The sequence below is a fragment of the Perissodus microlepis genome, chromosome 2 (genome assembly GCF_051167445.1).
Source record: "Perissodus microlepis isolate ML-2025 ecotype Zambia chromosome 2, ASM5116744v1, whole genome shotgun sequence".
Lineage (NCBI taxonomy): Eukaryota > Metazoa > Chordata > Actinopteri > Cichliformes > Cichlidae > Perissodus > Perissodus microlepis.
This window is the reverse complement of record NC_140462.1, coordinates 29,687,064-29,930,368: the sequence shown is the minus strand read 5'-3', so window position 1 is coordinate 29,930,368 and position 243,305 is coordinate 29,687,064. Positions and strand designations below refer to the sequence as shown.

The 243,305-nt window shown below is 38.8% G+C and overlaps 7 protein-coding genes and 1 long non-coding RNA gene across 16 annotated transcripts; 2 read left to right on the top strand and 6 right to left on the bottom strand.

Moving 5' to 3' along the window:
• Positions 1–6,719: 6,719 nt before the first annotated feature.
• On the bottom strand, positions 6,720–12,597 carry spata4 (spermatogenesis associated 4). 2 transcript variants are annotated; one of them, XM_084954932.1, is made up of 6 exons: positions 11,974–12,597; positions 10,471–10,600; positions 9,516–9,634; positions 9,072–9,292; positions 8,668–8,778; positions 6,720–8,274 (listed from the first exon to the last, which is right to left on the bottom strand). In XM_084954932.1, the coding sequence occupies exons 1-6, from the start codon at positions 12,087–12,089 to the stop codon at positions 8,180–8,182; spliced, it is 792 nt and encodes a 263-aa protein (XP_084811058.1). In that variant the 5' UTR covers positions 12,090–12,597; the 3' UTR covers positions 6,720–8,179. The 2 variants fall into 2 exon arrangements, with proteins under 2 accessions (XP_084811058.1, XP_084811066.1); XM_084954940.1 differs by lacking the exon at positions 8,668–8,778 and having other exon boundaries at positions 6,721–8,274.
• A 92-nt stretch (positions 12,598–12,689) lies between these two features.
• On the bottom strand, positions 12,690–20,090 carry asb5a (ankyrin repeat and SOCS box containing 5a). 2 transcript variants are annotated; one of them, XM_084954911.1, is made up of 7 exons: positions 19,560–20,090; positions 18,089–18,168; positions 15,259–15,366; positions 14,866–15,016; positions 14,225–14,359; positions 13,440–13,631; positions 12,690–13,305 (listed from the first exon to the last, which is right to left on the bottom strand). In XM_084954911.1, the coding sequence occupies exons 1-7, from the start codon at positions 19,762–19,764 to the stop codon at positions 13,178–13,180; spliced, it is 999 nt and encodes a 332-aa protein (XP_084811037.1). In that variant the 5' UTR covers positions 19,765–20,090; the 3' UTR covers positions 12,690–13,177. The 2 variants fall into 2 exon arrangements, with proteins under 2 accessions (XP_084811037.1, XP_084811045.1); XM_084954919.1 differs by lacking the exon at positions 19,560–20,090 and adding an exon at positions 18,562–19,378.
• A 279-nt stretch (positions 20,091–20,369) lies between these two features.
• Positions 20,370–31,442, top strand: ctso (cathepsin O). The gene is made up of 8 exons (XM_084954897.1): positions 20,370–20,681; positions 21,430–21,535; positions 21,706–21,830; positions 24,471–24,638; positions 25,767–25,888; positions 28,700–28,863; positions 29,665–29,757; positions 29,886–31,442. The coding sequence occupies exons 1-8, from the start codon at positions 20,388–20,390 to the stop codon at positions 29,918–29,920; spliced, it is 1,107 nt and encodes a 368-aa protein (XP_084811023.1). The 5' UTR covers positions 20,370–20,387; the 3' UTR covers positions 29,921–31,442.
• Positions 21,761–25,291, bottom strand: LOC146392884 (uncharacterized). 2 transcript variants are annotated; one of them, XR_014802916.1, is made up of 3 exons: positions 25,141–25,291; positions 24,463–24,625; positions 21,761–23,149 (listed from the first exon to the last, which is right to left on the bottom strand). It is a non-coding gene; the product is annotated as an uncharacterized LOC146392884 (long non-coding RNA). The 2 variants fall into 2 exon arrangements; XR_014802917.1 differs by having other exon boundaries at positions 25,154–25,291.
• Positions 29,885–35,568, bottom strand: tdo2a (tryptophan 2,3-dioxygenase a). The gene is made up of 12 exons (XM_084954882.1): positions 35,364–35,568; positions 35,115–35,220; positions 34,937–35,027; positions 34,446–34,516; positions 33,847–33,974; positions 33,565–33,751; positions 33,104–33,211; positions 32,872–32,983; positions 32,623–32,680; positions 32,027–32,106; positions 31,644–31,734; positions 29,885–31,343 (listed from the first exon to the last, which is right to left on the bottom strand). Exons 1-12 carry the CDS (start codon positions 35,396–35,398, stop codon positions 31,190–31,192), a joined length of 1,221 nt encoding a protein of 406 aa, XP_084811008.1. The 5' UTR covers positions 35,399–35,568; the 3' UTR covers positions 29,885–31,189.
• Positions 35,569–39,993: 4,425 nt separating this feature from the next.
• Positions 39,994–176,061, bottom strand: LOC146392881 (teneurin-3). 5 transcript variants are annotated; one of them, XM_084954843.1, is made up of 32 exons: positions 175,988–176,061; positions 175,134–175,769; positions 163,218–163,705; positions 161,025–161,300; positions 116,477–116,702; positions 108,224–108,462; positions 100,895–101,020; positions 98,523–98,737; positions 92,778–92,985; positions 91,593–91,694; positions 90,378–90,572; positions 89,065–89,265; positions 82,466–82,651; positions 79,813–79,833; positions 79,308–79,331; positions 78,022–78,168; positions 77,268–77,484; positions 72,638–72,757; positions 70,526–70,787; positions 69,402–69,669; positions 68,313–68,456; positions 61,123–61,372; positions 59,433–59,453; positions 56,834–57,066; positions 54,993–55,147; positions 50,603–51,480; positions 49,480–49,655; positions 48,835–49,070; positions 47,859–48,155; positions 44,597–46,208; positions 42,711–42,841; positions 39,994–42,131 (listed from the first exon to the last, which is right to left on the bottom strand). In XM_084954843.1, exons 3-32 carry the CDS (start codon positions 163,486–163,488, stop codon positions 41,379–41,381), a joined length of 8,190 nt encoding a protein of 2,729 aa, XP_084810969.1. In that variant the 5' UTR covers positions 163,489–163,705; positions 175,134–175,769; positions 175,988–176,061; the 3' UTR covers positions 39,994–41,378. The 5 variants fall into 5 exon arrangements, with proteins under 5 accessions (XP_084810969.1, XP_084810961.1, XP_084810978.1 ...); XM_084954835.1 differs by having other exon boundaries at positions 175,845–175,995; XM_084954852.1 differs by having other exon boundaries at positions 175,588–175,769; positions 175,845–175,995.
• A 38,558-nt stretch (positions 176,062–214,619) lies between these two features.
• On the top strand, positions 214,620–224,733 carry aga (aspartylglucosaminidase). Its single transcript, XM_084954822.1, has 9 exons — positions 214,620–214,914; positions 217,514–217,667; positions 219,007–219,119; positions 219,692–219,804; positions 220,884–220,992; positions 221,428–221,503; positions 221,655–221,762; positions 223,543–223,676; positions 224,539–224,733. Exons 1-9 carry the CDS (start codon positions 214,788–214,790, stop codon positions 224,637–224,639), a joined length of 1,035 nt encoding a protein of 344 aa, XP_084810948.1. The 5' UTR covers positions 214,620–214,787; the 3' UTR covers positions 224,640–224,733.
• A 63-nt stretch (positions 224,734–224,796) lies between these two features.
• On the bottom strand, positions 224,797–239,566 carry neil3 (nei-like DNA glycosylase 3). Of its 2 annotated transcripts, none has more exons than XM_084954809.1 (10): positions 239,224–239,566; positions 237,561–237,670; positions 236,123–236,257; positions 235,508–235,721; positions 234,546–234,620; positions 234,070–234,236; positions 227,524–227,684; positions 225,869–226,283; positions 225,352–225,532; positions 224,797–225,191 (listed from the first exon to the last, which is right to left on the bottom strand). In XM_084954809.1, the coding sequence occupies exons 1-10, from the start codon at positions 239,320–239,322 to the stop codon at positions 225,009–225,011; spliced, it is 1,740 nt and encodes a 579-aa protein (XP_084810935.1). In that variant the 5' UTR covers positions 239,323–239,566; the 3' UTR covers positions 224,797–225,008. The 2 variants fall into 2 exon arrangements, with proteins under 2 accessions (XP_084810935.1, XP_084810927.1); XM_084954801.1 differs by lacking the exon at positions 239,224–239,566 and adding an exon at positions 237,809–238,184.
• Between the last annotated feature and the right edge of the window lie 3,739 nt (positions 239,567–243,305).

Below are 243,305 nucleotides of genomic sequence, written 5' to 3'. Positions count from 1 at the left end.
GGAAACGCGAAAGGTAACCTTCTGCATTCCTATGCTACGTGCCGGATTGTGCGTGAATAGAATGACGCTCATGCAGTAACACACGTTATCATGTTTCCTCATTTTTCCGAACTCATAATAACGTGTTGGGTGGCCGAAAGCGTAATATACCGATGATTTGTCAACTAGCATAAAATGTTACCCTTTAGGAGTAAGAACACGTGGAACGTACATGGCTGACCGGTGTGTCTGTTACATGTTTTACCGTGATATGAGGTTACATTATCAGGTGAATGCTCAGTAGCATATTGTTTAAAGCTCTGCTGTGCATATGTAGATTCTAAACATCTTGCTTTATCATGAGATCAAGAGACAATTTCAACCACTTTTTCCCTTTTCCATCTCCTTAGGGGCTGCTCCCTTTTTTTATTTTGTGCACACAATATAGTCTTAAATAGTCATTTGTATCTGGTAAATATCCATTCATCCATTTTCTTCTGCTTATCCAATTCAGGGCCATAGGGAGGGGTTGGAGCCCATCCCAGATGTCACAGGGAAAGAGGCAGGGTGCACTGTGGATAGGTTGCCAGACTATTGGGGCTAACACAAAGGGAAAGAGAACCATTAACACCTACAGCTTATTTAGAATCACCAGTTAACCTTCATGCATCTCTTTGGGAGGAAGCTGGATTACTTGGAGAAAACCCACAGAGGCACAGGGAGAACATGGAAGTCCACATAGAGAGGCCCCGGTGGATTTGAACATTGGACAGTGCCCTTATTAAGGAGTTTAGAATCTCTAATTAAGTAAATAGCTTTTACAGAGGTTTAAGCACTAGATATAATATGTACATTCTCAGTATGTGTCCAACACAGTCAAAGACAAACATGTCTTTGTGCATTCTCACTAGTTTCTTCCCACACTAACTAATCCTAAATTTAAGCACCACTATTATCTGCTTAGCTCAACAAGGGGAAGTTGCTGAAATGTGTTTGCTTTTCTGAATCAGGTCATTGCGTATATACTCTGAGCACGGTTTTTCAACCACTCAACATTTTTTTAATCCAGCTCTTAACTTTGTATAATGCCTGCTTATAAATATTGGTTCTTCATGTTATTTGAAGAGCTTTATAGTGATTTGCATTCCAATTTAATGAAAAATATTTGAACATTTAAGAGATATTGTTTGCACTTTGCATAGAAAGTATGTATATGTTGAACTTGAGTTTTGTCTCCTGGGTTTGTGAAGTCAGGAGCTTCAGTGACTAATACACGGTTAAACTGAAAGTCCATAAAAACATTTGAATAGCATTTGAGCCATACAAATATAATTAATACTGTAAGAACAAAAATATACTCAATTTTTTTAAATTAATTTTTTAACACATTGGTGTCCATTCCAGCATACAGACACACAAAATGCTCCACCCTTGGCCTGGATAACATAGCCACACACTAACCTACTGTGGCTAAGGGTGGGAGATTTGCTGTGGGGGAGGGCTTTTTTCTGGGGAAATCCGTAGCTTATAAATCTCCACTGGTTAGTGGAGCCCCCCTGAGGCGCTGACCTCCCTCCTCCCGCTGCATCCCGTCGGCACAAGAGATTCCTTCACACTGGGTGCCATAACGCTGATAGGAAAAATCAGCAGATGGTGAAACACTTTCTTAGGGCATTTTAAGGAGAAATGCTTTGTAAGATTATTTATCTGACATCTTTGATTCCAGTCACAGATGCAATGCATTTTGTATTTGAATTCAAAAGTATGTTATCCTAATTTTGTTTTCTTACATATTTTACACATGCAGAAAAGTCTGTAAATCCCCTCCATGCACTTATGACCAACAGAAGGAGGAAAAGAATCTCACTCTAAGCTTATTAATGCATCCTGGTTGTTCTCCAGAATGGGCTTGCTAGTTGCCATAGCAACCAGGCCTTAGATATTGTTGAGTAGGAGAAGCTGGATGTAGAAGTCGATGTAGAATTCACATATTATCCTGTAACCCTGGCTGGGGTTTTTTCTTTTAAATGTAAAGTAGCCTATCTAACTTTAGAAAGGAAAATACCTGTAGTTAAAGTACGATTATTATTTGGCATTTATATTATATCACCAGTCGTATCTAGTACTTTAGATCTTTTAATATAAACAAATGCATCTGAATGTGAGGCTCTGACTGAAAATCTAAATTTCAGTGGTTGTCTGCCAGTGTCTGCAGAAATCAACAGGCGACAGTGCTCTCCATCTTAAGTGCTGATGTGTGTTCACGCCTAGTCAAGCTGAGGAAAATCAAAAGACACTGAAAAATTAAGGAGGTCATTCTTTCAGCTCTACTGAGTGAGGAAGGGATGGAGGCTTTACCAACCATTAACAGTTACAGAAAGAGGATAAACAATCGCAGACTATGATACGCACTATTATAGATGTGGAGTTCGCCTAAATGTCATATTTTCACTCATCCATCCAAGCATTTATTTTCTTCCAAGTAGTGGGAACAGGAGTAGAGTTGTGCAGACCTTCCACTCCCTGGCTCTGCAAGCTCTTCCAAAGCGTCCCTGAGGTATTCCAAGCAAACAAAGACAACATAATGTTGATCCCCAGACTACATCTGCAGTCTCATTCGTATGTTCACTACCCACAGGTTAAATCCTCACCTTTGCCTTTTGGCTCAGCTCTCTGTTTTTGCCACAACACACTGGTATATTTATTTTATCACCGTAGACTGCGTTCTTCCCACACTTTTGAATACAACTCCAAGATGCTTGATCTCCTCCTAATGAGACAACAACTCATCTCCCAAACCCTGGCTGAACCTACAGATTGTGTCCATAAACGTTATGGACAGAATCAGTGGTACAGTCCACATTAACTGGCAGAGTCAAACACTTACAGGGATCTGGTGGCCCATAGCAGCAATGCACCTCTCAAAGGGCATCCCAAGGGATACAGTATATGCCTTTTCTGTGTTTACAAAGTATGTTTGCTTAAGAACCAGTGAAAGGGCTGAATGCATGGTCTGGTGTTTTGCAACCATTAGATAAAAGCCTCCTTTATCTTTCTCAGATCTGAGGTTTGACTGATGCTTGTTTTATGCTTTGAGTGGGTGTAGCTCAAAGGTAGTCCGCAGACACTCATGGACTATGTCTATAGTTTTCATGCTGTAATTTTTTTATCTTTAAAGTTTGTTTCAGGCTTCTCCCATTTTCAGTGAACTTTGCTCTTGCTAGATTTCATGTTCCAGTAGTATCTGCTCTGCAGTGATAACAAGCTCATCGAATTCTGTAAATACTAAGAAAAGGCGCTTCAGTGCTTCCTTTACTACCTCCTTTAGCGTAGGACACTGGATCATCCTTTATGAAAGTAGAAAATGACATGATCCATAATCATACACCATCATCAAGCTGAAGTGGCATAGATGATTTAAATGTTAGCTTCAGTGCCCCCCGCCCATGCACATTTAGTAGTTCATTTTTAGGACATTGTACTCTAAACACAGCAAACATTCATCATCACATGTTTTGTGGAGGCACAGTCAGATTTTCTGAGCTCAAAGGTTCTCTGTTCCTTATGAAGTCCCCATTTAGATCAGCTCAGCAGCAGAAAGTTACAGAACTCATCCACCAGAACGCTCCTAAACAGTTTAATAGATTATTTTGTTTGTTTTGAACTGTTACTGTATTTGATTGATTTTGCACTTGACCCATGCTGCTCAGCAGTCTGATTAAAATCACATGTATTGTTACAGCAAAAAGAAATCTAATGGTCATCTGCAGCTAATGGTCTGTTGAGGCTATGGAGATCCTATCAGTACACCATTGTCCTATCTCTATTAAAAGCCTAGGCTCTTGGACAACATGAGAAGCTAGGCAGTCAGCCAGAAACACTTATCATCCTGTCATCTATTTTTCACTAGCTTTACAGCTCAGCTGTACTTCACAGTGAGCAAGTCTGAGAGCTTGGCGATTTGGGACCATCAAAGCGATCTTAATCTGTGTGAATCTGAATAGATTTGGCACCAGAAAAAATAAAATGCTGTGTCCCAATTTGTGATAAAAAATAAACACAAAAAACAGTGTTTTGCTAAGGTTCATATATTTTCTGAGCAGTGAAAAGGTATAAAATAGCTTTATTGAGGAACTCCTTTAGATCATACATCAAAAGTCACCTATGAGGGACATAATCAGACAATAAGTCCTTCTGTCTAAAAGGATTCAGTAAGTTAATCCATGCCAAAATCATAAAGAATTCTTATTTCTTCTTTTGAAATGATGACATATTGCTGGCACTGGAGATTTAAGTATGCGGAGCGGGAGGCTCCACTCTCAGCAAAAGCAATGAACATGAGGGGACTGACTGGACTGACAATGGGGACAAAAGTTTGACTGACTTGACACTGACACCCAAGATTGCACCTACTCGCGATCGTGGCTCAAGAGTTGGCAGTTCATTTTGTAATCGGAAGGTTGCCGGTTCGAGCCCCGGCTCAGACAGTCTCAGTCGTTGTGTCCTTGGGCAAGACACTTCACCCGTTGCCTACTGGTGGTGGTCAGAGGGCCTGGTGGTGTCAGTGTCCGGGAGCCTTGCCTCTGTCAGTGCGCCCCAGGGCAGCTGTGGCTACAATGTAGCTTGCCATCACCAGTGTGTGAATGTGTGGATGACTGAATGTAGTGTAAAGCGCTTTGGGGTCCTTAGGGACTAAGTAAAGTGCGATACAAATACAGGCTATTTACTCCACCCAGCCAGGGTGGAAAGGGGGGATCTATGTTTTTACAGGAGGAGGAGAGGATGAAGGCGACATCCTAGTTTCGCATGAGCTTCTGACCCATGCAGATCTTTTAGTTGCCACTTTTCTGTGTGTATGTACTAGCAGTGTGTTATTATGACATCGTGTTGTTGACAATGCAAAGATCACAGTGAGAAACTGGTGTACTGTGTTATTACACCAGTTTCTCACCTTAACCAGGATAGACTGGTTAAGGTGGGGACCACTAATGCTGGTACGCTGACGCAGAGGCATAGACACCATGTGCTAGCACGTAGGTCAGTGGGGAATTTAGACCCAACTTTAGGGTCAGCCACTTATATAGATGCTTTAGGAGGGCCCAGAGGGGTCCCTAATAAATACCAGGTAGCATCAGGTTTTGAAAACATACCAGTCCTTTCAGCTTTCTTCACAGCCACACCAAATAAAAATGTGGATATGATTAACTATGTCCATTACGATGTTAATGTTAAGGCTTGCCAATTTGACTAGGGATGCAATTGAGGGATTAGCTGAGCAGGTGGCTCCTACCTCTCTGATGGCTGTACAAAATAGGATGGCCCTTGATATGCTGTTGGCTGAAAAAGGGGGTGTCTGTGCGATGTTTGGAGACATGTGCTGCACATTCATTCCAGACAACACGGCCCCTGTGACCAGAGCCCTAGAGGGACTGAGAACATTATCCAAGGAAATGCATGAACATTCAGGGGTGAACAATCCTCTGGAGGAGTGGATGACTCCGGTGTTTGGGCAGTGGAAAGGGTTTATTTTGTCAATCATGGTGCAAAATAGATGTTGCTGCTCAAAAGTTAAAAACTGCTAGACATTGGGGATGTGAAACTATGTGTAGGCCAGTGGAAACAGAAGAGCACGAAACAAGTGTTAAAATTAAAGATAAAAACCATAAAGCAAATGAGACGTGTTGAAAAATAAAGGTTAAGAACTAGGGTGCAGGGCACAACTGAATTTCCACTGCCATGTGGGTGGGATGACAGTGATAAACATGTTGTGATTGGCTGATTGGGGGACTGCACCCACTCTCCCTGTTAGCAAGGAGGGGTGTAATGAAAAGGTATAAAATAGCTTTATTGAAGAAATGCTTTAGATCATACATCAAATCATTCTCTAAATCATACTTTAGAACATACTCTGTGCAGCTTAGAGTTTGATGTGTGTGATCTCCATATGCTTTGCTGAATAAAGAGTTGAAGTTGGACTTCACGTCTCCGACTGACTTCTTGCCATCAAAAGAATCGGGTGAAGCCGGCGTGCTTCGACAGCAGCAACCATGTCATGGATGTATTACTTATAACTAAAAACTTAGACTGGTTATAATATATTAAGAGGAAAACCAAAGTATTTAGGACTAGTATGGCTAGATGTTGAAGTTAATGCCAGTGATTTCTCTTGTAAGTACTGTACATTGGGTATTTTACATATCAAATACTTCAAATTTATAAAACCTCCACCCAATCTAACGTTTATGCCACAAGTGCCCTAAAACAGCATTATTGGTAATTACCCAAATCTTTGTTCATTTTTATGTAATAGTTACTCCACCAACATGTGCAAAATCTTTAATCAAAATTAGATTTTGCTACAATATAATTATTGCTGTTATCTGTGAATTTTCAAATTAACTCTTTTATTTTAAAAAAGGGAAGCAGATTAATACTTTTTCATTAAAATGCCAAATTACAGTTATTTAATTGTATTCATGAACCGAAAAATTTGTTTTGGTGACTGCATATTATGCTTCATTAATTTCTGACTTCTCAGTGCAGTCCGCGTCAAATTTGGGTAAAAACAAAAATCACGAATTCAGTTTGTTATTTGCCTAACAACATTATTTTTTCTCTTTCTATGACAAAGTCTAATATATTTGTTAAGCACTGTACAACATGTAGGAAATGACCGTGTTTAATTTTACAATGTCTGGCAGGAAAGCCACTTAAATAAAAAATGAAAAAGTAGTCATTCGGTAGTGAGCACAAATGAGTGAGCACAAGTTTAGCTTTATTCATCCCAAGGGTTGGAAAATCCTTGAATTATAGCAGATAAAAACACTCAAGGAAGCCAATAACAAAACAGCTTAAATAAAACAGAATAGTTCAACAAAATGTAATATGACAAACCAAAACAGCTCAATAACGTGCACAAAATGAAGGAACTTATTTAAAAGGGAAAAAGTATAGAATGAAACACCAGCTATTGATATAATAGGACATTTAATATTGGGTGGGTGGAGAAAACATTTCACATTATATTATTCTATCTCCAGTTTAAGCTTGACTATTAAAATCATTATCCATGCCATTAAGTTAATGAATTTTGCATAGACTGTATGATGCTGTTGGCAGATCCCTGAGCAAAATGATACTTTATGACTGAAAATATAGGAATGTGCATGTAATGGTAGAAATATTAAGTCATTAGCATAGCAGTAGAGTGTTCTTTTAGACAAGTTTTTGCATACAGGGAATACTGGTACATAGAGTCATTACACTGAACATATGGTGTTTATTTTCTAGGCACAATCATGACTGTTCAGCTTGTTTTGTTGCAGCTCTAAATGAAGATGTGTCAGCACATTCAACTTATGTTGCTATGGGCAGAGTTTTTTTGACATTGAGGGAAAAAAAAAAAAGCATCTTTGGTCTTTAGTTAACAGCAGTTTAAAAAAAGAAAGAAAGAAAGAAAAAACAGTGATTCAGCTCGTTGTATTTCTAAAATTTAAATCTCCAGTCAATAAAAATGCTGAAACACGCTTTGTAACCAAGAGCATTTATTTTTATTTAAAAAAATGAAAGGGAAAAGCTTTCATGTCTTCCTGCCACAGTGACTGGGTGTTTAGCAAACCAATTAAGGAATCTGCTAATTTCTTCATAGAGTAGATTTTATCAGCATTTTTCAGGTTTCTCCCAAAATGAGAGACTGATTGAGAGACAGTGAGGCTCTGTGATGTCTGAGGAGTCTGAGGTGAAAATTTAGTAATATGCGAATATTCAGTAATATCTAACATTAATTATCAACTGTTATTTTTAAAATAACACTTCGTTATGCTGGTGAAACACAATGGTGAACAGTAATGCAGCTCACTGTAAGCTCAGTATAACCACTGCATACATTTATAAAATGCAAATGGTACACCTTCAGCTCCTCTGCACAGGCCATTAAGAAATAATGGTATGATGTAATGCTGCCGCCTACTGGCAGAAACAGACACAGCATATATCATGGTAGAGACCTTTTACCATTATATAAGCGATAACAAGAAATTACGTCATGCATCATCCAAATCAAATCACATCAAATTACAGTCAGGTAAATACTGGTGAGGTATAATAGTTTGAGAAGGACTTTGTTTTGAATAACTGAAAATAAATGAGTTCATCATTTCACACATAAAACAGTGACAGCGCAGTTATTCAATCGGTATCTTTAATAATTAACCAATGAATGTTTGGCTGGCTGAGGGACCTTTATTTCCTTAAAGGAAACAGAAGCTCTGCTCCATGCTGGTGAAGACCACAGCTCTAGAACAGCAGAAACACATCCGTCAAAAGTGCAGCTACAATTACACTGGTGTATTAGTTCTGTTTTGTGCATTAGGTTATTCAGCACCACAGAAAGAAATACTTACATTTAAAAAAAACCATTAACTTTAATAGCTACTTGTATATAAGCAGTGTTTTTAAAGCAGCTGCTGTGCAGGCAACAGCTGGATGTAACAGTTTCCTGGTATACAGTTCCACTGCAAGCAACCAAGACCCAGCTATTCCACCACTGAAGGACGTGTCAATATTTACCTCCCAAATTTACTGCAGCCAACTGGTGCATTCAACATTCTTACAAGATCAATTTTCTCTTCAGCTTACTTTTGCAAAAATAAACAAACAAATAAACAAAAGTAGAGAGTTTGTGCATACTTAAGGTATTGCCTTCAGGTGAACAGGTGTCAGAGCACTTATCCATCTGGTTTTGTGGAACAAGATTGTGGGGAGCTGGGTGGCTTTGCTTAGGCTTCACTTTAAAACGTCCTGTACTCAAAACAGGGCATTGTCAAAAAAAGCACATTTCTACACAAATAAATTTGATTTATTCCCCTTTGCATGTGTTTTGACCCTGCTCTCTTATTTTGTCTCCAACACAAAAAAAGTAATGATTGTAAACTCTTAACTGGCCGTACTGAAAATCATGCAGTTATTATATGTACTAGCATTTCCCTAATGCAATATGCCAGAAATATGTCACCTCCTGATAATCTATTTAGCTCTTTGTATTTATGAATCTTAATGTGAGATACAATGCCACTTAATCATGGATGACCTACCAGGATTGAGAATTCTCTCTGCAGCTTTGTGCTCGAGGTGCCTGCGGAGGATGTTTTCTGCTTTCCTCTGGTTTGTGCTTATATCAGGCACAGCCTTGATTTCTGTTGCTGTCAGGTTGTTCTTGATGGCTTTTGAAGCTGTGGAGCGAGCCAGGCTGGGAAGTAGGTTCTGGTATTCTTCATCTGTGAAGTCTGGCTCTGGGCCTTCTACATCACTGACTCTTAAAAGGGAAACACAATATATGTTATGGTTCTTTGTCACATCGCTTTGACTGCTAAACAAATATTTGTGAGAGTTGCAATAGTATTGTTCTGGATCTTTTCAACATCATTAGCATTAATAGTTACATGTGTAGTCACATATTTGTAGTTCCATATACAAAAAACCGCAAACATTTATTTTTAAAGATGAATATTACATCAGATATAAAGCTGCCAACATACCTCCCTTTAGTTAAAATAGTGTAAACTTCCAGCACCAACAGCTCAGCTGCTCCTGGTTTACAATGGATTGTTCCATCAATGGCCTCCTTCTTCAAATACAGATTCCGCTTCTCTAAAGACTGAATCAATAAACTTTGTAGATTATATTTAAACACTTGAATGGAGAAGGGAACCACTTTACGATTCAGTTAACACAGGCACTGTGGGTAGTGAAAATGTCACATCCCAGCGGGACCTCAACACAGGGTTGGACTGGTAAATCTGGCATACTGGGCATTTTGTGCACCAGCTGTACAAGCACTGACAACAGCCCATTCATTTATTTTCAATACTGACACTGGATTGCCCAATCAATCTCTTAATGTGACCAGCCCGTCCCCTTTGCTGTGTGGAAGAAGTGGTGAAAAGGTGAAGCTGAAAAGCTGAAAGAAAACAATAAAAAGAAATTAAAAACAACCAACATGTTAGCTGTCGGGGCTGCTGCTCCACCATGAACCGGGAACAACTAGTAACCAATCTTCAGTTACAGCACGCTGTTGCTGCAAGTGCCTGCTGTGGAGAAGTGAGGGGGAGATGAAATTGACGTGGTGAGAAAATAGATGGAGGGACATCATAAGGAAGGAACTTTGACCACGAGCCATTGCTAATAGCTGAAGTTTAGCTTTTAACTGTACCAACTATTTAAGTCCATGTCCAGCCCTGCTTCAACATATGCATTTAAGGCTCCATGCTGTCTGTGTGTCTGTGCCCCTGGTGTATTGCAGATTAACCAAAACATTTATTTATGACACTTGCAGTAGCAGTAGCCTGCAACAAGTAAGAGAAACTTGAACTTGTATTATTTAAACACCAAACTGTACCTGGAAGATGCATTTCAGTGACATGCCAACTGCAGTGAATAAAAAAAGCATTTCTTCGTGGCTCATTATATTTTTGAATATTTTGCTCTGCTCACCCGCTCTATCTGGCTCCAGTTCCACTGTTTGGCAGAAAGTGATGTTCCTCTGTCGTATGAGTGCAATGAAAAGTCTCGGGGGTAATAATGAGAAAATATCTGTGCCACAAGGTAGCCGCTGGAAAAATCTCTGGAAATGAAATACAGAAATAACAATATGCACTTACTGGCTCTACCAGTGGAATTTGTCTTAGCACTTGGTTATTCCTTGTCATAGCAGATTTATTGTTATCCTTGCGTTTTCCTTCTTTTTTAATCAACCTCACATAATCCTGCTCCTTTTAAGTTGGTTATTCGCTTCATATTTTATGCATTGTAAGTTTGTGTTTAAATGAGGAAACGGAAAAAAATGGGCCACATGGTAGTTCAGAATTTGGATATGCTGTATATAAATTAGGAAATTGATACAAACACAGTTTACAGTGTGCTGGAAATTGGGTGGGTGGGTGTGAGGGGGAGGTAGATAGATTGAGGTAGATTTTGTGTGGTGATATTGTATTGATACAGGGACACCAAATATCACTTTAATTTAATTTTAAACAAATTAAAATATTCTGGAATTACTATGAGGACTCACCTCACGCACCACAATCCTGAGATAATGATAGCCAGACAAACTTCAATTAAATTGGCTCAGCTCTAAGCCCATCCAACACTGGACACACTTAGCTTGACAAAGCCAGCTCTTTTACACAATTTTCAAACAGCCTCATGCTTTAAAACTTACAAGCTGATGAATGACCTCTTTTTAATTTCAAAGAGACATTTTTCTTCATAAGGTCTGGCCTGCATAGTCCCATCCACTCAGTTTCCTTCTCATTCATGCTGGTTACCATGATTGCTGCAGAAGCACTAAACCACTGTTAGCCAACTAATGAAATTAAGATTGCACTGCAACAACCTATCTTTACCAAACTGTATGAATTTAACTTCCAGTTGATGTGTATCAGTAGAATTCAGCTAAGGGGGTACATTAATGCCGTAATGGGTACTGTATGTGTGTGTGTGGATTTATATATATCATGAATGTATGTATTTATTCCTCTATTCCTCTTTTCTGCTGAACTAACAGTTCAGCTGCTGTTCTGATCTTCGGGATTCAGAGGTTATCCACAGATCTCCTTTTTTCAGTCACAAGAGTCCAGGAGCTAATAAAAAGTGCGACATTGTGTGCATATATAAAATGTGCAGGCTTAGATACAGCGTGACACTTGGTCACCCTAGTTTTATGTGATTTTTTTTCTTTTTTTTTATTCTGCAGTTACATGTTTTTTTAAGTTAGAAAAAAGATTAAATGGTATCTAAAAATGGTATCTACATTCAATTTAGCTAGCTAACAGTAGGTTAGTAAGAACACAACATAATACTTTTCTAACAATATGCAGGAAAATAGACGTGTAAAAAATAGATATATATATTTTTTTAAATCGCACATATCCTCTTTTAAATATTCTTCTTCTTTTCTTTTATTCGTTTTTGTGATTCACAAAATAGGTTCTGTACCTGCGAACATTTTTGGGATAAAATGCCAAGTCCAGAGTTTGCAGCCACTTGACTACTTCTCTTGGTAGTCCTGTTTTCTTGGGACATTCTGCGAAACATATGCTGCTCCGAGCCATGAAATCCACACACCAGTGACTTTTCTATCGCTGTTACCAGTCACCTCCATAAATCATGCCGAGATCTGCTTTTTTTTTTTTAAGGAGGGCTAATTGACGAGGCCTGTTTTGTTGAGATTTCTATGACAACGGAACTCTGTGGTGCTAAACCGTGTCGGTAGCGGCGTGATGCCCTCTAGAGGATGAGCGGTCTGTTTCTTCAGTTATTTGTTTATTTGGCTAACATTTGTATAAAGCTTTTAAATAATAGTGCTACCCAATAAATAATACTAGAGCATACACAACTGCATGTAATATAACAATGAAACTGAAATAATTCATTAGAAATACTGAAGCTAAACTCAGATATATGAAATAAAAAATCTAAATACGGCCAAAATATTATCAAATGGCACATGAATATCTTGTTAATAATATGTTAGAGCATGATTTAAAAGTTCCATTCAGTTACACACACTTTCCATCTGAGCAGTTGTCAGCGGTCAGTAATCCAAGCTTAAACTTGTCAACTCTTTGAATAACTGATTCCACCACTGAGACAAACATCAGTAACAAATCCACCATGTGGCTGCTGGGAAAGACATATTTGAATGCAACAGGTTTCAAAACAGATTTTTAATAATCTAATGTTTAATGCGAAACAATGAACATTCATTAACATACAGCATATAGTGTGCATTTACACGATATTCTAATCTTTTATGGGGGGGTTTAAATATAAAGTGCAACACTCACTGGCAACTAGTAAGGCATTTTCTAAACACTGCAGAACAGAAAACAAAATATTTATTATTAATGTTATTCAAACAAAATTAACCTAGGGAAAACTAATCCTGGAAGTTTGTTTTAGTGGCATCCTGCTTTACATTTATCCAGGTCCACACATCCTCACATGGGAATCAGGCCAGCTCAACACAGCTGCTACAGTCAGCTACTCGGCCGTGTAGCTAATTCAAATTAATTGCTTTTACTGGATTGACTGGAAGCTAAAATTAAAGTTAAGAGGAGTGTGGAGTTGATATAATTTTTTGGTGTCCAAGGCTTCTTCCTGCAAGTCCCATTTAGGCAGACAGTTTGATAGTCTGTTGTCATTGGTACTGCAGGTAGCTCTTGATCCTGTTAGGCAGAGGAAGATGGGAAAGAAGGTGGAGTCTGTCGCGTCCAACGCAGTTTCTGATGCACTGACGACACAACTGGCTAAGCAACCGTGGTGTAGCTATGAAAAGGAGACAGGAAAACATTATTTATCACTGTTAATTGGTGGTTAAAAAAAAGACAGAAACAGATCAAAGCTAGGTCAGGAAGGGATCAATGATTGCGAACGAAACTAAGCAAAAAGTAAACTCATACCTTCATAAAGCAGTAGAAAGCCTTCTGTAAGACTGCTGGGTGGAGCCACATCCACTGGCCTCTGAAACTCTGTGTTCCTGGCATTAATGTCTGCGCCAAAGTCCAGCAGCAACTTCACTACAGCTGTGCAGTCTTTTTCTGCAGCTGCATGTAAAGGTGAATCCAGGGATTTACCTTTCTGTACATTTGCACCTACATGGAGGAGACTATAATTAGCCATAGTCCAATCAGAAAACTCCAATATCAGATACCTGTATTGTTAAGTACAAGTAGCTTTGGTTAATTTGCGATTATATTTTTAATTTACCTTTTCTTTACTTGCCTAAATTAGTACCTTATTTCAAAGACTGCAGTGAGACACAAATGGGCACACTAATCACTTGTATATGTAATCAGTCACTTGTTGGGATTTAAATGTGGTCCCACTTCTTATTGAAATTGCAATGTGTGCTTTGCTTGTATTAAGTTCTTGTTTACTAAGGCTGCTGCTAATAAAACAATTAGTTTGTCTGTTTCTTATGTGATAGAGCTCTCATTAGCTCTTTGTTACACCTTTTGCACTTGACAATTTGCAGTCTCATTGTTTGTCATATTCCTAGCACAGAATTTATCATATTGTTGTTTAAATGTTTTTATCCCCCCCTCCCCAGAGGCCTCTAAAATCCTCTGAGCATGCATATATTTATTATATATCAGTTTGTTTTTGTGTTTCTAATCTTTGCGCTTAAGTCCATATGTTCACATAGGACTTTTCTGTAAACATCGACACAGTTCTGCGAACTGACCTTCCCTCAGGAGTTTCCTGGCACATTCAAGCTCTTGGCAGACGCAGGCTGTATATAGTGCTGTGCCCAGGTGAGGAATGTCCATGTCCACATCTGCCCCCCAAGTCACCAGAGCCTCTACACAACCGTAATGACCTGGAAGTAATGAAGCGTGAAGTCAGTAATCAGTAAGTGACAATGCAAAATAATTCTCCAAGCTGTCTGCTCAGGCCCTGTTGGATTTATAGCTAAAGCTGTTTATCATAGTGCAAGTAAGAACGTGCTTATAGCACAGTAAAGGACACAAAATCAGGTCGAAAGTCAAGCGTAATCTGCAGTGAGGGGAACTGCGATAATGTTGGGTTATTTTCTGATTATAGTGCTCTGATTATACCGTTAGTCAAAAATAATGACTCTCATCAGCAAAAGCCGGCTCTCACAAGCTTAAGTCTCTTAGGACTGGTCCTCTAACACTGGCTCACTTTGAAGTAAATGGTCCATGTAGAATAGTCTCTTTTTGCAAGGGGATATCTTTCCATTGTGTTTCACATACACCCACACAGTATGACATGCATAATCATGTAACACTAACTTGAATCACAAAAAATACTGAAAATAATCAGAGTTTATGAATTTTTGTAAAATCGTTGGTCATGACATACCTTTGCTGGTTGCTTCGTGTATCGGAGAAGGTTGATATACAAGACTCTGGGGTTTTGCTCCATTTTCCAGAAGGATTTCCGTGCATGCCACACTGCCCACTGTACAGGCATTGAACAGAGCGGTGACTCCATCAATTGTAGAAGCATTGACCTGTGAACACATTTTGCTTTTATTCTTATTTTTAGGCCTTATTTAATCATGCAAGTTGACTAATAGTAACAGCCTGGGGGTACAGTTGAAAGGGAACAACAACAACTTAATAGCTCTGCAGTGACTGAAACAGGACATTGCTCATTTGTTACCCTTACCCAGATTTTCCCAGCCATGGAAATTTAATTTGACCTGTGCAACATGGCAACATTAAAGAGTCACCAGGCCACTATAGGACTTACATTTGCTCCTGCATCAATGAGTGCCCTGGCACAGGCAACATGGTCTCCAAGACAGGCCTCATGCAGGGGTGTTACATGGTCTATAGTCAGAACATTTACATTGTGACCCTGGAAACAGAATCAAATAGCCACAAATATTTAGTGGGCATGGATATTTATGGGACATTAACTCAGAAATGAACAAGAACAATAATAAAGTTTATCTCCTCTTACAAAACACAGACATTCTCTTCAGTCAGGGTTCTTAGCGATTTTCAAACTGTGATGATTTCAACAGCAGAGATTAACAAGCCTGCTAATTAAATTGTAGATCCAACTGAAAGCCAGTAAAGAGCTAATAAATTACCATCTGAAATCCTGTAATAATTGTCCCACTTTGTTATGAATTTGTCTGACTAGAGCAAAGCATTGTTTCCTCTGTAGCTGAAGTCACAGGCTTTTTTGTAGCACACTCTGTGAGCAGCTGGAAATGCAAGTGGAGATTTCACTTTTAATGCATTTGTATTAGTATTGTACTTGTTTTTGTTTGTGATTATTCTTTCCTTAGCATATGCTCAAATAATAGTTCCATGGTCAAACTCCCCTCACACACTATACATAAGGGGCATGTATATGCCATAAAAACTACAAAAATCACATTCATTTTAAAACCATGTGGTTATTGTAACCCATAGTACAAGTTTGAGTATTTACATTTTGTGTTGTTGGCATTTAGCTAGCCTGTATATTGAAACTTATGAACTGTTGTTAAGTATGTACAGGTTTAAAGTGTCAAATAGGGCAGTAAATAGAAAGTATAATCTCTTACAATTCCAGGGGTTTGGGCCATGAATTAAAAAGAAAATCTTTGGGTAAATAAGGCCTTTGAACTACTGTACAATACATGATATATCATACCATGCCATTGTTTATTTTCCAAAAACTAGGCCAAAATCCTAGCACTATGTGAAAAATTAAGTACATTCCATGATTCAATAGCTTGTAGAACACACTTTACTCTGACATTGTTCTTTAAAACAGGGTTTGTGGGGATTTATCCACAGCTTCCTCAAGGTCTCACCACAGCATTTTAGCTAAGAGGTTGATCTGGACTTTGACTGTCCCACTGCAACACCTTGGGTCTTTTCTTTTCCAGCCATTCTGTTGTAGGTTTGCTCTTGTGGTGATGTTCTAGTCTGTGACCAAATTTCAGCTAAGCTTTAACAGATAGCCTCATCTTTAACTGTAGAATGGTGTTGAACGGTGTTCGTGGTTAGCTCAGTGACTGCTAGGGGCCCAGGATGTGTGATTGCAGAAGAAGCTCAAATCATCACCCCTCCACCACTGAGCTTGACAGTTACTATGAACAATTACTGTCACTATGAAGTGATTGTGCTGATATGTTGTGTTTCTGTTTTGCCAGATGTGGCACTATGAATAATGGCCAAACATCTCCACTTAGGACATTGGTTCCAGGTGCTGCCATGTTCGTTTTTAGAGAGAACAGGCTTTCTACTGGCAACCCTTCCAAACAAACCATATTAGTTCAGTCTTTTCCTAATTGTACTATAATGAGATGTAGCTTTTGGGTTTTTGGCAGTGTCTCTGGGCATTGCAGAGATGAATTTGGCAACTGTCTTGAATGTTTTCCACTTGTGAATAATCTTTCTCACTGTAGAAAGTTTTGGTCTTCCCAAACAGATCAGCAGCAACAATTGCTTCTTTAAGATAATCGCCTAGTTTTTCCTTATTCGTTGGCAATGTGCTAAACATTGACACACACCTGCACGCTCCAGACCAGCAAAGTGCCAAAATGTCTGCTCTTATATCAGTGGTTACACTTGCTGATGATCAGTTACTCGGATGCTTTTACCCTAATGGATTTAGGGTGTACATAATTGTTTCTGCACTTTGGCTCAATTTTTTATCATGAAAATAATGACAGAGTGTGTAGTATGTCGTGTTTTTTTAATTCATTTTAGGTGGTATTTACAAGATTTGTGGAGCTGTTCATAACCATGCATCCATTTTTATCGGCTTATTTAGTTCAGGGTCGTGATGGGGCTGGAGATAATCCCACTGGTCTTAAGGGTAAAACTGGACAGGTGACCAGTCTGTATCAGGGCTCACCCAGTGAGACAGACAAACACTCATGCTCACATCCACACTTATAGCCAATTTAGAATTACCACTTAACCTATCACGCATGTCTTTGGACTATGGGAGGAAGCCAGAGTGCCCATAGAGAACCACAGGCAAAAGAGATAACATACAAATTCCACTCAGAAAAGTCCCAGCTGGTCAGGGGATTTGGACCTTCTTGCTTTGAGGAAACAATGCCTACTATTGCACCACTGTGCTGCCGTGTAAGGAACAGCTTTATATCTTATATATTATTTTTTTAATGTGCACTGATACATCAACTCTTATAATTGACAGATAGCGTGAAACAGTATCTTCCCTGTTGGATCACTAACATTATTAGCATTTTTATGCCGCATGGAAAGCTAGAACTACGTAGTGAAATATGGAAATAGTTATCAATAATTTATCTGGTAGGTGTATACTGTGTTATTCTCATTAAAAAATATTGCTGCTACAAGCATACCAAGCATATGCTATATTGTAATCTTGACCCAGGTAATAATTTTATACAAGTCTTACAGATAACTTTATAGCAGTCTCCAGAGTTTTATCCACATCTTGATCTCTTTATCAAGGTGTGGATAAATCTACAAAGTTACTGAACCACACTGGCTTGTGGAAGAGATGGTTACAACAGGATTCATGTTTGCAGATGAGAGGTTACACATTACCCGCCTGCCTCCAAGGGAATTGTGTTTTTCTTCACCTGTAAAATGAGGGTCCTCAAGGCCAGGAGGCGGCCCTGACTGGCAGCATCGTGGAGGGGTGAGCGGTCTGCCCAAGATCCTGTGACAGGAATATGAATTCAGTATTCAATTCAGTATTGAAAACTCAAATGTATTATTATTTACTTAATTCTCTCATCGAGAGAAATAAAAATAAAATCAACAGTACAGAGAAAGCTTCAAATACGCATTCTCCTGCCACACATCTAAACATAGCAAGTAGGTGTTTTAACCTCTCAAGTCACGTTTTACCTTTCATCTTCCAAGAGTTAATGCACCTGGCAGCATATGGTTATGTGACTTAACAGCGCTTGAAAATTCCTGATGCATTAAACTCTGCACTATCACACTCCATTCACACGACAAATGAAAGTAAACCTGCCAAACTGGCTGTGGCCGTTCAATAAAAAACAGAAGGAAATCCAGAAAAAAGAAGAAATGTCTTCAGGCACACCTGAGTCAATGTCCAGAATAACAGCTGATGCATTCCACACGTTCTCATCGTCATCATCTTCATCCATCCTTTCATCCATATTCTTTATAAATTATACAATAATCCACCCAATGTTTTCTATTAAATCCATGCTTTTTTATTCATGCACCTTATTTTCCCTGACTGACATTAAAATGTGAAATACAGACAGGACCAGCTAGAGACATCAAACAGATTTCTCAGAACAAGAAAAACCATCTCTACGGGACCGTGACAAATACCCTGAGCTTGGTCAATTAGTATTCCATGGAGTGGGTACACTTTAGATTAAACAGCCCTTTGGATGATAGCTACAGATTATGTTGTTGTCGTGTCTGTCTTCCCTCAGAATGTGCCTTCGAACCGCCTGTTCCTGAGAATGTGGAGTGTTGTTTTGGTGGCTGTGTGAAAGTGTGCACTGCATAGCTGGGAATGGAAACTAGGGCAGGATGCGGCTGGGGGAGGGGATATCATGACTGCGTTCTATTAATACATTAGAGAGAAAGAGCTGCCGGGCCAACAGTGTCTTCATTTAATATTCAATGTACAGTTCAGGATTTCTAAGTAGCTATTAAGCTAATGAAAGAAAAGTGGGCTATCAATGATATTTCTCGTATGTATTAATGTGAACACAATTAATGGCTTTTATACTCATTGGATTAGCAATGCAGTATTTATAGCTCATTTGTAAACACTGAAATTGTGTGTGTGTGTGTGTCTGTATGCATGGAAGGCTTCTGTAGGATTCTAAAGAAAACATTTACATTTGACCTCTGACCTTTTACAGTTGGGGCTAAATGCATTGCAGGGTGTTCGTAACCATAATTTATTTATATTGTGGTTACATTTAAGCTGTGTTTGCCATCATCGTACAGATATATTATACCTTAAACTGAAAAATGTTATTAAACAAAGTAACCAAATTAATAAAAAAATCAAGTGTTAGTGTTTCTTAAAACGACCTGTCTCAGAGTACTCACTGTGTTGTTGACCATAATCATAGAACTCTGCTGATATCCTGGCAGCCTCTTTGCGATTCCCACGGACAATGTAGAAGTATGTCAGCAAGTTAAGAGAGATCTTAACAAAAAGCTTAAAGCAGAACAGTGCCAAGATGCTGAGGTAAACATTTGACAACTGGGCTGCGAAGGGCTTGTTGGTGAATTCCTCTGTATGGTCTGACATTTCCTCTGGCACGATACAGAAGAGCTTTGGTTATGATGAACGCAGGATCAGATGCCACTACAAAAAGCATAAGAGTAGCCTGCTTTTTCCTCCCAGTGCACTGACTAGTTGGCTGGTCCTGACAAAGCACGGGCTGGAAAAAATTCTCTGCAGCTGCTACTGTGCCTGATTGCAACAACTGAAATGTAAGTGTACACTATGTTTGGATGTGGGTGGGCTCAAGTTATATAAATTTCAAACTTACAAACTTGTTTTAATTGCAGAGGTGCTGTAATTTTCCCCAAAAATGTAAGTCGTGGCAGTATTTAATTCATATTTTTCATTAAAATGTCTTTTTGCATGAGTTGAACTAAATATAGTGGCGTAAATTCTGGTTTAGTTTGGCTGAACATGTCTTTAAATGTCTTGCAGTCAGTTGAATAAACGATCATTTGAATCTAGATAAAACTGATGTGAATAATTAAACTTCATTTCAGCACACGCACACACACACACACACACCTAAAATACTTTATGTGCGTTTTAAATAGTTTACATTTTTTGCATGCAAATTTTTTATCAACCAGCGCTCGTCGTAGTAAACTTTCTTTCGTTTCCAAGGGAACGCCTCTTGATTACAACGCATGCGCGACAAATCTTCACCCTTTTCCGCGAACATCAAAACGCTTGTGCTTCCCCGTGTGGATGTTTCTCAGCTGACATTTGTTCATCAAATGAGGGCTTGTCAGGTGTTCATACCCGCTGTGGTCGCTCTCGGATTAATTGTCTCTCCTGTGTTTTGCCAAAATGTGAACTCCAGTGAAATTCGGACTCAGTTAAACGGCTCTGCCGCTGATTTCGGGGCATACAGAAAGCAGTTTCACCGCACGTATGAAGTAAGCAGCGAGGAATTTAGTCGCCGTCATCTCAGTTTTCAGGTATGTAAAGTGAAGGAGGCGTAGAATAATTCTTAAGTGCCACACTTAGCAAGTGTGAAGTACTCAGACGGAAAACTGAAAACAAACTGGGGGAGTACTTCTTGTTAGACCACGCCCACTCACGCAGAAGAAGGAAATACGAAAAATAATTTTGGAAAATTTTGTTGAATGTTTCATTAAATATAGATATAAATATAAAAAGCATACAAATACTGGCATAAACTGAGATTAAGGGAAAATTGTACTACAACATTGGAACAATAGTTAACACTGGTGTTCCGAGTAACATGAGTGAGGTGAACATAAAATTGCAGCTTAATAGCTGAAGTCGTATGAAATAAAAACAGCTGTGCGATCAAGAACATTTAATTTAGTCTTTCACTCTTACCTGCTTCCTTATTTCCCAACTGGTCGCCACAGTTTTATACTGTGTATATTGATATGATTAGCAACATATCTTTTATAAGCTGCTTAATATGTTTTAACATCTGTCAGCATGACATGCTTAGAGGTTTTTTTGGCTATTATATTAACAATTGTGTGTTTTCTTAGTCAGAGTTGGATAAGAAAAGTTTTGAGAGGTTTCAAATACATAAATGTAGATTATTTTCATTTCCCTTTCTATCAAAAGTATTGAACATCTACATGAACAACTTATTTTAAAGACCAGAGTTTACTGTTATGTTTTTCTGTCCTTTTCCCCCCTCCCATTTAATATCATTGTACCGTTTCATTTGTGTAATTGCAGAGAGCTACAATACGGCACACCTATCTGAACTCATTTTCCACAGAAACACAGTCTGCCAAGTATGGCATCAACCAATTCTCTGACCTTTCACAGGAGGAATTCAGAGGTAGGTTGATATTTTGACATAGAGGTATGTTTAGTGAATCCTTTGGACATTTTATTAATTTATATTTCTGTCCTGCCTTTTGTTAAACTAGGCTGAGTCTGCAGAATCATAGTTTACACTTGTGTTTGTATAAAAAAAGAATGACTTTGAACTGTATTTTTTATCCACAGATCTGTACCTGGGAGCAGTCTATGAGAGAGCTCCTCTCTTCTCTGGACTGAGTGTAAAGGAGCTCCCAGACAAATTTGACTGGAGGGACAAGGCAGCCGTGGCACCAGTCCAGGACCAACAAGCAGTAAGTTTTACACATGATACTGTAGGTATACTGTACATGTGGGAGGTTAGCTGGAGATGCTTTAGATGCAGAGACATAATTGGGCAGATAAAGTCATGCCTTTTCATTATTTATGAATAAAGCAATCAATCAACAAACAGGTACAGAATACCAAATACTACACAGGCTTTGATAATGAACGCAAGTCTTCACCAGTAACACAGTCAAAATTATGATGTAGACACTTGTCAGGTGATTCTTTGCTTTTCACTTTTAAGTAGGTGAAAATTTCTGATGACCTGTGCAAGAGATTTCAGTGCTTCAGTTTTAAGGGTGAATATACATTTAACACTTTTTAAACATTTTTTATTGTAATTTATTATTTTTTCCCCACCAAAGTGAAAAAAGATGTGAAAATTGTAAAATAAAAGCAATTTTAAGTGGTTTTAGTTGATCATAAGCGCCTTGAGGCAACTGTTGTTGTGATTTGATGCTATATAAATAAAATCGAATTGAATTTAATCTAAAAGCATCTAATTGAAAATAACACAGAGAAGACAGAACGCATCAAATGTTGACATGAGAATGTGTGGCTGGTATTGTAAGTGTAAGAATAACATTTCTTAACAGAAAAAGAATGTAGGGATTTCATCATATACATCTATGTGAGGGACAACTGAGATTTTGTACTGAAGATCATTACATGGGCTCAGAGAGGACTCTGAAAATCGTCGTCACTGAACCCAGTGTATCCCTTCATCAACAGATTCAAGTTAAAAATTATTTTTCATCTAAAGAGAAAGCGTATATAAACAAGACCTTTGCCTTCTCTCGGCACCAAACTCTTTCCTGTGTTCTGGACAATCAAAACTTGAAATTCTTTTTAGTAATCTCGAATGCCTAATCATCCAAGCTGAAGTGTGGTAGCTTTGAAAAAACAGAATATGTGATAGTATGCGTGTCCATTAATGGACGTGGTGTTTGCAACTTGTACATCGGCAAATGCAGGATTAATCCCGAGTGATATACCCCCCACCACCACCACTCACACTCACTCATAGAATATTTAAGAATTTATGCAGACATTTTTTTTTCATTTAAAAAAGTCTAACATTCTTGTTGTCACATGTCTCAAAGTGAGAATTAAGGTGAGTGGAAAGAGACTTTTTTTTCAGATGAGTACATTGGGAACGCTCTTCAAATGTGAAGCATTTAATATGAAGTACCAGAGTGGAAAAGGCATATTTGACTCAAAGGCGACCTCGGTAATGGTAGTGGAAGAGCAAAGGAGCAATGACGAACTAAACCTCTGGAGCCGTTGCTCAGGGAGCAGAATGGACCTGGGGGTACAGAAGGGAGAGGGTTAGTGAGACTGAGTTGTTGCTTGTCCCTGCTGAAGATACACTTTTTGCTCTTTTTGTCCTTTATCTCTTTAGTCAGTCAATTTGCCATAGGGGATGATGATGATGATATTGCTGTAAAACTGTTGTCCTAAGGGAGAGACATAACCGGTTCAGCTGAACGCCATCATGATCATATATTTTACTTTGCTCTATTCAGGTCAAGTTTCGCACTCCAGGGAGATGCACTAAATGACCACTCTCACCTACCACTCTCCTCTGCTGCGGTTTTACCAGACAGATTTTTTTTTCTCTAGCTCTGCCTGTGGACCTGCTGAGTTTTTATAATACATAGATGGTGAGACAGAATATAAACTGCTGTAGGATGCACACAGACCCAATATATCAAACCACTCACATCTTGCTTCTTGATCCATTTTTTTTTTTACCTTTCTTGATTCCATGTTTGTGTCTTGAGAACATTTGATCACTTTAAAAGCAGATAGCCCTAATATTGTGTATACTCAGCACATACTTATGTCGAGACCAGGCAATATTGACTGATTTTGCTTTCAGCATTGATTTTAAGCCGTGAAACCATATTGAGCAGCAAAAATTGGATTTTAACAGAGAGCTCAGTTTTTCATTACATCTATGGGAATACATTTATGCCAAGTAAGTGAACTGAGCATGCAATATTAGGATGCCGTTTGGAGAATAATATTTGCTCGTGCAAATATTAAGCAAAAAAACAAAACAAAACACACAGACGCACACAAGAATCCCTCACATGATGAACTACTGTATGTACCAGCAAAAAAGCAATACTTGTTTCAGGAAAGCATTTTTTAATCTATATCAGATATAAAATATGAGAAATTATTTTGCAGTCTGAATACAATAAATAAGCCATAGACATAAAACCTTAAATTAAGACCTTTAACTGAAGCAGATATTCACATTTTTCTGAAGCGTGTGCATACCTGTGGTTTTTCTGTCAGTAGATGGCAGCAGAAAACAATCGGTCACAGTCACATTATCACGTACCGCGTAGAGCATTTAAAAAGTGAAGATACTTGATTAAACCGTCTAAAATCTTGTGTCAGTCTTATAACACTGGCACAGGGCTTTTTAGATGATTATTATAGTAGGATTATATAGACAGATATGCATAGGTAGTTCATTTCCAGAAATAAATAAGAAATAGCTCCTTAGGATGGTACAGTGTGAATAGATTCTAGGTCAGGAGCTGGATCTAAATAATGCTTGCGAGATTTTTTCTTTTCTCTTTTGTCTCATTTCTGTAATTTTACCTTCACAGTGTGGGAGCTGTTGGGCTTTTAGTGTGGTTGGTGCCATACAGTCTGTCCATGCCATAGGAGGCTCACAGCTGGAGCAGCTCAGTGTGCAGCAGGTTGTTGACTGCTCCTACCAAAACGCAGGCTGTAATGGAGGCTCCACAACTCGGGCTCTGAACTGGTTAAAACAGGTATGCTGATAGTCACACAACGTTAACAGATTTTTAGGTCTTATAAAAGATGCTTCCAGAATCTTAGCTTATAATACCTGAAATGACCAAGGCTGCAATAAACATTTCTGTATCACTAAGGCAACAGGAGAAATTGAAAATATGGTACTGTCTAAAAGTCCGAGGCCACCTCTCATTTTTCTGTTCTTTGCTTCCAAGGTGCCAAACTTTCTAATGTTTTGTAAGTGTCTTGAACAGTAATTCAACAGTTCCTGTTTCCTGTTTAGTTGAATATATGAAAAATGCCAATGATAAGTTTTACAGGCATACAATATATTTTTGCACCAAGGTGATTTATAAAGAAAATTTAGCCAAAAACCAAAAAAGTGAGGAAACTGGACATGTGGAGTACAAAAGAAGAAATGACAGTCCTTAAAAAAATCTATCTACAGCAAATGAACATTATCTGAAAGTCATGTCCTTAAAAAATGGGTAAAAATCAAGCAAAAAGCTGACAGAGGACCTGAGAGATGCACCTGCCCTTCAGATGATCCTTCTGCTGTTCACTGAAGCCTCGTGAGAAATGTTCTCAGTGGATAGGTGGCTGTCAAATGCCATTTTTAAGAAAGGAAGAGAGTGAGATCGTGAGAAAAGACTGAAGTATGTCAGCTCAAACAAGAACTGGACTGAAAATCTGTGGCAACAGGTGGAGTGATGAATTCAAATGTGACATATTTGGTTTGGAGGAAGTGAGGAGAGGTACCACAGTGATTAGTACAACATGGTGGAGGCTCTGTTGTGGTTTGGGGCTGCATTTCAGCCACTGGTGTTGGGGATCACTATCAGTCATTGAACTGGCCTCCAGAGAGCCTCTGTCAAGAGGTCACCTTGACAGAGAACATATATATATACTATATTCCCATATATTTTTGCATGTTTCAGTAAATTGCTGCACCTCCTTCCCAATTTTCCTAGCAAAATTTAAGGAAATGAGTGGGTGGCTTAAAACCTTTGCACATTACTGTAGAATCACACGATTTAAAACTTTAGCATCTATAAAATCTGTGTAACATTGTTTAGACATACACATTAAGAAAAATTAAATAAAACAGACATGCTGTGTACTAATGTTCATTATTTGCTTTGTAGACCAGAATGAAGTTGGTGAGTCAGTCTGAGTATCCCTATAAGGCCAAAACGGAAATCTGCCATTTTTTCTCCCAGTCACACGGCGGTGTTGCCGTAAAGAACTTTACAACACATGACTTCAGGTGAGACTTTATTTTTTTTATCAAGTTTTCTACAAGGAATAAAAGTATTAACTTCATAAAATTAAGGAGAATATGCATGCAACTTTCATGTGGGTTTCATAAAGTACCAAGGACAGAGAAATGGGCGTGGGATTGGTTCTGTGCAATCACAGTGTTTACTCTGTCAACACAGACATCGATAGCTCACTAGCACAGAGGTTCTTAACTCCGGGTCAGTTTTTTTGTTTTGGCCCAAAGGTGAATCTGATTGTTTTTACTTAAAATTGAACAGAACAGGGACTTTGCTTCGTGCATATGTAATGCCTTCTGTTGTTATTGTTATTTTGCCTTCTCAGTATAATACTTTCATAGCTAGGCTCTGAATCCACTGTCAGAGCAGATTTAACTGAGCATCCAAGTAACCTAAGATGATGTTTATTGTTTATTATTATTTATTTATTTATGTGCAATCTTTTAAACAATAGTATACATTTTAATTGTATTTATTAACTGTTGTTTTCTTCATGTTTTTCTGCCAAACAAGAATGAATTTGTTAAAAACATGGAGGGCTGCCATGTTTCTTCTAATATTTTTATTACAGTATCAGTATGCAACCATGACCTTGAATGGTACAAACCTCATTTATCATAGACTCCATATATTGGAAAAGAGTCTTGGTAGTGATAATTTACTGTGCTAACACACAGCAAATTATCACAACCACGACTAGTAAGAAACAGGAGTACTGTCTGCCTGGCAATAATTCTGCAAGTAGTAATGTCTGCAACTCTCTTGGTGCAAAGTAAAAGAACTACAAATCACTTGTCAGGGAAATGGGGGGACAAGTGAGCTGAGATTTGCAGTACCATCAACTGGCCTTCATTACCATGGAGGCAGAGTGCCTCATCAACCTGTGCTTTGCAGGATACAGCCATGGGCAGCTGGAGAAAGGAGAGTTAAACTTGAGAATAGATTTGTACTGCTGCTGCAGGACCCTGGATCTCTGTGAGATGGCCTAGATAACCTCTTATCTTCACACAGCAGTTTAAGGACTTAAAGTAGTAATGGAAGTAAAAGACTACAGGGAGAAATAGCGACTAGACCTCAGACTCTGAATGTGGTTGATTTTGCTTCTTTAACTCAAGAGCGATTCAAAAATATACTGCTTTTCTAAACTCAGTAATCGGTTTGGACACCCAGCTATGAAAAATGTAGACATGGACCAAATCCATTTTGGAAACAAATAAAACAATCAGCATTTTTGTAATGGGATTTTACCAACATGTTGTTCATTCTACTTTAATATGGAGGCATTTATCAGAGAAGTTCATAAACTCAACTGATTATTTCAACTACATGCACACTCCATGAAGTGCTTTAAAAAACAAACAAAAACAAACATCTTTTTCACATTCATCTTTTTTAGTGCAGTTGAAATTTGTGTTAACAAGTCAAAAGTAAAATAGTCAGCCACCCCAGCTGCTACCTGACAAAAGTTAAATACATGATGAATGCCATAGCCAGGAGATTCTCACTCTGTATACTGACTACCAAGGTTTGGAATTCACAAAGGTTTGCAGAAACTCAGTGATACTTCATTTCTATATCATAAATATTTCTTGTTTTCACTAAAGCCTGTCAGACAGCCTCGGGCCTCTCAGAGAGTCGCTGCTGCCAGAATTGTAACAAGAGGTTAGAATTTAAGGTGATATTCTTAAATCGGACACTTTCAAGTTCTGTTGCTGGTTTATAAATCACTTAGAATCAAACTAGGTTAGGCTGCCTTCTGCTAGTGTGCTGCATACAGATGGAAACAACTTCCTTCCTGATGATATATCATGCACGCCAATCTAGCCACTTTCAGATTTAACCCAAAAACTCACTTGTTCTCCCTTGTCTGTGATGGATTGGTTTCTGTGTTTTATAGTTGTTGTTTTCAGGTCAGCTTCTAATGGCATAATTGCAATGTAGATTTATTCATAGTGGACTGTTATGTTCATATTTTATTTTCTTTGGATGCATTTTATTTCCTTTTGCATACTTACCTGTCATTCCGTGCTCTTATATTTATAGTTTATTGTGGCTCACTATTTTTGAATGACATTTTTGATGCTTCCCTTTGTCCGTGTAAAGCAGTTTAACTTCCCTCTCTGTTTGAAGTGTGCCATGTAAATAAAGCCACTTTGCCTTCCTAAACAGAACTTGAAAGTGAAGTGCTGATATTGAGATTTATTGCATATCAACACAATGTTACTTAAATTCCTGATGTTCTCTCATCCACAATTCACTGATCCAGTCTAAACATTTTCCTTAGACCTGTATGTGTCTTCTGAGGGGTCTCAACGTTAGGTCACGGAGTTTATCAAGCTGCTGGAATTGGATGTTTCTGCAGGGTGGGAGGTTGGGGAGGTGACAGACGGCTAATCTCATGGTTAAACCAGATTTTTACCGCTGCAAAACACCATAAAGTTTTAACACAACCTCACCATAAATGGAAACCCAAATGACTTTATTCTGACTTTCTTCGGTATAGATTTGGCACAAACAGGGGCTTCGAACACCATATGTAATAAGGCTGGCAGAGTACAGCGTGACATAAACCCAGCGGGAATCATCTTGTGGAAGGACAGAGAGTGTAACTGAAGAGGCCAGTTCTTGAGCAACAAACTGACGGGAGAAAATGCACCACATTTAGTAAAAATCAAACAAAACTGATGTACTGATAATTGAAGTTGATTAGTTAAATATTCTTGTACAACATTTAACTGCCTGACTTTACATTAGAGTAGTAACGTAATTATGAGAACACCTTGTGCTGTGTTTTTTCCCAGTGGTCAAGAGAAGGCAATGATGGGTCAGCTACTACAATATGGCCCTTTGGTTGCTATTGTGGATGCTGTAAGCTGGCAAGATTACCTGGGAGGAATCATCCAATACCACTGCTCCAGCCAGTGGTCCACCCATGCTATTCTGATTGTCGGCTATGACACTACCGGTAAATACTACCACATGTCACATTTAAGTGAGACAAAGTATTTTGAATAGTTTAAAAAATATGACTTTATAATTTATTTGAGCTAACAGAGTTTATCAGAGTTTTTAGCTTATTTCGAATCCTTAAAAATAAAATTTTTATATCAAGTGAAATATGAGCCAGCAGGAGGAAAAAGTTTTACATGTCAGATCTGAAGACTAAATAAAAATGAAAATGTTTTCATTTCTCAAGGTCGTAAGAACCAAAGTTCCTTATTTCATCTCAACTCTTTTACAACTCCTGCTTGTTTAGTTGCAAGTAATTTACGAGATTAAAGCAGAGTATGAGTTTTCTTTTTAAAATTGCCTTATTTACAGTGTATCATTAAGTATTTTGCTATTTCACCTTTTACCCTAATCCCCTGTTCTCTTAGCATGCAGTGATCAAAGGTTAGCTGAAATTGTAATCATTAACAGTTTGTGTACTCATGTTGATGTGATGATGTACCAGATGTTCTGTTTATTTCAATGTTTATCTACTTCTTTTGGGATCCAGAAAGTGGACACTTATGAATATTAGAGGCTAAACACTAGTTTGGTTACAGCTGTGTGGTAGCAGCTATCTCATACTTTATTTATGGGCAGTTTAGACAAAAATACTTTACATTTATTAACATCAATTATTTCAAACACTTCTGTTTTCTAGGTATTACACAAGTATTGGAGTGATTATGTAACAGTCTAATGTGGGTGCAGCACACATACTAAGTAGGTCTGATTTACCTAGTAAATAATTCAGTGTTAAATGCATGTTGTCTTTCAGGGGACATTCCATACTGGATTGTGCAGAACTCCTGGGGAACAAGATGGGGAAATGAGGGCTATGTTTATATAAAAATAGGTGGTAACGTTTGTGGTGAGTTTGACCTTTGATCTTGACATTTTATGTTTATATGAACTTTCAGCTTAAGATAGGTGCACTGAAGTGTCCAGAATCTCCCTGGGGAATAACAGTATTTCTCTATTTTCTTTTTCTTTTTACAGGCATTGCAGATTCAGTGGCAGCTGTTTTTCTTTGACGACAATGCCTGTATGAGTCAGTGTGTGTGTGTGTGTGTGTGTGTGTGATTACCAGTGCCAAAATTCAAATCATTCATCTGTTTGCTTTCGAGTACCACTTTAAATGTTTTTATTGAGATGTAAGCACCACTAAAACCAAATAAAATACTTCATACTGTTGGCAAGTGTTGAATTTTAATAGAACAATAAAACACATCACTGCAAAAATACAATAACATGAATTGTTCCATCATATAAAACATATCTTATTAAATACATACAGATATATGTCATAGGTTATGAGTCATACATTTGGCTATAAAGATATTGCATTAATCAGTGCATAAATACGTGACAAAATTAATTTAAAACTTTACAAAAACAGCAACAACATTATGTACAATTTTATGGTTCATATTTATTCTGTGCAAATGGTTTTATTTTAGACATTGATGTGTTTGGTTCATTGGTTCGTCATTTTCTGTACACCTTTATGCACTCAAGACACATCTGAGTAGTCTGAAATGGCTCCCTCCATGACACCATCCCTGTGCTGAGATGAAAGATGATCCATTTTTGTAAAACTCATCATCGCCACCAGCGTTGTCCTTGCACTCACAGTTTGATCACTGCTCTCACTGATCTGTTTGCTTTCAGGTCAATCTCAGCCAATTTACATAAATTTATTGAGGAAACATCTAAGCACTTCTTATCAAGGAGCCATCTGCAGTACTTTGTGGCTCACTGTCAAGATTAAAGTAAAATAGTGTTAATTTGGCTGTTTAAATATTTGATTTATTATCTGTGAGACATTGCATCATAAGCCTGCAGCATAATTTATCTTGATTTTCTCTTGTTTGCTAAGCATTAATATGTACAAACGTAGTTACTTTGTTACATGTACTGTTTTTGTGCATTTATGTGTGATGCCATGTAAAGACATCACGCCTTCAAATCAACCCGTCTGCGTTATTCTTCACTCCAACATCCAGTTCACCTAATGTTAAATTAAAATACCACATGACCTCGAATTTCATCTCACCTAGATTTTAATCCTTCTTAATAATATATAGTGTTTGATAAAACTGGCCATATGTTGAATTGCCTCCATTCAACACATACACGAGTTCTTTAAAGGTACACTGACAAGATGCCATGCATTGTTTCTCATAAACATCAACAAAATGTATTTCTTTGACATGATTTTCACCTCTCATTGAACTGTAAATAATCCGCTGCTGGGAGATCTGTTTAAGTGAAAAAGCCTGGACAGACGAGTGAGATGCACTCTAATCCGAGTCGTCACTGCTGCAGTAGGAGCTGTCGCAGCACTCAGCCATGTACAAAAAAGTGTGAATGTTGGGATTCAGCTTGGGTACCCAGTGGCGAGGCACCAGGAATGTTGCCAGGTTGAAAAGATCCACAAAAACTTTGTATCGGTCACTAATTAAAAAGATCAAATATAGAATGATTTACTTAGTATGTGCAACTGTTCTGAATTTTGTCTTCTGAGAAGCAAAAAATAAACTGCGGTTCACATTTTATTTTACTCTTGTGTTGTTTCTTTGAACTTTAAATATATTGTCACTGTGCATTACAGAAGGAACTGCTACATGACAAGTTAATTAAGATAAGCAGAGTAGCACTGCGCTGTCTTTATCTAAATTAACTCTGAAGTGTTTCGGATACTTGCTGTGTGAAAATAAATGTCTAATCATAACATTATTTTACATCATACAATACCTGACAGTTGATCTAAGATAGTGGTAGCCAGACGACCCCCCTGTGCCAGCTTTGCTGCCAATCATCCGGTGAACCATGCACACATGATTGTCTACAAAAAAGTAGGGGAAAAAACACCCAGGAATAGCCATTGTTATTTTGTCCATTGGCGATAGGTTGTATTGATCAGCGGGCATGGAGGATGTTATAAGGTTCTTCTGCCTCTTGGGTTCAAATTTAACTTTAAAGTTTAGTAACTTTGTAGGCTTCTTTCTTAGTCCAGTTCTGCCCTTGGGCAAAAAATAAAAACAACACACTGTAGAAAACAAATATACTTTCCTTTCCCCTCAAACTTTCTTACTCTGTTTACACGTAGCAAGCAATGGTGATGCCTCGGTACTTACATCTCCATTTCGTCATGAGGGTGTCGATATCCATGAGGGATGTGAGCAGCTGGAAGGGAACCTGGAACCTTGGCTCTTCCCTTAAAGGTAAAAAAAAAGAAGATTTTATGTTTCACAGATTATAATGTAAAAAAAACCCTATTTTCTCTACATATCAGCTATAACATGAGCACAACTATCACCTGTTCACTACCACCAGTAAGTCACCGTATTAAATTTTGCATCTGTTATCACCTTCCACTAACTTCAGTTACCTCTGTTGACTTTTGCATAGACTCAGTAAATCTCAAGTGACAATGTGTCCTTACCGCAACGATTTGAAAGAAAAAAAAAACACACACCTTTTAATAAAGCTTACATTTTCAGGCAGGTTTCACAAAGGGGCTTGTGATATGGAAAATTTATGTGGGAAGAACAAATGAGTACCCTTGCCTCAGGGACTAGCACTGAGGCATTCTTGTGCAACACTTTCCACTGAAGCTGTTTGCAGCCTCCAGGTGTTAACAATGTAAAACTATGAATAGGAAGCAAATATAACATACAGTGTCACCACTAGACCATTAAAGGTGAGGAAACCTAAAACAAACTAAACATACCTGTAGAAGTATATCATCAGAGCACCTTGCAGAGCCTTGTAAGAGAGTCTCCTCTCACCTTGTTAACGAAAGGGAAAATTTTTATTTTCAAGGTAACAAGAAATGTTGGCGTTTACATCCTTTTGTAAACTAGAGTTTCAATTTTAAAGTCCACACCTTGCACAAGATAAGCTTCACTTTGTGTCAAATAGAGGCCGTAAATAAACATGATAAAGCCTCGGTGATTATGGCATCTGATTAAACACTTACCCTTGCTGACAAGGTGATTGTGGCGCATTTCATCAAACAGAGATGTGAAAAGCTCCCTCTGTTTGACCATCTCTGCCATCAGTTCCTCTTTCTCTTCAGAATCAGGCATTTTCTTTAAAAGAAAATATGGGAGGAAAAAACAGCCGTCTCTGTCAGTCATCGGTGTACTCCAGGGACAGCAAAAAAAAGAAAAGAAAAAAAGTTTGTTCTGAAAGCTGGAGCCATCTCTTACCTCAATTTTCTCCTTCTCCTGATTTAACCCATCAAATATATTGATTTCCAGCCTTTGCCAGAAATTGAAGCCATCCACCTCCAATCCAGGAGTTCTCTCCAGCCACTCCTGAAAGAACAGCCCAGGGTTTTTTCTCACATGTATGCTCTAACACAGGGGTGAGCAATTAATTTCGCCAAAGGGTCACATGAGAAATTGGGACTGTCGTAGAGGGCTACACCATGGAGCTTATAGAGAGACAAAATTAATATTGAGCAGAAATGGGTTCAGTTTATTGGTTTGGCCCTTTACAAAAGTCCCAGTTTGTCATGTGGCACCTTGGCAAAATTAATTGCCCACCAGTCCTAATTGCCCAACAGGGCAAAGAACAACAAATTCATGTTCATTCTTTGTGTTTTAATTACTTACTAACTAAATCAAAAATGGTAGCCCTTCCACATGTATGTGGCTGTAAAACATACCTCAACTAACTTTATAAGTGTTGGTTCCTGCTCAGTGGAGAGCAGCATCTCACTGTCATGACCTTTAAAGTTGTCCCTGTAATGGCGTCTGTTGTATGGAACCCTCAGGTTGTCTGGAACTCCAATTTTGTTCTCCAAGAGCCGAAACTGGAGGCTTTGGAAGCCAGAGGCCGGAGATAGGTATTCCCTGTATACACAAATAAGCATACATGTACACAGTTAAGCCAGAGTGCAACGTTGTGGAGGAGTGCATGTTATATTGCTTTTTGGAGAGGAGTTTACCTAAAGTCAAAAAAGTCCAAGGCTGTCATTGTTTCCAAAACCGCAAACTGGTCAACCAACAGTCTGAAGACCATCACAACCCTGTGGATGCGAGTGTTGACTTTGAGCATGTTACGTTCGTCTCGGACCTTCAGAGGAAGAGCAAATGTTAGGGGAATTATTGCTGATCATATTTAAGCTTGTAGGTCGGGAAACAGTCTAATTAAATAACTAGTTCTTTTTGTATTTCCAACAATATTTTTTACAAGTATAACATATAATGTATATTTCTACCTAAGCAAGATGTTAAATTACAACTGCTGTTCTGCTATTAGTCTGGAAATACCTGATCACAAACTTTAGTATGACTAGTGAATGTAATTTTTTAAACAGAGGCACTGAGTGATTGTGACGGTGTTCTCCACTGATGGTTTTCTTTAAAATGCATTTTAAATCCTTCATCTTATTGACTTCATTTTTCTTATCAGCACTCAATCTTTAACATTTGCAGTGTGCATCTAAAAATAGTAGCAGCAGTGCAAGATACATTTCATTTTTCTCTATTTTAATTATGAATTCACAATTGCTTAACCTTCTGTTACCACAGAAATATAACTTACATGACCGCTGATGAAGATCTCTCGCACAGAGTCCAGTTCAAACAAAATCTGTTTGAACCACAGTTCATAGGCTAAAATAATAATAAAAAAAAGATCTTTAAGCATCATTAATATATATAAGTATTTTATTTTGAGGTAAAGACAAAGGTCAGTAAGCAGTCAAGACTTTTACATTTTTCTATTCACTGGTGGAGAAAGAGAGAAATGAAGGAAAAAAAGTTGAACTATTTCTATTGGTGTGCAGCGGCGTCTCACACTAAGTGGATGCAGCCAAAAACCTCCATATCGTTCACTATAGGGGTGAAAGAGTCTCCCTTTAATTTAAAATTGATTTTCCTTTTTCATTTTTCACCTGTCTCTAACTGTCTGTAAACAAGGTGAATGATTTACAATCAAATCAACATTTAAGTAAAGTTTATGACTGGATTCAATTTTGCTTTCTTGAGAAAATGAGAAAAAAATAATTTCAAACAAAATGAAGCTCAACTTACCTTGATGGGTGACAATGAAGAGGTGCTCATCATGGATCTTATTGGCTTTTAGTTCACTTTGCAGAACCTGAGCTGTGAGTATTTTGTCGAGCTGAGGGTTGGAAAGAGAGAAATCAATTGATATAAAAACTTTGATTGAACAACAAATGCAAATTTCAGTACAAATATAGATTTGTACCTGCAGGTAGTCTCCATAGATAATTCCTCCTCTACTGGCCTTGTTGACCCCTGCCTGGGAGTCATCCTCACCTTCTTCAGTTTTGGGAGGTTTATTTTTGAATAACCTGGAGTACAAAGAGAACACCTCTGGTTACTTGTTTTCCCATCAACAGGATTAGAAATGTAGGTAACATGTTTCTATTTAATTATGTGAAAAAAGGGGGATAAAAATCCAAGAGTGTAAGTGTGATTAAAAATATGAACGCACAAATGCTTCTTCTCAAAGTACGGACATCCACTCATGACTTATTCAAATCGGTGGCAGCAAAGATGTGTCCTTGTTCATCGACTAATATTTAATAAAAGAGTTTTCAACACAATCCGAGTTTTTAAAGACTTATCTTGTCCAATCAGTCACAAGTATACAGTTACCATCCGGCCCGCCTCTATTTTTCCCTTGGAGCCGCTGTTTATCTGTACTCAGGACTGATGTCTGGACTTTGTTTGACCTGCTAAAAGAAGGGTCACGCAGACCTAAAATAATAAAATAAGGGCATATTATTTTTCTGCATTTACGAAGCTATCAGGAATATCAAATGATCTCCACATTATGAGATTTTGAATTTGCAATGCATTGCTTGAGGGTTTTAATTTAGACGTGGCTGTCTTAGTCACTGGGCTTCAGTGTTTACACTCAGGGATACTCTGTTTATACTCTATGAAAAAACTGAACTTATAAAGATAAGATAGACAACACCTGTCCTTGCTGCAAAGACAAATATGGGCTTCATCTGTTTTTGCTTCTGAAATGTTATGGGGACTCTGTAGATGCAGCCCAAAGAAGGAAGACAAATACTGCTTTTAGTATTTGGTGGTTTTAGCTGTAACAGGTTTAACCACTGATTAAAAATATAGGAGTGATTTTGCTTTAATTTAAAAATGGAAATCTCATTTCAACCAGGTCCTTAAGACAATTTCTCTATCTTAGAAATATTAAAGTTACAGTTACCCCCCCCAGCTTTTAGCGCTGGTTCATACAGTTCATTTTTATTGGATTATTTGAACACAGCAAAAAAAACAAAAACAGGTAGTTCAGAAGTTGCTTTACCCAACTGCTTAAAACACTCTCACAATCTCATTGCTGCATCACAGACAGAGAATGTAAAGTGTATATATATATATTCTCCATTGTATTTTTTTTTCTGCATCATAAGATTGTTTTTTTCTTGTTGTGAAATAATTTGTTTACAATGGTGTTATCGATTTTTCAGGACCTTCTGTATTAGTGTGGAAGTCACGAGAAACCCGTGATGACCGTCTGTATGTCATTGAACTCAGCTGTAAATATTTGCAATTTGGTTAATATTCTATTTATGTTGGTGGAGATTGGAAATGCGTGGTTTTAAAGTTACTGAGTGCACATGATATACATACCTTGAAGAGACGGAGTGTTTTTGTCCACTGCTTGTTGGGAGCTGTAAATGTCATTCATGTCACACTGTAATAGCTGCCATACACATGGGAAATATTTGTTGTTCTCACAATCCACATGGTCTGTGTAAAAATAGTTCTGTTGCTCCCCGCTACCCGAGCCACATCACAACACACACACAGTGCTTTTGAACAACAGTGCACTCCGTTTCATCCGCGTGAAACTAAGAATCCACAGTCCACTCTCTCTAAATCGTCCCTGAGATCATTAGCTCTCTCTGTTTTTTTTATTCCAACACTCTTTGCAGACTTACCAAGTAGTCCCATCAGCGTGCGCAACAGTTCTCAGAAGATCAGAGGAATGATAACAAGCAGCTATTTCTGAATTGGGACATGGTACAAGCCTAGCATTATAAGGCTTCACGCTGAGCAAGAAGAGCAGCAAGAACCCCAAAAAATCCTTTGTTCTTGTTCTCATTTAGTTGGGATGAATGGGATGCTGGTGGAGAAACAGCTACAGTGGATGAGATGTTTGTGAAGACACGAGACCTATTACGGTACATTTGCAAGTCTCACAAATACGACATGTATTATGACATGCCTTACTGAGTCAGACTGAGACTGAGTTACTAATTAAAAAAAGGCAGGGATAAATCATTTTCTTGTTCTCACTGCCATGTGAAATGAAAGTTAACCATCTCTATCCACCCCCTCTCTTCTCTCTGTCCTTTAACAGGTATAAAGTCCTGGGATAAATCAATGTCATCTTTGTCTTCAGCTCGGCCTTCATATATAAATCACTGGACTCTTTATCCTCACAGTTAAACACAATCAGTGCATTTATAATTTAAATGTAGCAACAAATGTATTACAAAATGTAGCAAACAGATTAAGTAATAACTGTTCTTTTTGCTGTAGGCATCCTCTAAGTGGCAAACATCACAAAGAAAATATTTATACACTCTAATATTTTACCTTCTGTTTCTGTTGTTAGTTCAAACATTTTCCTTTAGAAAAATTGCACCTGTTTGATCCTTTTTTTAAGTCGCTACTATTTAAGTTTAGTCAAATTTCCTGCATTTGGAAATCCTGCCAAAAATACTGTTACACATCAATCTGATTTTATCTCTACAGGTTCTGTTGATTTTTCATCAAACGGAAGCTCGACGAGTTGTCAGCTCAAAGTGAGTAAAAACACTAATGAAACTGCATTTGCTTGTGTGCTTGTTTGTTGGCAGAAGGGAAAAAACAGATCTTTTATGAGTCACGGACTACATGTTTAAATTTAACTTCCCCCTGGACATTTAAGATTTAAAATGTGCGTTGTCTCCGTCTGTTGATTATTAATGTGCTCATAATTATCTAATAAGCTCGGATGATGAACATGATTGCACATATTTAACATCGCATCGACGTTCGCCGCTTTGTTACTGTAAATTCACCTTCGCTTTAAATTACTGCAGCTGTCTTTAGTCTCAGCTTTTTGTCAGATGATTTTATATGAATCTGAGGAGAGGAGATTTTTGTCAAAGCTTGCTTCAATTCCCTACATCTCTAGACTTGAATCAGAATTTATACTTGTAGATATTTCTTCAGTACTGTAACAGCTATTTTGATATAAAGTCCCCGAGCCACTTGAAAGTCAAAATCAACCACCTAAATAAATCAAGCCCGTTGACGTCAAACTGAAGTGTCATATGATCTTTGGTTTCATCTTCAGGTATCCAAGAGGGGGACATGTAGAGTGTGAAATCATTTCATGTTTGATGGTGTGATCTCATACCTCCATCTGAAAAAAAGAATTATGAAACATGCTTGATTTTTTTTCTCTGTTGCTCTGATGTGGTTATTGCACAATGCTTTTGGTTCTTTGATGTTCTTGCAAAGTTCTGCCATCTCTTTTATGTAAGCCTTTGAAGTAGAGCTAGTTGCACTGCATAGTGATATGCCGCACTGTTGCTCTGGCAGTGTGGTCACAGTGTGATACTGCAGCAGTACTGGCGTTCATTTTAATATTACTAGTTTAACTATTCCATTTGATGTCTCTTTAAATTAACCTGGAGTCTTTTCCCTCCCAACATCTGGCTTACTAATCACTAGAATTTCACCAAATTATTTGAAGTTGGATCTCAAAGAAACTATTTTTATGACCCTTATGAAGGAATAGTAATAATTGCTGTTATAACAAGTGTGCTGCGATAAAGCAGGTCAGCCGGATGACTTTCTGAACTATGTGCTTTGTACCACTAGGGAGCATCAGAGGGCTTTTAAGAGAATGAAAGATTTGAATACTTCATATTTGGCATAGTCAAGTTTGCATTAGAATTCCGTTATGTTTTGTTTTTTTCAGCAGGGGTTTGAAATGCTTTGTATGGATATATCAAAACAAATGGGGATTCGTATAAGTTCACTATAATTTCAACGTGAAGAACAACAGACGATGGCCCACAGGGGAACTTTAATAAAACATTTCATTAAAAGTTGACAGTGAATGGGGGTGATATACCCAAAGGGATTCTGATGAAAACTTTGAAGGCATGTATTTCAGATTTTGTGCTGAGAAACATTAAAAGAGATGCACCTTTGTTGGGCTGTGTGTCATAAAATATTTTAAATGGAGAAACAAAACCCCCAACAACATATAAAGAAACTGGGGGAAGCAGAGAAGCTGAGAGGAGGACAAAAACAACAGTGTAAAACAACTTTTGAGCAAAGAATATTCGGCTCCCATTTGGTTTGAAATGCTGTTTGAAGTTTACCACGAAAAAGAAATCACTTTCATATGAAGGGGTTATTTTCAGACTTATACATTCCAACATCCAAACTCTTCTGTGCTTTGATGAAAAACACCGGAAAAGGTGATCACAGCCTAAATGTAATTTTGAGAAAATAAGCTTTTTATGTTCACACGCAAATTTATCCTTTGTGATAATGACACTGACTGACTAGACTTTTAGTCAACTGTCTATACTTCAGCTTAATTAAACTTAAAATTTCTTCATCAATTTACATACTTCAGAATGCCTTCGAGCAGCTGACTTCAAAGTAATGCTTCATTTGTCTTCTAGGGCTTTGTAGCTCAGAAGATTTATTTTAAACCATTAATCTAATTTGAGAATTTGATGGGGTTTTGGCACTGCTTTTATTTTATTTTGGAATACTTGTGCTTTATATATGTTGCTATTTGGGAATGCTTCTGAAGATCAATCAAAATCAGCATCCGATTAGTAGTAGTCTGATTATGTGTTGCAGTAGCTGGATGGTAGTTCATTTTCACCTATATCTGCACAGTGATTCTTGTAGTTTTAAATGTTTTTTGACATTTTTAACAATTAGAACTAAAACACTGTCGGACCAAAAAAGTCAATAACAAACTCGCCTTGATAAAGCTTGGCCCTAACACTGCTAATGAACACCCTTAATATCAAAAAAGTCTCATTTCAGAAATCTAAAAAACAACACACCCGAAAGAACCCCAATATCATTTTAATTAGTGCATTTAACATTCAAAAAAAATGATACCTACCGAGAACATGGATGTGATCTATATTTGTATCCACTGTAACGTTGTTTATGTGAGATGGGTTCATGAAATATTTGTGTTGATGAATTATTCATTGGACAGGAAAGCCAAGTCAAAAGGCATTATGCCCAATAAACATTAAATTTAGTGGAAGTAATAGTTGACTGCAAGTTATAGATACATCACCACTTCTAAATACTTGTCACCACATGCACAGGTTTCTGTTACTTACTTAAACAGAGCATTGTGAAGAAGCCCCAAATTAGCTGTATTTGAAAGAATGACAAAAATAAATAAATAAATATATATATATATATATAGATATATAGATATATCTATATATATATATATAATTTTTTTTGAATCAATGTCTCACATAAAACTAAAAGAACGAAAATAAAAATCAGCTGGACTTTATTTATGTATAAACACAACATAAATTACTGTTAAGATGACTAGTACAGACATTTATTCAGTTTCTTAAAAAAATGCCATAAAACTCTTGCATAATTTACAAAATGTGGTGTCCCTGTGCTATCCAAGACAAAGCTGTGCTTTGTCCCACCGGGCAAAGTTCTTCATACCTTTGCTGTCCTTTTGTTGTTGTTGTTTTTTTTCTTTTTGTTGTTTTTTTTCTCACAATGAATATCAGGTACCGCATTTAAACACGTTTCTTTTTTTTTCTGTTTAAAATTATCTCAACAAGAATAAGACATTTTGATGTTTACAGTGCTAAATCTGGTATACATAGTGGTTGTTTGGTGAGAATATTTCTATAATCAGAAGTCTCTGATTTCAAAACAGAACAAAACAAATACTCAAGGACACTGCTTGCTCTGGGACTGCACCCACGAGCCTGGTACTTCTAGAGAAGTGCAGATATGCATAATGTAAACATTTCCTCTGCTCTTACAATAATTTGTTGACCCAACTTTCCTTGATGAAAACAACAAAAAAAACAAAAAACCCAAACACCTAAATTAGCTCACTGATTCCTTAAAGACACCACTATTCCTCTGTTTCAGAGTCCAGAAGGCTTGTGCTACAGAGGAACTGACCTGTAACTGCCATGTTAAGGCGTAGCGTAGTTGAACATTTACTCTGTAGTGTCCAGGTCACAATGCACAGCATTGTTTTTAACTACTTCTGTTTTTCTCCTCTTTTGTTTTTCTTTTTTCTTTGTTCCTTTTTTTTCTATTTTTATACAAAAACACAATAACACTCAGGGCACTCACCAGCAACTATTAATTAAAGTTGCTTTTCATTTCTGTCGACTGGAGAGTCTCCACCAAAACAAAGTCTCTTTGGCAGAAAGTACACCTGGTATTGTTACCTCTTCCCAATTTCACTTTGCCGAAGAAAGTGGATGTTATTAGTGCTGTCTGCTAGTTCTGGGTACTGCTCGATGGAAAGCACATAGTACCCATCATATCCCAAAACTTTGCCACTACTCAGAAGCTGCCTCTTCTCCCCTTCTGTCCAGGGGCGAACCCCTTCCTCACCGTCCCTCACTCGCTGCTGCTCTTTGGCCCATGCGCCTGCCAGGGCACGCTGACGTGCAAGCTCGATAACTCGCGCTTTCTCCTCATCCACTGTGGATCCGTAGCGGATATGGAAAGCCAGAGCACCAGCACGAATCTCCACATCTGCAAATCGCCGAGTTCGACTGTCCATGACTGTGGTGGACTGGGAAACAGTCACATTGACACCATTCTCAAGAGTCTTGTGTCCACTAGTGAGGTGTAACGCAGCAAGGTCAGCATCTGGAAGGCCTGGCTTGACAAAGTAGTGGGTGTCTCGCCCTTCTATGGTAAAGTGGAGGTCTTCTAGATAGAAAGCATTGTTGAGGATTGATGCAACCTTGATACAGTCCTCACTGGCCACGTTGAGTGTGTGAGTGTGGACACTGCCCTTGTAGATGGCAAACATAACAGCCCTTCCGATGGGAGACATTGCAGCTGAGAACCACAGCCAAGACTTTTCACCTCTCCGACCTCTATTGAGATGGACCTCTGGCAGCCGCTCGAATGACAAGAGAGAGTGTGCTTGTCTGGTTACTTCCTGCTGGACCCCAGAGATAGACTGTAGGAAAAGTGCAGTGAAACGTTAATGCCTGAACATGGCAGAACCTGACTCTCCAGGCCATTTAGAACCAGCTACTGCTCTGCTTCAGAGAGTTTTTCATCCCCATCCAAGATAATGGTGTTTTCAAGCTGTGTTCTCAAGCCAAAAGTAGATAAATCCCCCATGACAATTTTACTGCAACACTTTTTTTGTGTTAAGGCCTTAGACCAAAGGAGCCAAGCATCAAAAAGTAGTTTTAACAGTAGCGACACCAGAATATTATTTAGAAAATTAGACAGCTTTAAAATATGTTCAGCTCGTAACTAAACTCAGACAGCGCAAAGAAAACTTTTCCTTATTTTCTGTTTATTATTATGCAAATATGGCCCAATTAAAACAGATCTTCTATGAAATGCAATGCAGTCCAATTATGAAATGGCAGCTTCAAAATACAGAGGTAAAAGGAAAACAATGGGAGGAAAAAAAACTAACACCTTTTTTGTAATCTGGTCATCTGTAGAAGCAAAGGTTTTGTCTCAGTCGCTCTTCAGTTTATTTTGGGTTCAGTTTTGTCTGAGAGACATTAATTTTACCCACCGGCAGATCATCCCACAGCTGACTCTTCCTCAGTTCATACGATGGCATGCTCAAGTCAAACTTTGGGACTGGAAAACCAGGAATGGTGTTGTGAAGATGGAAACCAAAAGTTACTAGCCAGGTGTTAACATCTGAAAAAAGGAAATGAATTGAGGTTAAAATCTAAAGTTCTAACTATAGTTAAAGATTTGAAAATGAACTAGCTGCAAGAGTATGGCTGGTATAGTTTAAATGTGCTGACACAGTGACAGTGTGTGTGTGTGTCATGATTCAAAATGTGGTCCTGGGGAAAAATATTCTAGAGGATATTTGTAACTCCCTGTGAGACTTATCATCAGCTGTGCCTTGAGGCAACTGTTGTGATTTGGCACTAGGGCTGCCACAAACGATTATTTTGATAGTCGACTAGTCACCGATTATTTTTGCGATTAGTCGACTAATCAGATCATCATCCATTAGACGTAAAACGTACAGCTTATTGCACCAGCAGCATCTGCTCTTATATAACTATCATTAGCTTACAGCTTTAAGTGTTTAAGGTATGTGCTAACTAAAAATAAAGGCAAGATGATAGTTTATTGAATTTTAATGAAATTTGCAGATTGCTTCGGTGAAGTTTAATAAACTCCTTGCTATCTAAAATATAACAGGACACCGGAGTATATTCTCGAGCATCTCACACTTCTGATAATCAGCTGTCTGCTTGACGTTTATTCAGCTGTGTAAAAACTATAACTTTAATCTCAGCCAAACCGAATTACTTAGGAACAAATAAAATACTAAAAAAAGCCAAACAATAACATTTTTAAGTTATTTAAGTGACTTATGTATGTTTAACCTGAGTAGCGAAAGACGGCGGTGGGTTTGAAAACGATTTGCTGGGAGTCCGGTGTTCTCACGGGCTCTAGTGAGCCTCGCCCCCGGCTAGCTATCGAGCTAGTGGGTAACAGACGTCTCCGAAAACGTCGGAGCGCTTTTGAAAATATGTGGTGTCTTGATAAACTGAGCAGATATTTGAGGTTTACACAGCTACATTCTCGCCTGAAAATATGTTAAACGTTTATTTTGTGACCCAGAAAGAATAATAAGAGTAATATTAAAACTAACTAGCTGCCGCCATTGTTGACAACTGCGCTGAGCCGCGCTATGAATTCTGGGACACAGCTGCTTCTTCTTCTTCGGGGTTTAACGGCAGCTGGCATCCTTGTACATGCAGTGCTGCCATCTTCTGTTTCAGTCCGTTATTACACTCTTAAATCCTACTACTTATTCCTGCGTCTTTCAGGATCTTACAAAGCTTCAAACATGCGTCGACTATTAAATCAGTCGTCGACGATTTTGATAGTCGACGTAATCGTGACTAGTCGACTAATCGTGGCAGCCCTATTTGGCACTATATAAATAAAACTGAATTGAAAATCGAATTGAATTGAATCTGGTTAAGAAATGTGATATTTTCCACAATTAATATGGTGAGATAGCATATTGGTGTCATGGCTGCTGTGATTCCATCTCAGACTGATCTTTAGCGAGAGTGAATTTCTTGAGCACTCACTTTAGTACATGTTTAACGCTTGTTAATTTGCTGCTTTTGAAAACTGCATATTGAATAAATTAATAGCTTATATGAATATACATGCAATATTCAGATGTTAATAAAGCTAAATTGGATCATCAGATCAATGACAATCATCACAGCTGTTTAGCAGATTATGGATTAGACTTAAAATTAAGTGGCAATTCAATGTTTTCAGGAAAAGCTGCCAAGTATTTGCTTTTTCTTGCTGCTTCTTGATAAATAGAAAAAAATGCTTGGCAGAAAAATCAATCATGAAAATAATAGCAATTGTTGCAATAGCACGAGCAGCTTCAGGTGCACATCTTACCTGCAACGTATTCTTTAACTTCATGGACTTTGCTGATGGGGTTGTTATTTCTGAACATGTACAGATTAAAAGGGACTGGCTCTTTGCCAATTTTTTTCCAAGCAGAAACATCTGGAATGGTCCACCTTCCAGACATTATATCATAATCCTTCTCCCCAAAGTGCAACAGTTTAGTCAGAGGATCATAAAGGCCCCCGTGAAAGCCGAGCACAAGCTGGAAATCTGGGTTAGAGTCCAAGTAGACCTCACCATATGCTGTGTATAGAAGCTGTTTGACCAGGAGGCCGTTGCTTGTGAAGACAGCCAGAGGTGTGCCGGTGTTATCACAAGCAATATAGAACTCCTCTCCACTGCTGATCTCCATAGCAAACACGTGGCCTTGTAGGTCATAGTAGAGTGAGGTGATCTCTGAACTTGAGTGGTTGTATACGTGTGTTATTCGAGCCGGATAGCTCAGATCTGCATAAAAGTACTGCAGGTGCTGGCCCAAGCTGCTCTTTGTGGATACTCTTCGGCCAAGTCCATCATAACGATACTGAATTGTCCAGCCGCTGCTCTTGCTATAAACCCGTACCAAAAGGCCTTTAGAGTTGTACTCAAAGATTTCTGCTCCCCTCTGACGAAGAAAACCATCTTCATCCATTCTATACTGGATGTCCCCGAGCCGGGTGATGCGGTCTCGCAGGTCGTAACGCAGAGGTAAAAGTCTGGCACTGTTTCCTGCATTCAGCAGGTGCAGATTTCCATTAAGGTCATAAGTATAGCGCCACATCACTTTGTCGTTTAAGAATACAGTCTGGAGCTGGCCATCCACATCATACTCATAGCTGTACTTGGTGGTATTAGCAAAAGGACCAATCTTGATCTCTCGCTTGGTGACTCTGCCCACATCGTCATATTGGAAAGTAATCCAGTACATGAGTGACCGAAATATCTCATACTGGATTTCCTTGATGCGTCCATGTGCATCAAAGTGTTTGGTATATGTCATGACTGCAGTGGATATGATCTGATTTATATCATAGTAGATCACCCCAAACTTTCCAAACTGCTCAACCTTTCCTGAGATGTCATCAAACTGGTATAAGTCGATGGGAAGTGGCGTTTCGTTTATGACGCCTTGTACACTGGTGACACGCAGGCTGCTGTCATAAGTATAATCAAAGCGTGCATTGACCATGCCATCCTCACTGAAGCGGAAAATCTGCCGGTCGACCAGGGGACCCACTTGCCGGTAGCGAATAGAGCAGATGAAACCTTCATTTTGCAGGTTGACAGTCTTCAGCACACCTGCTGTTTCATCATAGGTGAAGCTGACCCTTGTGCTGTCATACAGGATCTCTGACAGTTTATTCTGCCTGCGGTACCTGTACAGGATTCTCCGGCCTGTGCCAAAGTGACCTATTCTCAGCAGGAGGCCATCTTCACTGTAGTCCACCGCTACTGAGGCATTGCTCTCTGGCGGGTGATAAAGGTTCCTGTAGTAACCCACTGAACGAATGGTCTGCATGGTGTAGCGGGCCACACTTGGCATGGTGACAGCAGAAAGACGGTCGAGAGAGTCAAAATCGAATATATACTGTCGCTGGCTGTGAAGCAGGAGAACCATGGACTAAAAGGAAAAGAGAAAATAGGGAATATTTCCTTAAGTTGGATAATATTTCTGAAATGCAAGACATCCTGAGTGCAAGCAGGGTGTAGTAAGATATATGAAATATAGACTGAGTAGTATTACTGTTTTTAGTTGTACTGCCTATTGTCTAATTATTGAAAAAGGTAATAAAAATACTACATAGACCTCTGTGACAATCTTTATGTTTACAGTGTAAAATACATAAATTAATAAAAATCTACTCCTTAACTAGTTCCATGCTAATGACTCACTGTGCAAATAGAAGTAATATTTATTTTTAACTCCTCTTAGCCAGAAAGTCTTATTTTAGCTAATTTACAGTAGATGCAGTTAGGAGTTTGGCCTGCCTTCCAAGCATTTACCACTTTTTTTCTGTTAAATTGTCAAGCCCAGTCATCCGTTGCTACACTGAGGTTTCCTGTGCTTCCTGAGCCTCCTGTGTTACTTGTGTCAGAGTGTTGACATGGCCGCTCCAGGTCACGCAACACAAGGATGCAGCCAGCGACTGCTAAGAAAAATCTCTGCATATGTTTGTAGCAGAGCGTCCCTCTGCAATTTTAAAAACACTGCAAAACAACTAAAGAATATTTATGTGGAAAAAAGGGACAGAACGATATAGCACCGAGTTGCTCTTTCCTGTTTGACATGCACCACTTGAAAGGTTAGATTTTTAATTCTTGCAGTAAATTTTTCATAATATACATATGCAAAATTACACTCGTTAAGATGGAGTTTGGTCATAATGTATTGGTATTGATCAATGAAGCACATTCTTATAATTTAAACACCACAGCAACCTGAGTGTTCAGGTTTGCTTTAACCGAACATATTAATAAACCATTAGAGCGCAGTGCATGCATTATTTAGATGTTGCCAATTAATACGTGATAAATACACTCTTACAAGAATTCGACTTGTTTTTGGTAACCCAGCTGTAATTTTAGCAAGTGGAGACGGAGTCAGATGGTGAGGTGTAGAGTTTTAGAAGGTTTCAGGTATTAGAGGTATGTAATTGCTGTCTGTTATTTAGCAAGATCACACAAATTCTATTAAGCTGAATTCCTTAAAGGTATTTGCCCAATTGATGAATCCAGTGATTTCTAGATAACTTCTTTAACATTGCAAAATTGAGCACTGGCCTTGGAATAGTGTACATATTTTGTTACTGCTACTGTAGAGACTGTGGACAATATTAAACATAAATATTACCTCCCAGCATTTTTTTCACTGGTGGAACCTTGGTAAGACAGACAGCAATTTAAAGAGTATACTGTTTTATTGCATATTGACTGTATCCAGAATGCAGTATCACTAAGTCATTTCATGTCTTTTTGCTCCCAGAATTTTGATGACTGGGTTGAGTTATAGGATGGTAGTTACAGGTGGAAGTGCCAGATTGTCCTGTGCAGGGAAACCAACTGGACATTTTTAATTCTAAAGCTTATAAACGACAAAGTAATTGCCTAGTCCCTCTATAATAAGCTCTGGTACTTGGCAAATTGTAGCTGATTTTTCTTGTAAAGTAATGTTATGTTAGGGGCTTGACTCGCCCTGTAGTGATATATGCAGATGAGCCTGCTGTACAATGCATCTTACATATTGCTTCCTCTAGTCATGTTATTTTCTTACCTGCTCTAGGTAGGTGTAGCTCCATATCTTCCCATCAGCAAACACCCTGGAAATCAGGCGGCCTTGGCTATCATACTCAAGCCTCTCAGTGGTAGGACCTCTCTGCAGGGCACTGATCTGCCCACTGCTTGTGCGACTGACATTAACTGGCAGCAGCTTACTGCTGGGCACCCAGAGAACTGGATGTCCTGCGGTGTCATAAATAATCTTTAAGAGGAACTTCCTGTGGTCATCATAAATTTTCTCTGTCCTTAGGGTGCGATCATAATCAACGGAAAGAATGTTCCGTCCGTTCACCTGTGGGGGTGAAAAAAAAATCAAGTTAAAATTGGGTTAGACCAAAAAATTCAAAATAAATAAAACTTCTCCTAAAACTAGTGATAATATAGTTTTGATGCTTGAAAATAACAAATGAGGACTGATTATACAACAGTACAAATTTAAGAACAAATACTTTGATTTGATATCACTGGTCTTTGTCAGGATGGCTCTTTAAACTGTATTCATAGATTTTTTTTTTTTTACTACAGTTGTCACAGAGATTAACACCTCCTTCACGAGGCTCATTAAACTGAGAGACACTTTGGCGATCGTTCAGGTACACTTAAATCACAACCTCCTAAATTCAGTGGAGACAAAAATTACCGTGAGCCAAAGTAACCACCCAAGTTAAGTTCATGAAGTGCCTTAAATCATAAGACCCATGTCAGATTCTAGGAAGCAGGAGTAAGAAAAGGAGGAGTCATGTACAGTACTAGAATATTGATAACCCTCTACATCAGGGTAAATGTTGTGACTGATAAATCTCTATTGAAGGAAAAGAGTGCAGAAATATTTTCCAAGGTTATAATAAGGACAGAGACACAGCCACCAATATGAATTTGGACAGTTTGATCTGGATTTTGCATAAGTAAGTTGGTTGGATTATCTAAACGTGCTACAAGGGAAAAAAAGTTAAAGAAAAGCCTTAACATACCCTCAGCTTGCGTCCAAACACGATAACTTTCCCTCTGGCTTGTTCTTTGCGGAAGCGCCACTCTACCAAGTTTTGCCCACTCTCCCCTGGCAAGCTCATGTTGCGTCTGGCTACAGTCGGGTTGGCAGCGCCTGCCAGGATGTGGGGCTCTGTCTGGTAGTGGGTGTCCATCCCGTTGGCATAGGTAATCCTGAGCGAATTGTCATACCCCACTTGGTAGCTACTTCTACACTGGTCTGTTGATAGTAGACAAAAAGTGAAACTTTTGAGGCAGTTACACACTGGAATTGATGCTAACAGTCTTCTGGGTTGATCAATGGTTGTCAGTGAAGATGCTACAAGTTCTTAGCATTTCGAATTAGTACATTTTAAAATGAAGAACGATCATGGATGACGTGCTAAAATAACTGGGCCATCTGGCTCAGGCGGAGCGCAGAAACCACTTAGTTACAAGGTTGATACATCTCCCTGACACCCAAACCCACACACTGAGAGAATAATCATTTACACTGTCGTCTGTCAGGCTTTCGTAATGATACACGACTTCAGCTTACTCAACATGGCCCCGCCGACCCCTGGAACAATGACAAATAACAACTTACAAAATAGCCAACTGAGTTGGGATGATGTGATTCGAGGCCTTACCCTGAGCCAAAGTGTAGAAGGCACGGACAATTGAGGTATTTGTTGTGATGCTGATTTCCTCCTCTGTCATGGAGCTTTCAATATCCACCGTCAAAGCGCTGTATAGGTCCGTGTACAAGTTATTCACCATTCCAGTGGGAAACGTCACATTCATTAGGCGTCCTTCACTGTCATAGCTGGTTGACAAAAAGAACATCGAATGACAAAGCATTGATATGTATGAGGGCTCTCATAGTGCCACAGTGCATTCAATTATCAGCTCTTTTATACTCGTTGAGTAAAACCATCGACTTTCTTGTAATTAAAATGTCACATGTTCAATTTCCTGAGCATAAGTGAAGGCATGTCTGTATAAACCCTAGGCAAAATCCAAATATTTAATATGGGAGAGTGACACATCTCATCAGCTATCACGTTCATATAAAAAAAATTACAGAGACTTGTAATGAATTCAATTATTTGGATGATTGATGTGCCATTATAATCTTAACTGAATTCTGCTTTTTTAGTTGTAGTGAGGATATCATTCATGGCATAATGTGACATGACAGCAAATTAGACAAGGGAGAAAAAAAATCAATCTCTGGTAGCCCATGCTACCAAAACAAAGCCCGGTCATTATGGAATAATGAATAATGAAATACAGTGCAGGTCATTTTGCTTTTAAAGTGTGCCTGTTAACCCAACATACTAATGTCACCATCACTACTGTCACCTACAACATCATTAAACATGGTTCAGTAAAAGAATAAAACACTTAATTTGCAATGAGATACTGAAGTCAAACTAGGCTATTTTGCTATCTGAGGCAAATTTTATAATTAGATTTCAATTAAATGTGCACCCTAAAGCAGTTCGCAGGTAACTGTGGTTCCCAATTATAGAGTAAAGTTGTACTAAGCTGTGAGACGAGAGAGACCATGCACAGCATTACACACACATTCAAGAACATATGTGGCAAACATACTTGTCTTTTACCTCATGATGTACTGCACAACTGTGTGTAATCATAATTATGGGCTATTTCCATATTCTGAAAGCTTAATTAAAAGCAACCCAACTCAATATAGCAATCACAGAAAGGTTTCCACAAAATGTTCTTGCCAATTGCTATCATACGTACTCGTAGAATGTTGTCCAGCCAATCTCTGATGTCTTTGTAGCCAGCAGCCCATTATTGCCATGGTACGTAAGAAGTACCAGCTCCTGACCCTGTGCTGTGAGTGTCTTCAATCCACCGTTGGTGCTCATGGTCATCCAGATCACCTGGTTATCAGGTGCGACGATACGCACCGGCATGCGATTGGGATCTCTACGGATTCTCAGAGTGTTGCCACTGCTGTCAGTAACAGCTGTGATGTCATTCTCTGTGCTGTAGCTGAAAGTATATTTCAAGTCACCAGTCAGCAAGCTTGCAGTGTGTTGGTGGGTACCATTGCTGTCAAACACATACAGCTCCTGGGCATCAGGGGAAGCCACTTCGTATGTATTGGCACTGGAAGTTGGCCCGTTTCTAGAGATGGCCCGGATGCGGATGTTGCCCAGGTCTGCCACGTAGAGTGTTCCATCTGGAGCTGCCACTAAAGAAGATGGAGCATTGAGCCTTGCATCTTTGGCATAACCATCCCCTGTCTGGTAACAGTCGCAGTTGGCATCATTTTTGCAATCGCAGTCGGAGGGAGCCCCGGCCAAATGCGTTATCTCACCATCCACAGAAACCTTCCGGATCCTGCTCATCTTTCGCTCATCTGTCTCTGCTACGTAGATGGTACCATGGTAAGATATGGCAATGGAAACAGCGGATTCTAGAGGGGTTAATTGTGCTCTCTGACCACCAGCCACTCCCCGCTCCAGTCCAGCCAATGGGCAGTGGTTAGGTCGGCCAGCTGCAATGCTGACTTGACCATTTTCTGAAATGCGCAGCACTATATTGTTGTCCAGAACATACAGCGAGTTGTCCATTGGGCTAACTGCCAGGTCTGTGGGCCACTCCAAAATCACCTGAAATACAGGTATCAGTAGATTAGCCCATCTAATGACAATGTTACCCATCAGTACATCAGTATACATTTTCAGACAATTTCTCTCCATTGACATTTATAGTGTTACTTCCTTGCTCTTACCGTAGTAATTATATTTCTTTTGTATATAAGAATGCACTTTATGATGTGTGTTTTTCACAGTATGTGTCAGGAGCAGATTGAAGCCACAAAGAATTCTTGGTATGCCAACACACACACACTAAATAAAAAAGTTCTCGAATCTGTTCTAATTAGGAGCAGAAGTTGTACCAAGAATGAAGACTTAGATAAAAAGGAGTTGAAGCCCCGACCTCTTTCTGACCTTCAAACACTTAGCTTTGAACAGCGGATTGTCAGTTTCAGAAAGTTGCACAGACACAGCAGTGCATAAATCGATGGTGAAAAGATGTAGGGGAAGGGCATTTCTGAAAATATTTGACCATCTGTCAAGCAAATCTGATGAGCCTCTTAAACTGAGTTACATGTGGACATTAAGTACTGTTCTGTAAAACGAATTTTAAGTTTACATGGTTGGTATTGTCCAAAAAGAATGATGTCCTAGCATAAAATACATTTGTGCAATTCTGTAGTTATGTGACACCCCTTTGCATTCAGCACACAGTAACATTACCTCGTTTTCCCATAAAGGGTTTTAGATCTACACAGCTGAAATATACTTTTTTAATCAGCTTTTTGGTGATGATTTTAAGATATATCGCTGATGCAGGAAGGATTAGCTCTCATTCTATTATTTTTTTCCCCCAAACTTGGAACAAACCATATGATATTAATGGGCCAGGAGAATGAATACCTAAGGGATATAACATTAGCTCTGAGCTCTTCAACCTGGGGCTGGGTAATGAATTTAATATAGCAGATTAAATATAAATAAAATTAAAAAATAATTCATACATTTAAAGTGACATCATTATTAACCATGTCTTGCAATAATAATAGGTATATATAATGATCCAAAAACTACTGTAAAACCACAGCCAGCCATTACAGTCTCCTTGTCAGAAATGTGTCACTGAATAAAAAGCTTATTTATAACAGCACAAATGACTGGTCTGGCCTTCAAATACATAACTGTGTCATTAAAACTGTCAAAACACTCCTGAATTGTGCTTTTCCACAGGGTGATTAATAATAAAACATGATGCCTTTGAGGCTGCCTGAAGTAAAACTGCACTGAGCCACTTCTCTAGCTTGGATGCCTGAAGATCACACAGTCTCGCCAAAACCATGTTTTTACTGGCTTACACCAAATGACTTGGTTAATTAGCAAAAAGTGACAAGCTTAATCCTTTGTCCCCATGTTCTCTTATGTTCACCCGCTTCATGTTCACCACCCACACGTGTACACAAACACTGATTGCGTTCTCTTCTGTTTATGTTAAAAATGTTCTTAAATTGCCTTAAACGCCATTTTATTTTCTCCCAAACTCAAATGTGTTTCTCTTATTATCTAACCTCTTAATAGGACACCACTTGCGATATCTGTTCTTGGAGTTATTTTGGTTGTGAATGTAGATAATTTCCACTGCCATGTTTGGTTTGTAGCCTTGTACTCTGCCTTTTTGTAAGCCGGTCTAGATTAAAACATTAGGAATCTAATCAAAATGTAAATCTGGTTAGTTAAAAGGAACAAGAAGAAAACACTTTGGGCTGGTTTGCAAGAAACCACTAACAGTACACAGGTCAAATTCAAAGGACTCTATTATGGACAGTCTCATGGACCCACAAAGTTGTTTCCTGACCTGTTTCCTACCATTAGCTTTGCCAATCTGCTGCTTACTGGTTCTCTAAAAACTCTTCTATTCACATCTCGGGCTGCTTATGTAGTTTGCTTCAGAATTCACTTTCTGCAGAAGCAGGGTATAGAAGAGGATGTGAATGCCTGTATTTTCATATGATAAAAGGCTTTTTTGGGGTTTTCATTATTTATTTTAAGTCTGGTATGAAACACTAAAGGACCCAGATGAGAAAAGATATTAATGTTTAAGCAAGGGAATCTGCACAAGAGGTGTCATTGTATTGTAATTCTTTAACCTATTGCGTAGGGACAGGGTGCTGGTTTTATGTCACCCCAGGTAGGCAGTAAATTTTGTCGGACAAAGCCGGCCCTCCTCAGGTACTGCCAAAGAAAAGGTTTTATGTGCAGCAAGCCTGCTACCGAGTGCTGCTTCATTATCATGTGCGGTGTAAGTGTCCTCAATGCTGAGAATTTCTAGTGGAACACTAAACACTAATTCAGCTCCAGCCACATCAAAACAAGCCCCCCAAACTGAGTAATTATTCTTCCCTCCATATCCTCTGCCGTGACCTGAAAACTCATCTCTTCAATAAACACTTCATGTTTCCACGTCCTGCAAAATCCCATCCTCCTCCTAGCACACATTTTCCTCCTGTACTTTCAGAGAAAATGCTCTGCTCGTGTTGGATTGAGTGCAAAGAGAGCAAGAGAGAGCCAGAAAACAGGAGCATTTTCTTCTTCTCTTTCTTTCTTCAGCAAGCACCTCATAATGTTGGTGTTCTAGGAATGTAAATTTATTCCACTGATCTTACTGTTTTGATTTGACTGCTTTTTTTTTTTACAGCTGTATAAACGGGAACTCTGTATATATATTTAAAGTCTCCTCTTTATCCAAGTCTCCTGACCAAGATGCTGTAATTAAAATGTTACAGAACCACATCACAGAGCAGGTGACACAAAATAACTCAAAACTGCAGAATAAAACAAAAACAGAATTATTAAACCATGAAGAAAGTTCCCAGTAAGAATAATTTCAAAGATTACATCTGTGAAAAACAGACACAGCCTAAGTGGCAATCTAAAACCACCAGCACAAATAAGACTGATTTAATGCCATCAAATAATAAATGAATTATGCTAAAACATCCAGATTCTAATATACTACCAAATATTAGCAGCCAGAAGAGTGCATACACTTTCCACAGCAATGATTTCCATTCCCTGAAAGAGAGCAGTTTTTGCAATTTCAAATTTAATTGCAAAAGGTTCCAGGAAGAGCGAGCTGCATGTAAAAAAGCTATTTTACCTAAGAGTTTGGAGGATTCTTGATAATAATATAGATGCTGAGGTTAAAAAAAAGTAAAAAAAAAAAGAAGAAGAAGGACACTGCCAAGACTAATGCCCTATTTCACATTTTTCTCCACAAAAATTGAATGTGTCCTTTTCTTATTCTCCACCTCTACAACACGTTTTCATGAAATACGGCTTCATCATTTTTGCTTAGTCCTGCTTACTGACACACACAAAGAATTGCCCTTGGCAAAGGAAACATGGCTTTGTACGGAGCGCTCTCTTGAAAACCAGTAGTCATAGTGCATGTACAGTATGCAGTTATACAGCATATCATACAGAGCAGTCATACAACACATGTCAGTAACCATACTGAAGGGGTACAATGATGGGTGCACACTACTGGTCATACTAAGAACCGGCGGGCACTTCTGTGTTTAAGTCACCTGATTGATGTCCATGCTATTGTCACAGGTCAAAGGGCGAGCCGATGTCAGGTCATTCGAACCGAGGAAAGTGGAGATGATGCCGTTTTGGTCCACTTTTCTGATTGTGGTGCCATCAACAAAATAAATCAGCCCATTCTTGTCCACTGCAATGCCTGTTGAAAACAGGTGAGAGGGAGAGAATGGAGAAGAGAAGTGCAAAGAAAAAAGCTTGTGATAACAGGGAAAAAAAAAAAAAACATGGTAGATACGCTGCATCTATGCCTGCATGACTCAGTGGACAGAACACGATGGATACATGTGTCAAGCTTGCCTTCCCATTATTCAGGTCACTGCAAAAAGCAAAGCCATCAATAATTCACAGTCTGCTTTTCTGCTATTAAATAATTTCACAGGCAGAAGTGGGAAAGGCTGTATTCATACGGTATATATGCACTTTGCCTTGTCTCGTAACCCTCCTGTCCAAAAGAGACCTCGGGAGGTAGGGATGTCAATGAGTGGTGCTTTGTGGAGATTTTTTTTGACGTCGGCAATCATCAACAATCTGCACACCATTTGAGAAATAAATAAGCAGGGGAATGAAAATGACAGCTTTAGACAGTTTTGGATGAAAGAGGTGAAAGACAGGCAGTTGCCTCGGTGACAACTGTGGACTAAATTGTCTCGGTGATTGAGAGTCAGCTCAGAGTCGTAAGCTGGAGCCAAGCCAGTGTGGAGTTGCAATAACCATTTGTCCCAAACTGGGAAAATACATTAACAGACTATGCAAGCCTCCACATCACTTTCTATGCCACTGTGCTGTTTAATATGAGACCTCGGCCATACCTCACATTCAGAGATTTAAATGTTCTGCGCTTTTCTATTTACAATTTAAATTTAATTTCTGAGATTTCAGGATGTTGTAATTAGCATGATCTATAGTTTTCTGAAGGACTTCTACTGGTCTGAACATACTATAACTTCACTTCTACCTCCAGAGTATTATTTCTTTTTCAATGAAGTCTTTAAAAGCTTCTATGGAAGGTGAGTGATTTGGTTTGACCTGTGGCTAGGTCTGCACAAGATTGCTTTCTGCTAAAACATTGATGAGCCGAGGGAGCCCACGGTGAATCCTTGGGAGCTGGCTATTTGACAGTCTGAGATTCTCAGACAGATGAAAAGTGTCACATTTGAGCAGAGTTCAGCACATGTCTGAGAGGAGAAAAAAGGAGCCATCTGCTGTTTCTTCTATGGTCCCGGCTTCCACCCACTCCATCATTAGAGTCGCTCCCTCAGATTGCCTCCGCTCAAGCCTTTATCACCCAGCTGAAGCTGAGCTATTGCAGTTGGCATTCAGAGCGGGCAACAACTAGTGCACAACAATTCATCCTTGCCTTTTCTTCCAGAAGAATTTATGGAAAAGTGAGCAATCACGCCACTAATGACCATGTGATACTTGAATGTGGACAACAGGTTGTGTAGAGTGGGTTTCTGACAGCAGGAGCTTTTTGTGGGAGAAAAAAAAAGCCTCTTTAAGAAACAAAGTAATAATTCTAAGGATTTTAAAAGCAATATACAAATATTCAAAACCAGTTCTGCAGCAACTTTTTTGAGTGGGAGCAGCAGTGCAGAGCCTTAATTAACAAAGCATCTCTGTTTTTCTTAGTTGTATGGAAGTAATCTGAATTGATAACACATGAATCACAACCAAATTTCATTCATTAAAATCAGTGAGCCGGTTCTTGGCACAGAGCCCAAAGCACAAGTTTAAATCTAGCAGATGCCACTCCTGAATGAGAAACTCATCAATGTGTTCAGCCCCTTCATTTGAATACAGTATCTTCATTAGTTTTAAATTATACCTTTGGGTCCAATGAGAGAGGCCTCTGGAGCTTTGCCGCCATCGCCACAGTGGTCCTCATCAAATGCCAGACAGTGTTCGCCGGTTCCCGCTACCACCTCTGCGTTTGACGGCAGATCCTTGCTTCCAGCCAAAGTTCTCGGTCGGTAGATCCTCCGGGAGTTTGTGTCCGACACATACAGCTGGCCGCTCACTGGATCAGTCACCAGGTAGTACCGGTGTGCTGGGTTGTTACTGCATTCAAGATGATAACTCAGTTATATACTGTAATTGGAGAAAGGTTTTTTCTTTAAAAGCCTTTTTCTAACAGTCCAGCCAGATTGTACTTTAATGGCAACAATTTGCTCCTAAAATGTGATCGATGCCTTAATATCTGAAATACCTCAATCTACCTCTAAACTTCAGCTAACCCTGATGAAATTTAGCCTGATTTTTCTCCCTGAAAATCCCCCCATTAAGAGTTAAGAATAATATGAAAAGCACAGTGAATTTCTCAAGTCGTTTCATCTGTATGCATAGGTGTATATGCAGTATATGTAGAAAGTACTTTCAGAACATCCAAGAGGCAGTACATTAAAGTATATATTTTAAGTGTAGTGGCATTAATTAGTACCAGTGATACAGAGTGTTCATTTCCTAATTAAGTGTAACTTTGTTCGGTCCAGTTGTTGCATAAATTACAAACCTTAAGATCCAGATAGCAAAAATTGTCATGTGCATGTAAAGTAAATGGTAGCAAGAAACAATGTTTATTCTGAATTTTGTAAGAAACTGTGAGAAATTTCCATAACGGTGAAAGAAGAGCAGAGCCTTTGAGGATGAAAGAGTGGAAACAGAGAGAAGGTTGAATAGAGGGGAGTCAAACAAAATTCAACAGGATACCACTGCAGCACAAATTGACAACTTGTGCAGCAGATCATTTCATTTCCTATCACTCCCCTGTGGAAAGAAGCCTTTGGAAATACAGAAATGACTGGCTTATGTTAACAACATGCAACTACTAATGAATTCTTGTTTCTATTTGCATTCAATTGTCACATAATGGAACAAAGAATCAAACGAATTTACAACACACTATCGACTGGTATTTATACTTTAAAAAAGAAGCTATCAAAACTGTGATTTACTGTCAAATTTTAAAAAAACTCGACATATTTAAGAACTACAGTTAAGGCAGGATGGATACATACAACAGAGGCAGTTAACATGAAAAAGCGAGTGCTTTACAGCGCAGTCGTAAACATGGCTTCTCTGCTTGTACTCCAGCTTAATGGTACCTTTCTCAATGCTGGCCGGCAATGGAAGTGGATAATGTGACGGCAAAATAAATGTGGCAATGAAACATCTTTGTAAAATGATGAACATGGAGTCGTAAAATTTGACAGCTATTATGAGTCAAAGTAAATGCCCTAAATAGGTGGCTGCTATCAAAGTTCTATAAAGAATTCAACAAGTTAAACATTAGTAACCCTTTCTTTTACAGTCAATCTTCAGGGGGTGGGCATAATAACGGAGACACCAGTATGGTGTTATACAGTCCAATCAAACGGTCATATAATAAATATTACCTGTGTGAAGCTTATTTGGTCATTTCCTTTAAAAATGTAAGTTGTAAAGGATTTGCCATGTGTTTGTGATAAAATTGTATCATTTGTGCCAAGGCCATCAACAATAAAAAAGCTGCTGCTTGACTATAGGATTAACCAGTGACTGTGTCTGTTCTCAAATTATTCATCTTCCCCTGTAGCTCAAAAGTTTTACCGTACCTGTCCCAGGTGCAAGCGCAGGTGGTAGTCATCCTCTGATGAAACTATCACAAACTCTTGGTAGCTGGCATTGTTCTGCAGGCAATCTGATTTGTCTGACTGATCCAGTATTCAGCAGCTCTTGTGGTGTCAAGACTTTCACGTCACTCTGCCTCTATGCTCCCTTCACTGCCTTTTTGTTTTACCTTATTTATAACCGACTCTTGTCTCTCTCTTCTTTTTTTTTAGGTTTATCTGTAAATGCCATTCCACATATCCCTCCTTCTCTCTGCCAAGTGTTTGAAATGAGAAATACAGCGAATCTGAATTCAAGAAGTAAAACAGAATTAAAGCCCACCAGGTGAGTTAAGCAAATTAATCTTAAATTCATAAAAAAAGTCACACACGCATTTTCCATAATCCTGCTCTTACACCAGTGGAATGTATGAAATGTGTTCCGCAGCTTCGCTTGATAGAGTGCTGTTGTCTTAATCAGGAATACAAAGCAGTTGTGTAAGTCCCTCTACAAGAGAACATCTGTCAGATGGAAATGTAATCATAAGCTTCACAATGATACTGTTTATTGCAGCGCTCCGAGTTGGACTGCGTCACACGTAGTGATTACTTGCATGAAAGTTGAATGTTTTACACTATGTCAATAATCACTAATTCTGACAGTCGGTGCACTCTTTATCTTGCTGAGATGTAATCAAGCTATAATTGTTCTGTTACAATTATACATGATAATCACTGCTGCTAAAGACGACTGTAAAGGGGAAGGTTATTCATATATTTACAAGGATGATGACATGCTGAAAGAAAACAACAAAACATGCACTAAGACAATACACCTACCTGTGTCTAAAGTCTTTATTTCTATGATAGGATGCAAAGGAAGCAGAGAAAGAGGAAAAAGACAATGAAACTGGTACATCTTGAAGGGACAGTTTGATTTTCAAGTTTTTACTCAATTATTCTTTCTTTTTTTGTTACTTAATCATAGGAATGAATCAGGCTTGACTATTTTATTGCTAATTAAAAGCAAGATTTGCACTAAAACAAGCTTAAAAATAGCATTTTTCTTCACAGAGTCTATTAAAGGAAGAAAGACAAACAAACAGGAGTGCAAAGTAGTCTCATTGAAGTCAACAAAGCCACTAGAGAAAGTCAGTGACAGTTTGGCAGAAAGTAGACGCAGAGAGGAAAGCGTGCACTCTTGCGATCATCCTCCATTACCACTGGATTTCTCAATTTTAACCTCACATATTGAAATATTGATTCTGTCCCTTTGCTACACTGACTGCTGAAGGCAGAATCTCAACACAGACGTTGCACTTTACTTAAAAAGGTTGAGGGAATAACAAGGAAACTTGCATGACACGTAGCGGAAACTCAAACCACTTTGGTTTTTGAATGTTTGAGAGAGAACAGCAAATTCTAAATAAGCGAACTCAGCCGCTTCTGTTTCTCCAAGCTATGAATGATACCACACATTAGGCAAAGAAACATGGACTTTCACCTGCTGCACTGGTTTATGCGGTTTATGTATTGCAACTGCCATCTATTGTGAACAGAGACATTGCTTTTCCTTATGTCAGACTAAATTTAATAAGGCTAACACAAGTCTTCAGTGTAGTGTTTTATGCTCCTCTTCCCATAAACAGAGTAAAATAGTTGCTTAGAGTCATAAACCATTTCTTAAAGTATTATTTATCTAGTGACGGGCTGCTAAGCATGCATGCTTGTTTACTGCATTACACGTTTTTCCCATCTATATTACATATTTACACTTTCCAACACAACAGCTATGCTGTCTTAAACTATACCTGTGCAGGTATATTGACTCATTTCTGGTGGCTTTTTTTCTTTTTTCGCCCAAACCACTTGCTCATCTTAGATTTTAAAGAATCATTCACCCTTGTAACCCTAATATTAACTCACAAATCAGTGCATGAACACCACCTGCCAACAGTGTGGTGACCTTGGTCCTCTTAAGGCAGTTTTCATATGTTTGTCATGTATGTGTCTCATGGAGGGTGACGGTCCAATGTACATTTAATCAACATCTGCTACTCTGAAATAAGCCAACTGGCCGAATCAGAGTCATTGCTGTGAAAAGCCAACTTGGCATGAGGGCGTAAATCATCCCAATTACACGCTGAAGACAGGATGTCTTTCCTAATTATGGAGATGGATTGGTAAAAGATTTCAAATTTCTACGGCCAGGGAAAAGATTTGTGTGACTGAAAATCTGTCCACCATGCCCTTTCAGTCTCCCTCTCCACACCGAACAAATGTGGGATCCATATTCTCGTTCACACTTTTGGGGTCGGGTACAGTATGTGGCTTCTTCTTATAAAAATGTGGACGATGCATATGCAGTTTTTTATTTATCCGTTTGCGTAAATGAAGATTCAAGTTTAGTTATGTTTAATAAATTCAAGGGTTAACAGTTAAATCTTGAAATTAATATGTTGTTGCATAATACATGACAGACTTTGTAAACTGTCTAGCGCATTACAAAACCCATACAAATGAGCCTCACCTCAGCTCCATGATACTTGTGACATTGCCAGATGGGTAGATACGGCGGATGTAGTTGAAATCTCCCACATACAGGCTTCCATCAATACCCCATGCCAAAGCCACCGGTGCCAAGAGCTTGTTGCCTTGGGCCTGCCCATTACAGCTGGGGCACGAGATGCTTCGACGCCGTCCATTCCCCATAACAGTGGAAATCACAGGGGGCTGGAGAGAGATAAACTGGTTCTCCCCACTCCCTTTGTAAAGTATGCCTGAAGGGGAAAAAAAGAACAAAAACACCCCAACAACACTAATTTACAGGATTGAAAATTTAGCCAGACAAATCCAGATAAAACAGAAATATAAAGTAGTTCAAATCTGCTAAAACAATGTATTTAAAGGAACTGTTCACCATTCTAGGTAACATGCTTGGTGTTAACTACAGAGCTGGAACTAAGAGGTAATTAGCTTGACATAAAGACTCACACTTACTTTAAATTAACTTTTAATATTATGTCTAATTAATAAAGAGAAAGAACTATGTGGTGGCACTGTGTGTTTTTTTGTTACTTCAGCTTGCAGCATCTTTGCTAAGCTCACTAGACCTAACACAGGGAACATCGCACATTTCATAACGGTATAAACATAAACAGAATGTGCAAAGATAATTTTCAAATTCATGATCTAAAGTACTCTGCATAAGCCATCAGAAAATTATGTTTCAGAACAAACTGCTGTTTATTTTTAAATGAGAGGTAACAAATTATAGTCCAAATGACTGTGGTTTATTTTATACTGCATAAAACTCAGGCAATCTGATTTAAATAGTTCAGGGAGTCAAGGCAGCACACGGGGAACTAGCCTTAATCATTGTTTTAACTGATATAACCTAATACTTCAATGCTGGGAAATGCTCTACAGCTGTTTTAGTGGGTTCCTTGAAACCCTCCGCAAAGCTGAAGTATACATTATGTAAAATAATTTTCTTTTAACTTAACAGGGATCCTGCTCTCCTCTAGTCACAAAGAGGCGGTAGACATAAATACAGTGCAGTGCACCACCCCCTAATAATAGTGCATTTCACTAAGGACTCACCATATTTGGTGAGTCACTAAAGATTAATATTTTAACAAGAGGCAGCTATAACTGGCTTTTTAAAGGGTGCTGATATAGTGGGACTCTCTTCAAAGGGGGAAAAAACATCAAAGGGAAGAAGTGCATGCTGGAAGCACTTAATTATTCACATCCAGCAAGTTGTGTGAATTCACACTGCCTCTGTCCTAATTAGTGGATCTATGACACCGCTGAATGGTCGCATGATGTCGTTCTCCCACAGCGCTGTACCATAAGCCATCGTAACCCTGGATGTATGGGAAATCAAGTATGCAGCCACGCTGCTTGTCCCTTCTCTGATTAGTTCCTTTCATTGATTTAATTGATTGAAGGACAAATTCAAATGAAGGCACGGTCTGGCGAGACTCTGACAGGACGATCTGACCAGTCTGTCTTTTGTATCCGAAAGCATTATACATGAGCCTCTAACAAAGACAAATAGGTCCGTGGGAAGGCTTTACGTGTGACGCCATCAAACGCACGACCTTGGGACTTTAATTGAACTGTGATCCATGCGTCTGCTCACTGAATAAAACACACAGTGTGATGAAAACACTCAGTGAACTGAAAGGTTTTGGCTGCACCCCGAATCAGAGCCACAAATAACAAATAAACTATGTAATCTGACTAGAATTTTAATGTCTGTTTGTGTAATAACTTCCGAACATTTCTAGAAAAGACAAAGACATTTTTAATATCTAAGATGTAGCGCAGTGTGTAGGACGTAGATCAGCTGCAGCGGTACAGCTATTGAGCCAAAAATAAATAAATAAGTAAAGAAAAAGAAGAATGCTAAGGTCGTTTTGGCACGCCACTGTAGTCCTCTCTTATTTACACTTCCATCACAGATTACTGTATACATAAGTCTTACCATAAGCTATAAGTCAGTGTAATGGAATGGATTAAATATACTTATCAATCATCCGCTACCCCCCAAACTATCACTTCACATACCATCGTATATCCTTTTGCTATGATTTTCTCACATACACAATGTCTGCCTCTAACTTAAGAGCAGATTAAGGTGCAGCTTTCTTCCCTCAAGGGCACTTGGTCATGACACATTACTGCTGATGATTGTTGCAAGGATCAAGCTTGTGAAGTCTCAGCTGGAGAGCTGCACTGATGGGAATTTGGCTTCTGACTGTCTACTGCCCCAGGCCGAATAAGGGGACTCCTACAGTGTCCAGACTAAAATGGCTTTAGAGTTCATAAGCATATGTCCATAAATATTTCATGCTTTTACTCTACTGTGCTCTGAGTTTGGAAGAAATACTGTAAATAAAAACTTTCTTAGAAATAAGTTCCCGCTACTGAGACAAGGAGAGTATACAGTTTCTGCAGCAACAAAACTTTGCTGAAGTGTAAAGACGAAAAGCGCTCACTCGACAGATTTTGCAGAGGAGACTCAAAATATAAGTATGGCAGCAGAACGGCTCAGCCGTTAGGATTGTGTCTGCTCACTGATTAGTAAATGAATATGTGGAGGCGTGTTTCAAATTCTGGATAGAAGCTGGTGAAAGAGAAATCACTGTTTCGCTTGGCAAAATGGGACAAAAAAAAAAAAGCTTTTTAAATTTTTTTTTATAAAGTCTGAGAGTCTGTTATCTCTCTTGCTCCAAGATCACTCCAACACTCTTCCATCCAACAAGCAAATAACCATAATGTAATGTAACCGCATGTCACGCAGCATTTACCACATAACTAAACAGTCAGACACAGTTAGACTCCAGGAGTAACACAGAATTTCCCAAATAATAGCAGAAACAGAGAAAACAATCAAAACTATGAATGTGTATAATGATAAATTATAGTGAATGAAAAGTGGAGAAACCATGAAGGCTATGTTCTGTTACAGAAAATAAAGTGGGAAAATAAGCAGAAGAAGAGGAGTTATTACAGGAATATTTGAGCAAGGACCAGAATGTCATCTTTACAAACTTTGCCTTCTGCCCGTATATAGAAATTATAATTCTTCTCTACACACAATACTGTTCCACCTACAAACTGAATTGATTCTTTCTTTGGACTCATTATAGAAGGTAATAATTTGTTTGATAAAAGGCTCATTTGAGGCATGTAGTGGTAAAAAAAAATTCTTTAATGTCTACATCACAGCTTTCGAGATGATTAATGGTACAAATGTGAGGCCAAGCCTCTGTACCTGAAAGAAAAAAGAAAAGGAAAAAAAAGAAAAAAAAATTGGAGCGCCCTTAGCAATGTCACCTTGGTGACACATAGAGAGCACAGAGATTCGTAGGGGAAGCGAGGGAGTGCGTCTTAATTGCACCCTGTCCTTTTCTACTCTCCTTTGCACAGTGTCATTCTCAGAGATAGCACCGAGGCTCCCACTGATCCTGATTGAGGCTAAAAGTGGGCAGGAAACATCTCGGTGCTTCAAATGCAGCATGTGCGTGAGCTGTACAGTAAGTATACTCAGAGATACTGAATTGCTGAACCCTGGCTGTGTCCAATAAGAATCAGCTATGTTACCCTAGATAGAGACAAACTGCAGATTGAGAGGAAGGGCTATCCACTTGTAACGAAGAAAGGAGGGGCAGGAGGACATGACTAAAGCACAGACACCAGCAATTTGCCTTATCTAGTTTGACAGGCACTGGAGTGGAGGCAGAGACGGAGAGGGCTTTTTGCTAGGGTCTTTTGACACAAACGATGAGATAAAAAAGTGCTCAGATGTTAGAAGTAGTGCAAAAATGAAGCAAGAGTCACAACAAAGACCGATAGCAAATGTCTGGAGCTAAACCGCTGTGCGGCTGCAGAGGACCACCGCTTGCTAGCATGTTGGGTGAGGACATTAGTCAAGGTTTACAGCATTAAAGAATCAATACTGGAGCAGCAATGAAGGCAAACAGTGATATTTGGATTCATCTTCATGCTGACCGAGGATATCGAACTGCATTCCTTGCCCAAAAACCCACATGGGCTATAAATCTCAAATGTCAAAAAGTAGCTGAATGCGAGACTGAATAATTCAGTTTGTACTGAGAAAATTTAAGGGAATTCAAGGCAGAACTAGGTGCCGACTCACTACCTCTGTAAAAACAATTAATGTGAGCGCAAACATAGATATGTTTACAGATTGGCTTTTGACACTTTGATGTGAACCCTGCATAAACTAGCATGCCAAAGTCGCTAACAAAAACAATTCACAGCCTTACCAAGCACACCGTCTTTGGGGTGAGCTAATAGGATTGGAGCATGAAACCCTTTCGGCAAATTGATTGCTCCTGTCAGACAGGAATCAATGAGACAAAACAACACGAGTTTGCTATTTTTGAATCTTTTAAATTTAGTCAGTTTTTGCGAATATTTTCAGGGCGCCGTTGTAAAAGGACAAGTGAAAAGTGTGAAAAAGCCTCGGGGAGGCTGCAGCATTTACTGCATAAGAAAACACTCAACACCATCTGGTTCTTGTTTTATTTCTGTCATCACTGTTTCCATGTACAAAAACAAGCCCGCACATGATGATTTTTCATGCACAGTAACGTTTGATTTTCTGATAAATCCAGACACACGGTACAGCTCAATCTAATAAAGGATGCCGCATACATTAGCATATCACACATGCTGCACTTATCTGTTATCACAAATGCATCTCACAACAACTCCAACTGTGATGCTGCCACACTGAAGGCTTTGGAGATGGGTGTGCTATAGTTTGAGACAGGTGGGATGAAACGCATTGCACCAGCAGCAGTCGAGCTAGAAGCATATTTCAGTGTTCTTTTGCACACTTCACAAACTTCAGGTTCCGGGTGGCTTGACAGATTGGGTTTCTATGTCTGTTCTTTTAATGTTCAACAAAGAAGCAGGACAAAGTACCATCAAGGATTGAACAAAGAAACTGCTTCTCTGACATGTTTTTCACAAACATTTCTGACAAAAAACACATTCGCAATCTCTGACTTCTGAGTCGACTGTTATATATATGAAGAACACATGGATGATATTACTGTGCAAACCCACTGAGTAGCTGTGGGTTGAATAATTCTGTACCTGCCAGTTGTGGAGGCAGAGACAAGTTCACAAACATTTCACCTTACAGAAAGCCCTCCTCTGGTAGCCAAAATATCTGGTCACAAAAATAATCTGAGTGGTTCACTTAAAAGTTTGATGGATCTGGATAAAACGGCACAAGAAAGAACCAGATTTATACTTTAGTGCTGGGTGGTTGCAGAGGCTTTGTAAGGGGGCTCCAAAACTCATGTGAACCTCCTTACACAACACATCAAAGCTGTGGCGATGCAGAGACCTTAAGAAATGTAACTGTTCAGCACATGCTGCATTTTTACATTTTCAAATTTAGCATTAAAATCACAGACACTCATAAAAACAACTGTTTCTTTTAATTCCCAAACAGCCACACAGATCTTTTAACTGTGTGCTGTTAAATCTATGATCATAATTTATAGGTTCAACCTCACTATAGAGCTACTCAGAGTGTCTTATACACATTTTTTATCATATTGAAAAATTCATATTATTTTAAAATAGAGGTTGTGGCTCTTAGGATCCAAGCCTTTGAAGAATATTGAATGTAAAGCTTTGCATGTGATGGACGATAATACATTTTCATTGTAAAAACACTCAGTCTAATGCACATGATCTAAAGCATCAGTGACAGCCATTACTGACATTCTTTCAACATGATGGAACTCTATGATATATCTGAAAACCAACAAGTGGCCTGATAAAAGCTAAAAAAAAAAGGCTAAATCTCCAAGTTTTTCTACGCTGTTATTAATTTTCATTCTGCTCAAACAAAGCTCTGTAAAGAACAATTCATCATAAAAGTTCAATACTTACACCTGTTAGTGCAGAGTCTGACCTCTGAGTGGGTGATGTTTGTAGAGTGGTAGCCATCACTAGCACAGTACGTGCTTAATGATGTTTTGAAGGGATTAATACTGAATAGTTTCACCCACCTAGCTGATGAGCATATATAATAAAAAAAAAACCCTGTTCTGCACCAAAAGAAGGTACATTTTATTGCAAAAGTGCAATTCATTTCCTCAAAGCAATTCTGTTTAGTTTAGGTAAAAGAAGGTAATAAAACCTTTACCAAATCTGTAACTTCCTTTCTGAGATACACTTGTTGCTCGTGACAAAACAAAGGAATCTTATATGAATTTGTGCTCTGTTAACTATACAGATCCATTTTTCAAGGGATTTTAAAAATGCTTCATTTTACTTCCAAATGAGCCAAGATCAGCTTTCAATGCCAAAAAACCCCAAACAAAAATATAAAACCTATTCAAATGAAAACAAACTATGTATTCACCAACTCCACTCTGACTGTGTGAGACTACGGACTGACCTCGACTATTTTCGAGATGAAAAGGACACAAATTGTGTTGGACAACTGGAACAACGGTTGTGAGCTGAAGTGGGTTTAATGTCAAAACAGCAGTCTGGCAAACTGACAATGCACTCACTAGCCCGAGGCCCTGAGGCACACTTCCTATAATTGCAGTCATATTACTGCCTCCACAGTAGTAACATACTGAAACCCCTTAATAGTGTGCTGGCTGAAATCTCCAGATTATAGAGTGTGACCTCCTGGTACTGTAACCCAGCAGTGACTTTGCTGTAGGTATATTTGATAGTTTCATTATGTATGTTTCCCCTTTCTCATAACTGTGCAGCAGCTCGACAAAGACAAACTCATGTCCATTTATTGTACTTGCCGATTAAAGAGAATCTGATTGATGACAGAGCAAGAAATTAATTAAGTTTATTGAATTAATGCGAGAATTAAACATGATGCCTGTTCATCAAAAGTGTAAGCCTTCGCGAGCACCAAAAGGCCGTCTTCTTCCTAAAATAGCTGAGTGGTGTAGAATCGTTGCAAGCCTTGCACCCTGGTGGCTTACTTGCTGATTTATTCAGTCATTACTGTGAATGATCGGCCCTTCAAAACTCTCCTCTATTATCTGCAGATGGGATGACGAACCATCTTTCATTTTGATTCAAGTATTTATTGCGGTGATTCAGGGTAAAGACCACCTGCCTGTAACCCAAAGAGGCTACCTATCTCTGCAGACATACATGCATACTGTATACATGTTTATTTCTTACCATTCTGAATGTCCAATATGTGGTGTTTGTCTAACATCCACCCGCCCATGTTGGAGGCATCCAGTTCATAGCCTTGTAATACCGCTGTCCTCTTTTCCCAGAGCACCACATCAAGACAGGACTCGTATTCATATCCCACTGACACTGAAAGTAATGACAGCAGACGCCTGTGGTGAGCAAGGTTACAACCTCCTTATAAGACACTTATAGCAGCAATGAGGCTTGTAGCTTATAAGACATTCAGTACATGTCGTCGCCGTTTCTTGTATTTCCTGGGTCTGCCTTCTCTTTGGCTGTTTAATTTTCTCCAGCTGGGATGAGTTTAGAAGGCCCATGGGGTTTCTGTGTCTTGCCTCCACTGTTTGGAGTTTATGTATTCTCCTCTCATTTGTCTGTTTTATCTTGTGTAAATGCAAATAAACCACAATTCCAAATAATCAAAATATAAGGTGGCAAGAAATATTGAAATGATCAAAGTTCAGATGGAGCACATTTTAGGAAAAATCACAAATGCTGCAAAATTCTCTGAACTCTCAGTCCATGTTGAGCTTTGAAAATTCTATCAGTAAACTGTGATGATGCAAGTGCTACTAGATGTAAGTCTGTAACCCAAGCCAAAAGGAGTATATAAATACGTATGTTCAGTTAACCAGTTATAATATAAAATAATCAAAATATTCTACTATGCATGAAAAGATTCTGTCACTTTATTTTTTCATCAGTATTTCTGACTATTGACCCTTGGCTGTTTTTCCCCCTTTTTTTCCAGGCCTCTGCCTCAGAGGCAATATTTCAGTAAGTGCACAGCTGCTGAAATATCATACATGCAAAACAAAGAAGTCAGCAAAAGAACAATGGCCTTCAAAAATGCAGCACAGGGGGATTTCAGGATTTCACACCACCTGCTAAATCTTTATTGCACATGATAACAAAAGCAGTCCCCAGCTAAATAACCCTCAATTTAAAAAAAGTAAAATCAATCTTTAAAAGTTCAACTAAGGTTCACTGCCTGAAGGTAGCACAAGTATCTGGCGGTGAACTTATGCTTACACAACATCTTCAGTAGGCAGCTTCACAGCAGGAACTCACCCACAGCCTCCGCCAGGCCAAAGACCTTCTGATTGTAGGCGTCTGTTTTATCCCAGATGAAAGTGTAAGAAAGGTCGGGGAAGGCAGGAAAAGACTTCTGGAACTGACGGCCCATGATGGCCACCATCAGGTGGACTTTCATCAGGCCAAAGGGGAGACGGTCCTGGGTCAGGAGCACCTTGAGGATGGGCTTGTAGCCAGCTGCCCTGGAGCTCAGGTAGACCAGGTTGAGGTCACTGCCTGGTATGGCCACTTGCTCATGAAGGACCTAAGATTTAATTAGCAGTCAGACCAGTGCCAAAGCCACAGCATGGAGTAGACTTAAGTAACAGAGTTAATAGGAGCAACAAACGTATGTATTTAATGAGAATAAGTTCAAATGCAGGATAACATACATACAATTTATTATCTAGGTCACATTAAAACTAATTTCATCTCAGAAAAACCTTGTTTGTTGCTAGACATACATACATTTTATTCTAAGCAGTCAAACATTATGAACTTTTTAGGAAGCCAAACTATTTAAAGAAGAGTTTTTACTTATGCCAGCCACAAACTGCAATCTTCTAAATGCAAATTCATTCTAAGTCATTCTTATTTTTTTCATTTTCGTCCTGGTTCCTGGTTGCCTCACATACCGACACTATACTTATGTTGAAGCATGTCCAATGATTTTCATTTCATCACTCTGATGTAACACAGACAGAATTTGTTCCAAACAGTAAAAACAGCAAAAGCTGCAGAGTCAACTTCTACATTTAGGGATTTTCAACATAGATTTGGGCCAAATGGAAACAAACCAAATCCTGAGGCATGTAACCTCCATGCAATGTACCCTTAGAATTTATCAGTGTTGCTATGAGACAATTTATGGCTTAGTGGAGATGCTTCGGTTCAATCAAAGCCCAAAGGCAACGTGTAAGGCAAATCTGACGCAGTTTAAAAAAGGGAAGAAAGCCATGGTGAAAGGAAGATAACAGCATTATTGTTACTCTGTGCTTGTGTATTTTCAGCATTGCTGTCTGTAATACTGGACTCAAACACAGGTCATTCAAAACAATGCGTCATACCAATAAATCTAGGACTGACCACCATACAATGCCCCTCTATGACATGGATCTCACCTGGGTTTCTGGGATGATAGGACTGTCCTCTGGGGAGGTCTTGTAAAGAGTGGAAAGGGGTGTGGCCAGGATGACAGGGTTGGGCCTGACTAGGCCCGTCAGGTAACAGCTGGGGATGTCGTTCTCTTCCCGCTTCATCACCACCGTGTCCATCACATGAAAGACGTTCCAAGGCAGCCACACTGTTCGGTGCAATGTGGGGAAGGGAGCTCGTTCGTAGCTCAGCGTCAGTGATGCTCCACCGTTGGCCAAGAGGTCAAACCTTCGAATGTTGGAAGGAAATAGAAGCGTACGAATTTTAATGCTTAAATAGAAACAGCAACTGAATAACCTGCACTTATTATGTAAAAATACTTAAATAATCATCTGCAGTAAAATCTTTAGAGGTTTCTTTTACATCTTTGAACTTAATTTTCATTATTTTGACTCTCATTTCCATTCGTTACAATAGAACTATATACTATACATGTTTCTTAGCTGTCAAAAAGACAACCATTAAACATGATACGTTGAAAACAAGTCAAATGCTTCATCATAACATCCAAACACCTTTATTTTTTATGTAAAGCCAAAAGAATATTTGCAATAATCAGTTATTTTAACAAAGGAATCGAGAGTAAGTAACTGACCTTTCATTAGCAGTGTTAGCACATTTCCAGATTTAATCACCACCATCGCCTTGGATTTGTTTTTTATTAATGACTAATGATGGCTAAAACTTAGACTGATATAATTTTGAAATGTCTCCTCAAGTTCAAAGTAGCAAAGTAAATATTTATGTTAAGGCTGATAATCCCTTTATCAAAGGCAGTTTTCCCTATCAAAGTGATCCCTCTGTTCAGTCTCCATATAATATTATTATTCACTGAATCTAATTTATGACTTCTGTTCACTCAGCGTGGCGTTAGAAGACACTTTATGGTTGAATTTGGTTCAGAGTTCTGGGAGTTTTCACTGGTGAACTGGTTTAATTAGTACAACATTACTCAGGGAAAAGTTACTGGTTTGGAAATGAAGGGCGAGTCTTTGAAGTGCTGCTCTATATATTCAGCGTGCTCCACTACCCAGGGGGTAAAGCATCTGCGTAGTGACATTGTATGTATCCACATCCACAAAGACACACACACACACGGAGATTTGAATACTTGTACATCTCATGTACGCACCCGGACCCGTGCACACGCACACGCAGCGACAACCAAGCTGTGCAGCTGACCTAAAACAGCTTCCTTCTCAAGCTCTTTCCACTTTGGGCAGTGGGGAGCTCACAGCTGCAAGAGGCCAGGCTTTGATGCTGCCCCCCCCCCCCCTCTTAACACACTGAGCGGATCTGTTGGCTAACCAAGTGTGATTATCCCCGGCCATTTATCACGCTCCTTGTCAGAAGAGTTACAGGGCGGAATATCTGAAGAAATCAGCTAATCCTCAGCTATCTGGGGACCCAAGGATTGTGATTCATAACAACAGCTGTACAATTCTCTGCCACTCAATAAGCCTTTTATTCCACATTGGCAGCACATAAACATGGTTTCTATCTGTTGAATTCGAACGAAGGCTCGGTTCATAATCTCTGACGACCGTGTGCGAAATGAAGCTCCTACCTGAGCTGATGCTCGCTGTAAAATGTGTGACATACGTTTGTCTTGTATGTATTTGCACTCCCATTATTAATAGCCAGTCTGTGGTAATAGCACGAGAAGGTCAGGCAGTAATCCCATGTTTTACTACACTGCGGGCAGATTGATTCTACCCTTGCTGATTCAATGCATTTTAAACAGCCTGGTTCAAAATGGCCTCCACCACTGTGACATTTGCATGAGGAATTGTTCTAGGGCACAATGTGCTGCTGTTTCGATTTGTTTTGAGCACATTTTGGATAACTGCCAGGACAATTCTTCCTCTGCTGGACAGCCTTTTTTTCTTGGATTTTTCCACACGAGTCTGGGGACAGCAGGACATGCTACAAATATATTTTCGCCAGGGCAAAGGTTAAAACCCAAGACTGAGCTGGCTGGGTGTCTGCTTGTACACTTGTTGATCGTTGTGTAAAGATGACTGTGTTTTCCGTTGTATGCCCCTAATGATGCACGTGAACACGGGAAACTAACTTACATGCCATCTTGCCGTGTGATAGTATAGCCGTACTCTGGGTAGTGCAGAAAAGACACGTTGACTCCAATCAGCGGTGTCCCATCTCCCGTTAGGACCTGACCCCGGATGACTGATGCCAGGCTGTGAGGGCAAACAAACACAGAAAGAGCTGAGTAAACAAACAATGCCAGTCGGTGTCAACAAGCATCCACCGCATCAGCACTGCTAACAACTGTCATCCCCTTGCCAGAGGCATGAGCTAAGAGGTATGACTTACTGATTGTTAAGAACACACACACGTCAGTGGTCGTTACTCATGAAAACGCCACCTAACAGAGCCACTCTCTGTGCCTGTTTACTGCTTTTAAGGACCCATAAATCAGTCGGTTGAGGGCTTCTTGTTAAGATTTTGCAGCGTCTTGCACTCGTATTGCAGCATTTATATTCCACAAGAATGCAAATATAGATTTTTTTCATGCATTTAATGCGCAATATAAAAATAGGTGCTGTTATGACAAGACACAACTGAACACACTACGTATAACTGTAAGGGCATTTCAATTTGTGAGGCCATTACAGAAAACTGTGGGAATAAAGTGTAAACACACAACATCTTCTCTAGCCAACAACATTCACAGTTAAATTATCAGTCTCCTCAGTAAAGTCAACTCGGTAAATGAAGCGTACAATACACCCAGCAGTGAGGCTATCAAATGAGATTCACGAGTGAAATATGCACAGTATTGTTATCTGACCTTGCTGAATTTGGAATTTCCCCTAAATTGTATTTGAAGAGGGTGTGATCCAAGTGTGATTATTCCAGCAAGTGCTGTTGCTTCTGAAAAAGAGCCTTTTGTCAGTGTCATACTGAAGTCTTGCGTTTGCTAGCGTGATAAATGTCTGTAGTAATACTTGTGATGAAAGATAATATATCAACAAGAATTGTGTTGGAATAAGCTCTTCAGCTCAGTTACAGACATCCTCTTGATGTGAGAAGTTGCAAAGCCAGGCAAGTGACGTGTCAAGAGGCACTTTATAGGAATTCAGAACAACAAAATTCAATGCTCGAGGCAAACTGTCACAAATGGAAAAAAATGAAGGGTTTTGAAAAAGAAAAGCAGTTCTACAACACAACAGAATCGCCACAGCGATTTTTTATAAGGTGAAGCCATAAGTACTCTAGATGTGAAAGGAAAAATGCAGTTGGAATACAGAACACATACAGTGTTAGGCAGTGACGAGTCAAAAGCGGAGGCTTTTGCTCATTTAAAGTCTGTGGGCAACAATGTGTGTATACGTTTGGTTCAAAAAGAAGAAAAGAGAATTTTTGAACATACTATGTCCATGTTTCCAACACAACAATGTGTTGGAAACATAAATCTGCCACCAGATGTTCACATATGGTGGCAGATTTATAATTTATGTAGTTTACTCTCTACCGCTGGTCAAACTGTAATGTTACTGGAGCAAATGGGAGCGGCAGTGGTGGTTATAGTGTTGGGTGGGGATGGGGGGTTAAATGCTTCACTTTAGGGCACCTCTGTGGTAGTTAGTCTGGCATGGGGGAGCATTACTCATTTAGTTTCCCCAACTCAGATTTTCCCTGCTGGTAAATGGATTTGCTTCTGGTCAATAGGTTCAGCACCTCTAGCAGTTCATTCCCTGTTTTCCCCTAAAAAAAGGCATTTTCTTGTGAATTTCTGCTTTGTAAATCACAAACACGGAATATTCATACATAATTTAAAGCATCAGATATCCTCATCCTCTGCTATTATTCATCACGACTGCTGGGCCTGCAGGTAGAACTTGTCAAACACTAATCTTTATTTTTATATTCTTAAGTGCGAAGCGATTTGTTAAGGTAGTCCTCCGTTTGAAGGTACAGTTAAAGGGAAAGACAAAACTATATTTCTCCATCAACATTTAGCTGTTCCAATTTCTCAGCCGTGGAGCAGAATTTTAAAAGCGTTCCCTCTGCATTTTTCACCGGTGGGCAAAAAATGTTCTATTTTGCCACTTTATCTCCGGGTCATTACGTATATGAGAGTGAGAGCGTGTGTGCGAGAGAGAGCGAGAAAGAAAGATGATCAACAGCTTTAGCCTCTCATTTCCCTCCCGCTTCATGTCTGGTACAACCATCTCCCATCGTTTATTTACTGGCTCAAAGAACAAGGCCACTTAAGAGCCACAGCGAAGGTTCCCTCTTCCTTCCCTGTGACTCTATTAATCTTTTGAGAGGCAGACGGATGATACAAGAACTGAACCACCAAACAAACGCAAAGTCGCACCACCTGCTGAAACCCCAGAAATGAATCATATAATTCATGCATTCTTATCTGTCATTGTGCCAGACTGGCGGTAGAAAAACAACGTCTCAAAACCCAGCGGGAGACTTGTGTGGGGACATGTGATATGGCTGGGGAACTATTGTGCGGGGGAGAGGGTTGGGGGTATGGGGGGGGGCACTACACCACAACACATGTTTTATTCTCTGTGCTATACGAGGGACAACTTTACTGCTGAGTTCTGAAACCTGACCACACACTGAAATCTTCTGCCTTTCTCTGGGCTTCTTAAAAATAGAAGGACATGAATGACCTCTAGCTGTGTCTCATTTCTCTACCTTTAAACATCAGATACTCTACGGCTTGGCATAACAGTCACTACCGTCGCTGAAAGTCTTCTCTTCTGGCATTGTTCCAGTGCTTCAGAGACTCTCATAATGTATACTCTGCAAAGGCAGTGGATAAATTATTCACTCTATAACCTCAAATGAATTAAAAAACAAAAACGGGTCTCCAAACAAACCCTGTCACTACTAAATTCTACTTCATTATATGACTCAAAATTTACTTCATGTATGCAGTATTTGCCATGTAGCGATAAGATTAAAAAAAGGTAATTAATTTTGTAAAATTTAGGACTACGCATGTTTGCAGAGCTCCTAAAACGCTGTTTTTGACTATAAAACTAACTTCTATGAGAAGATAAAAAGGCAAATGAATATTTTGAGCAAGAGAGCTAATGCCACTGCCAGACATGAAATCGACATTAAGCTGAAGACAATGAGGATGAGGATTACTGAGAACCCGGCTGTGGGGAATTGCCTCATTCTATATTTTCAGTAAAGCATGCTATTTACATAAGGATTACTTTAAACTATTGGCGGAAATATTCCCAAAGCCTTCGGCAATCATTTTCCTCTCCATCAGTCACAAAACAAACTCTTCTTGTGATTCTGAACAGATGTGGGAATGCACCGAAGTTTACATGAAAAATATAACAGTCTCTTCAGTTTGCACAGAGATATTGTACAGTACTTTAATCATGAGGTAAGGTCTTGTTGCTCTTTACATCAAACTTTTCAGTCATACAATAACCACTAAAAATCAAATTCATGCAACGAGCTCAAGAAAAAGACGTAGGCATAGTGCAAGGTGTCACAATGAATAAAAGGAGTCCTGAGAAACACAAAAAGTTTCAGCTTTTATGCCCATCAGTGTCAAAATGTCTCAGAAGCACAATAAATCTGTGTGGGTAGAATGTGGGGTAAATATATCTAGTGGTGCATGTCAAAGAGTCGAAATCCAAAAAACTAAACTTCTTGAGGAATGTGAGGAAAAAAAAAAAAATAATAATAAAACAAAAGAATAGTTTTTGAGCAGCTTTGCGAGGTTACACTAAACATTTCTGTGTGCAGTTTTTGTTTCTGTGCGTCCAGAGACCTGAGCAGTGTTTGGTTAATTGGTGATTACCCAATTAACACACTGATTGTCTGTCCAGGGCGTACCATGCCTCTCACCGTATGACAGATGGGCTAGGCTCTAGCCCCGCCCCCATGACCCTGAAGTGGATAAGCAGAGGAGAATGTAGAAAACGGGTATAACTGTGATGCTGTTTTTCAGGGTCGTCAAAGTGATTTCCATTTTACATTCTCCAGGTTAAAATGACTGCCTGCATAGAATTTCATGGCAGTGTATCATAGTTGGTTTCAGTGAGCAGCCAAACTACTGACAAATTTGCCTTTCACCGTGGCTAATAATTACAGGAAACTTTCTGCAATCCTGTACCTTCTTATAAAACAGAAATGTCACCTTTATGAGTTATGAACTAAAGAAGTGACTCATTGTCATCAAAGTGGTCATCATGTACAACATTGCAGCAACAGGATTTTTCTAATTTTTGACAAAATTATCCGTGTTTGATGTTTTTTGATGGAAGAACAGTTTTAAATGAGAAAGCTTTCTATCAGGTCTCTGTTATACAAACAGTGTGTGACGGGCAGCTCACTGATGCAAAAATTAAATTATGCTGTACTTTCCTTTTTCAATTTGGAAAATCACATGGTCCTGTTATCTGGGTTTAAGCAGTCTAATCCTTATGTTTTATAGTCATAAGGGCTGATTTTAACAGGGAGCAAGCTTATTCCTGAACCACTTAATTCCAACTTGTAAAATAAATAAATAAAACCGTGTGGCAACCAAGCGACTGTAAACAGGCTTGTCACTTTGACTGCAAAGACAAAGATGTGAGATCCTACGACATTTTCGAGGGGCTGCACAGGTGTGCCTCTCTACCGGTAATGAGACAGCAAACAGCTAACTCGATCCAAATAATTAAAAAGCTGTCAGTAACTCATTAAGCTGCTTACCTGCTGTTGAAAGGGTTATCCCTGGGTATCACGTGACTGCCACTGGGGCCGATCAAAAAACTGACGCGTTCATAAAAGCTCTTAGAAGAAGACTGGGCGGCTGAACTCTGGCTCTGGCTTGCGATGGCAGCTGGGTCAGGTGAGCCACGACAGTAAGTCTGACCCTGGCAGGCAATCTGAGTGCAGCAGTCTGGATCCATGCAGTCGATGAGCCCGTCTGGAAAACAGGAGGGGCGGTCAAGACAGGGAGGAAAAGCTCGGTTGACCTGGATATGTTTGGGTTTGACGAAGGAAAACATAAGCATCTCTATTACTGTGTTCACCTCTGATACACAAAGATGACTTCTTACATGAACTTAAGTTCATTAAAGCACCGACAGAGATCCTGCACTGACACAGAGTGTGAAGTGTCTGTCGCCACACGCAGACCTCAAAAGTTCTGGGGTGTTGATTAGGCCAAGGAGAAGTTCATTAGAAATCCAGCTTGCAGAGTTTTAATATATAGTGCCAACAAGTCTTTATAATTGATCTACTGTATATTTTAAAGCATGCTGTTTAACAATCTGCTCTGCCTCTACATTAGCATATTCTTTCCAGTGATGTTTTATGTATGATTGATTTGTTTTGTTTGTTTGCAATGTCACCGAGGAGCCACATCAAAGCCAGTTTTCTGTCTGGTGCAATAAGAGATACGCACCAGTTTTTTTTCCAAGGCTAAAAAGACAATTTGTATGAAGCTTTTACTTCTTCCTACCTCCCTCGTTATCCTTGCCATCTGAACAGAGCGTTTCGGTCGCTACATCGCATCCCAGCCCTCTCCATCCTGACTGGCAGATGCAGTGCCAGACGTTTTGATCCAGGACGCACCTCCCATTGTTGTTGCACAGCCCGGGGCAGCCGTCTGTCAACACATCACGTATATGTCAAACAGCCAAACGCATCAGGACGAGGAAATCAGGATGAGAAGGCGAGGAAGGGGTGAGAAGACAAGAGCGAAAGGGGCTTTTAGAGTGGACGGAGGAGAAGGAGGGACAAAAATGATTTAAAAAAAAAAGAAAAAAGACAGTAATAAGTGAACGTACGGTACAATACACCTCCAACAGGACTGGGGATGGGGGGCAGGGGAGGTGGGGAGTTGTGAGGCGTTACGGTCGTTTCACATGAGTTTTACTATAATGTGCAACCACAGAGTAAAGTGAAATGTATGGGATAAAAGGACAACAAACCATCTCAGTTGTTTACTTACTGTTGAAAAGCCAGTGGGAGATGCTGCGAATGCTTGTTGAGTCAAATGCTCACAGCAGTGATTTTGGCTCTGGATGGCTCTTTTTGAAGGAGCATCTTTTAAGGTTACATGGATCCTCATACTGTGATTTTTAAATGAACTGCAGTCTCTTAATGTCAATTCCCCAACAATTTTCTTGTTTATATGTGAATCAGAATTTCAAGGATCTTGCTCTTCTTCTTCTTTTATTTTAGTTAAAAGTTGCACAAATCCCATTTAAGAGGCTCGAAACACTGTCTTGGAAGTTCATTGCTTTTTCTTTTTTTTTTGCCTGAATATAATTAAAGCAGGAGTAGTACATTGCAGATGTTATAAGCACTCATGTGAAGTAACAGCAACATCAAAGGGAAGAGGAAGTGTATGTAAATAGCAGGGAGAAGAGTGAGAAGAGGAGGGAGGGTCTAGAGTCTCCACATTTACAGAAAACAGTGCACTTGCTGCCAGATCGCATTCCTTTTAGTGGAGGGTGAAGACAGGGAGCCCAAACATGACTAAACCACACCAGTTCAGGGCGTTTAATCTGGCAGACACAGGGAATTAAGACAGGGAGGAGAAGGGACCGTGGAGTCTGGTGTGAGACTGGTAAGGACGGACAGGAAATGAGGGGACATATCGAGGGGAGCAGGATCACAGCAGAAACATTATGATCGACTTGGACATAAAACAGGTGTATATACGCCGTGCTAGGAAAGACAAAGAGCAGGGAGGGATTGTTCGTGACAATCTCCCTTGGGGGGGGTAGTGGTTCAATTTACCTTTATATCCTATCTTGACTGCTCCTATTACACAACCGAGGAAAGGGAAACATTTGGAAAAGAAAATTACTTATCGCTGTGGTGGCAGAGAGCTAAGACTGACAAACACATTTACTTATTGTAACTTACAGGGAGTACAAAAAGTGGAAACCGTGGTTGGCATAAAGCTGATGTACCTGCCAACTTGGTTTAAATATTTGGAAAAGAAGCTTTGCAGGTAGTTTTCCCGAAGATTATTGCTGTCCTCCCCACGTGTTAGCTGCTGCTCTAATTTCAATCTCTCTCCTCTGTATGTATCACAGTGGTTATGGTGATTGAGCCGAATAGCTAATATTAAGCATGAGTGACAGGATGTTATTGATATTACTGAAAGAGAGGGAAGCAGTGAGCTCACCCATTGCTAACACAGTTCACATTTTTTAAGCAAAAGGCTCAGAAAAAAAATATCTAGCGTGAAGTGTATAATTTTCAAGTGTAAAGTGTTTTGTTTTTTTTGTTTTGTTACCTGATACTCTTGAATCCAGGGCTAATACATGTAAGCCAAGACGGAGTTGCAAAGAGACAGACAGGCAGGCACACAAACATAAAATAGAAAAGAGAATGGACATAGGAAGAAGTTAGTTAAAGATATGTAAATAGGGGGGAAAAACTGACAAGTAGGACATTTATGTAAGAGAAGAAGAAGAAAGAGAAGCAGCATATTTAGAGGGATGGATCCACAGTTTTGCTACATCAAGAGGAAACATCTAGCATTTAAAAAGTGAGTGTAGATGTTAATTAAAGCACTAAGTGATTAATCAGAATTATAGATGCCGATAATGATTTATACTCTGTCTACAGGAAGCAACATAAAAGAATTCGGCAATATGTTCCCAGTGAAATATTCATTTTAAAACTCTCCAGCTGCTTTACTTTGCCATAGAAAGATGGTCTAAAATAACGGCGAGCGCACTGTTTCTCTTTATATCTGTGTATTATAACACTCTTTGTTGTCAGAGTGTATGAGCCAGTTTCATCTGGGTCTGCTTCAAAACATTTTACTGTCTGCTTGTCAGGAGTATAGGCTCGGCCTCATTCCAATATGAATGCATCATGAAGCAGAATACTATACTTTTTTTCTCCCATCATCTCTCCTTCAGCGATTTTAACAACAGCGTGCCAACGAACCAGCAGCACACAAAGACAAATCAAAAACACCTTAGCGGAAAACTGCAGTACTGAGAAAGCAGCGACAATGGGTTAAGCCTTGCATATGAAACAGGATCTAGATCCATGTGACAATACAATGGCCAAGGAAGTCCTCTATTCAGACTCTGACCATGTAATGTGATTAAAAGACGCTTTGTGCAAATGGCAGTTATTCAGGGTTTGAAAGACAAAATAGGCTCCCAGTTGTCCAAGAAAAGGTAACGCACTGCCTATTCATTGACCCTGCATCCAAAGCAAGGAGTTACTTTCCTGCTGGGAACCTTAAACAGAAGGAAGGAAAGAAAGCGAAAATGGATGATGCACAGTCGGCCCTGAGGAGGGTAAGATTAATAAGATCAGGAATGTGACCCCTCCAACAACTCCCTCACTGCAATCTCGTCTCCCCTTGGAGATGGATTTGCGCTGCGGACAGCGGGATTGCTGATGAGAGAACTTGTAAATACATAATTAGGGTTCAAGAGTTTGGAGTGCTAGATCTTAGTTTCAGAGAGAATGTGTCGGCATTGAGAGGTTGGAAATTACACTTGGGGGAATGCTGCTTGAAGCGGTGGGTCAAGGTTTAACTACAGGACCTTTGACAAAGGGTAAGGTGTGAAGGAAGCTTGAGTTAAAGGTCAATAGGAAGTGGCATCTCAGAACTCATTATCCTCATTAATGCCAGGTGAAGCACTGCCATTTCAGGAAAATGATATTCCAAAGAGGCCTACCCGTGGCTTTTTGGCTCCCTAAATACCTGCCCTTGACTCACTAAAAGAGGCGTCACTTCAGCAGGCGAAAGGTTGAATATCTAAACCGATGCTCTAAATTACAAAGTTAATTGTAATACGGCGTCGCAAGAAGATTTTTTTTCTTCTCTCTAAAGAGACGAGATAACATCCTCCCGGTGCTTCATTTTTTAAACTTGGAAAATGTTTCGTTACATCTTGATTTAAAAGCAAAACTGGCAACCTTGTAACAGAAATTCATTTTGTCAAGTTTCTCTCTGTTTCCAAGGTTTAATTCTAGTTTTAATCCACCTCCAGTACATTTATACTCATCACAATATTTGACAGCAGGTAAAAGACAAATAGATTTGTTGAACAGAAGCTGGTGGCCAAAAGGATCAGCAGCCAACAAAATTTTTTTAAAAATAAATAATAAAATTCATCAAATTAATAACAATGAACGGAATGAATACATTAAAAAATGGTGTTATTATGTTCAGTATAGTCACCGAAGCTAGTGGGGGTGGAAGCACTCAAAGCTTTTACTGAAAAAGCAGCAAGACCGTGTAAATAGAGTCACTCTGAAGGAAAATCTGACACTAAAATGCTCAGTAATTATTGTAAAAGTGTTTATACCATAAAATTTGGATTATTCTCCAGCACCTAAATATTTACACAAGAAGTGCTTTGTTATTGCATCTGGTTAGTTATTGAGACAAAAAGGTTTTATATAGTTTCAAAAATGCGACAGGTTTGATAAACTGATGTTAAAAATCCGTAATAAACATGTAGCAGAGTAAATCTTTTTGAGTTACCCTCCAACGCTGACTGTGTCTGACAGACATTTAGAAGAAATGTTATAAGACACAGAAATGTTTAGAAGATATATAAATATATAAATAAACATTAAAAAAAGGAAGATAAGGATAAAGATCCTGGATACAGTGTTTGGTTCAGTGTCTCTGAAAATTGGATTGCAAGACGCAGTTGTTTACCTCTAAGCTCTGTGAATATCATCAAAAACTACTCATCACTTGCCATGCTAAGGTAGTTGTATTGAAAAGGTAAGCAGCGACAGCAGTACCACAATCTGTGCCTGATGCTTGAAGCTGCGCTGAAAATACTGACATTCACACTCCAGAGCTGCCCTTTTAAATCTGCCCATAAATGAATTTCCTCTGCAGTTTGTGCCCTTCTGTCAAGGGTGTGTAGGTGTATGTTACTGTATGTGTCACCATGGCTCACCGATGGTGCAGTGTTCACCCGTCCAGCCCTGGTGGCAGTCACACTTGCCCTCTCGGCAGACTCCGTGGTCGATGCAGCGTGGGTGACAGTCCCTCTGCTCACATTCTGGTCCTGTCCAGCCTTCCTCGCAGTGACACACACCACTTATGCAGGAGCCGTGGGGGCCACAGTCCACCACACACACCTCTGTCGCAAAACAAAGAGCCATGGAGACATGTAGCTTCTGTTCCTTGAAAAGTCGTTTTTTTCCCCTCCCTTCTAGACTCGTGTATTTTTGCATGCTGAATAGATGCATCTGCCAACGCAGAAAAAAAAAACGCTCTGATGTTTGCTAAGTGTGAGCTTCCTCAGTTAAAGTGGGCCAATAAGTTTAACTGTAAACAAGACATAAAAACCGTGCAAGAAAAATCCCGACACTGCAAGGCAGCTACTTCAATGTCTGACACTATTTCATCTAAAGAGTCAAAATTACTGCTATCTGTTAAAAGAATGTTTACGACGCATCATTATACACGGGAAATGTCAGGCCTTTGCTGCTTTCTTGCGCGATATGGATCTCAGTGGACTTGTTGTGGAAACAATTCTTTTTAAAAAGAGTGTAGACTGGAATGCACGACAGACATAAAAAAATAATAATTTGCATAGAAAAAAATGTCCTTTTAAGTTTTATCCTACTGCTACTTTACCAAAATGCAGACTGAGTGGTAAGAAAAAATAATATTTCTTCATCTACAATTTATCATATTAATCTTGACATATGACATGATCACTTTTATGGATCCAGGTGAAAATCCTATGTTTCCCATGTAGCCTTTAAACGACTCCGTGCAATATGCACGGGGTGTACTGAAACTAGTTCAAATGCACACTGAAGAAATGAAAAATAAAAGGTTATAACATTCAAATATTCTGTATGTCCCATTGGAGCACTCGTGTCGGCCACACCTCCCACATTCCTTTCGCCTCTCAGCAAGGTGCAGACAAACAAAGAAACAAAGAAAGAGAAAAAGCTCTGAAAACATAAGATTCAGCCATTTGTTTGCACCATTTTGAATCTCTGAGTTCGGTATTTGGGGAGTTGCCATGTTGTAGTCTGGAGCCAGAAACAGCTATATTTTGATGAAAGGGTAGAGTGCCAAGTTATCAGCTAAGGCTAGCAGGGTGCATTCATACACTATATGGATGCATCACACAGATAAGTACCTGCTAATTAGCACCAACATAAATAATAACATGCCATCTGTCGTAAGGGCGAGTGGAAGCAAGTGGATGGATGGATAAATAATACTAGAAATTCACTGATTGACAAAAAAACAAAGAAATACGAAGAGAAAAAAAACAGCGAGACCTCTAGCACGATCTTAAATAACTGTCCACAAAAAACGTAAAATTTGTAACATAATTAAAAAATTAAAATGTTCTAAAAGGATCAAACACTACAAACATGGAGGATAGCTCCCGTTCAGTGACTCAAATTAGCCGTCTGCCAACCCACAACCTGTCTTTCAGAGAAGCCCCTCTCGCTTGTTAAGCAGTGCTGTATCAATCATGTTTCGTGGTCCAAGATCCTGCTGCATCCACAGAGGCTGCAGTCTTTTTAACGTGTCGTAATGCTGTTTTATTTAATAGAAAGAATCATTTTCTATGACTATGTGGATGCTTCAGAAAAAAATCAGGGCCGTTTCACACAAAAAGCGACATGCTGTGCGCCGACCGCTAGGTTGACCAAGTCGGAAATTATGGTTGCACTGGCTGCTGCGCTATGCCTGTAATATGGAATTTCTGTCTATTACATGAGCCTGCTCTGGTCATTCTGTGTTTCTACTGGTTGTGTGAATGTTTGACATACTGTACTGCTGTCAAAAGTCAACCATAGCAGGTGCTCTTCGACTATCCTGCGCTTCACTGTTGATATTAAGCTTTGGATCATGACTTTTTCCACAGTAATTCAAACAACACATCAATATATTCAAAACCATCCTTGTGTTGTGGATGTGATCTTAGACGTTCTATTAATGGAGGTTAATTTTACCCTCAACAAAACCTTTTACTAAGGGAAAAATTAATTATATATTATTTATCATTTGATTCTAAGTCAGGTAACCCACCTTTACTAACTCTTCAAATGTTGTTGTTATTTATTTTATGTCCATAATGCCATTTTTGTTGTTTTGTTGTTTTTTCCTGAAATACTTCAATCAGAAAATATTCTATCATCTTTAGCAGGAAACTAAAGAGCTAACTTCTTGCGAAGTCCCAACTCCACTAAACTTTGTAAATCCTGTTTTCATAGCTTCTTGGATGTTAAACTTTATTGAAAAACCCGGGAGAACAGCCACACTGATTATTTATTTTTGAAAGAATTCAGACTGTTTTTAACTTTTACCCGCCCCTGAGTGTTTGATTTTGGGAACCAAAGGAGTCTTTGGACCTGGAAATGACGTCAGACTTAACCAGTGAATAATACATAAAAAAATAATCCCATAAAATAAACTTCTTTCTTTTGTACCAGGCTGTAAACCTGCTTTTCTTCTTCTCTCAAGTTTGGCCTTTTAACATGGAAGTCTATGAAGGTTTATCTGCTTTCCGAGCCCAATACAAGTTGCATTTGGAAGAAATGGGCACCTTGGACTCTTTTTTTCCCCTTAACCTGAGAAGTTGCTTTGTGCTACTTCTTTAGATAGCAAAGTGTATAAAATAATAACTCATAGACTCTTTATAGGTATATAAAAATAAGCACTTGGTCTTCTTATTAATAACGTATGACTCATTTGACATCTAGCTGATAGGAAATTTATTTCTCAATAACATCTTTCTCCCATTTTCAGTAAAACTAATGCTCATGACAGTATCGTAATAAAAGGACATTTCTTTCCAGCACGCGCACAATCAACAGTTAATTTCTTGCTTTTGCTGTAGCTCCTGTAACTATTTTTTTTAAATTCAAATTATTTTACAAACTGTTTTTTTTTTACAAGTGTGGTTACCATCAAATGAAACAAAGCCTGTCATCACCATAAAAGCATTGAACAATGAAACACTGCAATTACTGTGTATCCAAAAACTTCCAAAACAACCACTTTTAAGGTTTTACATATTACGAACACTCATTTGCATGGCGTCTTGGCAGACTGAGGCGAGGGTTATGGATTTAAGTGGGTTCTTATAAAATGTTAGATCAGCATGTCTTCAAGTATGGAGTTCTAAAAAAAACTGAGCAGCTGTTATAAATCTGTGTTATCTTTACAAAATTCAAATGATTGAATCCATGGGCGGTAAGTAAATCAGTCTGTACCAGGCTAAAGCTAATGCTCAACAATCTGTGGCTGCTCTTGTCTGGGAATAAGAAATGTTGATTTCCTGGAACTAAGAGCTTCTATCAAAGCTTTCGAACAGAAGAGCCATAAAGCTTTCTGCTGTGACAATAGCCGTCAGTGTGCGAGACGAAAGAAGCTCAAGTATGTCCTCAAATTTTAAGTGACTATAAATGCTCAAGAAAATTTAGAGCCGCATGACGAAAAAGTTAGGTCCTTTTTTAAAACTTGGTATAGCTGTCAGTGAAAGCAAATCAGCCAGCTTCATTCTGCTGCCCAAAATGTAACAAGTCTTAGATGTTCATGTTTTTTTTTCTTTTAAAACCAATCCACCCCTGCTGCTTTTCCTATGTTCATCCCCTTTACTGAGGGTCTTTTAACTCTCTGTTCCAGCATTCTGAATAGAGTTTTTCTTCGATTGACGGACCTTGGATGGTTCTGATTAAGCTGAGCCGACACTGTAGAATATTAAGTGTACCTCTGGAGAGGAGTCATTCAATTCCAAAGGAATACCTCCTTCCCATAGAATCTATGCAATCAATTTTTCATTAGTCCAAAAGTGTTTATCTGCCTTTAACATGCCCCTGACTGAGAGGTTGTGGGCGGTCGATTCATGCTACGCGCTTGTTAATTAAAGTTTATTTAATTAAAGAAGAACCGCAGCATTAATTACGAAGGAATTCTCCACCCACCCAGGTGAGTAAACTCCCTAAGTTGTGGACCGCACTGAGGCCACCCTCACTATTGACAAGCCTGAGATATCTTGCTGAGTGAGAGGATTGTGTTTGAAATGTCAAAAGGTTTAGTAGAATAACAAATGACTTCTCTTTCAAAAAACAGAAAATAAAGTGAGACACAAAAGAAAAGAAGAAATCTTTTTCACCAACAAAATTCCTTTTTTTTCTTTCTTGAGTGCCAACCAAACTGGCTACATGCTGCTTCAAAAAGCCTGCACAGGCATCTCAAACGTACCATCCAGCCTTCTTATGCTTTAATTTCTGCTTGAAGTTCAGCCAAAAGTAATATATTCAACAGCCTTTTATACTGACGGAAACAAACTCCAACTTTCTGGTTTTAATTGTTTGACTCAGCATGTGTTTTTCTCTGGTTTTAACACACACACAGAAATAGTGTATTCCAAGAGGGGGGAACTGCAAATAAATCATCTACATCTCACGCACAGATAACAGATGGGGGGGGCCAGCCTTTGAACTATCATGTCACCTACCTGTGTCGAGAGATAAACCGCCTGAATGCAAACCTGGTAACAAATGAAAAAGGTGTGCCGTGAGCAGCTGGGAATACTAATTGTTCTCATCTCCTCGAAAATAAACCTAAAGCTGCAGCAAAACTACATTGCATTTATGATGTTAAAAATACATTTGTGTTGCTCTTCAAGAAGAACATATGCCAGGTCACACAAAAGTAGCGTGGAGTCAACGCTTTTGTTCTGAACATATGCTGTGTTTATAATCTGCACATGCTACAAGTGTTCACTACACAACTTTGACGGTGTGATCACATCGGCAGTTTGAGTTATTCAGCCTATGACAAAATGAGGCAGTTGCCTTTTTTTCCTTTTTAAAAAAAAAAATAATTTAGGTTCAAACTGGTAAGCAAATCAAAACCCATAACATCAGATCTGGTAATCCAATTTAAGCAAAGTCATATGCTGGTTTTGTAGGTTTTTTAACAAAGAAAGTTTAGGAAGAAAAGCAAAGCATGAACTTAGCAGAACTAGGACAGATTTCAGTCTAGACTTCTTAGTTCTTATGTCCAAACATGAGTGACTCATGTCATTATTTGTCTCCTTATATCCAACAAAGCCTTTGTATCGGGTTTGTTTCCTGGAGTCAGGTGAAATTACTTTCTTACTTTCACTTGGTAAACAGCTGAGATTTGGGTTTTTTTTCTGATATTTTAGAGTGTTTGTATCATGTAAACAGACATTTGGTATTGTTATTCCCATTTGGGAACGCTTCCTCATCATAAAACATACTGTCTTTAGTTGAAAATGTTGTATTGTGAAAATAAACAAGAAACGGGGTGGTATAAAAAAGGTGTAACCAACAGCAGTGCTCATAAAACACCAAAGCAACATGTATTCATGGCTCTTCAGATGGGAAATGTCAGTCAGCCAAACTCCTATTCATCATTATCTGTTGGTGCAGTCCCAGGCTATGATTCAGTGGAACTCAACAAATGAATAATTTTGTTTCCTTTGTGTTTTATGTGTGAGAAAGCTGAGAAACACTGATTTATGACTGATTTAAAATGTTCATTCCAAAACGTGGCATATTCATTTAGGAAAACAAATTGTTCTTGAATGTTCTTTTAATGATATTTCAAAAACATCAGTGATAAATTACCTCAAATTGTGTCATTTTTTTTGTGTAAATTATTAAAGATCAAATCATAAATCACACAAATTTCTCTTCTAATTCCTTTTTTTAATTTCTATTCAAAATTTAAATAATTGTTGCTTAGGTTTCTTAATAAGATAACCAGAAGTAGATGCACCGCACTGTGTGAGACAGCTTTTATTTCAACTTAAAGCCGGTCATAAAGGCTTATACATCTGCTGTTTACGATACCCGGTGTCTGTGCACAGCAAGAGGGGGAGTTTATTTGGAATACACGCAGAGAAATGTGGTACCAATTACTCGTTAGAGAAACTTCTTCCACAAAAAAGTGGAAAAAAAAATACTATAGATCTTGCTGCACTGTCTGCATTGACTTGTTTGTGGAACAACCCTGCACTAATCAGCAATGCGACAGACAAATACAATAAAAGACTACAGATTTAACACCAACTTGCTTTAATTCTATTTTGGCAAATGTGTAGAATTTGAAAATGTGCCTAAAATATGAAAAAGACCAAAAGCAGAGCTGCAACAGAAACTAGGCAAACTTCTGTCATTATATTAATGAAAATCAAATTAAAGCTGAAGCTCAATTAGTCGGTTGACAGGAAAGCAAAGGAACGAAATAGAACGGTATTAAATAGTGTGTCACCTTTCAAGGTAAATGGTCTTGCTGAGATCCAGTGTGATACGTTTTTATTCATTTCATATTTAGCTCCAATTCACAGATTTCTTCTTGACCATGTTTGTGTCACCGTTATCACATTAAGGTTTCATTGAGCAAACTATTAATTAAAATGAATTATTAAATAGAATTATTCTTTAATGACTTTGAAAGTAATAATTATTATATAACCTAAAATCATAAACCCTACACACGATAGCTTTAGGAGGTGGAAAGAAAGCAAAAAAGCATTCTGACCTATGGAGCAGTCGGCACCTGTCCAGTTCGCCTCGCAGATGCAGGTTCCCGAGTCGGTGTTGAAGGTGCCGTGACTGGAGCACTGCTCTGGACAAGTGCTCTTCAGGATCTCACAACTGATCCCTCCCCAGCCTGGGTTACAGTGGCACTCGCCATGATGACAGGCTCCGTGACCAGAGCACGTCGGGTCCACACAGTCCACTGAGGACACACAGCAAGTGTGACAGCAATGTCAGTTTACCACTTTTAGATTGGATATAACCCTACTTATTTACCCTGGCCACTTTGAGTCTGCTACCAGCCAAAAATCATTTTAGAGTGGAAATACTTGAGTGCCAGATGATGGCTGGTGAGGCGCAGCTGAAATTTTTTGCAGGGTTTGGTGGTGGCCAGTAGTAATTTTCCACCCTATGTTCAACCAGCTCCTCTACGGTATATTATAGGGTGCTTCCAACATACTGGCAGCATAATTATGCTCCATTACAGGCGATAGGAAAAGCAGCACAATTAGTGTCTAGACAGATACAATCAATTACTATTAACAATTTGCAGACCAACTTGCTGATCTAGGTTAATAATTGGCAATTATGACCAACATAATCAACCCATTACTAACAAGGGATAATTTCCTGCAACGTTTTTCTGCTTCTTCTAGTGCTGATTTCGCCGTGCATTTCTATATCTACTCGGACGCTGATAATGATTATTTGCCAATTTGTCAAACTGGAGCCCTTACTTGGAGCTACAAAAGCAGCTTCCTCCCATAAATGTTTCCTTCCCATATTGTTTCACTTCAAAGAAAACCACAGTATATTCATTAAAGAACTTAATAGCATTTTACATGTAAGGTCAAAAGCTCCTGTAAGCTGTAAATCTGAGCTTATAATTGCTTTTTGTCTGCGTGGAGATCAATAAAGTTAAATGCACTGAAATACTGAAGTGAACGGGGGAGGTGAAAGAGCTTGACAAGAGAGAAGAAGGAGCACTTCCTTAGTAAGCAGAGGAAGAGATGCCATTGACTGATTGATTTTAACAAGTGTCTTCATCTGTGGAGCCTTCCAATAGGTGACTGCATCAATAGACTCTGCTCAATCTGTTCCAGCTTGTACCCTGATGTGTTCGAAACACTAAGAGGGAGTTAATTCATACAACCCGTATCAATAACGACATCCAAAGCATTATCTGCTTGGTGGAGTCGAAAACACCAATTGTTTCACCAATGGACTGTGTCGATTCCCCCCGAGCTTCACACAGGAATATGTTGCATCTTGCTGCTTTGAATCCGGAGGGAAGAATTCTTATTTTCAGGTTACCTTGTTCACAGTTGGTTCCTTTGTGTCCTGTGTTGCACGCACAGTTTCCAGCAACACAGAGCCCATGTCCCCCGCACTGAGGATCAATACACTGGGACGCAGGAACGTCACACTCGGTGCCTTTCCAGCCGCTGTAGCACTGACAGCGCCCCCTGGTGTACTGGCCGTTACCGCTGCACAACACTGGACAGGCGGCTGAAGAAAGACACCAGGTACATTTTTATAATTCTGTATTGTTTTTTGTTTTTCATCTAATGTAGATGGGAAAAACATCAGAAATACTGTAGATTTGCAGTTACATGAGAAATCTGATTCCCTTTTTTGTCTATAATTTAAATGTAAAGCAAGCAAGCCCGCAGGCTTAGCTTGCTAAAAAAACAGCCAAGAGAATGAAAACTTCCTCGAGTCTTTAGAGTGGTTGGTAGGCAAATTATGTTCCCAGATACAACTTCGTATTCACGTATCGATTGTGCACTTGTTTTAAACTGAACTTGTAGTTAAAAATGTATCTATTTCTCCATTCTCTTCCTCTTATCCTTAGAGACAGACAGCTGTTTGCACTTTAGACAGTGGGGGGAAGCTGGAGTACCTGGAGAGCACTATCCACACAGAAAGCAGGTGGTGGAATTGAACTCAGGACCTTCTGTCCGTAACTATATATCACTTTTTTTTTTTTTTTTTTAAGCAATTTGATCTGGGAAGCAGGAACATCTGCATGGTTCCAAATGGAAAGTCATGAAGATGCTGGAGTTAGTTGTCAATAATGTGAAACTGCAACAATTAAGTGCAAGTACAGTTATAGCCTGTGATGACCAAAAGCCAGAACACAAATCGTATCAAGAATCAGAACAGGAAGCACCTCAGTCTTACAGGAGAAGGTCACAGATAGCTAGATAGATAGACCTACACACAGAAAAGGCCTGTACAATACATAAGCAAATATTATATTTGAGCTGTTCTTTCTGGTGGACAAGCATGCATGAATATATCCACTGGAGTCTCTTTAAACTGTCTAAACAGCAAATTCTGCATTTCTAGTTTGAGACTGCTGGAAACCTACCAACTGACAAACATACCATTATAAAAACAAAAGTGTATTTACTTCAGTTATATTATGGCAATCCAATTTTCTAAAGCACACATATATATAGCTGTCTTTGTTTTTAATTTAGTTGAACTGACCCTTTAAGATGAATAAAGACGCTGAGCAATTACCTCTGGAACAATATGGTCCTATGAATCCTGGGAAACAGTGACACGATCCTGCCATACACTCCCCGTTCCCATAGCAGTTGTGTGTGCACTCTGTCACCGATTCTGTGGGTACAGCAGCATGTAATTCCAACAATTAATAGCTCATCAGATTGTCACATTACAACAAATCTAAATTTCCTCTTTAATATAACATTTGACAACTGTAAAAATGTGTGAAATACTGCATGACAGCCAAGCCAGCAAATTTTTCTTTTATCCCCCCTGCATTAATTTAGAATTTCTAAGCATCTCTTATCTGCAGTGCTTGTATCGGTCATGGCATACATTTACAGCTATTTGTCCACGTCTGAATAAGGTCTAAGCCTCCATAACACTATTCTGCAGCCCAATTGTTCCCATGTAAGCCATGTTAAGTAAAAGCCACAAAGGCATTTTAAATTACAACAAATGTATTTCCTTGACACAATTTCCTTTTTCTTATTTCCTCTAACGCTTCACCACCACCCCAAACCCTTGAATGACTGATCATGCCCACACAAGCAATGCAATCTCCTGAGTGTTTACAACTCAAATCCTCTCCGAGTTGAAGTTAATCTGACATATCCTACAGACAGATCTTGTGTTCATTCAACAGACCATCGCTCATAAAAGGCACCCCCAAAAGACTGGGACCCTCATTTTGATCTGCGTTAAGGGGGCAAACTTTTTTGTTATTACTCTAGCTTGTATTGGATGTTCATTGAGCTAGCGTCGGACCCAGGCAATTTTGACCTCACACGTCAATACCTTTATATTTGTAGGGCCAGATCAATGGAACCCCCGAAGGAAATAGAAAAAGAAAAAAACGTTAACTCAACCTCAGTGTTTTTCCTACCGCAAAACCCACAAGGAAATTTCACAGACTTCAGAACACTGAAGAGGTTTTTGGGAGGGAAGGATCAATGCTGTGTATGGTCTTGCATTATAGTGTTGAGCACAATAATCCACTACCCTCCAACGGAAGCCCAGATCTGCCTCCTTGCTTTCTCAAAGTTTAAAAAGCTCAGCATGTTTGTGTGGCAGCCAGATTTTCCAAATATCTAAGTGTTTGTTCATGCAGGCACAGCTAAATTAAAGTCTTCTGAACATGTTATTACACACTATTTCAACTGCACCCATTCTCATAGCAGATGTGTGTCCTCATACCTTGGATGATGGTGTTATAGGACACCGTCTCCACGTTCCGTCCGTCATTATAAAACGCAAAGTGCCACACTCCTGAGTCCAGGTACTGGATGAATCCGGCTTGGTGGACGGCAACTGGGTCTGAGCGGGCCCTTGTGTCCGGTTCACTCAGAGCCCGATGCTCTTTGGCGATAAGCCGACTGCCGTCCAGTAGCTCGACAAAGTCATACTGCAAAACAAAAGCCAGAACAGATTCCAGCAGATGCAAAAGATGGACTTTTAATGTCAGCCTAATTAAATCAGACAGTAAAGGAGAGAGAGAGAGTTTTCAAAAAGTTTTGATCTTTTTAAATATTGAATGCTTTGCATGCACAGTCTGACAGGGACTCAAAGTTAGTTGTAAAGCAAGACACAGCCATAACAGGTTCGTGTACACAGCAAATATTCAGAGTATAATAAATGTTGATTTTTCAGTGAAAGCTATTTGGAGTTGATAGATGTGGTTTGGAGAGGTGTTTGTATACTGATAGAGCTGATATGGCTCTAGGGCAAATGCTCAAAAATGTTCCAAAAATATATTGTTACGTCGGGTGGGAGTGAATTTACAGACAGGCTGGCAATGTGTTTATTACAATCTGCTAAATTAACATTGATAATGTAATAATGGTGATAGTAAAAATTCTCATTTATTCAGTTCAGGAGCACCTGTCCAGAATATAAATAAATACCATGTTTCCCAATCACGTCTATACACATTTTACACAGTTTCTTCAAATTTAAGTCAGACTTGATTGGCAGGCAGTGAAAACTGACATCATTGATGATAATGGTCCTGCTGATTTTCTTTTGATATCTGTAGATTGCTAAGAAATAACCATATGGATTCCAAGATTATTCCCACGAAATAGCCATCCACTGTACTGAATGCAAATCAGCACTGGATATCATAAACAGTAGAATGTAGATGCAAAGCATTAAAAAAATCAGTCTAATCAATGATTCATTTTGCAATGCTTGCACACTGTCAAGTTTGGTATCATTTGGATGAGTGATTAGTTTGATTAAAATATTTGTTACACAGTACTTTACTGTGAGATGTCTAAAGAACCAATGCTGACTGCAAGAGATTATAATATGAACATTTATGACCACATATAATTTGATTTGACGTAGCTTTTTCTTGCAAGGTGAGTCTGTGTTTGATTATTTAGCAAGTGCATTAATTGGCATTAACTCTGCTTCTCATCTTATGTTCTTGTGCTGTGTTTAGTAACTTTTTTCCTTCCCTTTTTAACATCATACGTGTATCTGTTAGCTTTCACAACAGCAGACTGCCCGAACAGCCATTTAGGAAAAATGTGTACATTTTAGGGACAGAAAATGCCCTGGGCTCTCCCTGAACAGGCACTGTGCTAGTGAATGAGAACAAATGCAACTTAAAGACACGGTGACCTCAGGCGTTTTCTTTTTTATTGCTATATGTGAGGAATTTAGCAGCATATCGATATATTAGCTCCAAACAAACACTGATTTAAAGGGTAAACAAGGAGTAACGAGTTATTCCTGCCAATGAGTAAATTGGTACATCTGGTCTCACTGCACCTGCTCGACACCTGAGCCTCATTTTGACTGAAGCTGCAAGGTACACAGAGCTCTGCAGCAGAAAACAGTGTAACACAAAAATCCCCAAACATGCTACAGGCTGCAGAGGAGTACATCTGATGAAGACAGCAGATCCCCTGGCTAACGCAGTTGTTAGCGACACAGATGCACTGAGCCTATAGTGAAAGGCTCAGGCTGGAACAGAGTCTGTGGATTTCTTCGGAGTGGGATGCATACAGATTGGCACAGTAGCTGTTTTTAAAGAGCTCCAATTCAAATCCAGCGATGAGGCTGTTTGCAGAGGGCTTTGATGAACTGTTTAAGCCATTGATTTCTGACTGACACCACAGCTGAAGCACTTTTAAACGGAAAATTCAGACACATACGTTTATAAAATTTGACCACATATTAAAATGTTCCGTTTATTTCAGCTGGAAGTCAACACTTCATCATTTGATTTCAGTAATAACTGAATTTACAAATAATTTTAACATTCTTTTGTAATCCACATTAAGGGTGATAAAAAAAGACCTATGGAATATTCTGTCTCACGGAAACACAACAAATGTCCAAATGGATTAAGAATGGGGACAAAAGGTGAATTAAAACAGGATTTAGTGCTCAGGAATGTGACAAACTCAAAGGCCCAGGCGACCTTTTAGTTGACTTGCAAACGACTGAGAAGAGAGCATTAAGCGAGGGGCAGGAAGAGTCAATGCTGTGATTTAAAGCGTTCTGAGAAGAGCAGGGGGGCAGGGTAGGGATATTAACCTGGCGGAAGTTGACTTCTTTGTGTTGTTGACTTGAGGGAGAAGTAATAAAACAGTTCATCCCAGAAACCCTAAACTCCCCGGCCAAGTGCATACATCTCGATTAGCTTGTGTGAAAGGCCCCCTCCCCAACTCATCTCAATCCAACAATACGGGTGAGTAACAGTCAAGAGACCAAGCGTGAAGAGACTGCTGGATGCCCCATGGACAGAGGAGGAATGCTCAGAGGCTGTGAATGCCTTTAGATTGAGTGGACAAGCCGTAGTCATACAACAGAGTACAAATTGCTAAGAAAAAAAGAAAAAAGGAAAGTTTGTTCCTCCCAACTTCTGGTTTGTATCAGCACAGAGAGACACTCAATAGCAGATGGAGGAACTCTATATTTGAGAAAGGTGGAAAGGCTGTTGCACTTAAATGCAGTCTTGTCTTCCAAGCTGTGAATACGACGAACAGTCAATATCTCTCATTGGGGTCTTTCATGCTCAGTTAAGTAAATGCATTGATTTGTGCCCCCAGTGCCTGAATAGAATGTAATTTGGAACACTGGACACAGTGCCCACCATTGACAAGCTTGAGTGTCAGTGCAACAATTGCTTGAGACATAAAAGTAGTGTCTTGTTAATTAGTACCCTTTGGTCTTTGATTTTGTTGGGCTACCTTTTTTTCACCTTGAAAGTGCAATCCAGCTCACCTATTGTCACTTGCATTGGACTCTCTTCCATCAAGAGTGGCCCAAACTGTCTTCACTTGAGTGAAGCCCATCTTTACTAAGAGAGAATGTCGAGAAGGTGAAGCTAAGAGCTTTTGCTGTCAAGTGTGGTGGAAAATAGCCATTGTCTGAGTGCTTCCATCACCATCACTAGACATTGGACATTCAGATACCCAGAAATGCCATTCAAGTGACACATCAGACATTTTGGAAACACTTCAATTTGCAAATGGCAGCCATTTAGTGGAAGTGAAAGCTGTGCATGCCCACACACATGGGCAAATCAAACCTGAGAGCAGAAAATTGAAATACACCGAGTTCTAATTTGCAAAAGCCCCCATATTCATATAGAAGTAAAGCAAAGGAAAAAAAACAACCCTTATGTAATCTGAATTTAATCTGGCAGTTTCACCCACATCTTCTTTAGGACACAGTGAAATGGCTTCCACAGATAATAGAAAATGCAATCAAATTTCTAAATCCTGCCACCACAACTCTCTTCAGTAGATATAAGCAAAAAAGGCTTGTTCGTAGTGATAAACTCACAGATAATTACCGTAATTATTCTTAAGAAAAGTGTTCGGTGAGAGATTTCAGTAGCTCGTAAAACTTTACGGTTTTTGGTTCAGTCTCACCGTTTGCCTTTTTTCCAGACACAGCAGGCACCCATTAGTGAAAAGCCTCTATTAACCAATGCACACAACCTGATAATGGAGCACTGAGCAGCTAAAAAGCCTTTACAAGGTGATTAATATGTCAGTACTGTGTTGTGCCCTAAAGGTGCAAATAAATAAATGATTAAAGGTTAAAAAAATAAAATCTTTACATCCTTAATTGGATGTACAATAATTTTTGTTGATGCAAAACATTAAACATACAGGGTATTATATGTGCAAACAAACTGAGAACAACAGAAAAAGGCGTTTGATTTGATAGGCAGTGCAAAAGGAAGGATTTCCAGAAACGTCAGGATATCTTCACTGTTTTGACTTTATGTTCATATCCACCATTGAAGGACGTTAAATGTAATTAAATCTGTTGAGAGTTGAACAGAGCAGCAAGGGTGAGACCAGTGTTGGTCAAGTTACTTGAAAAAAGTAATCAGTAACTAATTACTGATTACTTCCCCCAAAAAGTAATCCCGTTACTTTACTGATTACTTATTTTCAAAAGTAATTAATTACTTTAGTTACTTTTAAAAACACGATTTACAACCTGAATAGGTGATAAAGCGATAGATCTTTCAGCCCAATTCTACTTTTTCTGCATAATCCATCATACAAAATGTAATCAAATGGAAAAGTCTCTTTTTTTAACTTGTTTTATCAGTTTTAATCTTTTAACTTTATGCATCAAGCAAAAATTTAATTATATGCACCATTCTCTGACTTGAAGAAATTAGTTTAACATTTAAACCTATTTTCTGTACATTCCAGCACATAAAATAAAATATTTTTTTTGTGTTTACACTCAGTCTTTCAAATAGATGCAAGTAAAACACAGCAGAAAATAAATAAAATCAAAGACTCAGCGGTCCTGTTGCTCTATTTTCACCTGTAAAGCAGGAGTAGGGTAGACGGAGGTGTGCTCTGGTGCAGGTGTGCCGCAGCGGTCAGTGGAAGGATACGGCAGCTTTCCCATTACGTGGTAGCGCACTCGGTGCTTGTTTAGGGGGGTTTTTTTGCTGTAAAAAGAAGTTTTCTTCCCACGCACAACGGACGTTAATACGGAGCCCCGGAGGGGACATGGGAGAAAAAAAAATTAAGACGGACTTTTGCGAGCTCTCGCAAAACAAACTCGGGATCTCGCAAAACTTTTGCGAGCTCTCGCAAAACAAACTCGGGATCTCGCAAAACTTTTGCGAGATCTCGCAAAAGTTTTAGCCGCATTCTTCCCGTTAGCTTCGAGCTAATGGGAGGTCGAGACCTACTACAGCCGGGAGGAACACCGCTTTCCCGGCACATCGTGCCTCGACCTCCCGGTCGGCTTCGAGCCGGCGTCCGAAGAATGCGGCTAAAACTTTTGCGAGATCTCGCAAAACTTTTGCGAGATCCCGAGTTAGTTTTGCGAGATCTCGCAAAAGTCCGTCTTAATTTTTTTTTTCTCCCATGTCCCCTGCGGGGCTCCGTACGTTAATGTTTTTTTCAGTTTTTATGGAATCAAACTCAAAATAAGGTCAGTACTTCCACGCTTTAAACGCTGCACGCTCATACTCTCTCCCGCACTCGATATATTATCCATTGTTAATCTGCACACAGCTGTTGTCACGAACGTCGCACTCGCTTACGTCACTGTCATGAGACATTCTCGCAAAAAAATCACGGTTTTAGTAACGCAGTAACGCAGCGTTCCTACAGGAAAGTAACGGTAATCTAATTACCGTTTTTGCAATAGTAATCCCTTACTTTACTCGTCACTTGAAAAAAGTAATCATATTACAGTAACGCGTTACAAGTAACGCGTTACTGCCCATCTCTGGGTGAGACCAGATATTGGGGTCCTAAATCTAGTTACACTAGTGACAAAGAAAGAACCATCCAAGTTATCCCCAGTAAGCACATTCTCTAGCAATATGCTTTCACCGCTTATCAATCGGACTTTTCAAATATAAGACGATGTGTTTTGGTTTTCTTGACTCAGTTTCACACTATCCTAATTTTAAAGAAGTTACATCAAAGCCTTTACCTGAGTGTGAGATGGTGCGAGGCCCTTTCGTCCATAGACTCCAATCAGTGCATTTTTCTGTACTGAAATGTTGAACTTAAGAAAGCCTGGTTCCTCCATGTTTATTTGAGAGTGCCAGAACACACCCGGTGGAATGCTCTGACCCACTCGCTTCCCTATGTCCACCTGCCCAGTATCGATGGAGTTGTTTTCCGGATGAAGCACGCTAGTCCTTCCTATAAGAGAGAAACAAACCCGAAACCATAGAGTTAAGGTGATATTGACTGAACACAACCATCCAAAAGTTTTAGAATAACTCCAAAAATAAGTATGAATTCCAGCAAATAAATCATACAAAAACTAGTAACTAAACTACCCAAAGAATGAATATATAAATAAATAAAACAATAATTATAATAACAGTTTAAGTCACTGGAAAGTAAGAAAAAAAGACAATAAGTTTAATAAAAGCAGACATATTCAAGGATTAAGAAAAAGGATTAACAGCTTTCTCACAACAATGGAAATAAGTACTGAAAGTTAATGCAAACAGTTCCTATAGGTGCCTCAACTTTTAATGATCGCTCACACAGCCTTCGTCTCTGTGCAAAGCCCGTACCAGAACCGACTTTGTTACTACACCTTCTGATTATTACACTCTACTGCAGGAACTAGTACAGGATAATGCTATCAAAATGGTGGAAAAAAGGAAGACCGACTGGTTGGTCATCCTAGAGCACGATAATGAGCCAAAATATCGGAAGAAGAAAAGTGGACAATGATGGAAGGGCAGCAGAGTCCCCATATTTAAACCCCATTGAGCTGGTTTGGCATTGGCTGGCCACACTGAGAAGTTACATTGTGCAAGTTCCAACAACAACTGGAAAAAACACATTTTTTTTAAACCATTTGACCAACAGTGCAAATAAGTCATCACAGAATCTTTAGCTATCCTCTCATTTTTCATATATCTTTTGCTTTGCAGCATTGAATTGTTTTATTCATGCACAGGGGCATAATAGTCATATCTTTTCCAAATGAATTGTGACTGAGCAAGGGAGTATTAAAAGTAATGGTTCCCTGTAGTCCATGATGCACTGCTCAACAACAAAATGACCAGATATAATTGCCCTTTTATAAGACTAAGAGGCCAAGTCTTCCATTTTTACTTTGGTCCCGGTGACTCATAGACTAAGCCTTCATATCAGATAAGGTCTAAATGGAATCTGTTACATATACTGAGCACTACCTTGCCAGACCAATAACAGCAAATCAAAACAATTTGGAGAATGATGTCTTTAAACTGTGCCCTCCGAGTGGCAAAGATGGAGAAATGGTGGGTTTAAATATAACTCATACTCAATTAAAAAACTGTAGCTTGCGAGGTGCTATTATAAGAATACATTTTATTGTTAAGAAAAAAAGCTGTAAAGCATTTTTAAACCCCTACCATCTAAGGCTCTGCTGAGGAGGGAATGCAGCTGGATGATACACTTGCATACCTTTACGGCTTCTTCTGTTCTTACGCATTATAGAGTGTGGACATAGATATACTGTAGCTGTGGCTATATCTGTTTGTGGCAGACCCCAGTTATTTGCATGCCTCAGTGTTGTGCGTGTAATGAGGCCATTGCCTGTCACTTTAGCTTCAGTCAAAGTGAAGACTGGAAGCCAAGTTTACCTCCAGGGAGAATAATAGCTGACTATTGATTGCCTTTAAACAGTCCAAAACCTGTCTCATGCTATCTTAATTAGCAGTACTTATGAGGATTTAAATCTAGTTGAGTTTAAACAACTGAGCTTTTGCCTGGCCTACTCAACTCAATTATTGTTTTCATGGCCATGCATTCTAAATACTGTGTGCGCTTAGAGATTAATTTGGTGGCTTTTGCTGTAAAGGTGAGCTGCAATGGCCCGCCTGCTTGTTGATGAATACACAATGGTCCGAGATTATGATTAGAGAGTAGAAAGCTGTCTGGAATCAGTTAATTAATATTCAGAAGGTGAAAGATCTCAATAAATTTGAAAGTCTGGGCATTGAGCTGAATGTGGAAGCCAAATGTTTTGCTGCCGCAATTTGTCTTTATTGCCATTTAGACCTTTGCTTGATTTAATTAATTTGTGTGTCGTTAAAACTCATTCTGCTTTTTGTTCTCCAAAGTTGACATTAAATTTCAAATGCATCAACTAAAGAAACCCTTGACTTTAGATGAAAGTTTTTCATTCATTGGCCAATAACTAATCAACCCCTTTCATTTAAACTGTTTAGTATTCAGAATATTTCAAACCCACACAATATATTTTATATACAATCCAAACTAAAATCCAGTGAAGCCAACAACAGAATAAATAATATTAATATTGTGCATTACATGTCATTCTTATTTCCTCACCATCAGCAGAGAGAGCTGTCCCTACACTCGACTGAGTGGGCCCTGTTTTCCCAACTCCTCCATTTTCAAAAGCCGGCTGGTTGTCCAACTCTTGGAGCTGCCAATTGAGGCCGAAAAGGTGCATTGCTGTGAAATACACAAAAAAAATAACTGCGTGGGCTTGTAGAAATAGATAAACAAATAACCAAATAGTGGCACAGAAACAATCAAGCCACTTAAGCACAAAAGACCAGTGGGAGTGCACAATAGTTGAATCCGATGCAGGGTGAAAACAACAACAGTTTAACTTCCAATATTTCAGTTTAAATTTTGTTTTCAGTGACTATGCTGCCATGGGTGGTTTTTATGTAAACACAGCACCGATACAGGCCAGACAGAGTCATTTCAATCAATAGTTAGCAACCCCGTTGCTGTGGCATGTTTCCTTGGGGAGCGCTGTTCATTAATGCTCCAAAGTGCCTGGACACAAACCGTTACTGTATTTAAGAAAGCAGCAGGCAGGATTTCTATTTTGGCGAAAAGCTTCCACTTCAGACAAGCACACAAGATACACTGGAAAAGTCGTAACTTCTCCAACACTAATACAAAGCTGGAAGGACACAGATGCAGCTTTATGTGTTAGAAGAAGATGGAGGAAGAGAGAGACACACAGAGAGTTTGATGAAAGTGTAAGACCATGTATTGAGACAGACACTCACAGCAGGAGAGGGAAGTGAGAGGGTAAGATGCTGCAACACTCCAGTTCTCTTACATAACTAAACTGTGACTGGCTTTCATTCAGACAACCTGCTTTATTGTCGCAGTATTGGGTGCAATCAAACTGTTCTTCTTGTTGTTTTGGGAAACTGAGGTACTTCTGTGAGCACAGCGAGAGGGCCAATCTCCTTCAAAGTCACCAGCCAGGAAACATGCTGAGGAAGCATCTTGATTTCCGACCATTTGATCTGCGGGAGGAACTTTTCTCCAACACCCATCGCTTGCTGGGAAGATGGATGTCGACTGCAGCAAATAACTTGAGAGGTGGATGTAGGGCCAGAGAGACTATCAAATGTGAAGGAGACCAAGAAGAGACGGAAAACTGTATGGGCAATGTATTAATAGATACTTTGTTAAGAAATCAATTGAGTGCGTGTGTTTTTTAAAGGCTACTGTTGGAAATGCTTGGCATCAATTCAGTCACACAGGACTCGTCCTTGGTAGATCGTATGAACAGGTGCACCGGTGGCTTGAATTTCAGTGAAATAATGGGGATAGCACTGAGTGATAATGTTTACCAGCACATTCAGGTAACACCATGCTGAGTGTCAGAATCTTTTTTTCTTGCAGGTGCTGCTGAAACAAATCAGCAGCATCACCTGTAGAAATGGTTTCTGACTGGTTCATCAATAATTTTGACAAGTCTGACTTTTCACAGGGAGCACCTCCCGATGTGAAATCCTGTACGATCTGAGCACACCTGTTCTTTTTTTCCTTCTTTCTTTTTTCACTACCGATTCCCACATATAATATTTCAACTTTTTCTGAATATTTGGCAGTGTTAGAATCCTAGTAAGTCTCAGTTCAAATATAACAATCAGATAGGATGTACGTAACATATTTTGAACACCCTACAACAGTCTTATGTATCCTCAAAGTTAAATACAAACACAGCATAGTCTTCCATGGTCATATTTTCAGTTTTTAGACCAACATATTGGTTGCTTTTACTGAGGAGAGAATCCAAAAGAAACACGGTCTGTTAAGCTGGGCCCCAAATTGCAAGGCTCAGCTGGGGACACGGTGCATTAACCTAAAATGAAACACCCTCCGCCTAGAAAAAAAAGAGAAAAAGGAAAAAAATATTGTGGGACATAAGCTTAAAAAATGATTAACTGCATCAAAAATAAAGCAGGTAAAATAAAAGTTTGCATAACTTTTAATATTTTTTCTAAAGCTGTATTTGCAAGAAGAAAAAAATAAGAAATCTTACTCTAAGCTGGTAGAAGATTGTTTGCTTCATCAAACGAGACACTGAATGGCATGTGTGCACTAACAAATATAGTGTAGATTGACAGTCCCTATTAAACTACCAGTTACAAATTTTTGGGTACACAATCCATTACAATTTCTAAACCTTGTTTATTTATTTTGCATTATGGACCAATAGTGGCTGATTAAAAAATGTTAGAAATGGTTGATTTGAAAATAAAAAGGATCAACATAATGAAACATTAACAACAGTGTCCAATTAATAGCCGTGGAATTCAAAGTCCTTCAGGGATCCTGAATATATGCAGCAAATTCGATTGCATGTGGTTCACTCAGAACCACAAATACAAACACTCGTAAGTCTGCCAAAGCCATTAATCCTGTGAGGATGATTCATTTCTCTTTCAAATTTCAAGACAATCCATTCAGTAGTTTGGGGCAAAGTGGTGACCCTACAGAGTAACTGACATGCCACAAACAAAAATCCCACTTACCAAAAAAACAACAAATAAACAAATCTTTATACAAATCTCTCCCTCTGGAAAAAAAAAACGTGTGACTCAGTTGGCTCCTAATTGTAGATGCAGAGTCTATCTGCTCTGCAATCCTGTGTCCAGAATCACCAGCCATCCACCAGAAAGGAAACTGTGTGTGGCGGTATGCACTTGTGTGTCCGAGGCACCACAGAATCACAGAGAGCCCTTCCCTCTTTTCTGCTCTTAGCGCACTGGGGCCTGAATCCCTACTTACCTCATCAACAAATTGCTTTGAGGTGAATAGCCCTCAATTTATGAATTTGCATAAGTTATTCCTGCAGCCTAGGTCCATTCAATTAATATTTATGGTACCATGAGAAATTCTCTTCCTGAGAAAGAAGCTGGAAAAGCTAGCCTTTAATCGCTGATGTCAAAATTTGGCCTGTGGAACATCTACATGGACAATGAATAAGAGGCTGAATTTGTGAGTTGGCAACACGTTTGTTTGAGCTCTGATATACACATCCAATACTCCCCTGGCTACTCTCAGAGCAAATTCCCACACCTTGTTCACACGATTCTTGTTAGTGTTGTTACTAGACAAACAGAGTGCCAAATGAAATATGTTTCTGATTTATAGGTAAATAAATAAAATAGGCAAACTACTGTTTTACAGGATTCACAAAGCAGTCAGAACAGGTGAAGCTTTTCTAATGCCTAATATCCCCAAAAATCTTTAGTGAGTTTACCTGAGAGAAAGAGAGCTTATCTGGAGTGACAGAATCCCAGCAACAACTTGTAACTCAACAGCCTCAAAATTATTGAGTTACAGCTGTTTGATGGTTGAACCTGCTTCATACCATCTTTCTAGAAATCTCCCCAGGGGATTCTGTGAAATAAGCTCTACAGCTTAGAGTACACCTAAGATGTTCCTGTTCTCTGGTATAGTGTCTCCATCACACTCAAATGGCTTAACAATTTTCTCTACCACAACATCAACCAACACAAGGTTTGCTTTTTTGGTCCAGTAGCAATTTAAGAAAGCTCAGTGTCTTGGGAAGTTTCTGCACTTGATTGGCACATCAAGGTTCTCCAACACAGTACTCAGCTTTTTGCATGGGTGGAGGAACCTGCCCAATCCAGTTTTCCCTGGTAGATTTTATAGCCTTGTTAAAACCAAAGGTTCCTGCTATGTGTATATTGTTGTGATAGCCATCACCTTAATGAGGCAACCTTTGAGTAAATAAAATGAATAGTGCAAAATTGATTATTTTTTCTTTTTTGTGGCACAATGTTTCAGTGAATGACTTTCATACCAAATGAGAAATCTATAAGATGCACTTTGACGGGGCAAAAAGGTCCACAAAACAGTGGATGGTTTGTTTTTAGACATTATTAATATATTTTCTACAGTTTTCTGACATTGAATCACAAATGCAAAATAAGGGAAGTCTTTTATCTTCATTTACTTTCAATAGTATAATCAGTGAGGACATGCTTTGTTTATGCAGTTGAGTTTTAACTCCATTCCTAAAATCCACACGGTTTTCTCCCTCTGCATTCAATCAGAGCATTAAACCTGTACTCGGTCCTGATTGGCCTCCCTATATCTGAACAATCGCTGAAATTCTTCCAATCAGGCCAGTTTGCAGAGCTGGAACACGAAAGCTTCACCTCAGCAGGTTTGCCTCATTTGAATTGCAGGAGCTGCTGTTGTCGGTCAGCCAGGGTCTGATTTTTGTTACTGTTCTGCTGGTGAGGATTTAAGTCTTCAAATGTATTCAATAAAAAAAAACAAAACAAAAAAACAATTTATCTAAACTATACTTGTTTCCAAAAAAATCATTGCTAATAAAATCTTAACCTCGGTTTCAGAACAAAAAAGATATTGAATAATATGGTGCAGGAAACACGGTCTATTTCACATGCTGCAGATGAAGGTGTGCTTGCATTTGTCTTTGAGTTTGTCTTTGTACCAATGGGACTGTGTGAACTGACAGCGGAAAAGTATTAAAGTATGAGTGCACATTGTCGCTATTTGAGTCATTGCACCTGGCAGGTAAATTGGCGGTGGATGAAAGAGAGAGGAAGTGGTGGAAACACTCTCAGACACCTGAGGCAAGTGGCAGAGGGCTGCATCTGTTTAACTCACGCTCCCTCGCATGCGTGCACACATCGCTCCCTCGCATTTCTGCACCGAGCAAGATGAGGCGCACACTCTGGAGTCGGGCCAAAAATACAATTTCCAAGCATTCGACAGGTCTACAATTAAACAAGTTAGTGATTGTTGGGATGAAAATGTTGTAAATGAATCCAATCTGCTAGAACTGTTAGTAACAACAGCTGAACAAATGACAGTTTCTGCACATTCTTCCTGAGTAAACTCTGCAGATCTGTTATGAGCACAAGCGTATAACAGACAAACAAAAATAGCAACTGATTCCTTTCCACGGAGGAGCAAAGGTAAAATATTTATGTAGACATTCATTTTAATTTTATGATACAAGATCACGAACCACAACCAAGTAACTAAACAGTTAAGTCAATAAAGGGATTATGAATATTGATATTGATATAGCACATTTATGACCTCTCCTCCTAGAGCACTTCCCTCTCTATTTAGCAATAAAACACTAGTTATAGGATCTTCCCAACATCGCCATATTTCTCCTTATACAACTGTGTCACATTTCCCCTGCCTCCAAGCTGGATGAATACTTATATATCCGCTCTGGGAGAAAGGCACAGTGTAAAGATTAAGGGCTTGGATGACAAGGGAGGGCAGGAGGAGAGATGAATCTGTAACGGCTTTATTGCTGTGGTCAAGATTATAAAGGTTAGCAAGAAGTCAGCTCTGACACGCTGTAAAAAAAAAATAAATAAAAAAAGCAACAACATCAACAACAGAGCATTCAAAAGCCTTCTTGAAGGAAATAATGCCCAAAGGAGGGTTAAAAGATGAGCATTAGTTTATCTTCCTGACCAAGACAAAAGCATTTCCTGTTTGACAGTATAGACGAGTTTTAGTTGTAGTGCAACAAAGGCTTTGTGGACCAAGGTTAAATTTCAAGAGTTTAGAACTGCTTCCTTTGTTAAAAGAGTTTAGCTCCCAAACTTGTTCCATTCTGACGTTGCCATCTGTGCCATTTGAAGCTCCCTCCATGCCTGCGTTTTAACAGAAACCCCCAAAGATATGAAAGGCCTGTCGGCCTGTGAGATGGGGATCAGAAGCATGAGGGTGATGCACACCCCCCTGTCAATGGGAAACAAGTATGAATGTCTTGCTGGAAAGTGTACTGATGGCATGTCTGCATATCTGACTTAGTCAGATACTGAATCATATCGCGACGTCTGCAATTGCTGCAAAAAGGAGAAGGCAGTGAAATAGCAATATTCCTGGCAGAGATCAAACTTCATTGAGATTAAGAGGCATGCCATCTCCATTCACACTAGCCAGCTTGCCTCTCATTTGTTCCATTTGACCAAATGGCTTGTCTGAAGGTTGTCAAATGTCAATGAAGATGACAGAGTCATATTTTTTCTCCTTACAATAGAAAGACAGACATTGCTCTTGGCACAAAAACAATTGCTTTTCATGTAATCAGGTGACATGCAATGTCAGGCAATAACAAAAACTATGCAGTGGCAATATTTTTAACCAAAGCTTGGGGTAAACTTCATTTTGTCTGGCTAGATGGTTGGTTCATTTAAAATTTACAAATATGAGAACAGTTGGCATCTAACAGTGTAAATATGTGCACGATAAACAATATATGGTTCCAAAAAAATATTGTCAGTGGATGCTAGGATTTTCAGGCTGAATCTGCTCTTAATTGCTATTTCAGAGAATCAAGGGGGAAATCTTGTTTTTAGACCTCAGTGAAGATGTTCAGCCCAGAGTAGCGGGTAATATGAGCAATTTAAAGATTACATTTTCACCTGCTGAACTCTTTCCAAACGGATCAGCAGCACAACATTGTGAGTACTCGAGTGTGTGGAGGATACGTTTGGAAGAGAAGCGAATTTAAAAAGCTGCTATAGCAGAAGTATTGAACTGATAAGACGTGCACATTTTATAGGGAACATACATTGTGAAATTAAGACGAGGTGTGTCTATGATTGTGACATAAAGAAACACTTCAGGCATCAGAACTAAATTCCTTGAAACCAATGCCATGTGGCTCTTTTAGCTTTTAAAATTTCAATTAGTTTTAAATAAGGTAAGTAACACAACTGAAAATGAGACCAAAGCTGTGATACAAATGTCCACGATCTTCCATATTCCTATTTTTGTCTTCCCACCTGACCCAACCTGTGCCGCTGCTGTGTGGCTGTTGGTAAAGAGCTATCATTACATTACTAATTACATAATAGGGCACTGAAAAGATGCTGTCAAAATTCAGACATTAAACACAGACAACAAAATAGTTCAATTTAAAGGTCTGTCTGTGAAGAGACAGGAGCAGAGTTTAGTTATATTCTGTTTAACACATATTTTAAGAAGCATGCATTTAAATTGTAAAATAGATTTGGTAAGGTACATATGTAATAATCCCTTACTAAGAATTTAATTAGCCACATAGTCATGATGCATTTTTAAAGCTAAGGCTGAACTGGAAAAATATAAGAATCATGATCAAGGCATCATGTCTGGGGTTAAAATTGTACATTTCCCTTCATTCTTTCTTCTTTTATACTCTTTATTCTCAACCTAAACAGCAATATATAACTTTTGTTGAAAAAAGGTACATTCTTGACAAAAAAAACCTAACAAACCAAAAAAAAAGAAGCTAATTAAGTTGTGAACAGAGCTGTGCATTTGGAGATTAATCATGAAAAACTGTTTCTGATTTCACAACGCAATTTATGTTTATCTTAGCCTTACCTATGCAGTAGCAGAGAATGATGGACAGAACCACAGCTATGCCTACAGCAATCAGGGCGGTGCATTTCCAGGAGCAATGTTTAGGGGACTTCTTAAACTTGAAAGCCCCCCTGGACAGGCTGTTTCTGGGCAAAGGGCGCGCAGGTGTGGAGTAAACAGTCCCCGTTGCCATGGTGTACCCAGGGGCTGCTGCGCCAAAGAAAGGTGTCGTCCCTGTGCCCGTTTTAAAAAGAAAGTGCCTGTAGAAAAACAAAAACAAAAAAACAGCATTATTAAGTCAGTGGTTCTACCTCACACAGTTATCATGTGGTTATCTTTGACAAAATGTCCCAGATTGCTACTGGTTTTGTGTCCAGTGTGCCTCCAATAGTCATATACAGTTCCAAATGAAACTTACATAGTTAAACGCATAAAGAATCATCAAAATTCAATATACCCAGCAATGCTACAACTCCCCATGGCTCACACCACAGGAGGAACTGGGTTATAATCTACTATCCTGTATAATCCTGACATTGGAAAAGGTGAACAAGAAGTACCTCATAAAAACAATCATCTCCCACTTGCCCTTTTACAACTGGGCCTTTGCTAATAGCCCATTATACCTGGGGTAATTAAGAGGGTTTAATCAAATGCACTACGGAGTGATCGTCCTATTAACTTTTAAACCCCACGTGAAAAGCTCTTAAGTAAATGAATTAAGCCTTGTTGCCACTCTTGCCACTACTTAGAGATTAATACCTAAATGCCTTCAGGCTTATGTGGACAGCCAGGGAAATTGGACAGATTGACCATGCATTGAAAATGTTCTTCCAATCCTCAACTGTATAATCTTATTGCAATGCCCGTTTTTTGTTAAAATAAAGAAGAATACAGTTAGAAAATTGATAACATGTTTTTTTCACACCAGTATTGTAAACTCTAGATGTAAGGCACCCCAAGTAGTTTAGCACTCCAGAAAATACTTAACAGCTTCATTTATGATTTTTCTCTTTATGAACACTTTCTTTACTCATACATGAATGAGTCACCCACACCTGTAACACACAAAATTACACCTGAAAATAGCCATATTGTACCACCTAATATCAACTGGAAATCGGCCATCTTGTGCTTAAGTGCTGTAAGATTATGAGAAAAAAACAAACTGCATAAAACACTAAAACAATACATTAAATACAAACATCTAAACTGATATAGTAATAAAATGCAGGCTCCCAAGCAAACGACGACTTACATAAGACAAAAAAAAAGTTATTTAAATACCAGTTTGAACAAATGTGCTAAATTAGTCAAATTTCACAGACCAAGGGCAAGAGAATGCACAGATTTGCTTTCTTATTCTCACATTCTGCTAAAAGTCCTACACAATGTTTTCCACAAGTCGTATTTAATGTGTTATGTAGATTCTCCTGGAGGAGTTGGTTGCCACGGTAACCACTAATTTCAACACACCAATAAACCGATAAACCCGTGTTTGCTCATCAATTATTTGTGCGGCATCTGTGAAGTCTCAAATGTAAGTTTTGTAAAGGCTGTTTTAATCCTGACTGTGATTCTGTACTAAAGAGCTTGAGAATGGCTAATTGAGCGAAAAATCTGAAGTCGAGCAGTTAAAGACTGAAAATCCATGTCGTAACACTTACTAATAATAATCAGACTTTGGCTGATTATATAATATGAACACATGGCTACATAGTTCAGGGAAGCTCTCAATGCCCCTAAAAATTATTCTTTCATCTTTTGCTGCATTCTTCTTTTTCCAGACTGAATATTAGTCTCTAAGTAAAGTTGATTAGTGGCGTACAGATTTTACACATGTGACAGGAGGACACATCATCATCACCACAATGCAGTTCTTGTATTTCAGCGGTGCCGCTGATATTTCAGGTTTCTTGTTTCTCCTATGAGCATATCTCTGAGGTAAAACCTCCACTGATCAATTCTTGACTAAAAGAACAAATGTCAGATTTGTATCGTCTGGCTCCTCAATGATTCAATTGACACGTGCCATTGTGATCAGACAGGGATTCCATTTAAAGGTTATGAGGTTTCACTGTTGGAATGACAATGCACCGGGCATCTGCAACCAAGAGAAGTTCAGACCACTCAGTCTGGAACAATCTGTACTGTAGCTGCGGCAGACTCTATAATATGCAGTTGGGTATGAATTGAGGTCAAAAATTGCACAACGTTGGAGGCGGCAGACGTGTAGTCAGACACGCAGGCAAACAGACACGGCTATCGGGGGAGTTAAGTGTAAGTGGATGCAATCTGATGAGGTAGACAGAAAGAGACATGGACGTGTATGTGTGTGCTGAAAGGGTTATGTACTCTATCTGAGGAAGGTGAACACCCATTGCAAGTTAGGCAGATGATCTGGAGACAGTTTTGCCTCTAAATGAATGCAGTAAATCTGTGTGTCCTTTATTTGGGCAATGCTATGAATACATTATATTTTCACTCTCACTCTCATTCTCTAATCATTCACTACTACTACTAGACACTAAAAACAAATACACAAAGTATCATTTTTAGCAACTACTAGACAAATCAAACAAAATGGTATAGATATTTACAATGTTTAGTTGATTAACTGACTGAATAAAGCAAATCTACCTTCACAGATCTGCCACACCAGTAAAACCAGCAGCCTAACAGTATGCAAGCCCCCTTAGTGCTGCCAAAACACCTCTGATCCGTCAAGGCATTGACTCCAAAAGACCTCTTAAGATGTCTTGTGGTAACTGGAACCAAGACCTTAGCTGCAGATCCTTTAAGTCCTATAAGTCGCAAGATGGGGCTTCCATAGATCTGACTTGTTTTTCCAACAAAACCCACAGATGCCTGATCGGATTGAGATCTTGGTAATTTGAAGGTCGGGTCAAGTCGATGTGAGCCGACATGACAGTTCAAAATCTCTGTCATGTTCCTCAAACTGCTTCTGAACAATTTTTACCGTGTCACAGAGTGCATTATCCTGCTGATAATGGCCGCTGCCATCAGTAAATACTGTTGCCAAGAAGGGATATATGTCATCTGCACCAATGTTTAGACCCATTTTTAATGTCCAAGTAACATCCACACGAATACTAGCACTGGCTCTTCTTTCCACAGTACAAACCTTGCGGCCATCTCTCCTCTAGGCAAAAAACAAGCATGCACACTCCACGGTGCCAACTGCAGGTACTTTCAACAGTAGACACACACTGTGTGTTTTGACAACTTTCTATCATAGCCATCATTACAATTTTCTGCAGTTTGTACTACAATAGCTTTTTTTTTGTGCGATCACTATGGGCTCCCTGGAGCAGTTTCACCACGTGTGCCTCCATAGACAACCTTTGGTAGTTACTAACCACTACATGCCAGAAATCCTAACAAGACTTGCTGTTTTTGAGATGCTCTGACTCAGTTTTCTTGGCATCACAAATTAGCCCTTGTCAAAATTCAGAGATCTTCAGACTTGCCCATTTTTCCTCCTTCCAACACATCGGCTTGACGAACTGTACGCTCGCTGCCCAATATATCCAGCCCCTGACAGATGTCATTGTAAGGAGATAATCAGTGTTATTCACTTCACCTGTCAGTGGTTTTAGTGTTGAGGCTAATCAGTGTATAATTACCAAGAACATATGGCACATCCATTAGTGGTTTAAAACTGTAAAATCAGGTATACTTGCATCAGTTAAATCCCTCTTTGCTTCGTACTTGAGAATGCAGGGTCAGTCTGAAAGTTGTTAGAATGTGTGTGCACCAGCCTTACCAAGACTAATTCTTATATCGGACATTTATTGAACTTGGCGTTTTCAGTAATTCTAGTGCTGATGGTTTTCATGTTTGCCCGCACTTTTCTCTAAAGAGCAGACTGAAGGGGTCTAAAGATGAAATGCTGTTGGACATGATTAACAAACAGCAGACTAGTGTAAATGTCTGCAGCTATAGACACCGGATGACCGGCTGTAATTGATTACAGCCAGTGTGATGCAACAAGGCACATTACTATGCTAATCCAGCCAGCCCCAGTGATAGCAATGTGGTGTGTTGTGAGTGAGCGAGAGGGAAAAGAGACAATCAAGAGAGTGTGAGACTGAAAGGGATAGAGAGCGAGTGAATGGCTGTGTGTCAGTGTGATCGCAGTGTGTTTGTGTGCACGCCTGTCTGTCCCATTGAGATGCCCGAAAACACAAAAGCAGCAGCCAGCCTGGTCTCCTCTGCTCTCACAACATTGCTTGTCATCATGATGACATTTGAAAAAATCCTCATAGAGGACAAAAGACTAAACAGTGAGTGGGTGGATTTGTCTACGGCTAACCTCCAGCTGTCGGGGTGAGAGAGCACATTAGAAACAATGTAAATCGAAGCCCTGCGAATATGTAATCTGGCCATTAGCCGCTTTCAGTATTAGCATTAGCATTTCAAGGTGAGAGCTGGAATAATCAGGCTGCTTTAAATACGGCCAAAAAAAGACTACAGATGTGAGTTGGCATTGCGGTGACTTGTTTTCACACTTGCTGCAGTTATGGTCTCTCCTCCAGATTAGCACCTGCCCTCTCAACAGTGGGTGTGCAAGCAAGTGCTAATCTGTTAGAGCTAGCTCTGCACTGTGAATGTATTTTTGCGTCACCACACTTTTTTGCCATTGATCAGCATGGTTCCATCTTGAGTCACTCCACCAGACATGCACATGGATTTTATCGTATTTAGTGAATCTGAATAGGTTTGATAGCTTAGGGTTTATGTATACAATGATGTGTTTTTTATAGCATAACAGCATGTCTGAGACAGTCTGCATGAAACCCAGTTTTGAGATATATTTGTGGTTCCTTCCAATAAGGTTACATTTATAATGTGTCTTTTAGATGAATCTAGTTTTCCTTATAATGTAACACTGTTCATGTTTAAAAAAGATGCACTACATTTTGCCAGCCACAGTGGCAGCACCACCAGCAGCAGTTGTTTATAGACTAGTCTAAAATAAAGGCTAGAGGGAAATAATGCAGAAACCTGGAAACACCACAGAAATGTGCTTGGCACCAATGATGTTGGCAAAATAAATAAAAAGCAAAACATGCAGAAAAAGAAAAAAATGTCTTGAGGATTACCACTTTGTCTACACCACCATCCATTTTGGCAGGTAACCAGCCATCGCTGCATGCTCCTTTCTCTTCCAAAAGGCTAGTTGGCTGGTGTCTTACACATGACTAATCAGTTCTGGTGCAATCATGACACAGTGGCTGTTGTACAAGAACAAAAAAAAGTTCCCTTTCTCCTTTGTTATCTGAAGCATGACTGTCTGAGTTATGATTTACATGTACGTCCCACACAAACAACTCCGCACGCACACGCTTAAACCAAATCCTCTTGGATTACTTCTGCAGTTCTTTTTCACCCCCGAGAACAATTCTAGTACATTTTCCATGAGGAAAATGCAGTATCTGAGGGACACATGATGATTTTAGAGCAGAGACATAATTTCATTTCACCAAAGGACTCCCATGAATCCAATGAGGATTGACAGTACATTTATAACTGCAACGTGTGGCTATGCTGGCCTTCAAAGGAATCATCCTCAAATGTCATAACGACTTTTCTACTTGAATCTCATTGAAATGGAGTGCTAAAAATGTTGAAACTTCCTCCAAAGGACATTTAGGAAAGCAGACACCTTCATGTCTTTTCTACAGTGGAACACACACAGAGCTTATAGCTTACACCATAAAGGCATCAACATTACTGATACCATATCACCCAAATGATTAAGCACTGCTCAAGAATAATTACTCCAGATGTACACCAGTCTCTTAAGAGACATGACAGTTCCTTTTACAATGAAATTCAATTGAATATTTCTAATTGAAAATATTACACAGAAAAGTGAAGCCAAGTCACGAGTAAGAGGAAAACCTGGGGGGCTTATTAAAACTACTCCACACTTTTTTAAAGGATCTGAATGTCTCCTTAGCTCCTCAGAATAACAGCGAATATAAAGCTGAACATGCACTTGTCAGCTAATTGAGCACTTTACATTACACGATCCTAGCACAAAAGCTCACCTCGAATACATTTATACAGTTATTTGAAAAGGATATGATAATATTTTTCCTTTACAAATTATAGCTGGGTTCAAGTTGTAAAACAAATTGATGACTGTTTCATTTTAATTTTTCTTTATCTGCTTAATGTATATGTTTAATATGTTTAAACTGCTGGAGTAAATGAGGCAAAATCAAACTCTGATTTTTAACACAGCTTTGGCAGCATAATCACAGTGGGATCAGTGATATTCGCTCACCATATAATAATGAGCAGGAGTTACAGCAGTAGTTACTGAGTGCAGCACTTCACTCATTTTAAAGAACACTGAAAGCTATTCATTGTGAAAGCTAGTTGGTATTGAGTCAAATTAGTGCACTCGTGCTTTGAAGCCCAACACTTTTATGGGAGGTTACACACACAAAATTCATTACGGCTAATTGCTGTAAAAGTAGCTAATGCTGTCAAATGAGTGCTTTATTTTCAAGGAGGTCTTGATGTCACAGGAAATATATTAAACAAGATCATAACATTATGATTTATACTTGACACTTTTTTAATCAACTGCCTTGTACAGAATTATTTATTGTCTGCGCATATGGCCACGTCTACTACGCTCCATCAGAAATAAAATTCAAGTCACTGTTGAGGAATCAAAAGAGATTCATATCCCTGTGGTACTCTGGGCCACCTTCTTATGTGCTGTGCCAGGACTTTGCAGCCCCAAAACCCCCTGAAGGCTGCCTAATGAATACTTTCTTGAGCTTCTGTTTACATTTCCCAACCTGGTGGTTTTCTTGACATCTGTAATTATGTGCTGAACCGGGTCTTCCCTTTTGGCCCAGTTGGTTCTCGGCAACCCCCTGTTCCCACCCACTGACAAGCACTTGATTTAGAGTCCACTGTGGTGATAGTGATTTATGCCTCAGCTGATGATAGGTGTGCACATATTGTTTTGTCGATACAGCTAAGACAGCTCAAGGTCATTGAGCGGTTAGTATTCAATCACCACATCTTCCCAAGAAAGTGAGACTGTCACCACGTATCCCAATTGATTCAGTCAGATCATAGGAGATTGTTACCCCATGCTGCCACACGCAAAATTCAAAGTTTACATTCATCTGAGCCTCAGAAAGGGGACGCTGTGCCAGTGAAATATCAGGCTAGAATGCAATCATCTACTCTAGGCCATTTCTGAGTCACAGCGCAATGTACCACACTTCATTAGCCAGGATATTTTGAGCTCACTGATTAAGAAAGATGTAACTAATGTTTCAGGGGGAAAACTTGGCAGTGGCTCTTATGACAAAGTAGTGTCTTGCGCAGCAGATTTTGGTATAACACACTCTCTGCTTACCAAGTTTCTTGTTAAGTTATGGCCTCTCTGGTTATAACTGTCAAGTTCAGAGATATTCACATACTTCTCCCTAATCATGTATTTTCCTTCTCATTGTGTCTCTCCGACTTAGCAAGCACCCCTTTAGATTCATACAAAGTGTAGAAATGTGATGAACTGGTATATAGGGAACTATATTATGTCATGAACATGTGTCAGTGTAATATCACTTTAAAAATTGGTCGAGAAATCCTTAAATTATAGAGTGACCATCTCATGTTTGTAGGAATGGCACCAAAACATTGATAAAATCATCAGCTATTAAAAATCTGTGTTGTGAAATTCTCAGTGTGTTCCATGGCCTCGGCTGTTGGAGTCCCCGCTGTTGTCTTGGGGAAGATGCAAGCTACCAACAAGACTATCATCTACTAAGACTGCCATGTATTCAGTGCCTTCTTCCACCGCTGATCGTGTATATGGGTCCGTGCAGATCATTAAAATGATCACAAAGATGTGCAGAAAGCATAAAAACACAAATATAAAGCTCATTTTTGGCAACAAAAACCAAACTGCTGGTTCATTAATGACAGACTGAGTGACTGGTAACTCTGACTGTAAGTTTTAGAAATATGGGCTGATGTCTTAAAAGCACATCAAACAGGCCAGTGGATTAATGAGACAGGTCACCAGATTTAGGACACATGAAACACGTGACCAAAAAAAAGCATTAAAATTCAACACGCAGCACACAGATATGCCAACTTCCACTTCCCTCACTTTTCAAATGAAAAATGCAGCATGTAAAGTGGTGAAAATACATCAAGTATAACATCTGGACCTGAATCTTTCAGTTCTGTTGTAGGTCACCATGGTTCACTCACCTGCTCTCCAGGGCCACATTGCTGCCCAGGACCCAGCTGTCCTGCAGCTGGACGCATTCCGCCGTACTCTGCAAGTCAGCCGCCAGGCCGGCTGTGGGTGGTGGACTCGGGCTCCTTTGATTGGCCAGTGAGCTGCGGCTCAGGGAAGTGATGGAGGGGTGTTGCCTGTGTGGGGGTGGAGCTGGTGGCAGAGGAGGTGGAGCTTGCTGATTTGACAGATGGTCACCTGGAGAGGAGGAGAGAGAAAAACAGGCATCAGCATAGGAGTTTAAGTATCCCTAATAGTGGGAAAATCTAAATAATAAATTATTTATTTTGCTGATTAAAATTACACCCAGACTGAAGCGACGCGACTGCGAAGAGAGAGCAGATGGGTAAGATTATGCATTTGCCTTATATGCGAGCTATGACAGCACAGTGCCACTTAACAGACCCAGAAAGGTAAATACAACCGAGAGCAAGACATTAAAATGAGATGCAACCACTGCAAAAAAACAGGAAATAAGAAGTGCTTTTATGGCGATACACATAATAATTGTCACAAAACGCCACATGGCTGACAGTTGGGTTCTCTTAAACAGAAGGTCACTTAGAGAGGCAGCTGTTCTTTTATGGGCGCTTAACGCAATGTTTCATGTTTGATTACAGCCAGAGAAGACTCTCAAATAACTAATGACCAGAACATCCATTAGAGCTCTGAGAGAACAGGTTTTCCAATTTCACACAAAGCTGTGTAATTGGCCCCCAGAATGGCATGTGGTGATTATCTATCCATCTTCCCTGTTTAAAAGGTAAAAACCCACAGTGCTGACAATTCTGATTTGCTCCAATGAGCCCCAAATGGGTATCGTCTTTCTTGCCTTACAGAGAGCCTGAAGAATATTGAAAAAGTCGGGAGTTGTGTTTTTTTGTTTTTTAGGAGCTCCTGTTGTTTTTGCACTGACAGCATGATTTTTTATGAAGCCTAGAAGCCTATGAGTTTAAATATACAGCACATGAACACTGATTTTCAGCGTATGATTTAACCTTTGCTTACTCAACAATGTACACAAGGATCAAAATCTGCGCTGTTGGCTGCAAGGAACAGCTTCATTGAAAGGACTCAAGTCATCATTTTGAAAGGATCCTTTAATGACCAAGCAATTTGCATCCTTGTCTATGTGCTTTCACTTTTCAGTGTGCAACCCTATGCATAAAACAACCTATTCAGTTCTGGCAAATGAGCCATTTAGTTCCATATAGCTCAGAGGAAACATGAAAGCCATTCACAGCAAGGAAAAATCTTCAAGTAAGTAAAAACAGGAAAAAAAAACGTTAGGCTTTTTTTACATGCAGTAGCAACGTGCACCTACATACACACATACACATGGCTTTTTAATATTATAATTTCCAAGAACATCACTTTCATCTTTAGACACACAAACGAGGAGGTAGGTCTTCACATAGACAGCTAGACACAAAGTTACACAGATGGACGTGACAGAGCAGAATCAGTAGTGACAAGAGTCCACAATGCTGGTTCAGAAGGCCAATCAAAATTTAATTAATTCCTGACTGCAATTACATAGCATCAGCATGTGGCTGTAAAGTCCATAAAAGCAAATCATCAGACACAGATGAAGGTTGGTTTTTTCTCCTTTTTGTGGCCCATGATTAGAGTTTTATCAAATCCAATCAAACACAAGCCTCTCATCACCTGACATCACCACATTCAAAGTCAGTTTGGAACACTAATTGCCTAAGATCAGCTACAGTATGAGTATTTTAAAAAATATATGGTTGACATGACTTAGTAATAACGAAAAACACAGCAGCCCACTCATCTCCCAGGCTAGACTATGGGCTCTATTAGAAAAGTGCTAAGTAGGCTAATAGAAATGTGGATTATCTATCAACACTGGCTGGTTTTACTTCACCTTTGGGTCTAATTCCACTGTATGAGCCTGCAGCACCCGTGAGCTCCACTTTCCAGCAGAAGCACTTTCATGTAATCAGCATGCACCAGTGTACCAGTGAAATGTCAATGAGCAGGAAAGGAGAATGCAGCTGAGGGGACAATCAGACGATAACACAAGGAAGTATCTAACGCGGAAGCAAGTGAAATGTTTACAGCAAGAAAGTATTATTTTAAAAAGCAAAACGTAGGCACGTTACTTTTTAGTGACTACAAAAAGATTTTAACGAAGCTGAATCTAATCTCCAAACAATCAAATTAAATATTTCACTAAAATCAGTTCGTAAAAACAATCTGTCCTACCGTTACACATTATAAATACTGCACATGGGAGATCTGAACAAATCTTTATTTCAATGCCTTAATTACTCTTGTTTATTTTGCAACTTACCCTGAGAGTTTGAAAATGGAACTTACTTCAAACCCATAAAAATGTGGTACGCAGCGCAGGTGGATTATGGTTTTTGGGAGCAGTGCCACCACAGTAAGCAAAAAGATGAGCCTCGAGTCTGAACACTTCCTCTGTCATCAGTTTGATTACTCCTGAATCAATTTCTGATGATTCAACATGTTAAAGGCATGCCTGAACTATAACATGAAAATAAGCTGTTTCATTTTTTTAAAATCTCATAGCACATGCTAAGCAAAGTGCTCAGTAAACACAAAATTCCCCAAACCTTCAAAGGAGTAGGATTTGTCATGCAGCATTTGAATGTATAATCCCACAATGAACTAAGAGAACATAAAACCCCATGAACTACATTAAGCTGCATCCTATGCAGTGCTTTACAAACTGCTACAAGGCTGCTGTGCTACAATCCACTGAGGTGCCTGTTACAAAGACAGATGTAGCAGCCACTGAACAAAAAACAATGGATTACCTAAACAGAAAGTGCCAAAAACTGTCTCAAAATGTGGTAAATATACCAGATTCTCGATGTCACACCGAGGGAGAAGCGACAGCCTTGGGAAGCTTGATGAAATAGCATCTCTCTATATCAGCACATACACAGTATAAATCTAGGGAGTAACCCTATTGACCACCTAACTCTTTGAAGAATTGCACTGAGATATATCCCAGCGTTATGCTCTTTTAAGTGTTTATATCTGAAACACAACTCTGTGTGGACTTTAATTATGCAAACATATGTCATCCCCTTAACCTTTGTCTGGTTAAGATCAAATGGTGAGCTTCTAAAAGAGACTTGTCTGTATTTTATTATAAGAATCAACATTTTAATAGCATGCTACATTTCATATACTATCGAGCCTTTCAAGTCAGAACATTCTGAAATCCTAGGCTGTATGTATAGGTCATAACAACACATACTTTTTTTTTCACGTGATCAATTTCGCTGCACACAGTAGGTGTTCTTATATGGGAGTAGTGTGAGGTGCAATGGTTTCTGGTCTCTAATTTGAGATGTGAGTTTGAATCCAATTTCACTCAGGACATGGTCTGAGACACCCTCTCTCCTTCTGATTCCATGTTAACCAATGAGGAAAAAGTGGTAGCAGGAGAGTAGCAGTCCACTGCACATTCTCTGTGAACTTCACTGTCAGAGTTGAAGGCTTGAAAAGCAAACCATGCTAAATTATGGGCTTATGGTGCCATAGCAATTTCATTTACATTATCCACGGCCTAGCAGATGTTGGACTGTGTGTTTAAAAAAAAAAAAGAAGAAGCAAACTAAAACAATGACCCTTTAAGAAACCTGGCATTGTCTTCCATCAAGACACAGGGGGAATTAAGCTGCCCTTTAATGTGAAGACTTAGTGACTAGAAAGGCAGATGAAACAGCTGTGTGGTTTATGGGGCTTTGCTTTGAAATCAGATCAAGACGGATGCCTCCTTTGCATAATTCCTCAACTTCAGCTTGTCATCATCTCCATCAGCAACATGGTTTAAAAGGACCTTTGTGATTAATACTGCATGCAAGTGCTGAAATGACAGACTCATTCTCATCTTAATGACGCTTGCTGTATCAAATGTAGATTTATGAAGCCCCTGCATATTTGCATAAACACCAACGAGGGTGGATCTTTGTTTTTAATTTCTTTTAATACTCTGTTTTTAGAAGTTTGTGATCTGAAGACTTTCCTACTGCAGTGTGTTTACAAGAGAAAAGTGCACTGAGCGGTATTAGTGAACCAGAAAAGTCTAGGACGACACCCCTACACAGTTTTTATAGAAGACATTTTTTGCTCGGTAAGCAGACAATCTAAAACAGCTTAGATGTGTCTGTTCACAGATTTGGTCCATTCTGAATAACTGTAACAGAGGCTATCACTGTCAGTAAGCTGAGTTAAGCTATCGCTACATTTTCTAGAATCTGTTTCATACCCCTTCTTGATACTGGGGCATTTAGACCAATTAGGTTTCTATGATGTTCATCCTTTGAAAATATATTTGTTTGATTAAAGCATTGACAAGCCTGGAATACAGCGCATAATGTTCCAACACTGAGTTGGGACACAATTAAAAGCCGTTTTGCACCCACTAAGCTTGGCAGCCTTAGTGAAAGCCTTTTCATATTCATTGTATAAGTACTGCAAAAGGTCTTGTGCCATTTTACTCTCCATTAAGAGACTGATGCATCTGCTAATGGAATTGAAAGGGCATTTGCTTTGACTGGCTTGCCCTTCTCCAATAGAAAAATTGCAGTATGTGTGCATCACAAGAATTCCATCAAAACAGATCACAGATAACTTATGGAGGCCGTAGCTTTTCTATTACTGCTTAAGGTATTCTGCTTACTTTCTATATACGCACAGAGGAATATTTACAATTACAGAAAAAATGCAAAAAGAAACAATGAAAAAAACAGAAACATGAAAATAAAATGCAGAACCTTCACTCTGCTTGATTGAAATTCAGAAAACATACTGTTAAAAATGGGAGATCACTTAAAAAAAATCCCAGATTGACTTTTATGTGAAATGAATAATAAATGGACTCTATGATAAAACAAGCCATCTAGACTAGGTAGGATGTTCAAAATCAATAAATTCTTTCTCATCAATGGCTACATTTCTTTTCACCTCAGCTGTTGAAGACAGCAGTATTCTTTAGTAGTGAAAAAAGACAGCAGCTTTTCACTGAGAAGCCCTGAAGGTGGAGTGAGGGTGGTGTTTCGTAATGGGGAGGGGCTGGGGGGTTGGGGGGCAGTACCCAGTGGAATTTGGAACCATTAGAACAACCTTGCCCTAGGTGAGTTTTGGGGATTTACTCTGCAAAGAGAGTTGGCAATTTTCAGGGACTGGGGGTTTTGAGGGAAAAAAAAGAAGAAGAAGAAGAAGAAGCAGCAGCAGCTGTGTGAATTCCATCATATTTCCTGCCAGAGTACCTTCAGTGCTTTTGCAGCCTTGCCCACTCTTCTCCTGACTTTCTGTCTGATCAAAGACAGAAATTTCTTTTAAGCCATTTCTTAGCAGGGGAATCGGGATGTAACCAATATTTCAGGGATTACATAATTATTGCATTATAGAAACAGACATTCCATTTACCCACACATAATGTGCTCCTACACAGCCATATAGGCATTCATCAGCTCGCATTGTGCTTAAAATCTCTGCCATTCATTTCTAACGTATGATTTGTAAATACACTTAGAAAGTTGATTCCATCGGTGAGCAGTGAATGCGAGCAGCTTCACATTACTGTTTTTCCATCTCTCCTCTTCTCTCTCCCTCTCTCTCCTGCAGACATTGCTACAGATGGCAGATCATCATACAGATGATGACTGCTTAGCAGTTCTTTCTGACAGCTCTCCGATTACATAGTAATTACACTCCTTCTCAAAAGCTGCTTTGACAATTAGCCTGCTGACAAAACACTTGGTTGTATTTATTCATGTGTGGACAGCTTCGGCTTCCTTGTTTGTCCAGAGAGATCGTGTTCACACCTAGATAAAATGCTACAGTTTCTAAGTTCGGCGCAGGCAGCACAGTTTTAAGCACTGACATTGCACGCACCACTGTGTTTTCTTGAACCTAAAGAAACCAGGAACAGTCCACAGGGAAGTGTGCCAGTTCTCACTTTTCTAACATTTATACTTGATCTAAAGAAGCACTCGAAATTGAAACAAGAAGAAATAAATATTTTAATAATCAACCAAAGTGGAGCTGCACTATTTGGTAACTAGCTGTAAACACATATAATGTAACACATTACATGATCAGTGTTACTATGATTCAAATTTTAGTAGCAGCATCATGACAAAATAAAGCAGTGAGTCATCAGCTGAGATGATGGAAGTCTACACATATCTCACAGCCATTTTTAGAATGCTTTAAAATGTCTGAAGTTTACTAGTCGGCAATTCTCTGTGGATTAATCACAAGAAATAATCATCTAATTTATTGATATAAAACAATTCATTTGCTTTAAGAGTATCCCACACCAGTTTGACAGTCTGCTGTCAGTCAGTTAGATCTCTCTAAACATTCAGACATTAAAGATCATATTTCCCAGTCTCGAATATACAGCATAAATTTGCAACCCTCACGATATCCGCAAATTCTTGATCTGTTTGTTTACATCTTTAACATGCTATTGACAGTAACTGCAGCAGTCTGTCATTTCCTATCACTGCATCTTCCTGTTTGATTTTGAAAGAAGAGTGGGAGTGCAGTTAACTACAATATAAACAAATCACCAGCTTGTAAGACATCAGGACTCTGGAGAGACTTGCTTTTCTCAGAATGTGTTTAAGTCCAGTGCTTTTGCTGGAAATCTCTTTTTTCAAAGGTTCTTGTGGAATTATTTTGAAAAGAAGTTGCCAGTTTCTGACTTTCCCCTATAAGTGTTTGGCCTTGAGAGTAGTGATTCACTCTATCTAAATTACCGTGGTGGGTTGAATGGCTTGAGCCTTCAGTAAGAGGCAGCAATGACTGCCTGACGGAGCCAACATGAAACTTTAGCTGGGGTGGTCCTAGGCACCGCAGAAAAGCTTTTGAACATTCAGAAGATTGCTGGAGAATATTAAGCAACATGTTTTTTTTGACTGCACCAAGCTTCTCAGCATTAGCAACAAAACAATGTTATCCATTTCTGCTGAAATGTGACTCACTTCCCTGAATGAAGCAATATAGATCTGAATGAGTAATTACAGAAAAAAAAGTTGTCTGCATGATCTTACGGGTCATAAAATATGACGTGTATTCTGAGAACTATTCATGTGCCTCCTCATTCATTTACAGCTCGCTTCTCCAATCACTTGAGAAAATGGTTGCAGGAAAAAAAACAAACCACTCTTGGTTGTAGTGGCACAGTCATTTCCAATGGTTGCTATAATTGCATTTCCTGTGCAAATCGCTCAGTTTGTGGGGAAATAAGACAAAGGACAGAGTATTCATCTAAAAATGAGAAAGCCTATCTTTTCCTGATTAATTGTTGGCATATTGTTCTCAATTGGATGCACTCCACTTGCAAGAGATGACTAATTTTCACCTTCACTGTGAGGAAATTTGAGAAGAAGGAGATTTATAATGTGTATCTTTCACACCACAATGAATAAACAAATAGGATGATCTTTTCTAGATGTTGATATTTTATAGTGAGCAAAAATTCCAAGCAGGGCTCTGTAATATTTTGGTATTTTACACCATTACCATTAAGATAGTAACTATATGCATTCAGGGGAGGCCCAGACAAGAATAAAGTGTTATAAATGACACTGTAACAGTGGAATACAATGAAATGTAAAAGAGGCAGCATAAAATAAAGATGAAACTGTTCCTTCTGGTTAGGAATAGAGCAAACTGCATGTTTGAGCCAAACAAGTCTCTTTATCAAATGCACTACAATGAACAAACAGTACATGTTTGCTTTCATATCTCCCCCTTACCTGTCTCCTTCCAACTATCCCACATATAATTCACTAGGCCAACATTTCTTGCAGTGTCTGGCTTGAGAGCTGGAGCTACAGCAGACAGGCTGAAAATCCCTCTGCTTTCCAAAGAGCTTTCCTGAGGCCAAGGCTATGAATTGATACCCCACTGTTGCATTACTCTTGGCCACAGAGCAGAGCACGGGACAAGAATAATAATAGGACAAATCATTGGTTTATTCTTATAGTATTCACAGACTTGTGCCTTCTAGTGGTGGGGAGGGTCGTGTTACAGATGTCAATATCCTCCATGGGCATAGGTGATAAACTTTATGTGTGCGCACATGTGTTAGGCAGTATAGTCTATACACATGTGCGCACACAGGCATGCAGACACACTTTAAAGCCCACTGAGAAAAGCCTTCTAGCACTACTGATGTTTTGGAATTTTACTTCAGAACACCCTCTGCTTCTCTCTGCAAGAGGAACTAAGATGTAACCCGCTTACCCTCTGAGACTTGGTGCATGCTCAATCAGCAACATGATATGGCCCACGGCTCTGCGCTGAGGTCACTGCTGGAGTTGAGAAGACTGATCATGCATAAGGTAGCAACACAGTGTTTTCTCCACTAATGTGCCAGGCTAGACATGCAGCTTCTACAGCTCCAATTCAGCTGCATAGTCTGAGCTCCACCGTGAGGAATCTGGGATCCTCCTAAAACTCTTTGTGCTGAGCACTGACATGGAAAGTGCAAGTTTTTTTGTTTTGTTTTTTGTTAGACACAAAATACAAGTCATTCGGCTGTGAAATAATGTGACTTATCAAACAATTTTGGTCATCCTATGAAGCTGAACGCTGCTCCGATCTGAGGACTAATCCAATCTAATCAAGACGACTACTTTGGTACAACCCCAGTTGGAGGCAAAGTCTCTTGAGTGGCCCAGCATCACAATTCATTAGTGAAACTGGCCTTTAAAGTTTAATCTGGCGTGCGGTCGTTCTTAATTTTCAACCTCATCCCCCTTTCCATTTCAGAGTGGCTCTCACACATGTCCACATCCTGTTAATCAATAATAAAAGTAATCAGGGAAGTCAGATGTACTGTCCTTCAAAATCTCTCTAATGCTCCTTTGCTTGACATCAGCAGACAGGGCTGTCTGCGTTCCAGTCTTCATTCACCTTAGAAAATACCACCCTAAGCCTCATCTGTCATGTATTGGCTGCAGCCTAACATTTCACTTTGTTTGGCAGACATTGATTTTTACCTCCAAGGTGTTGTCAAGGAGGCATCCAACTCATACATACCTCCTCTGCTGTGTCTCCAGAGGCTGCTTTAGAAGGAACTGCAGGAGCACACACACACACACACAAATGAAAGCTCACGGAAATGACTACAAGGTAGCCTAAAATATTGCCAAATTTCTTGAATAAGGACACTAGAAGGGATGAAATGTGTGGGTGATAAGCCGAGGCTTATCAAAGCAGCATTTCTCAGAGCCTATTTTTGTTGTTCGTGTACTGTAATAGGCTTGGCAGCAAGTAATCCAGACTGAAATATATATTACAAATACACATAGAGTTCCAAAATGATTGTTGATGTGTATCAAAGCACATCAGATGTACAAGTGCAGCCCCATTGTGGTTTTTTACGTGCTCTCCATGCCAACTCATTCAGCCAAAAAAAACCAACCCAACCATAAAACAGAAGTAGTCAAAACATTTGGTCACTAAAATGCCTTGAACCCACTTCAGTCGATGTAACCATTCATGTTAATATTGTTTTCCACGATAGCAAGATAACAACAATTTATCAACTGCCATCTCACCACAGCCTCCATCCCACTTTCTACACGCACACACAAATACACACATTTGCAGCCTAGTTGAGCAACACTTTATATTCATTAAGTGTCAAAATCTTATAACAAATAGCTGCTTTAAAAGAGCAACAGTATATTTTGTTTAAGAATTATTTGGCACCAATAAGAAATGATCTATGAAGCAAGCTTAAAGGTAACATCCTTCTGCAGTTTATTAATAATACAAACAGCAAAAGTAATTAAGATAGCCCAGATTTGCTGAGAATTTCACCAAAGTCTACAACAACTTTTAATCATCATCCCTGCTTCAAAAAATGCAGAGGAAATAATACACAAACTAAAACTTACATGTCAGCTCTGGAAATTTCACCCACTCACTTACAAGGTTGACCACTCTATCAGCTCCTTCATGTCTCATTAAACACTTGTTTGCTTGGAGGTGCATAAGTTTACTCACAGTTATTTTCTAGCCACTCCTCTTGCATGCATTCCTGGCTCTCACTGGGTACAATTGACAAGAAAGCAGCTTCAAAGATGCATATCTAAAGAGGCATTCTAACAAACAAACGCGAGGGTATAGTTCCTGCAAGTGACATGTTTGCGAATGACACACCTCAAATGAGCTGTCTATAAGTATTTACATTGAGTGTTGGGTTAATTTTAGCATGCTAGCATTCTGGGGCAATGATAATATGTTAGTATTTAGCAGTTTTGGTGCTTTAAAAAGAATTAGAATGCACATACACTGCTTGTTTGAGTCCATTAGAATACAAGTCATCGTTCATACTGTTTATGCACTTTCTGCATGAATATTTATTTGATTGCAGTTAGACATTATTTGGGCAATTTTAGGCCATTTTAATATTTACCATGTTTACAAGTTCATAGCTTAGGTTAGCATGTTATCACGAAAATATAAAAATGGCATGTGTTTTAAATTTGATAGCAAAAACAAAAAATAAAAATATTATAAGGCAAATGAAATATAAAACAATGTATCTATTAGTTGTTGAGACAGCCTTGGTTGCAGGTTTTGGGTGAAACCAAAAACTATTAATGTCAAAACCTTTGTGGTATTAAATGAGAAAAGAGAAGGCCACCACAGTCATGTTGCCATCCCCTAGGATCAAAAACAATTATATAAATGTTGTTCAACAGTTTCTGGAAAGCACTGGACTAGTAGACACCAATGTAAGCATGACTATTTTGCAGAAAAAGCGTCACCATCCGAGTAAAAAGGTTCACATTTATGGAACAGAGTATGTGTTAAAAATGACGTCTATTATCGGTAAAAAACCTACTGCTTTTTTTTTTTACTAAAGATAAATAAGAAGTAAGATGTAAATCTGATTTAATAATCCCAAAAATCCATTCTTCTTTTCTTTCCAGGTTCATTCATGTACATTTTGATGTAGTATAACAGAATTCCCCATCATGACACAGTGTAAGAGTGTCTCTCTCTAAAAGGGCACGACTAAGGTTTGGCTGTGAATCTCTCAGCCTGCTTAAATCTCTCTAACAGCATGCATCATAAAGCTGCTCTGTTTTTAAAAGCATGTGATAAATATTCTGAATATTTATGAAAATGAAAGAGACCAGGAAGAACAACGTCTTCATTCAGATGCACAGCAGACTGATAAATGTTTCTTACAGCTGACTGATTTATATATTAGAAATCTTCTCCAAAAAGGTCAGAAGTTCAGTTTCTGCAGCAGCTAAATCTTTTCGCTGTGCAAGTTGCTGAATTGTTTTATGCCTCCTTATTGTGACTCACTCTGGAAGAACATCAACTAAATGTTTGATATGAAAAATGTATACTTTACTGCAGCATAAGTGGAAAACATATCATTTAGACTAATGGTGGCAAATGCAATCATTGCCCTTTAACGGCTTTGATGAGTGTATGCATAGAACACCCCTAAACCTAATGATAAAACTTTTGACTGCAAAAATGAAACCGCATCTGCAGCTTAAGGATCTTTTCCTAAACGATAATAGCTGTGATATATTTAGACAAGTTCACGCAGACACATATGTGTGATCTGTGTTTCTCAATGTGACAATGTGTGTGAGTGGGCAAATGATGTTAACACGGTGAGAGCAACACTGAGCAGGTAGCAGTGGTGTGTCGACAGCATCCATGCTTCCCTGTGCACACTCTCTATTTAGCCCCTTCATAACGACTCCGCAGAGCTGTGCATGTCTTCAGTTTGGTTCCTGTACTTGTAAACTATGCAATTTGCGTTTCATGCCACAGCAGGCATCAATTAGCACTTCTCTCACGCCTCTCCATCTGAACTGCATCAAATTTGGTTGTGTGCTGCTTGGAACATGATGTGAATTTGTCATGACTCAACTGAAAGGGAGGAAATCTTCAACACTGGGGAGCTCGCTTATTGCTCACCTTGGGCTTTTAAATCAAAACTGAATAGCAGATATTGTGCTTCATGATTGCAGACTGAAAAGGTATTCATCACTATTGCTGAATTATGCAGGGGGAAAAAAGAAACAAAATGATTGTAAGGTAATAAAATACATTTTGTGTGGGATGCACCTGGATTTCTTTTAAATTGCACAGCAAGTAAAGCAAACCTTTCTTGGACAGTTGTCACAGCACTGAAATTCAATAATTATCCTCGAATTGTTGCTGTTGTTAAAACTCTTTTGAAAAGGAAAATAAAATTTGCTGAAATCAGATACCTCCAAAGGCTTCAAAAGATCAAGCCTATTGATAGACAGGGAAAACTGAGCAATAGTGATTTTTTTTAGGTTTGTCAAATTTTACGGCAGAGTATGTTTTAGTAGCTAGTAACCAAAAGTGTCAAAGTGGGAAGCTGTAAGGAGATCTGAGTTGATATCTGGATGCACAAGATGGTAGCACTCATCAAAGTTATATGTCTCATCTTTAATAAACCACATTTACAGATTATGGTCTTTCTATAAATTTCTTATATTTAACCATATCCCTATCACATAGTGCCTAAAGATCTGAAAACAGTTGTGATGCTGTAAAATTGATTAAACTGAATCTATGCAGTAGCTCAGGTAAAAGACAGTTTTGGAATTGGTGTTGATGGAAAAATAAATTTCTCTCTGCAGTCCATTGTTTCTGTTGAAACATCAGCTTTAAACTGCACCGGCCTGCCTCGCAACAGCTCATCCAGCAGAGCGTGCATGACTGTGAAACGTCTCTGTGGTGGAAGACACAGATCGTCCTTGAGATTAGGCTTAATCATGTTTGCTTTGCCTCAATTAGATAAGGGAGGTGCGCCATCAACACACGAGCTTTCTCATGCCTCCTCCAACAGTCCCTGTGCTTTTCCTCCCGCTCACCAAATGGCAGCAGTAGGAGGCAAAGGATGGTCCACATTCACACCCGGCTGAATCATTTCACACTGGAATACATCCATCAGAATAAAGATCATAAAAGCCAAGACAAGACTGACAATGGAAACTGAGAAGTGAAATCTGAGAGAAACGGCAGTAGCAGCAACATATGCTTTAGTATGACCATAAGTTGTCAATCTATTAAAAATATAGCAGCTAGTTATTCTTGCAAGAAATAATATTGTATGATAATACTGTATGTGCTTTACTCTTGTTCAGACTGAAGTGTACTGTGGTGTATTGATGCACTAGAAAGCGCATCGTTTACACCACAGTCTGGACTCACTTGTTTTATATATCAAGTTTCAACCATAATCCACAATGGACTGCTGCAAATTGCCATTTGTTTCCTTTCTATTCAACTTGTTTGATCTCTGCAGCATATTATGATGCTATATCATGACAGTAGAATCCATTCTAATGAAAAAAAAAATCTTGTTCAAGAAGCATACTGCAGTTTGAAAAGGTTCAACAACATAGGCAGCAACTCAACATGCAGCGCTCATAGTCCAGAGATACACTTCACTGCCAATCCGTAACGCTGGACATCATCTGATAACACATTTAATCCCACAAGACGATCCTTTCTCACTGTCTGTGCAAAAATCATGTCAAGATGGGGCGTTTAACATCACATTATGATAATTTATCACGCAGAGTAAATTTTCAATTCAATAAATGAGGGAAAAAAAATCAGATCCAATCTCTGCTTGATTTAAAACCTCAACGTGTTCCAGATAGGCACAAATAATGTCAGACAATGAATTTTGACCTCATCCTGATGTTTATTCAAGGCACTGTCAATAATGTAATCCCTATGATTTAGTTCAAAATCAAATCTGCCACATTCAGGTGAAGGCCTTTTTCCTCCTACATATTCATAGCAGCAATATTGACTAAATGTCTTGTCTGGCTAAATACACAATGGGAAGTGTGATACTAGAGGATCAGTTTGTGTGAATATAAGCACAAGAGAAATGCATACAGGAGATTCTGGGATTACCTCTCAAAGCTAATATGCTATCCCAATCTCTTCAGTCAGGTCTGGACACTGAGGATTTACTGTAGCAAATGTTTAGGCAGAGAAGATAATAACAGTGGACAAACTACTATTACTGCATGAATTAGAAAGAATCAGAAGCTTTCCAGCAATGCCTAGCGTCAAAAACAACAGCCTGTGCTCTCAAAACTTCATGCTGTAAATCATACTTGTAGTGAGTTCACCTGCGGCTACAGTAGCCCTCAGAGGTCAATAACTATGGCAAGGCACATTTACCCAGAGTCTTTGTGTTCCCGGAGTGACAATAGAATCTCATTGTCAGGTGTTTAGTCAGATAAGGTCGCACACCCGCAGGGATTAGCGTCTGCTTTTCATCAATGTAATGCTTTAAAAACAGGTTTAGCAAACGTGCGGTGGATCAACCAATTTAAATGCTAAACCTCTTTCTCTCTCAGAAGATTGGGGCCAGGGGCTAAACACATACAGATAAACAAATCAACTTAGCTATAAAGACTTACAGCAAGGGAAACAAATGAATGACCCTCACACCTTTATTTGTAGACAGACTACTGGGGAAATGGTGATATAGCCCGCAAAGTGTTGTGGTGATACTTGCAGTGTCAAGTTCCTCAGTTGGATAGAGCCATCCTGAGGCACTGTATTCACAGCTAAACATGCAAACGGTGCTTCAGGACTTTGCAATAACAGCAGCGGGAGGTAATTCTTAAATGTCACTGCTTCTGGTTTAACATAACTCGGTTGTTGCTATGTATATGTATAGTAAATATATGCAACACCACTGCTCAGATGCTACCCACAGCAGTAGTTGAATTAGAAACTGGCTGGATCATGCTGGGAAGTGACATTACTCTTTGAGAGCAGCATAATGATCACTATCAATCTCTTTATTGTCAAGTCACATTAGTGAAATATCAGGGAGGAGTACTGGACAGGGGAAGGAGACCGCCGAGAGACATCCTGTACCATGGCGGCATGGCAGTGCATTAATCACAGCGGCGGGACCCTCTCTGTGTCCAAGCTGAAAACTGTCAGGGTAAACACTTCAACCAATAGAGATGGTAGTGTAACACTGGGAGAATATTCCTTGCTGGTGTCCCAACACATTGACAGAGAATGCCATCTTTTGCTTTGTAACACATAACTGTCACAGCTTTCTCATTTCACATTTTTCTCTTAGGCCATCTCAAAATGTCGCTTCTGCTATCGCCACTCATCTTTTTGAAGAAATACAGAGCCAGGCAGGGACACAAAACGGTCATTATTTCATAATCAGCCAGGCTCAACAATGATTTCCTGCTGTAGATATTCAGCTCAGTCATACTGAATGTAATAACAAGCAGGAAAGATGCTGTATTTTAAAACTATAATACCACATCTGACATGCACCATGAAACAGCTGGATGAATGCTTCATGACTTTCAAAGCCTATATGGAGAGCAATCCTGGAGAACTCGCAACAGTTTCATCCATTAACTCCATCAATCTGAGTTTGCTCCATCAATTTCAGTTAGTGTCGACTGTCTCTGGCAGAGAGCTGCCACAAGTGCCCCGGCTAAAAGAAAAAAATAAGGAGGTGAAACTTTTTTTTAAGTCTTTGCGTCTAGTATAGCAGCACACATGTCATAGTCAAGTGGTTTATAAAACCACCCTTTCCCAACTCCACTACTGCCATCTAAATAATGAACACTCTGCCACTTGCAGTAATCCTCCAGCAGCCATTCCCAGAAATAGAACAAAGTCAGACAGAGCGCTCATTCCCTCCCTTTCACTTTTCAAAACAAATACTGCTGATTCCTGAAAAACCCCTTCAAGATGCTACCACTCAAAACGTACAGCATGTTAATGATGTGCAGCACATTCGCAAACAACAAATTTTGTGAACTTTTGTTGCAGTGATTCGACATTCTTGGCCACATCTAGGTCGTGACTTCAAAGTTTTGCTTAGTCTCCATTTGAAGGCAACATCAAAGCATGGGTAAGCCAATGATTTCAAAAGGCATCAAGAGCTAACCAGAAAGGTACAGTAACTGTGAAGGGCACCTTTGGGCTTCCTATGATGGATGATAAGAAAGAGAAAAGACAGAGAAGGGAGGAGAGATGCAGGGCGGGGAGAGGTAGGAGAAATGGGTGAAAAGAGAAATTACTGGGGAGAGAGGTGAGCTTATATGAAAAGTATCCTTAATTAGATGTAATGTTTGCCCTCTCTCACAAACTCCTTCATGTGGTGCCAGGAAAAAAAAAAGAGACCAAAGCTGATGAGTCTGGGGAGAAATATCTGCCTAAGTGGCCTTTTATTAAGGGATAAAAAGCTACTCTTTGCCTCTGTTCCCATCCACTGCCCCTGATTAGGAAAGAAGTGAAGGCGGATAATAGGAGGGGCCACGGATTTCTGACATGTCCTATTGTATCCAGATGTGACAACAGCCTGGCATTTGGCAGGTGAAACAACCTAACCTTTATCTGTCATCTTCACTTAAAAGGAGACGATTCCGTTGCAGGAATTCTAGAAAATATCAGTGTTTCTGTATAACATCATATCTAGCCTGAGGAATCCTCACAAAATCAATATTAAACACAACAACCACTTGTTGTAATCAATATTTTCACTACTCGTTCTCACTCCCATTGGAAGTGCGTTGGCACAAAAGTCAGAAAAATTTAGTTCGAGTGGCAAAATATATTGACACTCAAAATATCCCAATATCCCAAGGCATCATTATGAAAATTAACACTTAAATTGGCTATGACAGTGAATAGTGATGATCTAAATAGGTATTATGATTATGCTCCTTTTATCTAAAAATGTGTCTGACTTTGGCACTTGCAGCAGCCTTGATTGATCAAGTGACATGCTAATGAAAGCTCTGAAACTGAGAGCGATTAGATGGCTGCCAAGTTTTGACCCTGGATGTGAAAACATCACGGGCTAGGGATGCTCTCATAAAGCTGCTAAATAGCTTATTTCACCTCCAGCTCTGGTAGCCACCCACTGGCATCACCATGTGGATAATGATACCCGTAAATGTCCACAGTAAACAGCTGACGAACTGTGGCTCCAGACTTTTCCCATCGCCATTACATGAGGTAAGGACCATCATTATCCTATGAATTCTGGTCACTACAGCAAGACAGCCACAAATGTGCTTATAGGTGTTATGAACAACTCATTAGCACAGACTAGATGGTGGTAAAATTCAATAACAGCGTAACATGCTGAACTTTTATTATCCAGGAAAGTTGGCTGCACCCTGCCAAGTGTATAAGACTGGAGCAAACTCTGACTACACAGAATTTAAAAAGGTCAAATATGAAGATAAAGAATACCAAACACAAACAACACTTTCACAGGCAGTCAGAACCCTGTAGTTTGTGCCCACCTGTCAGTTCAACTCTACAATTTACACACGGGGGAGAACTATCTGCCTTTTTTTTTTGCCACCATGACATATTTTCTTGACACTGAAGAGTTTGCAGTGCACACATTCCTTACTTTCTTACTTTACCAGAGTATCCATATTATGACATTTTATACTGTACTTCTCACACTGCTACAACTATGGTACTCTTAGGATGACTCAAGACCAGAAGCTTAAATTTTATATTCATTTCATTGTTTAACAGCAAACATGCACATTTTATTTGTTGCACTCCATACAATTAAAACCTCATTTGTACTTACTAAAAACAGCCACGTCAAAACTTATAATGTAGTTTGATCATTTTAATATTAGTTATATAGTTTAATTACACAGTTTCTGCATTAAACTGAAAAAGGAACACGTTTTTAGATAATATCACACATGGAAATACTGCAGCTTTCTTAACAGAATTCAGTGTTTGATCCAAGTTTCAAGTCTGTAATTTAAAGTCCTCTATTGTGTTTCTATTATTGACACTGGCATTTAAACACCTACTGCATGTTAATTTTCAAATCCGTATGATCCATGAATGCAATTCCATCTGCCAGAACATTTATTTTCACTTCATTTTTCAGTCATCGAATGTGAGCGGCGATGTGAGTTCAGCCTGGCTGTTTGACACAACAACAATCACCTAATGCAAAGTTTAGTTTTTCACCAGCACATTTCAGCGCTGTTAATACGACAGTGTTCAAATTATTAGACACAGTAGTCACTCTTTATTTTCTTATTATTGTAAATGCTATATTAAATTTAACATTTAGGTTACTGCAATTAAATTAAAAATTTTAATTAAAATTTCCCAACAGACACTGGCTAAAGCTTTCAGGTGTGCTGATTTCTCATCCACATTATTTGACTGAGTTTTAATTAAAAACAAGGGTTCACTCTCTCCCACATGACACCACTCTGAATAATTTCACACTCACATGCTTTCCAAAAACCTTATTAAGATCATTTTAGATGTGGAAATGAAGATAATGCACGGGACAAAAAAGCTTTGTCTCTTGAGGAATCAGGTCCAGGTGCTGTTCTAATTTTAATTGATTAACCTACCACACAATCTAATGAATCTATGTATATGCAGAGTGGACAGCTGTACTTTATATAGCATATATCCATTGGAATATGCATATGTTACTTTATTCCAGAGACGGAATGCTCTGGAATATAAGTTTTTGCATCATTTTGATTAAATACATAAGTCAGGTTTATTTTAGTTTTAGGTAAAACAGGTAAACTCACTGTAATTCACTGACTAAATTAAGACTTTAGCACATGTAAGTAAATAAAAAGTTACAGTACGTTCTATTTACCATCTATTTTTTAGCGATTCTTAGTTTAACGTTTAAGGCAAGTGATGCTGTTTTCACCCTGGTTTTAAGGTGAACCACACATAAATTCAGAGATAGGCATGGAGAAATTGTGCGCTGTCCAAGAACAAAGTCCTCATTCAGATATTGCATAAATTAAACAACAGTTCATCCTTTCATTGCATAAATTATAGAGCAGTTCATCTAGAAACCACGCCATAATGCACAACAGCCTTTGTTGGCTAAGGCTCTCACTGGCCCTGAGCGTCCTGACGTGTGTTTGCCAGTAAGACTAAGAGGAGAATGAGACTGGCAGAGCTGACTGGTGAAACATGAGATAAGAAAATTAAAACAAAATTGCTCAGACCTCACTGTTGATGCAAGTGCCGAGCAGCTGTCGTCCACTGAGAACAACCATGAATCAAAAGCAAGCCTGCAGGAAGTACTGATAGTCCATCCGTGCTCTATTATTTGATACTAAAGTTATCGTTCATATTCTGAAAGCACATGCATGCTGCCGTTCAAACTTTACCCCTTTTTTAGCATTTCCGACTCAGCGTGTGCAGAGGTAAATTTTCCATCTTCTCCAGAGACACTTCTCCACTCGTTCAATGTAATTACCACTGACATATATTAAGATGGCTGTATCACAATATACCAACCTCCTCAGCATGTCCACCCCCTCAATTACTCCAACACACAGCTGCACAGGCAAATAGGACCGAAATCCAGCTATAGCAAAAACAATATCACCAAGAGACTGCTGCTTCGAAATTACAAACCTAATGAATGTTAAGATAAGCACAAAAAAAAAGGATGCAAGTAATTATTTTTCACTCATTTCAGCAGCTAAAAAATATATATGTATTCACCTTCCTCCAGAACTCACCTCATGGCCCAGAGAATAATTCATAGTGACGCCTCATAAGATGCATTGCCCGCAGAGGAAAGCCTCATTGCATTTACCTGCTCACATTTCCCTGTCACCTGTAAATGTATGTGGGACTGCCACTGTATGACCCTTTGCAGTACTCAGATTTATTCCTCTGTTGATGCATCTGCTCTGCTTACATTGGCTACCACTCGCTACACACCAATTACTCTTTGTCTTTGTAGCTATTGGTCTGCTAAGCACTTCAATCCATCTCTGTCTCCGAGGCCATGACGTCAACCCGAAATGATTAATCAAAGGCAAGTCAACACCCAAAAAGCAACACCTATGTCCCCTGTTTGCGTACATTACCCATAATACTTCATGGGTATCATGTGAATACAGAATGGGAAAAGAATTACGAGACCAGCAGTTTCTTTTAAAGCATATGATATCTAATTGTTCTTACACTGTTTATAAAGCTCAGGGCGATATTTTCTCATATTGCATTTCATACAATATTAAGGTTCCATTTCCCCCATTTCTTGCACATAATAAAGTGCTAGTACTAATGACTTGAGAGAAACAATAATCCCAAGAAATTACCAAGAAGCAACCTGAACCTGCTGAATACGCCTTATCTTATTCTATAGTGCAAATATTTCCAAGCCTGTGGACATGATTTTTACCAGAGTGCTATCATCAATTTACACGTGTTAGGCTGCAGTACCATTTTAAACACACGCCACCCCCACATGAAAAAGATCTATGAGGGGATTGGGAAAAAAAGAAGAATACAATAGGCTGTAGATTCCTACAGTAACAATAAGGCCCATCCAAAGAAAAGATCTGCTTCTGCACAGCCCTTACAATGCATTAAACATTATTTTGCCACATCCAAGTTGTTGACAGATGGAATTCATGTTCAACTCTAGATTTGTCAGCACAGATGTCCAGGAACAAACAGCAATAATGAAATACAGTAAAAAGAAACAGAAATGCAGAACAGATTCGATTTTGGATTATTTGAATATGTTTATTCCAATAAAAAGAACTTGCTGTGTTACCTTGAAGAATCTCTGTAGCAATTTCCCACTGAGGCTTTACTGTATCAAGGTCCACTTCTCAGGATGCGATGATGCTGCTTGTATTGGATTTACAAACGCTCTGGATCTCCTCCTCTTCCCACTGCTGCTAAGCGAGCCACACACTGCACGAGAACACTATCACACTGACACATGGATGGCACTCAAGCGATGTCAAAAGGGTTAAAACCTAGTGGACTGGAAAGTCACACCAGCATCGTTCTAGTTGCCAGCCACCGCTGCCGCACTCTCCAGCAGCTCTTCACCACCTCCCCCTTCTCTTTTCCTTTTTTTTTTTTTTTAAACTCAACCTATCTCATGGGCTTCTCCCCCTCCTTATGCGAGATGGTAGACGAGAGCGCTGGGCGATTTGCACCACTCTATCATGGATCGTGTTACGCTGTCTGGCTGTAGCGGCGGTCACAGACGATAGGCTGAGGAGCTTTGCGTGTGTGTTTACCCCTCCGAAGAAACAGCGACATAAGAGAAGAGGGAGGGAGAGGTGGGATACCACCCTAAAACAAAAAAAAATAAAGAAAAAAAATGGAGCGGTTTCCAGAAAAGATTATCGAGCTAAGTGACAGGCTTTGACAGAAAACCTGGATGTGAATTCATGAGGGAGAGTGCCGCTGAGGTACGGCATGCAGACCTTAAAGTGTCACTTTTAAATGGCTCTCTTTCACTTTGACATCATTTGGTTATCACATTCTAACACGAGCTATGATTCATCTTCGCTTTGCTGACCTACATATTGGATACCCTTTGTCTGGCATATTAATTTATTCTTTCATGATATCTTAAGCTTAATTATAGCATATACAGTGGTATAAATGTGATCCTTACAGCTGCAGACAGGAGCAACAGCCACATTTGCCATTGGAAATGTTCATATTATGTGCTCTGAAATTTGTAGTTTAGAACACTGACAACCAAAAATAATTCATTAATGCCACACTTTTATATGATCTGTTAACACTGGGATGAGAAGCTGTCTTGTTTTGACCCATTCCTATTCATTATGTTACCAGGGTTGTTCGTTTACTTTTGACAGCCTGTTGCAAAAGAAATCTATGTTTGTTCTGATAGAAGACATACTTTCAAAAACTGTACTTATCAAAAGTAAACAGTTTATTTCCATAGTCCACTGTGAACTGGAAATGGCTTTGTTCTAATTAGCTTTTTTAAGTTGTTTTCTTCAAATGTAATCTAACAAAGCGAACTATAAACCCAAGTAAACACATCACTATGTTCATTTGATAGACGTTGCTATATTTATTGTCGTTATGTTGTACTTCTAATTTTATATGATTTTCTGTTTTTGCACTTGAGTTGATTAGCATCCTGGTTTTGATTTGATTTGCTCCTGCAAATGACACAAATCTATAGTGATTTATATAATATCACCCAAGAATGTGGCTTTTTTATTACTCATATTTCCAGCCGTGCATATTTCGTCAAACTCTGCCCCCTATTAGGAATTTAGGAAATTGTCTAGACATCGTTTATCTAAAGCCTAACACATTTCTCAGTGTTAAATTTTATCCAAAGCCAACTAACATCTAGAAGAGAGATGCTATAGACGCTAAGTTTAGTTGAAAAATCTAGAAATAATATCAACAGACAGGATAAGAATGAATTCTATGGTCAGCTTTACTTGACTTTGCTTCCTGGTGATAACAATACCTAGTCAGGTATTCCAGCTATTCAGTGTTACACTTCAAAGTTGTTGAGGCAACAAGAGGAAGACAAGCTGAAAAAGAGAATGCCAACGAGTGCAAAGGCCAAGATAATATCAGTCGTAGTCAATTGTATGTCTCAAGTTCTGAAAACCTCTATTTCCAATAATAGAAGGTGACTTTCCTTAGACCCTTGTTAGCTTCAGAAACTTCACATCTTCAGCTCATAACAGGCTTTGTGTTTGCTCTAAAGCCCACAGTAGAACAGCCTGCCTGCCATTATTAGGGTTATTTCTTAAAACACTGGAAAGATCTTTGAGAGCTATAGATAAAATCTGTGAGTGCCCATGTAATTACAGTGTATGTGGATCAATAAATGGTTTAATACAGTATTGGCTTTGAAGATACCCTTAACACAATCTGCAAAAAGCAAAAAAAAACAAAACAACTTTCTTTCATTTGAAACATCAGACAATAGTGACCTTTAAAGCTAAAGTAAAATGCCAGTAAATTGTCAAATTCATTATTATGTGTTCAGATACTATGAAAATGTGAAGATTTTATATAAAGTCATGTGTTTTAGGCTCAAAGGTGTGGGCTTGCTGGTGAATGCAATCCAGAGATCACCTTATTCAGCATGTGGTTGCAGTAAAATACACGGTGGAATCAGCTGTTTCCTTTTTTGGGTTATTACATTTTTTTCACTAAACAGTATTAGTGTCCACTTTAATATATAGGCACTGCTTGCAAAACAGTGTCTGAAACTATAGTCATCATATTTACATAAAGGTTCAATTCTTATCACATATGCAAGAGATTATGCTAGATATAAAACCATGAGATTATTTTTCAACCTTCCCCTGCCTCCATGTACCTACAGTTTTTTTTTTTATCATAGCCAGTATGAGATGGATGCAGCTACTGGTTTATGAAGTTCCATTTGATGGCTCATCTGAGCTTTTGGATGTCTCCAACTTAGTTTTTTACATTTTTGGATGAAACAAAAGACACCGCTCACGTGGTTACAACGCATCCCACCCAAAATCACACCATGTTTCTCTCTGCATGGGAACATAAATTACAAAATGAAAATCATGTTGCATTGCGTAGCAATTTAAACGACTGATTAAAAACATAAACTTATCAGAAAAGTGGTTATAGATAAATTAAGCAGTGGGTTTTTTTGTCCAAAGACTTCTTTGCAATTAGACTTTTTTGTAAGCAGATAAGTTGCCCCCTGTTGAACAGCGAGAAGAATGCATCTTTAAAGCACTTGGACTTGCATTCAGATCAAAAAGCCATTTACCTTTTGTAAAAGGGTCTGTGGTCTTTCCAATTCTACTCCCCCTCCCTCCTGTATATGTGTCTGTTTTTAATACCAAAGCCTCTGTTTTAAATCTCTATAAAACATACTTGTTTAACTAAATAATGTGCAATGCATTTGTAAAAAATGCTGTTGACTTTTCTACTTAGAAAACTACTTCTTCTGATAGCAGTCTAATAGGTCACACAGTGCTGAAGTACATCATATCTTCTTGCAAAATCAATTTGGCATTTCATTTTTTTTAAATTATCATGTGGACGCAGCCGTCTGTAATAATCCACTTTAATGATCAACAACTAAAACAGCAAAGAACTGATAAGACTTCTTTGAAGGTGGACATCAAAAGTGATGCCTCTGGGGTTGAGAACAAGGGAGAGCTTATTTGACATTTTCCCAGTGCAACCACACATTGACTCAAAGAATTTGGTCACGCCTGTGGGCTCAAGTAGGGAAATCTGTTTGGAGTTTGGTCTCCAGCTCTAGTAATCAACGAGTGCCCCAGTTCAGTACGGCTTGAGTGAAATTCATATTGAGTGGCCCATATTATAATCATCCTTCATCCTGAAGAAAAGGTATTTGAGACCTAGTGTAGGACAGACTATTTTAGGAAGGAAACATTTTTACATTAGTCACTTTAGAATACCTTGGATATGATGTCAATTTCCATTCTTTGGGGAATAACAAACCTCATTATAATTCCCACAGGATATGTCTTAGGCGGAGGGTAGAATTAAAACTAGACACAGTCAGGTGGGTGAGTTAAAGCCTTATCCCATTGCAAGAAAAATGTTCAATTATCAGATTGAAAGTCTATTTTTAAAGATAGCCCACAATACAACCAATACACTGTGTAATATTTATTTACCGTGTTGCTGGTAATGGCCAAAAGAACACGAGGGTTTGTTTGGACAAGAAATAAATATCAGTCTGTTCGAATACCTACCTTTTTTGACACTCGGCCATCAACATTTATCCTCCTGCTGTCAAAGCAAGTTGACCCTAAAAGCCCCCCTTGATACCAAACCATCTCCAGCCAAGCAGCTCATTTCCACTACAGCACCATGTGCAAACAAAAGGGGGCAGGAGAAGCAGGGGGGGAAAAGCAGTCACACAAAGATGCTGCAGTAAATTTTCCCCAAGTAAACAATATGGGAAACGGGCCAGGATTTTCTTCACATAATATGCTTAATTCTGCAGCTTAAGGGGGAAAACGGACTCTTATTTCTACTAAAGAGCTGGTGCTAAATGGCGGCTATTCAGCCCAGTTTCAATTTTGACATGCTAAAGCTGTCTGAGGTACTCAGTTACTGGGGAGTGGGATGTGGGCGGGGGTGGTAGATCTCTTTGCTCTCCTAGAGCACTATGGTTTCAGTCCAGCTGGCCTTTAGAATATGGATTATGTGGTGCCGTGGCCTGGCTCTCGCTCCATGGGGGGCTGGACAGGGTGCCCAGCTTCAGCGGACTCCCCACCGAGACCCCTGGGTGAGAGGACGCTGAAAGCCCTCTCGGTTCTCAAGGCTGGATCGTTGAGAACGTGGCGGTTGCTTCCCACACCAGCACCATACGTCAGTGTGTGACAGAAAACTCGAAAAAAAGAAAAGAAAAGAAAAGAAAAAGAAGAAAAAAAATGACAGTCAAAAGGAAGATGGCGGGGAGAATGATGGGGGAGGGTGACTGGAGTGAGAAACATCGAGGAAGAAGCAGAAGCAACAACTGTTATTGTGGCAGAACTACGACACTGCATTACTGCCAATCACAATGCCTGCTCTGCGAGGAGAAAAAAGGGGTGGGGAAAAAATAGAAGAAGAACCTTGGGAGTGCAGTGCAGTAGATTTACCTTTCAAAAAAGTCTGGGGCGATAATAAGTATCCAAATGACAGCTCTGTGCCACCGCATCCCAACTAAAGTTAACCAGAGGTCCTAATGTCGAGTGCCAGCAGCAGACACAAAGGTCTGAACAGTGGGGCGCCCAGGCAGCTAGCACAGCATGGCTAAATGGGGCAGGTGATTTCCCATCTCCTCCACTGCCCTCAAGGCACAGCCAATCACTGCTGGGGAAAAGTGCCGCACCAGCCTTCAAGCTAGGAAGCCAGTGAGTGGAAGGGCTAGAGAGGGAGCTGGAGTCTATCTGGGACCATGCATTATTCACATGCATTGCTACGGCACTAAGACCTCCACAAAGGAAAGGCCTCAGGTTCCATCAGTGCCGACTTGTTTCCAATCTATTATTGATGGCAACACTACACCATATACTTTTCCCTGATTTACTGGATTCTATCATTGTTTCTATAATAAAGGCTATTTCCAGTAAAGTCAGAACAAATGAGCACAATATTTCCAAGCATGGTGCCAGTGGGTGCTTCTAGTCACTGGGACCTTTCAGAATTGGCTTTAATTACACAAATCATGCCCAGTGTTATACCATTACAAAAACGAAAGATCTTTTGCATTGAAATGGGGAATGCACTGGCCCTAATATACACAGCAAAACCTGAAACATTTGTGTGAATCATCAATCATGTCAAGGTAGGTTACCATGCAAAATTAATTTCAGCATGGAGACCTCCAGTTAGACCTAAGTGAAATAAATGAGGTATCCAATTACCACATTATGATCACATGCAGCCGCTGTTAAAAAAAACAAACATGCACTGACAAAGTTAAACACTAGCAGCTCACCAGTATTGAGTGGAGAATTCAAGCTCCCAAACTTTTTTGTTTATAAATTCTTTATTACTTTAAGTTTGCGACAGTTTCTGAGCCTGCTTACACAATGCTGTCAGCTATTTTTGCATTGTTAGACAGCAAGGGACGCAGACTGAAAAGGCACAATGCAGACAGTGTTATCAGTATTAAACTACTGGGTGACAGAAAATATTCATTCAAATTAACACTTGTCATATTGTAAAATGGGTCAAGAACTTTTAAAGGAGTATTTTGATACTGAGATATTCTCGTAAGCAGAGATGAAATGGCACACGGTTTGTGTATTTTATTCTTGCATTGTATCAAAAAGCTAAATTATCCTTTATATTAAGATTTTATCAGAATATGTTAAAAAAGCTTCGGCCCTTTAATTCAGAGGCCGTCCACATTATTACCATGCACACATCAAAGATTTCCCCTAAATCTCTGCAGGAAACACAATCAATCTGCTCAGTATGCGAGGCTAGGACAGCAGGCCATCTCTCCCTTTGAGGATGTCGACGCATTTGACCGATGTGCAGTCGATCCTCCAGATTGTGGCTAATCATCATTACCGACTGCTGAAACAATGACTTTCCTTCAGCCCACTCAGCTTCAAGAAGGGCACAAGGGACCTGCCAGTTTTTCTTATGGTGGCTTAACACTTAAGTTGGGATTTAAGGAATTAGGGCAGACTTGGACACAACAAAATGTGCACTCTGATCATCCAACCAAGTCATCAACTATGGCCTGGCTCCCACTGCAAAATCTGCCTCGTGAATTACACAAAATTCAACAGATACCGTATTTTTGGGGAAAGTGTAACAGTGCTGCAGATTCAGTTGAGGGAGTTTTATTTTAAACATTGTAGCCTGAAAACAAATGATGACTGCTGCATATCCCTAACAGGAAAAAAAAAGTATAAGACAATGGGAGGAAAATGAGGACAGATGCACAGAAGGCAGTAGTAGGGGAATTCTCTAAAATGAACAGTGGATTATGAAAAATGGCTTCTTCCTTACAATGCTTAAAGGTTAGGTCTCTATTACACAGAGAGCAAAATGTCAGCAGTATCCCCTGAAAGAGTGGACTGTGATATTAATGGAGAGTCCAGGGAATGGGCTTCCCCTGACTGAGTTTCCCCTCTACTAGACACATTATTCATGTAGTTGTCAGCCCACACCTGGTGCATATAACACTAACATCTACAAACTAAATGATGGAAAGAATATAGCCCACCCTGGTAGGCAGCCAGTGGTGAAATGGATGTTGTTCATGAAGTATAATGGAGAGTAAAAGTACTGCTACTAGATAATCTAAGGGCTCTTCACCCGCACAACTGAAGTTGTCGCCCAGGATATATTAGCATAATGTTCAATTTTGCAGCTAATACTATACTTTCATTTGGCACTTAGCTACCTCTGAGACTTGCATGGATGGGCAAAATTAAGCACAGGGTCTGTGGCAAAGCTACCCTCAAAAACTGTAGGCAGGCACCACACGCAATGGAGATAGCGCTTCATCTCCAGCGAATGCTGTAACAGCCTTGGAACTGAGTCACCACCCAAAATAAACTGTGGTATGAAATATTAAAGGAGGAAACGAGTTATCATTTGTTTGAACTCCTATGTACATTTTTTTTCTTTATCTCTAGTCCTGACCACAGAAGCCCTTATCAAATTCCTCAAAGCAATTATCAAAGCATTTTCCGTGTAATCTAACCACATAACATTACTTAGGACATAAATGATAAAAAACTGTTGCGTTCTGTGGAAATGTGATAGACCCAGACAGAATGACATGATGATTTAATGTTACACAGCGAGTCATCAGTCACACAGCCACCACTTTATCTAAGATGCAAAATGGCTTCTGCATGAGGCACACTGTGGCACTGGATTATTTGTGAGTAATATTCTTTTGCCATGGTAAATATATTGTGTCATGCAGCAGAGGGTGGAAGAAAAATTCGCTCTCAAGCTGTTTTAATGAAGTCCCAAATGTCATCCTCATACTTCTTTCAAGAGCAAACTCCAAGAAACTCCTCTTGAAGCCTGACTGTCCCTCAGTGCATTTTCGAGTGATTTGAAAACAAGTCACTATTGTGAAAGGCAGTCTAAGAAGTACAAGAAAAAACAAAAAAACAACAACTGCTCCACAGAAAAGAGTAAGAGATGGGCAGTAAACTGGTGGTTTGGACTATTACAACCTTTATGACTGAAGACACTGGATGAATTGTGGAGGCAGCAGCGTGCTATGATTAGGGATGTCTAGAAATCTCTTTCATCATACAAAACTAGTTAAATGATAGAACGGTTTTGCCAATCCTGTGCCAAAAATTACTTTAATAATCACCATTTTATGATTCATTTGAAATTACCCATTATTGCTACATCTTTACAAAAAGACTACAAGAACAAGGGATTTCAGCGTAACATTAGAGAGAAAAATGTCAGCGTAATTTAGTGATTTTGGTAAGTGGAAGGGAAGCGCGTCAGAAGCCGAGTTTGAATTAGAACCAACACATTTTTTCTCAACAATACGGAGGAGAAGAGGAGGGTGGACAGCCAATTACTGGAATACTGTGTGTGTCATTTTGACACCACGCTTCGGTTTCTTCGCCAATGTATTAAATGTACCAGACATAAAGGCTACGCTGCAGTAATGATTGAAAGACTGAGCATTTTCGCATAAACAAACTAATACGGTGTCACTGTTTATTTTGACAACTTATGTCATCCTGCATTTAGTCACTGTTTGTACTGTGCAGTTTAAAATTAAGCTGAAACAACACACTAATGTGAAAGGATGTTTCATCTATGTTAAGATGTTATTCCACTTGACTAAGCATTTTTCGGCTGAAGTGTTTCTTCTATATTTCAAGGTGCTTTCTTCTATGAGTTGAAAAAAAAGTTGATAAAAAACAAGTGGCAGTATCAGTTCGACTTGTTTAATCTGCACTGGGCAACTTTGCATGTTGGCAGCTCCGAATGGCAATTACTGCAAACTGGACACAAAAATCATGTAAATGAATTGTAAACAGTAAGCTCAAGTTTGCCAATTTGGCCCGTCTACCAAAAGTGTGGGCGATGTGACAATTTTAGATCATGGGTAATACTCAATTTGGCATGCAATTGCTTTTCAGAGAAATCATATCGATTATATCATTAAAAGGTGCTATATAGTGTTTAGGTAAATTTTTTCAAAATGTTTGTCCTGATGTCATTCAACTGTTTTTCCAATGAGGCTCTCAGCCCATGGAGAACCTCCAAGCTCAGTGTTTTAGACAATGGCTCATGCCATTGTCGAAGCACTGTCCTCAGACCTAGAAGGTCCTGAGTCCAATCCCACCATCAGGCCAGGGTCTCTGTGGAGTTTGCATGTTCTCCCCGTGTTAGCATGGGTTCTCTCCAGCCTCCTCCCACGATCCAAAGACATGCAATTAGAGGGTTTTGGTTAACTGGTGATTCTAAATTGTCCATAGGTGTGAATGTGATTGCGAACGGTTGTCTGTCTCAATGATTTAGTCCTGCGAGAGACTGGCAACATGTACAGGGTGTACCCTAGTTCTCGCCCTAAGACATCTGGGATAGGCTCCACCCCCCTGTAACCCTAAATTGGATAAGTGGAAGAGAATGGATGGATGGATGGATATACAGGGAGTGCAGAATTATTAGGCAAGTTGTATTTTTGAGGAATAATTTTATTATTGAACAACAACCATGTTCTCAATGAACCCAAAAAACTCATTAATAGCAAAGCTGAATGTTTTTGGAAGTAGTTTTTAGTTTGTTTTTAGTTTTAGCTATTTTAGGGGGATATCTGTGTGTGCAGGTGACTATTACTGTGCATAATTATTAGGCAACTTAACAAAAAACAAATATATACCCATTTCAATTATTTATTTTTACCAGTGAAACCAATATAACATCTCCACATTCACAAATATACATTTCTGACATTCAAAAACAAAACAAAAACAAATCAGCGACCAATATAGCCACCTTTCTTTGCAAGGACACTCAAAAGCCTGCCATCCATGGATTCTGTCAGTGTTTTGATCTGTTCACCATCAACATTGCGTGCAGCAGCAACCACAGCCTCCCAGACACTGTTCAGAGAGGTGTACTGTTTTCCCTCCTTGTAAATCTCACATTTGGTGATGGACCACAGGTTCTCAATGGGGTTCAGATCAGGTGAACAAGGAGGCCATGTCATTAGTTTTTCTTCTTTTATACCCTTTCTTGCCAGCCACGCTGTGGAGTACTTGGACGCGTGTGATGGAGCATTGTCCTGCATGAAAATCATGTTTTTCTTGAAGGATGCAGACTTCTTCCTGTACCACTGCTTGAAGAAGGTGTCTTCCAGAAACTGGCAGTAGGACTGGGAGTTGAGCTTGACTCCATCCTCAACCCGAAAAGGCCCCACAAGCTCATCTTTGATGATACCAGCCCAAACCAGTACTCCACCTCCACCTTGCTGGCGTCTGAGTCGGACTGGAGCTCTCTACCCTTTACCAATCCAGCCACGGGCCCATCCATCTGGCCCATTAAGACTCACTCTCATTTCATCAGTCCATAAAACCTTAGAAAAATCAGTCTTGAGATATTTCTTGGCCCAGTCTTGACGTTTCAGCTTGTGTGTCTTGTTCAGTGGTGGTCGTCTTTCAGCCTTTCTTACCTTGGCCATGTCTCTGAGTATTGCACACCTTGTGCTTTTGGGCACTCCAGTGATGTTGCAGCTCTGAAATATGGCCAAACTGGTGGCAAGTGGCATCATGGCAGCTGCACGCTTGACTTTTCTCAGTTCATGGGCAGTTATTTTGCGCCTTGGTTTTTCCACACGCTTCTTGCGACCCTGTTGACTATTTTGAATGAAATGCTTGATTGTTCGATGATCACGCTTCAGAAGCTTTGCAATTTTGAGACTGCTGCATCCCTCTGCAAGATATCTCACTATTTTTGACTTTTCTGAGCCCGTCAAGTCCTTCTTTTGACCCATTTTGCCAAAGGAAAGGACGTTGCCTAATAATTATGCACACCTGATATAGGGTGTTGATGTCATTAGACCACACCCCTTCTCATTACAGCGATGCACATCACCTAATATGCTTAATTGGTAGTAGGCTTTCGAGCCTATACAGCTTGGAGTAAGACAACATGCATGAAGAGGATGAAGTGGACAAAATACTCATTTGCCTAATAATTCTGCACTCCCTGTACATAACAGCTCTATTTAAACAATATTTCTAGATGATTCCTATAGTGTTAGTTGCATTGTGTTTGGGTCAGTATACATAAACAGCATATATAATAGTATATATATAACATAACTAACTAACTTCACAGTTAGTATGAAGTTAAATTCACTCATCTTAAACTTTTTGAACAGATCACAGCACCAATCTTTTAGGGTTTTTGCTAAATTGAAAGTATTTCCTCCCTTGGTCTGAAAGCACGAGGACATCATTGGCACATTGCCTTTGCAGATTACTTATCAATTCAATTCAGTGTACTTTATATATAGCTCCAAATCACAATAACAGTTGCCTCAAGGTGCTTTATAGTGTAAGGTAAAGACCCTACAATAACGCAGGAAAACTGAGAAAACAACAACAATCAGATGACCTCTTCTGAGCAAGCGCTTTGGTGACAGTGGGAAGAAAAAACTTCCTTTCAGAACCAGGCTCAGGGAGGGGCGGCCATCTTCTGCAACTGGCTGGGGGTGAGGGGAGGTCATCTACCTCGAACACAAAATACTCCCATACCCGACTCCTACTGTCATTCTTATCAATAAAGTGACACACACTTAGACAATAGCTGCACTAGTCAGCATTTTCTATGTACTTTCCATTTGGTATGCTTTAGGGCATCCTTCTTTTCAGCATGTAAGGATAGAGGAGAATACTGGTAGGCACAGTACATGTGCTGGTTATGATACTAACAAAAAACCAAAACAAAACAAAACAAAAAAATCAAAGAACAATTGCATCGAATTTTAGTATCAAATGTCATAACTATTATTCTGGTGACATTTGTAATTATGGACTTGCAGTGAAAACAGGATGTTCTGAAACATAGTTTTAAGTGAGGTTTTAGCCATGAGTCACAGTGATTTGATCTAAAAAGATTTTGACATTCTTTTGGCCAGGTCACCCACCCTTAGCACGGTCAAGCCTGCTCTGGATATGAACTCAGTTTTTGTTGAAAATGTACCAATGAAAATGTACTAGTGTGTAGTACATTTTGTGGCAAGGGAAAATCCAGTTGTAGCCTCTATGGTGGGATAGCGTCTGACAAAATGTTCTGACATGGATCAAAATTTGTTAATTTAATAAAGTTACTTCTGATAATATCAGTGCCTTTGGGTGTAGATTAGGGTTGCATAATTTTGAATGGAGGTGATGGTAGGCTTTATGTTATGCTTTCACTGATGTGCACCGTTTTATGTGACTAACTGTGTTAATTTAGGATTTAGTTTCCAGAATTTTTATATTTTTTATGTATTTGTTATATCTAAGGCTCACATCTGTAGTTTAAAAAATAGGAAAAATATAGTAATGTATAAAAACAAACACACAAAGCCTAGCATGGGTTAATTTACTTAAGTGCAAGCATGTTAAATAAATAAAAAAGTTAAACGAGACCTGAATGACTGAATACACAGCGGTATATCAGCTTTGGCAACAATCAGGATTGAGCATGTTGCAATATATTTTGACATATTTCCTTTGTAAAAATCACTCTTTAAACAATCACCCAGACTGTTCCTATCTGCAATGATTTTCCTTTAGAGCTGCCATGCAAAACTCTCCAGACAGCTCCTTCAGGTAATATAGAAAAAGACAATAGGTGGAAAATGCTCTAACCTATTTGCCAAATGGTCTGTCATCTAATGCCCTGGTGCTGTTCTATTGTCTAATCCTTCTGCTGAGGCCTCTAAAAGGATACATCGGTCTAATAAGATGAATGGGCTTTGACCCTGAAGCTGCTAAAAGCCAACCTGGCCAATTTATCTGAGTGACCTCTACTCTTGGCAGAGACGGGCCTCACCTCTTTTGGAAGCCTTCAGCAGGATCAATAGCACAGACGCAAAACAATCCAAAACAATGAGCGTCTAGAAGTTGGGACTCAACAGCTCATTGCCTTTTTATGAACCTGGATTATGTGCTTAAGATCAAAGACTAGCATTTGATCATTTCTCTGTATTATCAGTCTCTTTCTACCTTGCCGTATCTCTTTTGTGGTGATAACAAAACCAACAACAACTCCAATATCTAAAGAAAAGTCCTTGAAACAATGTAAATAATGCCATGATGGAGTTTTATTTCACCTAAAAGTCTGCCCTAATTCAATAATGTGTTCTCAAATTCAAATGGCTAATGTAAAACAAGATCAACACACAAAAAAGCTAGCTTTATATTGAATCACGACTAATTTAATTATACAAATATCAATCACACCTAGTTCAGGGCCAGGATTGGTACATTGTGAAGTTCATTTTGAGGGGAAATGAGATTTCGTCGGCTAAATTAAGGATTCTGTTTCATGTTCTGTTTGTTGGTGTTGGGTTGTGTTTAACCTAGATAAAAGGCCCAGCTTGGATGTTCAAGGCAAGATATGAAGAAGAGAGCCTTTTACATGAGAATATGTTTTCTTTCTTTGAGCATGAATCAGTTTACATGGTATACAGTATCAATCGTTGGCCTCAAATCTATATCTGCAAAGTGCTTAGGTTTGCATTGGTGATTAGATGAATTGAACCGAGAACAGTCTGTTACTTGAGTATCCTTCATAGCTCGGATACCTAATGCCTTTTCCCTGCCTCTGAAGTGACCACAGTTTCAGGATGCTTTGCTCTGGGCGCTTGGCCAGAAAGCTTTATGTATTCTGATACCATTCATTTTTAATCAGGACCAGAATATCCTTCCAAACCTCTGCAAGCTGCCTTTGGCTGCGCGACTTCAATTTTGTTATGTTTTAATTGATTTGGCAGTCCTCCTTATTGTTTATAGTGTAAGTTGACTGTTACTATTGCTAATATTCCAAGTGAGAACTATCGCACTACTCATTTGAATATTTCCTATTTTTCTCTCCTTTTCTTCCAGTTGCAAAATTATACTTTTTCCCACTATAGTATGGTGTGAAACTATTGTCTGTTCAGCACATTTCACTTAGCTCTCCAAGCCGACATACCTATCCTCATCTCTGCGTGCAGTGGAAGGATTTCTGGGGAATCTTCCTCTGTGGTATAATGAGTTTGACAATGAAAGTGACACTGTGTCCTCTTTGGACCTTGCCGTGTGATCAATCATAACAATGGCTCACCATTTCCTCCTCTGGATACTGACCTTTCTACCTTAAGGAAAGCAAGTGTGTGAATGTGTTATAGCGTGCATGTGTGTGTTGCTCTCGGTTTGAGTGTTAGCCCTTTAAGTCCTTCTATATATCCATTAGAATGTCCTTTAGCAGAGAGTCCTTTTTCCCGCAAAAAGCAAACATGCCCTGAAAAAAATGCACTACTGAGAGAATGCTGGTCTCGTTAATGCTGTCATCAGAACTATTTTGGGCAGGGATAACACACTTGGAAATGTTAGGGAAGTGACATCAGGCTTACATATTAAAAATCCTACCACCTGAACAGCTTACAAGGTGATTGATGCTGTTACTCCAGTAAGCATAACTGCCAACGTTTTATGCAAATATCAACGACTGAGATTATTTTAGGCTGATTCTCTAATGGCTCAGTTCTCATAACAAGTGACAGAAAAGGGAATGATGTGTGGAGAGAGCTGTGAACATGGAGAGATAGGTGACCCTGCCTTCTGCCCTCATCTCCCAGATTAGCCATCAGGACATTTCATTAGTACTTTACTTTCTATATATTCTGCACTTGTGTTTCTAATTCTGTATGTGCTGCATATACGCTTATATAAATCACCAAGATTAAATAAAAAAATATAACTATCAAACGCGTCTCATTATGCTTTAGCCACAAATGTCCCTTGTCAGCAATAAGGGGTCTAGACCAGATTTTATAGCCATTTTTATGCCACTTTTAATTGTCATTTTATCTGCACCACAGATGTACACACTGTCTTTAATGTCTTTAAGACAGCATAAAAAACCTAATCAATACACTGCTTCACTTGGGAAAATGTTATACAGTAACTCATGTGAGCAAACCGTCAAGAAAAGGTTTTAGATTCAGATTGTAAAATGTGAACATTTCATACCGCTACTGGTATTTTTTCTGGAATCATTTTACAAGATTTGTACATTTAACTGTAAATAAATAATAAGGAAAAAACAAAATTCATAAGCATATTTTTGCAAATTGGGCCGTGTTAAGGACGTGTATAATAATGACTGCGGTAACAAATAGTTTCAGTACTAAAAAGTTCTATAATATAAAAGTTTTGTCTCGGTTTTATATTTTTTTTTTCTTCGTCTCAGCACCGAGTACTACTACAGGTGTTTCTCTGAGGGTGCACAGGGCTAGTATATAGCCTAAGTGGCAAAACCCAGGTCATAAAATATTTGTGAGTGCACAGCAATAATTTAAGGCAACTCAGACAAGCATATCAACATTTTTATCAGCTCATTTCTTTTTTAAAAATGTGGTTGGACCACAAGAGGACAGTGTGCAAAGCAGTTTTAATAACACAAAAGACCACAAAGAATAAGGTTTGTAACATTCGCCCCCTGCCTGGAAACCCTCTATATTTATATATTTAAAATTCTTCTGTGCACAAGAAACAGCACACAGCAGGCTATGGTCTGTGTACAAGTTTCCATCAAAAAATTTAGATTATTAACTCAGGCAAATATTACAGACTGTTTGATATAGTAAAGGTAAACTGAGATTGAAACCTTTTGATTTGCGGCATTGTTTGAGCTAGATGAAACACTCACATGATGAAAACTCCCTGAAATCCTGACTGAAGTCAAAGTCTTTTAATGAAACATTTATTCATGTGTATAATAGACTCAAACACATTTCCACAACCAATGAAAAGATCCAGCGGTATAATTTGGAGTAAAAATGTGCTTTTAATTGCATGTGTCAAAAATAAAATTCGTGCAGCCCAACACAATTAGCACAAAACATTTCTGCACATTTTTTTGTTACTTGGTCACTTAATTGGACTAGATAAGTGTGGTTTCCCTTTTAATTTTGCTACACTCCTGAGATTATTAACACCACTGCAGCCTTTAGCCTAAAGAAATGCTCCATAACAGCAGGTTATGTGCTTGGAGGATATGTTCTAAGCAATTAGAAATATATATATATTTAGCGTGACACCTGCAAAGCAGAGGCATTTTTATATTCCAGTAAAACAACTACAACAGGAGAATAATAAGACTTTCAACTTTTTGATTGTGCGCCTCAGTATTGGATGATAAAGGACGTAAAACCACTGCACCATGACAATAAATATAACAAATATTCCTGTGTCCCAAGATAGGGGAGAAAAAGGAGATCATAAAATAAGGAAGACATGAGACCAAATAAATTGGCAGGTTGATCTAGCCAAGGGACAACTTTTGAACACCCTGTGTTGATCCAGGAGAAGGAAGAAAATCCATTTTAGCCCATATGAAGAAAAAAAAATAAACCCAAAGACCTGACTGTCCTCAAGGTTTTCTTTTGAAGTTATTTTTCTTTCTTTTGTACGTCTTTACATTGTGGTAGCTTTAATTTGCCAGCAACAAATTGGAAAATAACATTCTTCTTGATTACATACTTTACAAACAATCAGTAGCTAGTGTTTACCTATAGGTCTATTTTCTTCACTTCTTAGGAGAGCAAAGATAGATCGATGGATTCACACAAAAAACACATTGATGGTCTCCAATTGCAGGAGACATACCAGACATACATGAAGCTACAAAACAAGACAAATGGATCAACGCACTAATCCCAGTTTCTTACAGTGATATTTACAGAGTCTAAATTGGTTTCCTGGCTATTTCCGTATTACACTGTAATGCAATCACTCAATTAGGTTGTGTGATGAAATGAAATGAGCCGTTTTCTCTTGAGGACAGTAAATAGTGGTCCTTGTAATTGACAACTGCGGAGTAATTCCTAATCTTAATAATATGTCCTGTAGTCTAACACATGCAAGTAATTAGATCGAGGCAAGCATGGGTTAAATCGTCTGTGGCGCTCGGCTAAATTGAGGAGACAGAAGTCAAAGAAGCAAGTGCTGTTATTCAGAGACTGTGTGACAGAAAATAGATGTTGGACCAAGTAAATAGCTTTTTAAGTTGCAAACACATCTTCACAGCCCATGTAATGCTTTAGTGCGATCAAAGATCAAGCCAAATACTGTCTGCCTAACAATTTTGCAGATAAGAGCTCCACTCGAAAATCTAAAATGTCTTAGTGGTGAAATAGTGGCTAACTCTGACATCAACAATGAGAATAAAAGCAAAGTGTACAGTTGCTCCCAAAAAAATCCACAGTCGGAGTTGGCATAGTTACGTCCAGCTTCCTGAATTTGAGCTTGTTTTTCAAGTCTGTGAAAAAAATAAATAAATCTGTATCTGACTGTTATTTGGATAAAATATTTGAAAAAAAAAAAATCACACTTTTTTGATTTTGTTACATAAATTAACTATTAAATCATAATTCTGGACTTTGAAGAGAGACTTAAAGTACATTTTGTCACATTGACATCACACAGTAACCAAAGTAAAGAAAATAAAAAATCCCTTTTGCCAAACCATTGTTCACATTTTTAGGAAAGGTTATTTTTAAGTAAGATAAATAATACATTCGTCTTCGTATAGATGATGTTGGTGGAAAATATCTTTGAAGTATTAAAGGGAGAGAGTGGTTTCAAGAAAATCTGCTTTTCCTTATTAATATGCAAATTTATACAACAAGGCACTCCAAAGTCTAATCAGATCATCTTCTCTGTGGGGGGATGTTGGGGTGTGAATACAAGTTTTTTTTCACCATGTGTTGCTGTTGTATTAATGTGTTCACCAGAAAGTGTCTTCACACAAAACTACACTGACACGACAAAAGGACAGTCTCACACACGGCGTATTGTGGTGTTGAGGCATGGGACCGATTCCAGTCTCCACACTCATGGACGGACTCACAGACCCTTCCACTACGTGAAGGAGAGCTTGTGGATGTTCCACTGCCAAATCTTCACATGCATAAAGGCTCTTGTGCTCACTGTTTGACAGCATTATGTGCCCTTTTTGAAAGTCTATATTTGAACCCCACTGAGATATCAGTGATGTTTACCTATCACGGACGCTTAGGTATTGTAATATCCGTGATAGGTTGAAATGTGCTGGAAGGTTTATCTGTGACAGCAGCTGGTGACTTCTTGTTGTGGTTATTTAATGCACGATTGCAGGCAATAGATATAGCAAAAGGTTTATGGGTTTTATGATTTTTTTAAATGTATAAACACTGTAATGTCACAAACAAGGAGCAACCAACAGACATAAAAAAAAAAAGAAGTCTTACAGCAGCAACCGTCAAACATGTTGGCGGAGAGGCTTTAAGTCATAAAACTGTGACGTAATGAAGTCTTTGAGGGTTTAGTGATTAGGACTTAGTGCGGAGCTCGAGATTGAGCCGTGGTGTTGAAGACTAAATTGAAATTATTTGCAGTCAGTTTGTCGTTCGCTCGGACAAAGGTTCAAATGGCGATGACCTCTGCGCCGCAGCGGTGACCTCTCCTAGACTTTCCAATCTTCTCAAAAATAGAATCTAGAATCTTTTCACATGACTGATGAGCACAACCCCTGCTATGACACCTTGGCGTGTCATCACTGAATCCCACTTCCCCTTGTCACCCCAAGCACTAACAATGTGAGCACTTAACTGGTGACAGTGCCGGCGAGCACAGAAGTGATGACAATAAATGATGGCAATCAAAGCATGTCTCCTCCTTTGACGAGGCACGAGATAAAGCTCAGACACCTTCCTAGCCCCATTAACAAGTGATGAAACTGTTTTCTCTGCCAGCTTTGGAGTGTTTTTCAAAACTATCACAGATGGCCGGGCCTTTTGACCTGCCCACTCCCCACCACTCGCCCCCCCAAAATGAGAGAAAAAAAACAAAACAAACTCTGATGTTATTTATTCTTTTTGTATTCGGCTTGTGCCACACTGAATTATGAAAGTGGTGAGGGAGGTTTTCTTCACGCTACGATCAATAGGCTGATTCTGCTGTCACAATACAAGGCGCATATCTGAGACACGAGTTTGACAGATGGCGTGTCACCTTCGTCAGCGTGATGCCCTGCGTGCATGCAGGTTTGTGTGCGTGTGTGTGCAAATGTCTGCACTCTTGCTTGATTTTTCTAATCTTAGAGATAAAGTGTGAGAAACAAAGTGAGATATTCGAGTGTGCGTGCGTGCACGCGCGTCCACGAGACAGGAGAGGAAGAGGCGCAGAGTGAGAGAACATGAATACATGCACACAGGGAAGCATGTTAGAGGATGTCTGATACGCTTTCATACTCCCACCCAAAAAGCCTTTGGTGCTTGCTGTGCTACAGCACACTTTGCAGTGACTCCTCTACTGATTTAATTAACCTTTTGCTGGCACTGTTCACACAATAAATTTGTGAGCTACATTCAACTGTAAAATGTGTATGACTGCAATGTGGACCTGTGACTTGGACAAATTGAAATTCTTTTCTGCTACATCCGCTAGTAAACAGTCCTTGATAAGAGATGCCTGAAAAGACATACAAGGGAATGGAACATTCACAGTGTCCATCCTCCATGAAAGCATCAAAGCAAAACACTTTTCCATGAAAACTACTCTGGACAGAAGGTTGAGGTCAGAGCAAAAGATGCTCCTTTAACCAGCAGTGACAGGCATCACAGTGGAAGTTGCATTTCCTAAGTAGGGGTCAGCAGGCATTAAGCCCCTCCTACTTAACAATAAACCCTATGTGTAATAGTTTATACAGCCAGGAGAGCTGTCATGAGGTACTGCAGTTCTGTAGCTGCAGTACCTAACAAGTAAGTGCGAGCTTTTTCACACCCTATTAGGAATACAACTCAACTGGGCCATGCCGTTTCTGTTTCAGGCAGTCATTCATGTTTTATGAGGGGTACAATATTGATTTTGAAGCCTGCACTTCAACATTAAGGTGGAAAAAAAAACACTCTCCATGGTTGTTTTCATTTTTTTACAATAAATTGATGTAATGGTCCTAAATAAATTTAACTATTTACATCACAACTGCAGTTAAACTATACTATAACAATTTCATATTAAACATAAAAAATGCATTACCGTAAAGTAGTAGCAAGTGCCCCAATAAGAACAGTGTCTAGTCAGCTTTGAAGAAAACTTCAGCTTTGTTTACAAATTTGTTCATTTACTGAAATGGGAATATTTCTGTATATTTTTTAATAGTATATGTTGTTCTAAATGTGTGTTACTAAAACTGGCAGGAAAGCAGTGGAGCAAAAATGGCTGCTTGTTCATTTTTGAGGTGTTAAATTTAATTAATCTCAAAGCTTAATGGCTTATAAAATTACATTCATTTTTTAAAATTCTGTAAAGAAAACCTGACATTAACAGAAAAAAATGCATAGTTAGTCCAAATATCTATTTTAATTTCTTAGTTATTTAAACAAATTCCTCCCACTTCAGTGAAAAGTGCTTGAGTGGGATTGAAAAACCCAAGGATATGAAGTGACCCACATTCTGAGCCATGCAAACAGAGTTTCTATATCCTGTAAATGAATACATTCCAGGAAAGGTGGCACCTTAGGATATAAAGACGACACCAAATAAAACAATCTTTCTGATATTTTTTCATGTGCATTTAGTGTTTGAAAAAGAAGCTTAGAAAATACAGCGTCATTATACCTGACTATTAATCTGAGTTAAATTATAAATTATATATCACTTTATTCCAATAATTGCTCTGTCTCTGAATGCATTTGACATTATTCAAGAGAAATTATTTTTTATTTCCATGCAGCATTGTTGCTGTAGAAAATTTGACTGTAATCTCCTAGTTGTAGAAACTAAAAATAAATAGATAAATAAATAAAATCAGAATTCTTTCAAACATTTCTTTTAATATCCATTTGCCACTCGGAGCGCCGGTACACTCCCCACAGACATGGATTCCTAACTCTTCATGGCTGGTAGATGTCACAGCACTAATGTTACATGAGACAGTAAGTGAGCAACTAAGTAAGTGTGTGTCTGCGTGTTTATATGTGTTTGCAAATATATGATGTGTATTTATCCATAGCAAACTTATCACTGTCATATATAGGGGATGATAGCAAATCATTTGTGCATGATGAGAGAGAGCATATATTTAGAGAGTATCACTGAAGGCTTGCAAATATTTAAAAAGCCAAAGTGTTATTGATTATTGTTGCTTTTATTTTAATTACATTTTTTCCAATGCCATGTTATGTGTAAAAAGCATGATATGGCGCATACCATTCATATAGAGGACAAAACAATGGTGCAATCCATTAGGAAACGTAAGGATGGCTCATTATCACATGGCTATTCATACAGCTACAAGACCAATAAGACAAACACTTTAATCAATCAGTTTTGTTTTCCAGGGATTCTATCAGTTGCTCTGGATTATCTTAAGTGTAAAATCAATGCAAGCTATTTAACAGTTTTTCCCCTCTTTCCCCCTCTTTCTTTTCAATAAAATGCCACCAATGAACAGTTATAATACAATTAGGGGCTTCGCATGAAAGAATTAGACAAGAAAATGTAATAAAAGCTGTACGTTGATATTATTAAAAGGAGATGATTATAAAAATGGATAATCATGAGCATAATGCCAACAGACTTGAACTCAGATGATTCACAGTCTCAGTCCTCTCTTTTGAAAAATAAAGTTCAGCAAAGGTCATTTTTATTTGCAAAAATGCAAATGCATCACTTCACAAAACAACTCCTCTTATTCAGTCTGTGGTCTCCAGTTGACCATCGAAAGCTGTACACTGTCCACTTATGACCACTTTTGGTCCATCTTTGAAAGGTGGAGCTCTTTCTCGTAGAGGTTAACATTTACAGATGCCGCTCTCTGTGAATGTGCTGAGGGCTCGGTACTTGTCTGTGTTGAACACTCTATAGAACAGAGCGAATTAGAATGAAATATTGAGTTCATTTATGAATAAGTGGGGCTGAACGGCCCCTTGTCGGAGCTTCAGCATGCATATTCAGTTGATGGAAACCTTTGGATGGGTCATTTCTCTTAGCTGCTTCATTAAATAGTGAAAGTCAAAAGTGCAATGCTCCTGACAAAAAAAGGACCAAGATCTACAGAGATGGAACACTGGCCAGGTTTTCCTTTGCTCTGGTTCAAACCCTAGATAACGATAGTGAGTGTGTGTGTGTGCGTGTGTGTGTAGCTTATTTGAACAAACAGGGGGTAGATTTTTCAATAATACCATTAAATTATGTTCTTAGGTGATTTTGAGTTTTGTAACATTTTTTGAAAAAATGTATGGCAAAGCAGATAAAGTGTTTATTTTCCCTGCGAAACTAATTGAGACAATAGTGAGTTTAAGTCTCAGTGGGGTGTTGTGCTAGAGCCAATCAGCAGCAGCTTCTTGAGGAGTTTCCAAAAGAAACTCCAGAGGAGGTATGCCAAAGGGGCGTACCGCGGCGTTTGTATAAGTGTGTGTGTGTTCGCACAGTTAAAATGGTGGAGGCCAGGTGCAATCAAAGCTAGACAGAGAGCATATTGAAGAAATGACTGTTGATATGGTTTCACTCTTGGCGTATTCACCATCAAATATGACTGGAATCGAGCACTAAGGAGGTGAAGGCCATGTTTACAGGCACCTCTGTGGTTAGAGCGGAGCTTTTAGTGACTCATAAATGCATGCAGCGTATTGGGCCAAAGTAAAGGCCAGAATCAGGAACAAACACACGGACTTGAATTCTGATGGTATTTTGAAAAGGTAAAATACTTACTCAGCCCCCTCCCCCGGAGACAAGCTTTCTATGATGAATACTGCCATTAAGAAAATGACTTGTCTCAAATGTCAGACTGTAGCCAATGTTTTTAGATAAAAATTGATAGCACATGAACACAAGACATTTTCCTTTCTACCCTCTCTTTAATGTTCTTGCCAGTAAAGTGTAATCAACTCTAATTATTTAAACTGCCTGCCACTCTTTGAGACCACTGGTTTCTTAAAATAATTAGAGTTTTACATTGCATGTGTTATAATGGCGATGGCTCACACTTTAATGGTGATGAATGATGTGCAATGTCATGAGCACTTTCAGTCATCAACTTCAGAAGGAAAATTTTGAAGCTCTACACCAAAACATATGCTGCTGAGATGATAAAGTTAATGACAGGCTGACTTTGAGCGTAGACAGAAGAGACGCAATGCATTTCAATAAAAGAAAATGACGGATGACGGAAGAAGAAAAACTGGTGAAAAAAGCACTGGATGTCATTTTGCAACAGATTTGATCAAAATGATGTTCCGAAGTGCAAACTAACCTTTCAGTGAGCAATAATAAAAAACAAGCATAACAACAGTAAAATGTGAAAAGAGTGGAACGACATAAATGAGTATAACAACAACACAGCAATATAGCCATCTTACATGTATTGCCTCCATTTGACGCAACAAAGATTTGCCCTCTTCAAACACAGAACCTCAATCCTCCATCTCAGGTTTCCAGCATGATCAAATTTGCACTTCAAACCATTGTGCCCATTTAATCAGCCATTATGCATGCCCAGTCAACCACTGCAGAATTTCTAAGCAAAATCTCAGACTGAGGCACACAAAGCTATCTTTGATTTAACGCTAGCCCATGGGGAAACTTTATCAAACTCCTTTGCTTCCTGTGGAGCAGGACCAGGTGACTAGCAACTACTCAATCTGAAGGCCCGATTCCTTTCCGCATGCGGCAAGGAATCACGCCTTTGATCCAAACAAAGACAGCTGCAAATGCCTCTCAAGATACCAGCCCCACCAATCGCGTTTTCACATTGTTCCACCAATCAGAGCCTTGTCTCCAGCACCCACCATAATCCAACCTACTGCTGCTCTTTATACAGAGTGATTTCTCCCCCTTTGAAAAGCAATGAGGGTAAGGGCTACAAACAAATAAGCATTTTAAGGTAAAATAATGAAACGTGTGCCTCACTCACCCATCTCATTGTCCGATTTATTGTCCATTTCGGTGTCAGTGAGTGTGAGCGCCGAGTTAGAGCGGCTGGAAAGGCATGAATTCTGCCCCGATTTTGCCCCTGTCCCCCAAAGAGTAATGGTACGTTCTGGTGATACAGGTTCATGGTTTTCGGTAGCGACGGGTCCTCTGGAATAGCTGCTGAGTGGGTGGGAGAGGCCAGTCTCGGGGCAGAGAGCCAAGCCTCTGCGAGCCGGTGGCTCACAAATCCCGAGTTGCCTTAGCGAAAATGTCTGCCCTGTCAATGACAGAAGTAGTAAAGTTAACAAATCAAGCAACACCGTACTTAATAGCCATGAGCAGGGCTATTTAAAGAGAAAAAAAAACAACAACAAAAAACTGTTAATCTAAGAGCATGGCAACAAGGCAGGGGGTAATTGCTAAATTAAAGCCTTAACAAGTTCCTCCAAAGCTACTTAACACTCATCAACTTATCAAGATCTACAACTGCATTTCTTTGACTCAAATCACACAAATAGTCTAATTAAAATTATAATAATTGCTATGTTTAAGATTACCAAGTTCCATTAGACAAATAGTCTGAAATCAATATCCTTGGATTAAATTACAGATAAAAAAAAATAAGTAAAGATGCTAATCACCTAATTATTATGATAGTTTTTTAGAAACTGTTTAAGAGACTGTTTAACAATAAATCACAGCAATGCTCTAAATTAGTTTTGTCTCCATTTCACATTGCTTAAGGGTTTGCTTATTTCTGAAAATAAAAATTAACCTGCAATGCCTTTAAAAGAGTCTGCAGCATGTTTTCAATTGTTTTTAAATGATGCAGGCATACTGCCAAAAAAAAAACACAAAAACATCTTAGTTCACCTCAAAGTCCTTGAATTAAAAAGTTCATATTTCAGTTTCATTCATTGCATATTTGATTTTAACCATGAAATGAGCTGTATTTGCTTAGTAGATGCTTGTAGTCAGGCTCAAATATATATGTGTGTTCATCCAGAAACTGCTATAGCTAATTATTAATATTTAATGTAGAAATCATCATAGCTATAATGTATTTTATCTCCAGTATATTTTACCATTTCAAAATAAGACATTTTCATCAGCCTCTGATGTATTTAAAATATTTTTAAAATTTTAGTGAAATTCACACAGCTCGGTTTTTTGTCATATAAGCCATTTTAAAATGATCCAGGATTCTTATGCTATTATACGCACAACACATAAAGAGCAAATAAAGCAACTAATTAACAAGAACATGTTCTTTTTCCATCATCAACATTAAATCTGACTTTTACTGTGATGATGTAAGAAACACTCGTTAAGGCTAAATGCCTGGATTTTAAAAAGAAATAAAGGAAACTACTCTTCTTCCCACAACTTCATCATAGATCCATTTATTCTAAAATGGACACCAATTAGCACCATGAAAATGTAAAAGTGTAATGGATAGTTTTTGTGATTCAATCTTACGAGCCAAAGGAGTGCCATAAAATAGAATAAACTGCCCAAAGTTTTTAATTACAGAAATTACAGCAGTTTCTAACAGCCAATTAAAGAAGAGGGTTACTTATTGTACATTTTATCTTATTATTTTAACATAGTCCTGCAGGGCATGAGCATTTTATGAGGTCACAGTAGCCCACTACATCACACTCAATAGGAATTCTCTGTAAAAGTTTAGAAATATAAATCTAATTTATGCTTTTGTTTGACATCCTTTAATTGTGTTTACTACTGTCTAGCATACTGGCGCCATATTGTTATTTCTTGTCAAGCTTGCAGAGATAAAGTGGGAGATAAAACTGTGGGATAACATTTATTAAACAAACAAGCAACAAAATCCTTGCATGAGCATTCATTTACTAATGAGGTTTCACACTGTTGAACATCAGCAAATGAACATGGATATAAGGATTTTGTTCTTTGTGGTATTTACTAAAGTCTAACAACAACTGAAATGTAAGAGCTTCTTGTTCGATTTAGAAAAATGCCACTATAAGATGGAAGACTTTTTGCTACAATAATTCTTTTGTACCCGGTGCCTTTTAAATGATAAACTCTGATGACACTGGCCATGACGTTAAAAAATGACAGGCAATCCACACCTCTCTGAGCTTACATTTTGTATATTCATCTAACAAATCCTGAAAAATCCCACAGAAGGACAACATTTGTTCTTGCTAACCTGGCCTTGTGTACTCTGCAGTTTCCTTATGGACCATCTCCTTGACTCTTCCTCCAAAGAGCATTCGTGAAGGGTCATGGTCAAAGGCCTGGAGCGTCTCACTGGAGCTGTAGGATTTCTGAGTGGGCACGCGGCAGGCTCCCTCGTCCCGGTCTGATGAGGAGGCGGTGTAACGGCGCTCTCGATCCTTGTCTCTCTCACAGTGTCTCTCTCGGTCTCTCTGGCTCTTGGACAGCGAGCAGAAAGGCCGCTGCTCCCTCACCCTTTCCATGCTGCCTGCATGCTGGGTATCCAACTCCGCTCCCCTTCACCACCGGCACTCTCCTGAGACACTCACCACTGGATTATTTCACTGCTTTACCCCCTCTCCTCTTCCTCCTGTGGCTTTGATTCTTGTCCTGTAACCGATTTCCCCCCAAACCCTCCTCCCCACTTCTGAACCTCTGTCGCCCACTTCTTCAGTCCATTCAGCCTTCCAGCCACTCTACCTGGAAAAGAGAGATGAGGAAAGGAAGTAAGGAGCTCAGATAACACTAATCCATCTGCTTCATCTTCTAAAGCACACACTTATCCCCTTCTCATGGCCCCACCCCCGACTCTACCCCCACACCCCTGAAACCTCACCCGTGAACTGATATATACCTCCTTAAGTTGACTTCGCCTCTTAAAAGATCACCTCTGTGTTGCATTTGCAGTCATGTTTATCTTCAGTGTGTTAAGTCTAAATATTGTCCTTCAAAAACTTTCAATTCCAGTAATTTCAGTAAGCACTCTGTAAAAAAAAAGATTAAAAAATCAATTTCTTCTTTTTTTAACTTAAAAGTTTAAAACTTTGCAATTTTCCACTGACAATGCTCCAAAGTTAACATTCTCCGAATGCAAAATTCTGCTTAAATGAAGGATAAATCAACAGGTTGACATGACTAGGAAAGCTTTTACTTTCATTATCACTTTAAAAAAACTTTGAACTTAACTTAAATTTAATTGATAAAATTAGAATGCCAAGCTTTTATATGAACATTCAATAAGTGTTACTTTAAATGCACAGAAGAACAATGACAAGATTAAATATTTCTATCAAAATTCATATATATGTATATATATATATATATATATATATATATATATATATATATATATATATATATATATACATAGAGAGAGAGAGAGGAAAATAAAATTGTGCTTTTTCATCAATGTTGACGTTTTATACTTTTATACTGTATTTCCACATACACACAGATCATTTCAATTTACCATTTCTTAAGCTCCACATAATTTCTGCACCCACAACAATAAAGTGAAGGTAAACTGAACTTCATTTGAGGTACTAAAAAATCATAACAGAAATCTTTTTTTTCCCAGAACAGTGCCTTTGTTACTTTGAATAGTCCACAAGTGGGCAAGAAGCAGCTATCACAAGAACCATTTAATCGGTTTAAATTAGCAGCAATGAAAGCTCTTCCAAAAATGAAAACGTTTTTTTTCTTTGTTTTGTTTTTGATCTCAGAGATTTAAAAAAAAAATCCAGACACAGTGTCAAGAGACTGCAAGGTGATCAAGTCTTTATATTTGACAGATATTCATTTGCATATTTTAAACCAGTGTTTAATTTCATGCCTAAAATAGCAAAAAGACTACCTTTCTCTATTTACCATCCAGGGCAGACAGTAGACTCATATATCATACAATAATATCATACAAAGACTTTGAACCAGCTTTGTTTCCCAAACTCTCACTGTAGTATTTGACAACTACAAACACTGCACTAGCTATACATGCAGTTTGTCTCTGGCCACAGAAACATTAGATAAATTGGTGTTAAAAATCCTAACTTGTTAGAAATTCAGAGAAGACACTCTCACTCTGCTCTAAATGTGGACAAGGGGGATGAGAATGTGACTAATCCACAAAAAACCCTTGAGTGGAATGTGGATGGGAGCCGTGGTGTGTCAGAAGTGTTTATTACCAGCCATTTTCCACTGCTTCCTGAGACACACACACGGCGCAGAGTCACACATGCCACACACCACAATTTCATTTCTCTCTTGGCTGAGCTGTAAGACTTGAGTATCAGACTCCTTCTTTCCCCAAATGAGATCTACTTCGTTTCACATCAAGCATCAAAACCTTCCAATGAAGCCAGGATAGCGTACCGTCGCACGGCGAGATAGCACCAGCCCCAGAGAGACGTTCCAAAAACTGAAGCAGTTGCGGGTGGAGTACAGGATGCAGGGATAATGAAAACTGTGAGCTGTTCTAGGCCTCTTAAACTTATTTTCCCCCCCTTCTCCCTGAGTTGCTTCATATCGCTCTGTTCCCCCGATGGGCTGAGATGCAATCAGTGACACACTCTCTTGTAAGGCTGACACTCAACACTCAACACTCCCCCCCACGCACTTGTTTTACGATGCCACAGGCCATCTCAATCACATCTCATCACTTTCAGGAAATTGTACACACCCGTCCAGATTGGCAGATTAATGCACAGGATGCGTCCAAGCAGACACGCCCAGAAGCCTCCTTGATTGCAAACTCCCCCTTCTTTATGGACTTGTAAGAAGATTCGGTATCTGAAAAACAGCTAATGCCACAAGTCTTACCCACTGAGCCACAAGCGACCACTATAGGAGGAATTAGATTTGTGTCCTAATCAGCCTACAAGCCCTTAAGTGACCAGGCATGTCCCCATAAACATTCCTCTATTACTCTGAGGACTCAAAGATGCCATCTTCTTCACAGCTTATCCTAGTGTCCTGCTTCGCTTTGTTTCCTCACAGCACACAGGGACACTAACGGTTCATTCGTTACAGTTTAAAATATGTACAAGAAGTCACAGAGGCTTATAAGAGAATTCTGTTTTTCTTACAGACTTTAAGTTTCAGAGGTTTTAAGTATAGTGCAGTATAAACTAGACTATGCAGTATGCATTTACTACATAAAATCTGCCTCTGGCTACCCTACTGAGAGTACATACTAGTGTACACCAGCTCTGTTTGATTAAATGAGGAGAACCTTTAGGGTTCATTATGAATCAAAAATCCTCGGTACATTCCCCGCCCTAACAAAAAAAACTTTTCTGTATCACTTCTACATTCCCTTTTACCTTTGATCATGCAGTTGAATCAGGACAGTTAGTCACCCATGACCACTCGGTGGAACAGTCGACACTGCAAAATTAGTGTCACACAGAGGTCCTCTTGCAAGCCAGTGAGGCACGGAAAAAGATAGTTCATGATGTACGCAGCTCAGCTCCACACACGTCCGAACGACTCCCGTGCCAGTTGAGTACGGTCCCCCCGACGCCTAGTACTGTCCTACACCTCTGCACTTTTTTGAAGCATAAACCATAAACCATCTGTATAATAAGGTGTGAAGACACGTGTCCAAGTCAACTGGTTCTTCAGGGCAGTTGAAGAGGTTTCTAATTGAGATTTACTTTTTCCACGTCTCCCGTTTAGTACTTTATTCATCAAAGATGACAGAGGGGATGTCTTATGTTACCAACAGATCAGGGCTGGGATTCAGAAGAGATGACCAAAGAGGAGAGAAACCTTTTAAGATTGGTTAAATAAGATGGTTTATAATGAATTAAATGAATGAGAAAAATGTTATCGGTACATTATTCATCAAAAACATAAAAGGATACTTTCTGATACTTCAAACAAGGATTGCTAAGGTGGATCAGTGACTTTCTAGACACCACTGAATCACTGATCTCAAATATTACACAACTAATTATTGAAATGACAAAAAATAACCAGTATTTTTTTTCTTTCTTCAAAAACCGATTTGATTTAATCTTTGGTTCTAGCAGAATACAGAATCATCCTCCTTTTAATCTGCATCTGACTGTGTGTTTTGATTGACAGCGACCTGACCAACCAACCAACATCTGTCACCGGATTTCAATCCAAATGTTACTAAATTCTGATTATTGCATGTGAGTGCCAACAAAGCCAAGGCAAATGCAAAAGATAAAATAAAAACTAAATAAAATAAATAAATAACTGAAATCTCTCAAGTGAAATAACTAAAGCTGTTCCAACTTTAGCAGGAATAGACAGAAATATTAAGAAGACGAAAGTGTGCTTCTTTTCTAAGATGTCTCAGAACTGATAAGCATGCAAAATTAGATTAATGAACACCTACACCAGCTTAAATTGAGCTGGCAGACACTGGTTACTTCAGCACACAAAGCAAAACAAGAGTAGCCACTGCTGACCAGAGTGCTGAAGTGGCAACTATTCACCAAGCCTTTGTCCGGTAATTATATTTCCGCAGGGCGGCTGTACGTATCAGCTCAGATCTCCCTGTTGGTGACCTCTGTAAATAATGATAATAAAGAGCGTACTTGTCGTTCCTAGTGTGTCCCTCCAAGACAATTCACCTGTCACCAAGTGGCCTGGCTGGCCCCTCTACTCCCCCCAAACCCCCTCATCTTGTTGTTGGCCGTTTGCCGGAGCACAGATCAGACGGCTCTCAGCCACGGGGAGTGGTGAGAGCAGTAGATGGAGCTTGTGGAGATCAGGGCTGGCTCTCTTCAACACAGCCAGCACCTCCAACAATAGCCGCCTCTGACAGCTTTGCATAATTCATCTTGTCGAGTCTCTCTCTCTCTCTTTCCTCTTTGACGCTCCTCTCTGCCTCTCCTCTTTCAGTTTCTCTTCAGTTCTTCTGCTTTTTTGTGCCTCCCAGCGCTTGGAGAAGGGGCGAGGGAGAACCAGGGCAGTGTTCCATCAGATGCTGCCTGTTTCCCCCTGACACTAGTGATTTTGGAGACACAGAAGTGTTTGTCTGCAGCGTGATGCCCAAACTCTGAATTCTGGATGCCATCTGAACCAGATTGTGTTCGTTCTTTATCGAGGCTCAATGCCTAAATTCCTCACTGCAACAAGAACTGTAGAACTATTACCTAAAAATACCCAGATCAGCATCAAAATTGTGATTTTTTTTTTCTTTAAGTGCTGACGTGAATCGTGGGGAATCTGACCAAATAGTGCTGATATGCCACAACGACGTTTTGGTATAATTCAGTCTAAGTCTTTATAAATGTACAGCTTCAGAGAGAGAAAGGCAGTTAGGAAGTGGAGAAAAGACAGCAAACAAAATCATGACCGCATTTACCAGCAATTAAATTTTAGCTGCAGCTATATCCTTAGTATACATGGTGACGGATGAGCTTATCACACTCGGTGCGACTCTTAGGAAACATGATAAAAACCTACTCCATGCTAGGTCTCTCGTCTCGGTGTATGATGCATATTCACAAGTAGAGTAAAGTGATGCAAATCTCTGGTACAGTCACTTCACATTATTCCAGGCACATGGAGCTTTAAGCTTCATCCCTCATAGTTGCAGCGCATTTAAAAGACAAACAGAGGTACTGTGACTATGAAAAATAAATCAAAAAAAGCTGAACTGAACTCAAAGCGTTTTGTTTTCTTATTTTTCCTGCCTGTCTCTAAATCACAGCGGTCAACGTCTAATCTTAACCATTTTATTGTTCGCCTTTTGTGTGTTATATGTGTGTGTGTGTGTGTGTGCGCAAATTAAATAATAAAAAAAGCATGTGCCAGTCCCAGGATACAACACAATAAGCTGAGCGTGGATGTTTACAAATCCCTCAAATAATCCTTCACCTGTGACTCATGTGAGTTATATATTCATTGAATCTTTAGTGGGGAAATTGCAAGCACAGCCAGATTCATTTTTTAAAATGTAATTGCTAGGTGTGGACAATTGGAATATAAAAACGCAGAGCTTTATAATGTTTTTTTGCAGTATCTCCTTGTATCTCAAATGGTAATAACGGGTTATTCAGTGAATTCGCACACACAGGCTACAGCATTTATCTGTATCCAAGGCTACAATTATTGAAGCCAGTTCTTATCAAAATAGGTGCTCCCTTCCATATCACACACCCAATTACACGAGACAGTCTTAATTCAATGAGCCACAGTTTGCTTTTCTCTCAAAATGGTATCACTGCAGTGTTATTTCAAATGGCGGATCTAAAGAAGTAATGATGTCCATGGTCATTCACTTAATTGAGAATCTTGCAAGACACTGTCAACAATTATCATCTAATACTCGCACAAAATGAATTGACTCCATTGCTGACAGACTTCTACCGTCCTGCGGCAATTTAAAGAGAAATCCATGATCGAGCCGCTGTTATGGAAATAAAATTAAATTGTAGCGATGCAGCTGCAGAGTAATGATGCAACAGAGAAATCAAAAAACAATTGAGGAGGGCTGAAAGAAGCCGTATCTGTCCACAACAGTAAACTTGTAAACAAAACATAATGGGTAACAACAAAAATGACGCTGACAAGAATAAAAACTTCATTGTAGACATCTTATTTATTTAGACTGGAGTGCATTGTTTAATTAGAGATTATAAATCCAACATCAGTCTTGCCTGACAGTCTAATCTGGACATCTGTAGAACTACTGTAGCCAATCAACAAGCACTCAGAGAGTGAATGAAAATCATTACTCAAACTATATTTTAAATTCTGCAAGCATACAAACCTGGCAACCAGATAAAAATTCAAATGCGCAGAGATATTCTAAAGTGCTGACATTGGGTGTCATTCAAATGCATCTCACACGATTGTACCACAAACGAAACCTCCCTCTTTTAGGATGTGCAGGAGGAGATGGAATATACGCAGCAGTCACATAACAGCGCTAGACAACCGAAGAGTATGAGGGAAAGCTTCAATGGTGAATACTGCAATGGGAGCGCAACACTCAAGAGCTGCTGCAACTGCTGGAAAACATCAAATCTGACCAAACACAGATATACTGCAGTAGCGGTTAGTCTTCATAGGCGTTACAAAATAAATCAATGTACCTACGCCAATACTACCAAATTAGAAGAAATTTTAAAGCACACAATGAAAACAATTTACAGAGAATAATAGGTAGAGAGCGTTTCTTCTTTAGACCAATTGTGCCACGTAAACCCTACAATACATAAAGAAACTGGAGGGTTTTATTCTCTTGTTGTCAGCTTTTTAAGGCGTATGTAGGTCATGATGGCACACGATCAGACTACTGAGAGACTGCAGGCCTTATAAAAGAAACATCAATCTGAAAATTCACCACATCACACAGGTTTTTCTACTTCCAGGGGTGAAACTTGTAGAATCTGGCCTGTAATGATCGGCCAAGCCTGAATTCTGAATGCACACTGCTCTCCGCTGGAAGTCAAAGATTGCTGACCTGTATACCATTACACCAAATCAGATGCACCAGTTTTACACTCTTCAATGCTCCGATATTCAATATTTTCTCCTTCACCCTGCTGACAATAAAGAGACAGAAATGTGTTACTGAATGGCTTCCCACGTGAACTAGCACCTTTGCCTTGTCCCAATCATCGCTCTTCGTCACCCACCAGACCTGAGGCTTTCAGCATCAGAGAGGTCACGTCAACTGAATTATTGAGGCCATCAACCGGCTCCATCGACAACCGTAGCTGACGCCCAACTTCCCACTGGGCTGTCCAGGGGCCACAAAAGACCAGACCTAAGGCCTTTGGCAGATGGAAGCTATTCTGGGAAACCTTTTCCAGGATCGGTATTTCTTAATGCAAGTATAGCAAAACAGCAAAAGTCATTTTTCTTTAGAATTTTGGCAACTTAGACCACTGCGAGGGGAAGATAAAAAATTCTTCAACTTTAAATAATGAATCGGTTTCATCAATATTTTAATGTGAGCTGGACAATACACAAGTATGACTCTAATAAGCTATAACATCCTTTAAAAATGTAACAATTCCTGACATCGTATTCAGATCCTTTGAATATAATGTCTGTAGCTCATGAAAGCCGAACCTAGACACCGCAGAGGTATTCGCTCAGAGCAATTTTCACAAGCAGAGAGCACAATGCATTTCTATTTTATTCTCCCTGTGACACAACTAAGCACATTTCTGTTTGGCTCTCCCCACCAGCCTCAGCCTGGAGCATGCAGCGAGAGTTGCACTGTTACAAAGTCAAGCCCACTCCTCAATCTTGCCACTTGGTCTTGACCCAGAAAGTCCAACGGAGCATGCTGAGCCATAAATGTTAATCTGTAGGTTACAACAGTGTGAAGTGGTGCTGCCCCCAGAGCTGGACCAGCAGGACAGCATCCTGTGGCTAATCGCAGGTGGCTTTCATCTCAGCCTGTTTCGGCCAAAAACCTCAAAACAAAACCAAGAGCTGTCATGCTTGAATAGTCCTTTTTCTTGATTTTAAGTAATCCATACAAAGCCAAGGGAACGGCTTTCACTTCATCACAAACAATTACCAGCTTGGCTGCTTTGTCTGAACGCCTACGCACAACATCACCACCAATGTATTTGCATGCATGTGTGCAATGAGATCCAGAATTCAGTTTGTGTTACGCACAACACATTAGGTCATGCAGTCAGCCTACAATAGCCATGAGCTGGGTAAAATAACTGTTCCTTTGAGAACATTTCTCTCTCCTCTCCAATCAGAATGCAATGGCAGGATTCACATTATACTAAGCAGATATTCAAGATGAAAAATACTAATTAAATCCATCTTTAGTGCTGATATAAAATGCCATTTATATTCCCGACTGTTTCAAGCCCTTCCCGATATCCATATTTTAATTTAATAAAACTTGGTTATGAATTGTAGAATAAAATGGTGTTATATAAAGAAAAAAAAGCATATACCGTATACCCCTGAAACAGCTTACATTTATGCCATGTTTCCCCCCCAACCCCCTCTCTCACGCAGCATACAATGTAGTTAAGGACCACAGTGGTAATGCATCAAGTGCTGTCACTAAATATTCCTACTCTAAGCACATTTCAAGAGCGTGCAATCTCTTCCCTCCCAAATGCTAGGGTGACTTTCAGCAATAATTTGGCAACTTGCACAGACCACAAACAACTTTTCTTTAAATGGTAAACTTTGCTGCAGGAGTCACATCCCTGACAGTAATCCTCTGAGGTGAGGTCATTAAAGCACATATGCAAATCGGTTCGTCAATGGAGGTTTCGCCATCGCGACGCTTGGTTTCTTTAACTTTCTAAAGGCCTGAAGAATGCACCGTGGCATGCTTTACTTTCACGCCAACTATTCATCATGATGTCTGGCTATTCTCATGGGAGGAAAGGGAAAATGTACTCAGAGAGAAAACAGGTGAAAGAGACTACAGCAGACAATAGCCAGACAGGCTGTGTGTTAATAGTAACAGATTAGAGGGCAGCAATTATGTAAAGTAAATATGACATGGAACCGATCCGTTGAGCCCAGGGAACTGTGGGTAGTTTGTCAGGCTGCATTAACCTTCACGTGTTTGCTCTGATGTGTTGAAACAGGCGACTCGGCCATGCTGTTTGCCATATCAAATGTTATAATTCCTAAGGTCATCTTCCGAGCCACTGTCGGCATCTACAAGTAATATGATGAAATATTATAAGCGCAGGCCTGTGCATCGACTCTCCTTCCATATCTCTCATATCTTAGAGGAGTAATTTTTACAGATGGAGAGCAGTCATTTCGATTGCCCCTTAACAATCTATAAAACTGTTTAGGGGCAGTATTCAAGCGGCATTATCCCTAAAGGAGGCAGTTCTCATCACACAGAATATTAAATTCTCCACAGGAATAATGAAAGGGGAAATTACTTAAGGATAGGAACACAGAGTGGCAGTGTTATGTACACAGTTCTTCTAATATTTCTGAATTAATTAGATCATTTTGAGCTCCAAGCGTAGAAAAGAAAAGAAATAAATAAATAAAATCAGAATTTCAAGGACTGTAGTCACCTGCTTTGATTACTGGGCTTGAAGCAGCAATGAAGTTTAAAGGTGAGGTATTTGGCTAAAGCCTGAATAAGAGGGGTCACAGCAGAAAAGCCTAAATATCCCAGTTCTAGATGCGTAATCACCTGCCACATTATGGCAAAGCGTGTACTAGACAACTACAGTGGGTTATTGCTTTTCTCTGCAGAGCTGTGTAAAATATGTCGACAGCCTAATATTCACCAGGTCTGTTCTGACTCCAGGTGTGTTTCTGAAGACTGTAAACACAACACACTTCATTTATCAGGATGCTGCTGCAGTCACCAGAACATTAGTCATATAGATTGTTATGTCTTATTCAGAAAAGTCAATTTCAATTATTACCAGTGCCTTGAAAAAAGATAATACAAGCTGCACTCATGTTCTGGGGCCCTGCTACAAAAACACATGTTCAATATCACCCAATAAGTGTCACTGTAATGCATTTACAGGCTTACACAAGAAACACAGACTGTGTCTCTGCTGTTTGAAGCCTTTCTTTGTTGCTATGTGACCCGATGCAAAGCCAAAAGCTAAAGATTAGAAATATATTGATCGCTTATATACATATTTTTAAGTAATACGCCTCTGACTACCTATCTAATATCTAATCTTGCTGTTCTATTTCTGTTTCATATTATTTAAATTTTCATAGAAGTATTTCTTATGATTTACAAGAACAGCGGGAACAGTTCACCACTCAGGCCTGAAGTGGTGAAGATCTACACTGCTTTACTATTCCAGTCCTTGACAGCAAATGGCCTCAACTGCTGCAGTTCCTCAATAGCACTCAGGACAATAGCAATAAATCACTTTAGCTGGGCAGATATTCTTGTCCTTCTGGGCTATCATATGGACCCAGATGCATGTTTTTGCAGATTGCGTTTAGTCTGATCCCTGCCAGAGCGAAATCAGATCAACGTTTCTCTCTGCCTCATGCTAAGTGCTAAGACAAGTCATAATTCCACATTGCTGAGCCACATGGAAAGTTGAAATTAAACCATCTGATGTCTAAACTGTTGTATTTAATTAAAATAACTTCTTGCCGGTTTTGAAATCCTGCTAATCCTGAAAACCAAAATCAATTTACAAATTGCACGTTCCATATGATTTTTGCCAGGCAACAGCCCCTTCCGCCTAACCCCCAAAACGCATGTAGAAGGTTGTGGTTTCTGCTAGCATTTGTCTGTACCAACATGCTTGGAGGTTCTGCGTAATACCTGACCTTTCTAGAGGCCTCTTTTGAGGCAAACAAAAGGTTCTTCTGATGAACTTTCTCCATCTTCTGCTCCTGAAGCTTAAACCACAAATGTGGTACAAGTTAATGTATTTCAAAACCTTTAACATTATTATTAGATTAAGCAGACCATTTCTGTTATATTAGGCTCCTGGGTGTTTTTGTAGCAATATATTTTTGGAAAAATTATTTTTTTGTATCCAGACCATCCCTCAAGACCCCTTATGGAGTGTAAGTTTAGATGTGACTGTGATTAGATTGGAGATAATTATGTCATTACTATTATCATTACTGAAAAATAAGAGTTTAATAACGTCAAAAGAATAAATAAAATACTTTTTATATATTTTTCCTAGAATTCTCAAAGATCTATGACAGCAAAATCCTAAAAAATACACACACACACACACACACACACACATATATATATATATATATATATATATATAGCACGATATATAGCACTCGTTAAAGGACATCAGGTGAGTTTTGGAAACTCATCTTTTTCATCACTTAAAACTGGAATACAATAACCCCCCACCACTCTGAACGGAATATCAAGAAATTGATACATCTTGCATCTGTAGCCTGCCCATTACAGCAATACATTTGCTAAACATATAGGCTATAACGCATAATCCAAATATTACCCAACTCATTTGTTTCAAGGTAGTGGAGAAGAGGGGCTGGGCGCCAGGTGGGTTTCGGGTTCGCATCTTATCAAAAGACTCAATACAGCATGCAGACACAAATTAGACACCATTACTGACCAGGGGATAACGATCCTGTGGCTTATTTAAATTAGGCGGATGGAGTCTATTTAGAGTCAATGCAAATGGGGGAAATCTAACTACACACTGACCTGCATGAAGCGTCTTCGAGCCTGTCCGAAGCAGCGGCACATAAACTTCCAACGGTGCGCTTTAGTCCAAACTTGCAGGAAGCGGGGAGCTGAGCGCGACGCGGTACGTTTCTTACAATGACCGCGTTTGCAATTCAGCACAGTGTGGATTCTTCAGAGACACCTCTTTCACTACTCCCCGGAAATCTCTCGGCTTGATTAGAGGCTGAAGCTCGGAACAGCCGACTTGTGCGTGAACGTTGTGCTGCTGCGTGGTGATGGAGCAAGGAGCTTCAGCTGGCAGCTCCGCGCGAGAAACGTGTTTCTGCCTAGAAATCTTCCCAGTAGTCCTGGTGGCTGAGCTCAAGCAATACTTCCGACAATGCAGTTGTCCCCTCTCTGAGGTAACACCGTTATATATATTTTTTCCAGTCGCCAAGCACTTGCGCTGGATGTTTAAAAGCAGAAAACTCACTCGGTGAGGATGCGGAGTCTCGCCAGCCGCTCTGCTGCTCCGTTGTCCGATATGCACTTGTCAGCTGATAAACTGCGCATCCCGTCGCTTCCCTCAGCCTCGCCTCTGGTCTGCCTATCAGGAACGGGTTAGGCCGTAGGGGTCAACCACACGGGTGAGCAGCAACAAGCACACAGCTGCACCTGTGAAGAAAACGAGTCCCATTATTAGACAAAGAGAGCGTTTACCTCCAACGACATTGTAATAACCAAAACTACCTTTGATACACTGCTACGCGTTTGTTGCTGCCACTTAAATAAGTTCCAGTTTGCATGCAAGCTAGAATTATATATATTCCTCAATTTGATTGTGAAAGCGCAGAGGCGGATTTACTCAGAGCCACAGCTTCCAGTCAGCCCACCTGCCTGTTTTCTTTCAGCCTGCTCGCTCCTCTCTTCTCTTTTGTATTGAGAAGCTGTTCATTAAGCTTACCTATGGCCGCACGCGCGCTGCCACATAATTGGCTAACTCACAAATCTCAATTTCTCACCTTCAGTGTGACTGACAAAGGGAAAGGCAGAGTGATGTAAATAAATGCGATATTTCTCACAGAAGACTAGCAGCTAAGGGTTATTCAAGCTGTTAAACTGTTGGGTAAACAAGAAGGCCACAACGACGACGCTTGGTGTTGAAATTAAAATGTTGCTGTTAGTCTGGCTGTCGAATAAAGATTGATTCATATTGTTTTGCTCCATCCACCATCTGTGGTGGAATTGATCAACTGCTGCAGAGATATGCAATAAATATGCACAATTTGAGTTCAGTCAACCTAAACCACCGCTAAGAAAGGTTATTCTAATGAATTTTGTCTCCCCATCTTTCATATAAACCTTCAATAAAATACGAGCATGCTTTGTGCATGCTTAGATAGAGCGTCAGTTGCGGATCGTATAGAAAGAATTGAACTCCTTCACTGCTTTGTAAGTGTGAAAACTTCATCTCGATGAGCTCCAATTACAGAGATAAGTACACTTGCCTCCCAGCCATTCTCCATCCTGCTAAAACCAAAACCACATTTACTTTGAATTAGCTTTGTGATGTATGAAAACATATAAGACGCTATCTGATAGCCTTCAAATGGTAGCATTTAGAGGATATACCACGGAAAGCAGAGTTTCATTAATTACAAAAGCAATGCCCACTAATCCCACTAGAAAGGCATTTTGAGGCTGAGTCGTTTTGGTTCTGAGGGAGAGAGAAGAGAGAAAGACAAACAATACCAATGGTAGATCACAGACCTTCAAACTATGGTCTGCAGGCCCCACAGCTCAATAGGGGGCCCACTACTGCAGCTCTGACTGGGCATTTTTTTTAATCCCCTTCCTGAATTTACCCCACGTCTGACCACATGCAGTGATGAAGTTATCACTGAGGACAGCTTTTCTCCAAGCAAAATCAGCTCTAGCCTTCGATGCTTGATTCTTCTATTATACCCGGGAGCACATCAAAAACTTGCCTCCATCAAATGGCATTATCTGCATGAAAGGCAACTGCCCAACAATCTATCTCCCACTCTGCCATTCTATCTTCAGTCAAGGGCATGCACACAAAAAAAAAGAGGAAAGAAAGGACACAAAAAAGGAGAGGAATTATTGTAAGGGCTGCTGAAGCCAGTACCCCTCCTTCTTTTCCCTGCTTCAAGTCAAACTACTTTTTTCCCGCTTCTGTAATATTCTTGGGGGCTTTTCAGAGAGACTGTACGTGGAAGTTAGTTACTAAGCAACATATTCACACATTTCATCCACATGAAGGTTCTCTTAAGTTCAGTACACCAGAGGGTTAATGATAGATTAAAAGTCCTTCGGTTTTTTGAACCAAAGAAAATAGCTCATTCAGTTTCACAAAAATGTTCTTTTACTACGACTTGAATCAACTTTACATCCTTAACTGAGATTTCCCATACCTTAGACAAAGCTTTATTTTCTCCTAGTCACACACAGTGCGTGTCAGTGCAGTCAACTGTGCCCTCTATTGGAGGCCAGTCACTTTCAACATCCAAATCCAAACACAAATGCACAAGTGTTTTACATGATGAAACGAGCATTAATCAAATCTGGAACAGCACTTGAATAGGATGAAAAACTCAATCAAAGAAAGTGCTTGATAGCAAACAAATAAATTACATGCACACATGTTATAGATCAGTAGCTTCTAAATAGGATACCGTTTTATCAGTATGAACATGAAGTGCCAGTGTCTTTTTTAGAATGATAGATAAAAGTCAATATTAGTCCACAAATTGCAGGAATGTAGTAAACACGTGCAGCATTGTTATTTGCTGCATTTGCTTCCAAGGCTACGTAAAGCTTGCAGCATGTGTGCCGGAATATACAAAACATGAACCAGAAACATCACTATTGAAGCCCAAGAGCACAGCATACATTAAAGAATAAAACACCATATCTTTCTTGAGCCCTGTATGTTTTACATATGTACAGAATCAGCAGAGAAAACAGATGGGCCACACCACGGGGACAGAGAGACTTGTGGACATAATAAAAAGCAACATTGACAAATTATGCATACACTCCCTTACCCATCCTATGTATGCAGGAATTTGTCCCCAAGGGGTTAGACAGTGAGGCTGATGTGTTAGAAACTGTGTCTTGTCTTGTCCAATGTGTTTTAAAAAGCAAAAGTAACAATGGATGTGTTCCCTATATGTGCGCGGTACATTATATTCACACTGTAAAGGCTATTGCCTTTTGTTAGTCCAGTATTGTGTTCCACAAACTAAACGGACATGTATAAAGGGATTGGACAGAACTTCTCTTTTCATGTGGAAATGAATCCCTTCCAAAGGGACAAAACAGCTTTCACCCTTGGTTATACCGTGAGGACTTTAGGGAAGCACCTTTTTCTATCTGAGGAAAAGGAAAATGAAAAAAAAAAAGGTATTTTAATACACAAACACAAATTTATGTCACATAATATCAATGTTGTTTTTCAATATAGTGTTAAAATCAAAAGGAAGTGTCAGGCTGTGCAAATGAATCTCATATTTATTCAGAGGTGTGACATCTCTCAGTCACCTAGAGTGGGAGTGTTTGGGAGGGCTTTGGTGTTCTTCTGAGGCTATTCTTTGAGCACGTCTATTGATTATGGTGGGTCCCTTCAGTATCACCACGTCATGTTAGGAAAATGCCACACAATCAGAAGAAAATTAGTGAAATAAAAGACATAAATATTAAAAAAAAAATCACAGCTTTTCCTTGCCTTACCTTATGAGACAACATAATATAAACCTTAGCTCAAGGTTAATTATGTTAAACATGTCTGGTTTTTTTTGTTTGTTTATGTTGTCTTTAATAATCAGCTTTTGGACTTTGGGGTAAAAAAAATCACAGAAAGAAAAAAAATCAATTTCTAAATTTTAATCAATTTTTAATTAAATCCACCACTACTTAAATTTTGAGTAAACAGAAGTTCAGTTTGGCTGAAAATGGACGTACAGTAAAAAAGGAACACCTTTTGAAATATCAGACAGGCTCAGTGTCATTCAGAATTTTTTAGATGGATGGACAACCTCAAAGGCAATAGACCTGTGGCAACTCAAAGCTGCTGGTGGAAGACCTTGTGGGCTGCATTCATTTAATTTAAAAAGATTAACTGGTAAGCAAGGAGGGCAGCCTCGAGAGATAAAAGGATAAAAGACATCTTTTTTCTGGGTAGGAGGCAGACATTTGAAGAATAGACATGAGGCTGTTATATTTTCTTTGAGTATCATATGAATACATATCTGTGTAACCTAAAAAAAAAGACAGGCTGAAAACATTCTGGTTACTCATCAGGACGCTGCATTGAACTTCATCTCCATCACAGTTTCATATTTTTATTTAGTTTTTCAGCTTACAATTGGTAGATGGTCTACACAGTACAACCCAAGAAAACGTGCACAGAAATATCAGGGCTTATAAAAGGATAAAAAGTAGTCTACCACTGGAATAAAATTTCTAAATTATTCCACGATTGACTTGAAAATGACATTTTCTTATCTTCAGTATAGCCCTGTAAAGATGAGCTAAATGCAGAACTCATCTTTCTACAATAATAACTCACTGATGGAAAACAGGCAACAAATGTACCTTGCGCTCTGAAATACAATTTTTTGATAAAGATTGATCACTTTTGTGTGCATGAAAAGTTAAAATTATCTTTGTTTAAAACAACCCAATAGTTATGTAACAGTAGTCTGAACATGATTTTTTTTATGTCTTAAGAGTTGTGTTTACAAAGTCCTACTCAGCCTTTCCTGCACTAAAAGCAAAGCTGCTACTGTAGTGAAGGTTGTTGTGGAAAAAATAAGAAGGTTAAAATGTTAAAATGGCACGCATATGAAAAATATATAAAACAGGGAAGGATAATGTTTAAGGACTAAGAATACATATCCTCCAGCTGTCAGTTTGTAAAGTACAGACATTTACAAGACATTACACAAATGCTTTTGTCTGGCATTGTGATTGCTGGTCCACTCATCAGACTATCATCACTACTATAGTCTTTTTCTCTTTCTCTTCAGAGTGACATTTACTGATTACAAAATAGTTACAAAATAGCAAAATAGCTTTTTCTATCTGTTCAAAATGGTTTTATGTTAATGACAAATAAGAACAAAAAAGAACAAAATTATTAAAAGTTGCAGAAGTGAGTTGTGGTTGAATCAATTAAAAAAATATATAGTATTAATTTTCAGATCATTGGTCATTGGAAATGTTTTTTCCAGACTGGATTATTAAGCTTATTTATTTGGGAAGAAATAAATGTTGCTGCTTCACTTATTACATTTTTGGAAAAGGCACTACAGGGTATTTTTTAGTACTGCATCTTGATATTAAAGCTCAGCCCAAATATTTGCGCTTGGCTGTTTTCTTCCATTTCTATCCAGTATGTTTTTCTAACTAATGGTCAAATGAATCATTTTAACTACTTTGAGATTTGCTTTTCAAAGTTTCCCCAGTGATACACCAAAATGCAAGCCAGTCTCCTGCAGAAAGGTATTTTTCCTATAACTCTCCCAGCCATAACAGCGTGAAGCTTACTACTTACGTAACACTGCTGTTTGTTTCTTTTATGTTTGTTTGCTTCTCCCTTGAGTCTGTGCTCAATACCTCCAATTCAAAGAGATCCAGACACACCCCTGATTCCAACAAGAGATATCTCACAACAAGGAAGCAGGATGCTCTCTAAATAATCGCACAATAGTCACACCTCTGTCTCGAGCATGTGGAAAATCTCAGAAAATCTTATCAAAAATTTCGGCTAACAAGACCTCATGGAACCAGAGGCCACCTTTTAATTGGTTCTAAGTTTGGAAACACACTTTCCCACAAAAGAAAACCCTGGTTTGTTTTTCATCTGTGTAGCAACAACTCGCATCTGTCAGGTTTGCTATGGTAATGATACCATAGAAGACTGGGGATTCAGTAACACGTTACAGCTTTATGTTTCTCCTTTCACAACACATGGCTCTCCTCCACCCGTGATATTTTCTTGCCAGTTTCTAGTTTTGTCTCCTAATTTCTGATTGCTATTGCTGATTGCTGATTGACACAGTCTGATATCATCACATCAACCACAGAGATGGGGGTTTAAAAACATGCATGAGATTAATTTGATTTCAACTAGCTTAACTAGCTTCCTATGTGCTGCTGCAGCTATTTATCTGTTGGAAGTCGTGATACAATATTTGATGAGGTTAAAATATTTTTTTCTGACACCCTTTACAAACACACTTTTGCACTCCTCTGTGAAACCACCTTAATGTAAAAAAAATAATAAATTCCTATCACTCCTGCTTATATATAATAACATGGCCAGCTGATTTGAACACTGCAGGGGAGGCATAATTAGTACTGCAGTGTTTCTAGCAGCTGATGTTTGTCAGACTGTTGTAGAATAGTGTCTTAAATTTCCACAACCTTGCTGGTCTCTCTCTCTCTCTCTCTCTCTCTCTCTGTATGTGTATATATATATATATATATATATATATATATATATATATGTATGTATGTATGTATGTGTGTGTGTGTATTGATGTCAAGGCATTACACATTCACACTTTATGAAGGAAGCTTGCTAACGAGAGATGTGCCCTCAGAAAAAAATCGCATTATTAAATGGATCCCTCTAGTTCTTTAAAGAAAAATTAATAATTAAAGAACCTCTTTGCTTCCACAATGGTTATTTTTCTACTTTATGTGTTTATTTAAAATATTATTATTATGGTTATTTACTGGTGTTCAAGCTATTTTGTTGTAGGTGATGGCTTGAAATGAGGGTTGTAGCTTAGTAATAATTAATAATGTATTAATCAAAATAAATCCAAATATACTTATCTGTCTACTATTTATATTTTATTCCAGCACAGTTTTTTGTTTAGCATCCACAATTTCATTGCACATGTACAATGACAATAAACGGCTATTCTATTCTATTCTATTCTATTCTATTCTATTCTATTCTATTCTATTCTAAAATCTTAAAAATGCCCATAAAAGGTATGCAAATTCTTAGCTGTGGTTCTGAAGAGCAGTCCAAATCCAACATTTTAACTGGATTGTAAGACCCAGAAGGACCCAGCAGCAGCAGCAGCAGCAAATTCTTTTCTAAGGTCAACAATATAGTGACAAATGGCACACTTCCCCCTAGAAAACATGCAGTCACTAAAGACCTTCGCCCTGTCCTCCCAGAAATAGACCACGTTCTAGTAAATCCTTGAAACGATTTGGAATTCAGCAGAGAAGTGAAGCTGATTTTAAGACAACACAAATTCAAGTTCAAATAGGCACAAGAACAAGTTCCAATAAAGCCTTTCTTTACCCCACCAGCAGCTGCACTGCTAAATTCTTTGTGCTGTCCTAGTAAAAGTGATTGTGAGCTAATGTTAGCTAAGTACACCATTATGCTCTCCCGAGCTAGTTATTGCCTTTATGCAGGAAGCAATAACATTTTCTCCAAGAGGGTTGGTTAAATGTAGGCAACTTTTGTGTGCTAAAAGTGCCAGGGTAGGAAAAATGCACTGCGTTTATCAAAGCCTGAGTGAACGCTACTGTACTCCAACACAGGGCTAATGAAGAGATATGTCCTCCATTACGCAGCGATATTCCTGCTGCAGCGATTAGAAAACTCTCCAGAGGGGCTCTATCACAGGCTTTCATTGAGTCCGGACCTTTGCAAATCTTCATATCCTGCACAATTTTCATAAATTGAAGTCTAATGAGCACATTTGACATAACCATGATTTATTTTCTCAGAGGCTTACCAATTTCACCAGTGCACTGCAAATTATGAATGTCAAGGGTTTAATCATATTCATATATATTCTCAACAAGGGGAATATGATGTGTCATGTGAGTAAAAGAGGCTAAATGTCTCTTTCGTTTATGGTAGGTGTGTTATGATAATACTTGCAAACATACAGAGCACTAACAAGCTCCCTGAGGTGACCTGATATTGTTGACGGTGAGCACAGAGCAATATCTTTCTACGAATCACTTTGGGACTGTCTTCAGTGTGTTGCGGCATGCAGCTATATTACGACTGTCTTCAAAGACATAATTACACTAACACTATTGTTAATGTTGTGTGTGTAATTTGTTGCTTGGTATTGACACTGTGATTGATTTTTCATTTATTTATTCGATGCAGGATGAACAGTTGCGATTACAAACTGTCAAACAGGGAAATGCCATCAGAAATACCACTTTTGGAAACAAAAGAAAACAAAGCAGCACTGCGCTGTTTTGTTCTGATAGTTTCATCACTATCAGATAGATATTAGTGCTGTTTTAATTCATTATTGACAGCAGTAAGAATAAGACTACTCCTTTACAAAAAAAAAAAGCAACACGGACCTCTTCATTAATGGCTTTACATCTTTCTCCCAGTCCATGACCATTCCAGGACTGCGTCCGGTCAATTTTTCAATTAGCTTCCCGTTTCACCTTATAAACTATCAAAGGGGTCTGCTGCTGAGCTCTGGATTGCGATGGATGGCGTACGACAGACCTACAGCGCTTCGCCATTGTGAGAGCAAAGCAAGCATTGATAACAGCCCTTAGAAGTATTGACATGATAACATTTCTGTCTGCTGGGTCGCAGTGGCACAGAGCAGCAATAAATTGAGATGAATGATCAGTCGATGACAATTTCCATAATCGTTATACCTTTTGTAATTCATCAAGGTAATGATACCCGCACCCCTAATGTCACATTTATTCCATTTTGTGCACAGCGGCAGGCAAAGGAGCAAGCACCCCGCTCCTCGTCAGTTCCCTTCAAAAAGGATTGATTACAAACCAACTGCATTTTGCTCCTGCTTGTGAGTGGAAGAGCAATGTGTTATTTGACCAAAAATAACAATGAAGGGGATGGGAAATGCAATCTAATTCCACTCATTCAACTTCCTCTCTCCCCTCTAGTGACAGACAAACAGGAGGCCATTACAGTTTAGCTCTGGCACTGTTTCTGAACCAGAGGGGAAAAAAGAGGCTGCTGCTTCCTGGCTCTCTGGAACACATTGAGATTCATCATTATCACATTTCTCGCCTCCTTTCCCCCCCTTCAGTCATTAATGACATAGTTCCTCTTTGACAATTATTTGTCATTATTGAGGAACGATCACAGTGTGAGAAGAGTGCTGTGATTCAATTACAGACGCAGCCATTCACGATTAATTTCGTAGCCCATATATGTTGCATATCACTGCAGACTGCATAAGCACACCTTGACAAAAATAACAGCTCCATTCACAGAGGCGGTATCCAAGGTCTGTGAATTTTCCAAAATGTAGCATTCACTTCTGCTCAGAACAGCACTGCACTCATCTGCTCTTCTATCCTGCAGTATGTCAGGCTGATGATAACACGGGGATGCGCTTTCATTCAAATGGTTTTCCAGGACTGCAAAAAACTGGACATCAAATAAACCGAACACCACTGCTGTTTTACCTTTTATTTTTCCTATATGAACAAAATCCATAATGATAAAACACTAAAATCAGAAATGCTGCAAAACCCCCAAATTATTTCATTTCACTGTAGCAGAATAACCTGGTTACATCCACCTTGTCATAATGGGAAATCTAACTGAGATGCTTAGATTAATTTGAGATGAACTGAGCCACTGCAAGATGTGAATGCTTTCCTTATCTCAAATGTTTTTGTTTTTTTTTATGAGTTTTCATAATTGCATGGCTGGTCAAAGACAGTAGTTTGTATAGTAGCTGCATCTTTTTCATACCTATTCACGGGCTGACATTTGTCTTTGTGGGTAAGACACAAGAGGTGGAAAACAATTCTGTTTTCACAGCAACAAAAGGTCAACTCTATAGTGCGGCACTAACAAGGACGGGGGTGGGTAATATTTCAGTATTAGCTCTTGGAATCGCATTATGTCGATATGATCTTATATTACAGTTTTACAAAACTACATTTAAATATTAATTACAGAAAATTAATAATGACAAAATATATGAAAGGATGGCAGGTTAACGAAGGTCAGTATAATCATATGTCTTGTTTTATTCAGCCATCAGTACAAAGCTCTAATTTTCACGTAAGACCATAAAGAAAAAATGACACATATTTTAAAAGTGAAAAGCTGGAAGTGAATAACACTGAAGTATCAACCAGGAAAAAGGGGTTGTTTTCGTTGTTGTCAAAATAGTTGCTGAAGCATTATTGTGCAGAGAAAACACTCCACTCGTGCAAGGATGTCATGCGGGACCTCAAAATAAAACTCCACACACAGCTAGCTTTTTTTTTTTGCTCCTACCTGCTCCTATTTTGTTGTTCGGTTGAAGTTCAAGTACAGCATCTCTTCAAGTAAGATAATTTGAAACACAGAATAACAGGAAGAATTCGAGTTAAATTACTGTTAGAGCTCTAGCTTCATCTCCTTCAAACAGTTTGGATTTTGCTCTATAGACATCTCCCGTAACACCAGGATTTTTGTTTGAATTTACACCGCAGAAGTATAAATTAACCAAACTCCTGAAATTCAAACCATACAGTAGTAGTTAACTATTCCTAACCCCAACAGAAGCCTCATGACTTTCCACATCTTTCTGCTTTCAGTGACTTAGTATTCAGCTGTGAGTGAGTGCATGTATGTAGTATCTTTCCCTAAGGCTCAAGCATCCACATCAGCACTTGACAGACATGCCATTGATTTCTCTCTCCAAATCCCAAGACAAACTGTCAATAGAAATTTCTCAGGAATAGAAAGCCAGGATCAGATTCAGTGATGATGGACAAGTTTTGGGAAATGGTGGACAGCACAGGAGCCATTTCAGAGCAGCTGATGCGTCAGCGTTGCCATTAAAAAAAATCGCAGAGCAACAGGAACTTAAGTTTGCGATTAAGAAAAATAATTATCTCAACATCTTTCCAAGATGAGAAGAACTTTCACAGCAGCTTGGCTGAGCACTACAGAGGGCACAAGCAGCAGGGAGTGGATATAATTGAGCTGAAATTGGTCTCCCATGGCAATGATACTTTGTTCAATCTAATGCTCTGCAGTGATTGGGCGATCATCTCTCTCATTCCTTCTCTTGAAAAGAGGTTGAAAAGAGGCCCATCTATTAGGTTGCCTACCATCAAGTCTTTGATAGAAGACATAATTCTTGCCTTAAGGGATAACAAGATGCTTTATCGGCTAGACATAGGACAGACTCTAATGCTTTGAAAATTATCTGATAGAGCTATGTCAACAACTTTTTTGTGTAACATTTAAAAATTCTTTGAATTTAGGTCTCACATTTAGTTTGTATGAATTTAGAGAAGAAAAAAATGAATGGATGCTATTTAAGACATGTACAGAAAGGTATACGATATATACTAAAAAATATGCAGTTCTGTTTACGGTGTTGTAAATTAGTCTGTGTGTTACACCGATGCAAGCCTAATGTTCTTACGTGCAGCAGAAAATCAAACTTGCTTATATTTCCTGATCTGAACCAGTGTTTGAATAGAATAATCAATTTCTCATGCATCTCTTTTGGATCAATATTTGCATGTGGGAGAGCAGAAAGTGAAGCCTGCAGGGGTTCCACCGGTGTCTCCAAAGATACAGAGGATTTTAAAAGGAGAGAGGAGATGAGCTTTCTAAATAAAGGTCCTGATCTCTTTCTGTTTTGTATTAAAGTAAAAGCATAGGTTTGACCGACAAATGGAACCGTTAAAACCCTGAGATAAGCTCCTCAACCGCTTTTCAAAATCAAATGTCCTGGCAGGTTGTTTGACTCAGTAATCATCAAGACTGAAAGGATTTTGACAGAAGTGTTTCCAATACAGTTAAAACGTGAACAAATTCCAAGGCTACAAGCTATTTTCAGTCTTTGTAGTGAGGTTATCTTGAATGACAGTACTGTCCGACTAAAATAAAGCCATTGTCACCGTGGTAAATTTCATAATCGCGATTCAAAGGATTAATAAGCCAGCTTCTATAGCAATGTCACATCATCATTAGGAGTTTCTTATGATCACTGCATTCTGGGAGTCACTCGGTGATGTCATGTTTATGTAAATACATGATTCAAAATTCTGTCCATATCAAGACACCTTGCTGTGTTATTGTAGTTTGTGGTGTGTTATTGTGACCTGGAATTTTACATAACAATAACAATGCGGTTGCAGGGAACTCATAATCCATTGGAAACATTTTAGCCAGTTTAACTCCAGCTATTATAAGGTTGGTTTCAGGAGAAAGTAATGCAGGTACAAGCAGATTTTATTTCAATATAATATACCTCTAAGACTGATTAAATGCTTTAGAGTCTTTTTTTTTTTAAGTGTTTTTAACAGACAACTATTTAACAGAAACTATTTTCTGATATATACTTTTGGTAAATATCACATTAATTTCTGCCTTAATAAGCAAATGCATCAAAAGATAAAGTGGAATGACAGATGCACAATATTATAGCAGTAGATAATCTACAATGAAAGCCATAGCTTGTTAGAGAAAAATCCTGTAATTTTGCCTCTGCACACCACGACAGTGGACTTTAAATCAAGCAATCAATACGTGTTGGAAGTGCAGACTTTCAGCTATAATTCAAGGGATTTAACTATAATTTTGCATGACCTGTTTAGAAATTATAATCATTTTTATACACGGTCCACCATTTTTAGAGGATAAAATTTAATTGGACAATTGACTGACAAGGAGTTTCATGGTCCGGTGACGCCTGTTCCCTTGTTACTTCATGGCAAATGAAGCAGATAGAGTATCCGAAATTGATTCCAAATGTTGAATTTATATTTTATAGATTTTCACTATAATTTTAAACAGGAAGCCCAAAGACAAGTTAGTGCAAGTGCCCATTAGCCTGAAAAAACAAAATAATCAGAATCAGCATTCTGATTAAAAATTCAAAAGTTAAAACAGTACTGTGTACAGTACGGACAATATATTACAGGTGAAAATATTCCAAGTGTCACATTGAGAATTTATAAAGTTTTATGGGCACAGGCAGGAAAGCTTTCCTGAGGAGTTCTGTGGTGCACTATGGTTAAAGGAGTCATTTGCTGTGGCTGTCTAACACGAGATGGAGAGGGTGTGACACCTTGTCCAATATTGACTGTAACTTGGACAGCGTGCTCCTTTCTGAAAAATCTCTCAGAGAGTCAAGCTCCACACCCACAATATTACTGGCCTTGCGGATCAGTTTATTGAATCTGTTGTTATCCGCTACCCTCTGTATGCTGCCCCAGCATACCACAGCATAGAGGACGGCACTGGTCACCACAGACTCATAAAACACCCTGAGCATCATCCAGCAGATGTTAAAGGACCTCAGTCTGCTCAGAAAAAAAGGCATGGCTTTGGCTTTTTATAGTCAACATGAACAGCGAGGCATTTGTGACCCTCAACTGTCGGGACATAGACCCCACGGACGCAAACAGGAGTCGCCTGTGCTTTTCTCCACATCATGTGTAAACCTAATCAGAGAGATGATAAAAGTGTAGCTGAAACATTAATGTGGTGCATTCTTTTAAGAAAAAGGAATGCGCTGTCTAAAAAGCCTGAAAGAACACAGAGGCCATCTAAAGACCATGTTGACAAAATTGTTTTCATTGTTAAGGAAAAGCAACTTCACAACATCTAACCAAGTCAAGAACACTCCTCAGGCAGAACATGTGTCATTGTTAAGGTCTCCAATCAAGAAATGCCTTCATGATTGGAAATACAGAGGGTTTAAAACGAGGTTTGGTTATACTCAAAAACAAGAACACCACATTAGAGTCTGCACAGTTCTGGGAAAAAACTGACTTTGGACAGATGAAACCAAGAATTTATATCCCATTGTCTTTCAAACATAGTGAAGGCAGGATTATAATTAAGGCATGTATGGCTACGAGTGGACCCAGGCCATTAGTGTTTTTTAAAGCTAATAACTGCTCATGGATTTAGAAATTCTGAAGTGTACATGGCTATTCCCTCCTCAGATTCAGCCAAATTTGGCAAAACTGATCCAGCACAGTTTCACAGTGCAAATGAATAATGACCCAGAGGATACTGCAAAAACAACCCAAGAATTTCTAAAGGCAAAGAGATAGGGTATTCCTCAATTGCCAAGTCAGTCATCTGATTTCAGCCTCAGCATCCTTTTCTGTTATTAAATAGAAAAGTGAATGCAGAAAGACACACAAACACGCAGCAGCTTGGGTGGTACAGGGCTGGCAGAGCATCTCAAGGGAGGAAACACAGCATTTGGTAATGTCCATGGGTTCAAGACTTCAGACAGTTATTGTCTGCAAAGGATTTGCAGAACTGTTAAAAAGAATCTTTATATTTAAAGTTAGGTTAGTTTGTCCAATTAATATTGAGCCTCTGAAAATGGGGGAGTATGTATAGAAATAGCTATAAGTCCTAACCACTTAATGCCAACTTGTTTTGGTAAAACTCCTTCAGTTAAACTCATTAATCTCATACTAAATTTTTTTTAAGTCAACTACAGCTGTAGACATATATAGAGATGGAAACATTCACTGTGCCAGTGGCTTGAGAAGACCCATTTTTAACTCTCAATTTTAGAATTTTGACTGTTACGTCATGTTTTTTCTCTTCTTTTATACATTGTACGAGAGGTCTTTTGATACCTCGGACAAGAGGTTGAAGTTATCAGTTAGAGCTAGCAAGTGTAGTTACTGATAGGTAGGGGTGGGGGAAAAAATCGATACTGTGTAGTATCGTGATATTTTGTTTGCTAATAATGTATCGATACAGGGACAGCAGAAATCGATATTTTGTTACAAAAAAAGTTTCAGACTCTGACTTCAGAGCATGTTGATCCTTTTTCTGAGCAAGAATCCTGACATTCCTTCACTGTCCAAATGTGTTTAACGTTTTTTTTGGCAGCAATAAACATGACAGTTTACTTATTTTAATTTAAGACATGTTTTATTTTAATTAAGTTTAAAACTTTTTTATTTAATGTAAAATTATATTTTGTTTTAATTTACTTTCAAATTCTTCAGTTGCTGAATGGGCTGCATAGTTTTCATAAATTTCATAGTTCAGAATAGCTATAATTGTACCAGATGGTTGCGTTCAGTTAAGTTGGACTAGACTGTAATACAAACCGTTCAGTTTGTCAACAATAAAACTGACTGAAATGAGAGACTGAGTGTGAGACTTTGATATTAGATAAAATGAATATTGATAAAGTTTACCTTTATGTACAGAATCTGAATATCGCAAAATATTTTAAAAAATTGCAATAATATTGTATCGTGCGTTAAGTATTGTGATAATATCGTATCGTGGGATGTATGGTGATTCCCACCTCTACTGATAGGCAGCATGTTTCTAAACAATGGCAAATTGCAAATTCCTTGTTGTCTTCTTTAAAGTAGCTAAAGTCATATAAATATTTCCACACTGTTTATTATGACTTTTTCCCTTTATGTTAGTAAATAAATACAATTGAAAAGTAAAGCATGTAGGTTATAAAACCCACATATTTTTGTATGCACTCTGTGATTTTCATGTGCTTTGGAACACTTTGTAATTTTTCACTGTGTTGCTTTTGGTTTAATGACCAGCAACAATACTGTTTTAAATTCCCTCCTGCTTTGCTGTTGTTTCTAGCAGACACATACAATTATTGCCCAAGAAAAGCTGTAAAAGCTTTCTCTGTTTTTCTTGCACTACGCCACTGGTAAACAGACCGTAGAAGTTTGCTGCTAGTTGAAAAAAAACATGGTGGATTATGCATTATGAGTCAGATATTTTCTTTCAGGAGTTGTAGTAAGATAAGCTGAGCTAAAAGGAGAGGGAATATTGAATTTTGTCAGGTTGACACAAACACAACTCCAAATTAATTCAAATGTTGTTCAGTGCCTGGTTGATGTGAAAATGAGCAATAGCTTACTATTAGATTTACCATTCGAACTTTATAAGATATTTAAAGGTTGTTTTGATGCCTTTGAGAGGACGAAACATCAATTATTGGAAATTCAGGAGTTAATTTGAAAATGAAAACCAGCGATGCTTTTTTCTGTTGTGCACAGACACAGATGATTAGTCAGAGAAGATCTGCAGCTGTCTCAAAGTTGTACTTGCTGTGTTATGTTAGATGCAAAAGTTTTTGTGCTCCAAGGAGAAGGTAAACAGTAGGAAGAAAGTGGAAGCTATATTGCTGAGTTTGTTGCTCGACTGACTGACATTTCTCATGATAAATTCATGGTAGTGACAAGGCTGAGTGACTCTTGGGGCGCGGGTTAATTTGTCTGGAGGCCTACTGAGCTATGAGTTGTTGCACAATGACGAAGCAGAATGTGACCATTTCATTTTGCAGAGAGTAAGAAATAGGCCGTGAAATGGATGACTCTTTTGGACTGGGTGTACATTATACCAGAGATAAGCCATGCTTACCTAGACTGGGGGAATTCAGGTTTGTCTAAAGCTATTTCCAGCTAAAGTCAGTGTAAACTTCCTCTGAATGGTCATTTTGGATTTGTATGTGCTTGCGTGTGTGTTTGTGGCAGCAGGGAAGGAAATGTTCTTGCTTGGGGGCCAGTTTTTGCTAAATCCTAGAATATTTCACAGCCATGTTAAGAATAGAAGAAGGTGCATTTGCTCAAGAACTGTGCTAAGCATTCAGAGGAAAACAAACAATGTTTGTTTGACATGGAGCTGGCAGATGGTATTCAGAGTTAAGGCAAAGGGATTTCCTTTCTATTATTTTAGAAAGCATCATATTTTGTCATTGAACAGTCATCAACCAACCTGTTTAATATGCTTTGATAAGATGTGTTGTATTTTTGTTGCTGATTATTCCATATTTTCTGTACATTTCTACTTATGTACATAATTCAGTTAAGATTCAATCACATAGATTAACTAGATCTAGAAAGTTCCTAGCAAGAATTATCTCATGGAGCATTATACTGTATGGTAAAGACCCCAAAATACTGGATTAAGAACACCCTTTATTCAACAATCACCAGTGACAAAGCACTTTGGGATGTTGGGGAAAAGCACAAAAGAAAGCACAGTAATACAAACAACAACAAAGAGGAAATATAATCAATGGGAGAAAGAAACCAAAATATATGTCATGCAATAATGGAATATAAATGCATCTGCAATGACAAAGAATGGAGTGGAGGAGAAGAAGTGTTTGTTGCATCATGGGAGGGCCACAAACAGCCCGAGTCTATCATAGCATGGATGGATGAAGGTCACCTGATTCAACTTTAACTAGTCAAAATGGAAACTTTAAAGCTTAACCATCTCCTCAACCCAACATGGGAGTTGGTTTCATAGGAGGGAGGTCAGATAGCTGAAGGCTCCAGCAGCTGTTCTACTTTTAGAAACGCTATGAAGCACAGGTAAATGTACTCATGGTACTTTGAGGTCTTCATACTACACTAAAGCACAAGAAAAAAAAAACATATATATATATTTTGTTTTGTTTTTTTTTAAACTGGATCCCTAAAAACATGTAACATGTGTATTTTGCACGCTTTGCTAGTTAGACTGACAACCTGAACAGTTGCAGCCAAATACACGAGAACACTGATGCATTGCAGAGGTTGGTCAGCAGATGTCTTGTGCGGCTCTCATCACACTTTAATGAAGATGCTTAACCTTTTAAAAAATGATGAAAATGATAAAATGTGTTTCTATAAGACAAACAATTAACGCTTTATTTTTCTCAGCACTGGTCACTGAACTTTGTGTCAGAGATTCCAAGGGAAGCAAAAAGCGCTTCATTAAGTACTGCATTAATCACCATGATACATTAACTGTGGGTAGTTATGGTAATGTGGCTGAAAACGACCTGTTATGCCAATGATCTCATTAATTAAGCTTAATGCTTTAAGTTTTAATTAGCAGATATTTCTGTCAATGTACTTGTCGTCACCTGGGTGGCAATAAAATGAGCCGGAGGAATATAACTGCTGATGGGTAACATCACCTTCTGACTAATACTAACACTGTATTAAATCACGACTTCACTCTCTGATTAAAGTGCAAGCAAAGAACTATACTTTCTTTTTCCTATTTTTATTTTCAACATTTCCCCCAATTTAGTTGCTTGGCAACCAGAAGAGTGTAGTGCATACCATGCAATTCACCATGTGCCGTAAATTTGAAGAAGAGAAAAATTGGGTCTTGTATGAATATGGTCTTCACTTGAACTTAGATATTTTAAGTCATAGCCGGTATGTTTTTTTTAGATGCTGTTGGCTTCTTTCAACTACAGCTTTGAGTTCTAAGCTGAACAAAAAGAGTCACGCTGACCGTGAAGCACAGGTCATCGGTGTCATACAGTAAGCTTCACTTAGATGGATGAGTGCTCACCCGACTCATCTTGGCCAGATAGAGGCTTTAATTGGAGTGGATGAGGTGTCCTGCCGGTTGTTAATTAGCAGTAACTGTCCTCAGCATCAGACATCAGGTTGCTGCTGTCTTGTACAAGCTGGACACCTCTAACTGCCCACCTACAACTGCCCTCTGCTCCCTCCTCCATATGTCAGGTATTTCACCATTCACCATACCATAGCAGCGTATCTCTTCTTCCACCCACGAGCACACTCCTTGGACAAAGCTTTAATCCAAACTGCTGTCCGAATATGGAATAGCCTCTGAGAGGAATGTCTTGGCCAGATAACAGACACTGGTTTCCAAGCCTTTAAGAGCAGATGAAGTGAAAACCTTCTGACCACACTGTTAACAGAATTTCACTTTTGAACGGCAGTGAACCATGTGATTGGTCAGCCAATGTACTATAGCTGTGCATTTTACTTGGATATTGATCACAATCGCAATCAATTAAAGACTTAAAAAATAAACTCTCACTCATACAGTAGAAGTTTATCTCGCACTCCCTTTTGCATACTCTGCAACTTTGCAACTAGTGCATGAAGATGTGATGTAAAAGTACTGAAGAGTCTTTGGAAGTTTTGTAGCATTAAAGAATATTGTTCTCAGTACAGTGCTGATGTGTTAAAACTGTACAAAAAAGTCTCTGAAATTTAGCTTTCTGAGTAGAGTAGCATAAATTCAGAACTATCAGCAAGGCATAGTGTACCTGATGGCTGCAATGCCACTCAATTGCAATGGCACAAACAGAGAAAAACAGGCTTCAGAGACATTTGTGTAACTGGTTTTCTGAGCAAAACAAAACTAAGAAAAGCATCATTAAAACACATTCATGAGGTGCTACTTCTTAATTACTGCACAGTCACACTGAGCAGCTGTGAGGTCAAATGTTTTGTTCAAGGACGCACTCTTGAGACATCAGAGTTAATAAAGCCTTGAAAAAGGAAAAAAATACTAGTGATAAATTGCCCATTTATTAACCAATACCGTGCAATGTCTGAATAGAGACAGCATAGTAGTCTGTTTCAGTCAACAGACACTGAGGCAAGACCATCTTGTTACTGCTCATCAAAAGAAAGCCCTAACAGACCAAATCCTACTAATCCATCTTCACAACAGTTCAGACGAGTTGTGCAGCTATATGGAGGTCACTGTGTCCTCACCCGGGATTTAAAGCAGAGTGAATGTGCTGTGATTATTAGGATGTAAAGGAACTCATGTTTCTATTGTTGGCTTTCCTTCCAGGTTACTTGATAGTTAGCCTGTGAGACTCCTGTTTCTTTTAGGTTTAGACTGAAGAAATATGCCATAGATATATCCTTACACTGTAACATAAGGTCTTTTTTTAATCAGTTTCAGGCTGTTTTAATTACTTATCAAATGAAGCCTAGAGGCTGAACAATGTTCATTAGTTCAACCTAAAAATGTGAATCAGCTGAACAATTAGATGCAAAAAAATGTCTCGATTAGATTACACAAGATTTTATGTTCTACTTATCATATTTAGACCCCAAGGACCAAGCAACCTCCCATTCTTTTGAGGTTTCAGCCCTAAACCTGCTGCCTGGTATTATGTGGAAGTTAATTCCTTAATTTTTTTCTAAAATCGTTGGCGTCTGTTTGCTTTCCCACCTGCAACGGTAAATCAAGATGATGTCAAAATAACCATTCGTGTCACTCGACTGCCCGGTCTAGCTCGTTAAGTGCAGTCCTTAAGTACCAGTTTGTTTTATCTGTTAATTCAAGTTTCACAATTGTCAGTCAATCATGATGACAAACTTACATATGAGAGAGATCAGGAGGATAAAGAAGAGACCATTTTTGAGAGTTTCTGAACCTACAGAAGCAAAATCAGTAAGATGCTGGTTTTTAACAGAGAACCTGCATGTTTATTTTTGAATAGATGAATATCAATTCTTTTTCTTAGCTGTTCTGAATACATAAACAGGATGCTATCTTCCCAAAGCATTCTCATTCTGAGGCACACTAATGTACCAACAGCTCACATTCACCCTTTCAGGCCTATAATCAAGTTAGCGCAGACCTAATCACGTTATCATGTGTTCATTTTTCCTGGTAAATTTACATGCAAGGCTGTTTTTAGGATAGGTGTGTTTCATATACTGTACAGTATGCCAATTTTGTTGCTTACTGAAATATGTTAAAGAAAGAAAAAAAAACACGAGAACTGTTTCAATCTTGCCACTATTATACTCCTACACATGCACAGACATTGATCATGATTATATAGTGATTATACATTCTACATGCCAGCCACGCAGCATAAGAGTGAAGAGTGGAGGGGAGCATTAAGGGGCTTGGCGACTGTGGTACCCCCTGCTGAGATGAGAGGGGAGGTAAGAGCCAAGGAGAGGGGAGTGTGGAGAAGTCTAACCAATCGGCTGTGTGCTGGGAACAGGACCAATCATGGCAACTGCTTGGGGCTCTGTTGCTCCCTCTTTATCTGTAATTCTCCCTTTTTTCTTACATCTCGATCTTATTTACTTTTCTCTTCCTAAATGATCTTTCACTCCACTTCTCACCCTGTTCTTTTTCGCTGTTGTCTGCCTCCTGAATCATGTGATTGGGCGTCGCTCACCTCTTTTAGTCTCACCCTAACCTCTATACTACGGAGCACACCCCTCCAATTTCATTTGCAACCCCACCTGCTCCACTGAACACTTTCCTCCCCTTGGTTTCTTATTCACTGGCCACCCTGCTTTGCACAGTCCACTCCCCTTCACCAGATTATTATTCTGTCTGCAGTCACTAAGGAGATGCACACACCATCCATCACAATGTACAAAATTCTCAGTGCACAGATTCGGTTGGGTCCTAATTAAAAAGCCTTTCCACTCGTTTTCTTGAGAGATAATTAGACTTTCATCTCACCAGGATGCCACATCCATAGATCCATTCTCTTCCAGGAAGCCTATAGGAGAAAAAAATACATTCAGGTCTTTAACTATTATCCTTCAGGGCACGAATCAATAATTAAATATATCTTTTCTCACAAAAAAGCCTGCATTGAGTGGGAGAAAAAAAAATCTAAAATGGCTAATATCTTTAATTCTTAAAGAAAATTAGTTAAACTGAATAGGGTCCTGTGATATTTTTCTTTGAAAAATTAAATGAAAGGTCACATCTTTTCTGCATGAGACTTCATATAGCTCCCTTTTTAGTGAAAAACATTGATTTTCTTAGGTAACAACAATGATGCAAGGGCCCATTTATAGCTGTACACAACAGTGTCTTGGTGTAGCTCTGATGTGAGCTTGGAGGCCATGGAGCTTTGGGCCTGATATGAGACAGCTGGAAGGGTTGAATTATTGAAGAGCATGGACCAGCTCTGAAACACAGGCCATGTCCTCCCAGCTGCTCCATGTGCTGAAGCCGACACTTCGGCAGTCGTCAGACGTGTGCAGTTAACAGGGTCCATCTGTTATTGAGGCGTAATGAACGCAGTCATAGCCATGGAGAAATGAATCACTGCCACTTTATTAGGGAACGACAATAGCAATCATTGTGCCATCCGTATAGTTGCAATAGTAATAATTATAATATTTGTGATTAGAATGATGATTAGAATGCAGATGATGACAGTGGAGATGAGGGTGATAATGAAGGTGATGTGTGCCTGCTATGATGATGATGATGATGATGATGGTGCACAAAAGCACGGTTTGGAAAAATCAACACTCACATTTATGTTCATTATGCATGCATGAAATGAAAATGATTTGCATATTGGCACTGGACGGAAGGACCTGCAGGTCCGGAGAAAAAAATAACAAAACATTAAACTTACTGTAGCTGTAATTGTTGACAGTTCCATGTAAACACCTGCCAAATTGAAAACCCATCATTCTAATGTAGAACAGCCAGTGTTGAAAGGCATGCAGAGTGTAACCTCCAAAATCAATAACCGGCCTGTCTTTCATTACATAAGTGAAATTTGTATTCATCTCAGAGATATATATTTATCCCACTTATACCCTTGGCTCAGGAGCAAATTCATTTAGTAATGATTACCTGACTCAGGTAAAACCAATTTCCATTCACTTGTTACTGTGAGTTGGTGACAAGGGCACATCCAGGGTCACTTTTCAGCAGTTTTTGGTTGCATGCACACCATCAGAATTTGATGCCGTGCAGCCTGTGTGTGCTGCTTGTATCTGTATGCGTGCGTTGGAGATCCATTTGCCAGAAGACCGTCAAAGTAGGCACGTTGCAATGACATAAACAGTGGTAGTGCGCCTTGGCTTTAGTGCTGCTGCTTAGTTTGAAGGCTGTCAGCAAGGCTGCGTGGGCGTTCGACAGTCTCTCTCTCTCTCTCACCCCCCCGAGAGCTGCATTCAGATAAAAATACTCAAAGTCCTCATAGAAGCCGGAGGGGTGTGGTGTCTATCTTATATGTTACGATGTGAAACTTGTATAATTGTAGAATTTTTTTTTCTTGATAAGGAACCTGTGCTTGATTTATATATGCACATTACTTCTACAGCAAAAAAGAGCTGAAGTTATTTCTGTCAACATGAAATACTTTAGCCGAAAGGCAGGCGCCAGTGCATTATGTCATTTTGAAGGTTCCTTCCATTCTCCAGGATAACTAACTAGGAACCACCTTTTTTGACTGTGGGCAGAAAAGAAATAGAAAACCGGAGATATGCTACCTTCATATGAAATATAGTGTGAATATAGTTTGTGTTACATTCTTCCAAAATTTAGAAGGATCCTGCTGGTTTAAAAAACTACAAGAAATGAAACAATTGCAAGTTATTTATCCTATATTATTAAAATAAATTATAATACATTCATTAAAAGCAGTACACATAAATGATTCATAGGGAAAAAACAGAACGAAAACATTTGCCTTTTACCTTGAAATGTCACTTTTTACTTTACACCAACACAGATTATCTTGGTTAAGTTTATTCTTTCTTAACACTTAAACACTCTGTGTTTTAGATGTCAAGGAATAAGGCTGTAGTTCCTGGTGTTACTATATAATTACCAGCCCACATTTTGCACGCAAATGTGCCAGTTCTTAGCATTTAATTTCAGTGAAAGATTAACCAGTATAACTCTCTAATTTGTGTGGAAAAACATTTAAATTGTAAAATAGGATATGAATCTACTATCAGCAAGAACAAAAAAAAGAACACATTAAGTAACTTAGTGGCAAAATTACCTGCTCACCAATGTCCTATAAATGATACATATGATTAAATTGCTATTTAACTTCAAGAATTTGAATAATAATCTGGTCTGATTAATAATAATACTTAGACCTTAAATGACTTCATATGCATACATTAGACTGCAGACTATACGTGTGCGGTTTCTTTGTTTTCGTCAAACAATACAAATCAAAAGACAATGAACACTAAAGACAGGGTTGCCAGACACTGGACGTGGCCAATTTTATACTAATTTCATCCAAACGTATTTTCAACCCATCCAGACAGAACTGAAATGCACTAATACGAACTACAGGATGTTTTCTTTTAGGTAAGGAACTGATTTTATTGCGGGAGAAAGTGCAGTGTGAGTAACTTTGAGTTGTATTCAGCTCTGGTGGACGTGAAAAAGGCTTACTGAAGGTTATTTAACTCCTCAGGCTCATCAAGATAAAAACAGTTACCATCTGCACCTCAGAAGGCTACATTTGGAATTTCACAGATCATAGGTTTTTCCTGCAGTTTTATTTCCACTGCTATTGACTTTGTTTCTCCCCATTACAAACCAGGGGGATAATAGTAGATGCCATCAGAAGTTTTCTTTTTCACTGTCAAACTGTGTCTTTGACCTAATTCTGCCCCTTGGCCCTGTAATCTGCCCTGCTCCTGGATTTTCTACACTATGGTAGGGCATCCTGTTCTTGGAGAATGTTGAGTGAACTAGCCCTCTAAAAGCCCTTCTACACTCTGTTTGGAGGGTTAGATGACCACTTCACCTTAATACCAAAAGAAGTAGAACATCCTACACAGCAGTTTGCAAAATGGCGGAGCAGGATCAAGAGATTAAAAAAAAAAGATTGGGGCTTTGTATCATGAGATCTTGTTATTCCATCTAAATAATAGGTTCCTAGGCATCTGATCAGCATTCGCCAACATCAATAACACTGCGAAATCCCTGTGGTGTCAAAATTAAACATCCACATGTAATGTATGTGTGCTATGTGACATCTTGTTTCCATACAATCACTGGAGATGTAGTCTAACTGTTGAGTTAAGCAAGCATTTACATGTGTAAACCAAATGTTCATCCTTTGAGATGTTTCTCCTACGATGGGAGCTCTCATTAGCATTGACATCAATAGCTCAGCATCACATGCTTGATCTCAGTGAAGTTACTTTAACTTCACGGGGAGTTCTGTCACACATGCTTTGACTCACATATCAGTTTCTTTGGTTTACATTTGTGAAAATTCTATGAAGTGCATATTGATTAGATGTCTAGTGAAAGCGAACACATTTTTCCCCCATTAAACTACCTATGGCAGTGGTATTGGTTCTCTCCAAACTTAGTATCTCTCTAATTAGCTGCCGTGCGCATCTGACAAGAACAACAACATCTTTGTTGCTCTGCAGGGGGTAGCAGAGGGTCAAACAGCACCGAGCTATAAACAGCACAACAGCAACACATTCCAGCATAACAGCTAAATTTAGGTTTGCCGCCAAAGTCGTGCAAATCTAGAGGACTGGAAAACCCTGACAAGCTGTCTGTTAATATGTCAGACATGCACCTAACCCAACAAGGATTTGTATTAAATAATGAAGAGTTTGAGACAATTTTGGATCTGAAACACTGTGGTGCAGATTAGCCTTTGCTTTTGATTCCTGTCCTGCTTTAGGGAGTGATGTTCAAAGCCCTTTCACAGCAAAATGCCGCCTGCTTTCAAAGACCCCCTGCTGCTTGTGTCAGAGCACAAGTTCTCTCTGTACTCCATAAATTAAAGTTATCCCAAATGTCTTGTGGCATAAATTGAAGCTTCAAACCTCTGCACGCATTAATTAGGACTATAACACAACCTTGCTGTATCCTTATACACAGCAAGTGGTTTTCTAACAATTTCAGCGTTGCTTCCCAAAAATCACAAATCCAAATTAACTTTGGTTGATCCATATCATGTAATAAAATAATCTTTTCCACAGCCATTAAATATGTTAGCATTGTGATTACATTTTACAAACTTTTAGTTCTGATGTTGTCTAGAACTGTTATTTATTTAGACCTTTATTCGTGTCTTTGATAAAACATGTCTTTGTTAAATAGAATATTGATGAAAATACTGTCCCTTGTGGATATACATTATTGGATAATCCCACTACAGAAACCCCAGAGGTGAGAGGATTGATTACATTTTTCTGTCTTTACTTGCCCTAATTAAAGATCTAAGGGACGTGCCCACATGGGAGGAAAAACTCGGCTATTTCATTCGTATACCACATCTTTCTCATTTATACCTCCTGTTATACCTATACAGTATGGCAAGGCTCATTAGCCTAACTAAATTCATTGTGATTTAACCACAGATTCTACATTTGGATGGGAGAGCACGCCTGCTGAGTGTGTGAATACAGCACACAAGGAGATATGAAATACCCATGTGATTTCCTGCGATCTCAACAACGTGACATTATGCATTATTTCCTCTGTGTGGATCTGAAAAGGACACAACCCTCCATTGCAAAATATGCCACGAAACTGTCAGAGGAAAGGAATTATCATTGCTTGTTCCCACTGATTCAAAAACCCATACTTGCACGACAATGAAACAGATGGCGCGGCATAAATGTTAGTCAATTCCATTGATTCTGCGACAGGTGCCAATCAAAGTGCTGCCGCTGACAATTTTGATGACGACAGAACAGAGTTAACATGCTTCATTATTCTTCCTCATTATTTGCAGAGACGCACGCCAGCGAGTTTCGACAAATGGACCTCTCACCTTCACAACAGCTTCATTTGAATCCAAATCAATAATTCTCTCTCCAAGCCGAAAGAAAACAATGATCAAAATGGGGGACTACAATACTTTCAGTACTCCAGAGGACCTTTTCTTTTGCTTGGCAAGAAATTGCCCTTAAATTGAATTTGGAAATCAGCATGGCTAAAAAAAAAAATCTTTACTAAGTAAATGAGTGAACATTGTCTTTTGGTATCTGAAGTCAGCAGGGAGAGGAGAGGTGTTCAACCCTGATTGGAAGCTCTATTGCCAACAAAACAATTCAATTGTGGTGCCAGGATTGGTTATTTGTTTCAATTGTCCAAATAATTCCTACTACATTCATTCTAATTAAGTTCAATTGAAATGTGCTCTTAGGAACCAGCGGAAACAGTGGTGAGTGGTCAGAAGACTGATTTGATTACTTGGCCCTAAATAATTTTACATCTCAAGTGTATTAAAAAACACCATGAAGTGCAAAATAACCCAGAAACACAACATTTGAGCCATTATGTTACCTAAGAAGATAACATAATCTGCTCAGCAAAATGTCCAAAAGGCTGAACTCACTACAGCAAAGGGCAGTTTTCTCTACTTTCTCACCTCAGGGAATTGTCATAGTGACGTTATACTTAATGTGGAGCATTTTAAGCTTAAGGTTGTTGATTTGAATAATTTTCAGTTAAGTGTTTATTTAAAGTAACCACTTCTGGAACTAAAAGAGTAGAATCACACAATAACTGACCTTGATAATTCACCTCCAGGTACTATATATAAAGTACATACAAGGACCGCAAATGATGGATAATGTTTTATTCATTTTATTTTAGAGCATAATTTGTTAACAAAAAAAACTCATCCCAGTATATATATTTTTATGAAGTGAGAAGTCACGCTCATGTCACTAAAGAAAATGTATTTGTTGGGGACAGTTTGCCTGTGTTGATTTTGTCACTGTTGAGTAGAACCAGGTATGCTATTTTCATATTACTGGTCCCTCTACTTGACTGAATTTTCTTATATATCTTTATACATTTATCAACATTGATAAATGACACTGACTTTATATAAAGAAGTAGCAACATTTAACTGATTATGTTAATTAATAATAATAATAATAATAATAATAATAATAATAATAATAATAATAATAATAATAATAATAATAATAAAAGCAATAATCAGTGATAAAATGGGATAAATATGCTTGACAACAGAGAAACAGTCAGGTGAAGACTAGATTAGAGGTGCTTCATAAAAAAACAAATTAATGCATAAAATTAATTACACAAGCATAAAAACAGTTGTAAATATGTGCAGAAAATTGAAAACACACTATTTTGTATGCACACTTGTTGGGACAGGTCAGATATTCACTCTTTAGGAGCACATCTTGACTCAGTGCTGCTTGTCTACATTCCAGCAGCTAGATTGACACTTGCATTCCTCTGTTGCACAATTTCTAGTCTAAGTTGTCAACAGTCTTGACAAAGTGCTTCATAACCAGCCAGTTAAAAAGGAGCTGTTGTCATGCCTGTTAGCCATCAGTGTGAATAGTAGTAAAAAAATGTTTCTACACACACTGCAGCTTAAGGAAAGCCTTCATATTGACTTGCCGTTGCTACTTGTGCAATCTCTATGGAGATCAAAATATAGAACTGCATAAAAAGTACATTTTTGTGCACTGGAAAAAAAACTTCCTCACCTAAATTGCTGTTATGCATAAAGTGCTTTCTTTTAGTCCAAAATGAAAAAAGGCACTGTCACTTTACCATGCAACAATCAGCAAATGCATTTGAATAGGGACATCAATATTTTGCCAGATGTTTTGACAAAATTCCAAAATCTAAAACACTCAGTGCTTATTTATTACAATAAATCTATGTATAAGATTTATTATCTTTTACATATTACAAGATTCTTCTACTGGTAGGAAGCTTTCTTTGTTAATCACTATAAACATCTGAAACTCATCAAACTAAATAACATGAGCAGATGATGTTGCCTATTGTCTGCTCATGTGTGACATGCACAGAATTGTTTGCTTTTTTTTATCTAGCATTGTTAGTAAATGTAAACAGCTGTGTGCGATGAACATACGCATACGTTTTTGCATCCCTAGTCAAGCACAAACAGCGAAAGAATGATTCCTTAACCTTTACAGTGTTAGAGACTGCACCCTGAAGTACTAAAAGACGGGCATTAAAGCTATAGAGGACAAGGATTAGATGGTTTTAAACTGCCAGTGCAAGCATTGTTCTTGCTAATTAGCTCATTTTCTAGTATAATTTTCTCTAAGTAGGTTATTTACAAACCCACTGACGGTCATTACTTTACCAGCTAAATGAAGTAAAGATTTTATACAGCAGGAAGAGACTGAAACTGATTGATGCCCAGGCCTTTTACCCATTTTTTATTTAGAGCAAAGAGGTCACGTAATCAGAGCAGCAGAGTAGAAGCAAAGTCCAATTTCTATTTTTATCTGCAGATTAACTGGTGTTTAGTGTATTTGTTTGCTTATTGTGCACAATTAGTAAGACTCATAATATGTGTTACTACCTCTTGTTACACAGTAATTTTAATCGTACTGCTCATACTATAGGTAAGCTGTTGATAGTTACTCATTTTAGTCATTCTGAACAAAATTGATTTTATATTTTCTTAGAAGTAAAAACTACACTGTCCCGATATATTGATATATTAACACTGAAGGACAGCTCATAGACTCCAGGATGAACTGGTGGGGAGACATAAACAAGCACACGTTAGACGAAAGACTTCTAAAGATGTCGACCTCGTAAAAATCTTAAATGATTCACAACATATCAATGACAAGTCAGCTGTAGACCAAGAGGCCAAGACAAGTTATTGATTTGCAAATCACACAGGAATAGCTTAGCAAAATACCGCTAAGCCTTCTACAAAGATAATGCAAAACATGGTAAGGCAAAAGGAATAACAGTGAACTAGTGTAAGGGAACCCAAAGTTTCATTTGTCTGTTTGTACAAGTTCTAGAAAGATATTTAAATTGGATGTACTTTTCCAATTATTTGATAACAATCCCCTGTCAAGAAGTCTTTAGACAATTCCTAAAATCCTTAAGGAATCAAATAGGAATTTATCTTATTTTGGGACAAATCCTCCAAGATTTATAGCCTAAAGATGGATCTTTGGGCCAAATTCTCCTCTGCTCCAAATTTGTTTTGGCACTCCGAGGGTTCAAGAGTAATTTTGAGATAACTTCCCATATTAATAAAAGACATGATGACATAAGACCTTAGAAGCAATTATTTACTCATTAAATGGGTTAGCAGGTTGGCCTAAAGCTGCAAAGGCTAATTAATAAGGTAGTCGGCTCAATCCCTGGCGGGAGGTTGTATTCCCTCTGTGAGCCAGTGACTGAGGGCTTCCAAGTGTTACTTCTTTAGTTCAGAACAACACAGATAGAAAGTGACTGACAAAGGCCCTTGACCCCAAACTCATCAAACATAAAGAAAATAATGGATACATTGCTCTTTTCGAGTTTCTCCATCAAAAAGGGTTATTTAAAAGACTGCAAGCAGACTTCAAGAGTTTATTGTCAGAATGCGAGGCCGGGAAATAGTAATATCCCACTGGTGAGTGTGAAGATTACACACTTGAAATTCTTGTAATAGTATCTCAGGTGAAAGTATTCCATCCATATTCTGTATTATGCAAAGCAAAACTAACAGGCCACAGAAAATTTCTCTAATGTGCTATAAATAAAGCTAGCATCTGTAAAGCCATGTGTTCCCTTTGCAGTGTATTTTGTTTACTTTCATTAAGCTAATCAGAAGTGTTACTTAAAATAGTCCCTGACTAAAACCACAAAGTTTAGCTGCTTTGTAAAAATGTAAAGCTTGTGTACTGTCTGTTTGTCAAATAATGGATTCAAATGTTACTTTGCTGGGGACAATTTCATAGGAGTAGTTCCATCTCAGATCATTTCAATTAAAAATGTGCTAAAAGGTTTATGTTATTTCTCCCCAGTGACAGTAATAGAATAATATAGAATATCACCTGAGAAACTAACACACACACAGTAGGTCACTCAAGTTACTACTCTTTGAGGTACTAATAAATATACAAAAAGGGTTTTCCTTTCAAAATACACCAATAACAACAACAACAATGCAAATGAGTCTAATTTATGAATATGTATGGCATTTACACTGGTTGCTGGCAACAGTTTAGGTTCTCTTATTTTATTATGAACTGTTGTACTCCAATCATTTCCCCAGTACCCTGGCAGAAAATGTGTAACTGCAGCAACTTCACCACTTTGAAGACTGGGTGACCCATGGCAACATCAGGAAGCTGGAAAGTAAAATAGATAAATAAAAATAAAAACGTAAATCAGTCATTCAATCAAACAATTTGAATCCCACCTCAGTGTGATAGGGTTACTCCTCCCCAGATACTAGTGTGTCTTATCAGGATGTTTCAGGCAGCAGGGAATAGAGAGACAGAGAGAGAGAGGGGAAGAAAACATAGATGAGCCCCTTCCAGTGCTGGAAAAAGTGCCTCTTCTTGCTCTCTTATGCGTGAACAGGAATTTAAATCTCCAGAGTAATACCTGTGGTTTTGTGATACATTTACCGAGACATTTTTCCACTAAAGACATCACAAACCCTCTTTAAAACAACTTTGGAAGATGTTTAGGGATCAGGTTTATGCAGCAGTTGGATCCAATGTACTGGAAAAACCTCGGGATTTTCTATGTGGCAACACTATTTTCAGGGGAACAGTCCCACATCCACCTCATTTTCTTTTTGTAATATGTATTTATAGATGTTTTAGTTTCATTCAAACAATTCAGACACATCAGTAGGCTGTCAACTAGACCTTAGCCACTTGTGAATCAGATTTAAAGTGGTTTTTGGCCTCATCATGCGAGTGCAACACTGAAGCTTTATTATTACACATACTGTGTCATAAACAGAATAGCAGAATTGCACTGTGTGGTTAATGCTTCAGCCCCATCCACTGGATCACAGGCACAATTACATTGTGATTGACTTAGCAGGATCACTAAAGCTACTGATGAGCACTGCTCTGCCACTTTCCTTTGTCTAAACAGCAATTTCCCTTCCCAGCAGAGTGACTTTAACAAATGTGCAGTATGTGCAATGAATCTAAAACCATTACTCAGGTGTTTAAGAATATATCACTGCTGACTACAAAAGAAGAAGAGAAGAGTGATTTCTATAAATGGAAATAGCAGCACAGAAATCTATGTAACAAAATTAAGGAGCCTTGTCCCAGATGTAACATTGCAAGATACTTTTAATGTATTTTTTCTAACTTCAACCCAGAGTTAAATTTTTTACATTGATGTACTTGGTGTGCATCGTAGTTCAACTTTATTCAAATGGACTCCTGAGAGATGAATGTCCTTTAAGCAAAATGAGAAATAAATGAGAGTAATGCTTAACTTCCTGTTGCTATCTCTCATAAATTCAGCAAACAAACTGCAACTTATTGTATCATTTATCATAAAACTGCAGCACACCAAAGGGAGTATGTTATGCTTTATTACATATACTAGACTGCACTGCAAGATGCTTATACATACTGACCAGGTGGAACTTCTGGAAAATACTTTTTTTTTTTTATATTGCCTTGAGACATCGATAGAAAATAAAACATCAATTAGTCATTTGTCCATGAATAGATTTAGGAGAAAAAGTAAGGCTGGACTATTTTTTGAGGACTAAATGTTAACAAAATTATGTCTAAAATGCAGGGAAGAGAAGCAATGTCTTGAGCTGAGGAAAAACTGGAATAATATAAGCGGTCCACATTGGATTCTTCACAATAAAGCTTCCTTATATTCCCACTGGAGAAGCAGGACAGTATACATGACACCTAACTGGGCACTGTCTTCCTGCTTCCATCTGTTAGTTAGAAGTGCATGCATGGATTTACGGTATCTTTAATCTGGCATGTCTGACAGTCTGTTCAGCAAGCTTCAGCTGAATGAAAAAGCAAACATTGAATGGCCTCAGATCCTAGTTTGCACAAGATTCAAACATTCAATCACAAATAATACAGCTGTATCTAAGCTCCTGAAGCTTCTGTAGATGGCTGACTGACTATGCAGATTTGCTAACATGATCTGAAGAGCTGACATGACTAAAAGTAAAAAAATAAAATAAAATAAAAAAATATGCAAATGAGGGCTTGTTATTGAATGACATTGGCTTTTCTTAACATATGTGCATAATATTTAAACCTCTATAGTGCATTGACATGAGGGATTTGACGTACAGTAAAGCGCAATGTAAATGTTTGTATTATTTATTTTTTAAAGCTGCATGAAAACATGGGAGGAATGACAAAGTAAGAGCTGGGGGGGGGGGCTCTTTCGTTACACATTTCAGTTCAGAGATATGGTAAAATATGGTTTCTGACATTGACTTTTGTACTCTGAGAATTAAAAATCGTTGATTTTCAGTAGCTGTTTCGGCTAATTTTCTTTCTTTGTTTGAAATTTGCATTTATGTAGTCATGTAGGTTCAGCTTTATTTTTAATAAATGTTATTTTTTATGACAAAAAATTAATAAGAAAATGTAAAAACTATGCGTGTTTACAATAGTATATACAATGTATGTAGTATATGCCATATGCAACTAAAATACTGTATATTAATGATTTAATTAAACATTTTAATTATGAATTTATACGCTTTATTATTATTGTTATCATTATTTATTTATTTTTTGTCATCCACATTTCATTCAGAGGTTATAAGTAGCAGTAATCCCAACAGTTGTTCAAAGCATAGCAGGTGGTCACCAAACTTAACAAAGAGGGTGTCAAATAAATTTGCAGCTAGCTTAGCTGGGTAATTGGAATTTCTTGGCTATGCTTTAAGGTGCAAAAGCTGGATAAACCTCCTAACTTTTTTTGTAACTTAATGAAAAAAAAACTTTTATGGCAGAAGTATTTTAACTGATGTTGGATGAGAGACTTAGGTTGTGTTTTCGCTGAAGACAGATCTGTTCAAAGGAATAGCCCATCCTGTGTCCTGTGCCAGCCGTGGAATATATATATATTTGTTTTTGTGTTTGGCAGCTGGTATCGCAGCTTACCTTACTGGCATTTTACCCCATTTTAGCCCTTTGAAAGACAACTTATCTTTTAACAAAACTGGCAATTCTACGATCAGAACTTTTCCATTGGCAACTGTGTTACAAAGGCAGGGTTTTGGACAAATCTTCAAAGCGTTTGTTCAGGACACCCTAAAAAAGAACTTGTAACCTAAGCTGTCATTCACGAAGAAGAAAAACAAACAACCTTTATTTCAGTCGGCTTCTTTTGTTTGGCATTGTATGAGTTACAGGATGAAAAAAAATTGTTTATTCTTGTTTTTCTAGAAAATCTGACAAGAATAATTTAACTGGGATGATAATCTCTCAAGTGAACGTGGTTACTGGGCATTCTTCAGAATCAACATATCCAATAAGGATATGCACATTTAAAGGGCACCACTTTATTACAGATAGCACTTTGCTATCTTTAATTTACAGATACCAATTTTTTGATAATCTAACCAGTCTGCTTCATCTCTGGTCTTAAAATACAGCCTAAAGGAATCTCTGTCTTTTGCTATTTCACGAGACGCTGCAGCACAGAGATTCAAAATTTATGTTTTGGTTAATAATTAACTATTTCTTTTACATGTCTTGCCGACCAGAAAACTGTTTATGAAACAGAAAGTGGAGTTTTGTAAAATATTACGAACACTTTTCAATTCAATACAGTCCTATAAACAGCAACCATGTACTAAATTCTTAGATAATGAAGTGGAATCATCACCATTTTATCCCTGTCAAAAACTGAAAGGTGTTTCATGAAAGTAAAATTTATAGCAAAATGTACTGTATTTGATATTGCCTTCAAATCAGTATCACCTGCGCTCTATTTTAAAACACCTTCTGCATATCACTACTAAAGACTGTCAGCAACTGTCGGTTATAGCAGATGTGGTTCGTCATGCGTTACAACACTGCAGTGTCTTGGTTATACATATATGCAGCTTTTAAGATTGCACTTACCTATTCTGACACAGTTTATGCCCTCTGAGACTGTTATAAAGAACATTAAGAAACAAGTTGAAAAGACATAGGTGATTGATGAAGTTATTAGTCAAAAGAGATTCTTATAGGTACTGTTGTTTAATTTGGATCAATAACACAGGTGGAAGTAATAATACTCTTTCTCTCTTATCCATTTTCTCTCCATAAGATTCCTGTCAAATCACACTAGGACTTCTGATTGTTTAAGGAAAACCAATGAATAAAATATAAGTGAAAATTGTATTTTTCATATGAATAATGTAAAAGAGGGCATGCTGTTGGCGTCCACGTCTCAAGGTTAGACTACATTGTTAGTTTCTTTGCCTGGCCCATGCTTTGTTCTTGTTTGATTCAAAATGAGAGGATCCAATTCTATCAAGTTTGCTGTTTTGAGGGACACTTTGCCTCCTCTGCAGGGATATGTTATTCAAGGAACTTCAAAGAAAATCCCAGCGTGAGGCACATAGTGTCAAGGTAGTACCATATGGTATGACTTGAAGAGTATGCCAAAACTTCTCACCACAGACAGTTTCCTTCACTCTGTCACAATCAAATGCTTCTTACCAGGAGGTAAATTGATGAAGAAGAGGAAAAAACTAATGGAACACTAGGATAGATTTATATGCTAAAATGACTGAAGATAATACTCATCTGATGACTTAATGCCAAGCGTATTCTCCAAGGGAATTTTAGTTTGATGAGTGACTTGTAATGAAAATCCAAAGGTTTACATTCATCATTTGGTTCTTCTGCAATAGGCCAATAATGTCTCCATTGAGCAGCAGGCATGAGTGAGCTGTGTGAAACAATCTTTTCATTGATTTTTATGAACAGTATCGTCCAGGGATTACAAGGATTTTACAATCTTACATGAGATTTTTTTTTCTGTAATACAAAAAAGGTGTGTGTTTCAGTACTTTCAGAACAATATGTTTATGTTCTAGCAAGATGATTTATGTCTGTCTTAGGCAAAATCAAAAACACTAACAGCGAGGCACGACTTTGACTGTGGAAGAACAGTAAGTGTTTTTCTCAACAATTAGATATTTGTTCATTTTTTTAGGGATTGGGTGAATGTACAATTAGTTCTGGTCTATGGGGCGACCGTGGCTCAGGGGGTTGGGCAAGACACTTTACCCTACCGCCTACTGGTGTTGGCCAGAGGGGCCGATGGCGTGATATGGCAGCCTTGCTTCTGTCAGTCTGCCCCAGGGCAGCTGTGGCTACAACTGTAGCTTGCCTCCACCAGTGTGTGAATGTGAGAGTGAATGAATAGTGGTATTGTAAAGCACTTTGGGTGCCTTGAAAAGCGCTATATAAATCCAATTCATTATTATTATTTTGTTTTGGGAAAAAAAAGTAAAAGTGCAGGCTTAGAGTGGATTTCATGTCTGAAAGACCGAGTGCATGCTTTGAAGCATCCAACCTCTGAACCGCAAAACAGCTACAGTGGATTCTGAAGTATTCACACGTTGATGTTTTATGCCCACTGTTTTGGTCTTGATTTAATTTTACATTCATAGAATGCCTATTTTTCCCATCAGTCCATACTTAAATCAAACATACATACATCAAAGTGAAAATACAAACAAGGTTGGCAAATTGATTGAAAGAAACTAGGTTATGCTAGGTGTCTTAGTTAAGTTTTGGCTCTACCAGTAGAGCTATTATAAATGCTAGCACTGATTCTAAAAATGTCCAGAACTCCAAAGCTCTCACCATAAAGTTCACAACATGTAATTCATATGATTTGCATAGTCATTGAATCATTCAGTATCCCCAGTTCCCTAGGACACTTAGACAGGGGTCACATTAAAATGATAATGCTTTATCATATGATAAAAGTGATCACTCAGAAAACCTTTGCTTTAACATTCAGTGACTCTTCACTTTAAAGTGACAAATGGATATAAACCATTGCAGTAACCCATTGCAGTTTTTTGTGTGTATTTTAGATTTTTTTTGAAAATTATTATTCTTTTTTAATCTATTTATTTTTTCGTTTCAAAGTTCAGTACTTTGTCAGCACCCCTTTTGGAAGGAGAAGGTTTGAGTATCCCTTGGAACGTCATTCCACACATGGATTTGGGAAGTTTATCTATTCTTTCAGGCTGATCCTTTCAAGCTCTGTCAGAGTGGACAGGATACATCCATGAACTGGCATCTCTGGGACTCCCGACAGAATGTTCTATATGATATGAGTCTGGGAGTACTCGGCCACTAAAGGTCTTTTTCTGAATCCCTCCACCTGTTCTGATGAGTCTCCCTGTCTCCACTGAATCAGCTCCATTGAATTAGGCTGTCACCACCATGTTTCACGATAGTATTATTATTCAGCTGATGAGCAGTGCCTATTGCTGGAGGATCTTGCTGGACTTTTTAACCATATTATCTTTTGTCATCCTCATTTTTGTACATGCTCCTTAAAATGTTGTTTGGCAAGCTCCGAGTTCCCGAATCCAATATACCTATAGAGTAGTTCCCGTGTAGTCACTTTATATTCAGACAGCAGGAACTTTTCAAAGTTCTTATAACTAATAAAGGAATTCACCTCTTTTTTATGTGTCTGCACTAGAGAATATATAACTAGGCTGAAATAAAGCACAGAGGCACTAATCAAGGCAGCACAGGAACAAGTACAAGATCAACAGAGGTTGGGGTCCATCACACCATTCAAGACCCCATATGCAGGCTGTGTAGAGATGTGCCTGAGGTACCTGATGGTACCAGGCAAGCCATACATGGGATGCCATAACGTCTGGCATAGTAAACAGGAGCATCTCTGCCAAGTATGGCCTGGAGACCCAAGGTCAAAATGGGATACAATCATGAATGATGAAGCTAAAATCCTGTGGCACTTCCAGATAAAGGTGGATAAATTTGTGATCGCTAACCAACTATATACTACTACTAATAATAATAATAATGGATTGCATTTATATAGCGCTTTTTGAGACCCTCAAAGCACTTTACAATTCCACTATTTATTCACTCTCACATTCACACACTGGTGGAGGCAAGCTACAGTTGCAGCCACAGCTGCCCTTGGGCAGACTGACAGAGGTGAGGCTGCCATATCGCACCATTGGCCCCTCTGGCCAACACCAGTAGGCAGTAAGTGAAGTGTCTTGCCCAAGGACACAACGACCGAGACTGTCCGAGCCGGGGCTCGAACCGACAACCTTCCGATTACAAGATGAACTGCCAATTCTTGAGCCACGATCGCCCCGCTAATGGTGGACAAGCAGAGAAAAAAGGTCATAGTGGTAGATGTAGGTACATCAAGTGATAACAACAACATCAGGATGAAAGCTTGAGAAATACCAAGGACTGAGAGAAGAGCAACAGAAGATGTGGAAGATAAAGGCAACAGTGGTCCCTGTAGTAACTGTAACACTTGGGTATGTGACCCCCAAACTGGACCAATGGCTCCAGCAGATTTCAGAAATGACATCTTTGATCTCTGTCCAGATGAGGGCAGTTCTAGAAACAGATACGTTGCTGCATAGGACCCTCAAGTTCCTGAGCTTGAAGGACAAACAAAGACTGCCCACAGGGTGAGTCAAGTACATATATGATTAACTTTGTAACACCATAATGATATGCCTCAAAGCAAGAACGTCCTAGATTCGAATTCACCAGCCAGCTCTCAGCTTTCTCCCCAGGTTATGTGTGTTCTCTCCAGGTACTCCCACTTCCTCCAACAGTGCAAAGACAAGCATTTTAGGTTAATTAGTGATTCAAAATTGGCAGTAGGTCAGAATGTGAGCATGAATGCTTGTCTGTCTCTCTGTGTCAGCTCTGCAATTTGCAGCCCTTTCAGGATGTACCCCGCCTCTCACCCTAGGACAGATGACAGCTGAGATAAGCTTCAGCCCCATGAAAAAAAGTTCTTGATAGTGTGCTGTTGATATGGCTGATGTTCCTGGAGGTTCTCACATCTCTCGTTTTTATCTATTTGTAATTACAGGTCTACAACAATAGCAAGACTGTAAAAAAAAAGAAAAAGGTCTGGACACTTTCTGGACATTTTTATTAGTCTTGTAGTTTAGCTGACTTGATGTCGTTGGCATTTTATGTTGTAATACTTAGTGTGTACAGCTTCTTATTTTGTATCACCAGTTATTTCCTCTCCTGACAGGAGAGGTGTAATGAGAGCAGAGCCTGCAATGAAAGTGTCACCAGAGTGCATATCTTCAGCCACACAATCTTGTTAGTTTTTTAGGGTATAATACTGAGATCAATAGTATGATGGCAACAAGCATCAAATTGAACCCCAAGAGACACCTTTTCTGCATGTGTGGAAAAAACTGTACATGGGCAGATGCAGCAGCTTGATAGAGATAACAGAAGGCTATCTAACACCAACAATGAGCAAACTGAGAGACAACCATAGAAGTCCTGCAACAAATGTATATTGTATACCCTACGTCTAACAAACTGAATATTTGTCAAGATAACTGCAGCAACACAGCAGGCAAAGCTGAAAATGGCCTGAGAAAATAGCCAGCAACAAGGGGAGCTCTATGGGGCAGCTTTGTCAACTTGCTGAAATTTGCCAAGCACAAACAGACTGTCCTGAGATTAAACCTTCTAACACAAGCAACAACAATGGCTGAAAGCACAAGCAACAAATACTTAGACACACTCTTCAAGCGGTCAAGTCTGAACGCACTGGTGCAAGTAATGAGTAGAGCCAATAAAAAGGTCAGGTGGCTGCAAGAATACAACTGGATGTTATTAGTCTAGCAAATTAGCACGATAGCAGGCATTAGCTTTCCTCACATACAAAGTTAGTCAGTCTGAATCAATATTGTGCTAGTAAGCAGCACATTAGCTTGTTAAATATTAGAAAACTAAATTTACAACAGTCCTTTCCAAACTATTTCCTATACGCTGGTTTTTCTAACAAGTGAAAGCTGTCGCAAAAGAAGTTTACAAGTTCTCTTTCATGTTTCAAGCCAGTATTACTTCTATAGTTAATATTTGTCCCCCTTCGAAGTATTTAAATAAAAAAAGACAAAAAATAAAATTATTCATAAGATAACACAGTTCACGTGAGCTTTTCATGACTGTTCCTTTAATGGAAAAAACCCACCCACTCAGCATGTGACCCAACAAGGAAGTTTAAATGCGAGATTAATTAAACACACGAGTTGTGTTTTTCAAGCAACTCTTGTGTGTTTGTTTTTCTAACGTCTTATGGGGCTGTAAATGGTAACCGCGCGAATATAGCAATGAAGTGATAAAAGTGTTGTAGTAATATCCATGCATCGACAGGACAAAATGTTTACATTTCTACTGATTTACACTTTAACGTCGCTTTTAACGCTTGGACATGCATCGTTACCTCTTGTGATCAATACTTGGCCATTCAAGAATGCAGCGGCTGCAGGTAGGCCAATCTGTTACACGACTATGAATTGTGTTAGACAAAAAAAGAAAGATTCATTCAGGCTGGAGCCCAGTCACGTGACACTGTGGTCTAAAATTGCAGTTAAACAGAATCCACACACACGCACACACCAAAATAAAAAAAAAAAATATACTGATCGATTGTTTTCTGGCTGAGCTTTAACAATCAGTGGGCGATTTGTCACGAGGGGTTTTGCAGCCCACTGAAATTATACCACTGTTGCGCTCTGTATTATACTTCCGCTTTCAAATTGAGATCCAACTTGTAAGTGTCCTAACGTATAATTTACATACTAGTGTATACCCATGCTGTTGTATTGTTTGGTCTGTTATACTGTTGGCAAACTGATATACTTAATCATGTTGAGAAAAGTAAGAAAAGGTAAGGTGGGTAGATGGTGTTTATATGAATAACAGATGATAAATATGAGCTATTAAATATTCATCTACGGCGAAATGTGTTCATATGTATGATTAAGGGGCCACGTCAACTGTCTAATTATTTAAAAAAATAAATAATTAGATAAAAATAAGCCTACTACTACACTCATTAGCCAGCTGCCAACCCCATTCAGTTCATAATGCCATACTTGCAAGTTCCTTAATACAGTAAACTTAACTTCACAAGTTAATGTGTCAAATGATGTAATGCTATATTGATAGTGTAAACATCACTCTTTGGAAATATTCAATATTTAGTAAATCAGATCTTGTCCTGAAATTTAAATAATATAAAATAGCCCATTAGTACGTGGTTGCAAAGCGACATGATGCATAATATCTATTATCGATTGGAACCTTCAGGGATACAAGATGTACTTGTGCACCGGTTTTGGTTGCTCAACTCCTGATCACGTAAAGGAGAAGTTTGTGAGCAAACAGACAGAAAGAGAGAGAGAGAGTTTGTGGGTTTTAGTGCAATATTTCACTAAAGTTACAGCTATGTAGGTTTGCAGACAAAAAAATAAAAATAAACAAACAAAACACAAGGTAATTCATGATCTTCAGAATAGAAGGACAAATTGGATTTAGCAGCTGCACTCCTGTTGAGTCTAATATGACAGTTTTCACAGAGTATTAGTTTGGTTTTCAGAAATGACACATAAATTATAAATAAAAATAACTGTCTATAATTCTATTTAGCTGCAGACTTTATTGATAAGTCAGTAGAGTCATGTTGTATTAATTAGCAGACATCGTGGTACTTAGTGACAATCACAGCCATTGGTTCTCAAATGCAAAGGTTTGCTGTTTGATGTTGCTCTGTAGGACTGTAGGCTTTTCCATGGATACATATTGGTCATCACTCGCAAGAATCATTGTGTTCATTATGATTTTGTTGCATTATAATGCAAGAAAATGCGTACAAAATTCTCCAAGAGGAGAACTATTTTTTTTGTTTGTTTGCTGTATTCATGTGGCTCACATGGAGCTTATCCATACAGTATGTAAGGCCATCAGCGGCTTAGATGGGACTGCGAAATGGACAGAACCCGCTAGGCTTCTTAGCTGCCATTGCCACGTCTGCCCATACTCAATTTGATTTCCTTCTGGATGATACATTGGACATGTTCAAATTGAAACTGAAAATATTTCAGCATTGCTTGGGACTTATCCGTCAAGTGGATTTTCACCAGGTGCACAGCTCAAAATGAAAAATGATAGAAATGGTATTCAAAATATTTTGAGCAACAGCTCAGACCTGTAGATGATTAAAGTTAACTAAAAATCTCACTATTTGATAGATGGATGCCCTTTCATTTATCAGATGCATATCACCTCTTTTCCCCAAGGAGGATATGAAAATGAAAAATGTACCCAGCTATCTGTTTTGTGGCGAGATATTTAAAGGTGTAGTCTGTGAGCCATGGCTATTGAGCCGCCCATGCAGGCCTCCTTTCCTTTGGGGGCTTACAGAAGCAGATGACAATAGCAGGCTAATCTCTTCCATTCAGCAGCATTTTCTAAAAGAAAAGGATGTAATGCAGAGTTTGATATGAAGAAAAAAAGAATTATATCCCAAGACAAGAGCACTAACTTGAGAATAGAATTTCAAGAGAGATAAGTCATAAATGATAAGAGGGAGAATATGTGTGGTGCTGAACACAATGAATTTAGAAGCAAGCTGGTGGCAGGCTACCAGTTGGTATTTTGATCCCCCATGGGCACTTGGGGGATCAGTGACCAAATGCTAGTGTGTTTTCTGTTTAATACCTCTGTTTTGTACTGGTCATCTAAGACAAACTTTAGCTCATAGATTTTTAAATTTGACAAGCAGATGCCATCAATTCAGTTCTATACCCTACAACAAAAGATAACCAAACAAAACACTTGTTTGACAAGTGTTTCTGTTAAATTTTGCAGCCAAATGCTACACTGGTTGACTACCAAATGCACAAGATATCTCTCAAGGCTTTGTCAGCAGTGTCTTTGTCAAAATTCTGTCAAACAGATTTGCTAGACAGAGGGATTCCATCCTACCCTTGCAAAATGTGACTGGCAGAGGCTTCCTGTCATGGGGACAGCATTTGTTTCATTGTACAGTATATTGCATGCTGATTGATTCATTGTGTCTGCAGCATGGAGTGCCCTGCAGTCTGGTGGCTCAGTGTTGGATGCAGTGGAGAGAGGCTGTGCCCGCTGTGAAATGGAGCAGTGTGATGGCAGTGTAGGCTATGGCGGGAGCCCAGATGAGTCTGGGGAGACCACGCTGGATGCATTGATCATGAATGGGTAAACCATGGACATGTCCTGTGCTTTTATTATTAGTAAAAATCTAACATGGGGTAAAAAAAAGCCACTTCTATAACAGCACAGTTAAGCAATAAAGATTGATAATGCAGTTAAAAACTGTTACGTTTTTCTCTAGCTCCTATTTGTCTAGCTTTCCCCCCCAAAATCTTATGATTTAATACTATGTAATGAACGCCTGAGCCTAAATGAGTATAGGATTGATTGCATTTTTTAAAACCAGAAATTACATATATTTAAAAGAGAGTTTCTTAGATCTTGACCATGCTAATTAAGCTCCTACAGTTTTCAGCATATTATATATATATATATATATATATGTATATATATATATATATATATATATATATATATATATATATATATATATATATATATATATATATATATATATATATATATATATATAATTTTTATTTTTTTTTATGAGCCTCAACTGGTTCTTTCCTGTAACTTGTTCTTCAATAAAACCGTCTCAGTAGGATCTGAACATTTAACAATTATTATGTCCTAAAATATTACATTTACCCACTCAGAAGTTTTTATGGGAAGTAAATGTAATCTCACAACAAAACCAAGCGGCAAGCTGTTTGTTATTTCTCTGTGGAACAGTGCTTCTTTTATTTTGCAGGGAAATTGACATTTTTTTGGCTACAAAGTCATGAATACATTGCGAGGATAGGATAGTCTCCTCCACACAATCCAATATAGCTACATAAGAAATCCAGTAGGTATCACCAGCAGATGTATTGTAGCCTCTGAGTGCTGGAATCTAAACCATAAAATTTAATGTAATCCAGCAGACCAGTCTGGCAATAAATATCAGCTCTGCAAAATTGTTGAATTTCTGATACTGTGTCAGGGAGGAGTTAGCTCTGTGGAAATTCTAGAGGCTTTAGTTTCTTTTGATAAATATTAGAAACACATTTCAGTATAATGTAGCCTATTACACTACCACCGCAAAGGGCAGACCTTAAAAATTAGCTTCCATACACTCTCAGAGAAAACAGAAAATTCCAGGCATTTCTCTATTTGGATTTAGCTGAAGAATGGTGTGTTACAGTCACAGCTAAGTAAGCCAGGTGTGTCAGTGCATACACTCCCTTACTGCTGAAAAACATTGTGTTCATCTCTGGGCAACTATTTATGAGGGGTACAGGGGGTTAGCGGTGTGAGGGCAGTGTGTGATGCATGCACCTATTGTTGGAGCGTGCACTCATTCCTAACACTAGTTTATGACTGATATATATGACTTGCAGATACTGTTTGTGCCCAGTAAACCAGAAATGATGTTTATTTTCTGCGGATTCTCTGTGAGCAGTGATACAATGGAGGTGGGAGCAGTTGCAGACCTGAGAAGAATCAAGAATGCCATTGGAGTTGCAAGAGCTGTGATGGAGCACACTGAACACACATTGCTAGTGGGAGAATCAGGTATTATTATGGTTTACGTCGGCAGGAATTGTTTTCACATTCTTGTTATTTGTTCAACATCATACAGATTTATTAGAGCCAAAGAATTTCAGACACGGTTTAATCTTTAATCTGTAGACCTCGTGACCTACAGTAAAAAGTCTTGAGCATAAAGAGAATTCCAAACCACAAGAGAGTTTTTATTTTTCCTTTTCCACTAAATTAGCACATTGTGAGAACTGCACACTGGTATGCAGGTCATTTAAAGGAATCTGGAGGCCAGTGTTGAATCTTTTTTCTTCCCCAATGTAAAGTATTTTTTAAATCAAATAACATAGCTCATATGTCGAGAAATCCTAACATTCCAGCGAATCCTTATTGAACCTTTTATTCTTCAGGAAGTAGTAAGGTCACTTGCATTCAGAACATTGGCCTCTTGTCCACCTTCAAAAACCAAGGCGACAAGTTTAAATGAGATGGAATTGCCTCAAGTCCCTCCTTTGTTTGTGACCCTTTGTTTTTTGTTATAACCCAAGGTCAGAGTGGTCCAGAATGTCTAACTTGACCTGAAAGTATTACTTCTCTCTTTATAGCTTCAGTGTTTGCTGAAAACATGGGCTTCATTGCAGAAGACTTGACTACCAACAAATCTGTGAATATTTTCTCAGAGTGGCTGAAGGGCAGCTGCCAACCTAATTATCGAAAGGTGCGTGTGTGTGTGTGTGTGTGTTTTAGGCTGTGTGTTTTTCTCACTTGTGTTGGCTACAGGCGTGCTGCTTCTAAAAGATTGATATTAAACAGGACAATTGACAAGCATACTAAAGTAGCTCATAAAAGAGCCAGCTTTTGTGGTAGAGGTGATGCCCTACAGCAGTGGGTTGTTGCTTTTCTATAGAATGCTCCTGTTAATTTCGCCAATAACTTCCCCAAATCTCCAAGCTAAATCAGCTGTTATCTGTCTACAGAGTATCCAGTGCTCAACTGATTAAATTTAAACTAGCTATACAGCCCAGTACAAGAAGTGCCTGTTCAAAGTTCATCTTCACAGTAGTGGAGGAATAGATAACACTGATCTCTTGCTCTTACCCTAAAGGGTCCTTGGATGTTTTAAAGGGTTTTAAATTCAGCTTATTGGAATAGAATATAGCACACTTTGCTTTGTTACTAATGCACAGGTAATTTGAGAACACATTCGAGCTTTGGCATGATGAACAAAGTGTAAAGAAGTAAAGTTGCTTCTGTTAAACATTCTGTATTAAAAGACCTTTTTAGTCCACGTGTTAAATTTAACCTGCACCCAAAGCACAAATGTTGTTAGGGGTTTTCACCCAACTCAAAGGGATTCCACTTACCTGTAACTTCAAAGGAGCAGACTGAACTTTTCACACCACTCTATACAGTCAGTTGACTCACTCATATCAGCAGACAAGACTCCTTGAGTTAGAGGCAGGGAGCCCTTTCTTAAACTACCCCCATGCTCTGACAGATATCCACATCTTGTTCTCTGTGCTGACACACTATCCAGAAGATTGAGGTGGTCCAAAAGGTTGTCTGTGTCTCACCATGACATGTTTGACTACTGAAAGACAGAGAAGACTCCCTACTGTATGTTATTAAATACCAAACCACTTGGTGACAATAGCGCTGATGGTTTTATGTAATTAAATGATGGCAAATCAGAGTGCTCGCAGATCAGCATGTCTAGCTTGTGTGCCATTACAGTAATTGAGTCTCGGGATAATAGCATTATGCAAACAGTGATGCAGTTTTCTCTTCTGTTGAAAGAATGTCAGTCCAGAGCCTTCCAAATCCTGTGGACCATACAGGCCGAAGGCAACGTGGAAACAGAGCAAGAGGGCACGGCATGCTAATATCCATGCCCATGACACCATAGGTAGGTTTTTTACCAGCTGACACAGAGTCAGCTTTCCTTAGGCATTTTATAATTTAGTATTTAACTACCTCATTGAAACCAGACAGGTATGAAAATATGTTTAGTTGTATAATGGGCCACATAAAGAAGGCTTTCTGTAGAGTTTTTAGAGTTTGAATTTGTATTTCTGTCCAAAAATACTACTCAAAAATAAATATTCCTTATTGCATGAATTCCCAGTTTAATGGGTTGGAGCTAGAGTTATATATTACTGATCAGTGTGCTTGGAACTACTGGGATATTTCATGGTGTGTTCGAAAAATTTAATCAGTGTCGACACTAGCTCACACGGGAGCTTGTAATTACTTTGTCTAGCCCCCCCCCCCCCCCTTTTTTTTTTTTTAAACCTATGAAGAGGTGGCTGGTGTTTCAGAATCAATTATTTTTTTGCACCAGGGATGATCGCTCTTGATCGTGATGGCCATGTGGCTGCTGGTACATCAACCAATGGATTAACTCACAAGGTTCCAGGGTATGTACATTATAATGTTGTTGTTTTTTTTATCCATATGTAAGTTTACATACAGGGTTGTAGCTCAGGGTTAGATCCAGATGCATATTTTTTGTGTACTTTTTATGAGGCACTCTACTGTGTTTACATGCTCATGTTTCCTGTCCTGCAGTCGTGTTGGGGACTCTCCTATAGTGGGGGCAGGTACCTACGTAGACAGCTTAGCTGGTGGTGCTGCTGCCACTGGAGATGGAGATGTCATGATGCGCTTTCTACCAAGGTACCTCAACCATTTTATTATTAAATAAATAATAAATAAGCTTTTTGTCTTTTGTGTCAGGAAAAAAAGAATCTACTTAGCAACATAACTCATGTTAGAGAGGTTTATTCTTAAGTGTAACTAAGGGGGTGGGAAGGGATTTACTTTCACTCTATAGATTATTTCAGTAAATCAAAATAGGTGTTATATTTATTCCAGAAAACAATGTGAAGTTACTCTATTGTTGTACTTATAATTCTTTAGGACATCTCGTGTGGTTTGAAACTTCTTTGTGACTTTTTTTCCCAGCTACCATTTAAATAAAAGGACTGTTGGGTGGCTTTTTCCTTGACAGATTTATTTATTTATTTTTTCAAAGAGAATATCGACATATGGGACGTGTGTTGATTTTAAACAGCCAACTTTGGGCTTGAGCCCCAAGCTGCAAGTGCAAAAATAGTATTATAAAGAGTGGAGGTGTGACTATGTTGCCCCAAAACTGTCATTTGTACATTCCACAGCTGAAGTGAGATTTCACTAAAGCGACTGTTTGTTTCCAGGCTGTGAGAATATATTTGTCTCAGAAGGGTTATTTTTTTTTTAAGCTTTATTTATCTAGGATAGTTTAGCGTGCACACATACTGAGCTGAATCCAGCTTAACATTCAGCTACACGCATGCACAACACAACCTGAAGGGTCCCCATTTTCAATCAGATTATTATTCACTTCCAGGAACTGCTGGGTGGTTAGAGAACCGTGTTACTGGGGTGGCTGTAGCTCAGGTGGCAGAGCAGGTCAGCCACTAATCAGAAGGTCGGTGGTTCGATCCCAGGCTGCGTCCTGGCTGCATGCCAAATATCCTTGATACTAACCCCATGTTTGCCTACTGGTGGTGGTCAGAGGGCCCGGTGGCGCCAGTGTCCGGCAGCCTCGCCTCTGTCAGTGCGCCCCAGGGCAGCTGTGGCTACAATGTAGCTGCCATCACCAGTGTGTGGATGTGTGTGTGAATGGGTGAATGACTGAATGTAGTGTGAAGCGCTTTGGGGTCCTTAGGGACTAGAAAAGCGCTATACAAATGCAGGCCATTTTACTAGTGAAAGAAAGCCCTTTTCAAAGCCCAGGTTTCTATACCTGGTATGTCTGATTACAACTCTGCCCAGGGACTACGCTGTCAAATTGCAGCAGCACCAGGCCATTTTAGAAACAGTTGCCTTCTGTTGGAATCATTCTTAAACTGCTTATTCATGAATTCTAAATGTTTAAGTGACTATGAGATGATTTCCTATGTTGGATTCACTATCTACATATTTATGTGTTTACACAAACTAATTTTCTTGCGATGCAGTCTGGAAAACAACATGCAGGATCGTACTTGTCCTGTCAGAATAATTCACTGAGGAACAAGGCTCTTGGAAATTTTCCATTTAAAACCCCCCCATACTTTCACCGAGGTCAATTATAGGAAATTTGCAGTGTGTCACTCATTGTTTTGTACAATTGACCTAAGGCTAATGGAGTTAATGACACCAGCAGTGTCTGGATGGAGCAAATAATTTAAAAGTAATGGTACATTAATACAAATGCTCATGTTAATTTTTGTACACTTTGTGCATTATGTTCTTGTATACCATAGAGTGAGGCAGGAATCCTTCTTTTTCCCCATTAAGTAATTATTCAGGTTGTTGCATTATTTTATCCCATGTTATGACTTCAAGTGCATCACTGTCATGATCCTGGTTGGAGGCCCTGACAGCACTTGTTAGTTTGCCTCATGTGTGCTCCGTGTAATCCTGCCAACAGCTACTTGGCCGTGGAGTTGATGAGGGCCGGGGTGGATCCCTCAGCAGCCTGCAAGTCGGCCATTTCCAGAATCAAGAGGCATTACTCTGAGTTCTTTGGAGCTATCATATGTGCTAACACAACAGGGCATTATGGTGAGTGTTGGAGTTTGCAAATCGTACAGTTCCTTGCCCAGAGTACTGGCACAAAAACTGACAAATGTATACGTATTTCTATAAAGTAATATTCACTTAAAACTTTATCATAAACATGTTTGAGAGGGAGATGATAACAAGGCAGGCCTTTGTAAATTAGACCTGAACTGAACAGATACAATTCAAAATTTTAAAGATTAAAAATGTAACCATAATTAAGTGGCATTAAAAAAAATATTTTACTGCTATAATATCATTAACAAACAGTAACATTAAGTGTGCTGAAAAGCATACTTAATGCATACATACTTTTCAAGCAAATGCTTTCTGGGACTGAGAAATAATAGCCTTAATGAAGTTCAGGCATTGCTGTAGCAATCTTTTGTACAAGGGTTTAACTAGATCACAGCAACATTAAAGTTAAATGAAGCTGTCTTCACTTCTGTTTCTTGTACCTTTACTCATCAGCTCCAGCAAAATTTGTTCTACCCTAGAAGTTATTTTGTTCTCAGGTCAACCACCACAAAGTCTGAAATTAGAGTGCCAGCCAAAGCGGCACACCCTTCATCTCTTCTTGTTCAAATAAGACAACCTTTTCATCTTTAAGTAATGTATCCATTTACCCTACATCCACAATGTTTTCCTTACCACCTGCTTCTTACTTTGGCACCAGAGAAAATGAGGTCTGAATGTAATGAGACACCTGGATAAACAGATGTTAACAGGTTATAAGAATTCTCATTGTCAGACAGCATATGCATTTAAGTCGAATTTCATGTCACAACTAAATGGGGTCTTAATGAGAGAGGGTTATAAAGGTTTGTGTTCCTGCAGTACTTCAATTTCTCCTTCATCTCTGCAGGTGCAGCTTGTAACAAAGTCCCCGGCTTAAACAAGTTCCACTTCATGGTAGCAAACGCCGAGACAAACACACCAGTCCTAAAATCTGTTGATTGCTTTTAAATAATTTATAACTGTATGCATATCTTTAGAATTAATACTATACATGCAAATTTTATGATCATTTATTTGCTAAATAAAATCTGTTTTAACTGTTGATGGTTTTGCATTTTTGGATTTATCTACATGTCTTAATTAAAGGTAAACTCACAATACCAAATAATTTGAAACTGAGACTTTATTAGAGATTTATTACAGCTGGTACAAAACAAAGAAGTTGGCCATGATTTGAAGGTCAGAAGCTTAAATGGACGGGAATATAGAGCAAGGGTATATTTGATACTTGTGACTAGTCATCCACCCCATTTCTATATCAAGTTGTTTTTATAAACATTGAGGATTCAGGGTTTCACTTGGGAGCAATATATGACATTAGCAACCAGGTAGGATGGAAACCCCTGGTCCATTCTCGGCCCACAGGAAAAAGTCACACTGTTTCCCCTTTTGAAAGCTGCAGGTGTAAAAATTCCGGCCGTTGTTGGGTCCTAGTTTCAGAACAGTCCTCATTAAACAGCGCTTCCCGTGGTGACAAGAAGGGAAGTGCAAGTCTGCCCACTGCAACAGTGAAAATAAAGTTAGGTTAGCTTGGATGTACAGTTGTAAACTTTTATTTCAGTTATTTAAGTGTTTAGTGAACAGATTGCTAACAGACTGCGCAAAGGCTAGAAAACAAGAGAAGCAAATCGAAAATGGATAAGCTGCCTTCCACTTTCACCTCAAAGAAGTTACACTTGGTGTCTCTGGGTAGCGAGCAGGAGTAGAACTGTCGTCCCTTATTCTCCCCCTCCTTGTGGACCACTCTGAGGACAGCTGGGCGACGATGGGATGCACAGCGAGGGGCACTGGGACTGAGAGGAATGGAGGTTGCACGGCTTGTCGCTTCCATTTTGTGGGTACTGACAGGAGTATAGAGATAGTGTCATCAGTTTGAAATGCACTGAAAATATAACACAGCCAAAGCTGTCACATGAACACTAATTAGCAAACTAACCATTTTGTCTTGATGTGTGTTTTTGGGAAAAAAAATGTGTATTTTTAGTATCCTACCATGACTGTTTATCCATCTGTGTGTGTGTGTGTGTGTGTGTGTGTGTGTGTGTGTGTGTGTGTGTTGTATTAAAATACTAAATTTTGGGGATTCCCTTCTTAAATCTCACTCATTTCCCTGAAGTTGCAAAAACTTCTCTTATTAAAAACTTACCCATGAATATCCAAGTAAGAGATTCACTCACCTTGAGTTTGGGGTTCCATTTTGAGCACTGTTACTGGGAAAGGGGCTGTGATCAATTCTCATTTTCTTGGATGTGTGACTGTAGGAGGCCAGTGATTCCCCATCGGACAGCTCGGCTCTTTGCTTCTGCCAGCCACCAGAGGCATAATTGGGGCTTGTTGTCCCTTGGCAAACACTGTATTTATATAAACCTCCTTCTGCCGCCAAGGAATTCAAATGACTCCCGGCTTGGGCAAGTGGGACTTTTGCAGGCTTTGCCTTCTTGCTTAAGTCGGAGAAAACAAGGGTGGAAGTCCCAAATGCAGACCTCCAGTTGACTTTGAGCTCCTCTTGTGGTTTCTTGAAGGCAGTGCAGGGGTATTTAATCAAATCAGCAGTGAAGGGTGATGCTTCAACGCTAATGTCATCTGTGTGGACTGGGGAGATGGAGCCACAGAGAGAAACTCAATTCATGTTCAGCAGCTGCAGCTCATTCTGATGCACCGACTGCACCCATAAAATGCAGGTTGTTGTTAGTTTTAAGTGGTTAGCTTGCCGTGTCATTTATCAGTGGGCAGTATATTGCTGTGCTGTGTAGTCAAATGAAATGTCACACAATAATGTGGTGCTGAAAATGCCCTCATGCAAAATGAACCACCATATCAAAAGCTTTAAAAATGTTTTCAGTAATGGACTATGGAGCCTGACATAACAGTCATTAACAAGGAACTGTGAATAAATATCACTCTCCAGTCCCTCAAAAGCTACCATTAAAGTGGCCATGAGCAAAGCCCTTAACCCCCAACTGATTCAGAGGATATGCACAGGGGTCCGTTGCAAATGTATAACTGTACATATGCAAATCAGGGTATTACTGAAAGAGCGAGTGTGCTCAGTCAGCTTTCCATGGAGAAATAAGTGTCTGTTATTCATTTAAATCAACCTCAAAATGTCACCACTATTCTCACTTACTCACACACATCTTTTAAACAGTCCAGATGGACGCTGACATATGTGACGTAGCCTTTAAACCTTGTTAAAACTCAGATGATTATATTGGACTTAAGAATTCAAATCCCACTCCCATCCTCCCAAAATGGGAAATATTTTACTATCTAATACCACTGGACTAAAGGGGTTTGTTCTAGTAATGATTAACATAAAAAGACTCGGTAGTCTTAATTCAAATAAAATATTACAAAAAAGGAAAACAATTTAAGGGTACACAGTGAAGCCATCATAGCAACGTGTCCATGTCCTTGAAGCTCAGCACAACCTCAGGTTAACAGCTATTCAGTTGTTCAATCAGCTATTAATTAAGAAAACTGAACTGTATACAAAATACAAACTAACCCTTAAACCCTTCAACTGTAGCTTTATGCGGCAACAGTGACACTACAAGGACATTTCTTGCAGACACTAAATGGCCAACTGACAGACATGCTCATTATCTGTACTGCAACATACAAACACACACAGAGAAGCTGCGTTGCCTCGCTGCAGTGTCACTCTGCCATTTTCCATCTTTTTCTGAAAAGTGCTTAAGCATCGCTGTCTAACTGTACAAGATATCATTCAGCTAAACAGCAAAACTATAGCTACTGTTTTATCTCTTGTTAGCAAAGACATTTTATTCGCTCCAATTGAGTGACTATGAAGACAGAACATTTCACTTACCCTTGGGTCTTGGAGTGAGGCAGGCATCACACGCTGTTGCTGCTGGCTGGTTGATGAGTGTGCAGAGCTGACAGGCCCAGTCCTCTTCCTCTTTCTTAGCCACATTATCACTGGTTCTGTTGCAGGCCCAACCAATCAGGCTGTTTCGGACTGGAAGCTTACTAAATAAACAAAGCAGGGCAACGGTGATGATTATAATGTACTTCTGCTGCTGCGAATTTTATTGTGCAAAAATGTGGGGTTTCCACAGACATACATTTACTACATTACTAAATGTGAGTCACATTTGTATTATTAATGTTATTGTTCCACATGTTGAGAATAATTGGAATTATTAGCTCTCTAAAGTGGTTAAGAAATGAATAAGTAAATAAATAAATAATAAGAGCCGTTTTATATTGTGTTGTATATAGTTTAGAATAGGGGTGGGATAGATGCAGCATAGCATTGCCATATATTGTATAACTGAAAAAAAAAACATTAACACTGGACACACTTAGTTTGACAAAGCTACTTCCTAATTCAGAGCAAAATAATGGCCCAGTCACACCAATAAAAACAGGAAAATAACCTCCTTGTATCTACAAAAAAATGTAAAAAAAAAACAAAAACCTGTCACAGTCTGACTTGGACTGACTGCAATCACTCTTAGACAGATTGGTGAAGATATTACTGTTTAAGCTATTATTCAGTTAAAAACAGCAAGGTTGTTGAATGCAAATGTAATGGTTAAATGTAAATTTCTGTTAAATGGGAATTTCTTTTATGTAGACAGCAACAGATGCTTGATGAGTAATTTTCAATGATTTGTCATTGTTAATTGCTATATTATCAGAAATACGTAAATGCCAAGTTAACCCCAAAACAGATACTGACAGTTTAACTTTGGGGACACAATTAGCAGTTGAAAAATTCATTGCAACATTCATCATATTCCAAAATGTTAAGAATAGCAATAATACTGTATCGGCATTGTGATAATATCCTACTGTGGGTTTTCTGTTAATTTCTACCTCTATTTTATAGTCTATATACGTTGTGCTTATGACATTTATTAGATCACCACCCAGTGTAAGATTTATGCTACAGCTACTTTAAATTAGCAGTATTGGTAATCCCCCCCCCCCTCCTTTTTTTAATGCTTCTGTAATGGTTAGGCCATGTATGTGCAACATTTTTAATGAAAAGAAATTTTTATTTCAAATAAAAAAAAAATTAATTATCCATGAATTTTCAAATTTACTGTTTTACTAAAAAGCGGGGGAAAATATTATAGTTTAGATTACAATTATTTAATTGCATCCCTGAACAGAAAAAATAGTTTTAATGGTTGAATGTTATTCTTGATTAATTTCTGACTTCTCAGAGATTTTGACATGACCGATTTCTTAAATGTGGGTTATTATGGAGGGTTTATTAATACATTTGTTAAGCACTGTACATTATGAAGTTAAATGTGAAATGAGTATGAAGATGAGTTCTTCATGAGTTTCAGAAAGGTTTTAGACTGGGTAGCTCATTTAATTTAATAAAGAAAAGATTTTTGGATCAAATGATAGCCATTATGTGTTATCACAATGGCTCATGGGGGAACATTTTTTTTTAGTTTGTTTTTTTAAAGCAGAAAGTCACCTTCAGTCATTATAAGATTTAAGGTGGAATTCAGAATCAGCCCATTTTGTTTCTTTATTGTCCTGTATCCTGGAGACTCTAGCATCTTTTGTTTAATGACATAATGAACATTATTGAGACAATAACAATCTAAAATGGTTGCTTGAAAGAGCGATTTCAATTAGCTTCTTATTTAAGAAATAATGGGAGGTCAAAAGAGACCCCTGTATCAGTCATGAGTGGGAGATAATGATGTTAATGATGATGATAATGATATACTTATGTACCTAGTTTCCTGGTTTTTGTTTGACTTTTTTGAAAAGGTTCTTGGATAAATATGTGACAATCTTTTTTTCCCTTTAACTTTGTGGGATGGAAATGATTAACACTTGATATGAAGGTGCATTATGATTTCATGTATAATTGGCCATAAAATGCCAGCGTAGCTATATTATACTTTCAAAAGTAAGTGTCACTTTATTTAGATATATGTAACTTTTCAGCAGTGAAATAATTCCTAAATTATCATATTTTTTTTGGATTGTCTGCACAAATAAACACGATTTTGATCAATTCTGTTCAGAAATGTAGTCACCCAATTACAACAGCAGTTGTAATATATTACAATATAAACCATGTAGACACCTATGGAACTTTTACCTAGGCAAATAATTACAGTTCAAGCAGAGGAGAAAACAGGCAAGAATGAAATGTGTTTTATATAATTGCTCCAAGCGTACATGATAGTGCTCTGACATGAAGCTAGACTATGTTTGACAAGAGGGTAAATCTGCAGCGCCAACAGTCATGGAGGAGCAAAGTAGCGGCGGCTTTCAGGAAACTTCTCACAGATTGCTTCATCAGCTGTGTAATGCGTTGTAAGGGCTTTAGACTCTAACCCCTCGCAAAGCTTTGCTCAAACACAGCCCAGGAGGTGTTGAGCCTGTGCCCTGTCTGGCAAACACAGCCTTATATGTGCATTAATTTCCCTCATAACACTTCCCACTCCCTGCCAAGCCCATCTGCCTGCAAAGATGGCCTCTCTAAATTTGAACATATTATCTAAAGAGCTTTGGAACTTTATGAAAAGACTGAAAAATGACACCTAGCTTTACTATGTTGGTTTCTTTACTGCCTATATATGTTTAATAAGTTAGTGTGTTAGCATTTTAAATACAAAGGTACACATTTTGTAACAGAAGAGGAATTGTCGCTTTATTCTATCACTGGAATATTTCCACTCATAGTTCTTAGACTCCCAAGTTCCAAACCTTTTTCATCCGATGCACCACCAAAAACCTGTCCAACGGACTCAAGTATCCCATTCATCAAAACCACCTGTACTTGAATGTGTTTAAACAGCCATTTATCTGTTGTAGTTTGTGAACTTTTTATGTAGTTCAGTATATTTCACTGTTTGCTTACTATTCCATTCATTAGTCCAGCACTTTTTGTTGTAAATCTATTCAGCAGCTATTTAGTGTTTAGTGGCCACACCAAAGGCGATGAGGATGCTCTTTCGAAAGACAGATAATCCTACATTTTCAAACATAATATGACCAACATTTATACAAAAGATTTTTATTGATTTCTTTTTCCCAGTATGTCCTAAAATTAGGTTTTCCCAGAGAATTCTATAAGACTAGAAGTCTTTTTGCAGGAGTGGGCAAGAAAAACTGGGACTGTTGTGGTGAGCCTCACAGAACAGAGAACAGAATTAAGTTCATCTTATATGTAAGTAAAGATGATGGAAATGTGCAGATTAATGAAGGTAGTATGCTGTGCAGAGCTGTAGTAACTACGGAGGGATAAAGTTGACATGCCATTCTACAAAGATATGAAAATAAGTTGTTCAAGCTAGGTTAGTAAGAGGTGATAATCAATGAGCAGCAGTAAGGCTTCATGCTAAGAAAGACTACAACAGGTGTAATGTTTGCTTTGAGAGAGTTGACGCCATTGAAGTGCAGAGAAGGTCAGAGTTGCACGGTGTCTTTGTGGAATTAAAGCATTCCATAGGGTGTCAAGAGAGGGACTGTGGTAGTGCAGGGAGGTAGTCGGGAGTAGCAGATAAGTATCTGAGGGTGGTGACAAACATGTATGAGGGCAGACAGACAGTTGTGTGGTGTGCCGTGGGAGTGACAGATGGGCTTAAGGTGGGGGTGGGAATACATCAGGGATCATCTCCAAGTCCCTTCTTGTTTGTAATAGTGATGGAAAGGTTGATATATGAGGCTAGGCAGGAGTCTCTGTGGACTATGATGTTCGTAGATGACATTGTGATCTGTAGCGAGAGTAAAGAGCAGGTGGAAAAGAACCTGCAGAGGTGGAGGTATGCTCTAGAGAGAAGAGAAATGAATGTCATTTGAAGCAAGACAGAATGCATGTGTAATGAGATGAAATTGTGAAGGTGAATGAGTTTAAATATATGAGGTCAACCGTGCAAAACAATGGGCCATGCGCAATAGAAGTGAAGAAGAGAGTGCAGGTGGATGCAGATGAGTTTCAGTGGCAAATCAGTGATGTGTAACAGAATTTAAAAAGCTATGCTTTGCTATTATGTCTGATTTGGAGAGAGGTGGTAACAAAAACACATCCCAATGAAGATCTTCACTGGGGATGACCAGACTGGACAGTAGGACTGTTCGATATAACGATATATATTGGATGACGATATAAAAACGTCTATGGTTTCATTTTACGCTATCGTTTGTTTCGTGGTGTCGCAAAATAAACTGTTTACAGCAATATTTTTTCATCGTTTTGATGGTCACTGTAGTGGCTATATTAATTTCTTAAAGTTCTCTCTTTCTCTTATAGTTTATATAACCACACCACGGACGGACAAGCACCTGTTTTTATGCGTTGTGGTTAGCAACAACGACGGTAACAGCATCGCATGTCCGATTGACCCTGTGCACGAGAAAATGCTAACTTCCTGGTTTGAGACCGGATGTGGGGTTGTACATTTCCGGTAGCTTTACTTTGCGGTCAATCGCTACTGCGAAGATATACTCCAAAATCATGTCCAAAACTCGAAAACGGAAAGATCGCGTTAAGTTACAAAGAGGAGAAGGTGGGAACACTCACCACTGTTGTGTCATAAAAAAATCTAATGATCAATTTTGACGTTTAAAGAGTTTAGATCGATCAGTTGTTTACATCACTCAACACAAGCAGAACTGCATTACTGCAGCAGAAGACACATCGTCCACATTCAGAAGCACATCTCTGTATAGTGACTGGTCTTATGATTTAAACAGGCAAATGTTCATCATTCAAAGTACAGGTGAAGAATAGTCAAACCAGATGTTTCCCCCCATTATGTCGAGGTCAGCTAGTCAAGTACACACCTACACAGCATGTTAACAAACCGTGAAAATTCAAAAATGAATGATTGCTGGTAAGGGTTTCTATACATTAGTATGTACGAAGGGTATGTTGTGACTTACCTTAAAAATTACAGTGGTCCCTCGCTAATAACGCGGTTCACCTTTCACCTCGCTGTTTCGCAGATTTTTTAGTGCAAGTTTGCATGCTTATTTTTTTTACGTCACATTGTGTCCTGCGTCTGGATCGCTGCAGACGATCTCCTCGTGACGTCTCTCCTGTACAGTACAGAATCGCTGCATCGATCGCTAGCAGTGTGACTCTGAAGTGCAGTACTGTATGTCCACGAAACGTTTTGCACCGTCAAAAAATAAAATTGGCTACTTGATTTCACCTATCGCTGGTTATTTTTAGAACATAACACCAGCGATAAACGAGGGACAGCTGAGAAATATAACATTTGAATCCATTTTCTCTTTTGCTCTGAGGCGCGGGGAAAAAATATTGACAAGTCGATGAACATCATTTACAGATATATTGGGTAAATGCCCAAGACATCTATAGAAATGTAAATCGCCGCTTGATTCATTCATTTGCTTAACTTGTTTTGGACCGTAAACCGGGCGCGAATAGGACACCGGAAACAAAGCTCCCCACAGGAGTTTCCGCACCGGAAGTAGCATATGCTAACGTGCACATAGTCAATTGTTTATGTTCCACATAAACCTTTCACAATAAAGCTCAAGATCCTGTTGAGACTTTTCAAAATAAACTGAATCACGTGAAAGAGCAGATTATTTACGGATGAGAATTAAAAAAGAGCCGCCAGGTGCTAAAAAATAAACCTTAGACTCAAACGTTAGAACAGGCTTTTCCCCGCAGCACGCCGTGTAATAAATATTCACAAAGAAAACGGCGGCCGTTACAACTTATGTCTAAAAATGTATAGTTTCATGCATCTGTTAAAACACTCGACTCCAACTACATGACGCGCAGCTGGAAACACTTCCCGCAAGACGAGCTGCCCGAGATTCACAGAATTTACAGAAAATTTTACATTTTTGTGATTTTTATCGTTATCGGACGATAGAATTCTTTTATCGGGATATGAGATTTTGGTCATATCGCACAGCCCGACTGGACAGGTTTAGAAAAAGCTCAGGTTGAGTGTACTGGTGACAAAACCAGAAAGGCAAGGCTGAGATGATTTGAACATGTGTAAAGGAGGGACAGTGAAAATATTTGTTAAAGGATATTGAATATGGAGCTGCCAGGCAGGATGAAAACAAGAAGACAACTTATAAGATTCAGGGATGTAGTGAAGGAAGACATAAAGAGGTTTGGTGTGACAGAGGAGGATGCTAGGGACAGGGTGAGATGGAGGCAGATAATCCACTGTGGTGATCCCTTGTGTAAATGGGTACTAATCCCTGTATGGATATCACTGATAAGAAGGACGCACTACATTGTTGAGAAAAAACAAGGTACATTTTTAATCTCCATCTTAGTTAAAACATAATTGGTGGCGGATATTTTTACAGCCTTCAAAGGAGCAGCCTGTACAAGAATAATACCTGCTCAGTCATAAAGGTCTACAAGGGTTTGTACCTTATGTTCACTCCGCTGGGATCTCCTTCTTGACAATGCTCGCAGAAGTAAGTCATCCTTCCGTTATCTCCAAGCCGACAGACTGTGATGACATGAAAACACTGGCCGCACTGGGAACGCTTGTAGACTTTGTAATGTTTGTAGAGGGGAGAGCCAGATTTGCGACACTGACAGAGATGAGGAGGGCACACAAGAAGAAATAAAAGTATGAGGATAAAGAAAACAGAAAAAGATTACCTTTCCTCACTTCTCTGTTATGTATAGAAAGCAATATTTGTTTTTTCTGTTCTCTAGGTAGTGGGGCTTTGGCTTTTGCTCTCCTTTCCTGGCAAAACAGGATCTTTAGTTAATCTATTCTTGCAAGTGACTCTAAATGAGGTAGCAGCTAAATACCCAATTTAAATGTGCGCAGATCAACATAAACCCATACAGATCCCATTCAGATCCAAAAGACCAACTTGTGATTCATGCCTAACCTTGTAAAACAGAAGAGTAAAATCACGAGTCATTTTCACCAAATGGTGAATCTGTTCATCTGTCAGCTGCTGAACCTAAAAATGACAGAGCACATTTAGTTACAGTTCACAAAAAGGAGACTAAACCTTATTTGTGTAGCCCTTCATTTTAAAACAGAGACAAATAGCACTTCACAATCAAAATCAATACTACAAGCACATAAACAATAAAGCACCAGATGGGAATGAGAAAGACTGTTTTAAATTGATGTAATGGGAAAAATAGCCAGCCACCAAGAAGCTGTCTCTGGCTCAGACAGTGTATAAAAACAGTACTTGTTGATCTTTCAGGACTCCTAGGGGCTTGGTAATAGAGGAGAAGCTCATAAAGATTCAGTGGTCCCAGAAGAAGAAGGGGCCAAAAGTCCTAGATTAATGTTTTGCTTCAGTGTGCTATATTCTCGTATCCTATCTAAAACTTTCTAAGGAGGGCAAAAATTTATTTCAGATTGGAGCCCCTAGTAATGTTTGAGTAATAGAAGTATTCATCCTATGAAGTTCTTTTACCTGCAATAAATAGGCCACTCAAAAATTACACCTTTCTTGTATAGTTTGCCTACCAAACAAATATTCCCAAAGAGCCATGTGACGTATTGAATCCTTCACAGTTCATGCGATATCATTTCCAGATCAGGATTAGAAAATATTTTATTCATGTTTTAGGATAAATATATGCTATAAATCATAGAGAAAAGCCGGCTCGGGTTGCAATAAGGACCATGTACATTCATGAAAGTAAAAACTATTTCCATTTTCAAAAGGCACAGAGGGAAAGGCATATCTGTGCTGCAATGTGCTTGTTTGTCTTTTCCCTATTTTACCCACCTCATTGCAATGCATCACTCAATAATACAAGGGCTTAAACTTTTTCTGTGAGAGTTTTGTATTCCTCTGCTGAACACAATCCATCATCTTTTCCATACCTTCACGGCTGGGTGGAGGCCAGAGTCAAACAGGGCTTCGTTTTTAATGATGTTGCCAACTCCCGGCATGACGGCTTGGTCAAGGAGAACGTCGCAAAGCATCCTGCTACTCTGGCTCCTCACTGCTTCCTCTGAGTGGGAGAAGCTGAACTTGGAGGAGCATACATCCAGACTCTCCATGGCCCTAACCCTCTGCTCACAGTCCTCTGTTAACCTGCAAATACACAGTTGTAGTAATGGAAAAAGGCAGAAAATATATAGCGACAGTTATTGGAAGTGTGCCACGGGGTCAACTGGCACTCTCAAGGTTACACTTTTCAAAATTGTTTCTTTCATATATTCTGTAAGGTTTGTTTGTTATGGGATGGAGTAACATAGGTGAAACTTTCACACAGAAGAAAAAAAATGTGGGTCTGACTGCTGAGCATTACAACAGGACCTTACAGACAATGGTCGGGACAAATGCTGAGCCAAAAAGGCTGCGTTTTTCATGCAACAACGGCCACTGTCTTCAGACACAGCCTAATGTAGGACATACTCACTCAATGAGACTCATAGCCCAAGGTGAACTCCTGTCACCTCAATCTATCTAGGCTGGGCTGGTGTCCCTGTTACCTTATTTCCACTGTGCTGTCAAAGAAACACACAGTGTCGTCAGTAAGGTGTATTTCCAGCACAGGAGTGGAGTCCTTCCTATCCCTCCTCTCAGCAGGGTTTATACGCATTGATCCATTCATACCAAAGTGAACTCTAGAGGATGAAAGCAAGAAAGACAAAGAAAAAAAAAGGCAAACTTCATTTAAAGACAGCATGTCACGATTCATTTTACACTCGATCACAGGATCATGGTCTTGTGGATGGAAACTCTACCCTTGGAAACTTATCGTGCAAGGTGTCATTGCCTTGCACAACAAAGCTCACTAGTTCATTTACATAGATATGAATCTATCTGTCCAATGATGATTATTCAAAATAACATTTTCATTTAAAAAAAAAAAAAAAATGAGCACAGTTAGGGTGGCATTATATGAATGAATATGTTCCTGTAGATGCAGTAATATCTGTTATAGTTGCTATCTCTTCAAATTACACTACTGCAACCACTGTCGTTTTTTGCATTGGTCTGATTGAAAATCTGGATGTTTTTCTATTTAATTCACTAAGTAACCAAAAACCACTTGGTTCTAGTTTTTTTGATTAAATAAATAAATACATACAAACATACTTAACAGAATTATCCATATTGACTATTTCTCCTTATCACCATTATTGGCAAAAGGTAAAAACACAACTGAAGATTTGAACACTGTGCTGTGTACAAACACAAAACACATAAACCAACCAATAACTGGCTTTAATACAAGGGAAAAAATAGCTTAGCTTTTACTGCCACAAAAAAAATACATTTTTGGTCTACCTGGGGGTGGCTCTGGTAGTTGCAAAAATAACTCCAGTCCTATTGACATCTAGAATATGACCACTGTAAACACTTTCCTGCTTAGTTCACAGGCTCAGTCGCTCTGTTTGGATCATATTAAATTAAAACAAATTAATGAATTAATTAATAATAAGTCTACTTTGTAACTTTTGGTCACACTATGTGTATTTTGGCTAACGATTTATGATTGACAAGTTGTTAGCCAGTGAACGTGGGGTTTCACAATCAGACCCGCCCCACTCACGCATCATATTGGGTTTCAAAACACCAAGATCGTGACAGCACAAACACTCATCTTGATACGATCTTCAGAAACCTTAGGTGACATCACAGTAGCTATGTCCATCTTTTAAACTGTTTATGAGAGTAGTGCATGATCATATAAATAGATTCATATTGCAAATTATACACATTTTGCTTACTGTGAGATGACTCAAATATTGAATCAAAGAGCAGCAAGCTAATCGGCTTATTCAGAAAAATGTGCTTCACTTTGAAAAGAAAATTCCAGATGTCACAGTTTTCAAAAACACTGAATGCAGCATTCATTGGTGACATCCCTCCAGACTCCGGTGCACATACACACAAGAAAGAAAAGAAAAGTTGTCCGCTTACCTTAAAGCACGTAGACCAAAGTACATGAAGAGCTCCTTTCCCAGGGTTTCCACTCCGCTGTACTGACAACCATAAAAACAGGGGAAGGCGTTTGTCTCGGAGCTGTTTTTCTGTACAGGGATATAAGCCAGTTAGCAGCAAAAAAGCACAGACGAAGGCTGTCTTTGATCTTCTTTAATAACAGCTAGGTGGCTATCCTACACGCCAAATTTACTACATAACTTGTTCCACCGTGACAGGTTACTTACGGCTGATGTTGTCAGACTGCCTCTGATCGCTTTTACTTTCTGTCCTTTCTGGACTTTTAAGCGGATTTTCTCTCCGTTTAATGTGCATCCCGGCCCTTCAACCATTTTCTATTTCAAGATATAAAGTCAAACTGTGCGTCAACAGTCCAAAAGTTTTGTTGTCGTGGTCGTTCCCCGCCACAACATTCAATTTTGCGCATGTGCGGCACGGCTTGTACCCGGAACTTGATGCATTAAAGGTACATTAACCTATTTTTCATAGCAGTGTCCTTCTTTATGAAAACAACATGTACATAGACATGAATATATATTAGGAGATTATGTAAGTATGTATTTGCTTTATAATTAATTCCTTCCCACCTTATCTTCATCCCTTGAAGATGTTTGTTATTTTTTTTCCTTTTAGTGAATAAATTCTTAATATGCTCTTCCTCCCAGCCCTGCGATGTCTATGCATATATTAAAGGGCATGAATAAGAATAGAAACAAATAAATAAACCAAACATGAGTAGATAAAGTAAAGAAACACCCTGTGGAGTAGCTGTGCATTCATTGGTACCCAGAAATATATGCAGTAAGCAGGCTTATTAAAATCAGAAACAGCTAAAACGTTAACGAGATGCATGCACATCAGTGGATCAATAATTACCATCCAAATTTATCTGTATATGGCTCTTCTAAATAATAATTATGGCTACCTTTGGTACTTTTTAAAATTCTGATTATATAACTTGTGGACTATCAGTTATACAGTTTCTGCACCTGTTCCCTACCTTATAATATTTCAAATACTTCACATAAATGGTAATAACATACTGATTCTTTTTTCTAAAAATGAATGAATGAATATATAAATATAAAAACATTGCTATTGTAAACAAGAAATTGTGGTGAAACTGCAGAAGAGATTAGGAGATTTTTAAAGTCTCATATTCTCCTATGGGACAATTTCAAACGTAATAAATCGTCGTGCATAAATTAAACATGGACACGGAACACAAACAGTAACGTGTTTCTGGCAGTGCAATATATGTATTGCACATTCATAGAAAGAGCGATTTCTTTTATTTTTCACTTGAGGGCGGCAGCGTACCGTTGTTGCGCCTGCACAAACACAAGGAGATGTTTCTGGGCTGCAGGCTTTAATTTAACGTTTATTGAGATACGCTAAAAGATACTAATTGTTCAGTTGAATTTAATTGATCCAGAGAAATTTTCATTGTTTGAATTTTCATTCAGCTTGTTTGTTGTAAAGTTGAATAATAATAAAAATCTGTTGCAAATAGGAGAAAAAAGAATACTATATTATAATTTGACAAATTTTGCATTGAATTGCTTGTCTCCTTGCACATGCATGATGCTGTACTCTCTGCCCAGGTTAAATCTCACTGCCATTTGTGGGTTAAGTGGCTTACCTTCAGCTTTACTCTGTTCATCGAAGGTGTCTGATCTGGCTGAATTTCAACAACAATTTCCAATATTGTCAAACGATTTTCTGCATGGCTTGCTTTCATAATTGCACCAACTTGTTTGCGCTGCAGTTTTACCACCCAGAAACCCTTCTGTGGGCCCAGATAAAAATAGATAGACTCCACGCTCTCCAGCCAAGTGTACAGACATGCCGTCCTTTAAAAAAAAGCAGCACTCAGCAATAATGTGTATTAAAATCTGTAGCTGTTCTCGCACATTGGCTCCAAGGGATGCAGAGTATGTGAAGCTAGGTCTCAGCCTCTTGTCCTCTCTCCTTCCTCAGGATCTATAAAAGCAACATGTATCTGCAGAGATTTGTGCTCCCACAGAGTGAAATATATTAAAGATTACAGAGCAACAAGTTAATATTATCTTTTTTACCGAGTTATTGTCCAGATTTAGATTTTTTATTACATTATATAAACATTTTTGTTGAAAGTTAAAGCTGATAGTACTGGTTTGGGCCCTTCTACCTTTGGAACTGGGCTGCAGGTTTGTTGGCTCACATCACTGAATCTTTTGATGAATCTTCCGGTGAATCCCAAAGATGCTCTGCTGGATAGAGATCTGGTGACTGTAGAGGCCATTTGATCACAGTGAACTCAATGTCGTGTTCAAGAAACCAGAAACTGGTGTATTATCTGCTGGAAAAGGAGTTATGAGAAAATGGATACACTGTGATCATAAAGGGTTGGACATGGTTAACAACAATACTCAGGTGGGCTGTGGCGTTTCAGTGATGCTCATTTCATAATAAGGGGATCAAAGTGTGGTAAGAAAATATCAACCAGACAGTTAAACCACCTCTTCAGCCTGAACTATTAAAGATAACAGAATGAATCCACTCCATCAAGTTGTTTAGACCGAACTATGACCCTACCATCTAAATTGTGGTGACCCTTTACGAATTCTATCCTTACTTTCCTGAGATTAGCTAACAGGTTTGGCACCTGGTTCGTTCTTCTGCTGCATTAGACCATCAGCTTCATGTTTGAGTTGCTGTTGCCTTCCTATCAGCTTGAAGCAGTTTGGCCATTCTCACCTGATCTCTGGCATAAATGAGGTGTTTATGCCCAGAAAGATGTAGCTCGCTGGATATTTTGTCTTCCTTTCAGACTTGATAGAGATGGTTGTGTGGGAAAATCATAGTAGATCAGCAGTTTGTGAAATACTCACATTTTGAATGTGGCCAGTCAACTTGGCCACTTATATCTCCTTTTTTCCCCCTTTCTGATGCTGGGTTTGAACTTCAACAAATCATCTCGATGAACAGACACCATCTTGTTTTGTAACTGTAATTTTACACCTTTAAAGTAATACTGTTTTTCCATCTCTAGTGACATAACTTAAATAATTTAGTGCTAATTTATATTGCCATCCAAGTCAGACAGTAAATAATTGTATTATTTTTCACTCACTGCCTTTAACTACATCATAAAAAGACAAACAAACAAAAACAAAAGAGTTATCATAGTTATCATATTATCTGCAACCGACATATATTTGAAAGGTATCTACACTGTCTGTTATACTTCCAGTTGTAACCAATGCACAAATACTGAATTGTCCTTTTACATTTATATTGTTCTCTTTCCCTTTGTGCCGTTTCTTTTGCCTGTAGCCCCTTAGTACAGCAACATACATCAACAGAAGTACAATATTCCAGGACCTAGATGATAATGGGAGCATGGCCACAAAACTGATTACCACCATTGCAAAAATGTCAAGGTGTGCCAAGATAAATGCGTCAGGCTCTGAACCAAAGGAGAGCTTCACAAAACTTTGCGTTATGAGTGTGCAACACAGATGTGTATTTGAACAAGTGTGCACATATGTGCACATTTTTGTGTGTCCTTGCATGTGTGCTGATGGATGAGTACAGAATTCCACACCTGGTACTTTGGGCCAGCTCTCTTATGTTATATCTTTATACTAATATAGAGAGACACATCATTTAACTTATTTTGTCACATTTTATATCATTAGTTCTCTACAATGTCTGTCACAAATGTACATCACCGTAAACATGAAGCGATATGCCAGCACATCATTTTATAGGCTCCACAGGATCACTTAACTGAGGTCCAACAAATAATTGCTTGTATATGCAAACAGAAACAGTGCTCTTGAGTTACTTTCCCATTTAACTTAATTTTTAGGTAAAATATTGAAGTGCTCTCAGAAAATCTGATTTTGGAATAATTCCACACAGCCTGGAGATGAAGAGCTATAACGCTGATGTCATTTGTTTGTTTTAGAGGATTACTTGTATGCACAGGTGTAAGATGAAATCAATGCAACCATGACATGCTTGCTCAGCATTCCAAACTTCATTAAACCAGTATAATGCTCCTAATGGAAGAAGCAAATTATATTGTGGCATGCAAAAATCATCTCATACCCTTAATAGTCTCTTCTTAATGGCCTTAATGAGTCTCCTGATTTTTAAACAAAATTTGGGCATTGTGTTTACTGTGCAGCTGCTCTTCTCTTTATAATGTGCTCATAATGTGTATGTGTGTGCCATTTTATATGTCAGTCTGTGCACACGTTTTTTACTTTCTCATAGATTTGCTTGAATATATATTTCCTATGTCTGCTTGCATTCATAAGCTGTTTGTGCATATACCTGGGATTCATTAAGGATGCTGAAACAAATATCAACCTACCTGCTTGTGTTTCTAGATGGCTACAAGGTCTAAGCTGAAACAAGTTTCACTTCATAAAAGTAAAATCCAGAACCCATTTAACTAGTGAAAAATGAATGATAAAGTTTTATAAAAATGACCTGTCTACTGAGCTGCAGTCCATGAGTAACGCGTTCAACATGTTAAATAAACTATGTACTTACAGGCGTGCATTGAAGAAATACTTACTTTATTTTGAGCTTTTCACATTTTAAAGACTGTTTACTTAAATAAAATAAATATTATTTCAAAGTGCAAATCTGCCATCTAGTAAATACAGCCTCACTGAAAAACATCTGTTTCTGTTTGAAAGATAAAGTTTGGTCCATAAGTTGTTTGGACAAAGACATGTTTTTTTCTGTAGTGGTGTGAAGTGCAGATTGAAGTGCAGATTCTCAGCTTTAATTCAAAGGATTTATTTTGCCATGTAATTATAGTCATTTTCTTACACATTCCCCCCATTCTCTAAATCTCAGAATTAATTGGACATAATTTTTCCCTTGAGATGCATGCTTTTATTGCAGCCACCTTCAGCTGCTGTTTTCTTATGAGTCTTTCTGCATTCAGTTTGTGATTAATAACTGAAAAACAAGCTCTGTTGGGTTGAGATCAGGGTACTGACTTGGCAAATTAAACATTTTTCATTTCTTTACCTTTAGAAGCTCTATGATCACTTGTGTGATATGCTTTTTTTTGCACTATGAAACACTGTCTGATCTGTTTTGTAGAATTTGGCTCAATCTGAGCAGAGAATACACACCTGTACACCTCAGAATTTGTCCTGTTGCAGTCACAACCTCAATAAACTGGCAGCCATACGTGCCCATGCTACAATATTGTCTCCACCTTGACAGATAATGTGGTATGCTTTGAGGTGTTTCTCTCCTTGTCAATGCTTTTCTCTTTTTAAGAATGTACTAAATTGTTGATTTGGCAACCGCTCTCTCTGACAGATTCATTTTTTCAGCTGAACGATGGCCTCCCTCACTTGCACTGACATCTCTGTGGGCTTCGTTTTAGATTTACACTGAAAAGCTAAGGCCCAAACCTCCTTCATTTGTCAAGAAAGAAGAAGGAAATAGGTCTCACCTGAACATGAAATTACTTTTCCAGTCAATTTCCCAATTAATGATGAAATTCTAAAAATAGGGACCACGTATAAAAATTGATTCCTAAACAGTCAATACAAATCTTTTGTAAAACCCCTTGAATTAAAGCCTAAATCCAATCACATCTTGATTGATTTAAAATCGACTGAGGTGGTGTACAACTAAACGGTGAAAAACTACAAAAACAGTGTCTTTGTCCAACAAGTTATGGACCTACCGGTAGCTACAGAG

What these genes read in the sequence shown, in the direction of transcription:
- spata4 (XM_084954932.1), bottom strand. Translation starts at nt 12,089, where the DNA reads ATGGCTCGGAGCAGCATATGTTTCGCAGAATGTCCCAAGAAAACAGGA. An exon ending in ACTGGAGCCAGATAGAGCGG is followed by an intron (nt 9,635 to 10,470) that starts GTGAGCAGAGCA and finishes TTATTGATTCAG; the next exon opens with TCTTTAGAGAAGCGGAATCT. An exon ending in ACTATTTTAACTAAAGGGAG is followed by an intron (nt 9,293 to 9,515) that starts GTATGTTGGCAG and finishes TTCCCTTTTAAG; the next exon opens with AGTCAGTGATGTAGAAGGCC.
- asb5a (XM_084954911.1), bottom strand. Translation starts at nt 19,764, where the DNA reads ATGTCAGACCATACAGAGGAATTCACCAACAAGCCCTTCGCAGCCCAG. An exon ending in TGAGGACCCTCATTTTACAG is followed by an intron (nt 15,367 to 18,088) that starts GTGAAGAAAAAC and finishes TTCTGTTTCCAG; the next exon opens with GGTCACAATGTAAATGTTCT. An exon ending in ACACGAAGCAACCAGCAAAG is followed by an intron (nt 14,360 to 14,865) that starts GTATGTCATGAC and finishes CATTACTTCCAG; the next exon opens with GTCATTACGGTTGTGTAGAG.
- ctso (XM_084954897.1), top strand. Translation starts at nt 20,388, where the DNA reads ATGCGCGACAAATCTTCACCCTTTTCCGCGAACATCAAAACGCTTGTG. An exon ending in TTTACAACACATGACTTCAG is followed by an intron (nt 25,889 to 28,699) that starts GTGAGACTTTAT and finishes GTTTTTTCCCAG; the next exon opens with TGGTCAAGAGAAGGCAATGA. An exon ending in TGTCGGCTATGACACTACCG is followed by an intron (nt 28,864 to 29,664) that starts GTAAATACTACC and finishes GTTGTCTTTCAG; the next exon opens with GGGACATTCCATACTGGATT.
- tdo2a (XM_084954882.1), bottom strand. Translation starts at nt 35,398, where the DNA reads ATGAGTGGATGTCCGTACTTTGAGAAGAAGCATTT. An exon ending in CTGATGATATACTTCTACAG is followed by an intron (nt 32,107 to 32,622) that starts GTATGTTTAGTT and finishes TTTACCTTTAAG; the next exon opens with GGAAGAGCCAAGGTTCCAGG. An exon ending in TATCTTAGATCAACTGTCAG is followed by an intron (nt 31,344 to 31,643) that starts GTATTGTATGAT and finishes CTTTTTAATTAG; the next exon opens with TGACCGATACAAAGTTTTTG.
- LOC146392881 (XM_084954843.1), bottom strand. Translation starts at nt 163,488, where the DNA reads ATGGAAAGGGTGAGGGAGCAGCGGCCTTTCTGCTCGCTGTCCAAGAGC. An exon ending in CTATCATCCCAGAAACCCAG is followed by an intron (nt 69,670 to 70,525) that starts GTGAGATCCATG and finishes ATTAAATCTTAG; the next exon opens with GTCCTTCATGAGCAAGTGGC. An exon ending in TGGCCTGGCGGAGGCTGTGG is followed by an intron (nt 68,457 to 69,401) that starts GTGAGTTCCTGC and finishes CATTACTTTCAG; the next exon opens with TGTCAGTGGGATATGAATAC.
- aga (XM_084954822.1), top strand. Translation starts at nt 214,788, where the DNA reads ATGCATCGACAGGACAAAATGTTTACATTTCTACTGATTTACACTTTA. An exon ending in CCATGCCCATGACACCATAG is followed by an intron (nt 220,993 to 221,427) that starts GTAGGTTTTTTA and finishes TTTTTGCACCAG; the next exon opens with GGATGATCGCTCTTGATCGT. An exon ending in ATGATGCGCTTTCTACCAAG is followed by an intron (nt 221,763 to 223,542) that starts GTACCTCAACCA and finishes TCCTGCCAACAG; the next exon opens with CTACTTGGCCGTGGAGTTGA.
- neil3 (XM_084954801.1), bottom strand. Translation starts at nt 237,913, where the DNA reads ATGGTTGAAGGGCCGGGATGCACATTAAACGGAGAGAAAATCCGCTTA. An exon ending in GCCTCCACCCAGCCGTGAAG is followed by an intron (nt 234,621 to 235,507) that starts GTATGGAAAAGA and finishes TGTCATTTTTAG; the next exon opens with GTTCAGCAGCTGACAGATGA. An exon ending in TTACTCTTCTGTTTTACAAG is followed by an intron (nt 234,237 to 234,545) that starts GTTAGGCATGAA and finishes CATCTCTGTCAG; the next exon opens with TGTCGCAAATCTGGCTCTCC.